The sequence below is a fragment of the Anabas testudineus genome, chromosome 24 (genome assembly GCF_900324465.2).
Source record: "Anabas testudineus chromosome 24, fAnaTes1.2, whole genome shotgun sequence".
In the NCBI taxonomy this organism is placed as follows: Eukaryota; Metazoa; Chordata; class Actinopteri; order Anabantiformes; family Anabantidae; genus Anabas; species Anabas testudineus.
Window position 1 is genome coordinate 10,643,489 of NC_046632.1, and position 244,876 is coordinate 10,888,364.

Genomic DNA, 244,876 nt, shown 5'->3' on the forward strand with positions numbered 1-244,876 from the left:
CACAAACATCTGTTTTAATTTCCCTGCCAAAGATTCTCAAAAAGATGTTACATGAGCTAACACTGCCCTCGCTTGTCTTAGCAAGCCACTTTATTCACTGTGTCATCGACTCCCCCAAATGACTGGTTTGTGTCTTTTTAAATGAACAAACTAATCATCAGAGCTCCTTCTTGTGCATCCATTTATTTAATTTAATAAGGATTTTGCTTTGTGGTGGCTTCACCGAGCATCCTGACAAAACTTCATCTGAAAAAATGCAGGGCAATGATAAAGCTGCCTTCCTTCTGCTGTTTAGAATTAATGACACACTTCTGTTATTTGGATGGGAGCTCATAAATAGCTTCCTACTGCCCCCTTTGGAATAAAAAACAACACACCCTCACCCTCTCCGCTGAAGAGCATAGCACTTTTATTACAGTAGTTCTTCCTGATGATCATGTTGTACGACATTAATAAATTCATCAGTCAATTAAGGCTTTTCTCTCAAACATTGCCCATCTCCCTGCATAATTTAGTTAGTTATCGCTACAGTATATTTATTAAATTGTTAGATGTTGGATTTTTATTGTATAATAATAAAGAACTGGCAAGGCGGCGAATCAATTAAATGTACATTATACAAGGCAATAATGTGGCACTTAAACAATAAAAAAGTCTACATTAAGTCTGGGAACTGGGGAGAAAGAAGAGATTTTAATGCATTTCACAATCTCTACTGCCACCAAGTGGTTCGTCAGGGACTCTTGGGACCATATGGATTGGATTAGAACTTACTGGCCTGAAGTGATGTAGGTCAGACAGTATTGTAATTGGTAATGGCCCTGGTAATGGAAGCAGTGAGAGAACGAGGAAGGAATGCATTCCCATTAAAGCCTGTCGAGTGTCCATTTCTCTAGAAACTATTATATAAAGCGAGGTGTGATACGGTTGAAACGTCAGGTTCTGTGCGGTTTTTCTGTTCACGTCAGTGCGTGGTGTGTTTGGTGTGTGTGACTTGCATGTGAGCGTTTACTGTTTGTGTCTTTAAAAATGTGCGGAGCAGCTGGGAATGTCAGACAGAAGAGAGACTTCAGGAACAGGCTCTCTGTTGTGGTTTTTCAGATTGAACACAGTTGATTTTTTTTTTTTTATCTCTGTAGATGGCATTGCACATTGGAATGATTTGCCAGGATCTGGCCAAAATCAGCTGCCACGTGGAACGCATTTATGCGAGTCTGACCTCTTTTTTCTCCTCTGCTTCTCCTCTCCTCTCCCAAAATATAATGCAGACCACAGAGGTCATCTAAACTTGATCCACCGACTCCTTCTCGTTAAGTGGACCGCAGCTGTCAATGCAAAGGTTAACCAGAGGCCACGGGGAGGTTAACTCACCAAATTGATTGGAATACCATTTGCACTTCTTGGAAATGTGCTGCTGTGTGACACTGAGGACGAGAAATGCTGATCATATTAGCAGGAACACCTTCGCCATGATATTGCTCAAAGTGTTTTATCAAAAGCGTTTTTGTTAAGATCGCTTTTCAAGTTTTAGAACTTCTAGATAAAGTGCAGGTTAGTTGCAGATGCAAAACTATCGCTAAGTGAATTTGTCTGCTGCGTGTTTGCTGTGTTGCAGCTGATACAGTGTTCACAACACAGCCTGCAGACCTACATTCAACTGGACTGCAGTAGGTTAGTCTGACTAAAACCCTGAGTTTTCAAGATGCACAACACGCTGAGACCTGGAAAAACATATCGATGCCTCAATCGGTGGGAAGAGGCCAGTTGTGACAGGAGCTGTAGGTCAGCCTGTGTTTGCTTTCTCATGGACCAAAATTAACACACCCACACACACACAGAGGGCTCAGTCTGATAAAAAAATAAAAAAATAAAAAAAACACACTTTTTTTGTTTACTGATAGAAATAATTCACATCACAACAAGGACAGGGATGTTTTCTTTTCTTTAATGGCCAACATGATGAAACTCCAACGGTGGTGACCCGTGCCAACAGCATGCACTAGATTTAACAAACAACATTTTACAGTTTATTGCCTTGGACGATGGCATCTCTTTGTGACAATAATCAATCTCCCTTTCTGTCGTAATCCATCACCTTTCTTGTGAAATTGAGCCTTGAGCATGTTAAATGCTATGCGAGGCCGGTAGAGACCGATGATCCTCTCTGTTGTGTTTGTTTATCATAATCAAAGCACAGACTCGTCAATAACGTGTGAATTATTTGTTGATGTTTGAATGATGGTGTTGCGAGGCAGACCCGCTGTTAGTTACGTGGTTACATCCTGTTTGGAAGCTGTCACTGTCAGACTACATGGGTTTACCATTTCAATTACACCTGTCCCATCTGATTATTTCCCATGTGAGGAAGTGGAGCAGATGGTGAGACAGTGCGATGGCTAAACAAACACTACAACGACTGTAGTAGTAGTCCGGTTGAATCCAGCAAAGGCAAGGTGCAGTAAGTAACTACAGCCACATATATATATATATATATATATATATATATACTGCGCATATCAATCATTAATCAAAGGTTTTAATAGCAAGACGGACACAGAGTGGTGGTCTCTGTCTGTGCATCAGGAACCGTCCTTCTGGAAAGCCCAGAATTAACTTTGTAGTAGTGAAGACAGTGGTCCTGGTAACTGGGTTTTTAGCTCATTGCATGTGCACTACTAGATAATTCATTAGTCAGATACAACGTTCACACTCGTTCCGGCAATTTAGAGTCATCATTTAACCTCTAACTGCATTTCTTTGGGCTGTGGGGCGAAGCCGGAGTACATGGAGAACAGCTCCTCATACTTTTTCTACTCTTAGTCACACTGAGGCTGATTTCTTCAGGACACTGATAAGTCTGATAACTGCACTTCTAAACATTCTGGACACAGTCGTTGCTGTAACTGATATCTCTTTTTTTTTTTCTAAAGCACATGATAAACAGTAAAAGTAGTATTTATAGCACGAGAGAAGATGCCACATTAGGTTTTAGGCAAATTCAAAGGCATCTCTGACTGGTTGAAACTTACAAACCAAATGAGGAGAAAATTACTTAACCAAGAAAATAAACTATTGATAAGGTCGCATCTTTGTATATTAACGGATAAGTCAGAAAAGTCCTTTTTACAGAAACAGTTTAGAGGACTGGAGTGAGGATGTTGCAGGTTTAGGAGCTATGATGATAATGAATTCAGCAGCTTATTATTACTGCCCTAAAGTAGTAAATCACATTAGCTGTTAGTAGGGGTAACTTATCACCTCAGCGGAAATATGGCTCCACAATGTCATTACTGTATGTTACACTGGAGATGTGATGTCACAGTAGTCTGTTTACAAAAGAATAAACACTGATAAAGTCTTTCATACATCACTAAATGAGTCTGTGTACAGACTGTTAGGTTAAGTTACATGTCAGTGGTTTATGCATCAATAGGCTGTGCCTATCCAAGAAGAATCAATCAGGTACATTCAAACGTGATCTATACAAACTTTCACTCAAACAAAACACTTCCCACGATTGCTTCATGTGGATGTGATGCAATCAAGAGCTCATTTATGGAGAGCAGAGGGGTCAAGTTACAGTCAGAGAGCATCTGGGTCACATCAAGTCTACCTTGATCAAAGAGGTTTCAGCGCAATCGCGAGAAAGAATAGAAGGACTCAGTCTACAGCAGCAAATCTCCATTAGAACTGGGTTTTTTTCCCCGGTTGAGTGTGAAGTGGACCCGTTGCGCGCACCGCCCCTTCAGTTTATGGTGCTCACGGCGCCAGCAGCACGGAGACGCACCGGGAGCCTCGACGCACGAACGCACCGTCACAAAATGACCGTAGAGAGAGTATTCGACGAGCTCGGTCATTTCAAAAGGTATCGACAGCATGTGTACTAATCTGCAGACTCACTTTACCACACGTTGTTACGGTTATTTGAGCTCTTCTGTCAACCGCCTTCATGCGTAATCATCAGCCAGTTGGGTAACTTTGGAAAAAAAAAAAAAAAAAATCTTCTCAACTTCTAAAGTTATTTTTATACCGTGTTGCAAATAAGATTTCAGCAACAAACACAAATAAACACCAGGATGTCTCAGCCTGTCGGGGCTACGTTTAATAAGCAGTTAAGAATAACTGTGTGTACTTACAAAAGTGTTTTTCTCTTTTCTATCGCAATGTCAATTATTCACTGAGCAGTGAGTTTTCATTCAGGATCGTTTGTGTCCTCTGTGTAATTTTACAATGTTTTTCCACATTTTAAGAATGTTGAAAAGTAAAAAATGGCAAAATTGAATTATTGTGTGCTTGTCCACCATCACCTTTTAATTTCCCCTTAAAAGCAAAAACAAAATAAAATAAAAACAAAATTCAATTGAACCCTCCACTTCTCATAGTGACTTATAAAACCACCAAATAAATATGTTTTATGTGCAGTTTGTCCTACAAAGTGGAATCTGTTTCTTTTCTGTACAATCTGCAGATTTTAGATAAAAATATATTTCTGGTGTTTTCCTTTCCTCCAGGTTTCAGGCTTGTCTGTACTTTGCAGCAGTCTTTCAGGCTGTAGCCTGTGGGATCCACTACCTAGCCTCTGTATTCCTGGTGGATACACCACACTTTGTGTGCAGTGTGCCCGGGAACATCACAGATGTTCTGTACTATAACCTGACAGCACACAGTCTGGAGGACATCCTGCCAGTCTTCAAATCAGGGACTGGGCCCCTGGTGGTGAAGACAGCTGAAGGCGAACAGTGGGAGCTCAGTCGGTGCCGCTGTGCCCTGCGCATCAATCCGAAAGGCTTCTCATATGAGTTTGACGGCAACAAAACAGTGAAAACGTGCGATGGGAACTTTGTGTATGACCACACAGAAGTTTACCAAAGCATAGTGACAGACTGGGACTTGGTGTGTGAAAAAGAGTGGCTGGCCAAGCTGTGTCAGCCCACCTTCATGCTGGGGGTGCTGGTCGGCGCGCTGGTGTTTGGGGACACTGCCGACAGGTAAGCAGGGGCTGCAGGGTGTTGGTAGGGGGTCAACCTGCTGTCACGCAGATTTGTCCCCAACGTTGGTCCTCAAGGCCCACTGTCCTGTTTGTTTTCCGACTGACCCTGTCCCATTCATTGCTGATTACCTGGATCAGGGGTTTTCAGCCAGTCAGAAGCTGACAGCAGCTGTCTCCAGTCAGCTTCTGATTGGCTGAAGACACATTACCCACGTAATCAGCAGCGCGTGGGAGCAGGACAGTGGGCCTTGAGGACCAGGGTTGGGGACCACGTAATTTCATCATATACATTATGGAAGCTGTTTTCACATGTGCATGGTAAAAAGGGCACAACCATGTCTTTATTAAATTATGTCCACTTTATTCACCATGCCTTTCTCATTATGCACATTAATCATTAGTCATCACCGCACCTCAGTATATCAGATCATGTGTTCTGGTCTTATGGCCGCTGGCTCTTATGGGGTGGGTGTTGACAAAGCTGTGGTCTCCATGAAGTTTTGGACACACGGCCAAATGCATAAAATCTGAACTAAAAAAAGTTAACTTACAACACTGGCCTCTATCAGTCAGGGATTTAAACCACACTCCACAGTATTTAAAATACTCCTTGCATCCTTTTGAAATCCCCTATCAGTACTCTGACACTGGATGAATGTATCCTCGTTCCACCACTGTCTCTGTCTCTCCACCTGTTCTTCCTCTCTACCTGTATGCGTGCGTCTCTTTCAGAATCGGCCGCGTCAAGATCCTGATGTTCACCAGCTTCTGTCAGTTCGGGCTCGGCGTGGCTGTGGCATTCTCTGGAAACTACTATGTCTTTGTGGTGCTCCGTTTCCTCCTTGCCATGGTGAGTTCTGTATACAGGACAAATGTGTGTGCACTTCCTACTTTCTGCACGCATTGTTCTTGCCTTTAAGGGAATCATAAGTTAGGGACCTTAAGTTAAGGTCAGCGAGGGACGAGTTATGTGTAGTGCACTTTCAGAGATTTTGTGTTTAAGCACATTTTAAAGAATTTTCAAGCCACTAATGTCTCTGTCATTAACTCATGCATTCTGGATGTTTGCAAGTGGCCAAAATGGGACAAGGGAAGTGTCTTGTTTTTCACTCACTACTTGAAAACAGGCTTCTTCAATTTTGCCATGTGCTTAATTTCTCCTTCAGCCAATGATTAATGTTCTCTATGAAAATATTCTGAGCCACCTCTTTTCAGTCAAATTGCAGTCAAGCCAACATGAAGACCAAATCAAGATGCTTGTTCCAGCTGTGTACAATTAAAGAAATGAAACCAAGAATGTAAAAAACTATAATTGCTTCACTTACTTTAACTGTGAATACAGCACTTTAAATTCTTATACTGTATTAGAACCATTTGTTTCAGCACATATACTTAAAATATCAACCAAGATATAATGCAAATAATGCAGCAACAGCACTCAAAGGCTGGACATTTTATTTATTAAAGATACTATGAGCTTATGAAGAGGTACTATGAGCAACATCTACTTTTTCTGCAGCTCCAGTGACTTCAGTCTGTGCTGTAACTGAGTCTATCCCTGTTACCATCATTACAATAACTGTGATATTTACATGCATGTCTAATTTGAGTTAATGTTCCTGCCAAGCCACTAGATAAATATAGAAACATTTTACCTCATAGAAATCAAATGAGATCCTATGTCCTGTTAAAGGTCTGTTTGTGCAACAGTGGAAGTAAAAGCAAGCACTAATCAAAAGAAATATGAGTACACAGCAGTGGAGCAAACACACAGAGACAAAGAAGTGTCTTTAGTAGCTCTTAAAAAGGCCACGTTGTACATGTGTGCATGAAATAACACATTACAAGGGAATTGTATCCTTAGGGTTAGAAGCTACCATAGCAGTGAAGTTGTGCTGAAAGTGCCTCAAGTCTGTACAGTCTTCTCTCTGTCTACTACCATCCCCCCCGACCCCCAGTCCTCCTGAGCTACAGCTGTTGTTTTTCGCATAGAATCAGATAGTGTAGGCTCATACTGCATGGCCACGCCAAACACTGCTGAGCTCAGGGCTGTTGACATCGTGAAAGCAAGAGTCGTGTCCAGATTTGATTGATATGTAGCCTGTTCAGAAATGAAAAAATTCTAGTACTAAAATAGAAGTTCTACAGAATTACCATTTTCTTTCTTTTTAAGATATATTTTTAATCATATGATTATAAATGGACCTTGATTTGCAATAAGAAAATCAATGATGGTACAGATGGAGCAAATTTTAACCGCTCTCTTCCATTCCTCTCCTCTTCTCCTTTCCATCTTTTCTCCTGGCAGGCGTCCAGTGGCTACCTTGTGGTGGTGTTTGTCTATGTCACAGAGTTCACGGGCAACAAAGTACGCACATGGACCTCAATGCATGTGCATGCAGCCTTTGCAGTGGGCATAATGGTAGTGGCTCTGACTGGTTACCTGGTGCGAGTCTGGTGGATCTACCAGATCATCCTTTCTATATGCACCTCACCCTTCTTGCTCTTTTGCTGGAAGTTCCCCGAGACGCCCTTTTTCTTGATGGCCAAGCGCCGTTACAAGGACACTCAGACCCTGCTGGAATCAATAGCTCACTTCAATGGCCTTGAATGCAGGCTGAAGGCAGAGGAGCTCCTGGAGCCAGAGGAGAGGGAGAACGGCAGAGTGCTGCTGGAGCAGGAGTCGGAGGAGCTGCCATCACAGTCTGAAAAGAAACTGTCCATCTTGGATCTGTTCTGCAGCGTGAGGATGGCGGGCCGAACGTGCACAGTGTGGGCCATCTGGTTCATCGGCAGCTTAGGCTACTACGTCTTCTCTTTGGGAGCAGTCAACCTAGGAGGAAACCAGTATTTTAACCTCTTCATTGCTGGTCAGTTATTAGCTGACGTTTCATGTACATGTCCATGAAAAAGAAGACAGATACATGCTTAGATCACCCAAATGTAGATATATTAGTATGTAAGAATTCAGTAGACAACCAAAAACTGCTGTGCCACTTCCTCAGGTAGCTGGTTTTAATAAAGCCGATCTGCCTTTTCCCATATAAACATTTAGCCCTGAGCTTAGTCCAAAATACCAGTTAACGATGTCTTGAGGATCTTATCAATTGGTAAGGGGAACATTATGTCATTGCAAATTAAATGAGACTATTTCTTCTGGCCTTAGGTTTAGTTTGGTGCTCAGTTTCTACTAACATACGGGATGAACTTATGCTCTAATCAAAAACAGAAAGTGCAGCCTCTCCATCTGCCTACTAAAAAGTTTCACTGTTGCACTTGATCTAATAAAGAAAATAAGATTTGTACAGTAATAAACATTTTTGTACTTTTGCACAGCATGGGATTTTCCCAGGCATATTTCCGTATTCATATTTTTATTATTCTATTATGTCTTACTATTGTACACATTGAAGTTTAGGATGGTCTAAAGTTCTTACTTACATCCTTTGTGGTCATCTTTGTGAAGCTGAGGTTCACCAACATATCAGACAATGGTTATTAGGTCATCTAGATAGAATATCACAGTGTCACAGTGTCGGTGCCACAATAACCTCTAACCAAAACCGGTTTGTTGTTTTCAGGTGCGGTGGAGCTCCCCTCTTATCTGATTGGTTGTCTTGCAATGGACCGGATCGGAAGGAAGAAGACGTGCGCCCCAGCTCTGCTCCTGGCCGGAGTCGCGTGTATGCTCATCATTGTGGTGCCTGCTGTACGTACAAAGAATGTGTGTATAGTGTGTGCATGTGAGAGAGAGAGAGAAAAATATATTTGGATTCAGGAGATTAAGACATGTTAATCTTAAATACTAAAGTGTATTTTAGCAATTATTCTGTCACCATCTTCTTACTTGATGCCTCTTTTAAAGGAAATGTTCAGTTGTGTTGAGTTAAGGCAAATTTTCTGTCAAGGAAGACTTGTTTCAGCTTGAAATTTACATTTTTGACAAATCCTGATTGTGTGAGGTGTGACAAAGAAACAAAAAATAGACTTCCTGTTATATGGGGATACTTTGAAAGTGTTTTTGCATTGGTAGGATCTGTCTGGACTGCTGTCCTGACGTTGACCCTGACACACACTGTTGAACTCTGATATACGACACATGCAGTGCGTGTATTTGTGTGTGTGTGTGTGTGTGTGTGTGTGTTCTGAGCTGTGGCCAAAATTACTGCTGCTTCTGGCTGGAGTGGCAAACAGCTACTACTTAATGTCCAAGTAAATCTGAAAGCCAACAGAGCAGCCAGACGAGGTGAGAGGTGAAGTGGGCTTAATAGTACGAACAGATCTGTCGATTTGTAATTCGCTTTTCTCTATTTTATATTCTCACTGTAGTGTTTTCTGTTCTCAGCAGGAAGACACAACTTAATAAACACATCTACTACACATACTGTACCAGACTGTATGTAGCCACCTTTGGTAAACTACCTGCGTTTTATGGTGGTACAAAGGATGATACATCCATCAGATGAGTGATCTAGCTGTTCACACATTATTTCTTGCCACTGTACTGTGTATAACTTAGCTTATTAAAAAAAAATGTAGTGCTCGCCAACCTCTTAGATAAACTAAGCTACCATAACCAGCTTCATATTTACTGGTGTCATGGTGCCACTATTTGCATCCGACCCTCTGCAAGTAACCAAATAAGCACATTTCCAAAATGTTTTCTCTGATTTTCACATGTAACAGATTTTCAATAATCTAATTCTTAGCTCCATCATATATTAAAGTGGCTACATGTTCTTAATATTGTACAAATACTTCATAGCAATGACTTCTTAAAATAGAAGTAGCCTAAAAATAGCCTGTATGGATGGGATTACTGTGCCCAGTCTTCTTCATTCCATCCCATCTGGAAAGCAGTTCTCATCCCAGTAAAAGAAACACATAAGGGAGTAATAATCACTTAAGATCATAAAACTTCCTGTCTCTCTCTCTGGCCAACATACTGTTTTCCCCCACATCTCCCCTCTTTTCCACAGGATATTGAGGTACTGGCTATTGCTCTCAGTATGACGGGGAAGTTTGCCATCGCCATAGCCTTTGGTCTCATCTACCTGTACACCTGTGAGCTGTACCCGACCATCATCAGGTGAGTGCAACAAAAACACCTACAGATCCTGCAAACACAATCCACAACTTAAAAACACTTACTCAGAGCCCTCACACATCATCAACGTCTAGTTTGGATGCACGAGTATCACATGACAGGAGGCCGTAGGTCATCATTTTGGGTCACTTTTTAATGGCTCTGCATCTCTGTGACCCGAAGAGGCATGACCATGAAAAAGTATTAATAATCTTGCTAAGTTTAGCAATTCATTCTTGGTTTAAAGTTAGAATAGAGTTATTTATTTTGGTTATATCAGTGGTGTCAGAGGCCTCATGTCTATGCTTTCGCTGCAGGACTCTGGCTGTAGGCAGTGGCAGTATGATGTGCCGTGTTGGCAGTGTGGTGGCTCCCTTCTGTGTGTACCTGGCTGATGTCTGGGTCTACCTACCTCAGGTATTTAGAGCTTCTGTACAACAGAGATCATTTAATATTTTATTGCCTGTACTTTAACAAATTACTTCTTTACTTTATTCATTGCGATCAATCACAGCTGATTGTGGGAATCCTGGCTTTCATTATTGGCGTGCTGGCATTACTGTTGCCTGAGACCCTGGGGAGACCTCTAACAACCACCTTAGAAGAGGCTGAAGCTCTGGGACACGAACCCAGCAAGAAGAAGGATGGGCTGGAGATGAAGCAACATGAAGTTAAAGCCTGAGCTGTACGCTGCTGGAAAACTAGAGAGGCAGAAAACGTGGAGAAAGGTTTTGGAAAAAACAGAATGTAAAGAAGACAGAGGAGAGGAGAGGAGAGGAGAGGATGGTCACAAACACTGAAACAGTAACATGGTTAATTTATCTGGTTTTAGCTATCTCAGTCGATCACAGACACGGTCCGCAGATGGAGTCAGTGATCAAGAAAATCATGTGGTGTTTGCGTGATGTGTGTGTGTGTGTGTGTGTGTGTGTGTGTGTGTGTGTGTGTGTGTGTGTGTGTGTGTGTGTGTGTGTGTGCAAAATTTGTGTGTCCACACCCGAGGACACATGAAGTATATTAAAAGAATATTTCAGTTCATGACAACTTTTATTATTCAGTTCATTCTTGTAGTTTGATTCAGGGCTTAATATTAACTCTCGCTAACCCACCAAATATGGGCGGATTCAGCCACTTCGGCATGTTGAAATTTACAGATATATTTTAAATTGTAGCCTTCTCCAAAAACATCTGAAATAATAAACTAACCGGGATTACATTGCGAATGGGTGCACACAGACTCACAAAGCAAAATGTCTATTGGCAGAGCAGACAGGGGCAATCATTACACAGTGCAACAGTGCTGGTGGTTAGACAAATAGTTAAGACGTGGTTTACTGTGTGGCCGCCTGCAGCTCACACATTAATCTGTATATGCTGATGTGTGGGTGCATAATGCACTCAGAGCTGATAAGCACACTCAACACCAAGTGAGTTAAGGGAAAGCTAGATGTGTCCAATAGATAGAAAACGCCACATAGTTAATTACCAATGAATGTTCTACATCTCCGCACCTTTTTTATTGTATAAAATGAGAATCAACTCTGTTTATTCCTTTGTCTTAATAGACCACAGCTTTTTATTGGAAAAGGAGCACACAACCTTTTCAGAGCTATTTGAGAACTGGAGTGTCACAGATTGTACATTGTCCTGATTTGGTTGTGCTAATTGATATTGTTGCCACTTGGAGCTATATCGAAAATTTAAAAGTCAATTCTCATCATATAGAGTAAAATTGTGGCCAGTGAAAAAGCTGTGTGGCCAGTAACTTTTGGAAATCACTAGCCACAGTGGCTAGGGAGCAAATAAGTGAATGTCAAGGCCTCTGTACCCTCCAAAGACATTGCAGACTTTACTACAACAGCAGGCAGACCAACAAACCATTTAGCAAGATCCTCTAAATGACTTTATTTGGAAAAACGTCATCCAGAATAGCAATTGTGGTAGGTCAAAGTTAAAAGAGGAAATTATTTCAATTTAGCAGACTGGAGGGACTGTTTAAAGCCTGTCTGATCATCTGATTACATGCAAATAACTTGGGGCAGTGGTAATATTACTGATAGAAATCATGAACCACAGTACAAAAATACCACTTCCTGTAAAACACACGTTTTCATGACTGAGCAAGCTGTTGCAAAATGTTGTAGTAGTACATCTTATTTTCTCCATACAAACAACTGCATTATTTTTTCCAGCATTTTCTGTTTATCTCAGGGCATCCACTTTTGGATATCACTGTGAAACTAGAGTTAAAAGTATTTAAAATGTTTACTAGTGTGAAGTGCATTTCTCTGTGTGTGTGTGTGTGTGTGTGTGTGTGTGTGTGTGTGTGTGTTGGGGAGTTATGGCAAAGTAAGTTGGTATCCTGGATTTCTACATGCTCGTATTGTGTGTTTGCAATCTTGCTATTTGACACACAGAAAGAAACGTCTGTAAAGTGATACAGCACTACTGTAAGTCGAAGAGTGATGATGTGATCTCTAAATGTGTGGACCAAAGACAGGAACGAACCACAGTTGTGTGGAGCCGTACTCCCTTACTTTACATTATTGAATGACACTAACTGCATGTTTTGTGTCATATCACACCATCATGCGCTTTAATCTGAAGGAGCACAAACATTAATGACATCATAATGATCATCGAGTTTCCAAGTACTGACAAAACTTGACCACCAGGTGATGACGGTACTCAGGTTCAGCATTCAGGTCTGAACTTTTTTCTGTTACAACTGTGTGATTTATTGTATACATTAAATACATAGTCTCTTTATTAGTAATCTTTTTATTTTGTCATGGAAGAAATGACTGGTGCTGACGTTAGCCACCTCATTACTACAGTACACATCTGTCCTGCTGTAACAGATATCTTCTAATAAAGCTTATTTGATAAATGAGCACCTTTTCTTTTTTTTTTATTTCCCCTCTGTCACTTTCTGTCAAAATAGGAAATCAGAGCGTTGTCAGTACTGAAAAGGCAGAGGAGGAGTGGGGGGGGGGGGGGGGGGGCTATTTCTGGGACTACATGGTGCAGGCCTAGGAGCAACACACCAACAGTAACAGCTTTCTATTTGCCAGAGGAGAGGAGCTCCCTCTGCGCTACTCAGCACATGAACAAACTCTCTGTGTTCAACTTCGGACTAGAAAAACTCTGTAGATGCATAATCAGTGTGTGTGTGTGTGTGTGTTTTGTGTGTGAGCACTCGTGGATGGAATTGCTTAAGCAGTGCACTTCACTTGAACCTTCACAGGCTGCTAATGTGAACTTCCAGTTCTGCCAAGATACTGATGCCACAAATAGTGTGGATAGTAGCGGACGCTGCCCGGGTTAGAGTCTCCTTCTGTGTCTGTGTTGTAGTTCTATCTTTGCGAGGACCAAATAGGCCATTAAACCATGAGGGAGGGCGCATTTTTTGAAGTTTTGGCTAATTGATACTAGGGTTAAGGGCAAGGGGGATCATTTGTAAATTGTAGTGCTACTTAATAAAAAAGCCTTGTGTCATTATGAAATACTAATTTGAAAACATTGAGTTAAATAGTATAGTGTGTTTTTCCATCCAGCAGAAATAAGTGTGTAAACATTTCAAGTGCAAGCAGAGAATGAAGACAGGTGAGATTGCAACATGGTATGTTTCTGGAAAATAATAGTTGTTTCTTCCTTGCAGAGGAGAAGGAGAGTTTACTGCAGCGAGAAGGTAATTTCACAACTGGGAGCCTAGAAGAAAAGATGGGGGCTGCTGTCAGTGCAGCTAGTAGCTGCTTCTCAATCTGTATGCATGGGAGATTTTTTAAATGGCATTGCACATGTTATTCAGAAACATCTTCAAGTAAAGCAGAAGATTTAGCTGCAATTTTCAGATGACATTTATTTTTGTGGACTATAAAATAATAGACTGCATTAGTTGTTTTTAGCTGTTGATATAAACCAATCTTAGACACATACTGCATCTCTGAAGAACAGTTTCATAGCCACCAGAAAACAAAGTTACAAATGATCAAGTTACTCATTCGTTTTCTCTTCCTTCCTGAGAATCTAATCTGGAATGCAAATGAATACAAAATAATAAATTAATCTGGCAAAACGAAAAAATTAAAATAAGAAAGCACTCACGCACACAAAAACACAAACCAGGGCAATGAACTGGTACAGGCTATTGAGATTAGGATGGTATACTGTAATACTGTAAGTGAGTGACAGTCACATATTAGCTTATGGTTACTGTTCTCTGGACGATTTCTTACACGAGTGATGCAAAACACACACTTTGAATAGCTGCTAGAGAATTGGCTGGGGTTGGTAACACTTCAGCCTCTTTCATGCTAATATTCTACGAACAAAAACAAACCAAAATGAACCTTAAAAGACAAAATGATTTGAAATTAGTATCCAGTTTTGTGAACAAACCCCTCATTCTCGAGGAAGTCACTTCAGAAAAAGTGCAGTACACGCATACAGTTTTTTAACGCACCAGTAGAAACACTGGTATTTGGCAAGCTCACTCTTAAACTTTGGATTAAACACATTCCCCTATGCACTTTTTAGTGTTTGACTCTCATCCCAGTCTACAGTATATTCGAAATGACTGACCCAAGTAATAAATCTATAGCCTTCAAATACTCTGGTTACTGGTTTGGGTCAGACTCAGTCATTCATGCACACATATTTGGAATTCTCTGAATTCATAATTGAGTGCTTAATGTTTAACCATCACTTACACCTAATAATATTTTACAAAATGAAAAACAAAATGTTATAAACCAATGTTACAACATGACTTGACTATGTCACACCACTCATCCAGAGGTTCTTGTCACACAGTTACTTGTTAGCAAAGTTTGGCACTTAGAACAGTCGAGGGCGACTAATACACTTACAACACTTATGGCACTTATGCATTTCATAGATAAAATTCCATTTCAGCTTTTAGGACAGTGGCCCTATCATAAAGTATGCTCCCTTCTCTTGGGCAATGTCTTTGAAGTCCTTTCCTACAGTAATCAGTGTCCAACATTTGGAATATTTCATTAACTGTCCACATATTGTGTTAATCTCTCCTGGAGATTTCAGAAATTATAGGTTTTATAAAATAAACAAACCCAAAAACAAGCTCAAATTACAACAAAACGTGAGTCAAACACTTGAGCTTTCCCCTTTTTCGGGTTAATTTCTCAATAGAGCATTTGTTCTTCCAATTACTCAAACCTAAATTCCACATTGCTGAGCCTGTTGTGATAGGAGTCTGTTGCAGACAGCTAACAGAGCTCATGCAAACACGAGCGTCCGGATCCACATCCCCATGAAATACATCTCGTGGGAAACACTTCCTTTTGCCCTCAGGCGGCTTCCAGCTATCTCCAGCCAATTAGAGCAAATCAGCTTTTCTGGCTCCATCCAATGTTCATCAAACAGGCCTTAGGGATGGATCAGCCAGCTGTTGGCATCATCCAGGTCTGTGTCCAGCTCCTCGTCTTCATCCAGAGGCTCTGGGGTTCGGAGGGCCAGCTCTCGTAGGAAAGCAGGCGAATAGGCGGGTGTTTGGGAAACAGACTTGAGGCCAATTTTTTTCTTCATGAGGTGGAACTGGTCACGGACAAAGTTGTAGAAGTCGTACTCGTAGCGCATGCGGTGGTACAGCACCTGCAGGGCTTCCAGAGTGGGTGTGTGTTTACGCACTGTGCCTGTCATGTTGCCCATTTTCCTGTAGTCTGCAAAGAGGAAAATCAACAAGAAGGAGTGAAAAAATTAAAAATCTGCTACAGCAGACTGAGTAAAAATCCATGGGAACAGCAGCTACAAATGTGACACTTAAACATGGTTGTACCAGGGCTCTTGTAGATGTTGAGCACTCCAGTGAAGTAATGAGGTAAGAGCCTCTCCAACAGGAGCAGAACATCCTCCAGCTCCTCCAGGACACCCACAAGGAGGTAGTTCTCCAGCACATTTTGTTTGGCCCTCTCCAGAGCCCACACTCCTGGCTCTCTGGTGGTGAGGGGAGAAGAGTGAGAGACAGAAAACTAACAGATAAACAGATAAAAACATAAACGCCTTACAAAAAAAAGATGTGACAAACCCACTAAGTTATGCTGGTGTCTCAAAGAGCGTGTCAAGTGTTTGTACGTACCTGCACTGAGGATGCTGTCCACAGAAATAGGGAATGATGTAGAAAACTTTAGGGTTGGAGCACTCAGGGTAATTCTCTAAAATGCACACATTGATGTCCTAAAAGCAGACGCAAAAAAAAAAACATAATATATAAAGTACATCTTTGTTTACAGTTTTCTAATAATAAGCATGTTATCAGAAAGAGAACTGTAATGAGTTGATTGTGCCACTAGAGAGAGCACTTCACCAGGAGTCTGTGGATTCTGATTCCTTCATAGATAACATCTGAAAAGCCAAAAGTGCTTTGCCTAACAACATCCTGTGCACAAAGATAAGCTTTATGCTATTGCCTCAGCTGCTCTCAGAGGCTGAAATACAGTGGTGGAATGACTCATATTCAAATGGAAAAAAAAAAAAAGCACTTTAGGATTTCCTGATAAAGATATCTAAACTTACGTGGCTCGATCAGACGTGCCAACTCTCAAACTCCCTTCGGCTGAATGTGGTATACGTTGAATAATGACAAGGAGGACATTAGAGGAAGCTTAAAAAGACATATGAAGGAGTGAAGTTGGCCAGAGACTGAGTGCTGTGGAACCAGGATTCAAATCTATGTCAGGTGACGTAAGCCTCATGGATGGAAACAAATCCAGAGCAACAACTCCACGAAGCATGACTCACACACACAGGCGCATGGAGATATGACACATGCTTGTGGTTATATACACACATGTACAGTAGCACCAGGCTACATAACGCAAAACTGGGGAAGGAAACGCCTGTGCAATCAGAATAGTATCTAAAAGAGGAAGGCAAATGATTTTAGATGTATTCGCTGACAAGGCGGTAATGACTCATTAATAAAGAGCAATTAATCAAAGCCAACACTCAGGCCAACACGGTCCGTCGCGGACATTAAGTGGAGTCAGACGGGACCACGGACCCAGTTCTTCCCAGAGGATGCAGGCTGCTGCTGAGAAGAGACGTCACTCTGTCAGTTACACAGGTAAAGGTTGCCATTAGCCTTTGAGGCTACATAGGTGCTGTAAACTGGGATGGGAATGCACAAATTCTGCACTCAGTTATTTTTTCAATGCAGCTGAACACAGTTACGTCTCTGATTCCACAAGCAGCTGCAGGGTTTGCTAGAACTTCGTGACTGTCTGCTCTGCACTACGCACTGGGAACAGGACTTATTGGTAATCAGTGAAGCAAATCCTTGGAAAGCACTTCAAAGAAACCATAACGAAATCCCAAAGGAACCTTCAAAAACAGTTCAGCATTGTGCTTTTGTTGGTTTGTGCCCTGACTTTCTTTGATTCTTAATTGTAAGAGCACTTTGTTGTAGTTCTTGAATAATAGTGAATTATTTAATTACTAAGAGAAATATTATCAGTCTGTAGCTGTCAGCTTCTTATCTGGGATGAGTGGTACATTTTGACAATGGCCACAATAAAGAAGATGTCGGCAGCGTAGTCAATGTGAAAAACAAAGGAAACTCACATTATAGTTGATTCTTGAACTAACTTTACAGTTACAGTATATTTCACACACATCCTGGAAATACTAGGAATGACCAGAAAATAAAAACTTAACAAACAAACAAACCAAAAATATATAAGAGAAAGGTAGACAGTGACACGAGGCCTCTCCTCTGACACCGTCATGCCTCAGCGTTTAGAGGACTTCTGGGAAAATAGCCACGCTCTCGCTTATATACAACTATGCATTATCAAGTACAAATAGCAGACACAACATGCACTCAAAAAGCCCGGTAGTATTTCAAAGAAAGCTCCTGTGTGCACACATTGTTTCTTTTCTCACTGTGGATTAGACCAACTGAGCAGTCACAGGTTGTAGCAAAAGAGGCTCTAATCTCTGTTTTTCTGAAAGCATGAATTAAATCAGGGTAACTGATGATGTAAACCTTTCCAACTCAAGCCTGTGTGGGTTTTCCTTGAATGCACATACAGTACAGTATGGCCTCTCAGTTGCCCAGTGTATGCCTTTGTAAAGTGTAGTGTATGTGTGTGTAAAAAGGGTTGTGAGGACTGACGGAAACTCCTAACCAACCACAGGAATGTCTGAGTAACACATGCATCAGGTTCCTTCAGCCCCGGCTAGAAAACTGACAGTGTTCTTTCATTGACACCTGTCATATACACGCAGCGCAGGGCAGGCAGAGCTAATGCACACCAGGCAACGGAAAAATGATATCCAGAACTAAAACAGATATCCAGAACTAGTTTGAAATCGGAGTACTGACTTGAGCAGGGCACTCATGGCGATAAATGTGTTGTAAATGCCGTATTTGTTAGGACATCCAATCTCTCTGGAGCTAAAACATCAAGCCTTAAAGCTATATTAAGCCTTATTTTTGGATTAAACCCTCCAATGACGAATGACTTCCTACAACAAGGAACTGGACATGTGAATCACTACTGCAGTCGCATTGCATATGCAGCTAGTGTGTAGCAGCGAGGGACAGCACATGCTCGCAGTCACAGTTTATAGATATGATCTATCACATATCTGCAAGCTGTCTTTATTAATTAAGGAAGCTAGGTTGTTGTTGTTATTGCAAGCATGCACAGGCTGTATAAGCACAGACATAAGACCAACAACTGCAACATAGAGTGGTAAGAAAAGAAAGAAACGCAGAGTAAAACAAGGAAAAGTGTAATCTGAGAAACCATATAAACACAGTCATATGAAAACATATGGGCACACAGGTAAGCCAGTCTACAGCAACACAGTCACCCCATCCCCTTTAACTGTAACAAGGGGCCCCCGTAGTCTGCATACTTTAATAACTCACATGGTCCAGAACACCAGGAAAAACAGCCCAATACTTAATTACACTCAGTCAGACTCAAGCCAGAATGACATTCACTCCTTCTGTTGGCCTCTAAGAGCGGCTGCAGATCCTGCGCAGCATGCTGAGCTCTTGGGGTCTCTCACAGTATCAGAGACTGCAGGAGAAAGTGTCTCCTGTCTGTTTCTGCACTGCACCCTTTTTTGCCTTTGGCAAGACCGTTGAATCATAATCAGATTTAAATATTGAGTCAGCATCAGGGTCTTACAATCTCCCTTTCTCCTTCCAGCAACACCATGTGTAGAACATCTTCAAAGAGAGCAAAATGTGGCTTTAATGCATTTCTGCTCACATTTATGTGTATGTTTGTCAGCACATAACAAAAAACAGATACAGAGAGCGCAAAGACAAAAAAATACATGTCATCTGGCTGACAGAGGATATGTGTTTTATCAGGTATTTAATGAATGAATGCAGAAATCACTGCATTAAAAATGTGAAAATCTGTTTCTTGTTATAATGTTTTGTAGATTTATATGATACACTCAGTGGAAAATTAATACAAGCACTGTTCATGTGCATAATTATAGTTTACATCAAGGTCATAGCAGAATAAGAAATGAGCATACAACATTTCAATTCACGTCTCAACTAAGTTCCTGAGTCTCTGAAAGCACCTGGCCTGAAACCAAAACAGATATGGATTCAAAGCATTGTTATTGGCAAGCCAGTGTCTCAGTCATAAAATAACTGTGCAGCTCTGTTCTATACTGCAAGTGCATTAGTATTTCAAACCATAAACATCTGTGGCACTGATTTAGCTAATGTCCGATGGAGAGAAAAAGGGGCCTTTTGGGTACAGGGCCTGAGATGTAATGCAGCTAGAAGGACAAAGGGGAAAAGATTCAGTTTTGACCTGGCTCAGTTTTCACTCAACCCCGATTCTTTGGGGAACATTACTGAAAGTGGTTCCTTCTCAAAAGCCAGAATTGTCAGCTGTGGTTTAACGACATGTGCCGCATGTATTTGCCTATTGATACTGCCTCACTATTGCAGTGTTTTTGTTTAAACTTCAATCCTCAACATGTATCAGTAGTAATTGGTTGAAGTCTGTTAAAATTAATATGTTCCTGTAAAAAGTTTTGCACATCACAATGTGGCAGGAACTTGTCACTTTTCTTTATTTCAGATCTTAGACAATTTTATGGAAGGGTGCACAGCTATAAATGGAAAAACAAAGGGGAATTTGAGTGGCTGTGATTGATGCTAGCCCAAACCACTCCTGATGATGAATTACTCCTAGTCCAACTTTCCAAACTCCAAGGCAGGTGCAAAAGTTTTGGCCACAAAACTACAGCTAATGAATCAGCAGACTCCACAGCAGGTGACTATAGTTTGTGTGAGTCTCTGGCAAAGAGGCAAAGAAGTAGTTGCTATTGCGAGTCTCACCAGGTATCGCTCATCATCTTTCATCCCCGGAGTACGAATAAGGTGGTTCTGTTCCCCCCTCCAGTCACCAAATCGCCGGAAGAAGTAGTTGGAGAGGAACCGATTGATGGGGTCCCGGATTATGTTAATGTAAACAGGCTGTTCTATCCTGAACCTAACAAAGACAGATAAACATGTAAGTTAGTCGTACAGAACTGCCTCCTTAAACTCATACGGACTGAAACAAATACCAAGAGCTAATGTATTTACCTGGTAAAGTTGAGGAAGTGAACATGGCGTGTATAGAGGAATGGTTGAGGGATATTACTGATGTTCTTCATGAGATCCACCTGAAAACACACACACACACACACAAACTTGACTTGACCTCTCTCACAGAATGACTGTAAAATGCAGTTATGGTCTGATACAGCCAATGAACAGCGTATTGGTAGAAATCAGGCAAAACATTGATTGGAGATAATCATGAGTACATGTTGGATGTACCTCACACTGACTGGGGATTTTTGATAGAGAAAATGTAATAACAAAAAAAGGCAATCAATCCAAATCACCTTTAGGAATTGTCGAATAAAACAATGAATTTCAATCAAGGCTGAGTGTTTCAACTGAGTCCATAATCATGGATAAAAAGCACTTTGACTGTGTATTTATCCAGCTGTAGGTCCACCTTGATTCCAGTTGCAGAACCTCCCTGAAGACTAACCTTGCCACATAAGTCTTCCTTGACTGCATGTTGTTTTGATTGCCTGACAATATTAATCAGCAAAGTTTATGCTCGGCCCTGTCATGTAGAGGATATCCAACATTTTTATAGTGATTTTTCTTCTTGTGCTTCAGAAGAGACACTTTCCAGTAGCTTTCCAAATCTGCATGGATAACAGTAGCTAAAAAACACAAGATATCACAGTTTGCTATGTACTGACTCCCATGACTTAAAGCTAATTGTGATAAATAGCTCCATTTTGCACTGATTCTGCATGTGACATCCAGTCAACCCACATGTAAGAACTTAATGACCATGCAAAGTATGACTCCCACATAAACTGAGAAATGTATCCCAAGCTGTGGGCGCTGAAGAGGACACCACCTCGGCACTATTCCCACAGAGTGAAACCGCAGCAGACGAACTTATATAAAAATTGTGCATCGCAGGAGACATCCTGGCTTCCTGGTGAGATTCAGCTGGATTCACCGATGAGCCAAGACACTGTCAAAAAGCATTCCTTGGATAAAGAATCCACAAGCACCGAGAGAAAACAAGTCTAGTTATTTCAGATAAGACGTGCAGCAGCAAGTTGGATGTGAAGAACTGATGGAACTAATGTGTCCAAGTTTGGAAAAGTATTGAACTGACAGACATGAAATGCATTTGATCAATTAGAGATACTGTTTCTTTCTTCTTTTCAGCGTACATGATATCAAGAATAAACCATCACTTAAACATCAATACTGAAAGTTTGGTTTAGTGTTAAATCATCAAGACAGCAGCTTTCAAATACCAATGTAAGCTAAGTGCCATAAACAGTTTCTAATTGCTGTCAGTCTTTCTGTAAATGTTCTGTTATGGTTGTTTCCAGTCAGGAGTCAGGCTTTATGTAGATGGTGTTGACTGACCAGCTCTAGAATAGTTTGAAGGTCCTGCTTTTATGAAATATGCATATGCACTTGTTTACTGCCAGACTACTTAAATAGCAACAGTAATATGTAAATGTCAGATTTGGGTTTCTTGCCGCTCCTCTCCTCCAGAAACTCAGTACATTTCCATTCACTCTCTTTCCACTTTCTGTAGATGTTTCCCGCTATGAAGTACATGTATACTTTCACTGGAGCTGTAGGATTTATTTCACCATTCTGAGGCCTTTTTCAACTCAAACATATTTTATTTAAATTCTTCATTTAAACAAGTGTATTTTGAGCTCACCATGAGTTAAAAGCAATTAGCCCAGACCTAACCCCAAATGTCCCCTCCCCCACACCCGGGTTGCAGGTCCTGAACACATTTGGTACATTTGGTAGGTGTGTGTGTGTGTGTGTGTGTGTGTGTGTGTGTGTGTGTGTGTGTGTTTTCTGACCCACCCTTCTGGTCTGTCTGGCCAGACCTCCCTCTCATTTACCAGGGAGGGCTGAAGGGAGACAGAGGGAAAGTGGAGGACAGTCTGAGATTCCAGGCATACCTGCAACCCCCTGCCACCCCCACACCACCCCAACCTCCCTCCTTCCTGAGCCCCCATGGCGTCCTCATAGGGCTCATCAAGGGAAATGAAGGGAGAGCCAAAACCGCCTAAAGCTACAACTGCTGCCGTGGATTCAACTCAATTCATTTGTTTGTAGGTCTCACGGTCAAAAAAATAAATTACTGTGAGCCTATGTAATCAACACCTGTAGAATAACTGGGCAAATATAGAGTTCTGGCATTATGCAAATGATCACCAAAATCGTATACAGGATGTGAGAGATTTCCACGAGAACCTCAATCTTGCAAAAAAGTGACCAAAGTGTTCCTTTGTAGGTTGAATGTAGCTGTTGATAGGCTACTAGGGAATAACTGTTTACAGTCTTTGCTTGTACTGGGGTCAGACACTTCTTGGTGTTTGCGTATCTGTGGCTAAGTGATGCAGATACACAAGATTTATGATTGTAGAGCATCTGTCTGCTGGTTAAGATTTTGGTAAGAGGGAGGAAACAGTATCCCACATTAACCCAGACTCACTCACACACACACACACACACACACACACAATAAAAGAAGCTGTCTTTCTGTTTCTGGAGGTTGTTTTTAAAGTCTTCTTTCATTCTTTCTCCAAGAAATGTCTTAAACATCTGTCCTTCACTGAGCCTGTTCCCCCAGTATTGAAAGGGACAGGTTTGTCACTCTACTGTTTTCCTCAAATCTGCTTTATGTCTGCAAAGTTCCAGATGAATAAGACAAGTGCTCCACATAGCGCCAATGGACATCCTTTCTGTCTGTGACCATCTAACTGTACAACTCCTGCCCCCTTTGTAAGGAGGTGGGGAATCATTATTTATGTCATATATCTGTTGTCATTCCACCCTGGACTATTATTACTGACCTATTTTCATCCATCTTAGATATTCTTTATATATACTGAGTTTTCTGTATTGATGTTATTTTGTATTTATGTTGGTGTGGATCTTTTCTGGTTGAGGTTCATTTTCTTTCTGTCCGAGTTGAGAGCAACTGTCACAAGGCAAAAAAAAAAAAACCCTCTGGAATTAATAAAGTTTTTAAAATCTTGAATCAATTGAATTAAAAGTCAAATAAGGCACCAACAGTGGTGCCACGGTTTATCAGTGTGCTACAATGAGCGCCAGCAAGAAAATTACAAACATGAGCCAGAATCACAACTGATGATACCAGCATCTCTGAACTTGTAGGCCATGCATGTCTGTATCTGTATATCAACACACACAGAAGTAAAGAAATAAAACAAATACAAACAGACCCCCCCTTGCAAAGACACTAGAGTACTAATATTCTTCCCAAGGAGTGCTACTCAAGATGATTCACAGAGCTATTTTATGACCAGAGGTAAAGAGTGTAATGGTGTTCTACCACTGTGTGTGCAGCCAGCATTTCATGGTTTGATGAATGGGTAAACAAGTAGCTGTTTCAATATTGGCTTAACATTTGCATCAAATTGGTCAGTAATGGTCATACATATTTAGCATCGGCTGACCATTCACAACTGCTTAGCACCAGCTCATTCCTACAGGATGCTGTCAATAATCGTCGTGTGAGGATGTGTGTCATCAAGCGCTGAGACAACGCATTAATCGATTGCATTGACTACTTAAACTCGCTGAATTGCAAGGAATGCATCATAATGTTTACATTTATCCCAATTTATGGCAGCAACACCATATTATGTAATAAATAATATCATAAAGTGAAAGTTAAAACCATCTGGTTGAAGTTATAGTTCTCTGTAAGCTTTCTCGCCAAAGTGGGGCTTGTTTTGGAACTACAATTTGGGGTCATATTTGCCTCAAAACACACAGAGGCCTGTCAGCTTGATCCTAAAGTAGTTGGAAAATCTTTTATTAACAATATTAATTTGTTTTAGAAAATAAAATATATCTGTGGTTAGTGGAGAAAGTCTCAGTAAAAACCAGTGCTGTTTAGATATGCTTTATGCGCATTAGCATTTGAGTTGGCATTCCCACTGGCACAAGCCTGCACTCCTTAGTGTCTCAAGAGGCTGTGGTTTTTTAAATGCAAGCAGTTCTTCCTCTGTAAAGCCAACACTCATGTCCTCGAGATATTCCAGGAAATAATAAAAGGAGATTCCCTGTCCTTCAGCGTTGTTCTCACACTGAATGAAAGACAAACACTGAATGAATTCCTGCTGCTGTTGTGTTCACTGTGACCACATACAGTCCTTAAGTGTACAATACAAGCCACTCCTCTTTATTTTCCATATGCAGTAAGTGTTACCTTCAGTGGAGACACTTTTTTTCCTCTAATTTGACCGTAGCCAGCTGCTTTGAATCTGTCTATTTAAATGAAAGTCAAGTGATTTAGCTTAACTTTATTATATTTATAAACAGATGATGGACACATAAGGGAGCTTAGAAGTGGGATCCGAAGACCACATTTCCCCACAAGGGACATAGCAATAAAAAATATGTTTGCTTTTAGTATTGTTTCATTTCCTAGGGGTTAGCAGTACAATGAAAATGATCCAGTACAGGACAATAGTAATGTAAACATATAAAAATGAAAATTTGAACCTTTTGTATGACTTGATCTCATGATCTGATGATCAAAGTGTTAAATTATTCTGAAACTTGAAGAGGCAACTGTGGGCAATTAACAACAAAATGTATACGACCGGCCGTCCTCGCACCTTTAAATTCAACCACTGCCCCGCGATCCCATTTTTCTTACCTGTTCATGTTTAGTGAGACGTGTTTTATTGTGGATGTCAGAAGAGACCAGACTGAACTGATGTTTCTCAGCCAGTAACCTCAGTAGGATCACCACCGTCCGGCTGCCGCACTTGCCAACACGGTTATAAACCACCTGGCTGGGAAATGGGAGCACCTGCATCAAACAGACACAGAGAGACATAAAGACAAAAAAAAAAAGATAAAGCACTGAACATTTAAAACTGTGCTCTCACTGTATTTCACAGTTTTTATCGTCTCTGTTCGTAACCTTTAATTCTCCAGAAGAGATTTTATTGCTGTCTCAGTAAAACGATTAGTCAACTTTTTTTAAATTCACAAGCTGTGGCACATACGTATCTCATGACTCACCAATTACAAAACGACCAGCTCAGCAGCCCAGTCGTGTTTCACATACTGAAATAAAGGGAATGAGTCTGTAAAACCTAGTTTCACTTTGAGTAACAGACTAGTTACTGTAAATCTCTGCTTGTGGTTAGGAAGAGGTTCAATGAGTATTGAACATGAGGCTTTATTTTTAGGCCTTAGGTCAGCATGAGTGGACTAATTTGGCAATTATTCCTCAGGACCCAAGAGCTTCACACAAGTAGTCCCTGAGGCCAGAGAGAACAAGATAAACAGAAAAAACAGGTCAAACTAAAGGAATAAAGGGAATAATGGGAGGGAAAAAAGAAGACAAGCCATTAAAAGGGCATCTGGGAGATTTCTCTAAAAAGTGAGATACCATAAAAACAAAGACAGGAGGATTATTTATGGGGTGGCTAGTTAATAAATTATTTTGCTACTTTTATAGATATTAGGCCTGCTGGTTTATCTCTCTCCTGTGACATGAAGATATTACTTAGGTTTAGTATCGCTTGGATAATTTCAGTGCTGTTCAGCTCTATGGATGCAGGAGTTTCAATATGACAAAACTGGCCACACACACACACACATTCTTAGTTTTTCCCATGTCTTCCAAAAGCAGCAGTCCCACACAAGCATGGGCTCAGTTTGCCAGAGCTCAGAGGAAAGACGGATAAAAGTAACAAATGGACGAAGAGTGCAAAAGGAAGCAAAAGGGATGAAGTGGAGGAACTACTTGGAAGAAAAGCTGCAGGAAACAAATCAACCTAAAGACGGCTCATCACTAAATTGATCGCACTTTCTGATTGTCTTCCCCAGAGCAGGAGCATTTTACTGGACATCAATAGAGAGTTTGACACAATGTGAAAACAAGATGCATGGATGCATTTGCCACAGGATGAGGAGGGAGTATCCTGGCATGGCCAGACTTTCATCATCGCCAAACAATACACCTAAAACACTGTTTCAAAACACCTAAATATATTTGTATTTTTACAGTTTAATATCATTAGAAATCAAACAATTTGCTAAATAAATATACTGAATAGAAATCAAGGGTATCATAAAACTAATTGTTATTATAGAAATGTCACTCGGTTTTGGGAAAATACTTCCAGCAGATAGGAGATGGTTCTCTTGGACAGCACTCCAGCATTCTTTCGTGTTTACTAAGTAACTACAGGCTCAGCTTATCACAATAATGAGATGGGTGAAATACATGCAATTTCTTCCAGGACACCATTTCCTGCTGATATGATGACAAATGAATGTTTCAGACCTCAAACAGCCTGGTGCTGTAATACGCAAGAATAACAAACAGACAAAAGTCCAAATCACCCAGCAGGACTGACAGCAGTGAAAGGGCAACCTTTAAGTTTGTGCTATTGTCACTGTCCCACTCTGATGCACGCTGTGAGACATGTTTGCAGTGTCTGCAAGTAAGGGATTCTGTCAATAGTCAATCACTGGTGTAAGGAAGTGTTATGCAACAGGGCAGCTCCCCATTGTGTCTGATCAGGACACTCCTACTCCCAAGAGTACTTCTGCTTTTAAATTTACAGATACTGGTGAGCCAATATCAAACAGACGGTAAGGAGATGAGTAATCCTGAACCTCTCACACTCTCAGAAAAAAAAAAAAAAAAAACTACAAGTAGAGGCTATGACAGTGGACTTTCCATACTAGTGTGTTCATGTGAATTAAGATGAATGGATTTTTAATAGCTGAGAGGAAATGACAAATACTTTCCTCACTACATCAGCACATATGCAACTGCCTGACCACATAGAAACATAACATGTATGGAGATTTGGAGATTTCGATGATTGCATAATCGATGTCATGCTTTTATGCTAGTTTGTGGATTGAAGCAATGATAGGTTCATTAAATAATAAATTATATTATACTATTTGAGTATTATATACCTTTCCAGAAATATTTCAGCTTCACTACTTAATTCCACCCCCATTTTACTTACTTTACAATAATGCATCCGATTGGTCTTTTTTTAATATATACACTTTTTGAAGTTCTGCAAAAGATTTAGTGGAAGAACAACCCCTACAGAGATTAACCAAGAGTGGCTATAGACGGTGGAGAATTTAGGAAAACCGTGTTGGGCTCTAAAAAGTGATATTTAGAAACACATTGTACACAAGTAAAAAAGTCCATATTCTTGTCATGCTTACAGAAAGACTCATAACTCTATTCTGAGAGCTGTGTGGCTTTTCCATGCGCTTTCATTTACGTCGAGCTTTCGAGTCGATTTCGAACCTTTCCCTCCATTTGCCATAACCTCAGCCTTCTGTGCACATGTTGTAATGCGACCGGCCGCTGCTGAAACTGCGGATCAATCTCATTGCAGTGGAATGTCAACACAAAGATAATGAGAAATGTGGTTGACGTAGCACTTGCCACTGACATGCCATTAGCATCGTCTGTCTGGGAGAAGAGATGGGGAAAGTTATGGAATCAATCAAAGTTCGCAGCCAATGTATAATCACTGTCAGCCTGGTCTGTGCAAATGGAGGCTGTGTGGCTGGGTGCAGTTAGTAAAGACCGTAAAGCGACTACTGTAGATGTAAATATCAGTCGTAGTAAAATTTCAAATCACAAGTTGATTGGGCTTCAGAAATGTTTTTTACATATTTAAGCAAAATCAATATTGAAAACAGTGTAGGCTTGGTTTCCTAGGTGGGGATAAGGTCCAATAAAAAGGCTGGAATTGTTTGTATATTGCTTAATTATTTATAGACTATGCAGTCTTAAAATCACACTTCGTATCAGTGGTTGATAAGACTGTGTCCTTGAAATGTGCTCTCCTTAATTAATGTTCTAAAATCTTTTTAGGAGAGCATTCGCTCTAATTAATGATGCAGTATATGACCATTACCCTGAAAATGACTTATGTTAGTGAAGCCAGCACTTATGTAATCTAAAAGACAAAACCTAGGGCAAAGAAATCCACAAAAGTCTTGCTGCTGCTCGTTGTGAGGCCGCGCAACAATGTTCAAGGAGAATCCAGTGAATCCATCTCTGACACTTGCCTCTGCTTTCATCTCCTTTTTTCCTGCAATAAAACCACACTTTCGTGTCATTGGGAATTCCAGAGCTTCTGCGTTTGTACAGTAATGTAAATATTCAGAATCAGTGGACACAGTCAAGCTGTTACACTCTCGATGGAAAAGAGAGAAGCTATTTTCGCTTTATTAGACTTGATTCTGTCATATACAGTATTTCTGGAAGAATTTCAATACTATAAGCTCGGCCACTTTAGGTAGTGATTTCCTTAAAGGTTTTTCAAAGTAAAATCCACATATGAGGTAACGTAATTCAAACAGTTGTTCACATGGGCCACAAACTAACCTGTAACCAAATGCATACGTCTCACATTAGCTACATGCTCCATGCAAAAACCAAAACTGACGGCGATAATGAATAAGCAGACAGAGGAAGAAAGCAGTTGGCAGAGAGGGAAAGAAGGAGCACAGAGAAGAGATGTTCGTACAGACATGCAGCTGGATGAATACAAGGCCCCTGTGTCAGCACTGTGTGTGTGCGTGTGTGTGTGAGAGAGAGAGAGTGTGTGTGTGTGTGTGTGTGTGTTCAGAGCATTACTGTAGCACTGAAACCGGGTCTTGTTGGTATTTCGAGTGAGTTTGCACGCAGCTTCTTCACAAAGACCTAACCCTTATCCTGAATAGGCAGGCATGCAGTAGTTCAGAGACCCGAGAAATTAGAAAAACAATTAAATGACAAATAGGAAGAATGGGATAAAAAACAAGAAAGGGGTGAAATAGGAAGTAACCTTAACACTTAAAAAGACTTACTCTTGGAGCAGGGGGTCCGTGGTCATCAAGATACGTGGATTCACCTGCCAAGACAAGAGAGAACATAGGTTAGTAATCTGACATTGAGAGGACCATGACTGGACAGCAGAAGACTCAAATGTAATAACTAAACACAAAGAATGGGAGCTGAAAACAAATATGTTGCATCACCATTATGAAGCCGGGCTGTCAGCAGCGTGTTGTGAATGGTGTCTTAAGAGTATTATGTAACATGTAATAACATTCTCTTATTTCCTAAAGTCATTCTTAGAAGCATTAAAATGACTTGAATTGACAAATCCCTTGTCACTAAGGTTAAAAGAGGTCTGCTTTTCTTGGCTCATGTTTTGGAGACAGTTGGTTTTCGCAGTCTGGTAACGAAGCATTCGATCACTTTCACATTTGGAAACAAGAATGTCAATAAACCCTATCCAATCCATTTCATTATATCATCAATACTGGGCAAACACACACACTAAGCCATCTTTTATTGAATGTAATACAGAAAATATATGATTTTTATTGAAAAATAGAAATAACACTTTCTCGAAATCTGTCCACATGGGTTGAGCCTCTTTCCCCTGCGAGAAAACAGCCCCAGCTTCTTCTCTGTTAAGTGAGAGTATGTTGTGAAGAGAATTGTAGCCTATTTATACAGTATATCGAACACTGTGAAGCTCTTTCATGTGGCAACAATGGAGCTCATTCAAGATTGACCCATACGGAAGGTTGGCGCCCGCCTTGCAGCTCACTCTCCAAATCCAGGCCCGGGCTCGTTCATTACGTCAAGTCCACAGGTCCACAGCGGCCTTTTCTTTGGCCCCTCTGTCCACATATACAGAGACACATCGCTTTTCCCATCACGTTAACAACAATCAGGTTGTGTTGTAGGTCAACGATTAACGGAGTCAGACCAATCGGAGAGTGTGTGGAGAAACAAATAAAGCTATAAAGAGAGGAAATATTAGCTATGAGAACAATCGTTCATTGTGTCTCTGAAACAAGATCCAGAACACAAATATGAATAGCGGCATGGACACATACGTCGGTCAAACTTTCCCACTTGGCGTGCAGATGTTATTGGACGCTTGTTCTGGAAGTCTACTGTAGGTCTTTGTAAGCACTGTATATACTTTAGATAGTGATGTATATGCATTAAGTAAGGATTAAAATAATCTGCTTATCTTTGTGTGTGTGTGTGTGTGTGTGTGTGTGTGTGTTGTGGCTCATCAATGGTGACCAGGCTGCATTACGCTCATGCTCAGGTGTTTTTAGACTCAATATGCGTTTGTGTCTCTCTTTCACGACTTTACACAGGTTTCTGGACGAATGCTGAGCAGGGCACATGTTTGCAGCTTCTTTCTAAGGCATCTGAGGTCATAGCAGGGCGAGGATGCAGACAGGCAGACATCTCAGTTCGTTATCCATCACGGACACCCCCCACCCTCCACCCCTCAACAGACCTCCAAATCCTCCCCACCTCCCGTGCATGCTTCTCATTAGCGTCTTGGATAGAGGATTGGAACTAATTTTTTCCAGGGCACGAAGCTCGTAAAAAGCTGACAGCTGCCCTCCGCCCCCACCACCCACAGAGAGAGAAAAATGAACTTAAAGAGCCACTGTACAGTGCACCGTACTCATCGACCCCATTGTACTGGGGTGTGGACTTTCATGCGACTCTGGCACAAAGAAGCCCTTCAAAATGGAGAGATGTGTTGCCACTTTACACTGTTTCTTCTAATCAAAGGAATGGTTGCTAAATGGTAATGCTTAATGTTGGTTTATGTTGAGGGGGGGATTGGGTGGACACGACTATCTGCAGGAGAGACTGACTGGGGTACGGGTATGCATTGGATTGTAGCTAAATGGTTAATTGGATTACAGTGTCACAAGATCCATGATCTTGCCTCTGTCTAACTGCCGCTAAATAACCACGTACAAAATAAAGAAATAAAATAAAAGAAGAAAAACTGCAGCAAATAAAATCACATCTAAGGTCTCAACAAATCAAAACACATTTTATTGTCCTCTGAACAACACATGCCACCAGCTAAAGGCTTACAGTGTAGAATATCTTCAAACCGAGGTATTTATTGAGCACTGGGATTGATTTTGCAGTATAAAACATTTAAGTGTATGAAGTTGATTATTGCCATAGATGTTTTATTCAGCAAGATGAAGAATTAATTATTGGGAAGTTGGAAAGGGAACGGATTTCTGAAACTCATATTGCTAAACTCTACTCACCAAACTACTGTATAACATCTATATTCTTTATGTCCGGACACAAACTACTGTATAAACCCTTTGTATACATTAGTGGGAGCCTTCATTTCAACTTTAGAACCCAACACAAAAACAAGGCCAGATGCTGTCCATGTTCAGGAACTTGTTAAAGCAAATTACCACCTACACCAATTAGTCACCTCATTAGCTGTGCTGCTTTTTTTTTTTTTTTTCCCTCCAGTGCAAAAATGAGTCATTGTTATTGTCGTTAAATCAGAACAGCTTCTTACATCTAGTTAGTCAGTTTCATTCACACTTGCCTTTCTCCTGTCTTTTTGGTTTGTAGCTACATTTCTGGCTGTAGCACAAGGTGATAATGTCACTGTTAATCCTGCCTACAAAGCACTTGTTAGCCTTATTGCTTTTCCAACTTGAGAAACAGGGATCACTAAGCACAGCAATAGACTTTTATGAAATCTTCATAAAAACAACTTCAATGTAAAAGGGTTTAATGTTTTTTGGTAGAATACTGTAAATATACTGCATGTTTAAATATATAAAAAAGAGAATATCTCTTGGCAAATGCAGGGATTTTCATGTATGGCTTTGACCAAATCAGCCCAGAATAATTCCTCTTTCTGGAACTTTCCCTTTATTGCTGGCCCGCTTCAGGAATGCTACTGTAAGTTTGGAAAATTCATAAACATGTATTTAGAGCATAGACCATTTCATTTGTGCTGTGAAACTGGGAACTTATCTAAGTAGCGCTTATGGAAGAACACATCCCAGAATAGACCGAGGTGGGACCGGAAAACCACACAGGAATGGCCTTTAAGAGAGGGGCCAAAAGGATAGAAAGAGGAGTTGAAGTTAAGGAGCCTTTATTTTGCTCTGGGATGCGACTTAAAGCAAAAAAAGGATGGTTGCAGAGCTGCTGCTCTGGAATGTTCAACAAGTATGCAAAACTAGATTACAGGTTTCTCAGTGTGTGAAGACTAAACTTTCTCATCCTTAACCACATTCTGCTGTAGTTTCCGTATGTAACGAAAATTAAAGCATGAAAGGTGTAACACTAATATTCTTATACACCAACAGAGAGAAGAAAAACTGTGTGAGAAGTTTTTTTGGCTCGGCTGACAGATACACATCTCCCATGACAATCTGCACTGCAGTCGAAAATTACATAACTTAACTCCAGTCTGGCCCAGCTGTGTAAAACACACCCAGTTAAACTTAGACACACATCTATGGTTATAGTCCTAAACATTTGTGCCATAATAGAGAGCATATGCAAACAAAGTCAGTGTGCACGGGCTATATACATGCTTTTCCGTGTGTCTGCCTGTAAAAAGTGTGTGTGTGTGTGTGTATGTGTGTGTGTGTGTGTGTGTGTGTGTGTGTGTGGTCACCCAACCCTTTGATTTGGAGTGTGGGAGTGGTCCTCCATTAAACTTGAAGCGCGACCCATCTACCTAATTACAGATGGGAGTTAAACTAGGGGTCAGGGTCTCCACCCACTGCACCCTGCTCCACATCACCCCTCAGTCACTCAAGAATCAACAATGGTCAGACAGCTTAGTGATATAAATAAAAAAGCTGTGCCTCTGCTATGTTATTGCAGGTGTCCAAAGACCAGGATCTGGTAGGGAGACTAATTTGTGGACTAAATGCTCCCCTCAAATTTTGGTTACTAAGATGTAGCAGTACTGCAAGAACATATACACATGCATACAGATGTACAGAGGTTGGGAGACTTCAGAATGATTGTCAGCATGTTATTTGTGGACACCAGTGGTTGCCACTGCCATACTGTACAACAGGGATGTACCACGAAAGTGATGACACAGCAAAGCAGAGCTGAGTCTGGTGGCTGTGCAGCAAGAGGCAAAAAAGTCCAAATTAAAAGACACACTATGCGGGAACATAAAATCTTGATCATCTCCTAAGCTTCAGTGAAGAACAGAGAAAATATGAGTGAGTCATAACATATATGATTTTTAAACTTGAGCTATAGTTGAAGAAGATGACAAACAACCCGTAGGAAATCAAACACTTTAAAGTTAGGAGCACATTTGGATTAAATCAAGAATGTTTCCGTATATAAAGGTTGATTAGTTATGTATTTATCCACCAGTGCATTTCAAAATTGATGTTGAGTATAACAAACTCTCAGCAATCATTCTCAAACCACCATCAGCAGATTTCACACTTGACAGAGAAATAACACACACAGAGTTATTTGATGTCTCCAAAACTGGAAAAGGGAAGGATGCAGTTGAAGCAGCGAGACTGATTCATCGGTTAGTCAGAAAGTGACGTGATGAATGATGTTGTACATTTAATATCATATCCTATGAGTGATTTCAATATTGCCACAGCAGTTAGAAGGAATCACATATCAGATTCAGTAAATATCGTTAATCGCCGGGATGTGATGTTGTCAGAATCATCTAGAAAACTGCGTGCTCTGTCAGCTAATTCTGGACATGTCACTTCCTTTTTTGTTAAACGGCACCAGAGTGCAGTGTGTATGTACCTCATGCGGATGTGTTGACATGCTGATAACAGTTTTCTTGCCTGATCTTATGATCTCAGGCAGCCTCCTCAAAGTGTTAATGGTTTGGGGTTCCGTGTCTTGTCCAGGGACACTTGGTTAAATCACAGTGGCCCCTAAAGCTGTGGTTGCCCCTGTTTAGGAATATTTCAAAATAAAAATAATGGTGAACAGTGTACAACAACAACAGCAGTTAAACGTCAGTGGTCAACCCATTAAAAACCAACCACGAATGGGAAACTACTCAGCCACTGTTGCTTTAAAGCAGCTCAGAAAACAAACACCAGATGTGGAAATGCATCATGCATAAATGGCTCGGCCCGACAGATACACACACACACCACTGGTGACATCTCTGTCATACATAACTGAAAACTGAAGAATAAGACAAGTGTCTAATTGTGAGATGTTGCACAACCAGCACCAAAAGGATGTTCTCTCTCCTTAAATTTCTTTCATATACACTGATCTGTGTGCCCAGTGTTGGTTAACTGGAAACTTTGTCAGTGAGTGCGCTATGTTAAGTGTTTGGCAGCATCAGTTACACTATTAATAAATAAATAACTGAAACACATAACATGTTGCCAGAAAGGTTACGTAGAAATATAGTCAGCAACAGGGCGATAGGTGTCACCAAGGACAGAACACCAATAACTAACTTCATCATGTACTGGCTTGTTGCATCACCTGTTTTCCATTTAAAGGTTTAAATGTCAGCCTCACTCAGAAAGACATGTTTACTTCAAACACATACAGTACATAAAGTTAATCCTTCATAAAAACATCATATCAAAACAGTTAGTACAAACATGTATTTGACAATGGCTACAGGTAACTTTACATTATTCCTGTTTTTTCATGCAAAGTATAACTTTTTATAATCCATCCAATGTCTGTGGTTAGTACACATAAACTAACTCGGTCACCAACTTTCACATCCTTTTCAGAAAAAGGATAGAGGCCAGTCCTTAATTATACTGTCCCAGGTTATCGAAGCTGTCATTGGCAGAGCGGTTTGCACACACAAAATAAGTATTTGTCCAAGCAACTTTTCCATGTCTGTCACTTTATCCCAGCAAACTACACACTGTCACCTTCAAACACACTGCATCAGCATGGTATATGAATCCTGTGTAAATCATAACAAACTAAGGTCTTAGCATATGAATTAAAGAAAAAACACATCCACCAGTAAAGAACAAAGTGCACTTGTTTGTCATACTACTAAATGTTCACAACAACTCGTCTGGAAGCCTTTACTGTAATATGCTCTATCAGCACATTGGCTCAGATGTTGTGGTGACAGAAGGCTCTGTCTGAGGGAAGAAGCTAGAAAAACACCCTGCTTTAATAGTTTGTTTACAATACAACTGAATTGGCCCAGAACCTCTGCCAAGCTTAATCAGTTTTTGAGAGAATCCATCTTTTTTTGCCACAGATGCTTGTTTAGTTGTCTGCCCATCCTGCCCATGTGTTTGTTTGTTTTTTCCTACTTTATCTCCCTGTCTGATATTCGTTATCCTCTCTACCCGATGTTGATCATCAAGTGGTTTTATTGTGAAATGTCACGAATATCTGATGTGACCATTTCCACCCACAGCAGGAGCAGAAACGCTTGTAGCACGTGATGCAATCTAGCTGATCTAACTAACCATGAGCAGGAAAAAGTTACAATGACAAAGAAGGGATTACAATGAGGTATTACTACTCCTTTCATTATAACAATGTCAGACAACAGTCGGTTGTGGAAGCTATAAACATCCAACACCCTTGTTTTAGGATTCTGTGGTGCTGAGTCACAAATGAGGCATGCTATAGATAAATCTTGCAGAACACAAAGACTGGGTGCGTACTGTGCACAATCACCACTAAGCCAGATATTGTTAGACTGTTGGTGAACCAAATCTTTACATCTATTTTGAATTTCTGCACGCCTGTCACGATGATGGCCGTGCAGGATTCTTTTTGTCGTCCTCCACTATAAACACGCTAAAAAAGCTGTGTTTATGAACATCAGAGGTGACAAACCCCTTGCTGTTGCGTGGCAAGAAACTTTGCTTTATATGTTTATCTGTGCCACATGAAAGCAAAAAAGTGTCCGCGGCTCTTAAAACTGTAGGATCTCTCCCACTGTGTGCGATTTCACACTGAGCGTCAGCTCTCTGCTTGCTTTAGGTTTCATGCTTGGGTGTGCATGTAGCCACTGAGATCGGCTGCTCTCTGCTCTATCGCTGCTGCTCAGAGCCGCCGGTCCACATAGCTGGGGACACATATGATGCACCAAGTAAAAAGAAAAATCACTGAATGTGTCTGAATGAGCTATTACAGACTAGTGAATAAGAACTTTAGTCTGTGCACTAAAGTGCAGTAAACTAACAGTAGGCAGTTTCTTATTTTATTGCATATAGACTGGCAACTGGGGGAAACAGCAAGCCTGGCTCTGTCCGGGCAGTTTACATGCATTTCCAAAAATGCCCAACCCTGTGTTATCTCCTTTGTTGTCCCTTGTTTGTTTTACTCTAACTTACAACAAAAACAATGCTTATAGAGAAACAAATGCTGTGTCCACATCATGAAATCTGTGCAAGCTATGGAAAATACCCACTGATATGCACCCTGTGAGAGCCTGTCGGGGTGTAGATAAAGTTCTGGGAAAGAGGAAAGAGGCGAAATGGGGGCCGATGGAAGGCAAAAAGTAGTATATGAAGCAGGGATCAAAAAGACCTGAAGAACAGTTACTGAGAAGAATTCCTCTGGGTTCGTCATGTGACATAAGAGCCAGATTTAGGAAAAGCAGCTGCTGCATTCTACACCACAGTGAGGAAATGAAGAGAAATAAACTCATGGGGGAGAGACAGAGAAGGGAAGAGTGAGAGACAGAAAGGGAAACAGGAACAAATTGTTATCAAATCAGTTTGTGAGCCCTCTGCGGAGGTCAGCAAAAGAAGATGAATTGCACTATCTGGCAGGGAGAGCTTCCCCGACGGCCTGAAATCCCTTCAACAGACAAAAACATAATGATTCCACCAGGAAGCCCAATTTCATGCACTCACAGACACAGAGATAGTACTTTATACAGAATATATACAGACATACTGTATATGATAGCCCTAATACAAATACCAAATAGGGTTTTTCTCTACACGGCGATATCTAATGTGCTTATGAGTGCAATGTAATGAAAAGCAGAAACTCAGGAAATGAAACGATGATTGGCAGCTGAAGTGATAAGTTCACTGGCTATGGAGTGTGGGTTGTTGGCTCAGGAATCATCCAGCTTCCAGAAAAACTCTTCTGGTTGATGTCAGGACATACATGCATTCCTTTGTATATTATTATAGGCTATGACAGAATCTTTATGGTAACAAAATGTGTGTCTCTGTGTGCATATGTCAACCATATGTGTGCTATTGATTATTATATCAAACGTATCAAATCCGACACCTAATTTATGTCGGTCTCTGCAGCAGCAGCAGCCGCCACCCTCATCAGCTCGCCAGAATGCACGGCAGCGATGCTGCTGCAGCTTGGCCCTGCAAAATAAACAGACTGCATAAAAGGAGACTGTGTGGTGCTAAGTCTCACACTAGAGTGAGGCACATACGATAGAAGGAAGCGAAAGAAACGCTGAGGGAGAAAGATTTAAAAAAAAAAAAAGAGAGAGAGATGGTAAGAGTCAATAGACAGAAAGAAAAAAATAATGTTTGAGGAACTCTGATGATAAAGCAAAGATGATAAATGCAATGAGTTATAGAACAGGTGTGACTATGGTCCAGTAAAGCATGGTACTGTAGTTTTTCCATGGGCCGCAACCATAATAATAAAACTGTTACACTGTTCTGACAGAATCAGATGAAATCCTGAAATGAAACCAGGAGTAAAGCCACAAATGCTGAATAGCTGATTTATTGTAATGAGGTAACTACTTGCTATGCAATGCGCTCAATACATCATCGTTATTATCATATTTGGGTATTATTTTGTTTCCTAATTACCACTTTGGAAGAATTAAACTCTTCCAAACCATGACTCTTCCTCTCCACCTTCAGCTGTTTTCCGTAGAGAGCAGTGCAACTGTAGTTGCCAGTGTGCTCATGCTTGTATAGTGCAGCATGTGTGTTTCTGAAACATTTCAAAATGCAATTTTGTCCAATTAGAGAAGCATCGAAATTGTCTTTATGTGCATGCACATGCTGCTTCTACTTTGCATGTACGCCAGGACTGTTTTTGAGCATGTGTGTGTTTTCACATGTATAACCAGACTCCGCAAAACCCCAAAACTGCTCACTAATTACACAGTGGATGGTGGCAGAGCTCTGACCTCCTTGCCTGCATCATCTGTTACATAAATACTCATCTGACGGAAACTGCTGTCAGGCTCCATCTCGGTCTACAGCGCTGGTCAGTGCCAGGTTAAACCACTGCTGGACCCGGGATGCTGCCACTCCCTTGTTTAATGCTCAGTTCTTTCAGGATATGTGTCCATGTATGTGCATATCTGACATGTGGAAGGCGTGTATTTAGGGAGGTATGTGCACATTTAATTGCATGTAGTGCATCTGTGAGGGAGGGAAAAAATATCGAAGAAAAGAAGAAATAGCTTTGAATATATGTTTTTCAGAGATATGTGTGTGTGTGTGTGTGTGTGTGTGAGGGCATTTTACAGTGCCTGGTACCAGAAGCCACAGGATGTGTGTCAGCAGCAGACCACCTTGTACTGCATGACATCGACATAATGCCTTCCGAAACTCATCCATGCACACACACGAGCGCGCTCACACACACACACAGACAGACATCCCTCCACATGTTGTTCCCTTCCCTCACCAGGTGCCAAATAAAGTGCACTCACCATGTGTGGAGCACATGCTGGTGACGGTGATCTCAGGGAAAAAAGAGAACTTCGTGTTAACCACTTGATGGATCACATATCATGCCAGCATAATCGAAAACTGTCACTGTCTGCACTACAAAACATTCCTCTATTTTAACATGGATATAAAAATGCTCCATTTAACCAAAGTGAACCATGTAAATTGAGTGACAAATGTTTGAACAGTTTGGTGATAATGCAGTGACAGGCATTTGGCGCTCGAGTGGACCACAGTAGCCAAAAAGAGAGCAAAGAGCAACAACATTGCAATAACAACAGATGGCAGCTCCCATTTCCAACAACAGCAAAGAACGTATTTATAGATGAATCATCTGAACTTACTGCAGCAGCCAGGGCATTGTCGAATTCAATCCAACCTCATCATGAATCATCACAATCTGAATTTGAACTATATATTTTGGTGCTGTTGGTCAGAACCAACAATAACAATAATATGTGGAGAGCATAACCCTGGATACAAACCAAAAGCAGATGCCTGCTGGGTCACGTTATGTAGGTGTTGGACACAGGGAAACAGGCTAGTGTTGAAAATAAAAGCAGAAACATCATATTGGGCTTCACACATGAAGTCAACTGATTCATGCAATCTACCGGTACATTATAGACATTTGGTCTGTTTAATCAAAAATAGTTGCCAATTCATTTTCTACTGATAAACAAATTGATTTATGAACTAATTGTTGCCAGCTCTATGTGTGCAAGTCATTAGTAGGTAGATATGTCTGTGACTAAAACTTCAAGTAACTGGAAAAAGCATTTGGCCTGCACTTGCCACCGCACTGTAAATAAATAATATTCTGTCAAAAAAAGCATTTTCTTTTCAATGATGGTTATAAAAGGAAGAGAGAGCGTCCAGCATTCTTGAACCCTTTGACCTCTGTGGCTTCTCCACACAAATACGCTTTTTTTAACATCCTGTTGTCTCTTTTAATATCCACTCTAGAAGTAGAACACAAAGATGAATATCATTGCTGATTTAACGACAGGCTCCTAAGCCGCCCAAACATACAAAAATCGGTTATGATAAATAAACTAGTCGTTAATTCTTTTATGTTGACATGTTTGTTTTTACGTGACAAATGCACAGTGTGCTTCTGAGCAGGACTACATTTCTCATTGCTCCCACTCTTGTGCTTTTTTTCTCGTTGAGCGCTCCCCTGGCAACAAAACCCAAACCACAAGCTCTAAAGGAGAAGCAAGCAAGAAATATACACCTATTATTTGTCATTAGGAGCCTAATTTTCTTCATAAAGTGTTTCCGTGCAGAACCTGTGAAGTGCCAAGTGTTGTGGTTCTCTGTTTCTGTCATCAGGGGCAAAGGGAAGACATTGGGGAGGGTTAATCAGTTTCTCTTGCTGTGTCAGGACAGGGTTACACACTTTATCACATCTTAGTTAGAGACACCCCGCTGAACCCAACATACACACTTTCCCTCTCACACTTACACACACGTAGAGACTGAGCACATGTCTGCAAAACATGGGAAAAACAAACACTGCATATGCCCGCTGATACTGCTGACTCATGCTAATCCACACTGGAAAAGCTCTGGGGTGTTAATGTAACCCAGGTTATTTCTGAAGCTCTGAATTACAGGGTGTCCCTGAACGCTTTATTCATTTCAAGAATATCTGATGGTCAGCTATGATGACTACTCCAGTGAACGCAATCTGGCTTTGAGCGGTGAGCATGACTCACTGACTCAATATTAATCTAGGTTTTGCAGCTTTTCTTTTTTTAAATAAAGTGTGCAAAACTCTTGAGAACCTCAAAATATGAGTGACATAGTGACAGAAACGTCAGCATCACACAACTGCAGAGCACGTTAAGTTATCCAACTGTCTTGGTGTTCACTCCAGGTTACTTCTACCCATATGCTACTGGTCCCAGTTCACTGACTCAAACAGTCAGGCCTGGTCGCTAATCAGTGTGTCCTGTTTTGTGTGGGCAATTGCTTTTAATTCTGCCTATAAATTTAGAAGCAGAGCCGAGTCGACCCTACTTGTTAAGAGTCTAGTCTGGCAGATGACATGGGAGAGAGATTAAAGAGGAGAAAAGCAACAAAGCTAAAGACAGGAGGTGAAGATAGAGGGAGCGGAAAACATAAAGGACATCTCCACTTCCATCTGTTTCTCTGAAAAGCATTAAATATTCCAAAAGAATAGACGTCAACCTGGACACATGAACTGCACGACAGCCCAGTTCAAGTGGTGCTCATAGTGGTGGCAACTCTGTGAAGCAACGCAGCCGGGAAAGCAGAAAAAACCACCCCCCAGTTTGTGCTGGTCCTTGAACCCTTTATTTAGATCAACCCACAGGGATCCTTTACTCTTATAAATATACAGGCAACAACTCGTACACCACATCTTAACATATGCTACTGACACATGTGACTGAGCAACTGTGTCTCTGTGCTGATTCTCAAGGATACTGCCGCTTGGAACAGGCTGGAAGTTCACCACAGCTGAGGTGGAAATCCTTTCTGTATAATTCTGGGGATATTTACAGCTTTTACATTTGAACTATGATCAAATGTTACAGACATTGTATGAGCAAATTATCTAAATTATATTTACACCAATGGGTAAATGGGGAAAGTTAATGTCTTTGAAATACAAATTTTAATGTAAGGATTCAAATTCTCATTTATCCACATATTGCTACTGAACTGTGGTAATTCTACTTCAATGACATGATATCAGCTGCACAGGAAACACTAGGTATATCAACATGGTGTATCAGAGCACCAGAAATAAACAAAATATACTTGATCCAGATTTTTTTGTGTGTGTGTTTTGTATTTCTACTACTCACCAAAGTGCACTGGGGTGCTGTCTACAAGTGCGGGCTCCAGATAAGCGTGGCCTTGAAGACTGTGACTCCCTTTAATTTGGCAATGTGGGCCATTCTACACTAGCTAGTATTCAGCGGTTCACTTCGGCAGTTCAGAAACACCTCATTAGAACAGAAGGGATAATTATAGACAACACTGAGCTACATGCTAGAGAGACAACACAAAACAACTTGTTGGAAAACATACGAGAAGGAGAGAAAAGTTCCTCAAATTGGTGTCGGCTCTATGGACAAGACATGGATGGTGATGGTTTCAGATTCTGTAGCCAGTCTCTTGATACTGCCTTCATCTGTGTATAATAACTTTCTATGTAGATTATATTTAATGTTACATGTTCCATAAAGTTAATTTCATGAACACACATAAAGAAAAGCTTCGTTTTTATCCGTCAGACATGGCAACACAGTTCATACATGCATAAACTGTAGCACATGCACATGAATAGGTATGCAAATGAGTTTAAGAAGACACAGGAGAACTCAGAGAGACAGCGGTCTTTAAATAATGCGGTAGGGTATGTAATGGAACTGCATGTAGTGATTAGAGACACAAACGGCAGTGCCAAAAAGCCATCGCACCGAAAAAAGGCGCCTCTGCATGTGCGAGCGTGTGCCATGCACGGCCACCACAGCGCGGATGACAACACAGAGGTTGCATCTGTTCCCCCGGAGTTTGCTGTCCAGGAAAGAATTTATGGGAGAAAGTTTTTTTTTTTTTTTGCACAGACTTTCAGGAGAGGAAACAGGCGGAGGAGAGTTAAAGAACACAGAGAATGAGGGGAGGTACATGGCAGGAAAACACAGGGAGAAAAAGTGGCAAAGGAACAACAGAGAAAAGAAAAACAGGAGTCAGGAGACAGAGGAAGCAGAGGGGAAATAGATAAAGAGTGGAGATTCTCAGGGCGAAGGGGTGAAAGGTAAAGAACTCGCCTTTCACCTTTTGGCAGAGGGATGGATGGATTTACAGGACAACTGGTTCAAACTCGGTCCAGTCCTATCCAGACTGGTGCAGCAGAAAAGGTTGTTTTGGACCAGGCCAGTGGAAACACTACACAAGCAGGACCTGGGCCAGTGAAGCAGGCCAGACAACGGATGGCTTTTCAAAGGATGTAACAACACTGTGTGTGTTTAAGAAATAGCACTAAGCCATGGCTTTACACAAACCTCTAACATGACCATTGACCTTGTGTTGAATGAACTACTAGACTACTATTAGTATCGTAGGTAACGTTCCTAAACCTTTTGGGTTGGTTGCAAAGTAAATGAAGTGAAACTCTCTATTTCAAACATGCACACATTAATCTAATGCAAACCCAGCACCTTCCACCAGCACTAACACGACTCTGCAGAGAAACGGGAGCCAACCTCTGTCTTGACTGGACAGAAAAAAAAAGACTAAAAACTTCTTGGGAGCTGGGCACTTGTGTGTCTTATTTATGTGTCTGGATAAAGACTTTGTTAACTTTGGACTCTGTTCCTTTCACTCAAGATGTCTCTTCAAAACATCTGGAAAATGTGGTTTCTCCAGCAGACCAGAACATTTGTACAGGGTTACACTCGCAGCTTAGCACTACAGTTCATCGCAGCTGTGGCTTTAGCAGCTGAAGGATCTGTTGTTTGGAGGGTAAACACGACGACAATTCAATTTAGATATCGAGGAGTTTATAAGTGTGACAGGTGATGGCGGGATGTGAATTCTAGCATTGCAGCTCCCTTTCTGATGCAATGTCAGTCACATTTTGCACTCACACATTTTTGAGTCAAGTGTTAAAAGAGGCGCGTAAGAGAAGAGGGAGGCTACGAGGAAGTTTACAAAGGTGGGTTTCAGAGGAGCACATTTTGAGACAGAGGCGTGAGATTTGGCTGATGGGAGGTTTGCTTTCCGCAGGACACAACCACATTCCTTCTGAACATTTCAAAAATGCTTTTCAGGCCATCTTCAGAGCGTACACCCGCTCCTTTTGCCATAACCGTACATTAATCTGCCTCAGCCCAAGAACCTCTAGTGTAATGAAATGTAGTTATTCTTTAAGGACAGTTACTATTGAATTCTACCTGCTGCCAGTAGCACAGAAAGAGGAACTGCTGAAACTGGTATGAAGATATGGAAGTTTTCTCTCTTTGCCCAAAATAGATCATAATCACTTTAAATTGGCTGTATCCCCCCTAAAGAGTTTCAAACCTTTGATGATCACTTTTAGGTATACCTGTCAACCTCAGGGTGCTGTGTGTGTTACAGAGTTATGACTTCCTGAGTGACGAATCCCTGTAACACAGAACTTTGATTGGATGTGGGGCGAAAGGGGGCTACTAGACATCGTCCTGGTTGTCCTCTTTATTTAGCTTGGCCTTCAGATATGTGGAGCGGTGCTGTAAAAAAGCTCTAAACAAAAACAAATTCTTCTCATTCTTTCTAGCTTGTGTGAAGATTTTGTATTTCCTGTAAAATATCTAAAGTTGGACTGTGAACAGAGAACGGCTATGACCCAACAGAGGAGAGAAAATTTCAGTGAAATGAACTGAAATGGACTGTAAAGTGTCATTTCTTCATTAGTGACAAATAGATCCTTTATAACAGTAAACAGCAGCTTAAACAGATAGAAGACCTGCATAGTGATGAAGGTCGAGGTTATAGGGAAAAAAATGAGGCATTGTGTTTTGGTATCATATAACCAAAAAGTGACATCTGACAGCTTTGAAAAAGACACACCTGGCACTGCCCTCAGGCATCAGTCATGGTATCTAAAAAAAGAAAACCCCCAACACCTGCTGGGACTATCTGTGCAATCTGTTCAAGTGATTCCTGCAACTAAAGCATCGAGAAGTGTTTTTGTGATTTAACGTTTTGTCACTGGAACATTTTTAAAGTCATCTATTAGCAATAGAGCTTTGATAAACTGTTAAAAATTACATTCGCTAATGCCCTCTCATTCTAGAAAACAGCAGAAAACTGGATTTCTCATTCAACTCAACTGAACCTAAAAAGAGCATAGGCTATATAAAGCTGCAAGGCAATGCATTTCCCCAAACTAGCACATAGTGGTTTTAACAACATGGGCAGGGCTTTGCTGCTCTATCTGCCCTGCCGTATATTTAAGGCTGCTATTTTCAACCAATATATTTTTTCATTGCCAAGAAAGGAGGCTAGCAGACCGAGGTGTGGTAGACTCACTCGGAGTAAAGATAGGCAGAGTTCCTTGAACAAGGTATGTCGCCGGCCACCAGGCAACATGTTTCTTCTTGACAAGTCCCATAACAACCAATTACCCGGCTTCAGGCTGCGTTGGCTCTGGTCTCAGAGGGAACAGTTTCAATCTAGATTTTAAATCAAATTGGAAAATAATCGCTTGACTTCAGTGGCCACACCAACCTGGTAATTGATGACGAGTGTACAAGTGGCCGGTCGAACAGGAACAAGCACCCAACATGTTGAGTGATCTGTTGCAATACACAGAGGAATTCGGAGTTCACAAATTGCCAAAGTTAACAAAGAAACTTCAAAAAGAGGCTAACACCAGGGCACTGAGATATTATGAGGGCAAAGCATAAGAAAAAAAATCATCACTCAAATAGCAGAATGCAATTATTGTGTTTCTATTTCTGTCACTAAAGGAAATGAAAGATTAGAGGTGATTAAAGTAGAGAAGTTTACATGATGTAAACAAACACCTAATTTTGTCACCGGGTCTCTATTTATCCTGGCTCTGATCTTTTTAAATTATGGGATAGGCATATTTGCCTTCATACAACCATCAGCCAGGGTACAACCCAGTGGCTGTGGTGCCCCGAGCCACCCACCCGTTCGTGCACTATCACAGGCGAACACATAAAAGTCATCACAACCGGCACCATCATCAGTGTCTTGGCAACAGCACTGCACACAGTTCCTAAAAACAAGCCCACTCTGAGCCGATATAATGTATTCTTGGCTACATGCAAAACAAAAGGCTGGAATAAATAGACTCAAGTGCAGGGCTGTGTGGAACATACCACACATTTACATCATAAAGTGGGACTGAGGAAATCTTGTGTCGTTTTTGGGATGTACACTGAAACGGTTCCAAAAAGTTCTGGCTTTGCTTTTAATTTTGTCTTAATTTGATCAGTCATTTGTCAAAAGCAGTGTGTACATACAGTAGCAAAGCACCAAGCCGTGTAACAAACCATTGGCCGCAAATGTATCTGGGATTTCTCTTAGTTTATAACCATCATTGCTCAGAAAGCCTCGAGCAGCAGTTGCAGTCTAGCGGCGCTGGCACGTCGTTAATTTTTTTTTTTTCCATCGAGCGCCTCTCGTTTTGTGTGGTGAAAATAAATGCGCTAATAGAGGATAATTGTCCTGTGTTGTTTTAGTATTGGCCTGTCTCTCTGGAGAGGGCAATAGCAGCCTCTCAGGCATGATAATGCTAATTGCTTCTATTATGTAATCACAGGGTCAACATGAAGCTATTTTTCAAATACTTTCATATTGGAATAAAGCAGAAAATAATGCACGCAGAAGACCACTATTCACCACAACTAATCACAGGATAAATATCCTAATCAATTTACAGTACGCGTTCATTAAACACTAAATTGTTTGAATCCAAGAATCAAGTTTCAAAGAACTTTATTAATCCATGCTCAACATGATTTTGCCTTACTGTTCCCTGCAACATCCCCCAACATGAACAGCAAACAAAAAGCTACAGATGACTCAAATGAGGTGTACAATAACAGTGGTGGTCTGCAGTGCAGCTGCAGTATGACGCTGAGCAAAAGTAAAAGCTACTATCCTTTTATTGACCCCTAAACCCAATTAACAGGCTGGCGTGCACAGTAGAAAGCAGGTAAATAAACGGAGCGTGCTACATAGCAGGGAGGGCTGCTTGCTTTAGCTACCCAGAGGGAATTACAAGCCGTTTGATTGTTTTGGCATTTAGGCTGGATGTGACACCAGTTGGGAGGCGTTTTGGGGTGTGTCAGAAGTAATGCTTAGCTTTCTTCAACACTTCCATAAGAACATACAGTAGACGGAGGGAATATGGAGGAAGTAGGCCTTCACCTCTTAATGAGTCTTGTCAGTTGGAGGTGTTGGATGGATTGAAAATATTATTCCATCTGCACCATCCAAATAAGAGATTATAGTGAGGCAGCAGCCTCTGGTATTAAATGCAAATGTGTGTTTGTGCTTTGGTTTGCCGCCTCTGCTCAAACACAAGTAAATAGCACAAATAGTGAATAGTAATGGAATAAATGTGCAGTTTGTTTTTCCACATCACCAACTTCATCCAAGAGTCGGACTGGCATATACCTGACAACCCAGCCGTCCATTTTTAAAATGCTGAGTGACAGCCTGACCGTCAGCGTCCTGATTTCCATTTTATTTGGCACTCTGATAAACTGCCATGAAGGACTCTGCCTTTACGATCAGGTCTCAGTGCCTCTAAATATGTCATGACTGGATGAAATGAAGAACTTGTTTTTAATGTTCTTTAACAGGAAGTACTGAGGAGAGTATGCTCCAAAAATCACACTTGTGCATCTGGCTCATGCAACAAAGCTCTTTTGCATATGTCTGTCAGTATCCTCACTAGTGCAGGCAGGTCCATGTGTGGACATGTTTAAAAAGATGTATGCAATAAGATACTGTAAGGGTAACAGGTCAGACTAGGTTGGTGGAACAGTCGGGAAGCAGTGTTGATGAGTCACATATCTCAAGTGATTCAGCATGTGTGAGCATTGAAGGTAGCACTCACTGCGGCTTGTCATGTACAGCACGAGTGAGGCATGGTGTGTTTGATTGGCCACCGCTGAGCTAGAGAGCTGAATGTCCTGGACCTGGACAACTCATAGCAGGTAATCTTCTTCCCCTTTTTCATTTCACTTCTGCTCTCAGTCTCAACTCTCGTCCTTCTTATGTGCATGTCCAATTTATTGGTAGCCCTACTCACGGCAGCCAAACTAAACTTCATGTGAATTCGCTAAAACATTTGCTTTCGCCCACTTCCTGACCAGCATTGCTGCAAATAAGACAGAAACTGGAAGGAGGAGAGAAATCCTGAACCTTCTTCTGTGTCCACGCATACCTGTCTAATCCCTAACACCGCCCTGTCGTCTACAAGTCATGCACTTCGCCCGGCCAGTCTCTGGCAAGTTAGATTTGTGTGTTTTGAGAGTTTTTACAGTTACAGAGTTCTTTTGAGAAGCAAAGCACTATTTAGTGAGAGACTGACAGTTGTACCGAGTTCATTCAGTATTTATGATGGGGAGATAGGGAACTGTAATAAGACACACACAGCTACACACAGAGTCCTGTGCACTTCAGTGTCTTTAAAAGTCTATTGCAGCAATGCACATGTGTGAGATATTAGGATACTACATATCCTGAGAGATTCATCTCAATAAGTTGAAGATGTGAGAGAACAGGGGAAAAGTCTACATCCTCCTCCTCCTCCTCCTCCTCTGTTTTGCTGTCTCGGCTCCAAAGAGCTGCAGGAGGATGGAGTGCAATATCAAGGAGCCGCCAAAGCCATTTTCTCGTTAGTGCATTCAAACTCCCTGAGATCACGACAAACCTTAGAGTCAGCTAGCATTTGAAATGTCACTGCAGTGATAAATAGCGTGTGGCGCATGTGAATAGAGAGAGTAAGAGCCAAACACAGGGATTCATGGCTGGCAAAGTCCAGCGTTCGCTAAACCCTTTCATATTTTCTGTCCCTCCGTTACACGTTGTGTTCTAATCAGGTGATGGTTGTAGCTGTGCCTAAAAGAAAGAGAAAGAAAGACTCCCGATGGGCTGTTAATCCCAGGGAATTTCTGTCAGCTAGCTCTCTGATCTGTGAACAGTCAGGGTGGGCTACAGGGCGAACCGAGCTGTCCACCTTTCTAAAACAAAACGAATTTAATCACATTTCAGACAGACACATTGCTCAGCCAAGTCAAACGTCTGGGGGAATCACTTCTACAGAATCACACGTGCATTCATGCAGTGGAACACGCACACACACACACACACACACACACACACCTCTGCTACACAGACACATCACTCATATGGAGCTATTTTGGCAAAGCGGCTGCGTTGGGTGGTGGAATATGAGTATGTTTGAGTCTAAGAGGGAAAGAGATCCTAAAAAAAGTGTGAGAGAGAGAGAGAGAGAGAGAGAGAGTGAGTGACGTAGGACGCGCGGTGGCAAGCAGGCTGTAAATTCAGGCCTAAAGGTCTGCACACCGTTTTAGTTACCGCTGCTATACGTTGAGTGACGTGCTCAAACACCGAGCTCTCTGCTGGCCCAAACAAAACGGGGTCTGTTCAGTCTATGGTGTGTGTGAGTGAGAGACACACACATTCACTTACCCACGCAGTAATCATCACCTTCATCTTGGCACAGTGGAGCCAAAAGTAACACAAAACAGTTTAAGGTAAAAATAAAAAAATCACAGGTTGCTCATTAGATGCTGCTGGCCTGCCCATCATGCACACACACAAACAAACACACACACACACACACACTAGAATGATTATCTGTGCTGAATTTCCTCTTTATTTTGTCATTTATTCCTGCTGGTGTGTTAAGCAGATGCCTTTTAGAGTTTGCATCCAGTTCCTGACTCAGCCAGAAAGTTGTTCTGCTGATCGACAGAATCAGATTCAGAGTGAAGAGTCTGAGAAAGACAGAGGAGGAGACAGTGACAGAGAACTTTAATTGACAGGGGTGAAGGTGACAAAAGAGAGAAACCGAGTAAAGTAACTTTTTCCTTATTCAAACTTTCTATGAAAGGACCTGTGCAGGGCCGCTAAATGAGAAGACGACTGCACAGCAAGCTCTTCACCTCCTCTCCTTTTCTCCCGTCTCCTTCTACAATTACTCTGGACCACAGGTTTACGCGGAATGAGGACAATAAGCAGACCACATCTGAAGCCCATTCTACTTTTTATCGTCTCCTTCCCTTCTCCCCAGCCAACATCCAACCTTTTCAGAATTCACCACAAAGCCAGATTGGATGAATAGGGTATTCATCCAAACTGAAAGGACGTTGCCAGAAATGTATCAAAGTCCTGCGACTTCACTAGAGCTGAGGAATCAGAAAACTGTCCAAAATATTTTAAATATGACTTAAATCTACCACTTTTTACAACATCTTTACCCTCCCTTAGAAACAAAAGTTTGCTTTTCTTGCCTCAGCATCATAATGATAATGGAGATCATTACTCATTCAGATCCCTGTGCACGTGCTACAATGCAGTTGTGTCACACACCCCCCTCCTGAAGTTGATACAGAGTTAGAGATTTAGTGTTGGAGCAAACAGCTGCAGTGAAGATCACGTCGCACAGGTGCATCCAGACGTTCATTCATCGTCCACACACGCTTGACTTCTGGTGCAAGTGATATATTTGTCTGAGCCTGTGGTTTTAAACTGTGGGTATGTTTGCTGGTGTGTTTGTCAAGCATACTGTGTGTGTGTGTGTGTGTGTGTGTGTGTGTGTGTGTTTGAGGTATTGGGCATTTCTCAGACGTAGACTGAGAAAGTAAGATACATTACAGTTTGTGAATTGAATCCTGCAAATTTCTAAATCACATTATGCTGCAACCTTTCAGAGTGAAAGTGTGAATGTGTGCAGTCTGCCCAGGCAATCATGCCTGCAACAAATCAGATTAAACTGATTTCTTGACAATATAGTGCAGAGTGTATTGTAGGTGTGTGTGTGTGTGTGTGTGTGTGTGTGTGTGTGCATGCGTGTGTTTAGGTGTGTCTGTCGGAAACCGATTTGACCCCTGGGATTAGTGGCTGACTTGCTGACTGACTCCCATTCTGTTTAAGATGTTTATCAAGCCATAAAGGAATCAAGCCCTGTGAGAAATAGGTGGGAACACAGCCTCGTTTCAACACATCGACTCTCACTTTTCTAGCGGTTAATTTGAAGCAGAACTAGCCTTGCTGATGGCACCCTGCATCTGAGGACACCATCACTCCATGTTCCACTGGTGCCCGCTGCGCGTAATGCGCGCTGTGTGGCTGAAGGCGCACCAGCTGGCTGTAGACGACGAGCTGTCAGTCACCGTGCGCGTACTGTATCAGCATCAACAGTTGCCAAGGTCTTGTTACCATAATAAATCTCAATCGTGCTCCGACACGTCGCAACCGATATATTCAAAGGAGGGCGCATTCCTCTGGTTTGGCTCTGAAAACGTACATTTTAACATCGAGGGGGGAACTTTCTGACATCAGGGTAATAGAGTTAATGAAATGAGCCAGTTGGGCACATGCACATGCCACTAACAACCCATAGTAGTATGTAACATCAGTCTGCAGCAACTTCACATAGAGCAGATTATAGTGCAGAGATCAACGAACATGAGGCATCGATTAGACTCATCTGGGGTGAATGGGTCCTAGCACTGAATAAGAGCCGCTACTCTTACCCCCCCTCTCCTGTTTTCAATAAACATTTCTTCACGGTACATGCCCCCATCAAAGTGATCAAGTGCGTCCAGACCTGCAGTGAAACCTCAAACCTAAAAGAATCTGACGCGCTTCAGCCAGAGGAGGAAAATCCAAAGTCCTTACCGAGATACTGCCGGATGTCCAACAGGATTTTAGGGGGTCCTCCGTTCAGCTGGTAAAACAGGGAGCCGAAGCAGAAGAGGAACAGCGCGGCCATGCAGAAACCATAACCTCGCAGAGAGAATCGCCACGGTAAAGTCAGGAGCAAGCTGTACTTCTTGTTGTTGCGCTCTCTGCCACTCTGATTGGGGATCTGGTTGTTGTGAAGGGGACTGCTGCTAAAATTCTTCATCATCTCCTCCTCACAAAGCGCCGTGGAAAGTCACCCATCCGCCCGTGGGAAGTGAAAGTTCAGGCTTTTGAGATCATTTGAGGCGGACGGTACCTTTGGGGACGCGCAGGCACTCGGCTCTCCTCCGCTGCGGGTTAGTTGTGTGTTTTTTCTTTTTTGCGCACAGCGTTTCACTTCAGCTCGATCCCGCACGCTTGCACTCGTTGGATGACTGTTCCTTCCTTCCGTCCTTCCAGTTAAGGGTCCATCCTTCTTCTCACTCTTTTTTTTTTGGGTGTCAGATTACTGAACGTGGAAAGAGGAAAAACTTCCACCTCTGACAGTTGCTGCTCGTAAAACAGCGCCACCCAGCGGTGAAGAAGAGAGTAGCGCCTATTGAACCACTATAATATGGCTTTATTATAGTGTATTAATAATTAGATGGCATTAAAACACATAAAAACTTAATAGAAACACTTGTTACGTGTTCTTGCTTTAAGACACACAGTTTAGGGAGTGTGGATGTCAGGTGTTGACAAAGTGCAGGTGGGATGAGTTGATTCACTTGTGTGTGTGTGTGTGTTTTTAACTTTCTCTTACCCCTCAGGCGAGCTTTAAGGACCTTGCACCTAGCCATATATCTTTCCACAGCAAGGCCAGAACCCAGCCATTACACTATACCTGCACTTAAGTGGCAACAACAGTCATTCAACACAGAAACTACCTCGCAAAGACGCTGATGTACTTTCACTGGCGACAGCTATGGCAGTCTAGGGAGTGAGAAAAAACTATTTGGCTTCGAAGACCAACGGTAGTAAAGAGGATCAATGGTTCTGTTGAGGGCCCATCGACTTGTCTTTTTCACAGGTAAATTGATTGTAAATAGCACAGTGCTGCATTTTGCAAGCTAAGCACAAAAAACGGTGGATGTATTATAGGTTTATGGCCCTTCCAGCCCAGTCCTCCATACAGAAATCTAGCTTCAGTTTAAACCAAATCGTTTCTGATGCCTTTTTAACGATAACAGATTCAACAAAGTCCCACATATTCGTGCCACCTGAAAGAAACAAACTCCGCACATACAGAAAAACTGAGCCAGCACTTAAAATGTAATAGATTTAGAAGTGTGGATGCAGGTTTAATGGTTAAATCAGTGATTCAGTGCCTCAGGATATGTCTGTGTACTAGTTAGTAATCTGAGGCAGTTTACCAGTTTCCACAGAGTCAGAAAACATTGTGTCCACCCAGATGTGGGAAGTGTTAGACATTACTAGAAGAGCAGTAGGAGACTGAGAGACTCATTATGACCAAACTATTGCACATTAGAACAAGGCCCATTGGGTCCGTATTAAAGGTCATCCACTTAAGATTAAGAGGACCTTTAAATGAGTTTACCCTAACAAAATAAGAATCAATAGTGAGTGCAGTGGAATTATTCCCGGGAGGTAGCCTACAAATTCACACATTTGGATTTGCCTTTCAATACTAAAGTAAACTTTAGGAGTCAGACCTGAGTTGCACCATAAACTTTTAAAGGTTCTACTTAAGTGGCTTCCCACCTCCATAAAGGGGACAGGAGAAAACTGAATTTCTCTATAAGAATCAATAAAACCATTAAAGTCTATATACTTAAAATGCTCTGTGTAATGTTTCCCTTATCTATTATTATTATTACTGTGTAAACAATGCCTGCCCGTCCAAAAAAAAGTCTCATATTTTGTTGGACTGCCTTTAGCTTTAATTACTGCACACATTCACTGTGGCGTCGTTTCAATACGTTTCTGCAATGTCACAAACTTCAGTCCCACCCAGAGTTGCATTTATTTTTTGCCAAGATCTTGTGTTGATGCTGGGAGAGTCGGACCGCTGCGCAAAGTCTTCTTCAATCAAAAAAAAAAAACATTTGGCAGATGCTTTTATCCAAAGCTACATACAAGTGAGACACAAGGTAAAAGTGTAAGGAGGTCATGCTTAACCTATCCAGACACACATTAGGGGTTAAGGTCTGGACTCTGTGGTTGCCAATCCACGTGTGAAAATGATGTATCGTGCACCTTGAACCACTCTTTTACCTGATACGCCATCACACTGGAACAGGGTAAATCTTGACTCATCAAACCACATGACCTTCTTCCATTGGGCAGTTTTAGTAGCTTCATCAATCTCCTCAGATGTTTTCTTTACTTGATGTCAATAATTTGACCCTGACCCTGAAAGAGAATAATATCTTTTCTCCTACCACAGGATGTGTCTTCAGACATGGTTGTTTAAGAAATGAGAAGCTACTCACTACAGTTAGGGTCAAATAACTTGTTGCCAACTGAAACATAATCATCCATGCAGTAATTATCCAGGGCGAGTGTCTTATCTATTATTATCTAGCCATTTGTATAAACAACTCAAAATTTAAATATCCTCCTAAATCGTCTTTTTAGCTCTTCATGCTTTAAATCAAACAGCTTTGTATCTCACCAAAACTCCTGAGGAGCATAATTTCAGGTCATCATATGTAGTAATGTGCTGCAAAAGCATAAATGTAACTGTGTTGAAAGAACTATAAAGCTTATCTACATTATTTTCTAATGTGACTATACATACGTACATATGTCTCTGTTTGACATGACAAAGTTAGAAAAGCGCTGCATGCTTTCATTGATGACAACCAGAGCCCGACAGCTAGTCGAACTTAATGTCTGGGTCCACAGCACATTACACTTTGTATACTGTAGTTTTCTAAAGGAGGTAATAGGAGCCAGACAGATTTTTCAGCTCCTTGGTTTCAGAGTTCTAAACCAACAGAACTTTTGACAGAAAGCACAGGAGCTGTTAGTTACAGATGCTGCACTCTATTGTACACTTTTCAAAAAGGTCAGAGAGTTTCTATCCTGTTGTTCTATCCTATCACCCTGTTGACCAAACCACCGAATATTAGCTTCTGTCCATATCCTACATCTAAGAATAAACTAATTACATGTTTGAAAGGCAGATTTTAATCAAATGAAGTCCAGTGTTATTATTCCCTCTGAGTGTATATATGCTTTTTTTCATTTTTAATTCTAAAATATAATTAACATACCAATGGGCAATGTCAGTAAACCACAATAACCCAGGACGCCACGCCACAATTTGTCATTATTTTCTGTGTGTGTGCGCGCGCGTATGAGTGACAATCCGAAAGTTCATGTATGGCAAGAAACAGTTTTTATTATATTTCAGAATGACAAATAGTTATGGACATTACTTTTGCTGTTCAATACACAAGCAAATATGTATGGACAATCATTAGGTAGATGAAAACCAAATAAAATAATTTGTACACATATCTTACAATACATACTGTAGTTCCTCACTGGCTAAAGCAATATGCATTATGCAGGAAGGTATTGCTATTCATATAGTACAGCTAATTACAGTTGATATGAAAAAAAAAAGCAAAAATAAGTTATTTAAATATTAATTACATATACAGAATGTGCAACTTCTGCCAAGCATTTCATATATGTAATTAAGAATTATTTTTTTTAAGACTGCACAAAAAAAAAAAAAAAGAAAATTAAATTGTGTAACTGGAAGAGGTTAACTCATGAATGGTTATTAAAGTTGGCCTTGGGAACTCAATACTAAATGAAAATACCAGCATAACCCACTGAAAGCCTTTACAATACCTGACAACAAATGTCCATTTATGGACCTGTGAACAAAATGTAGTCAATTTTGCCTATAAAAGAGCTAAATTTACCCTTTAAAGTGCATTTACAGTGTCAGCGTTTTCATTCTTTACAAAACACACCTTGGGCCTTTTCCTTTTTTTTTTTTTTTTAACAATGACCCCTACACTCACTTTCCCAGAGCACCACTTTGATTGGAGAGACAAAAAGGCATCAAACTTCTATCAAGTGCCCACTGCATTTGACTATGGTCAAATTTGAAACATGAAATCAATGGAATGAGTTCACTTTTGCCTTATTGTTAGAAAACCAGGAGAAAAAACACAAACAAGAACGTTTCTGGTTGTTTTCAGCTCAGTTTTGGCTGAAGGATTTTTTAAAAGGTGAATCCATCTCTGTGTTCCCCCGATTTCCAAGACTATTTAGTGTTTGAATCTATTGCTGACCTTAAAGGTCACTTTTCACCTGATATCTCCCTTCTCACCTTCCACCTTTAATAAATTTGGCAGAAGTCGGATGAAGAATTTAAGACCTGCACCATCAATGGATAATCCAAACAGCTTATTATTCATCTATTCAATACTCAGTGCTGTAACTAAAACATAGAGAGGAGAGTCCAATAAATTCCACGTGACAGCCCAGATGTCTGCTGCGTCTTTGGAACAGTTTATTATTCCCCTCCCTCCCTGTCCACAGCTCTCAGCAGGGAACATGTACAGTGAAGGAGTTGAAAAGGGTGAAGGAGTGTTCAGCATGGTTTTATAGGTTTATCACCTGGGCTTCCTCAAGAAACCATACAAACCATAATCCTTTCGGAAGCATGTCCAGTGGTCCACATTCATGTGAATGGTGATGTACATATGTTGATAAAACTCTGTCAATTACCTCTTATAAATGAACACTTTTAGAACTAAAGGCTTGTAACTTCAGAAGAGTTCGGTCTCAGTCATCGTAAAGTCAAAACCATGTGTCCTATTTCCTTGAATTAATAATCATAAGGCAACTTAAAATGTCCTTGGATACACGGGGAATGTATTGTTGCTATGAAAGCTGATTGAGATAAAGGTGCAGTAAAACAGAGCTTTCCCAAAGACTCGAGTTCATGTTGGAGCAGGGTGTGCATCCAAGTTACGCAGTGTCATAGGACAGACAGTATAATATGAAATATAAAAGGTGTAATGTCAACTGATTGAGCGTAGAAATGACCGAGCGCCGGATCCAAGATAAGGCTGCAAAATTCATAATGCAAACACAGATTTCAACAGAGATCTTTTACAAATTAAGATATGCATTATGCTATAATACAGAAACATAATACAAAAACGAGCTCTCTCTCAAAACCACCAGCTATTGACCGTTCGCTGGTTGTTTTTAGCTGATTAACAGTCCAGACACTGCGAGAAGTCTGCCATCATCATTATGAACCTGTTAGTGGGAGTGAAATGCTGAATGTGAAGGAAATCGCTTTGGCCAATCTTCTTCTTTACGTGGCCCTCGGATAATGTTGCCTTGCCGCAAGAGATGAAGATGAAACGCGTATGAAATATGCAGGAAATAAACCTCTTTCTGTATTAAAAAACATTCATCCTAAAAAAGACTGTGCTATCTTCCTTATAGGCAGATCCAGGTCATTATTTTAAGACTTTGTGGGTGCCTTCAGAACGGAAGCATCCCACCGAGTGAGTCTACAGTATTTTTATTTTTTTAAAAGGCATCTGATATCTTGTCTTGGCTGTTAGGAGAAACTCCTCAATGTCGTAAACATTTGAGAAAAAGACAGAATGATAACGATCCAAAATCCGAGAGCAGGGTGGCTTGTTTTAAGTCTTGACCTGCGCGAGACAGGAAGTACTGTAGTGCTGTGGTCACCTGCGTAGTTGTTCAGTCCTGTGGCCAATTTGTCTTCGGCCACCTAATGACCGTGTTTAAATGAGACAGTGCTGACCAGTACGCTGATACCTGTTATCCAACCCGACTCCGCCAACGCGATTAGGACTGCACCTCCCTGTGTGCGCCGAGCAGTCGCGCCTCACTGACCAGCCGGCGGGCATGTCTTTCATCCCGCACCCCGGCTTCCCAAACACTGCTCTCTGTCAAGAAGGCCACGCGGCTCAGCGTGTCGATTCCAGCCGCTGCCAGGGATGTGGCGTACATGGGCAGGCCAATGGAGGTGAGCCAATCAGAGACTGTGCTGATGTGACCTGAGGGCAGAGGCTTCCGGCACATCTCTGTCAAACCTCCAGAGGGGATCTGGGTGACACAATTGGATAATAAAGAATGAATTACACATGCCTACACATGTCTAAGACTCTAAAATACTCTCCATTCATACAAAGCACTTGGGAAAATCTGTGTTATTGCCTTACAGCCATGCGGTGTTGTTTACGGAGCTCTTTGACTCGGAGCTGGTCCATAGTCGTGGCCACATCCTTCACAGGCTGCTCCAAGTCCTCAGAGTAGCGCTGCACCAGTGGCTGGGGGATCCCACACCGGCCATGCTGGGGAAGGAAAAAAGTAGAAAGAGGCATTTGAGGATAGTGATACTGAAAGAGGGAAACAGTTGATCACATGTTTTAAAGAAGAGATTTCAATGCACCAGCGAGAGACTTAAGAGCAGCATGAAGTGGTGTGTGATAAAGGAGCATTTTGACTTTGTACTTGCTCATTGTGCTTGTTACAGTAATTATGGAGTCTGAGATCAGGTCGTTCCTTAATTGCTAAAACAGACTAATGGTGTCAAATTACACACTAAAGTAGAGAACGTGTTCAGGCGTGTTCTATGATTTGTTCTGCCTCTTATACTGAAAACACATACACACACTCTAATTATTATTGTACTATCACTGTTAGTACACTATATGTTATGCAATTCTGCTACTAACACCTCTTTAATCTTGTTTTTCATGAACAGGAGTAAGAAATTATTAAGATTAGAAAGGGAGGAAAAAAGAGTAATGTAAAAAATGAAGCGGGGTAGAAGAACTATGCTGAACTTTTGCTCGTTCTCAAAGTCTTTGTCGACACAGAGTGATGGCAGGTTTCCAGCAAGGTCTGGTTTTGGTTGGCCAAAACTCGACCGGAGATCTTTCGAGAATGAAAGGGTGAGTGGATGGAGAACTGATCCCTCCAGTGAGGGGAGAGTTTCACAATAATATGATCAAAGTTTTTCTTAAAGTCTTAGTCTTTCCTCTTATTCCTAAACCTGGATATTGAAATTTCATAATACCCATCCATCGCGAATGATACAGATATTTGGTACCTTTATCACAATAATACTGTTTTAATGATACTGTTTCAACTAGACCTTTCTGCAAATATGTTAAGAAGTTCAAACCAGCCATTCAATGCCAATCTTCTGTACTTGACGTAAATTAAACTATTTTTAAATTTTCATTAATTCCATGGTTTTAACCTCTTTCTTGCTCGTGGAGTTTCTCACCCTACTTGTTGCTACTACTGCAGCTGTGTGCCTCTCATGTCTCTGCCAATGCACTTCTGACTAATAGCAATCCAGCAGAGCTGTGCTGTGGTCTAATGCACTATTTCTCACCTCATCTCCTTATGTCTATGTGTGTGTTGTTTTTCTGCCAATGCCAGGGGCTCCTCCGTGTTAAAGGGGCCCCAGCCTGGGGTCTGGCGAGTGGCAGAGAGTTTTATAACCCAGTCTGCCTTCAGTACAATTCAGCTCATAAACTTAACAGTCTCAACCGCATCATAGTGAGACTCAACCCACAGTCTTTCCCCCTCAGTTCAAGGCAGTGTATTTATTATTGTGGATACACACATGCACACACACCCTCCCTTACAAATAAATGCTGCTGCACACAAAAAGGCATCTGACGCACACAGAAACTTTAGACTGTATTAGTGTCTATTTTTAAACTGAATACGTTCTGAAGCCATCCACTCATGTCTTTGGACTGAACACAGAGCATTTTGGATCCAAACTGCAGTCGAATTATGACTGAGTTAAGTTAGGCATGTTACAGTGCTAAACCAAAAGAGTCTGACGCCAGACAAGTATAGCCCAGAGGTGTCTCCATTTTCACATTGGACATGGAAAATACTTGGAAATGTTTTTTATGCAAGCTAAGATATCTTTTTTTCAAAAGAGTTTCTCACCTCATCTCTACACCTTGGGGTGTATATTCAGTGTATGTATTCAAATGAAATCAAATTGCTTCAAGTTTTAGATGAATGTTTTAGTCTAACCTTGTCTGAATAGGGTTCCTCTGTTAGATCAATTCTCTCAGCCTCCAGTCGTTGTTCCAGCAAAGTGAGCAGGTCGGAACTCATCTTGGATTGCGAAGCTTTTCTCGTAACAGCCACCTTGCCCCCCAGATCTGAAAGCCACGGAGGCTGCACTGCTGGTGGAGTGCCAGACTCCTCGCCCATCGATGAGGCTGATGAGGTGGCACAAGGGCTGGTGTGGGTGTTTGGACTCTTGGCAGGCAGGGCAGGGGCACCGGGGCTGCTGCTGCTGTTGCTTCGGATTATGGGGCTACTGGGGTGAGAACGGGTAAGGGAGTGGGTAGGGGAGGGAGTGGGAGATGGAGAGGAGGGCAAGGAGAGAGGAGGGTGGCGTAGGCCATTCGCCAGTCTTTCCCTAGACTTTTTAGCAGGAACAGGTGGAGGGACTGGAGGCTTTTTGGGGTGAGTCCGGATTACCCTCTCCCCACTAGATTCAGGGGGGCTTGGACTAGGACTTGAGAGGAGCTCTGGATAATTGGGGGACTGGTGTGTGTGACTATGGGGTCCGAGAGGCAGCTGTGAGGGTATGGGCGGTCTCTCACCTCTTCCTTTAGGACTGACGGGTTGAGTCCCATTTTGGCATGGGGAACCCGCATCTCTATAGACCTTGGTGGGGCTACTGTTGCCTGATTTGGGTCCTTCCTTGGTGGGTTTAAGCTCAACACCCATATCTTTTTTCTGCTCATATGTCTGGTCCAAGTGCAGATCTCCCAGAGAGTGGGAACGTTTCCAGGGTCCAGCAGGTTGTGGGGGTCCGTCCAGGTCCTCACAGCTGCGGCTGGCAGGAATGGGAGACTGTCTTTGGGCTTTGCGCAGCCCCAACAGGTTAAATCCCTTCAGGGAGGGTTTGATGAAGAAGCTTCTTGGGAACTTTGTGCGCTGGTTCTTGCTGTTCTGTTGCAGAGCCTCTGTTGAAAGAGTCATCGGCAGGGTGGGGTAGTCTGGAGACTGAAGGCCTGCTGAAGAACGGCTGGAACGGGAAGCTTTCTTGCTCTTACCTGCAAAATAAAAACAAATCCTTACACAGTGTATCCACATTTCCGGAAAACAGACTCTTCCCTCTTCAGCTTGCTAAAGCAATGCATCTGTTTCATATTAATCGGGTGCATAGGAGTATGATACAGTACTTTACTGGCTTGGCTGCCTTTTATCACCATACTTTGTTTCTTGTATTGGTTGCAGTTCTTGCCAAAAGCAGAGAAATCTTATGCTGTGAATGATGGAAAATTATACCTATTACACAATACTCTGCATCATTAAAAAACACGTCCACAGCAAGTACTTTTAATAACTCTGCCAAAGCCAAGCCAACATTCCTCATGCAAGTATCACATCCTGTGTACAGTATAAAGCTTATCTGTAAAATAGAGATAAAAGCAGGGAACTAGTTAAGAAGAGGTGAACTGGCACTGGGATTAGATAAGCTTTTTAACTAATGACCAAACTGTCTGATTTGTTGTCGTTAAAAGAAGATATTAGGATGGAATACATCAGAAACACACTGGAACAAAAGCAACTTACCATCTATCCCTTGGCTTATAGGACACAATGGATGGATGAAATGGATGGGTGCCACATAATGTGATTTGTCAAAGAGTTAAAACGGTGGAAAGACAGAAAGAAGTTCAATAGATGGAATGTCGTGAAATGTATCCCAACGGTTCCCAGAAATGTTTAAAAAAAGTTAGAGACATTGGTGTTGACCATTTTGAGAAATTATGATAAGTTTACGACTTTGACAGTTGCAAGAGATACTATATTTACTTTAATTACAACGTCCATTTTCAGACATGAAATCAGAGAACACTGAGGTCTGCTGACTATCCAATGAAACACCCTTTAAAATTAAAAATGCAAGACGGGCTGAGATTGTGTGCCTATTTATTAGCAAAAGTGACCTCTGCCAATATGTTAGTGGCCAAATGTTATTGTTCTACTGAAACATCAGCCATATCAAGTTATACTTTAGAATCTGTCTGCCAGATATACAGTATTTCTAAAATCAATACAATTTGGAACTGAGCACTACAGAACTACAGTTAAGACAAAACAGAGCTACATGACAGCATACGCTCAATTTTATTTTTTATTTACTTTATAATTAGTATTATATAGTAGTCCTACACACCTTCCACAGTGCTGGAAGAAGTACTCAGATCTTTAAGTAAAATAATAAAATGCATTAGAAGTTTTCATTGGCACTTATTTGATTTTAGGTAATTTTCTTTTTAGTTTCCTTTGGTGGTGTAGCTAAATTGCTGATGTAGTTTTAACTAATTTCAAACAAAAAAAGGCTCATACATGTTTAAACTGTTTATATTTTTGATATCAGAATGATTTAAGATGTGTGATATCCATCTTATGGGTTTTTCATATAAATAAATCATGCCATTAAACCTAAAGCCTTTTGTTGCTGATTGTTTCTGGCATCATCCCAGAAATTCTGAACATCATCATTGCCCACATTTAATTTAACTGACCTGTAAAAAAAAAAAAAAAAAAAAAAAAAAAAATATATATATATATATATATATATATATATAAATAAATAAAACACAAAATAAAAACAACAAATATAAGTACATTACAGGAATGTGATATCACTACATCTAGTCAGAGAAAAAATGATCAGATACAGATATTGATGAAAGATTGTTGATTAAAAGAGCATACAGTGCATTCAGGGCTCTACGGTGCCTTTTTGTTTTCCAATGAATAATGTTTTCAAGACTGATGGTTTAAAGATTTGCATAATTACTGTGTATGATTTCTGTTCTAACAGAACGTTCCCCTTTGGGTAGTTTATACTAATGAATTAATGAGTTTAAGTATTAATAAGCACCACGGAACCCTGATCAGCAAGAAGAAATGTAGAGAACTACATGTTATGCAGCTAGTTATTGAGCAGTGTTTAGTGGCGTGGAAGAAAAAACAGACAGAAAAAAAAGGCAAAACATAAAAATCACGCAAGCAGCACCAGAGTCCTTTTTTTTTTATGTAGTGGTTTTTATTCCACAGCTTTAATCTCCACTGTGGCAGATTGCACACTTTACTGTTGAACTTGAACGTCACATACAAACATAAAGGGGAAATCCAGTAGTTACACTGGAACCCAAAAGATAAAGAAGGAAGACAAGTTTTGACAAAGCAGTGATTTAAGGGTTATGGCGCTCTTAAAAAAAGAACGTTTTGCTTTGGAAGAAGAAAGCATACAGTCTTTAGCAGAGAGAGAAACAAAACAAAACAAAAAAGATCTCACAAGCAGAACTTTCAAAAACCTTTGTAATCAGATCTCTTACAATCTTTGCACTATATTTAAAAAAACTAGATTTGCATCCACAGCTTATTTTAGGCACATTCTGTATGATTGTTTGTGCAATATAGTCACTTTAAACACAAGGAAAGTGACATTTTGATGTATGAAAACAAAATATTCTAATGGCAGCTGTGATTATAATACCCGACTTGTACATTTTTTAAAAAACCTCAGCAGGCCATAAGATCACCTCTGCAAATAAACAAGCATTGTTGACATGCTACTCTGCGAGCTCTTTGCCTGTATTAAAACACTTAACAGAAATACTCTACGAGCCCATAATCATCTTCATGGTGTTCCTCTATTGGCCTTGAGCCCACAGGTGGGAGAGCTGGAAACCTGAGTCCATGACTGGGCAGCGAATTAGTTCTCATCAGAGCAGTTCTGTGCACTGGAAAGAGTCTATCCCTCTGTGTTCCCAGCAATGTGGGGTGGACTAGGCTTAGTGGTCTGGGGGCTGGTTCCCTTTCAGTTACATTTGGACTTTGGCACTGGTGACACTGAATGCCTATAGGATGGAAATAGTGGTGAAGAAAAGTGGAGCGAAAGCTTAAGAAAAGATAATAGCATCTAAGACGATAAGGGGATCTTTCTCTAAAGCACCCAAACCAGGGTGACAACGGTGGGTTCAGGTCAGGTTTTGGTTTTGGTGTAGAAAAGGCAGCAAGGCAGGAGCTGTGTCATTGGCAGATGACTGGGATGAGCAGGGTGTTAAAATGCAGAAGCATCTAAAGAGATGGAGCGGAGATGGAAGCCCAGAAAGGAAAAAGACAAAGGAATGACTGTGGCACTAGGACTATGCTGGACCCAGGCTGGGCCCTAGCTAGGTCAGTTCTCAGCGGGGGCTTGGGTAATGGTGTACTAGACTAAGCAAAGCTATCATTACCATTCTCCAGGTTCTCATTGCTCTCGTAGCACCCGGAGTCCCGTGGGGAGTCTCCGACCAAGCCCCGGCCCTCAGACAGCAGCTTCTCCTGGGAGCCCGACAGGCGTTCTGGATCACTGCTGCCTGAAAGTAAAGAAGACAGAAAATAGCATTGGTATAATGCAACCTAAGGGATGAACTGTTTCAGTGGTAGTATCTAACGTCTTCATGAAAAAATACTATGGTTTAAGCAGCCAGCGAGCTCGAGAGACATCACAGGTATCTATCAAAGGCGTGAATGTGCCCACTTACTATCGTACTCTTGCAGCAGCTCTACAGCTGTGAGCAGTACAGCTCTGTGCTGAGGATCTCTGATGTTCAGCTCGTCCAAGTCTTCTTCTTCCAGCAACTTGAAGGTGTCCAGATCCTCGTAGCCATTAAACAGGAAAGTGGGCATGTGCTCCTGGATGACAGAAAGGACAAGTCTGAGTGTGAGGTTTCTTTTTAGATTGAAGGTGTGCTGTGCGAATACAGCACATTAAGTGGAAGCATAGCGGTATGCTCACAACTTCCTTTTCACATTGAGACCGCTGCTGGGCCAAATCTAAACCGTGATTCAGATTTTCAGATGGCATGTAATCATGGTAAGGTAATTCAGGTACAACTTTCTGCACAATTGAATATGGCACAAACTTTGTGTTGCTGAAACAAATATAAAAGGGATCTTTAGCAACATTATGCCGTTACATGCTACCAATCATATGGCAGCGTGGAGCGTGTGGCCACAATCACAGCTTTTCTAATTTGACCAAAAATGGGAAACAGGACGTGAAAGGGAAACCAGCCAAACATAGTGTGGGAACACCAGGAACCGAAGGTGGAGGCAATTACATCGAAGCACTCTTCAGCCATTTAGGAGATTTACACAGAACAAACACAGACACAGCCATTTACTCACCCCACTGTCCTAACATAACATAGCACAAAGAGTTAAAATAATAATAATTATAATACATTTAGATAACACTCTGCGTGAGTCAGATGACACTATCATCCAGAGCACTCGTAACAGCTTCCACATTGAACATTACTGGGCTCTGTGTTTGTGTGACCCACACATTCTTTTGGATGAATACATAGACTGCGTGTCATCGTCAAGACCATCAATTATAGCGGTGTCCACAGCGGAAAACTGCACGTCTCTCTTCCATTTACCGCTGGATGATGCTGGACTAAACAGAGGACCACCAACTAACACAAACACAAGCAGCTGGGTCCTCTCAATCGAAGTATCCTCTGTCTTTTCGAGACGTCCAAAAATAAAACGGCTTCAAAATCCAAAGATTATTTGGCAGAGAAATCAGAGAACCGGGGAAATCTGGCAGCCAAAGGTGTTGAGATTTACACGTTATGGTTACAGACGGGAACCACGGTTGTGTGTCTCTAGCATGAGAACTGAAATCAATCCATATTCAAGTTTAAATTCAAATTAAATGTAATTTGCAATTTAAATTATCTGGTCAGAGAATGCAGCGTGGCTGCAAACTGAAAACTCTACATGTGTTTAGTCTAACTCACCCACTCCAGGCTTCTGGTGGTGACTAAACTGGATGTGGCTGCTCTAATGCACTTGTAACACAGAGACTCAGAGCTTTGGAAGCCTGTGCTGTAACATTAATTGCTCTAGATCTATAAACTGGCCAGAATTACAGCGGACAACCCACAAGGCCTCTTCCTCTACATGGGGGAGCGAGACCTTCTGGCTGCCTGAGTAGGAGGAGGGCATGTGGTCACAGCTCTGTTGGGCGTGGCTGTGAGAGTGCAGGCGTTATTATTTATGCATCAGATAAAGCATCCTCGGTTGCGTAACCTTTTATTAACCATACTACATTTATCTCTGCCGACAAATTTGTTATCACAATCGTTGGCTGAAATATTTTTTTCATCCCATCATTAGAAGTAACAGTATTGTACCTTAAGGTTGATGCGCTCCAACAGCTCCTCCACGGAGGTGGGTTTGGGTGGTCGGCCCTTCCTCCTCCTCCGTACTGGCCTTTTTGGTTTCTCCTCTTCTTCATTCAGCACGTCCACATAGATAAACTTGAAGGTGCCCACTTTGTTGTTCAGCAGGCCCATCCATGTTCCCATGGGTGGCTTACTGATGATGTCAATCACATCACCGCGCTAGATGTGAATTAGAAAGAGTTTAAAGGATTTTACATTTCAACCCTGGTTGTTAAAAAGAAACAGCAGAAGAAGGTTTTAATTGTGCTGAAGTGTGCTTTACCTTCAGTTTGAGGGAGTCGGTGTCGTAGGGGCTCGGGGTGAAGTCGGTGTGAACTCGCGCACGTCCACAGAATGGTCCTCTGTAAGGTGGCTCCTCGTCATCACCGTCCTCTGACTTCACACTTTCTCTGTTACTGGCTGATGAGTCTGTGGTGCTCACTGTCTGACCACCTGCAGACAAAAAAAAAACACACGTGTTAACATTAATGCAAGCCAGGGGCAAGGGAAAAGTGAGAAGCACCAGATATCAGAAGGTATCCCCTTTGAAACATGGTTTCATCACCTCATGTTGGCTTCAGTCTTTGTCAGCCTTTTCTATTTTTTCCTGTTATTTGTGTCTACAGGCAACATGGTCATTGTGCATTTGCTAAATTTTACTGTGTATGTCTAAGGGAAGGCTGTTGAAGTCATGCTGACATGTGGGACTTGGAGAGGCGAGACTTCCCATCTAATCACTGCCGTATGTTAGTCTGTTGGCTTAAATGTTTGTGTGCATGTTCTGTTGCTCTGAAGCACTGCAGATCAGCCAAGTTAATTCACCTTGAACTTGGAACAACAGAGGGTATTTTAACCACAAACGCGTGATGGAAACACCGTACTGAAGCAATCAGAAGATGTGATTAGATGAGTTGGGACATTAAAACATACTCTAAAACCCTGTGACCACAACACACAGGGCAGGCTGGTGGGACTGGGTGTGAACTGTAGTGTGAATTGCTCTTCATGACCGTCACTCCACAAGAATCATAATTGGTATCGATGCAGTGCCAGAAGCAGCATGAAGGTTAAGTCTTCTTAAATGAGCCAGTAGCAACTGTTATGAGCACCATCTAGTGTTTAAGTATTTAGACCGTCTTTGCTTGCTGACCAAAGAACAACAATTTTACTTGGTTTATGTAGTTTGAATTAAAGAAGTGAACAATGTTTTGTGGATGTAAAAAATATATATACATATATATACATTTTTCTCATATTCATAATGTTAAAAAATATAAAAAGGCATCATTTACTACATAAATGCTACATGAAAATGTACCCGTCCGGATATCAGTTTCTAAAATAATGGTACTTGTCTTACTCATTGAACTCTGTCCGCTGAGTGAACTACGCAGGCTTTCCACTGAGCCTCCAGCTTTAAGCTTTGGCTTCTCCAGAGAGTCTGTGTCAGGCTGAGGGGACTGAGGCGAACCAGGGGCTCCATCCGGGCTCGACTGAAAGAGACACACATAAGGCGAGATGCAGATGGTCAATGAAAGGACATCGTAGGAAGAAAACACAAAGGAAATGTTGTGCAGTTAAGGGTTGAAAAGACACGAGGGAAGACAAAGTGTGGTTAAGAGGTTGATATATGAGGAGAAACAAACAAACAAAAAAAAAACAAGGAAGAAAATTATTGGTGGAGAATATGAAAAAACAAAGGGGGACAGGAGTTGAGGCATGACAGGGGTTTCATAGTTTTGATGTTCAAAACAGGTGGACATGTGAGTTTATGGCACAAATGTGAATTAATTATTAATAAAAAGTTTTCAAATGGTGGAAAGTCTACTGAGATTCCTACTGAAGTGAAAGTTTTTATTCAAAATACCACATAAAATGGGACTTTTTAATGTTGTCCAGGTCTCTAATAGGCATGTTTTATTTCATTAATCCACTAGGTGGCAATGTGGTCTATAAAATGGACATTGAGACATCGTTAGATTGGCAATTAATTTTTCTTTGCTCTGTCCCAACCAATGGCTTCGTGACTCATGTCTGTATATGTGTGTCACCGTGTTCATGCCACCGTGCCGAAGTTGACGTTAAACCCCGACACATCCTGCAGGGAGACTTCAAACTGGACAGGCCACTGTCAGAGCCACCGGGTGCTCATAAAAATTAGGCCAGAGCAGAAGACGGCTATTACACACTCTCACACATTCAGTCCCCCCCCCCATTTCCTAAGAGCAAGCCTGGGGGAGACTTGCATCACTGCATGAGCTCAGCATGAAGCACACACTCCACCCTACTCACTGGGCCCAGTAAGAGCCCAATCCAAATGTGTTGCAGCGCTTTGTGTTTATTCTGTAACTAACACAAATACTCCCACCCACTCACAGCCTGTGGACAGAAAATGTGGTTTACACTGCAGACCTCCATCTAAATGTTTGCAGAACATGTGGAGCTTTTATTTCTTTACAGCTGTGTTAAGGATTAAACACATTATGCGTGGCTTTTTTGAGGAGAACGTTTACGTGTTAACTAATGCGTTTGGATGAAAGTTATGTTTTGACTATGTTCGTGCAGACCTCATTGTCCCCAAGACAAGGGACACCTACAAAATGTTATGTTAACTTTTTACAAATAGGGCAGCATTCAAACATCACATTTATGCGTGCGTGTGTTTGTGTGTGTGTCTAACCTGCTCAGACAAGGAGCTGCTGTACTTCTTCGACATGCGTTTCCTCATCGTTTCCTTGACCGACTTGACCTTTTTGCCCAGTGAGATTCGTGACGTCGTGGGCGATTTGACCACTTCTCTGTACATAGACTCCTGTTCTTTATTCTGGGATTTAAAGAAAGAAGGAAGAGTAAGATAAATGGATTTACACAGAGGAAGAAGTTGCCAGGGAGAATGGAAACACAGACACGACGGACGAATCAGAGCGAATTAGATGACAGAGGACGGAGTGCAGAGAGATCACGAAAACAAGAGAAAACAAAGGAAAAGCGGTGATTTAGTGTGACAGCAGAGTTCAACGCAGGCTCCTCACAGCCTCTTCTAATTTTACAAACTGCCAGCACTTACATTGGCCTCGGAGCCTGTGTTGACCACATGCAGCGAACGGTTGGACAGGTCAAAGCCTCCGAAGCTGCACGTTCTCTACAGGGGGGGGGGAGCCAAAACACAATCAAATGAGTCACACTCACAAGGTCACGTTACAGAAACTCCCCCATCCACACCCTTCGGGGGTCAACTCACAATGATTCATGCTTGGCACAACACAGGCAGTGGTCTGATTAATGTACATGGGTATATGGTTTGCATATAAGTGGGGGTATGATGTCATGTGGGACTGTGGACAGCCAATAGACATGATGTAACACTAAGTGCTGCAAGAGCTCCTCTTTAAAATTGCAAGTTGCCTCATGGTTCTAGGCAAATGAACTAGTAAATTGGCTGTGGAGCGCATACAGTCAGGTCCAACAAGTTGCTCATGTGCTTTAAAACTTTCTTGAAGTGGTCAGTCTAAAACAAATAATGCATTTTTACATTGCATTTCAACCTAATGCGATTTATCTAATGATCAGTTATGAGAATTGTAAAACTAGGGTTAATACTGTATGCAAACATGTACAACATATATGCTGGTTACTTAGAGCCAACAAGTGACGTTATCCTTATCAACAGCAAGATAAGGGGCAGACACAAGAGGGAATTATGAGAGCAATAAGAGGATCCAGGATATTATCACTAAACTGGATTTGCCTTTTTGAATCCTCCACAGACTCTGCACTTGGTCAAACAAACATGTAGAGGCAAGAAAAAAACAAAAACAACTCAACTTCAAGTTGAGGCACTTGATGGTATTTCTGCTCTGCTACACTACTATACTAAACTCCCACAAACCGTAGATGAAGAAAATCCAATAATAGTTTTTATATTAGATGTCCTGTGGTTCCATTTCCACAAACGCGTTTTGCAGAACAAACATGTTTGAAGAGACGTCCAAAAAGGAATGTGATGGCAATGTTCGATGAAATGGACATGCACCCAGGGAAAAAAAAAATTAAAAAGTCCCTTGAAGATAATTATAAAGAAAGAAAAACAACAAAAAAAACATCACATCTGCAACTATAGAGGCACAGGCCAAAAAAGGAGACAAAAAGCAACAACAGAAAAAAGTGGATTCAGAGAGTTTTTGGATGAGAACGACCTCCGGTGATTTCACTAGAACACGATAGGATTCAAGTACCCTCAAAGCTGCAGGATAGCTTCTCTATATCAACACCCAGGCTATTTGTCACTACGTTTGTCATGTGTGGAGAACAAGTAAGGTATCTGCAGTGCAACCAGACCCTTTACACGCTGATTAACATTTCAAAGATGGCCATTAACGCGTCTTCTATGCTCACACAAAATCAATCTGAAAGGGGGTTAATGTAAAGGAACTTCAGCCGCTGAAGTCGACTTAATCAGGACGTCCACTGAGTAAGTCTCTGAGGCTAAGTGCTGTGTAATTCTAAGGATGAGCAGCCCCGAGCTTGTTCAACATTTCCTCTGTCCACAGGGATCTGTGTGACCGTGCAAGTGTTCTTCAGAGACATGACATTTAGTAAAGGCACTTACAAAACCACTGCAGTAAGTTAACCTCTAAGTGGGGCACGACACATTCCATAATCATTTTATATTCAGCTGCAAGGAAAGGCTCGAAGTCAAAGGCGTTCACTTAAAGGTCAAAGAAGATGATGTTCTTCTAAGGGCATTTGGCTCTGTGATCGATATGTCTTCAATACATGAACACTTTGGATTTTCTTTCTTTATGTATTTAATAAATGAGTTGAAGACATTTGACCTGTTATGTCTCATTTGTGTGTGAGTGTGTGTGTGTGTTTTCTGCACCTTTCACTAAAACCTCTCTGCTATTCTGCAACTTTGAAGTACAATGACTCCCTCCCACACGAGGCGGTCGATTTAAACCTCACGGTCCAAAACTCACAGACTTCTGCTGGATGCGCAAGAGCACACGCTTGGTGCAGCGGTCCACACTGGCCGCCCACTTCCTGTCTGCCTCGCGGTCCTCCTCCAATAGACAGCGGCGCTCAGCGCGGCTGAGGGTAACTGGGCGGACCAGCTGGGCCCAGTTGAGGTGACCGTACAGGCTCCGTTCCACCACATAGGTGATGTTGAGCTCACTGACTGCTGTTCGACCACGCAGCCTGCGAGAGGGGAACACCCAGCCACCTCCCCCGCTTCCAAAACCCTTTGATTTGGCTACATCACAGCGTGCAGGGGAGGAGGGGGTGACAGACAGAGGGGAGACAGGGGACTTGGCATTGCGTGCACGTTGGTACAGCAGGTGCTTAGTGGAGTAAGCGTAGTTGGGGTCAGGTTTCCGGTGCGTCCAGCTGCCCAGGTGTCGCTGGGCAGGTTGGTGTATGGGGCTGCCCTCTTTACTGTCATCCAGGGAGATGAGGAGGCGAGACTGGGCTTGGGGTTTAGGACGAGGTTTGGTGAGGCCATAGAAGGCATAGAGAGCCTCGTTGTTACTTACCCCATGGGAGATGGAGCTCAGGGCCTTCCGCATCTCGCCGTCGGTTGTGGAGCGTGACAGTTTCCCCTCGTCATCCAATCCACAGCCATCCAACTCTGAGAATGAAGAACCGCTGCCTCCAACGGCGGAGATGGAGCCTCCCAGGCCCCCAGAGCCAACTGGCGTTCTCTTGGGCGGTCGGATGAGGCCGTGGGTGCTGGAAGACTTGCTAAAAGTTTTGACCAGCTTGTGCCCAGACCAGGTGTCCAGGCTGCTGGAGGAGGGTGATGTGGTCAGACTGTCTGTGTCTCCATCCAGCGAGAGTTGATCTTGGGTGAGCGAAGGCAGAGAGGTCTCCTGGGGTAAAGGAGGCTTCTTCAGGACCCCCGTATACAGAGCTGTGTTGTCCTCACAGGTGGGAGCGGCTTCCAGAGTCAGAAAATCTGAGGAAGTCAGCAGCATCAGTTAGTTTGCTACTCAGAAAAACTTAGACATCAGATTCTGTGCAGTCTCATGACCCATTTGTGGTTTTCTAGACCACAGCTAGCCAGCAAACATTTCAAAACACATTCTTAAAGTCTGAGTGTCAGGCAAAACCCATGACAGATGAGAATGTAATATGCTGGCAAAAAATCCTCCCTTCTAACACAAGTTCCTAATTTCCAATAACCCATAGATGGGAATACAACCTTTAGTGTGATTCAACTCATTTTACTTCAGTAAGAACCAGTGGCTCAAATTTGGATAGAACAGATTTTCAACATAAAATACATACAAGTAACACAGTTGTATTCAGTGTATGTGTGGTGTTTATATAAAGTATAAAAACAATGGAACAGCCAAAACGTTAACTGACTGATACAAACAAACGCTGACATGTAGGATAAATAGAAAAGAAATCAAAGTAATTCATCACTGAGTAGTTGCAAACCTTCAGAGCCATGTTTCTTTCCCTCTTCCACCTTGATGAGTTTCTTCCTGACCCGGCGTGTTGAATTAACCAGTTTGTGAAGCCGTTTGAACTTCACAGAGTCCTCTGATTGCTCATCGTCTGACTGTTCACGGGACTGGGGGGGAGAGAGAGAGAAAGAGGGAGGGATGATATAATAAAAGGAACAGACAGTCAAACGTCCTCTAACACACACACACACACACACACACACACACACACACACACACACACACACACACACACACACACACACACACACACACACACACACACACAAAAAGATGCTGCTGAAAGCAAAAAACAGAAAATATTTGATAAGACAAGCTGTAACACAAGTGTGGTTTTGTTTTGAACAGATTAAATATGAAAAAATAATGAGAATAAAACATCTTTAGAAATAGATTTATAGATTTAATACCGATATTTTGTGGATGCAACAAATGTGAGCATTGTTTAGGATGGACTCATAGTTAGTGAGGTGAGAAATGGAGCACTGGAGAGACACTGGCAAATTGCATTGTGTGAAATTCATATTTATAGTAAACACAGAAGAAATGCACTGAAATAATGGACCAGATGACACGGTACTTCAAACAAATGGGCACAACTGAGTGATGCAATGAATCAGTATTACTGATTGACTCTATCTGGTGTTTTTCTGTTGCCTCCAGAGGAAATGGAAGGACGCTGGTTGTGTATTATGGGTGTCAGCATCCTTGTGTTTCTGCTGCATTTAAACTCTGCAGTGGTAGTGGAGTGGAAAAAAAAAGACAGAATGGCAAAGTCACAAACAGCTTCATTACTCTCACACACATACACACTGAGCTGTGCACTACCCAATGAGCATCCACAGACGTACAGTACACACACACACACACACACACACGGGAAACTCCCCGTGCTGTATGTGTGTATGCACATTCTTGCTGAGGCCTCAACGTAATGATGGTGATGAGCTGAGTACTTGGGTAAAGATTGTCTGGCAGAAACCACCCCTATTATCACTGAGCTCCAACAACTTCATTTGTTTCTGTTTGCCACTGGTTTCCACAGCAACATAACCTCTCTGGTCACACGCTGCCAGATCCACCGTCGAGGATCACTGCATCGCTTGCATAGGCACACACACAGGCATGCATGACATATGCAACACTAGACAAAACCAAGTGGGCATAGCTCAGTCTCATTAATGCAGTCTTCCCTTGCAGCTCTAAAGCGAGCAAGCAGGAAACGGCTTTCTCGCCGTTGCTAGGTTTAGACCACAGGCCTGGCTCCGAGGATGCTGAAATACAGTAGGGATGATGTTAACAACTGTGGCTTGGTTGAAGCAAACCGATCTGACACCGTCCACAAATCCTTAATGGAATCACACCACTAAAACAACATCATGACCATTTGATTCTGGCAGAAATGCGAGAGGCACGAACGCTACGAATAACTGCCTATATGGAAAAACGAAACAACACATCAATCAGTGTGGCACCGGGCTAGTTCAATCTACCAAACGTGCCTCACTTTACCATCACCTCACCGCTTTAGGAGGTACATGATCACATTTTAGGTCATGTGTCATGACAGTCCAGCAGACCAGAACTGGGGTATAGTCATTCATTTGGCCTCTGACAAACCACAGAAACAGGCTCCAAAACCCCATAACTTTACTGTCGCTCAGTCCAAATCTCTTTGACAATCCCTCAATGGAACCACACAATTCTGGCTGCCGTGGTGCTTCCTTCAACTTTCCATTTTCTCTGGACGATGCTTGAGAGTATCAGCTTCAGACAATATAGCGCAACAACAAGTCAGTGTCCAAAAGAATTCATAAATGGGACGGAAGAGAGACACGGTGAGATGAGTGAGCGCACCACGAGATGGGACCGGAGTGTACTCCCAGATCCTTTTTCCACTAAATAACTATGATGAAGTGTAAAGAAATTGTGGGGATAGCTTACTGGGGTACAACCGCCTTAGTGATTTTGTAGTTAACCCACATGATTTATTCTTTTCTGTTTGTCACAGAAGGAGAACAGGAGATGGTAAAACCATGACAATGATATATAAGTCCTTCTCTAGCCCGGAGGTATGCTATCCATGCAAATGACTAGATAAACAGGGAAAGAAAGACACATACAGAAAAAAGGCAAAACATACGAGGCCATGAATCAAGCAGGGATGAAAGGCCGCCATCGAAAACAAGGTCAAAGCAATAATTCCACCACCATAGCTGCAATTTCGCTTCACAAACTTCTTTGAGAATACTTCCCACAACTTGGAAGATATACTTAAGACTTAGAAAACAAGAAACCAACATCTTTGGGGTGAACACCAAAAGCTTTCCTTTCCCATTACCACAAAAGGCCGAACAAGACGATCTAAAAACAAACTCTGTTAAGTGCGTGGATGTGCCTTAAGACTTACCACCTCATTAATAAAAAAGCAAAAAAACATGGAAAAAAAGAAGGGTGCCCCTTCCTGTGTTTCCGTTAAAAAGGGTTAGCAAGAGCGCATCCAGTAAATCCAAAGCACACTGACCACATACTCACGCATGCATGATCCAAAATAATATCTCTGCCCCTGTGCACATGCTGGCAGATAGAGACGCAGCCTGTTAGTGAATTCCGCTTGGAGGAATGAGGGACTGTTTGGAACTGCCGTGCCGCGTAGCTAGCAGAGAAAAGGCGTGTTGTGCATGGAGAACAATCCCAGCATTTGAGCCCCTTCTGACCCTGCCTTGGCCCCCACAACACTAATGGCCAATCCTGGAATGTGCGCTCCAGTCGCCGGGTGAAGACAGACCGGAGAAAGTCTTCATCAGAGAAAGGCACAGTGTAGCTACAGAGTTCTAACTGGACTGCATACTGTATGTGAACATGTCTGAATAAGACATACAGGCACACAAAAACAAACACACCCAAACCGTTGGATTTGGGATTGACCTAATTCCCTTTGAGGGATGAGGGGCAGTACATGACACCAAAGGAGGCCCTAGCAGAGTAGAAATATTTCCTGAAGTGGCCAATTTTGGAAGTCGGGGCATGGGGAGATACTGAACTCCCCCGCTTTTCTGGCCCTCGGGCTGAGAGCAAAGTCTTTATCTTCACTCTCCCTCTCCCTTGCTTCTTCTCTGCCTCCAGCACTTGCATTTGTTCACGGTCTCCAGAGACAGACTGGGTGTTCCTCTACACAATACTTCTTCAGTAACTTTGCATCCTCTCCCTTGTCTGTACCCCCTTCCCCTCTATCCCCCCCTCCCACTATAATTTATCAATCTTCTTCCCGCAGGAAGTGAGCAGCTGGCAGCCAAGGGGGCAATGCAAGTGTTAACAGACTGATAAGATGATTAGCAAACTCATGCACAATTCACACACCCACATCAAAGAGCCAGACAGGAGACCGAGCTTGAGCTGAGGCTATGTGTGGCATAATTAACCTATTTTTCATATGGAAGGAAATCATCAATCATTACCAAGAGGAAGAATTTAATAGAGACCCTTGATGATGTGAGAAAACTATTTTGCATAAGATTTTATTCATGAATCAACCGATTCACTTTAAGTAAAAAACAGGAACGTGAATAAGATGCCTTGTGTTCATGAATGCAAACTCTAAACGACTTCCATACACTGAAGAGTCATGGGGGGGAGCTAGTGAAAAAGTCAAGCATTTCTGTCATGAAAGCATATTCATCCACTTAAAAGAAATTTGATTTTGGAAAAACAGCCCTAGCCAAGATCTAAGCACATCTGTCTGAAAGCTGTAGGCTCAACTTGTCATACATTTAGTTGCTGTCTTGTGCTAGAAAATAAGAACAGAGATGACATAAGAGACTGTTTTGGAAATTGTGGGTCAGTATGCCGGACTGCCTGGCCACATGCTGTCAACATATAGTCCCATGAAGTAACTAATAATGAAAAAACCCAGTGACCACTTTAAATCAGCATCAGAGCTAGTCTACTATTACTTTAAAAAAAAAAGAAGAAAAACACAAGTATAAACAAACACACAAGTGAAAGCAAACTAGATCCAACAGGATATGATTGTCTGAGCTGCAGATACGTGAAGTATCCTCAAAGGCCTCGACTCACTGACGAGGTGACGGGCAGGTTTAGGGACGTTCTCTCCAAGGATAACAGCTGACAAATCCTCCACTTGGGTTTTTGCAATTTACATTTGCAACTGACTGACAGAAATAGATCTGACCTAAATTTCCATAAGACAATTTCCTTGCTATGGCAGCTAATTATGACTTTGTTGGGCAAATTTCAAATGAGATTCGTGGCACAATTAACCCGAGGACCTGCTACATATCGCATACACACTGTACCATCATAGATTCATGACCACAACCCCATACTTCACTCATAAAGAACATATCTATAGTATTAGGTTATACGTGACATGGTGGAGAGAATGTATGTGTAAAGGCAAATATACTGTAGTTTGGCCAAGGAATGAAGAGCAGAGAGAAGGGGAGACAAATGGAAGAATGAAAGGGAGGAAGGCAGGATACAAGTTGAGTTAAAGGTGGTTTATGTTGTGGCACTTCTGACACAAATATATTAAAAAGGGGAGTTCTTTGAATCTCGAATGAAGGTTGGAAAACGAATGGAGCAGACATTATTTACATCTGGATGAACACACACAACCATAAAAACAAAAATCACTGTTCTCCATCACAGCATCTTCGGCTGAATCAAACTGTAAAGGTGAGAGCAGGTACAACAAGACGCAGGTTTCGGGATGCTGAGGTTACGGGGTTGGGGGTGTACTTACGTTGCAGTTTGAGGACTGGTTAAGAGTGGGTGCAGATCCTTCAGTCCACTCTGCAGTGTCAGTACTGCTGGACTGTCTGCTGCGCTCATACTCCTTCAGCTACGTGGAGAAGAAGAGTTTAGAGAGAGACAGAGGAAAAAGGGTGGGGACACTCACTCTCACCCTGCATGCTTAATAGCTCCACTGACAGAGACCACTGATGGATATTAACAGTGTGCATGTGTACAGAAAGACAAGCACACACACAGACAGGAGGACTCAACCAGTGATGTAGTGGTAAATACTGTAATGAAGGTGTACAATGTGGCCTGTAGTTGGTGATAATCAGGCAAGCAACCACAAAGGTAAAGGTTATTATTAATTAAGTAAAGCATTACATTTATATTATATTACTATAAATAATATAAATTTATGTCGTCATGAAATATGTATGTTTGCCATACTGAGCAGACATAAATCTTTCTAATTATAAAGTTAAAATAAAAAGTCAGATTGTATTTTACTGGATTTATATGCCACTACATCCCTGGACACATATTACACACAGCTGTAACTGACAAATAAACCAATAAGATGATGTTGAACAGTGATACAAAGAACACATACAGTACATGACTACACACGACAAGTCAACAAATCTATCCAACAGGGTGACTGATTGGTTTGACTGCGTGTCAGTCACTACAGAGAGAAGCTGAGATCAAGTTACTGGCTGACAGAAAATCAAAGTTCTGACAATTAACATCTGCCTTGTGGAGAAAAATCCAGCGCTCGGATGCTGGTGGGCAGTCATGCTACCCACATTATAAAAGGTGACAGGCATAAAGAAAGGAGGCAAAATGGAGAAAGAAGTAGGTAAATAATACAGAGATGTATTGAAAGTCTGATCAAAAAGAAAAGGAAAGCCAAAGAATCATCCACCATGTCCACCTAGAGAGAAAAACCACAGTGCACCAGAGCACCCCCACAACAGATGGGGCCATTGAGTTACTACAACCGCAACCCGGCAATTATGAACTGAGCAGCACACCCACACACACCAGAAGAGTTCACACCCTAAAGTACCCAGACTCCTGAACCTCTGGTCTGGAGTCTTGTGTGTGTGTGTGTGTGTGTGTGTGTGTGTGTGTGTGTGTGTGTGTGTGTGTGTGTGTGTGTGTGTGTGTGTGTGTGTGTGTGTGTGAGAGAGAGTGTTGTGTGTATGTAAGTAAAGAGGGCAACACAGGGTTAAAATGTGGGGTTTTGTAGAGGTTAGTATGAGTAAGTCGTTTTAGTAAGCCAGCGCTATGTGGTGGGAAGGCTGGAAACTACACCAGGAGGAGGTAAGGGGATCTGAGAGATGAATTGGTAGTCCTGAGGGGAGGTGTCGGGTGGGGACTGAGAGGCAAGACACAACAGATGAGGCAGGAAGTTGGTGGAGCTTCCTACCCGAGCCAGAGCTTCCTCCACGGTGATCATCTTCTCTTTCACCATCATCATCAGCTGAATTCGCTCTTCATCGCTCATGGTAATCTCGCTGGCCACGTAGCCAATGTCCTCTCCTAATGTAGTGAAAAACCAAAAAGCGGACAGTCATTCATAAAGTGATATCTTTGTTTTTAGTAAAGCTGATAAACTGCAACGCACACAAACCTTTGGAAGTCTGTCGCATGACGGGTTTGTGCTGAGACTTGCGGAAGTTCTGCCAAAAAGATTTGTTCTTCTTCTTATTGTCCCATTTGCCTAATAAGGAAGGATCGGTCACATTAGGGAGAAGCACACAGATTTCTACACACTGTAGCTGGAGCCTTTTTGCATTGAGAAACAAGGACACACTGATAAGCCAGCGTAAGATTCGGTTAGTGTGTTACATATTGGTACATGTGTAAACCATTCTCTGTATGACCTCTATGCAAACGTGTCTGTCTAACTATTGTCATCATTTAATCTCAACCTAGGGACTAGAAATTGTTAAACCTAATCTTATAGGACACATTTAGACCTTGGAAGACACACATGAAATTGCATTTCACTTTACCTCCAGATCCGTCTTCAGAGCTGGACTTGTGCAGAGGCATTCTAAGAAGGAAAGATAATTAAAGAATGAACAGTCAACATGAGAGAAAATCTGATTCACACATTATCATAAGGTCTCTGTTCTCTGTTGACCACAGCCTTTCAAAGCACATTAACTGGGTTTTAGCACAACTGCAGTTTTTGGCAGTGGAGCTGTAGTTTTGTTCATCCGCCACTTGGGGCCAGTGGTGACACTTAAGTGATGGCAAAACAGGCTCCTGAGGCTAAAGAGGCAGAAGGTGGAGGGAAGGTGGTGCAGAGGAGAGGGTGTAGACAATGAAAATGGTGGTAATACAATGAGCTTAGGTAGCAGTAAAGAAAGGAGCACGGCCAACATGGTGAAGAAAAAGAGTGGAGAACCACCTTGAAGTGAGTAGAGCAGAACGGAGAAGGAAAGTGTGGAACTAGGGAAGACAACAGATAGAGCTGGAGATGGAAGGAGGAGAAACCACAGGGCAGAGTCTGTTTGTGTTTCCACTTCCCTCCACAGGACAGACAGACAGTCACGAGGAAGACAGAGGCATGAGCAAGAGAAGAGAGAGAGAGCGCGAAAGGGAGAGAGACAGGGAGAGAGGGGTGGGGGGGGGGGGGGGGGGGGGGGCATAAGAGAGCAAGAGATGGAAAATAACTGAGTAAAAACAAAACCTTTAGATGTCTCTAACAATTTGAAGGCTTGTTGAGACACTTGAACCGGACTCAGCTTCCAATCGAGAGGCCTCACCCCATTTTTGCCCCACTAACTTCTTTCCACTGTAGTCTAGCTGCATGTTAGACATGCCCCTCCCTTCACATCTCCAGAACATCCCTTGTTCTGGAGAATATGACAAACCACATCAATGGCAATCTATTTCTGTCCACTTTTTTTTTTTTTTTTTTTTTTAATGGAGGAGGAGGAGGGGGTTGAGCCTCAGCGGTTTGTGTTCAAAGTAGCTGTTGAAAACTTCACAGAAAGAGAGAGACTTTGTTTTAAGATTGGCCTGGATGGTTTGAATAAAGGGATATAGACATATATATATATATATAGATATAACGTCACAGAACGGATTATAAATGCTGCCCTACAGGTGTATTTGCCTGCGTGTGTGTGAGAGGAGAGAGAGTGACAGTAAGAGGCTTCATAAAGCAACGTTCTGGATGTTTTAAGAGGACTAACCTGACAAATAAGTCCAGCTCGGGCACTTAAAGAACCATCAAGTAGATCTTAAGCCAACTGCACATGGGCGCGCAGCTGTTGAGCCATGCACAGAGGCAGGTGGCTGCAAGTGAAGCAGCGCGAGCGTGTGTTTGTGACAGGATCCAAACAAGACAAACGGGTCACTTCGCTCTCCAGTGACTGCATGTGCATACATACGTGTGCGTATAGTCACATGTTCATGCAGACATGGCATTCCTCTCTAGGTGCAATGGGAAATCTTCACACAGCTTAAAGCTTGGCTACCATGGCAACTTAATGAGATGCTAATTGAATGGAGGCCTCTATGGTTTGCCATTCTGCTCATCCCCCTCTCAGATAGGCTAGGGCCAATGCTAGTGCTAATAGAACTCACTCAATAGAAGCTTTTCAGCGGCAGCGCTGCTCCCCTCCCGCCTCCATGCTCTATAAATTAACCTCCTATGCGCCACACACATGTATGCACTGACACACATTCATGCACTCCCATAGTTTAGAAGAACTTGAATGTTTTTCAAAGAGCGTGTCAGTCCAGGCATTGTGCAGCTTCACAACTTAATTGGTTTAACCTTAAATCTCTGGCATGGCTTTCTATTTCAATTTTGCTCTTTGCTCTGAATCGAGTGAGGGACGTTTAAAAGCTTTTTATCTCATTAGTATAAGAAGAACTTTCTTCTTAAGACGTAAAATAAAATACAGTATCTTAGTAACCTTGGCTGAACCTGTGCAGCATAGGTGAAAGTTGCTTTCCATGATACGTCTGCATTGTGCAGTGGTAAAATACAAATGAAGCTATGCTATGAGTAAAATCACAAAGAAGATGAAATGCACTAATGAACATCAGGGAAAAAGTGACTAAGCAATGAGTGCATAGGGAGCTATCGTATGAATCACAGGTCTTGCACAGCTCCTCTCCTGTGTGACAATGCTGCTGTCCAGGAAAGATGACAAAACCTGCACGTAGTAAAATGTGGACGCACAGCTGTGCGTCTCCCGTTTGCTTCTTACTGGCAGTTTTTACAGCACCCAGCATAAATCACCACAGCACGTTCATGTATGTGCGCATAATGACTCTTTCCTCGTGATTACAAGGCCGTCCACCTGGAGCGAGGTCATCTCCTGTGTTGTAGTGGGGGACAATAAAAGGCAGTGACCCTGGGTGACAGTGGCAGTGGCCACAGGAAGAGCAGAGGGATGACCGCTTTAGAGGGGCATGAAGGAAGTCAGAGGTCACACAGAAGGGGAAGACAGAATATCATATAGCAGGAAAATAGAAAACCATACCACATCCAGTTGAAAAAACTGTACTTCTATTTGAGTGCATCCCTAGTGGATGTGCCATGTGTACTACTAAATGTGTTTTTCACAAACCCAGTGAGAGCTAATAATGAACAATTTGTCTGTTCTACACATAAGCTTTCATTAAGATCCATTTACTTGTGGTGTTAACCTTATCTGATAATCCGGTTCCCTGTTCAACAACAGCCACCAATCAATCACCTTCCAAAACAGGAAGTCCCCAGTTTGAGCCCTCCAGCTTTTTGCGAGTGCTCTGTCATCACCACATGCATACCAGGCATTGTGGGAGCTGTGCCCACCTCCCGCCAACAAAGAGACATACAGACAGAGGGGTGGCACAGCTCTGAGATGAAGTCTGGGTAATCTCCTTTGGGTGCTATTGTCCCACAGAAAAGTGATGATGGGGGTATCCGTGTCTGTGCGTGTGAATGCGTGTCCATGCCTCTAGTAAGGCTGTGAGTAAGAGGACTGGAGGAGGCTTGTCAGTCGGCCTACACATGATAAATCACTCTACCTGACACACATTTACCAGACTGCAAAGTGGACAATAGGCTATGTAATAGAGAACTGAGCTGAGGGGAATGATAGGAAAGGGTGATGGTAGTGAATAATGGATTAGAAAAAGAAGGTTTCTGAGGGGTTTGATGAGAGAGACGTAATCCTTCAGAATAAGACGTACATCTTTCAAACCAGACATGCAGACAGGGAATTTATGAGAAGGGAAACATAAAGACAAAGAAGTGAAGAGAAGGGTGAACATGGAGATATTGCACAAGGTGAAGACTTAACAGAGACAAGTCCGAATGTTTATGCAAAACGGGGAAAACCATGTGAGGCATGGAAGACAGAAAAAAAACCCAGTGATGGGAGGGGGAGAGAGGGAACAGTGCGCTTATATGCTCTTTCTGGGCCTCTTTCGAACAGCAGAGAGACGTCATGCGAACTTTGGCATCTGGTTCCCATCAGCCCCAGTATTTGTCTGTGCAACATATACAGACATCGGAGAAGAGATCATGTCTGTGGTATGCGCTTCCTCTGCTGCACGTGGATATCATGTGAACATAACAATTCCACTGGGGGTCACACAGAGGTGATACGCAGAAATACATACAAAGACTCAGATCAAAATGAGATTTTGAGTCACTAAGATTAAGTCAATAAGGTTTATTTAGCCTTTGGTCCTGGCAAACGTGGTGTTGTGGGTGGTGAGAGAGGTTAGCGATTCCTGCACTAATCTGTTCATTCAGCTTTCTGCACTAAAGCTCTTTACATTTACACTTACTCATTTGGCGCTTTTATCCAAAGCCACCTTATTATCTTTGGCCGACAGCATGGCATGTAGAGAGCTGTTTTGCTGACCAACACAGATTACTTTAAGAGTGTATAGCAGTTGATAACAGTGATCTCATGGCAGCCCATGGTAGAGACATTTCATGCATATGTAATCCACTGGTGTGCAAAAATGAATGTGTGCACGCACACGGACTTTGTGTTACAGGAACCAGTGAATAGGAACCGCACCCATGCCCGGTTCCATCCTGCTCTTTCGTTCATGCTCCTTTGCGGTAATCATTTGTTGACCCCTGCTGGACACAAAGGCAGGAAGGAAACGGGGACGGCTAGAGAACAGAGAATGGTTGCTGGACTGAGCAGGAGTAGGAAGCAGTCAGTGGTTTTCTTCTAACCACAGCGGGGATATGAGTGAGTGAGTTTAGGGGACCAACTGTGGGTCATACAATATCTGTGGTGTCTATGAATATTGAGAATTAGTTTGTTTTGGACTCATCTGTTGCAGCTTTTATTAAAAGCTGTCTTCTCTTCTGGGAAGATCAAACTTTTTTTTTTTTCTTCTATCACATAAGAGATACATCAATCTGATGAGCTGCACCTAAAGAGGTGTGTGTTTGTATGTGTGAGTTTGACACAATCCAAAAGAAGGCTACATTGCACATTGTTTTGACATGCAAAAAAAGGCATTTCAATAAAAGCACACTTGATGGTTCCATGTTGGCTGTGGTCACGTTACAGTGAGGAAGAAAAAATACGTACTTTCTGTCGGTTTCTGGAGTCGACACCTCACTGCTGAAGCCTAGAGATTCCTGAGGACACAGAGAAGAACACAGATGTCAGCCTGACTTCTTAACCAAAATGTGTGCACATACTCGCACTTTAAAGCCACAGGTGTTACTCTGCGTGCTTTGTTAACATATTATCTACCTGGATTTCATTACGGAGCTGCAGAGAGGTGCTGCTTGGGTCCTGTTTTTCCTGAAAAGACGACAAGAGAGACAAAGAAAGGAAGGCGGTTAGGTATCAGCAACATAGGAAAATACTGTGAGCACAAAGAAAAACTAGAAAGTTAAGTTTAGGTCTGAATATGGAGTTGACTACTGTACGTAAACACCAAATGGTATGTTCAACAGTGCACTCAAGCAGACATATCAGTGAAAAAAAAAAACACAAGCACGTGTCCGTCCGCTCATGGATAGCTCAACAAATCAAGACATGCCTCAGGTATACTAACCTGCAATACTTGTTCTAATTACACTGGAAAACCTGGGCGGTGGCACAAATAAGTGAACTCTTAGGTTTCCGGACAGTACACAATATGACAAAAGCACCTATGTAACTTGCCCCATGAATTCCAGTGTGATTAGTGACATTTTGCATGCACCTCCCTCACGTTTTCATAACATATTTGACCACATGAAATAACAGCAGGAGACAACTAGGTAAAGCTGCGTCCATGAAATGATGGAAAACCGCTCAAATGACTGTCTTTAAAGAAAAAAAATAATAAACAGTGGAAACAGCTGAATTTTCAACCTCTCTTATATAAAGATGTTGCTGGGCTCCTATCCGTGTCAGGACTGTTTTCACACTGACTTTTGCACAGACAGTGCTTCAGCGCTTGAATATGTCAAAAGCAGATGTCTTCTACATGCTTTTTTCCAGATACAGATGTGCCTCAAACCAAATGCTTCAACAGACAGACAGACACAACCTGTCTACAACTCATCCAGTGCTGCTACAGTTATGTGCAGTGGATTCTTAAGCACCACAGAAACAAATGAGGTCAGCGCTGTGCTCAAGGGTATTGACCAGATTTCCAAGGCGTGGACCAGGGACTGCGTCTCTAACCCTAGAGGTTACCATTATGTCAAAATTGTTCATTTCTAGTGGTCATCTTTCTGCTCACTGCACACTGAGAAATATGTGGCTTCACTCTCCACGTGCCTTTAATCTTTCTGACATGGGCTAGAGGGTAACCAATGATAACCAAGCCCCTATTATCTGCTTCAGTTAAGCTACTGTATGGAGTCAAAATAAAAACAACTAAACTGTCACTTTGCGAAAACAGTGATGTACACATGTGACAGGCTTGAGAATAATATGTGTCTACAGACTATACAGGCCATGGAAATTGCTTACAGAAGAAGTTAGTCACCAAGAGACAAAAGTCAAAACTATATTGAGGGTAGCTCTTTTTGATGACCTCTTTGGTTCCATATATTTTGGGACATTTTAAAGGAAGTGGCAACATAATGGTTTTGTTGAAAGTCATCAGGTCCCTATGAGAAGAGAAAACAAAAAAAACAAGACTTCCCATTTCTGCTTTCTGTTTGACCTTTTTTTTACCAGATTTAGAAGTATTACTGGAAACATCTTATGATGCAGATGCTGATATGACTATTTTGATTTTGATGAATCTGGCGGATCTACCTATTAAACTACAACGGAGCAAAAAGTCTTTATGTAAATAAAATATTAATAAAACTCATTCTCTGTGCTTTAGTGGAGTTGTTGCTGAACTTGAAGATTAAGCTTTCCCTTGAATGACTGACTGTTGATAACTTTTATATGACAAAATAATAAATTAATAAAAAGCTTGTATTGGTGAAGGAAACCAGGTTGCTAAGTGACTGCCTTCCTAAAACCATTAAATAGAACCTGGTGCTGCCACGAAGAATAGGACTATTAGAATCTGGAGATTCCTAAACAGAGAGCAGGAATCGGAAAAGGGGGTTATTTTTGATAAATGTGCATCATCTTATCTCCACACCCAGATATTAGACTGTCGGATACTCGTCAGAGGAAGCTGACTAAAGAATGCCTTAGTAGCTTGGTCTATCACACTTCCTTATCAGAGTGACCTTTAATTTAACCTTTTTTCCTTTTTTTGACAGAGCTTTAGAAATGGGAGTGCAATCTGTCCACACCCTCACTCACCATGAATCAGTAGCACTTTAAAGACTTAGTCAGAAGTGACATAACCTCCTCTAAGAGCTCATAAAGAGCCTGTAGTCTACAGGTCACACAAGCAGCAGACCTAAAGTGCTGAGATGGCTAAAAGCCTCAAAATTAACCTCAACCTTGCACTTATCACAACAGTAATTAACTCAAGGCAGACTTTAAAGATTTCAGTGAGACAGTCCGGCTAGTTTAGTCTTTAATGTTAACTTTAGCACAACATGCACTCCTACCTCATTTGTCTACTCATGCATTTGTCTGTTACAGTGATCGAACGGGCAGAGGGATGGGTCTGGAATTTTCTTTAGGAAGTAAATCAAATTATTTTGCAAGAGCTCCAAAGCAAATTGTCCATCCCAAAGCATGTGGTGATTCCCGTAAGTCAGAGAGCAGGTAACCGCCATAAAAACTTCACTTACCGGACGAACAGAGGTACAGGATTGACTCATTACTTTGCAAGGCTGAACAAGAAAGAAAAAGCTGGGCTTGGACTGTATGTCTTTCTTTTAGAGGCAGTGCTTATGGCATACAAAGAAACAACACATCTATCCCTTAAACAAGCACAGCTCTGGCAGTGAGGTCTGTTTAAATGACTGCATTGTGCAGAATAATGTAGTGTACTGAGAAGATCCCACAATTAAAAAGGTGAGGCACCATGAACAAAGTGTGTGCCCACTTCCACCTGCACAGTCACGAATACTTTCACAAAGGTAGTGGCGGACTGTTTTTGTTATCAGATCCTCTTTGAAGCCTTTGCCGGACTGCAGTGAGTAGAGACAGTCTTGCCGCTGGATAACTACAGGTACCATACCCATAGTTATGCTTAGTAATGCTTGCAGTGACTGATGGGCATCATGCCTACCAGTCGTAATAATTATTTTAAAATACACTGTCAGCTCTTTTCTTGGTAAATAGACAGGGGCCAGACAGAAAAAAATACACATACTCTCGACAAGACCACATATGGGCCAGCACAGACTTAAACACAGAGAGATACCCAAACCAAGGACACCTACACACTCAACTCGCCTCCACCAGCACATATAAAGCCCACAAAGCAGCTCTCTGTTCCTGCTGCTCCTCCTCTAGCTTCTCCTTACACCCTGTCTGTGCTTGCCATCTCTGACTTGGAAGGAGGGGGTGAGAGAGCAAAAAGACGAGGAGAAGATCAGTGAAAAACAAACAAACCAACATCCCGTTTGCCCTTCACTGCAGATATGTGGGACGACTGTGTCACAGCACAGGAAGTTAAGAAAAAAAAAAGCATGTAGAAGCTTCCCAAGGTAAACTCTCCATGTTGTGCATTGCTAATGGCAAAGCAAACGTGAAAGAGGAAAGTTAAATCAATGTGTCTGTGTGTATGCGTGCACGTACCTTACAACTGACAGCACACTCCCAGAGGGGAGCTGCTATCCTCTACATGAACTCACTCGCATCAGCTTGAGATACTGCCCTACTTACCCCAAATTGGCACGTATGCATGGGAATGTGCATGTGTTTTCCTTCAAAATGTCCACAGGGTCGATAAAAATTCAATCTGTGCATATGCAGGCTAGGGCGATTTGAATTCAAGACTCTTGATGGCTTAAGTGTGATTTAGCAGTAATGGGGCATGTGAAAGAGCGCTCTGGCTAATGAGGATCATGGTGTGTGCAAAAAGAGGGGAATAAATAGCATCTAAAATGATTAAATCATTTCACACACGTCTGCGTGTACAGCTGTATCAAAACCTCCTGCAAACTACCGCATTGCTTTCCATCATTCGTCTAAAAATGACTGCTGAATACCGCTTTGCTGTTACAGGATCAGACTGTGTTATTGAGAGGGAAAGGGCAGAAGACAGATGAGTGTTAAATAAGAGTGACTGCAAAGCCCACCAACATCCGAGTTCCCACAGCGGAGTTACTGCCCACCGCAGAGGCAGAAATACTGCAAAACTAGAGACACCAGGTGGCTTGATGGAGGTAAGCCAACTGGCATGGTTGAGAAAATCTGGGTGGGCAAGAATGAGATGGCTAGGTAGCACTGTGAATGTGGAGGGACAGGCACCAACTGGAAAGCCTGATGCAAGCCCAAAAACACGTTAGCTGAGGGACCAGTATGGCATGGTGCTAACCTGCAGAACCGGCTCGTTTGGAAGATCTCATATGTCGGTCTACGCACATGCGCGTACGTCGCTTTTAAAATCTCACAAAAGGGATGAATGCGTATCTGTATCGTGTCATCTCGGAGCCACGGCATGCTTAAACTCACTTACGAGAAACAACAACAACAACAACAACAAAAAAACCCACCAGCACTCACAGTAACACAGCTATACGTGAACTTTCCAGAGAGAGTCTATTTGCCTACGTGCATTTTTGCAGGACACAGGGACGCTTGCGGTTACAGTGTGTGGCATTCCTGAGCCCCGTGGATCCTTGTTGTTTGGTATTTCAAGACAAATACCGCAGTTGTTGCAAATTCCAAAGAGTTGCAGTGGTGTCATTCAATGCAGCTACAGATGTTTCACTTGTTTTCCACAATGGTTATAAAATAGAGCGATATCAACATTCATTAAAAGTATTTTTGTTTTATTCATATTTCACCATTCAAGCGTTTGCAGGTAAAACCTCTAGACAGAACTAATAAGCAGTAGAAGTAATAACAGAGCTGATCTTTCTCCTAGACAGTTTATTTTAACCCTAGTAAACTGATTGACTTTATGCTTTTAGCATATAAACAACACTGGTGTCCACCCCATGGCAAAACAAGTCTGTTTTTGAGCCTTGATCCCAAACATCAAGCGCTGTCCATTTAGAAAACCATTACAGAGCATTCCTGAGGCTAACAGAAGTCAGCAGTGACACAAACAACAGAGATTCTGGTCAAAGCATCAAAGCATTTAATCTTTAGATTTTCTCTATTTACCCACAACTTCAAAATGACGTAACCGTGGACGCTGTTGCAATATCTCATTATGGTCCAACTATTTTGTTGCAGCATGTAGAAATGTGATAAAATATCTGCCTTTCAACCACAAATTCCAAAAATAATCCATCGTGATTTATATTTGATGTACTTCATCGCTTCCATCAGTGTGGTTTCAGAGATAGGATAATAAATAGTTTTTCTCCTTTGGCTGTACACCAATTATCCGGGCCACCAACCAATCTCTGAATGTCTCTGGAATCCCTCCTGTAGTTCTATGTCTAGGCTCTGGCATGTTTTCAGTAAGACAACCATAACCCAACTGTGGCCGTTTACAGGCTAAGATAAAAGACCTGGTGCAATTCTAATGTTGTTAAGGAGCAGACAGCAACACAACAAAAGAGGCAGTAAGTAAATGCAGATCTGAAAGGACTGTACAAGTTAACATGATGATGAAAAAGACAACATAAGGAAGTTCCACCATGTTATATTGAGTGTGTTGAGTCCTTACTGAAAGGAACTCTTTAACCTTTTTGCCTGAGTTGTTGCTCTGAACAGCACATTTTGTTGCTGAAGTAGTTGATCACTTTCAATACATCCTGTCATTTCAGCAATGATCCTTATGCTACCGAGAACTATCCAAACACTTGTTGTCTATAGGGGCGCAGGGAAGCTGTGCATAGTGGTGCTAATCCAGGGGTTCTATTCCCAACAGGGGATGTTTATTTAACCCCCTGCCTTCTGTCCTTGCAACAGAACAAACCAGCGGATCCGAGGCAGGAAGTGCATGTAGTGATAATGTCTAAAGAGCCTCTATCATCAGCTCCTGCTATGGAGAGGTCCGCATTTAACCACAACAGAGACGGCCATCACTTTGTTACTCTAAGAGGCCACTCGAGAGCTGGCGGACATGTTGTGCAAGTGAAGACAAACACAAATGTTAAGTTCCGCACTTACAGTTATAGACATTAGTGTTGCAAGAGCATTTCTCAACAACAACAACTAAAAAAGAGACAAAAACCTAAACAGAAACCAAAAGTTTACCATACAAAAGATTTGGACACTTCAGAATGTTTTGGAGAACAGAAACTTAGATAAAGGGGCTTCTTCTTAGTCGCCATGCTGACCACAGCTTAACTACACACAATGGGGCTTTTCTGTGGGAATTTTCTAAAAGCAACTGCAAAGTTTTGATATTAGACAAAGATATTGTAGGAAAACGTCTTGTAGGGCACATCGCTTTGACAAAATGCCCTTATCTTGGCCAGTGTCTCCTTCTGCGGCGTGGGTGAGAAGACCCAGACAGGTCATACTTAAGATGACCTTTAATCTTGAAGGTAACAGGGCATCTTACTTGGGGAAAAGGACTTTCTTCTGCTCAACAACACACAACTGCCCAGACTTTATTCTCCAGACAGGGTGAAACCACCCCACCTCTCACCCTGCTGCCTCTTCAGGTGGCTGAAATGAGGGGCAACACAGACCCCCCACATTGGTATGGTACCTTTTCTACAGCACTGTATTTACACAGTAAACCCACATTAAAAGGCGCTTAAGCCTCTTGAGCTACGCTTGCCTCTCTCTTCTCCTCTTGCGTCTTGTTTTCACTATGTATACAGTCTTCTTTGCTCTTGCTTTCTCTTCTCCTTCTTCTTTTTCCTTTTTGATATTGTGTCACAGCCTTTCAGATTCTAAATGTGACCGATGCAGTGGCAAAAGGAAGGTGAAAAGAAAGCTGGCCATCAATATCACCTAGAAGGGGGAATTCTGTTCTTGGAAGCTTTGCAGAGACAAAAGCCGCTCTAGACTTGAATATTCCCCAAACCTAATTTTAGAAAAGGACTGTACCAAAATTCAAGGCAAAGTTCAATCCATACAGCGTGGGTTGTTAGTGTGCTTTTGAGACCTCTCAATAAGGTGTTGTCTGACCCATACTCCTTTCTTCATGTTTTTTTTTTTCTTCACTTCTCCTATATATTGCTGCCAAACTTTGCCGAGTGGTGGGACAGCTGCAGGCTCTCACATTCCCCACTCCCCCGCTTCATTCCCCTCATCCTCCTCCCTTCGTCTTCCCCTGTTCACATCCTTATCCTCCTCCTGCGCTGATTTTCAGGCTCGGAGCCCAGTCAGCGCTTTTCCTCTGTACTTCTACACAGACTTTAAAATCTGCTCTGATTGCTTCCACTTCCCCTGTTTTATCTCCTCAGAGTGAGACCTTCCCAAACAATCACATTTGTTATTACTGTAAAAATCACATGATGGGATAAGGTAGGTCAAAGCCCATTGATACACATAGGGAGAACAATTAACCTATGATCAGATTCGAAAAGTACCTACAGTATGTATGACTCTCATCTATCCACCTCATGAAAGCTGTATCAACACGATCTTCATTAAAAGAAAGAACACATTAAATCAGGTATCCATCTAAGGCACCTGTATCAACTCAAGCAAAACCACACTGCTGCCCTCAAAAGCAGAGACCATTTTGAGAACCTGGAATTTATTTGTCAGAGGATAGGCTTATACTGTATTTATTTAGAGAAATTAAAGTTTTACTTTCAAGGTGATTGGCTAAAATGGTTATTTTTGTACTTATTTGGTGGTCATATAGATGTTATGAAGTATAACACTTCTCTTGTATGTGTGCAGACCCACTGGGTAGTGTGTTGTGAGAGCCTGGACCTCTAGATCAGCACCAGCAACATTCCTTTATAAATGTGCTTGCAGCTTGGCAACCAAAGGGGTGCCCCACTACCCTACATCCTTGTGAACGGGGCACCCCAAAGTCCCCCTCGGATCACCAGAACACCACTGCATTCACATGCAGCAAAGACGGACTGCCTTTTGGAAAAGTCTTAAAACCTAGCACTCATTCATATTCCCTCTGTCACTGTTTTCCTTGCCAGGTTGTTGGCTAAGATCGCGGAAATTAGACTGTAAAGCTATGAGGCCGTTTTAAAAGGGGGATTTTTAGGGTCATTAGTACTGGATTTGCAAAAGAAACATATCAATTGCCCAAAGCAATGTGAAGGCATGCAGGCCGAATAGAGAGCGAGAAACAACTTCCAGCTGTTTTGGTGAAATTGTTGCTGTGCATTTATGTGTGGTGGCATTTACCATGTCAACCTCTTGGGACACTCGTCTTTTGCGTAGCTCCTCCATGCGGTCACTGACGTCACTGAAGCAGGTGTTGTAGTACTCAGAGTACTCCTGGGCAAGGTCATCTATGTTTCCCAGAGAACCATCCTGCAGACAGGAAAGAAAGTGAATGGTTTAGCCAGTGGAATACTGCATCCTGAGCAATAAATGCTGATAATCTAAATCTACAGGAAAACAATGCTGTCGCTGCACGGTTATACTAACCCTGAATAACGTCACACAAAACAAAATCTACATTTAAATTTTCACGAAACATTTGTCACTAGTGCTTCAGGGAAGGACAAAGCCCGAACAAGTATATCAAATATATTTAGTGACAAGCACATTAATGTCCATCTGCTCCATTTGCCCAGAAATCAGCTGTATAGATCCCCTGTCACAGCCAGCTTCCAACAAGTGAAAACTGTAAAATCACAAATAAACAAAGGCATGTGTGGTTCACATTCACTAATCTGCTCACTTACTTTATCCAACATAAACCTAAAAATACTCCTCCATAAATGTCATGTGTATTTTGGACTTCTATTGATTCCTATCAAGTCTTATTTGGTGAGTGTCTTTGTCGAACCAGGGTTTGTTCCTGCATCGTTTTATCTTTGTTGAAGCTCATATCAAGAATGCCCTTTACCTCCTCAGACATTTACTAAAACCTAAACCAAACACACAGTAGCTGTAGTTTAGAGCAGCACAGTTCCTGTCATTGTCTGGTAAATGTGTTTAGGACTAAGGGAGGAAGTTGTGCATCAGTGAACTTTTCAGGTCTGGAACACGGACTGCCATTAGAAAATATGATCTAGATTTTAGTCAATATTGTTATCCAGCCCACTTATTAACCTTTCTCCCTAAGACCAAAGACATTTCTCAAAAACTCAGTGATGCCTTAAGCGCTTTAGACTTTTATGAACGATGTAGTGTACAATGTGGCAGAGAAGACTGGCTTCCATCTCTAGCCATGTTTATAAGGTAGGCCATTCTGGTAATGATGGCAAACTACTGAATATTCAACAGTGTTGATCTAATCTGTGCCAGGCAGACAGCTAGCATTGAGTCACTGTGCAGGGTTCGAACAGTCTCTCTCAGTCTCTCTCTTTCTTAACCGGGTTCCCTATCTGAATGCCAGGCCACAAATGAATGGATCACTGTGAGTGTGAGTGTTATACACATACAAATACACACAAACGGGCATAGGGCCTTCTTCAGAGATGAGTGTCTGGTCAGAGAGAAAACACATTAGCATGCACACACACACACACACACACACACACACACACACGCAGCGTGCACAGGAGGTCTCGATAACATCTGACCAAAACAAATAGAGGCAAGCCAGTCATACACAACCCTGCTCAGTGAGAGAGTTATGAAACAACAACAGAACTGAGAACCGAACACCAAATCATCACTAACAAACACAAGTTCTGCCTCAAAAGTCACAGTTTGGCCGGCTGTTATCTATCCTCCCACTCTCATTACTTGATGAAATCCTGTTCTGGCCAGACATATGGTTCGAGATGACTGAGATTCCCTATGGAAACACTCTGTGAGCAGACACATGCTTTTCCCCTTCATTCCTCGCACTGGCTGAAAGCACGCTCTGATTTCTGAACTCTCAAGATGTTCTAATCACTGTGTACATGCCACAGTTGTGCTTATGTAACTGCCACATCCACAAGATAAGAGCAAACTGTGTCCTGAGATTTCACCATTCTTGACATACGGAGGGCTCCCCCAGTTCATGTTAACAGTGATTGATTAGTTGGACCATTGCAGCAGAAATTACTTCAACAAGTTTGCTCATTTTCCTGCCTCAAATTTCAACAGGAACCTTTAATGCAATGCTCAGCTATTGACAGGTAAAGGTGTATGCGTTCCCATAGATGTGTATGTGACTCCACACAGCAACGTGTGTGCAAACATTTATGTGCACAGACAACAGATTCCTCCAATTCTCCAGTCTCTGGTTGACATTTTAAAGACAACTGGTCAATGTGGGAGTAGAGGTGGAAGAGCATAAAGGGATCTGATGGCGAGTCCACAAATTTAGTTCAGAAATGTGGGTTGGGGGGTGGGGTGGAGGCTGGGCAGGGTAGGGTGATTTGTGGGCTACTGCCTAGAGCAGCTGTGGGGTAAGAGAAGGATAAAACATCTGGAGTCTGAGAAGAGAAACCCTTCATCCTTATCCACAGATTAGATGACCTAAAAACCACTGGTCTATGTATGATACCATATCAAGCTACAATAATTCCTAAAAGTCACTCATTTTATCATATCCCTTTATAAGCATTTCATAAAATAAATTAACCAAAGCTACAACCGCGTCTTACATTTCATGGTTTGCAATAAGAACTAATCCTGATTCAGCTGATGTAATAGTTACTCCACCCTCGGGGTGAAGGAGGTCCACTCCCCATTCTGACTTGAACAATAGCAACAATAGTCACACAGAAAACAAACATTAAAACAAGAAAGATGTGATATTTGTGCGTATTCACAGTAAAAGATGCTTCAAGCTGGTTTCTTACGATGTGCAACTTGAATTTGTCGGACGTAACTAAATTTGCATTACATGTCACTTCACTGGAGCTGGCTTGTGCAACTCAGAACACAGAAATGTCCAGAGAAAATGTAATAGCATCGTAACTACTGTAGAAATCCCTTAGAGAAGTGATTATCTGTGTAAAAGGCATCACTGTGAGTTAGTGGCTGCCACGTTGTTCCACCATCAAAACACAAATTACTGGTATTGCACCACAGTGGATGAATATTTCAGTAATGTGTGATATGATTGCTACTGAGGCATTACCAAGTGATTTACACAATATTCCCTGGAGATTGCTTGCGAGGAGAATCCATGCCAGATTTTCAACATACTGTATAAGCCTCTGCTCACATAACCAATTAAGCTTTGGCATTTCTGGCACTCAGGGGTTTGTCTCTCCAGACATTCAGTTAGTCAATATGAGTTAACATTAGTTGATGATGCACACACACTTCAGTCCACGGTGCATTCAAGCGTCTTACTGAGAGCATCACTGGGGTTCCAATGGAGGAACGGTGACAGAACAATTATGAAATATCTCATACACAAATATTATGTGAGCAGAATTGAAGACATGATCAGATCATTAAAAGGTAACTGTGTTTTAACTTATAGTGAAGTGGTGTCATTGTCTTTTTTCTTGTGTTTTTACTCTAATGTGAAAGTAGTGGAGTTAAACTCTGTGCCAATATATTTTCATTTTTTTCCTTTTCTTTCTGGAGTTAATCTAGTGAGATGTTTTCCTGAGAACTGCAATTTAACATTTATACTGAAAGGATTTGCAGTGTTCACTTTTCCATTTTGTTAAATACAGTATACTGAATCTGTTGATCAGCTCTTCTGTCATTTTAAAACCTCAGATTACTATGACTGTGCAGCGAGCATTGTCTTAAAAAGAGAAGTGAAAAATGAATTTAAAATCCCACAGACAGCATGCAAGGCACTGATAACTAGTCTCCTTAAATGCTTAGAAATCACTGCCAAGGTGTACGGCTAATCTCTCAATCAATTACACATATTTCACATTATTTTAGATGTTGCAACATGTGTCAAAGAAAAAGGAATTTGAATCTGGGATCTATCACAACCACTGGTCCTCTTGGAGGAGAAAATCTCAAACAATGTTCTTGTTCATTTTAACTGTAGATAAAGACATTCCACTATCCATTGGGCCCAACATGTTTGTTCTGGTCTGTCCTTCAGGCTTAGATTCCTCCCAGGGCTGTCCATCGCACTGGGGCTCTTACAAACTGGCTGAATGGCAGCATATGGCATTAAATGATTCTCTTAGGTTAGGAAACAATGACAACATCTTACAATAGAGTTCTGCATCTGATGCAACCACAAAATAAATTGTCATGATTCACGAGGAGTCACAAATACAGATTAAAACCAACTTACAAGAGACCTCCTGTCCAACAATGCCCACACAACTCATCATGAAAGTATTGACAAGTGACTAATGCTTTTCTCCACCCAGTTCCTCCAGCTTGCCTAGCACTAAGTGTCTGACCATTTCCATCTTTTTCCTGGATGAACCCACTAGTACCACCGAACTGCCAACCGATGACTGAAACCAGACCAGATAGAGAAAGAAAAAAATTGAAGACAGATGGATGAAAGAGCTGTTACCGTGCCATGTTACATCTACCAACTATGGTATACCTTAAAGTCAATAAAACCCAGCCAGTAGCCTGACTAGACGTAGCGGTTGGTCATGAGCACCATGACGATGTGGGGAGACTGTCGAGGAAGGTGAGGGCAGGGGGCACAGCCCACCTCTTTTAGAAGGCTTCCTGAGGATATCCGTGGCTTGAGCAGAACAGTGTTCTGCCGTCCCAGCAGAGGAAGCCTGCCAGATCTCTGTGTGACCTCAATAATGAAACCAGTGAGGGAGGGAGGGAGAGCAAAGGAGTGCGCTGTATTGGACTGGGCAACAATACACAAATTAGGCTATGATAGACTGTGTTAGAACATTATTGGCAAAGACACTAAGTAGTCTAGATAACCATGGTTTGGCTGAAAAAGACTGGAGTGTGCAGTGGAAAGAAAAAGTATGTGAACCTTTTGGAATTTCATGGTTTTTCAAATACTTTTTCTTGTGACTGCATGCTGCAACTTCAGTGGCCCCTCAGGAAGCCATGGTCACCTCATCTAACCATGAATGTATGTTTTCTAGACTCAACTTATAATCATGAGATCAATATTCAATCCTTAGGTATAGAGATGGAACACCATTTACTACATAATCATATTATAACTTAAATGAACTGAGTGAAACGTCACAAATTTCTTCGAACTGAGAGGGATTTCCCACAGGGAAGGAAAATATTTGCCCAAGACCTTGGCTCAAGATGCCCCTTCAAATAAAAAACAAGTTTGAGTTTTTCTTGTTTGTTTGTTTTTAAACAGGAGACTGAGGAGGGATTTACAAATTACAAATTAATTCAGGTTTGTGATCAGATTATGACCCCTCAGAGAAGACATGTTTGACATTGTACATACAATCCAAAAAATAAGAACTCCATACACTGTACGACAAATATCTGCAAAAGGAAGTGCAATGGAGAACTGGAACAGATTGCAACAGAGATCTGAAAGTCTGTACAGATGCATATCTTAAAAAAATGAAATAAAAAAAGCCTCGACACTTGTCTGTCTCGATCATGCAGTTTTACTGTGGTTCATGGAACATTCACTAAAGAAAGATCTGATCTAAGGAAAAATTCCATGTCTACAGTAGCGGGGTGGGACTAGAAGCATATTCCCTTTACAGAGATCTGTTAATCCAACCACTTTAACTCCTGCGCCACACCGTCCTAAACTGCCTTATTCTTGACTCATAACCAGCTGAGGAGCTATTTATTCCCCTTCAAACTACTACTACTCCCCTACTTAATGACTGGCTTATTTAGGTGATCTAATTAAACACATTCCACAACAGGCTACTGGGTATGGTTAACCCTCAAAGACAGGAATGTCTCGGAAAAATACTGCGGACCGAAGTGCTCTTTGATTTACAATCAAAACAGGATTAAAATGTAACTTGAAAGTAAATCAACTGTAAATCACGTGACTGTTGTGAGCTAACGCATTGACTAGATTTCTATCAGGAGGGATGTGCAAGTACGTAAGCCTGTTTTCTAGCGTGCACAGCCAAAACTAAACATACTTGCAACAGTGAGTTATGTAAGGTCAACAGGCTGAAATTTAAAGGGCATTCCCATATACAGTGGGCTCCCAAGTAACAATAAAAGCCATTGAAAGTCATAGAGATTTAGTTATATATAGCAAATCTATTTGGTTCAAAGGAGACACGTTGCTGATTGTGCTCAGAATAGTCTCACAGAGTGCTTAACAATAGGAGTGTGAGGGCACTGTTCAGTTAAAGTTCACCATAAAGGGCAATTTGAGTACAACACAACACTAGACTCTTACTGATACTTAATCAAAAGCAAAGATGTGTCACAAAGGTGTGTGACATGTTGTCAGAAACCATCACATTTACGTATATGATGTCTGCATCCATTTGGATTTAGAGGAAAGCAACCAGTGGGAAACCACGTCTTACATCTCACATGGGTCCAGGTAGTTCTAGTACGACAAAATGACTTGTTGAACCTTTAAACGTCGCTGGTTATCAGCAACCAAGTACACAAGTCAAATCGTATACTTTAACACCTCTAATATTTTGTACATTGTTTTGTAGGAAAACTGGATGGTCGTAGCTTTTAAAGCCTGCGCAAGACTGAAGACATAAATTCAGATTAGAGACAGTACACAGAACAAGATCCCATCAAAAGCTGAGGTCAGTGATTATGAAATAATACAAGAATCTGCTGGCAGTTAGGGTAATGGTGTTGAAATGACTTTAAAGAGAACGTCAGGGTGTTTATTAGCAGGATGGTTAGTTACTGACAATGCATGTAATAGTGAGTCAACAAACTCAAAACTTATCATTATTACTTTGGCATCCTGGTGGATCATGTGAGGATAAAAAAAAAAAAAAAACAGCAAAGATAAGTGTGTAAGCCAGATATTTGTGAAACCAAACTACTCAAAAAGTGTGTTGCTGTTCGTGTGTGTGTGTGTGTGTGTGTGTGTTTCAGCTCAAGGGGAAAAAAGTCAGAGACGAGCACAGCATTGCAGACATTTGACTCCAGGGCAATAAATCTCGATAAATTGCCTGGCTAGGAGCCAGGTCTCCCACCTGGTGTCAGAGGGAAGGACAGCCACCCCATACTATGTGAGCACACACACACACACACACACAAACACCCTCGCATTTCCACACCATTCACATCTTCAGTGCCAGACCAAACCAAATTAACATCTCTGTCTTAACAGACTGGAAGTGGCTGCAACACATTCGGTCAGCAGATCAATCAGTTCCCGCAGCCAGTCACATCAAGACGGCTTTGACTGCCAAAGAAAGACGAAAGATATGTTTTTTTACAACATACGGCAAAGTCTCAAGAATTTTAAAAAAGAAAAACAACACGTAAAAGCAGAATCTGACACTTCTCAAATGAAATAACAGCAGTTTGGGAAAGCAGCTCCAACACTAAGAGAAATTAAACTACGCAAATAAACTAAATGTTACTCATTTCCCCTAAAAACCACAGCATCTGCTTTGCTCTAGTGACCTCAGATACCTTCATGTGACCTTTAGGAAGTCCAAAGCACCCAAAAATCAGCATTTCTCTAGTTGTGTTTGGTGCCTCATGGGCCCTTGCACACACAAACACACACACACATCTGTATCTCAGTCTCAGCAACAAACTGTGTGCAACTCTGAGCATTTGGCCTAGCAGTAGAGCTTAGCTGAGCTCCTCCAATGGAAACAATGCAGTATGGATGTGCACCAAAAGCTCAGCTACAACTCAAACAGCACACCACCGCGCCAAACGCGCACAAAGTAGAAATGGTTCCTTTTGGAGTGCGTTACATACCATGTTGTCATTCGACTCCTTTTTGCATTCACTTCCAGCTGCCTCAGCAGCATGAACTCGTCACATGCAGCCTCAAACCAAAATCACCTCAATCCCAGACTACACACACACACACACATCGAGCACTGGCGGATTTTGAAACGTTCGCCTCTAGCGACGCGCTCCAAAGTGTTTTGATGGGTGATTTGCATGTGGCGACTAGTTGGCCACACAGTCACTCATTCGCCAAGTGAGTGTTAACGTTCAGGATGAGGAGTCTCGGTTTAGCTGGGAGCCACTTTGTGGTCGTGTCACCCCTCCCCCCAAAACTTACCAGCATCCCCATGACGTCCGTCCACAGTTGGGAAAAACTGTCGGACGCAGCAGCGCTGTTTGCCTTGAGCTCATCGGAAGGCGTCCCCGTTCCCTTATCACCTTCCATAATGCAAGTATAGTTTGTTTTCAGTCCGAGCAATCTGGTGCCAAGCTTTAATCCAAGCCTTCGGGAAAGGGCCTGATCACAGCAGCAAACGAGATGTTGGTGCCAAGGCTGCTCCTACAGAAAGTTGCCCTTGACGCACCGGTGAAAGTCTCCAACACTGCTTGACACGATCCAAGGTTTCGTGCGTAAATTGCGTTCTGACATGTTTGCCCAAACCCCGGCGACAACGCGTGAGGTGAATTCAAATAACAAAAAAGCCCCCTCCAACAGACTCTGAGCTGACGGGACCCACAGCAGCAGCAGGTCTTTCTGCTGAAAAGCGTCCTAGCGGCGTGATCCCTGCTCCGCGCTCCGCACTGCACCGAGTCGTACCCGTGCATAAACCAGAGTCCACACCGGGGGGAGTCGTCGGAGTGGGCCAAAAAAAAGTTTCAGTAACGTTATGAGTTGTTCGATTATTGACTGAAAGTCAGCAGAGCGACAACAAATGAGCTTATTTCCATTAAAACAAACCGTGAGACGGAGAAAGAGAACGCCCGGAGCACTGAGAAACCCTCCAAACACTGCGCCTCCCCCTCTCTTCGCCCGCTGTCTCTCTCCCTCTCCCACACACACACACACACACACACTCCTCCCAACAAAACATTAGAGCACAAAAAAAAAAAAACACTTGTGTGTCAGAAACACAATGGCCAGGAATGAAGTCACAGCACAGACAGGGATCATTAATATTCCAATAAAAACTCAGATTTAAGTTGTCCCACATAAGTTGACACTTTTTGTGCCAAACTTAACGCTCAACTTGATTCTTATGGGAACTGTAGGTGTGTTGCACTTATTGTCAACGATGCAGGGGCCAAATCCAGTGACTTTCTTATTCTTATTGCCCTTCTTATGCTCTAATTGTCTTGTTTGAATGAGAGTTTTTCAATTTTAGATACTTTAAAAGTCATTACCGGACTACAGTTTATTTGAGGTATGTGTGTAATGGCTCATAAAACTTATCTCACACTGACATCGTCTTCCACCAATACTCTCCTCATCCAGCGTTGAATAAGGACTGTGAACAAAGCACATTCTCCACACAATTGAAAAACAAACAAAAAAGAAAAAGAGCGCATGGGAAAAGTGTTTTCAAGGGAGTGACGCATGTTGCGCCCTATGCATTTCATAAACTGATGAAGCTTTGGAAAATAACATAAAGATTTGACTAGATGTAAGTTTGTGTGCCACACACACACACACACACACAACACAAACAGCAGTTGTTGTACAATGCAACCGCATTTGAATACGATTAGAGTGAAGTGGAATATGTTATTCACAAGCATGAAATTGCACAGCTATCCCGTCTGATCACTCATTTGTTCTGGTCCGCCAGCAGGCTACTCTATTGTAATGTAGAGGGTTAAGAGACTTGTCTCCGTTTTCTGTACTTGAAAACAGAAACACATTTTCTCAGAGCAGCGACAGCTGCGGCGTCTTGTGATAGATGCAAGAAGCAACCAGAGATAAACAGGAGGAAGAGCGGGAACGCCGCTCCTTTCCTCTTGGTTTTATGGAAACATGCTGCTTCACCTGCAGCTGTGTTGCAGCTCAGTCAACGACGCCATGTGCATTTAAATTCGACACAACGGAAGGCAGAAAAACAGACACCACAACAAGGTTAAAACCACTTTTTCTTTCTATAACCATGCAAACGCTGATCAGTTACACGATAATCCCTGAGGATACAGTTTCAACTGCAGTAAGGAGATATGTGATAGCAGGCCTATTGTGGATTATGGAGGGTGCGAAAGGCTCCCACACATTTCACTGACACATTTGCTTTTTTTTTGCAGATGAGGTTTCAGTTTTTTTTTTATCATGGTTCAGATAAAAATTCAAGTGAACAGGGTTTTTTTTTTACCTTGTTATGTGTTGCAGTCCATATAATACTAGTTAAGATAATTCAATAAAAACACAAATTTCAGCCTAGGGATCACCACAGTTATTAGGATTGATCATTTGCAGCCCATGGATGTCAATACCACATGAAAGAGTTGAACAACTGAAAACTAGGTTGATATTTGTTTGGTACAAACCACCGATCCAAACTTTTATGGTTACTCCTGTGCGTTGGCACCAATCGTTTTCTTACACAGTAAAGTGTTTTATAGGCTGTTGATGAGTGGCAGCTGCTCCACAACATCCTGCTTACAGTCTAAACACACGGAACACATGCTCACACAGGAGCACCAGCCGCCGGCTGTCCAGTCCATAAACGGGGGTGGAGGTGGTCTGTATTGGTGACCTGTAACTTCAGACTAACAACAGCAGCAAGTGGTAGGACTGCAAGTGTATGTGTGTGTGTGTAGGCTGGCCTTTCATCATTACATCACTGCCGTCCATCAGTCTTTCAGTTTCTCCAGAACAGTGACCATGTTTATTTAGTCACCACCCTTGATCCTCCCCCTAATACCAGCTAAGAAGAGGTGGCGAAAGTCACCCCCTTTTACACACACCGTTCTCCCGCTACTCTATATGCACAAATCCTCCTTCCTGTCAAAACCCCCCCTTATGCAAATACAAGACGGTGTGACCCCACCTGGAGGCGCCTCAAACAGAAGGGTCAAACTGTTAATAAGGAGAGGAGGAGGCCTGTTGACTCACTGCGCACTCATCAAACACTGCTGATGTGCGTGTTTGTGTGGATGCCAGCTTTCCCCCCATCTCTCACTCTCACACCAACCACTAATCAAGGTGTCACGGTGCCAGACAAGAGGAAACAAAAAAAAAGTCGCTTGCTGGTTAATTCACCAGATGCTAATTGCTAAATTAATACATGTTAGAAGCTTGTCTTCTTTGATCAGCATTTTAGAAGAAAAAAAAAAATTGGGTCCGAAATGAGGACAAGGTATGAAGCCTTAAGGAGTAAAAGGGCTGGAATTAGAGTGAGAAAATACCTAAATTAACTGAAGCAGGTAAGAATAATTACAGGGGAAGAAAAGGCCAGGATAAGATGAAGTGTCACCTTTTAGTTCCTCCTGCAGACTGAGGAGCAGGAGGGAAGAGCACAGTGTGTCTCGCAGGCAACTAAACAGGCATTATGGCATCGCACACACCTTCCATCCACAAGGAATCGACTAAACTCCTGCCCAGGTCTTTTAATTAACCACTCACACACTCCCTCATGCTAAACAATGGTAAAGACTCTGATAAACTTCCATCAAGGCAGTTGTTTCTTTTTCCGTAAAGAAAAAGCTCACTGCTCTGAATTACAGTGTGTCACAGTGTGTAATTTTCTACAGTCAGTGACTCAGGCAGATTACTACAAAACAGGGCAGCGTGTCTAAACACACTCACAGAGGACGTGACGCAAGGTGAGAGCAGAGAAAAGAGAGAGGAGAAAGGCAGGAAAGTCTGGAAAGAGAAAGAGTATCTGCAATTCAGTGGAGTCTTTTCTTAGAGTAATATATGGAAATACAGATTACGTATCTCACTGTCAAATTGATGGGTGTTATTTTCATACATGGGGCTACGCAGGTGAGGAAATTAATGTGTATAAAAATTTATCTTTGGAGCTTCTTGTCCTCAAAACAATTAACCCACTGGAGGTCAAAGTCCACCAACCTTTCAGCCCTCTAACCATGGGTGGTTAGGATTAAAAGTGAAGCTGAGAAGATGCATGAGGTGAAAAAAGACAAGGCATGGCGGAGAGGCGCCCCAAGACTGAGGAGAAAATGGCGTCGAGATAGAAAAAGAATGCAGCTGGTGTTAAAGCGGAGCTCTGGACCTCTACCGATAGCGAGAGTGACCCTTGCTGGAGGTCAGTGACCTCAGGCTTTAAAAATAACCCCCGAGGGAGCCATGAACCATGGTAGGGGTGATTAACAACCTGGTGCACAGACATCAAGGGCACCACCAATGCACCTAAGGAATGCTAGATGTGACCACACAAGACTAAAGACTGACAGACACCCAGTAGACTTACAGCAGTGGTACAAATGGGTTGATTTGAGTTTTTTCATCCCAAAACTGACATTTTGGAGCATTTTATAAGGTCATTAATAGTGGATTTAGTAAATTAGTACAATTTATTCATTTTCTAATGTACTCAATGATAAAATGTAAATATATGTAAATTAAAAACTTTACATTGAAACCAAAAGCATTGTTTGCTCTGATTACTATATCTTCTGCTATCAGCATACATACATACAAATCTTAATTGTATCTAATGTTCTGAATCCTTACATCTTCTCAGTGTCCTCTCTCAGTGAATAATTGGGATAAAGATTTTCAAACAATTAATTCTTCTTAGTTAAAAGGTCAAAGGCCTGACAGCCCCTAGTCTTTTTTTTTTTTTCTGAACCAATCTGGATGTGAGTGTTGCTGGATGTATTTATCACTCTGTGCATATACAGTAATTGTGTTTATTTGTATGCCGGAGCACAAGAAAATGTCTACGTGCATGGTGAGTGGGCGGTCGGGCCGGCCCCAGCTTGTGTGGGAGTCATCGCGTGAGCCCAATTAGCATGACAACTAATTAGTGTTTCCTAGCTCCCCTCCTCTAGCTAAGCAAATCATTAAATTAAATCAACACGTCGGCCGTTCCACTGAAAACAACGAGTTCAGGGAGTAACAATGAACGCCTGGTACTTGTTGTTTATGTGCTCTTGGTATTACTTTTCATAGGGTGGTCAACCATAACACTGGAATCTTTTGAACGCTGGGCAAGTTAACTTCAAATATCAACAGAGGAATTACCTCAGGGCTAGAGGGGAGAGAGAGGAAGGGAGTGACAGAGCAAGACAACGGAGAGAGTGTGAGGTGAACACAAAAAGTGATGTGCATGGGCAACAGGGAGAACACTGAGAAGACAGAAACGGAGACGAAGATTTGCCTGAGGTAAGATGTGTACGTGACAGCCAGCTGCCTGCAGCATAATACACACTGTCAAGTGTGTTGTGCACAGTGTGTCAGCAAATAAAGTAGCTAGATATGTGGGCAGTGTCGAGAAAAGCATGGCAACTGTGTAGATGTACGGTTACAGAATTCAACACGGTATCCTGTGAGTATAGATCTGATGTTGGATTTCAGGGCCAAGAAGAAGATAACAATCATTTTCGAGGCGCAGCGAGGATAAACGATGACGCCCGGGATGTACTGTGACAGGATGCATTGTTTATATGTGTATACTGTAAATTATATCATGTCTCCCATAGACACAAACATTCCCTAGGAGGATGCTTTCATTAACGTGCTTGAAATTGGGCCCCTTTCATGTGCTTAGTGTAGAAAGGCGGTGATATACAAGCAAAGCATATTTCTGCTAAGCCCTGGATTCTCAGATTCTGCGTGCAGTGTACGCCTCTGTGGCCATGTGCTAGGCGATTATGTTACACTATTGTATGTGTGTGAGAGAGAGAGGGAATGTGCAAACTGAGAATCCAGGGTGTTTTAATCAGGGGTGATCGTGAGGACAGATGTTTTGGATGTAAGCAAGCTTTCAAAGGTATGAGAAGCACTGTGTGAAAGGGCCAGAGGCCTTTAACAGAGTAGACCGTGGTGTGTTTAAGCTTGGTTCGTATTTACAGGGAGATGATGTGCATGTGAAAAAGAAATGGCAATTAAAAAGGATAAAATGCTGTGCTTGAATTCCCTCTGTGTTTGAACTCTTTTGCTCTGCCTTGAACATTAGAGAAACAGGGCATGAAGAGTATGCTTGTTTGGCTGTGTGACTGAGTCCACAGGTGCACACAGTGGAGATGTGTTGGTTCCACTGTGCCTGGAGGTCACGAGACAGCGGCTGGCAGCCGAGTTGGAGTCAGGGTGGCAGTGCCAGGCCGACAGCAAATGTCAAGTGTGTCATACATTCAACTGCTCATCCTACTGTGTCTACTGGAGCCCTGCAGCAGGTGTATTGTGGTGGATCAGGTCTACGTTATGGAAAGACCATAAGAAAGGTCAATGCTGGACATGCTTTTGTAGAAGTCACAACATTTAAGCGTACATAAGTTGATTATCAAGTGTTAAAATAAATAATACTTTAGTAAAAGAAAATCTAACAGATTGAAATGATGACAGATAGCTATAGTTGTAGAGGTTATACTTTTCTTAATCACTACAATTGGCCACTCATTATTCTTGTCCGGTAAGTATGGAAGCCATTGTTTTTTGAATATAAAAGCTGCTAAATGGAACCTTTTTATTATATCACATGGTTTTAAGGAGGCAACATTTCATTCTATATTATTAAAGTTTATTTTAGAAATTAAGGAACTGTGGAATTTACCTAAAACCTGAATCAAAACCCCAACATATTGTATCCTACATACTTTAGTTTGATAGTCAAGCTGTTATAGATATAGACAAAATCACTCTGTCACTGGTCTATTGCTTATTGGTAGCTTTCTCCTCAGAGTTTTCCATCTTTTGGGACACTGAAATGGGACATAGTGGCGACCCCTGCTGTTGTCAAACATACTTACTTAAGCCAGTGGAAAGTCTAATAAATCCTGGTGTAAATCCTGACATATTCATCTCTGCCAGCTCGGTCAAAGCCTCTGGGTTAGATACAGTAAAAAAAAGCTCAGTTTTAAAGCGCTTGCTGGTTCATAGGCCACAAATACACACACAGGAACACAGCACAGCATGCACACTGGCTGCTACACACACACATACACAGATAGAGCAACTTTGCATTTAATGTACAGTTTTGGTGCTAACAGGACAGTAGCCAGCAGGATTGCTCAAAACGGACAAGACCTTTAGGTCTGCATCCGTTTTCTCCCGCCTGTTGTTTCAGCTAATGCCAAATTATGGTGTGAAACAATGCAAATTTAGTCCAACACATAAGTATTTATCCTACATATGGAGATTTGAAGTTACCGTCTGTTGTGTACAAGTTGGTTCTTGGAAAATTTAAATGTTTATCTGTTCAGCAGTTCTTTGCAAACTTCAAATCAAGTCTAAAAATACTATATTTATTATACTTTAAGAAATACTGAACCACATATCATGAGCTTGTAGAGGTTCCCTTTCCCCCGTAGATTTAAATCATGCTGTTAGCAGTGCAGGCTGCAGACACGGCTGACATTTGGTTATGTATTAGATGTTATAATAACTTGTTTCTCGGCCAGCCCCGGGCCGCTCTGTGGTACGGCCTACTGTAATTACTGTCAGTATTCACACAGCCGTCATATATCTCACACACAACCCGGGACACATGATCCATCACATGTACTTGGCCATTTACACATTACAAGCAAATAAAGGGCCATGTTAAAATACATGCTGACACAGAGGGATTTCAACAACATATCACTCGACTGAATCCCAGTGCTCTATGCTGTTAATAGCTGCACTAGTGTGTTGCTAGATGTACTGCTGAGTTGAATAGTTTTGCCATACTATTCAATTTCAAGAGCTAAAAAAGGGAAATTTCTGTTTCATCAACCTGTCACTGGTAACCTGAGTTGAAATAGTTCTTATTGTGCAAATTAAGTTAAGTCAAACTGAATTATTTAGGTATAGAAAATCTCTCTTTTGAACATTGCTGGTTGCAGGTAATTCAGTTAATAGGAGCAGATGCTTACAAGCAAGGAACTGCATTTTAAAATGGGGGGGTAAATGTGTCTTTGTACTTTACACACCACAGAATAACTTGTTGACTTGCTCAGTACAACTGGTTCCACACTCCGGATTTCACTGTGGTCTAACAGTGTGTACTGTACAGCATGTGGCTTTGGCAGAGCACATTATATAAGTCCAGCCTACTGACATCATTAGCCAGTTTGGGCCAAAGTTTGACCGTGACCACAGCCCATTCAGCTCCTTTCACATTTCCTTCCTGATAATATATCACTTCTACATATGTTTCCTCTCTCCCCTACCCCTTTGTAACACAGTGAGGCAGTACGTTACAACTTCCACATTTTAATCAATGAATGTGAACGTGTGAAAGTGAAAACTGATTTTTAATTTCAGATAGATTTTTGCATATAAATTATATGTTGACTGCAAAAATGATCCATAATACATTTATTTAAGGTAACACACAGCACAATTAATGAACGTGCACATAACTTTGTCAGTATCTCTTTCCTCCAAGTGAACTCTCTGGTTGCTATGTGTCTGTCTGTATGCGTTTGTGCACGTAGCCCAGCCTCAATCTGTCTCTGTCTGTCTGTCTACACAAAACTCAACCACACAACACGCAAACATAGTGCAAGCTCAGCTCGACCGCTTTAGCCACTTTCACAGGAATTTTCCCCCATTTTAGCCCAGAGGATCCTGCTTACTCTGGCAAAATATGAACCCAGTGACAGTGTCAAGCCACAAAAATACAAAACAAAACAGAAATCTATATATTTTCCTAATTACTTAAACATGTTCGCATGGCAACGCACAAGCCACTGGTCAAACTTGTGATATGTGTTCTCAAGCAAATAAAACTGATGCCCAAGAGAAAGGAAAGGAGATATTCCTGACAGTAGAATTTGACTTGCATACAGCCATATCATAAACAAATGATCATTAATTAATACTTTCGCTTTCAAAACAGTTTATCATTTAATTAGAACTTCAGATTTGCTGAATGATGTCAACAAGGTCCACAAGTGCCCTGGTTATAATCCTAACCTGACACAGCGGTCACCTTTGCTACCTAACACACAAGCTACAACAGGGATGATTCTCATTCTGTTCTGTGCTGTAACTGACTTAATAAGACTTGTAGAGGTTGCCATGGCAACGCCCTGATGCTTGGCATAAGCTGAATGGGTGCTCCAGCCTGACGAGACCTCATTATGGGCTGGCAGGGTGTCCTGTCTGGTCCAGACGGTCATTTTGAACCAATTAACACACCTTTCTGATTCCCTCTCTTTTTGACTCAGTTCCCCTGTCGCTCTCTGTTACAGACCCAGATCTTATCAGTGTGTAATCTGTGCCAACATGCGGACATACAACGCTCCAACAACCAATCTCACATCCAGGGTGATAGATGAAACAAATAAAAACAGTTGGCGACCATTAGCTCCGTGTGTTTAATGATTGTCCTTCCAGCCCGGTTTAGAGGTCCAGCCACTGCACCGGTAATGAGCCTGCTCCACTGCCCACTTGCCTTTCTGGAAGAGTGGAGCTTCTCTGGAGCCAGGACGACCCAGCGGGACCAAAAGCAGCATAAGGGTTAATGGGCCCACTGAGATTAAGTGCAGATTGAGTAAAAGTGAGCTTATGACACAGAGGGCTCGGCCTGAGGTAAAGACACAATCTTAAATAACATCTCTTGTCTTAAATACATTATAACATAACAGGTATCAAGAAAGAAGGTGCTGAAATAGGTCTGCTTTTATTTTTATCATCTATTCGTATGTTAATTAAACAATATTTCAGTCTATACAATATCAGGAATCTTCACATGTTAAAATTGTTTATTTTCTCTGTCCTACAGCTTCAAATCCAACGATTTACAATGATATTAACATAGAGAAAGGTATAAACTTGTATGTTTCATGACTGCTTATTTCTGAGAACAACTAGCGGCAGTGTTGAATAAACCTGACAGGCTAAAAATTATGGAGGAATACACAGAGAGAAAATGATTAGGCATGGCAGTGATGGTCGGAGGGATGAAGCTAGGGGTCCTTGGGGGACTTACAAACACACACTCACAGGAGGCCTGTGTTGGTACAGGAGTTGGTATGAGTTTTTCTGCAGGGCTTGGTCCTGAGCCCATGCAAAAAAAAAATCTATATCCTGTGGTGCAGACATGGCACATCGCCCAGAACCAATAAAGTATTTATCTTCTGATTATTGTTGTTTTCCTGGTGCTATGTCCGTCTACAACATGTAGAGTATGAATGCATGTATGAGTCCACTGGATCTATCATTCCGTTGCATCACAGGCCAGAAACATTCATAATGCATAAAAAATACAGTATCTACCTCCAAGCTGAACTACGCTAGAAATCAAACCAGTGATGTTGCAGTTGCATGGTGATTGCCTTAGATCACCACATATATTCCCCAGTTTCAATTACTTTCTCTTTTTTTCTTTATCTATACACTGATTCCAAAGTCTGTCAAAGTCTGGAATATATTGAGGGACAGCTGCAAGCTGCATGATCCTAAGATGATGATCTCACAGCAAAGGAAATATGAGCACGTATGGTTTGTAAAGCACAGACCTGAGATTTGAGTGCAGCTATTTAAAGCTTTCTGTATCATATCTGCAAATGAAATCTGTGGAGCTTAACAAATGTAGGATAAAGAATAGTTTAACTCTAACAGCTGAAACGGAAATGTCTCACATACAGGCCAATTCAATACATTTCAGTCAATATAATCCACGTATATGTAGAGTAGGCAGTGGCATTGTTTTAAGTGATTCTCTGTCAAATATATAAGGAAAAGCAATCACTCAAGCCACGTGTTTGGGTAAAAAAACAAATCTACAGCATATAAATGAACACAGGGTTATAAAAATGTATACGGACTACTATGAAATCTTATTTAAGCATCCAGATCTAACCAGTCTTTTCTCTGATGATCAGACAAGCGCCCTGCAGGTACAGACATACACACTTGTAATATGTTTCTACTTTGACACCTGACATGAATATCAATGCTGGGTGAAATGGGAACCAGGAAAAGGCTTTACTCACCGCACACTGCAAGCTCAACAACATCTACGGGGATAATGCCGGGGAGAACTGTAGCTAGAATAAAGTCAGCCCGACTCAGACACTGTGCAGTTCCAGAGCTGAGCTCAGTCATAACCTCAACCACACTTCTGATTCAGTCTGTTTGTGTGCACAAATGATTGGCATCAGAAAGGAGGACATGTGGTGGAAACATGTTTACAGCTGTGGCCTGGGCTTTTGGTATGATGTCATGGCAAAATGAAAGGTGGGTGCATTAAACTCGCTGTCAGTGAATCACAAATAGGGAAAAAATTACGTTTGGCAATTAATTTTTTTCTGAACTAAAATACAATACAGAAATAGGAAACAGAATGCTGATTGAGAAATGGGTAGAAGACAGAGGTGGGTTACAAGAGGATGTTTCATGTGTCCAGGGGGCATTGCAGGACAGGGCCGTCCACAGCTGGAGCAATAGCTCCCTCTGGGGTGAAGCAACGATAGCACATTAGATGTCACTGGATCTGACTGCATCAATTAGGTACAAAGGAAAACATTTTTATCTCAGAGTGAAGTTTTTAAATGCAGGGTGACTCAAGAGAAAAGAAAAAAATCACACAGTGATGCATCACTGGCTCTTGATCCCTTAACACCTGATCAGAATCTATAATTTATTTCTCCAAGAAACAGGTTCATAGACACAAGAGCACACGTGCCTGCACACGCACACGTGCACTGGCCTTGGATGAACACAGTACACGCATTCCTGATCTCTATCCATGGATGTGGTTGGTGCCCCCCATAATTATTTTTCCATCCATGGCTGGTAGCACAGCTGTCCTAGGAAGAGGCAACCATTCATTTATGGATTGACTGTTGCCTCAGGCAGGGACAAGGACTGGACAGCAGTCCGCCAACCTGGACAGAGGCCACCTTTCTGGGGGGGAAGGATGAGGTGTGCTCTCATGCCAAATAATGACACCAGCACTACTTTGTCAAAAAGAACGATCTAATGGATTTAAATCGAGGATCTAAGTGGATACCAGCAACAGACGATAATGCGAACATAGCTGCCTGTGTTGCCCACTGAGAAGCCACAGGACACAAGTGCCAGAAGCCAAAAGCCTCAAACCAAGGTTGATGCGCATAACACTGGCCTTACGTACAGGAAATACTATGACTACACCCCATGTAAATTACAGCATAGCCAAAGGTTACTATTTGAAGCTGGTTCATAACAGAAGTGCAGGACTTAAACACGCACTGTAAACACTGTCACTGAAATGCATAAGGTGCATTATGAAGAAATAAATACATTCGAAAAGCTAAAATAGTGTGTGTGTTGTTGTGTGCCTTGCTTATAGCAGCTGGCTCTTGTCTTCTTCCACTCTTAGAAACCAACGAGCATCACGCATCTGTTGTCAGCCCTTTCTTTTAATATACTTGGTCCTTATATACACCCTATATGTCCAGACTAAATTAGTCCTGGTAGCTTATGGAGAGAGTTTAGCTGCTTACATGAATCTTAGCTATTGAGTGGAGTATTTATTTTAAGATATAGCTTGACTATCAAAGCTAGATTTGATTTAAACTCTACTCTATGACTCTATTCTAATCAATATCTCCCTACACTTGACCATTACCATCTCTGTGGTCTATCTTGTGTGTTGTAGCACATGTTATCTAGAGATCAAATACTCCACAGTGGGCTTTAAATTAAATGTAAAATTATCCTTTAAACATTACTTCTTCCCTCATGCTTTCAGACAGTGTGATATGTGGGACTGGGCATGTGTGAATGTCAAAGGTCATTGTCATACTGCATGCAAGTGATTTGTGATTGCTGTGTTAGGGCAGCTTCAGTTGTTAGTACAGATCCTGAGTGTGAGAAAGTCCAGCCAGCGGGATCGGGCTGCAGCTGATACGAGTCCTCTGGGACCTTCCCCCCCAACTGAGGTCATCCCCACGAACTACAACACTCGTACATCACTGCTGACATCACCACTGAACCTTGCCAAGCTGGTGCGCATGCAGGGTGTTAACAAAGATCAACCTTAATTGGTGTATGGTCGAGTAAAGTGCTGCACGCCATCATTACATCAGCCGTAAACACGTCTACTGTACAATATTTTAAAATGAGTTCTTTACTACCAAGTCCTGTGTATTGAATACAAATCTTGAAAGAAGCAGAAAAAAGCAAAGAAAAAAAAAATAGAAGTGTGGGCTCATAGTAAAACACAAGAAACTACAAAGTGCTAATCACTGTTTGATGTGAGCCTGCATGTTGGTACCTAAGTGTCTGTATGCCTACAGCATTTCCTGTCCCCCTGCTGTGCCAGTCAGTGCTTAGTATCCTGGGAAGTGAGGCGGGAGTGCCAGCAGTAATCAGAGCTCTTTGTATCCATACACACAGTTGAGCTATAATCAGGGAATGTTCTCTTTCTCACCAACAATAGCTGTAATGCTCTCATCTCAATATGATGTGTAACCTGCGACAAGTTAAAAACTCATACTTTGCTGGAGATTTCTACCTGGCCTCTGAAATTTAAGGAGCTTTTAAGACTAGGTATTAAAGTAACAGCAGAATCACTGAGGATTATTCTATAGTCAGAGCTAGTTAGAAAAGAGTAGTATAGGCACACAGACGTGTAACAACTGCTGTACATGTTTTCTGAATCCTGTATATGGTAAGTATTCTTAGGAACATCTTCTGACTGCTCTAATATATGAGCTTAGTTCATTTTATATATTTAATTGACAAATAAAGTGATTATTATTGCATGCTGGACAGTCACAGATTAACAGATTACTTCAGCATTGCCTCCAACCCACATTGAAATATATAGAGTTTGTGTGTGTCTACGGTGACATGACAAGTAAAGTTACAGTTATATTAAAACAAAAGAACATAAAGGTGCTGTTATCCGTCTTGCAGCGTAAGCTGACTTTGACAGATCTCTGATTCGAGGTAAAGGAGGCGTGCACGTGAGGCAGCGTGCATGTGTGCTGAGATAAGAGCGTAGACATCAAGTGCTGGGCAGGACATAAACACTAGACACAGGTAAGCCTGATGTGCAGCTCTGTGGACTCAACCAACCTAAAATAAAAGAGGCTGGATGAGAGAGAGAATGAGAAGTGAAGGAGGACCAGAAAAATCCGCATGGAGCTCAGGCATATTTATTCAATCCAACTCACAAAGACACACAAAGAACCCGTAAAATAAATACACCAGATGGATTAAATTTAGCATATAGTGACACATCTTAAAGGATGAATGTCAGTAAAATCCAATGATAAAAATCGCTTCTGGTTACCGTCTAAACATCTAAAAGGCCTCTAGGACTGTGCACAGTGGTTTGTTTTCTCCTCCACATTTATTTTTACTCATTTATACGTCCATTTTGTTCCATTGTGGTCATCAGTTGTGGTCTTGTTCTGTCTTTGGCCAGATTTTCTTCTTTTAATTGTTGGACACAGCGTAGTGACATCAACAAACAAACAAACAAACAGACAGAGCTTTGTAACCCAGTATGAACACATTTCCCTCTTCTCTACTATGATTTGTTTGCTAACACACAAACAGTACAGTGCTTCTCGTGCCGGATGACACCACCTCATACCATCGGCTGACAAGTTATTTTTTTAACACTGATGCAGAGTCACAAAACGACGTTGTTCAGATTGTAAACTGTTTCTTCAGCGACCTCGCAGCCCCTCTCTCGCCACCTGCATCGTAACATCATCGCCGCTCACCCACAAATGACACGCACAGATCTAGGCTTTGCTTGTAACAGCCAGAAATAAACTGAAAAGTAACAGAGTAGACGCAGAGCAGCTGCACTGACAGAGGGAGGTAGCTGAATTACACAAGTACATATGGCAGAAACTGCACAGTCAAGCAGATCCTGGGAAGCTGTGGAGGAAATGAAAGCTGGTGTTTTATCACTGTCCCAATAACTGTCACCCCCGAACCCCACAGACCAACACGCTACACAAAACCCCCAGAAGCAGATGCTAGGGCGACTTTTGCCCCTTTAAGTAAGTGCATTCATGCTTCGTCTATTGCTTAATGATGCCAACACACACCTGTTGCCATGGCACTTGGCTCTAACCTAGTATGGATAAACAGGCAGCCAGTGGCCGCTCAGCTCTGGCAGAGCTTTGCAACAGCAGCTGGAGCATATGGGTTTTACTGGTGCAGAAAACTGAAACGCATAGGAAAGTAAATCCAAGTGATTCCCTCTAAAGTGGGTTGCTTGTCATTATGGTTTCAACTTGAGGCAACCTGAACAGGCAACAGCTCTCCAAAGAAGCACAAGCACTCTTATCTGAGGTAGATTCGCAGCTCAGTGGGCTGTCACTGGTGTGCGGATGTGTGTGTTTTTAAGAGTAGAACTGCAGAAACATGAATACAGGTATGTTTATGTGTTCATTCGTGTATGTGCTTAAATGAAGCCCATGTGCAGCTGAATGTGTGTGTGTGTGTCTGCTTCCTCTCTGTGTGAGCTGAACTTGTGCTTCCTCTCATACAATGACATTGTGAGGTACATTCATCCTGCACTGGGGGGGGGGGGGGGGGTATACCAGGGGAACTCTGGCCTGAGTAAACTCCCATTCCTCCCATTTCTAGCCTTCTCTTTCTTCTCCCCATCCCTTCCTCCCTCCATCCGCTCCCTTGTTCCTTGTCAGCTGGTGGAGAGATCCAGATGTGCAGGGGGACTTGGACAGGAAAAGGAGAGGGAGCGAGCGATGGGGAGAGATAGAAATCCACATCCCTCCCCGTGACAGAGTTCATTGTCTAAGACCTTTTCGACAAGCCTTTAGACACATACACTCAAACAATTATGCACAACAAACAATGGAGTCCCTCTAGTCGACAAGGCCCAACTGTGTATGTGCCTCAGTCTGTGTGTGTGTTTCTGTGTGTGAGTGTGTGTGAGTGTGTGCATCTGGCAACAAAGCAAAGCAAAGAACAACATCTTGCTAGAGATTTGGTGTTGATATTTAGTTGGCTTATTTACTAGGGGTCTTGGCCAGGCGTGAGGCTATTGTTCTCATTCAGAGAGCGGAGAGAGGGAAATCAATAAGGACCTGAGAGCGATGACAAATGGTGAGGCAGCAGTATGCCAGCATCCCCCTCTCTCTCTCTCTCTCTCTCTCTCTCTCTCGTTGTTTGTCTCTCCCTCCGTCTCAGTTAAATCCCCATATTTACCACCATGTGGAATACAGAAGCAGACAATTAAAAATTTGACTGACAGACAAGCACACTAAGATGAAGAGGACTGACGATGGCCCAGAATCACCCTACATGTCGTGCGCAATGGCAAACACATGTACTCCACACACAGCGTGTAGCCATGTGTATTAAGTTAATAGAGTGAGTCAGCAAAAAGGAAACCAGGCAGCCAGAAACACGAGAACAGCTAGAAAGGCTCTTACTCCTGGAGCAGCTTTCTCACACACAACTTTCCAACTTCACTCCCTTGTTTCCAAAATCCGCAACTGCACATATCTCTCTCCGAAACAGTTACAGCGCTCACACACACACACACACGCACATTAGGCAAAATCTCTGACAGGGCAAACAAATGAATGGGATAATTCTTCACTCCTGAGAAAAAGAGAACGTCGGTACTCACCGAGAGGAGGCCAAAGTCTCTTTCCCAGCCAGCCTTTCTGCCGAGCTAACACAGGATACGGCTTTGAGAATGGGAGCAACAAGTCATGTACAGTGGAGAACAATGCATGTCTGCCGAGGAGCAGAAAAGCGTAAGCAGAGCGGAGACACAGAAAGGTCCAGTCATGAGGCTGCTGCTCACATGGGACGGGGAGAGGAGGGGAATGGAGGGTTGGCTATAAGATACAGCAAACTCCGATTTGGCAGAGGGAGGGATCTCATCCTTCGCTCCACATGTCTTGCGATTGAAACTGTTTCACAATCAAGTTGGTCTGGCCTTCCTCTCTCGGACCACTCCCCTTTCCTTTGGTATCTTATATCTTTTTTTTCTTATGGTCTTTCCCACCCTCTCACACACACACACACACACACACACACACAGCGCCTGTTTGTCGCCACCGTTATCCAGTTTTGAATAGGCTGGCGTACTCTTTCTTTTTTTTTTTTTAAGGTGTCTTCCTGTAAAAGTCAAGAATGTTGAGCTCCACCTAGACACATCTAGATCATGCAGACATGCTAAAATAAGGCACACACACACACACACACACACACACACACACACACACACACACACACACACACACACACACACACAGGGTGCAAAAGAGAGGACGATCTTTTGTTGCCTCATTTGTCTTCGTTGACGTTCTATCATAGAAACAGGACAGAAAATTGCAGGGCTACTCAAGTTTTAGATCCCTGTCTTCTCTCCCTCTCTGATGTCACTCGTTTTTTTTTTCTGCCTTTTCACTCAAAGGCCCTAATTCACAAGTGGCCCAGATACCACAGTGTACTGGGGGAAAGCAAGAAAGCAAAAAATAGAGTCAGAGAAAAGAGTAACCCGATACAGCTAAAAGCAACAATTATTTGAATGAGTCACTCAGCAGTGAGGTTTAGGGTTTTTTCTATGTTAATTTGGGAAATGAAGAGCGCGACCAGAGAATAAGAAGGGGGGAAAAATCATCCCATTTTGGAACGCTGCACCTCCTGAGGACTCCCTGAGGTCGTGGGAGAGGAGGAAGGAGGAACGGGGGAAGAAAAAGGAACGAACACGAGAGAGGGGAATAGAGGGGAACTGACATGGGCTTGGACAGGCACCAGAACAACTTCTCCTCTTCACACAAAATCCATCCTTCAGGTCATGGCTGACCGAATCAGTGTTGCTGGCAGGACCAAATGACATAGAGTACACAGCTCTTCCAGACACGGGGGTGATGGTGAGCAGACGCTGACACTGTGCCAGATAGGAAATAGGATCGCAGACATGCAGGCACACAACCCGAAGCAGTGGGGAAAATAAAAATACTGTGGAGCTACAACCGTGAGCTGACATGCATGTTCTAAAAAAAATGAAATTACACGTCAGGACTGCAGAGATGCCATGGAGAGACTGGAGGAGCTACAGCTGGTCAGCTTTTGTCTTGGTGTGTTGGTGGAGACTGTTAGTAACCAGCTCTGAACAGGCAGTATCACCGACACTTTTTAAAATCCTGTCAGAGCAAGTTGTTTAATCAGCGTACCTCCAATATAACATGTCAGCCCTCATATCGGACAAACATTGTCCAAACAGGATTGGTATTAGTCCAGCGACACTCCGGTCAACCTGTATATCTCCAGTATAAACTAATACTACAGCTGACCTGCATCCTGTTTAAACCTGCCGTCACAACATTTAGAAAAGGAAGCATGGACCAAAGGTTCATGTAAACACGCAGCGAATGAGACGCAAAACGCTGCGGAGAAAGACTCCTCAGGACGTGCGGTGCGCCCAAAATATATAAACAGCCGGTATACAGGCGTGTATACACACACACACAGATGAGGGAACACTGGGAGAGCGCGGTTGAAATTCTTTCTTCAAGTGGTTGGACAGCACATTTCCTGTGTATGAAGTCAACTATTTTTTTGTCTGAGGTAACAAATAAAGCCGTTTTGGATGCCTCCCATTTGGTCATCTGGCGAGATCATTCAGTTGTAATGTCAGCATCAATGCGACTGACTGACTACAGTCTATGCTACAGCTAATTAAGCCCTCCAGCATTTCTATGCATGTGTATAAACAAAAGGCAATGGATTTTTTTTTTTGTAAGGCTGTAAAGAGTACAAGGATGCTAATTAACAGACGATATGAAAGAGGGCTATAATGTGCACATGCAGTAGTTTATTACAGCCTGTAAGGATGTTCCTTGAAGAAACATCAAAGAGCCAATGTGTTCCTCAGTTGTCTGAATGAATATGCAGGTCACCCCTAGCAAAAAACTGATACTGCAAGCTTGTGTGCCACCGTATGAGTTTATTTTCTGATTTGGAATAAAAAAAAAAAAAACATGGCTTTTCTGCAAAGGTTTGTGATTTTCCTGCAACGGCTTCTTTAAAATGCTCTGCTAACAAATCTATATACTTGAAAAGATTTGGGAAACTGTATTATGGTGGTATTACATTTTGTTTGAGGCAGTATAAACTGTAATGCTTATAAATGTTTTATTTGATGCTCTGCGTCTGGCTCTAAACACACGGACACACACACACACACACACACACACACACACACACACACACACACACACACACACAGACACAGACACAAAGAAAAAAAACATCAAACCCCCAGAATCAATTAGCAGAATGTAAATAGGCTATTCAATTACTTTTAGCACCAAGCACCATCTTTGTTCCTCCTGAGGCAAACAATCAACCAGCAGACACAAATTATACAGAACAAGAGTACTCATCTGAAGTCTGATTGCCCACTAGCATTGGCAACACAGGTGTGTGTGTGTGTGTCTGTCCAAAAGAGTCTGTGATTTGTATAAAAATCATATTAATGTTACTGAAAAAAGCTGAAAATAAGTTGAATGTGCTACAAAACAGTTAAACACTAAAAGGAAAAAGGTATTAAATTGCATTATACTATTTGTATTTCTATAGAATTACCCAGTTTGAAAGATCCATTTATATTCCTGCTATAACAGTGCAGGGCTGACCCTAATGAGCCTATTGGCCACAGACTGTTTCAGAATACTGATCACTGTGACTGCATATGCCTACATACTCTCAGACAGAGCACGAGAAATCCAAATCAAAAAGACTGAGAATAATAGACTGAAGACGCTTTAGAGCTTTTCAGACACATGATGGGAGAGAAATTCTCGAACCGTCAGTCTAAATGTCTGCGCATCTTACAAGATTTTGAACGGCATCAAAGGAGAATTTACCAGTGCATCAAAAGCATTCAGGAAGAGGAGAATTAGCACTTGCTCACTGACTTAAATGATCTGCTACACTAATATAGACTCAACTCCATGAGACACCAAGCTCCACAAACCTACTGTATATTCATGACACTGATTGTCATGGATTATTTTTTTTTTTTTTTTATGCTTGATCTCCTTGACCCTACTGAAATATATTCTGCCACTAGATGGCAGTAAAGATCTGGTCTTCTCCACACACACACACACACACACACACACACACACACACACACACACACACACACACACACACACAAATAGTACACTGTTAGGCATGCCAGGACGGGGAGTGAACGTGATGAAAGACCGCAGCAGAACGCAGACAACCAGACTAAAGCACAGAGCACGTAGGGCTGAGGGTTAGAGACAAACTGTCCAAGACTTTTCTCTCACACAGTATCACTGCACACCAAGTTCACTGCACCAGGCAGAGTCAAAATGAATGTAGCCATAAAAGCAAAGGTTATTTTTTTGCCTATTAAGGCCTGAAGATCAGATTGTTGGCCGTGGGGGAAGTGCCCTGCAGCACATTTGGCTGTAAAAAGAAATGAACAACCATTCTGTATTCTATATTAGTATCAGTGCTACTGGCTGGGAGGGGACTGTATCCCAATGAAGACAGACAGGTAAGCTGGAGGAGGCAGAAGTCCATTAGATTTAGCTTGAAGGGTCAAGAAGCCATGTTGCCTGGACTCGCAACATCGAGCTGCACAGAACTTTTTTGTGGAGGCTGTCTGTATCCCCAATCTAACAAAGGTATAGCCGCCAGTAGATCATCAATCTTAAACGAAGTTCAGTCTCAACGTTTCTAATATATTCTTGAAATTATACCAGTCATCATCAGATTGTGAGCTTGTTTCATTGTCATTGAAGCCTTAGCTCCACAGAAACTGGGCATTGCTGTGCTTGACAGTCCCATACGGCCATTATGTTTCTCACCCTTTGTTGGTCAACTGATAGTTAGAAAACAACACTTTCAAATTTCTCCAAGAACTAATCATCTATTTACTTGTGAACACTAAAACCAGGACTTTATAACAAAAAGAAATCAAAGGTTAGTCTGAAAGTGCTGTACTGCCTGGTTACCCCTTCTAGTTGTCACCCTGCAAAATAAGGGGGACTGTGGGGTATTCTCACCTACAGTAAATCACTACAATCTTTTATTTCTGTGTACTCTGTTATAAATCTTCATTGTCGTTCTCACCCTCCCCCATTTTCTTTTGTCTCACTCCACCTCAGAGCTCAAATCACAGGTTTGGGGCCAAAGCAGTCCAGTCCAGAGCAGGAGAACTCCACTGAGAGAGCTGATGATTGCCTGTGATTACACTCTGTATCCTCCTCTCCCACAGACCATCTCCTTTAGGCTCATCTGGTCAAGGCTGGCTGAGGTAACGCTCTCCACACTCAAACCATTAACTGGAGAGAACCGGAGCGAGGAAAATCTCACCGGGGAGGCACTGACACGTTTTCTTCACCTTGACATTGCCTGGAGGTTACACCGTTCATTTTGTAGTAAAGAATGGTTCTGGAGGTGAGAGTTATGCGAATCAATGGTTTGAGATACATTAAAGGTCTCTCTGTGTCTAACTCCCTCGGGTGAAGGTGTTTAATGTGCGTCAATGGGAAAAAGGTGTGCAGTAGCTGTGTCTGTTGGAGATGGAGAGGGATTGTTAATGTCTGAGTTCGTTGATATGAGCACATGAAGCAGTGTGGTCAGTCTACAGTCTGCTCTTAATCCCATGTCCTGAAACAGCTGATTCCTGCTTGTCTGATGGGTCAGTAATAGTATAGCTGTGCGCCACCTCCTACTTCTCACATTACCTGATGCTATTGACCTTCTGTCTGTCTGCTGGAGACATCTGGATGTACTGTACGTTATTAACCGTGCTTGCAATCATGTGTGATGTAATGTTATATTGGATATAGTCTGTCTTGACAGTTGTTTCCACATGTCAATCAAAATACGGAGGTATGATCGACAGCTGCTTGTGGCTCTGGTAAATGTGTGTCTTTTGAATTAACCCTCAGACGTGCCTGCGATCCTCCCTCTCTCCCTCCGGGGTGTTTAGATAGGGTAATACTGATCTGCCAGCAAAGTGGTGGCTGGTCCTGACGTGTTCTTTACCACAGATCTCTGGGGATTGGAGCCCAGCCAGCTGTGTGTAATTAAAAGCCCATAAAGATAGATCACGCTCTCTGCCGCTCTTTCTACTCAAGATTGCCTGAAGGCTGAATGCACCCTATGTCCTGCTCCGTCAAGCTCTGGGGGAACTCCTTTATTAAAATGTTCGATATCTTTCTGCTTGATTTTGATGAGAATGATGATGAGGAAAATCATCTACAGGATTCAAATGATGAGAAATTTGTTTTAGAGGTTGATATATGACATAAACTAGGTTAAAATAGATCCAAGCCACTGATTTAACCTTAATACCTTAACCCTAACAGAAAGATTCATTTAGTTCAATTCAAGCCTGTTCTTGATCTTAACCTCTTAATGAATATAATCAACTGAAAAAAACACAAGGATCGTCCATGGTAAAAAAGTTATTGGCATATAAACAAATTGTCTCATGAATCTACTTGCGTGGTTATCAAGGAAACAGATCACTAGTACCTCTAATGGTGTACATGTGCACCATGACTCATGCCAAGTAGCACATTATGGAGTCTGTGGTTGTTTTTTTTTTTTTCTATCTCCATGAGGACTTGTCATATAGCAGCACACTTCACAAACACACTTATTTTGTTTTGTTTGGGTGTGGATAATGAGTAAACTGCAGACAGAATAGGTTGTCATGTCCACACACGCACATTTTCATTAAATCACTTTTGCAATTATTACCACAAATAACTTATGTGGTCTGCTGCTGTTACTTCATCGGTCTCGTTAATCTCAAAATAAATCAAGAGATGCCAAAGGTCCCAAGTTTGACATGTGTTAGTCTGTTGTTTAGAGCAGTTCACACTGTATATTTGCAGTATTTACTGTTACTTTTACATGTTTGTGTGTGACCTCATAGATGATGCCACAATCTGCATTTCAGTGTATTTGCTTGTTGGTCACAAGCTCAGAGATACAAGGTTATAAATAGACCTTGGACAAACCATATCCACCTTCATAGACTCATTCCATCATCCTAATTAGTTATGGTTTAAACACATTATCAAAATAAATAACTTAATTATAAATTCCTTTTGCTGTTAACTTCTGGTAAAACAAATGGAAACATGAAAATAATATTCAGTACTACATTCTGATAGACTGTAGTATTACCATCAGGTAAGGTTCTGCTACAAAACCTTAATCTATCAGAAAAACAAACCAAACTTAGTGTTAAATTTATCTATTTTACCTTGCAGATATGATATTTCTGAGCACAATAATCAATTGACAGTTTAATCATCCTTCACCCTTTTGCGACAAAGACACCTTAAAAGCAGTTTTTTCCTGGTGCAGCCTTTTATGTTAAAAAAGAAAGTGGAAATCTATGGCCCTGCCACAAGTGCAATGAGCAGTAGTAGGTAAGTAAGTGAGTGAGTGCCATCAATAGTATTTTTTTTCACTGCTTTTCATCGTTTTGAACTATTGTGTCTGTGTAGGCTGCACAAAATCCAGTCTGTCAGGACATTGAGTCCACACATCACTCAATTTCTCACCTCCTCCTGCGATTTTTCCTCACCTTTGCCTCTTTCCAGTCTCGTGGACAAGCGAGGTGTATCAGTTTTGAGAACAAAGGCCTTATGATTCGTCTTAATAACTGCTGTATTTGACATTGTGTCAATTGCATTTTCCCAATTTGAGGTGGACGTGTACAACTGCTTGCAAGTGAGGTGCAATATCATGATAGTAATATATATATATATATATTATATATATATATATATATATATATATATATATATATATATATATATATTACTGAAATTACAGCAACATCTCAGTCTTTGTTTATGAAGTAATTTGCAAATGATCCAAAAACTTTGAGCAGTAGTGTATATACATATACTGTACATACAGTATATACAGTTGTACATTATATATGTATATATCCTCCTTTCCAGCTAAAGCCTACCACATGGATTACCCCTGTTCTCCTCTGCCACTAATCACCTGACCTGTTTCACCTGGTCTCCCCTGCTCCTTTTTCAGCTCCCCTTAGGCCTCACTGCCTTAGCAGATTGTCAGTTTCTATACTATTTTCACTCTGCTTTCCAGCCACGACCTTGCCTTGTGTTTCCTGCCCCTGTCTTCTCCTTGCCTTTGCCTCGCCCTTGCCTGGAGTTTGCCCGCCTCATGTTTCGAACCTTTTGCTCACTACTGGATAGCGCCTTGGATCACGTACATTGTGCCTTCGCTTTTTGCTTGCAGTGACTTTCTGATGTGACTTTTCTAGGTTTACTCTGCACCCTTTGTTCTTGCTCCTCACTTTCTGGTTTTGGTTACTTTGTGCCTCGCTGTGTTTTCCGGATGTGTTTTTGGTGGTGCTTTTGAAATTGGCAGCATTTCTTGAAGATTATGCACTCGTGTTGTCAAAACTGATGAAGGTATTTTCTTAATTTGCTTGTGTTTTATCTATTTGCATATTTTGAGCTCTCGTACCGTTCTTATGAACGGAAACATGCTTTCATTTTGCATACAGTTTGAGCACAAATCTGACAAAGATGCGATGCATGCGTCTTGGCACATGGCACACAACCAGTAAATGAACCTCTTTTAATCTTTTCTTGCCTCTGTTTCAAATGAGTAATTCCATCTCTCTTCATGTGTGGAGACATGCCGTTTTATCTGCTGTAGAGTATTCACGTCAGGCAAATACAACGAGAGTTCAAAAATTCAATTCTCACCTGCTTCGACTACTGATTTCTTGTCACAAATCTGATTATTTATCCCCACGCTGAACAAGGCTCCCTAACGTCAAAGTGATCAACACTTCTAGGCAGTTGCCGGGGGAAATAAGGGAGAAGCAGAAACCCAAACTGCTGAGGAGTGAATTCATAGAAGAAAGAGGTAAGAGGTAAAATGCAGTTCATCACAGATTTGAGCACTGACATGGTTGTAAAATTCTTCTGCAATGTTGGCAGTGGCATACATGAACTATCTACACCCTTAAGGCTTTCCCAGTGAGGGGAGTTCACAGGCTGAGGGAAAAATTGCGTATTAAATAGCCAGGGGTAAACCACAGTTAATGATGTGTTGTATAATTTGCAGACACTGCGAATGTGCCCTGGTAAAGTATTGGGTCTGGAATGTATGGTGGTTTAGGCTGCAGTGGAACATGAAGATGATGGTACTTGAGGTCTATTATGGGGTGACTGAAATTTTGTTTTATGTCAATGGACTGTAAAACAACTGATGGATAAAACTACCAAGAAATGATTACAAGATCCTGGAAAAGTAAAGTAAACCCTCCATGTTTTATGTTTTGGGGGCTTATATAATACATATTTACAATAAATGCAGTAATTTGCATGAATGTGGATGAAAGGCTTTATTTATCCTCACATTAAGTCATTCAGTTGGGATAAGTATTGAAACAGCTTTGCCCCAAAGGAGCCTTGAGCATGTAATGATTTTGCATTCTTCAAAACCAAATCGAAGAAAAAAAAAAAAAAAAAAAAAATCAAACCAAGGATGTGTAATCAATGTATATTTATGAGTCTAATGTGATAGCCATTTAAAATAATCAATATTTACCGCCTTACTGATACGGCAGCTTGTTTATAACAGCTAAGTCATGCCCACGAGGCCCAATTGCATGGTTTTGTCCTCATACATCACTGCACGTACACAAACACACACACACAGAGCGATAGGCCGACCAGGTCAGAGAGCCCATTACTGTGACAGGTTCCAATCTTGTCAAATTCTAACCAGTGTGAGCCCACAGACAAAGCCCTGGTATGAGGTTACATTCACAAAACCCTGGCATTAAAATGTCAGGACTTCCCAGGAAAGATGGGGGAGCAAAAAACCAAAAGGGAAGAGATTCGAGATTTATGAACGTGAACAAGGTGTGTTTGCACACCGCAATATTACAGTCATGGTGTGTGCTTGCGGGATGGAATTATTGAGTATCATCTTTATTTACGCGCTCCTACACACACACACACACACACACACACAGGAAGACCGAGCTGCAGGTTCCTGTACTCGTTCACTTGTGACAAAATGAGACAAAACCAGAAAAAAAAAAAAAAGACAGCATTCGTTGTTTCTTCAGGCAAGCCAGCGCTATGCTTCCACACCAGTCCCAAGGTATTCAGTAGCTTAGAGTGGAGGAAGATTTAGGGAGGATTTCTGAGTTTTTGCCATCAAGTATGAGGACTCAAAACAGCACTGTAATAGTGTAATTACACATCCCCCTGTGGCCATGAAAAGGCTTCGATCTCCACTGTCAGCTGCCCTCTCTGTGGAATATGGACACCTATGCTGAGCTCTTCTCCTGTCCTGCTGCATCTCAGTTCCTCTTGGCTGACTTTAATTACAGATAGAAGGATAATAGAACAGTAGAGGGGCAACCTGCCAGGAAAGGGGAAATAAGAGCAACCAGTGGTGGTCACAGAGAGCAGAGTGCTGGGATTGGGCATCACCTTTTTTTCTGGTGAGGCAATATGGGCAGTGTGGGTTAAGCCCCCCCCCCACAAAAAAACCCCACAGACATTCGTCAAAAAATGATTGATTGCCACGTCCTTACACAAGATAGACCTAGACTGGGGGCTGTGCACATTGCCTGAGCTGGAAACGGCTTACTGACAGGGTGAACAATGGAATTCTGTCAAGGATAAGACCTTTGCTCGACATTATTCTAACAGAGGGAGACATAACAGGTGAGCGCTTGAAATAATTATTAGGCGGCGTAACCCCTCTGTTTGGGCTCTGCCTCATTCCATTGTGGTCTTTTCCTGTGGTTTCTCAAGGTTAATTGATGAGAAATAATGGATCACGGAGCTGACGGTTTGTGGTGGTTATTGGCGGGATGTTTCGTAACCAGCCCTGAAGCAACCCAGTGGCCCAGAAATTCCATTTAATAAAGATTAGCTCTCTTTCTTGCAGACCTCATTCTCCTTCTTAATTAAAAGATGAAGATAAAAACTGGTGGGCTGCAAGTATCAGAAAATATCCCCAGGACTTCTTACACAAAACACAGCTCAGCGCCCACATGAAAGGCTGGGACTAATGCATATTTAATGCCAATAGGAAACAGCTTAGATCAGTTCCTTTACTGAGAGCACTGGGGAAACTGAAAATACTCTTACTATAACCCTCTTCTCCTTGGGCTGTATGAATGTGTGCAGCACACAGTGTGTACGTAGGTATACACCATGCTAGATATGGACTTTTGTGTGTGTCTGCATGGGTCAGGTGGGCTTCACTAAGCATGACTGCACAGCAAGACTTAATATGTAAAAAAAAGAATAGCACAGCAAAAACACACACGTATCCACATATTACAATGACAATATAGAAGCATCTTCATGTAATAGATTTCTTTTATTTTGTCCAAGAGACAAACGCTGGTTTCTGAGTGTAGCCGTCTTTATGCGTCTCTGTAATTGAAACAATACACTCAGGTTAGTTAAACTACTTACTGAATGAAAAACCAGGGGGGATATTCCAATTTTCCTTTTGTTAAACTAAAGCAAAAATGAACATAAATGTTATTTTATTCACTTACTTCGCTCAATGGAATTGAATTAACAGCGTCTGCAAAAATGGACTCTCTCTAGTGGTCAGAGAAAGACACACACACTTTTCACTTAAGTGCCTAAAAGCACTTTGAATTTTCATGACATTCAATTAATCAAACCAGAGTTTGTAAGTATAAGCTGTATAAGATTTTTAGTGCACCCATATCTTGTTTAAAATACCATGTACAACTTGAATGACATTCCTACTGCACGTTAACGGCACTTTCTCTACAAACACTGCCGTAGCTGTCTGGCTGCAGAGAACCTTTATTTCCCAATCAGGCACAGATAGCTTAGCATTTTTTTTTTGGAAGCCAGTGCAGTCATATTTCCAATAGCAATATTTCACAGAAATATGTGTCAACCATACATTAATGTAGTTCCAGTTTGCCCTTTGCATTGTAGTGGCAGAATATTAAACCTACTTAAAGAGAAACATGCTCCGTTTCCTCCCTTTTTCTTTCCTTCCTCTGCTCTCGATCTTTCAACCAACGCTGCCATGTCTGGATTTTTATTCAATCTCTCCTCCGTCTCTTAAGCTCTTGGTCACACCAACTCCTTACTGATAGGTTGCTATGACGCCGGGGTGTGACAGGGTATGTTAAAGAGTAGGCTGACTCATACATAAATACTTAATGCGTCTCAATGTATTTGGAACCAAATTAATCAATTCAGAGGGTGACAGCCTATTGCTGTTGCACTGAATATGTTTCACTATCTCATGTCAGATAACATACTGTAGATCTCTTTGTCTTGATCCATCTTTTAATGGTCAGCGGGGGATCATCCTGTAATACACTGGACATCATGATAACACCACTATGTCATCACTTAAGAGTGATGAGCTATTTACTGAACTGGTCGGGCCCCTGCTGTGCTTATACCATAGGAACCAGGCTGACGGAGTGATTTTTGTTTTCTTAGGACCGGTGACCGGCACAATCCTTGTAGGTTAGACAAAGAAAGCTTTGTTTTCCGAGCTGGATACATATGTCAGAGGGCAGGATGAGGTAAATGAGAATGACCAAAGACTCTCCAGTCCACTTCACACACAGCAGGAAACCTTTATGAAAGTGATTCAGCCTTGTCCCAGTAAGCCCTTCAGTGGCAGCAATACTAAACACTGAGCCACAGTGCCACCTAGTACATGTAACGTAGGCTTAATGTAGCACATCAGGGTGGTGCGTACGGGAAGCAGATGGATGTTTGTATAGTTATTCAAGGTCACGGGGGCACCAACAGCAGAGCAGTGGAGCTCCTCCAGCAGGTGTCTCTCCTCTCTCCCGGGGCAGCTAGCTATAAAATGTGGAAGAACATCTGGTGTTTCAGTGTTGGTGTGCGTGTGAGGAAATGACACAAAACACAAAGATACACACAGCTGTATTTTCTGAATCCGATTTCCACTCTCCCAGAGTGACTGTCAAGCCCCTTCGAGCTCCCTGAGAGAGTCACTAACTTCATTTTAGATTCATCAAGTGCCATGTGGAGGGAATAAAGATGGAGAAACTATACAAAATGCTGCACAAACAAACTGCCCTTCATTTGATTAAGAGTGGAAAAAAAACCCACAAGCTCTGTGTCACTGTTTGGGGCAGTAGCCTTTGGCATGTTGAACTTTATGGTGAATGATAATCAGAGACTCTGAGCTGATTCCCAGAGCTGAAGAGCTGTTGAAAAAGCTCTGAAAAGGGCAGACTTATTTTTTTAGACGCTGTACACGCCTTTGTGTACTAGACTATACACACACATACAATAACTCCCACACATCAGTCGCAGTAATAAGAAGATGCCCAACTACCTAAAGCAGCTCTGTTTATCCCTTTTGTTCCATCTTCAGAAGAAGAATCAAACACCACACTAATCCATAAAACTAATCCCGAATATCAACCACTCTCACATACAACACATCTGCATTCACCAGAGGCGCAGTGCATTTAAATCCAGACCCAATTCCCTCCTCAAATTCCACCAACTCCATGTTAATTATTTAAAAATAGAAACTCGTTAACACAGTAAATATTATGACCTAATTTTGTTGAGATTGGGATTTGGAATGATCAGAAGTGTATGTGTGTGTGTGCACATGGGAAGCTGAAAGGCCTGACATGTTGAAAGGGAAAAAAAACAAAACCCATTTTAAAGAAGACTACTTTCATCTGTGTAGCTCTCTGCCACAGATCTAAAAAAAAAAAAAAAAAACCTCAATACTCTGCATTCATTTAAATGCTTTAAAACCATTTTCAAACCAAACCCATAACAATTCCAATGGGCAAAATCAGAACAAATGTGTGTGATGATGTGATGTGTGGGCAACACGGTCTGAAGACAAAGACTGACAGAGAAATGCAATGTAGACACAGGCTTGTCTGCAAGCGTGCAGGTCTGCAAGTGTGTGTGCGCGCATTGAGGAGAGTGTAGGCAGTAATGAGAGTCTGTGTGGAGCTGGTTCCACTGCAGGGCCATGCTGGGCACACCTTATTGATCTGCTTCACCACTGGGAGGACTGAAGCTGGATAATGATGACTATCTGTGATCTTTCATTCTTGTGCTCAGTGTCTCCATCTCTCTTTTCTCCCCTTCTACGTGTCTCTCTTTCAGTAAAAAAAAAAAAAAAAAAAAAAAAAAGCAACCAACCACATTTAATAGCAAAGTTACCACACTCGTCTCATTCAGTCCCACTGCACCATGTATGTGTTGGTCTACAGCGAAACCTGAAACACCGTTTGGGATGCATTGATTGGGAGACAATGAGGAATTAAAGGATTTGATAAATAGCTGTATCTCATTCCATTTTCTGCAAATATTATCTTGCACTTGCTCCAAAGCAGCGGTGCCCTCACAAACTGCTGATGCATACCGTCAGTTTTCAAAAGGCCCACGTCTTCAAAGAGCCAGACGTCTTTTATGTTAGCATTGGCCAGATGAGTGAAAGTCCTTTTTTATGTCCTGCAAGCAGCCAGCAATTTCTGAAACAGCACTTTCTTTTTTAAATGGTACCCTTTCCTCTCAGGCACATTCATGAACATGAAAGAATTACACTAATAAACACATTCAACTCAAACCGGGACCATCGGCAGAAAAGTCAGGAGAAAAGTATCATAAATATTAAAAATGAGATACTAATGTAGCGTCCAATGACAGAAAGGCCGAAAGAATTCCAGATAAAAACTAAAGACAAGCATCTACCAAAGAATCCCATATAGTTACTGACAATAAATAACTAGCTGCAAAGGAAATGTCCTCCTATCAACTCATAAATGTTTCTTTTAACAGGCTTATTGCCACAGCAGATGAGTTAATACTGAACTCTAGTGATTCACTACAAAGCTTCAAAGAAGGAAAGACACAAAATGCATGAGCACTGATGTATGGGCTCTGTGTACAAGGATGGAAGCATTCACAGCTCAAGACAGGTGAAGGCGACAAATTGATTAATGGATCGAATTGATTAACGGATGATCAATAAGCCAATTCAGTCTGAGTGAAAACTTCAGCAATACTGGATCCAGAGGTGCTCTAATCCATGAAAAAGCCCTCCAGTTCCGTATAAAAGGTCCCATTGCTCTTTTCTGAAATGACATTATACAATCAGACACGGCTCCATGAATAACACAGACATCCGCCTGATGAGAAACCAGCGTTGGTCATTTGTCATCCACATTTCAGGCCTGTTGACAACATGCTCAAACATCCTTCTCCTACTTTGCAACATCGCCACCCCCGACTGCTCTTCTAATGCCCCCATCACGGCCGCTTCATGGTCGGCTGGAGCCATCATTAATTGTCGGCCATGAGTGATGATTGGATGAATAATGTGAATAATTGTTTGATGGTAGCCAGTAATTGGGCGTTTCAAGTGTCAGTCAGGTCTATCGCAGCTGCAATAGTGAATGTGTGGCTGGTGGCGTGCTGATTGGGACGTTTTTGTTTCATGACTATTCCCTAAGCGTCCCTGTTTTTTTAATCACCGATGTTAAGTGGTGCCAACTACAACGCAATGAGAAAGAAAAGGAGAGGAGAAGGCTGCCAGCAAGAGGAAAAAACGAAATGATGATTGTGATTAATAACTAAAGAGGGGAGAAAGACAAATCCCAAAACCTGCTCCTTCCATCCTGAAATAACATCTCTTTCCTTCATTTCCTCTTGTATAGCTTTTTTTTCCACTGTTTCATTTCATAAACACATCATCTAAAGCACAGGCAGTGGTCAGAGCCTCAGTTAGTTATGTCAGACATTACCGTGTGGTAACGTAAAGAAAAACTCCCCCCATTTTTTTTTTTTTTTCCAAATACGCCCTCCGTTCAAAGAGTAGAAATAAGAGTAGGTAATGATGACCAAGCCAGATGTCCAATAGTAAGTCAGCACCACTAATCCCCAGTCCAAAACATACAACCACACTCCCGTGTGCTGCTCATATCCTATTCAAGACTTACATTCCCCCAACCTGCAGAAAATAAATATCTGGTGGGTCACTCAAATTTCAAGTTAGATCTTCCAGAGGCCTTCATGTGCATCTAACAGTAACTTCACATGGTTTTGTGGTAAATAGGTAGTCCAAAGAAATTATAGTAACACTTTGTTTACATTTATCTATTTATAATTTTGCACTCATTTATTAATGTTTTGAGATATATTACAACGGGAGGCAACGCAACTCTGTGACGTGCAGACATTAAATTATCCAGTAACCCTTCTGGTCTTTTATAAAATGTTATTTTAATGCTGGCAGCTCCACATTTCAAATTCACCCCTTCTGCATTGTGGCAGTGGCAGCAATCTCAGATCCACATTTACCATAGAGAAAAGCAGCTATAAAAACGATCTAGTTAGATAGTTTTATAGCTGCATAGTTAGATACCACACGACTTGAGCAATAAAAGTCACTGGCAAGTAAAAGTTTGGAAACACCTACTCTCTTCTGTATTCTTATTGTCTTCTGTGACTTTTATTTACTCAAACTGTTGTAAATGGATCATCAGACACAATGTTAATGTTGAACTATGCCTGTGCTTTGCCTCCAGTAACAGATTTCCAAATTTCTAGTCACACTATTCTAAACTTAAGGATTCTTGTGGAAAGCAATGTTGAAATGAAACCTACTCAGTTTACCTAGGGCCATTATTCTCATTACCATCACACAATTAAAAGCTTATTCCCAGACTTAACCATGCAGGGAGTATAGTATCAGAGAGCACTTGGGCAGAAAATGGCAAATTAAAAGTGAACATTCTTATGCTAATATATAAATAATCAGCGTGGACTTGTGTATATGGGAATGTGTGCAAACCCAAATTCAGGTACGCGTTAGACATGAAGTGTGTGCCTGAAGCAGAGTGTGTTGTGTCTGTAGTAGTATGTCCTTGGGGAGCAAAGCCGTGTTATTACAGGAGGTAATCTCATGAGGAAATGGAATATTCATGAGTGCTGTGTTGCCCTTAAAACAAAGCCGGATGCCTCTCAAAAAGTCTCAAATAGCTATCCATACTGATATGAAAGTAGACTGGCATTTAATAAAATGAAACAGTCCACATGCATAAACATTAAGTACTGTATGAATGTCACTGAAGAGTTCCATTTCAAAATGAAGCGTCTACAATTTGAAAATAAAAAAAAAAAAAAGCAAAGCAACTGCTGGCATGGAAAGTAACCCCCCCACCTCTCCCCCCCCTACTGAATCGTATTTGTTATTTATTGTCCTCAGTCAAATTAAATGCAAACCTAAAATAACTGTGTACATTTTTCAAATTAAACCACTCAGATAGATTTGTGCAAAATGTAAATGCAGCCATAACTAAATATAGAGCTATTATTGCAAGGAGCAGACAGGAAGTACATTTATATATTTCTTTTCTGTTAATACTAAAGGCAGCATTTCAAGGTTGGAGCCTCTTAGACGGCAGATAAACCAGGAATGAATGTGATGGCTTTTCTACAAAGATGAATGACAGATTCTCAAGACCATCCACTGTGGGGGTTTTTCTTTTTTTCCACATCCAATCTTCTCACTTTCTGCGTCTCCCACACACAAACACAAACCAAAGGACCTCAACAATTACCCCCGAAATAACCTCCTTGATTGATATCTCAATTACGCCATGCCATTCTTGTGTGTTATCTTGTCTCGCACACTCCTCCCGTTCCCATTCTCAAATGCTCAATGGACGCTCAGAGAAGGAATGAGGTGACCTTGTTTTTTTTTGTTCCCTCTTTTGTGGAGGTTCTTCCTGGCGGCCTTTGTCTATCCGATTACTTTATGTCTGTTTCATAGTTTATTGATTCTTCCTTACGACTTTATTTGTGTGCTGAATTAATTATTTGAAGTAGATAGCTAGTGGGGGAAAAAGAAGAAGTAATTTTGGAAACATCCTTGCTTTTCTTTCGCCAAGTTCCTACAGTTGGTGACGCAAAGTGCAAGTAAATTAGATTCACTGAATCGGGTTTGTTGCAATGCGGCAGAACCAGCAGACAATTATAAAATCACTTAGCACATGTAAGGTCGTAAAAGGAATAATGAAAACACTAACCGCAACCTTGCTCAAAAAGCTGTGACACATTTGTCTCAATGCCAGACAAAAACCAAAGAAGGACATTTTATGACAGGAATGATTTTAAAAATGTATTCTTACCTGAACATAATGAAGAAGAGTCATCCACAAGAGGATCCGCAGACAAAAACATGGAACAAACAGAAAGAAAACATTTTAGAACAAATGCACAAATTTACCATCTTCATCCAGTTGATTAACACCCTACTTTATAATTAAAACAATTAACCAATTGTTGCCAAAGCATTAACAATTAGCACTGTGTTTTAAATTAGCGACGGTGTCGGCTGCAAAGTATAAGCGGCTAATGATGCTTGAGATTGCTAATTGATTTAAGTGAAGTGCAGCAATTACTCTGCAGTCAGGTGTGTCAATAGTCCAGACCATGAACTGCAGCTAGAACAGGAGTTTAGCAGCAGTTCAATACGTAATAACTGTAACTATTTTCAAATACTACAGTATTATTGTATTGGTTGTGCTCCCATGTTTTATCACTGGTTGGAACAGATTTGGATAAAGAGTAAAAAGAGCCCAGATGTGATGCGAGGCTGTATCACATATTTAATGAGGTATCACTGTTTTACAGACGTGCAGATACTGGCAAACCCGCTCAGCCAAATGACACACTGCAAGATCCCTTAACCCAGGTGAATGAAAATAAATTACATTCTCATTCGCACACTGAAGGTAAATTGCTTGAGGTGTTTGCTCAGTTACATCAGGCAATTCCTTGCTGTCGGTGTGGGACGGCCCATAGTTAAAAAAAGAAAACAACTCCCATTTAATTGCACCACTCTTTATGGGAGCTGTCCTCAACCAGAGTGATCACCAAGAGAAATATGACACCTCCTGCTTTGAAAATTAAATTATTACTCCCTGTCCAAGTGTTCTCTATACTGAACTACAGCTGGATCTGGGTAGGCCTCTAGACATCATCTTTCAAAGGAAGTGGAGGTTCACAGCATTTTTTCCCCCCTCAAACAAAACAGATTTTTTGGCCAAGACTAATAACTGACACACTATTAGAGTCTTAATCTCAGAAGATGTTTCCATTCCAACACCAAGGAAACCTGTGCTGATTACAACAAAAATTAACTTGGGAACTTTAAATCAGTCATTGCTATGAAATCAACTGCAGCTGACACTTATGTTACTAAACTGAAAACATGATGTAAGATTTTGCATCCTGGACACAAATTTTCTGTACGCTTTAGTAAATGAATGATGAGTTTCTCCCTCACATCGAGAGAGTTGGACACATCCACGGCTCTCTAGTTAACACATGATATAATTGACTGGCAGCACTTACACAGCCCACACTCGCTGCTCCCTTTTGTTTCATCCGACACACCCACACCACACTTCCCACACAGATTTCTCCGGAAACCCTCTTCAACCCTTGTGTAGTGTTCATATTTTTGTTGTTTAGCCAGTGTTAATTCAACACAATCAAACATTTTATGGTAAAAAACTCAAAAGATGGTTACTTCGTATTGATTACAAGCACTATAAACCAATGTGGTGAAAATGTTCCCTTTGCCTTTTCTGTTTGGGATTAAAGTAAGATCAGATAAACATTGGTTATCACAAGACAGAAGGTAAAACGTGTGGGAATGTGGGAGCAGAAAGGTGTTGGTGCTTGAATCGAATTGAACAATGTTGCTTCTCTGAACATGTGTGCTGATATATGTTCTTCTCAGAATATGAGCCAAGGCCAATGAGTCTGAGTTTGAAAAAATAATGAATTGCATCATTTTTCTTTTTATAAAATAAGACAACGGGTCCCACAGCACCGAAAACCATATGAGAGTTAATAGACAGCCTGTTCTGCTCAGTCACTGCTGTTTTTTTTTTTTTTTTTTCTTGACAGGAACAGAATAAAGAAGCACAAATACATCAGCACTCTCAACCTGTCATCCTACTTACACCATTTAGACAAACATTTCTATCAGTACTGGTGCCCAAACTGGCATATAATAAATTCTATGGCATTAACATAAAGGTCAAACCATGAGGTCAACTGTTCAGGCTTGTATCCCCGCCAGGACTCTCAAACCTGTCAGACTGTAGCCATACTTTACAACCCCAAGCCCCTCCCCTCTCAAAGCCAGTGTGACACACTCAGACATACACACACACACACATAGATTTGATGTGATGCCCTGTCATTATAATAATATTCCTATTTAAATGCATGGGGTGCTATTTTGCTAAAGGCCCTTGTGTAAAGTGGGGCTTCGATGTGGACAGATGTGTAGATATATTTTTTTCTCCATAAATTCCTCATAGTTCACAGTGGTGACAGTTTAGGAGGTTTTTCAGAGGTAATTCAACACATATTTAATGTATAAAGTCACTTTCTCTGTCACTATAGTAACAGCTGCCTAAGAAATTATAACAGCAAGAATTATGCTTCTTCTCAGGCAGTGCAATTTATAATTTTAAAACACATTTATGTACACATAGAAAAAGATCATAATTATTCAAATGCTGCAGCAGGCTGCCTCACGTAGGATTAAGGTCTTCTTTAAACACAACTCAGGCTCAGAATTATCTTTTTGCAGGAATGCTACAAAACAATAGCTATGAGAGAAGGAAAGCTCCTGGATTCTCTCCAATGCGAAAAATCTGCTTCAGGCTGCAACTGACCAAACATGTTTCAACTTCAAACCTTGTATCTAAGGAAGAAAAGTCACTACTTCTGTTTTCACAAGGAACATTTTAACAAGCTGCCGAATAAATGTAGTGACATACAGTATAATATAAAGGACAACAGGACATAAACTACAGAACAGTTACATTATATGGAATAACAAAGTCACTATTAGCCTAAAGAAGTGTCAGACTAAAGCCTCAGTCTCTGTACTGTGACATAGTGACTCAATGTGGCACTCTTGATACAAGCCAGGAGCTCAACAGGTTGTTAGAACAGGTAAAATATCTAGAGGGAAGCTGCACAGAGGTCAAAGATCATGGGCATCCACCATCAAGTGTATACAAGTGTGTACATCCTCCAATAAACTAGTGTTTGTGAGCGTTTGTTAGTGTTATGGGACAGTATTAAGACTCCCCCTTCTCCCCATGCTTCTCTCCACAGGTCACCACAGCACTGTTCTGTTTTCTCCTAAACACAGGAAGTAGGAAGTTGTAAGCACCAGGGACAGTTAATTCAACAGGAAACATTACCTTTACATCTGTGGCTACCAGCTGTCACTGCTAACTGTGTTTAAACACCAAATTCATGCGTAGGCATAGAGGAGGGAACACACAGGGCTTGAGTGAGTAACACATGCATTTGAAATAAGAAATAGCTGTTTTACATAGGCAAATAAGGCTTAAGGAGCATATTTGAAAAAGTCATGCTGTGAATCTGCATTTATTTAATAAAATGGCTTCACATCCTCAAATACATCTAACACCCCACTAGGAAATGTGTCATAGTGTGTGCGATGCTCTGATGGGGTGGAGCACTCTGCCAGGACGATACCGCTGGGCATCCCTCACCTTTGCCCTCTATGCATGACAGTGGATGGCAAAACATATGGCGGCGCGGGCCGAAGCGGTGTCTGTATTGGGTGGGAAAAGGTCAACGCCAAGCGGTGTGCCACCACAGCCACGCCTGGGGTCACGCTGGTTGTTGGCTGGCACCTGCAGGGCGATGCTGTGGGCTAAACTGGCAAAGGAAAGATACCGTAGCGGCACAGAAGGAGGGGCACGCTGTCGGTGTGACCTTCACACCTCAGCACCCTGAGACAACTGCTGCACCTCATGAGACAAATAGCACGTAAAAAACAAAACTAAACAAGAAGTGTGTCTGGGTTCACTTGAACGTACAGTAGATAGAAATTCTTTTATGAATCCAGACTAGATTAGATAAGACAGATGTATTTCACTGTACATAAAACAGTCCTCTCAGCAATCATACAGTATATAAACATATTACACAACTAACTTTTTCATGCTGACTCAACCGTAAGACTGAGATAATGCCTGAGGCGAAACCAGCAAACTCCCCACCAAAAACAGGATACATGTGAATACACACACAACTTCCCCCTTTTCTTTTTCTGCAGTGTGGAAACATCTTAGCCATCCATCATCGTCTCACGCTCACTCCGTATTGACAAGTGATGGATGTGTGTGGATCTTTACAGAGGCAACAAGGTGTGACAGCGAGTGTGTTGTGAATGCTTGTACCCGTGTTAGTGTGAATGTAAATGAAACGCTGGCGTGTGTGTTGCGCTTGTTTGCATGCGTCTATGAAAGAGGATGCTGGTTTATCCTGTTACAGCCTTAACACAGCTTTTTGTCCTTCAAGGTCGCAACTGTCTCCCGGTTTCGGGTTTTTTAAAACGCCAGGCACGTAAACAAACAATTATATTTATCCCAAGGTTACATCTCTACTGTCATAACAGCTACAGCAAACAGTCAAAAGCGCTGCAAAGACCTGCAAAAGAGTCTCATTTACTACTGCACGGGATCTGCATCCCGACAACAACAAAAACAACATCACAGACATACTGCTCCACCTCTTTGTTTCAACAACACTATGTGGATAATTAGTTGTTGTTGGTTTTTTTTTCCTTTTTCTCCAGTCATTCCCAGCATGAAGCTTTGTGATAAAGAACAGTGGTTCGAGATGAGTCGGAGGAAGACAAGGCCCATCATGTTCAGCTTCTAACAGTGACTCATCAAAGAAGAGGCGCTGGCCCAAAAAACTCAGACACTGTCAGACGCTATCGGCGCGGATCTGAGACCCCAGCCAGGCTGCGGCACTTTCAGCTGCTGCACATAAAAGGCTGCTGGTTTCAACACGCAAACATGCACACATTTTAATGGCCGCGTACACATCGGATGGGCTCAGCAATTGTCAACACATCACGAATATGTGAGTTTGCATGTGACCGTTTGTGGAAATGTCTGTAAAAATAGCTGCTGTTTCATTTTGGAATGAAAAGAGGGCATCATGCATCATAAAAGCTAAGAAGACAATAAAAATCAACCAAGAAGAATGTGTTGACAGAATGACAAGGCAAGGCAGCCTTGCAGAACCAAGCAAAGTGGGTATTTGTCTCCTTTCTTCACCGCACTGAAACGGCATCTTTGCTGTTACAGAAACACACATGCATGAAATAAAATGTGTGTTTTTTTATTTTTTTTTAATTCCAGTAACATCTGCCTACTGGTGAGAAAGAAGCAAAAAAAAAAAAAAAAAAAGCTAATAATACCATGTTTGACAAGTCAGGGACCAGCTGCCTGTCTATCACTTTTCTGTCGCCCAAGAATGTTGGACAAGTGACAGACAGGCTGGCAGCTCTGAGCGCCTGCAGCCTTTTTCCAAATCCCAACAGACTGGAATCAGTTCAGTCATGAAGTGAACAACTTGATCGATGATCTGTCTCGTGGGAATGCTTGTTACCCGTTGTGCTCGTGCAAGAAATAACTTTTGTTTCAATCACATGGCTTTATCAAAGCGGTGACTAGTCACATCAGATCACACCCTGGGGTGATACCATCATAAAACAAGAAGGTATGACAATAAAAATACAAACTCTAATTTAACGGTCCGACACCTTTGTCGATCCCCCACGAATTCCACGTACTGCCGTGGTCAAAGGGACGCAAGGTGGACAAAAGCAACACTCCTCTGGCCAAATGTACGTGTGTGTCCCACTAAGTTCAATACTCTTTTGTTGTAGACTGACATGGCTCTGAAGATTATAATTCAGACGCTCACAGAGGAAGGAGGTCATTAAAACTCTATTTACCTGAGTCTGAAACGAGCCGTCCACTTAGTTTCACAAGTCGATACAATCTCTTTCCATTAACAGGGCAATTACACACAGATGTTTGATTTATGTGACACAGCTAATTTTGTGTACAAGCACATCAGCTACATGTGGATGAACATAATGAAACTGTACTGAGGGGAAAAAAAAAAATCTATACTGTGAGTTCAGACAGACTCAGCTGACTGAAATATGCGAGGGCCTGCCTGTTTCAGTGTGTTTGTCATTAACGGTGGGCAGGAGCAGTGGCTGTGATTCACCTGACCGTGGGTGATCTACATGCCTATGTGTGCCTGTCAGGATGCACGTGAGGAGTCTGGGATAATAGGAGGTAAAACGTGTTTCACATTATGTTGGCAATCTGACCAGTGCGAGGATCAAGTGACCAGAATCCATTTAATATTAGATTTGGCCTAATGAGGTTATCTGGAAAATTTGGTCGATGTACAGAACAGGTGCTTTTGATGTGTCCTTTTGACCCTGCAGATGTCACTTTGTTTCGCTTACAATAGCGGAAGCATCATAAATGTGAAGCCGATAACAATTACGGCCAAGTTTCCACATCATTTATCTGAAAGATCACAGGAGGAGCTGTCGCATAAATAGAGTTTATACAACTGCTGCATCCATTGTTGGGGTTGTTAGTTCACAAGTTCTGTGTGCGTCTTGATTCTTGCTGAATGAGAGCTAGGTAGTTCTGGCTAACAATACATTAATAGAAAGCAAAAATAGAAATGTCTACTGGTAGAAATGTTCGTAGCTGCAGCCACTCTCAACTAGTTAGAAAAGGGTAAACCTGTGACCAAGGTGGTTGGGGTATGAGCTGTATGTTTGTGAGTTGCACATTTCTTGAATCAGCATATGTGTGTGGGTTTGAGAGAGAGAGAGAGAGAGAGAGAGAGAGAGAGAGAGAGAGAGAGAGAGAGAGAGAGAGAGAAATCGAGCAAACAGACATACCCATAAAGCATGGATATCATTAATACAGAGGACAACAACAGCCTAAAGACCTTTTATGAAAGGCTGCTGCTGGCATACTGTATAGTGCTGTGGTTATTAGACTGGCCTGCAATAAAAACTCTGCATGGAAGGAGCAGGAATGCATTCTGGGACTATATGAGCTAACTGAAGATGAAGGATGAAGAACTTAAAACTATACAGAACTCCGAAAGGTTATTTATATACTCTCCAAGTGTTTCAAATCTTCTGACACAGCAAAACTTTTGGACATAATTCTCAAACTTTCAATCTCAAGTCATTTCACTCCTGCTAAATTATTTCATTTCCATTCCTGTTAAAGAACTTTGTCCTCAGAGTTCAAACCTCTGATCTTTGGTGCAGATGTTGACGACTAAAGAGTTTCCTTCAAAGAGGAAAAGCTACATGTTAAGACACCAAAACACAGGCAAATAGGAATGTCTGATTACAAAGACTGACAAATTATAAAACATATAAATATTCTTAAGTCTTGTTGTATAAAATTGAAGAACCTCTGTGGGATCAGGGCAAGACATATTCTATTTATCCCGTTCTTTCCATCCATAGCCACAATTTGGAAAACAATACAATTACATGATTACTACCACTGTAGGAACTTATACAGATAATAAACCAATGAGCAAAAACATGATGATTTATGAGGAACAATAAGACATGTAGTATCACATCCATTATTAGATGATTAATTATATCAAAGGCAATATCGCTGCTGGGACAAGTACGCCGTGTTACTTTTTCTCACTCTCTTTGATCTGAAACTGGATCAAGACCAAGGAGGCGCATTCCAAAGGCATTTTAAGGATTAAATCATGCATTCCTCATCACATCCACTCCTCTACTCCCACGAGTGCCGCTCACTTCATTAAACTCCTGACAGAGTTTTCCATGGAAAATTATTTTGGCTAAGCTGTAATTACAATTATGCATAATAACCAAAGAGATACAAACTGTTTATTTAATGGTGAAATGATAGGTGACAGTAAAAATGGATTGCTAAACTATGCCATTATCTTAATACTGCCTCAAGATAATAAAAAACTATGAAGCTCAACAGACAAATAAGCTATGACTGTTTCTTGATCTTCAAATCCATTAAAGCACAAGTAACATCCAACATGCAACAACTCATCTAACCTCGATTTCAACTGATCCATGCACGGGGAACAGAAAGCCCGATCCGACACACCTCAGAGTGGTGTCTGGGAAAGACAAACACAACTCAAAACTCATTAGCTAAAATATCAAAGATACTATAACATACACCAAGCAGCGGTGTAGAACAGTAAATCTGGCTGCGGATAAAAGTGAGAAAATTATATCTTATAGCAGCCCAGTGAACTGACACACGCTCGAAACGAAACCATAATTTATAAAAGCAGCTTAGTGAACAGAGACGGCAGACTCTACAGCATGTTGATTGCACTTTGTGGGGTGGTAGCTGGTGGATGAGGAGGTGTCGTCTTTGCACCAGTGTGCTGCAGTCTGCTGGGAGGCCATGAGAAGCTTACAGTTGCAGCCGGAGAGCTGTCTTGACTGGGAGCCCCTGCTAACCCACAGTCCCACTGTGCTCCACAGGCCGACGGTGCTCAGCCATCCACGGCTAGCCGGAGAGATAATGGATGGCAATGGATGACAGCTCTCTAAGGAGCCTCCCTCTTTACTAGAGAGGACAATAAAGGAAGGCTGGAAGGAGGGCAGGATATATGATCTGCACTCTCTTTTGTTGGAATACTAAGCTTGGATGAGCGTGTGTCGATTTAATTACTTTAGCAGATTCAATATCTGTTAGATATTTACTTCAGTAAGGACATGCACTACTGCCACGGACAGCCAATCAACACCTTACGCTGAGTTTTGATTTGAGTAGTTAAAACAGAACTGTAGGGCAAAAATCAGAAATGATCTCTTCTGTTTGAGATGTTTGAGTATCCATACTGTATCAGTCACTTACAATTATGTCAGTATAGTTGCTGCAGAATAACTCTATACTTTTCTCCACAGGGCAAATTACATATAGAGCAAATTTTAGAGACAACAGTTTGAGCCTAACAGAGCAACCGAGCATACGTCTGAGGGAGAAGACCTATCATATTAAATTATTTAGAGAAGCTATTGCCCTATAATTTGTCACGTCCCCTCACCATTCCTCCCCACTGCCACTCTTTCTTGAATCCTAAATCAAGCTCAAACAAGTGTGCATAATAAGATGGTTAAGTTGTTTGCATGCTCTGACGTCTCTCTGTTGATGTCTGGGCACATTTTCAGGTCGCGAGAGGATGATGTTTTGCCAGCGATGGAGTTGTAGCCTACTGTACCACTGTGTAATTTCTTGCACAGTTGCGGTCTCGCTGGTTTATGCGTGCACCACATTTTCCAAAAAAAGAGACCTTGGGGTTTGATGGTTACACCCGAGAAAGAAATGGAAAAGATAAGCACTTGCGAATGTTCTGCGGTTAAATGAGCGTGGAATTAGTGAACTACAGGTCTGGAAGTTTCCATTCTGTGGACAAGTCAGTGTGCAACTAGCATCTCTATGTGGGCATTATCCCGTGGTGATAAGATTAAAGTGATTTCTAAGTATCAGTATTTCTACACAACAGACACCTTTGATCAACAGCTCTGCTAGATTTGGCTGAGTAATCTCCTTAGCAACTCGACCGAACACATTGGAGCAGCTTTAGCCACTTTCACTCACAGTTCCAATACATAACACATAATACAGATCCCAAACTTGTTTAGTGAGATAAACCCAGCGCAGGTGGCCATCTATCATCACACATGCACTCCAGGTGACACTACCATCTGCTGCTGCTTCCTCCTCGCCAGAGCTTTCCTTACATATGTAGATGAAGTGGATTGGACAGTTGACAAAGGAAAGATATGAGAACAGCTACAACTTATTTATCCTTTACTGCACCTTGTGTGATGCTTTCTCATTTGCTTTACACTGTGCTTCTCTCTATGCTAAATTCAAACACAACATGCATCATTCTCTTCACGTGGCAAACTATCGCTCTAATAATAACAACATAACACTGTCATTTCCTTAAATGTTGTTCTTCTTTTAAGATGTATTGTATCGAACAGGTCAGACATGAACCAGCTTCCACTCTGCAGAATTCAGTCAAGCATCCTCGCTCACAAATCTCTGTCCACTCCCTGGGGCCAGTGCTCATGTCCCACTCTCAGACGACACGGCAGTGACAGAGAAAATAAATAAACAAGCAAATAAATAAATAACTCTTTCCATTTTGTGATGCTCTCTCAGTTTGCCCTCCAGCCATTACTACAGACATCTGTGCTCCTGTAACAATGCGCTGGTGGCGGTTAAGTAGCTGAGATACAAGGACAAGGTCAGCCTGGGTGAAAGGTGCTTTGTCAAGGCTGGGGGAGAGTAAAGTGATATCTAAAAGAGGCAGGTTTAATGGTCGCTTGGTACAGATCCAAGTTAAATCCAGACTGTCTCAGTCAGAGGCACAAAAAGCTTTTAATTAAACAATTAAAAGACTAAAAGGTTCAGTTTTGCATATGCACATAATGTGGGTTTGAATTCATCGTTTCATACAGTTGGTGATAGTGGTATGAAATTTGTGCAGTAACAAAGCATGATCTCAATTACCAAGAACTCATGAATAATAAGCAGGTTCAAACCAGAGACTTTGTATATGCCACGGATGACTGCTAAACTCATTAAAATCATAATGCATGCATTCATATTATCAGGGGACCTACTCTTCAATACTGAAAAACGAAGTCTGGTTGTAACGTCTGAAGGAGTTCTGGTGGAGGGCAGATTCATGTATTCTCCCCAAAATTTCAACCAACTAAGTTCAATAAGCACATTTCTTCATTAGCTTAAACATGTTACAAATTGCCATTTAAAACAATTCAGGATGTTTTTCACATAAAGTTTAGGCCTTAGCCATACCCATCTTGGCATTAGGGCTTCTCAAACTGGTTCTTCCACAAGATTTAACGATCAACCAGATCTATGCATATTTGAAAATACAGGACAGACAGAGAACAGGGCAAAAAAAATAAGGCCCAGAACTGGGAGGGTGATGTCAGTGCCCTGATTTTACTGGTGCCCACTGTTGTGCACACAGATGCAGCGTCATGCAGAGTGGCAGTAACTGCGGCTCAAAGAAGCCATGTGAGGCCAATAAAAAAGGTTTTCAAGTACATGTGTGTCTATGTACATCTGTCTGAAGAATTACTCTTCCAAGGTAAACCCTGGGAGACTGTCTTATGACCCACTGTTAAAGCTCAAACATACAAAGAATCACAGGCTACGATCACAGTGACTAAAGCCATTTCTCAAAGCAAAATTCTTATGCTACGTTTATTTTTTCATGTTATATTTAGAGACCGTTCGTAAATTCCTGTTGGTGCATAGGGATGTAGTAGTAAACCCATTTGACTACCTTCTCTCATTACGGGTCTGCACATAAATGCACAGAGGATAAAACTACACAAACCTCAATCCCTAATTAATTCCCTCCTCAAATAAACAGCCAGGGAAATATGAGCAATTGCCTTTCCACAGACAAACCCTGACATTGATTTCTAAGACAATGTTATATTTCAGTTAGCACCACAACAATCAATTGGTGCTGTCTAACCTCTGTGACTAATAATTGAGCTGAGGGGTTAAAATTACCACGCGGGAAAGCGGGGTTCATACGGGAAAGATGCCGTGCGACTTATTGACCAGTTCATCCATTTTCAAGTGCTGCCATTTTAGATTTCAGTGTAATTACAGCCTCGCTGGGCAATCTGTGCCATCGACCACCTCCTTCAAACAAACAACTCCCTCAAGGCTGTGATTGTTGGCATTGGCTGCTGAGGAGGACGGCGGGGGCATGAAACAGGTTCAGACTGTGAAAGGTTGTAGACGAAGATGCCTGTATTTGCAGAAACAGATGCATGTGAGCACCTCCACCCCGAGCAAGAGGGGGAATACATTCAAGCCAGGCGTATATTGAGGTCTGATTGCAGATTTGCTGCATGTGAGAATTTAATTAGTGGGAGTGTTAATGGTTCAGACGTTCTGTTCACTTTGTTTACAGAACATCACTTCATACGCTGTGGTACACCTTTAATCAGCTGTTTGGGTAGAAGGTATTCTTAGCCCTCAATTTTACAAGCAAACAGTATTCCCCACCCTGGCAGACTAAGTTCTGCTGCATGACTGGAACAGAAAATACCAGTTCTCAAGCTTTTTGAGTTATATAGCTTAGTATGTATAATATAATGATTACAAATGTTTATTTGTTTACTAATATAAATGTGTATTAATAATAATATAATATGTACTATTTGAACACCTATACCCATGACATGTAGCACATTATGTCTGGCAACGGGTGTCCAAACATGGGGATAACTCAGTGCTTCTGCACTAATGCATCACAAATTCAACACAACACATCCAAGACACTTTCACTCCACCACAGTAATGACACATCAGGGAGAGTAGATCGCCCCCCTCTGTCATAGATATCACACCTTTTCCCATTACAGAATATTCTCATTAGGAGTCAGCTGGTGGGAAAAAGACCCACCAATTCAATGTGAGGGCCACTAATGGTACCAACTGAGGATTGGGACACAGTCTGTGTAAATGGTTTAGGGAGCTTATCTGCGTTGCTGTATTTGACTGTGAATATAATTATACATCCGAATGGCCTTCATGTTTAAAGTTCAATAATCTATTGAAACACAAACAAATCATTTCATATCACCCCCTTACTGTGGCCTCAACTAACCTTTAGTTCAATTTATCAATCAGTCAATATATTGTTTGGGGCTTTGCAATGCATATCGGAGCAGAATACATCTACATGTAAAATGCAGAAAAAAGTCAGCTTACAACTTTGTGCTCCAAAGGCTCCTGTTTGATTTGGTTTGGTCTGTTTGTTCCTGCTGGTCATTGATTCGTGCTGTGTATTATTATACAGTACATTAGTGAGTAAGCAGGTGTGGTGCAGATCATTATTTTTGGTGTTTAACTTTGAGGAAGTAGATATATAAATGCTGAAAATAGAAGTGATTGATTACACTCCCTTATAGTTTACAGATCAAAGGTCAACATCAGTTGTAGAGCAGCAGCTCAAGCATGAATTCTCTAAATGTGCCTCCCATGTGAATAACGATACCATGGATCACACCTCCCCAAAAGTGATTTCTGTTTTAAGTACAAATATATATTTTTTATAGCAGATATTTCTCTGCTCTAACTCTGAAAGTCGCATTCGCAGATAAAAATACTACCTTCAAACTTTTGTGCTGCCTCTTCCCTTCTCACAGGAGATGAACACCTTACCTTGGCAGTGAGTCTGACAAGGCTCAACACAGAGCAGCTCTAATGAAAAAGCTCAAGGGCTGTTTGGTTTCTCTCTCTGTCAGAGATGTACAGTGGAAGAGAATATACACCACAGCGTTAAGACAAACTCCAAATGTTGAAGACAACCATTACATTCAACTTATAGCATATGGCCTTATATAAGTTTGAACTATAAGGTCCAATAATCCAAATGTGTTTCTTTATGATGCTGAAACTTCATCAGGCTGGAGGTGGTCCCAATGACAGAACATACTGGTAAATAAATGTCTGCAGCACTGACTTGTCAAATAATTATAATATAAAGTGCAGACATAACCTTGACTGTCATTTACTACATTTTTGTAAAAATCAAAGAAACAATAAATTTTATAAATGAACCAAGGAGTGAAAAATCCCAATGTGTCTTCTCTATTATACCCTATTGTTGTAAAATAAATGGATTTGACAAGACTTCCCCCAAAAGCCTTTCATTGTGCTCACCAGTGGAAACGCTCACATTATTGGGAGCTGTGATAACTGCTTCTGTCAGCACATTGTGGCAGAGGGAGGAATGGAGTTTTCCAGAAAAAAAAGGAGAAGAAGGAAAACGTCTTTCTGAGAAAACCGAAGACAGAGGTTTCAGGAAAACAAAAAACAAAAAAAAAAAAACACAGCCTTGGTTTGCTTTGTTGCATTTCTCTATGTCAAATGATCACTATCTGTATGCTGGGTTAGAAAAGTTGGATTTCTACACCTCGGGTAAATTGAATCTCGCTCCTGTTATAAATGGTTTTCAGAGAGACAGAGAAGTCCTGCAGAGAACCACATAATAATATGGTGGCCTGCTTGTCGGAGGGATGCCCATGTCTGTCTGGACCACGACGATGATGTCATTAGTGAAACCTTCCCAGAAGCCCTATGCTGTACATCTGGGACATGTTACTGTGGTGAAAATGCAGCATCTTAGGACTTCATAAGTTATCACTGAGCCTCATCTTTCCCCTCAGTCCTTTCAGTAATAGTGTACACCATCTAAACATTGATACATCAATGACTTTTACTTCTTTTTTTATATTTCTTCTGTAGAGCAACATCAATGCACATGTCCCAATGCTGTAACAACAATAATACAAGCATCGATAAATTCTAATTGATTAGTGAACCTGTAAAATTGCCATCTCCTTATACTCAACCACAATTTCTTGCAAACAGGGTTGCTGTTTTATGACAGCCATTAACCAGGCGAGGCAGCTTGGGACAGAGGCGTTTGTGTGACAGCGGGGATCTGAGACATGTGGATCTCAGGCTGGGAGAGACATGACTTCAAAGCAGTCAGGATCAATGATGCTGCTTTCCTATTGATCCCCTCTACCTCTCGTGAGAGAACGATCCATCAATAGGGCTCAGCTATGGGCTGGAGAGGGATTAGGCATTCAGCTTTAATCTAAGTCCTTTACTAAATTTGAGCTAAATCTCCTTTGTAATGAGATGTAAAGTAATCATTTAGATGTCAGAATAAATTCCTGCATTGACTCCATGAGGAATATAGAGTTGTTTTTCCAAAGAGGAAATAAAACAAAGGATTACAGTAGACTACTTCATCAAATTAAATCTGTGCACTTCGGTTAGCAAATCTAAAGCATAATCAAAAGTTGAATCTACATTCTCACGATGTACAGTTTCAACCTTGACTATAAAGAACCTGAAACAAGGCGAAAGAAGATAGATTCCTGGGGATGGACAACAGTGCCACAAAGTGTCCTTATTATCCACCCTTCAGGGTTCAGGACAAGACAACAGCCCAACAAAGCCTAAAGTTGCCATATTAAAAAATCAAGCCAAGATTGATAAAGATAGGGTTAGGGAGGCTAAATATATCTAGTAAGAACAAACAAACAATAAAACCTCTGACTACATATGATAATAAAATCATCCACTGCCCCTTCTCTCACTTTTGTGTTGCTTTAATTCTATTTCTAATGTGTACAGAAAGGCCACGACATCTTGTCGCAATGGGTTGGACACATTAAAAGGTTACATACACACATTTGAGGAAACCCAGCATTGTGTTCTATTCTTTTCCCCAAGCATAAAAATAAAAAACACTCTCCACTGTTCTATGACTGCACTTGAGGTATAGAAACAGATAATAGCTAATTGCTGCCCCTTTTTTCCATAGATATATTTTACAGCATTCTAGCTGACCCATACATGCATTATGTCGTGGAGGTTATAGAAAAAGCTACTTTTTCTCTATACTAAGACTCTATACTTTTTTTTTCGTCACTATGAATCACTTCCAGTTGGCGCTCCATCTGTTTGCCAGTGGGTTTCAGTAAGCAAAGCTTCCTTTGGAAACGACTGAACGATACAGGCCTCAGAGATGGGGCATATGCTACAGATTACAGATGGAAATGGCAGTTGCTGCTATGTTGTGGCTGCATTTTGGATGTTTTGCTGCTAATCTGCGAATTCCACGAGCAGCCAAGAAACATATAAGAAATTATAAAAACTTTTTTGAACTCTAAAGATTGCTCACAAACATGAATCTAAACCTTGAACCTCTTTTAAATTATAAATTTAAGGCTCATAATAAAGGCTCTATTAGCCATTTGTCATTAATGTATGAAAGGAATCAGCACTAATCTGTCGTTCGATCTAAATAACAGCAACAACTAAAGTGGGCTTTATGGCAGGAATGTCTGTTTTGATCAGACTTTAGATCTTCTGATTGCAAAATACATTTATGAGCAGCTAGCTAAACTATTATTTGCAGGCAAACTACAAAGATTCAGTGCAACAAAGCTCACTTGCTCTCACACAAAGGAGAACAAACAGGTATTAACATACAAACAAATGCACATTCATAAGCAGACTCAAGTGAGAATGTGCAATGGTTTGTCAAGTCACTGCGGTGGAGTCCAACCAGCTCAAAAAGACTTTGTGTGTCACTACTGTGCAAAGGTAATAGTTAATGCATTTAGCAAACACAGATAATTAAGCAAACAGCAGTGGAGTGACACAGCACTTACTTAGATTTGACAAATGAATACACACACTGATAAACCCACAAAATCCCCCTGGAGATTTGCCAGTTGATACTCAAAGAGAAGAGGCACTAAATATAGCAGAATCTCATTATTTTAGTCTTAGTCTTTTAATATAAAACATTATATGCAGCATTAAAACCAAAGAAATGCAGGATCAAGCCAAAAATAATAGTCAAAAACTGATGATCCCACTCTGAATGAGGTACTAATAATGATTCCCATTTCTCCTCAGGAAATTTAGTGGTGCTCTTGAGGCCATTTTGCAGACAACCACATGTCTCTCTTCTTTCACTCCGCTTGGCAAAATGAGTCCCACATAAAATCTGTTTCAGGGCCCAGTGCCTCTTGTAGGATTCCATTTCTTTATTGGTTTTCCAGCTGCCAGCCACTGATAACAAAAGCCATTGGCTCCTGAAGAGCACTCTTCACTGCCACAGCCAATGGCTGTCATCCACCGCGTCATCTAATTACCATAACAAAGGATGTTTATCTGAAAGATTTTCATCACGGGACAAATACCTCTTTCTCTGTCATCCTCTTCGTCTTTTGAAGGCCCTGGGGTCCTCCTTAATTTAATATTTACATTCCAACACCACTGTACCTCATTTGATCTTGACAATTTTGTCAGTCTTGACAGGTGTAAGATATGCAAATGCTAATGTTGCCGTTATGGTGGCTTCACTTAAGTCACATCAAATGTATTTCTTCTTCCTGTGTTCCTCCGCTGGAGGATGATCTCAAGTTATTTTTAGTGCTGCATGAGAAAGAAAAGAAAACATATTATGTGGCTGCTTGTGCATGAATGGTGGCCTCAGTCTGTGTAACAACCATAAAGAGTATAAGGGACTGTGGGGCAAAGAGTTTATCAGTTACATTGGATAAGCTAGAGTGCCTGCGTTTAACACAGTAAGGCTAAATAAATTTAAAAAACGCAGATCAGTGTGGGATATGGCAATGCCAACTATGCCTCAACACTGCTGCAATGATTTGATAAAGACGCCAAACCATGAAAAACGGAATGATTATCCAATCAACAGCAACTGTGGTTTTCTGCTGGTTTTGGTCTCTGAGTGAGATTTAACTGCATTCCCCACTTTAGGCAAAGCTGCAGAGAGAGAGAGAGAGAGAGAGAGAGAGAGAGTGAGTGCCTATGTGCCAGGACAAATCCAAACCATCTGTGACTAAAGTGGATGGTTTTGGTCTTGACATGGGCCAATGAATGTGGGCTTATGCATCACATGCAGGTAGATGCACGCAGGCACACCTGTGCATTGAAATGAGATTGATGTGAAATATATAGAGACTAAACTGGACATCTTGAATTAGGAGGCTGAAACATTGGCCCGTTGCTGTAGCTCGACATACTGCATGTGTTATGTCCCATCCATGTTTGTTTTTACGAGCTTCCTGCTTCTTCTTTTATCACCTGTCTTTCAATAGATATCAAGGTATGCTTAAGTCTCTTGCACACAGGTAAAGCCTTATATTTCCTTTTCTTGAGCTAGTATGGAACCAACCACATGTGGAAAATGATTGAACCCAAAGGAAGAAGAACAGATTGAAGAGTCATTGAGGGTCATTGTGGTATTATCATCATGTCATCATCATCATGTTTTCAAACACCAGTCAGAAAGGCAACTGTAATGGAGCTTACTGTAAAATACTCCATAAAACTAGCATGCAATGGGATGATTGGATTGGATTTATTACTGGAGAATCTAGTGACCAGACTCTGGGTTGTGGAGCAGTGCAGCTTCCTGTATTGTTGACAATGTCAATACAATACATTGGTGATGGAGGATTGGCTTAAGAGGATCAGTCAACAGTCATGTCAGCTATAGGTCATCTGATCATGATACACACACACACACAGTCTGGCACACATTCCTCATCGGCACGCTTTGAGATTCCAGGGATTTATTGTCAAACACAGGGCTTTGTCTCCGCTTTGAATTCTGATTAGGTGTTCTATCACAACCCCTGTCGCACACTACACACTACACTCGTTCATTCTGCATTGTTCAGAGAGAAATAAGCCATTACAGCCGATCATGTAAAGATCAACCTAGTTGATGTTTTTAATGACAGATCAATCTGCAAAATAGTCTCTAATAAGGTTAAAATAAGTGCTGCAAAGACATTTCATACATTACAAACATGCTCACAAAGGAGAGTGTTTTCACTTGAAATGTCAGTCTGCAAGCATCTAATTTGCGACACATGGTCTCTCAGGAGTGTGTTTGTGTTTTGCACACTGAACTAACCAAGTCCCAATCCACCCACCATGTACATATCATGTGTGAAAGTATGTGTTTACACCAAACAAGATTACTGCGAGGGGATCGCTGACAAGTGATTAAAAGTCTGGATTGGCTGGGAGCAAATGTTGCGAGAGGGAAACACTGAGACACTGTTGTGTGGATATTTCTGGCTGAGGCTTTTTGCAGAGCATAAACTGATTACCGACTGTCTGCTTTTAACTCTGGCTGATCTGTGCCACTTCTCTGGAATACATTTCCACATCAAGTCTTTGGGAAGTTTGATAAGATAAGTTTTGTTTTGATTAATTTATGAGACATTTTGACAGGAAAAAGCAGTTGAATAAAATACTGAGATATTCTTACTAGAAAAACAAATAAACAAACTAATGAAACTTTTATTTGTGGTTTAATAAGAAATTAAAATGAGCTCAGGAAAAAAAAAAAATCACTGTGCATTTTCAGCTAATGGTTAATGAGATTGAGATTGAATGGTAATTGATAAAGCAGATTAAAATGTGCAAGTCATTTTGCATGAAGGTTAATTGTTTCTCTGAACATCTTGATATTTAACACACCTGTTCGGCTTGGAGGAAAAAAAATCAATTGCAAAAGGTCAATCACTAAAATGAGACGAAACTCCATGTGTGCTCAAACTGAGATACTAATGTTGCACTACTGAATTAGCCACATACTCAATTTGGAAAACCATGTCTGTAATTCTGATATTTCTCAGTGAACATTTGACACTGCATGCTGAAGATCAGTAGATGAAAACAACATGAAGGGGGTTGCTTTGTTTTTTCCACAAGACATAAAAACCTATTGGATAATTGATGACTGCTGTTTCCAATATTCTGAATGTTGTGGTGACAATTCACAAAAAACAACATGTCGCATTAAATTCTTAATCAGGAGGTAGTCTGAGATTGTAACAGGCTTTACAATCCCTCTGGTCTGGCCTTTAACCTCTTTGCATGCATGTATCTTGATTGAACACTGGGAATCAATGGTTGCACACGGAATAACACTTATCCCCTGCTGAACAAACATCTTACAAGTGTATTGAACTAAATAAAAAGGCTCACACGAAGTCCCTGAAACGCTTCTTAGCGTCATGCAACACACAATCAATTCTAGAGCTCTCCAGTCCCCTGCTATCTGTGATCAAATATGTAATGAACAGTTCAAACGTTTAGGTTCACTGTTTTTGTCTTCGTGCACGCTGTGTGGTGGACAGCTGGTGAGGAGGTAAGCTGAGGCTAACAGATGCAGGGCCACATACATGTGGAGGTGTGTCCACAGTGTGACCTTTTCAAATCTGCAGGAGATGTGCGTTTTTCAGGGTGGGTCACCTCTGGCTTCAGAGGTGTAACATCCCAGGAATCGAGTGACAGCTTGTTTGGCTTTAATGCTGCGTTTCCTCTTAGGCCTTTGTGACTGATTTTTCCATTTGCAAAAACATTAATCAAATAAAATCTGCTCAGTCTTGGCTCAGTTGGTTACTGATATATTATAAACGTATCATTTGCACTGAACTGTAATTTCCTCATTATTACACGATCACTGATCCACAATAAAGCCCCACAGTGGTAACAAGCCAATGGGGCCCACACGGCTAATAAGCAGCCTCTACTTTCACAATAGTGCAGAGCCTGTGCCCGGGTTACAAAGTCTATATTAAGACATGCATGCATGTGAAAAGGTGTGCTGTTGAGACAAACAAACAAAAATAAGAACGCTACCTTATCAGGCACGTGGGCCGTTGCTGAATTATCAAATCCAGCCGTCTTTGGCCAGTCACTGAGACTGATCTAATGAATCCCCACAATACACTATGAAGTGGATGGAGAGGAACTGATTTGCATAATCAAAGGGAAGATGTCTTATTTTGGCCAACTCCTGGCTTTGTCTTGCTTGTCAGGTTGTCTGTTAAACAATTATTTCACTTTCACTTTGTGGTATGCTTTCTCTCTCCGTGTCACTCACAGAACGAGCAGCGCTGGCTGCACATTCATTAGCTTTGTTCAGCTTCCTGGTTTGAGGCTTTAATAGTGTTTTTTTTTTTTTTTTTTTTTTTTAGTGGACAGAGGTTAATCCCAGGAGAGGAAGCATTAGAGCAAGAAAAGCAGTAATTGCTGTCTTTTAAGTATTGTGAACGGCTACAGCAAAGCCACTTTATTGAATATAAATGTCAATTTTTAATGCGTGTAAGTCATGTTATTGTAAGTCATATTATTGTTCTATAAAGAAGATGCTTCCTAACCCAAGGGGAGTCTTTAAAATGGTGCAGGTGCTTGACTATAAACTGACAAAGACATCAGTATTGCCTTCCTTCAGTGCAGTGCTCATGCTTTGGTAAATCATTTAAAACAAGATGCTTAAAACCCACAGTAAATGTCCCTTAATTAATTGTACATATGTCATCTTCCCACCTAAATATTATCCATTTGTTTTCATGGTGCAAAAAGGGAGTGGAGTTATCCTCTGAAAAACAAACACTCCATGTTGTGTTGGAAAGCAGCAGTCCATTCAGCATGTCTGGGTTTAAAGAGGAGTGGGACTGTGTCCTGTGCTGTGAAAAATGACTCGGTGTTCAAAATGATTCTGCACTTACCACCCCACAGCCCCCGGACCCCTCGCGGCAAAACACATCCACTTACCTGCAGGAGAGGAGAGACAAGAAAATCAATGACTGCACACTCAATTATATCCCAACTTACCAAGCAAGTGCTCCTTTTGTTTCCTCTGGAGGAGATGGAACACCGCTTTATCGCCACAATGTATGTAAAAGCTTACTGAGATTTCCAATCCGAAGCCTCATAAGCTACTTGTTTACCAAAATAATCTTTAGAATAGAAGTCGGCATATTGAGGCTCGAGAGTGAATCTCATCTTTATCCACCAGACCTGCAGTACGTGCATTTATCAAGCCCAAACAAAAGGGCACTGCCATTGTTATATTATAAAGGGCAAGCATCAGCTGAAAGGCTCCTTCAATCAAGATGCCATAAAACCAGGTATGAATGACTATTTATCAAATGTAGAATGATGACAATCTAGTATATACGCAGCGAACATGAGGCAGGGAACAAAGCCTGAGTAAATGAGTTTAAATGACGCAGCATCTTTCTACCTGTCTGACCCACTAAAATGGCCGTGAGACCCTGACCAGGTCACAGCATTAGCACCTGCTGTATATGCAGGCATCCACACACAAGTTCACAGAGACATGTCCACAGCAATGTGGAAACATTACATGACAACAACACCGAGTTTTTATTGTAAAGCAAAAGTCTTATGCGTTCAGCTTTGTGTTCCACCACTTAACATTTGCATGTAAAATGCATTGACCCATGGGAAACTGCCCTCAAGATATAGAACATGATAGATCCACCTGTTCCCAAAGTCATTGACTCTGGTTTTGTTCCCTCACAATTCTAGGATGTAGGGAATCCCACTGATCGTTCATTAAACACGAGCAAAGGGCTGAACCCAAGTCACAGGAAAACAGTCCCTATTGTCTGCTGATATATGGTGAATGGGCACAAAAGGTGAGATGTAAAAAAAAAAAAAAAGAAAAAAAGAAATGAGAAATTTCCTTTTCCCTTGTGTTGCATTTTCCCCATTTCAATTTTCCAACCATTGGCTGTGAAGCAGTGTCAGCAAATAACAAACTAGCTATTTTTTTTATTATTATTATTAAGGCCAGCATCATTCCATTATAGCACTTCGAACACAGTTTTGACATCAGCAGCGATTAGTGTGCTAATAAACCACATGGTCTCTAGAGTTTAGCATTTCATTAAACTAAACAGTAGTGAGTGATTCTCAGTGAGCATGTTAAACATATATTAACACTGGGACTAACACATACTGATGTGAGAGCAAACAATGATTAACAGCTTTTTCTGTTTCTGTTTGTGTGTTGTGTGTGTGTGTGTGTGTGTGTGTGTGTGTGTGTGTGTGTGTGTGTGTGTGTGTGTGTGTGTCAGTGCCCAGCAGGCAGAGTGTTGAGCCTCGGGGCCCAGCATGAGGCCTTTGGTGAGAGACTTATCTCTGTATAACTGATCAATAATTAACCATGGTACATGCTCTAATGAGGACAATAATGCGCCGTTAGTAAGATAACACCTCAGTGAGAGGTACTGGACCACTTCTGCTCATTTAGATCCACTCATCACCCTATTAGTATTTGTCACTTGCTAGATTAACATACTTATGTGCCTTGCTGAATTTAGCCAACTGTTGTTCTTTCGCCTCCATAATTATTTTACCTTTCGTTCCCCCTGTTTTGTCTTTGACATGCTGCCTTCTTCTTATCCCTACTTCCTCTTCTCTCACTTCTTGATGCAACCTGCTGTAACACTGCTGGCAACCTTCCCCTGCAGCGCATCAATACATCTCCAGATGCTGTATGACACATGCGGTAAAGAGCATTTCTGAGACCATCCATCAGAGGGAGGACAAGCCCTCGCCCATCCCCGCTACTTGTCTCCTCCACCTCCTCCCACCATCCACGTCCAGCAGACGGGGTTTAATAGGGCCCATTACTCAGTGGGCTCATCTAGAAAAGGCCAGACACTAATTCAGCAAGGAGAGGTCTGTCCTTAAGGACGTCTACATCTTTGGCAATAATAAAGTACTCCATCAGCATAGCACGCATGAATCAGCACATTTCAACACAATCAGCTCAGTACATGAGCTCAGGACATCCTAACACACAGGACAATAAAGTTTAATTTAAGAAAATGAATTACTTTTGTGCCTCAATGGAGGTGATAAATGACTGGTTGTGGTGATAGCAATGATCGCCAGCAGAAGGGAGGTACTGATAACTGCCTGAGACTGATTTGTCTGCCTGTGTCTTCTCCTGTATGTCAATAGCGGCTCTCTAAGGGCCCATTAGAAGAATGTAAAAAAAAAAGACTATATACAAACATAGGATGTTTTTGTTGCAGATGCAAGAAGGCATCACATGCACTCAACCAGACAGAGCTAACAGAAACACAAACACACACACACCAGAGTTCATCTTGAGTAAAAATAATCTTTCTCCAACTTGCAACGAAGCCAGGACCTCTGTTTTCTGAAGATACCTCAGGCTTTTCCAGTGCCATCTGCTACACCAATACCTTCTCACAATGGAGCTGACTGAGGGCCAGTTGGCAACGAATCTGAGTACACCAAGACTCGAGAGATGACTGGCAAGAGAAAGGCGCTGAAACTCAAGTCAGCCAAGTTTCAGCTAACAAAAAAATATGTTCCCTTGAAAGAAAGACTTTCTCTTTAAGGTAAATCTAGCTTAGACATTCTTTATCCATGCAGGTGCACCAGTTCATTTCTATTTTCAGTTTTACAGTAACATTTACCAATTGCCTTAAAGACACTCCCTTCCAAGCCTAAAGCAGGACACACAAAGGTACTGATGGTAGATTAGCTGATTTTGCTATATTATATATTACTAAGAATCTCTTTGTCACATAAAATACATAATTAAATGATCCCAGCAGTGATCCAGGAAGAAATGAGCAATGCATTTAGAGACCATCACTTTCAAATATTACTGGTGGTGTGTCACGGACCACTCCACATGCGCTAACAACAATAGAATACATCTGTCAAGCAGTTTAGTCCCCAGAGGAGATGCTTATAAAGACCGTTGGTTAGGTCATCAATAATTAAAACAGATGTAATTCCCATTAGCCATAGGAGTAGGCTCATAAATAGTTAATGTGCTCCTTGTGTCCCTCACCCCTCTCCTCACATCTCCTCTCATTCCCTCTCTCGCCCTCTCGTCTTTCATCAGGCATCTTCTCTGCCTCTTCTGCTCCTCAAGGTTTCTCCTCTTTGAGCACCCCCACCCCCACTTCACTGTAGAGTGTGCATGCAGGGCTCCGACATATACTTATTATAATGGTCTCGCTGGGGAGGTTGGATGGGATCACGAAGGAGAGCGAGGGCAATGAGAGGGACCCCGGAGGGAATGGAGGCCACAATTTATGACCTTGCGTCACAGGACTGGTTAGCTGGAGCAGGAGACACCTCAGTCTGACAACAATGAAAAACGAGTAGCTCTTATGTTTAAAACTTAATAGAAATAACCAAAAAATCCAACTAGTTCTACATATAAAAGGTCGTTTAAAATCTGACTTCAGCTCAGGAGGTCAACAGGCCACACAGGGAAAAAAGACTCATCCTTTTGTTACTGAGAAGAAACAAGAGAAGTGGTTAGTGAGGAGCAAAAGAGTTTTTGTACTTCTGCCTGATGAATAACATAGACAGGATGTAGAGTGGGAGGCTGAAATTGAAACAGCCATCTACTGATGTCGCCCCATCAGTCACCAGACGCCCCTCATTAATCCAGACTCTCCCCCTCCATCCAACCCCTCTATCCATCCTCCCTGCTGCTGGCGTGTCTCCCCTGTTGAAAGAGCCGCCTGTTAAACTGCAGCGCTTTCGGAGATCCAACTGAACAGCCACTGTCTATCCATCTTCACGGGGACATTGGGCCTAATGCGCTGGTTTGACACCAGCCACACAGATAGGCCTCAGGCTACAACCATTTAAAAGGAAGCCAAAGATGTTCGCGGAGAACACAACAAACTCTCAGAGAGACAGAAAATGAGAATCTTGCCACTGGCAACACGCACAAATTGCTCTGACAGTTATTACGAATCTCATCAAAGGCATTTTATCTTCAGCACATCAGAATTGACTTACTGTAATAGCCAGACTGACAGTAGTTAGTACTAAAATTCCTCATATGCTCTGTATGACACATCCACATAATAACGTTGTTTCAAAACTTCTTCACTTGCACTTTGCTGCTGACGTGCTACACGCTGTTAAAGCAATGTACACGCACAACTATGTTTAAGTGGAAAAACTGGAGATTTAATTTGTCTGGCCTACATAGACAGCAGCAGGAGTATGCCAACCCATGCCATTAATCAACACAGCGTCACGGGGTTCCACAGCATCTGTCTGAGACGAGGTCCCAGGAATTATAATCTCCTCTTCAGTTGCTTTTATGTGATGTTTGCATATTTAAAGTGCAGCACGGATAATCAAAAACCACCCACTGAGTTTAGGTCCAGGGTTATCAAAACGTAGCGGGAGAGGGTGAAGAAATAAATGTTTAGTTATGCAGGAAGCCAATGTGAATGCTGCAGGGTTGTATCAGTGATGGTGTTAAGTTTGACCACTGAAAAACCGAGACAAGGCATGCTGTCACCTCTGTGCTGAGCATTACATGAAAGGAGCAGTCAAGTAATGGAGTTCAGCTACTATTAGTTAAGCTTAAGAGAGCTTTAAGATGATAATGGTAAAACACATGGTTATAAAGTCTTTTATTTAAAGGAAACAACAAAGAAAACATCTGTTTGCCACCCATAGAGAAAAGAGCACGCATAGCTTCAGGCTCTGTGATTGCAGACAGCTTTCACATATGCATGCTGAACTCCTCTCAGTCTGTACGTCAGCGTGTCTATCATCAAACCCTTATGAGCAAGAGAAAACACTCCCTCGAGTATCCAGAGGCAGCACTGGAGCCAGCGAGTATCACTTGCAATAAACCTTTTCTGAATCATAACACGCAAGACAAGGACAAGTTTTCATTCCACGCATTAAATTCTACGAGAGGATTTCGTGTTGAGGGTTTCACAACCTCATCGTGCTCTAAGTGCGACCTGAACCCTATCCAAAGCCAACTTGTTCAGTACCGCCACTCTTCCTTTTAGCCACCAGAAGTCGTATTCCACTCTCAGAGGCCAAAATCTCTTCCGTTGGAGGGGAGCTGGCAACTTTCTAAACAACAGAGAAAGTCATTCATCATCTCTCAAAGGAATGAGCACTACATCAATCTGTCTGTCAGCAGCCCTCCAGACCAATATGCTTCTGCCTACCTCTGTACTATGCATGCCAGATCTCAGCACTCCACAGATTCAACTCTCAGAATAAGCCTACACTAACATGAGAGCACTGAAATGTAAGCATTGCAATAACTAGCATTCCCTCAGTTCTAATAAGCAGTAAAAAAAAAAAAAAAAAGAGCACAGGTTGGCTACGAAGCTAGACACTAGTTGGTCTCTTGAGAGAGTTCTAGTATTAAACTTCGGAGCTTGTGATCATGAATCTCTTAATTTGAAAAGTGCATCATTAAAGTTACAGTGTGCAATTTTTTATTCAGTTAAATGTCATCAGGGAAGAGGTTTAATTTTACAATACTCCGATGTTCTATTTAGATTGAATGAGAAATTACAGTTACAGATAGACAGCAAAAATGTTTCAAGGCAAACTGCAACAACATATACACTATGGTAAAATTGCTGATCAATAGTTTTTCCATTATTTTGTTCCATGTAAGACAGTTAGTATAGAGGCTACAGATTATAAGTTCAGTGAACCGGTGGAACCACTGGTGAGCCTGGAACTCCCACAGATATAGGGTCTGTGTCAGAGAGACAGGAGAATTCACCAGAATATAAACTGCACCTTTTATTATTGCTTATCAACAATTTGCTAAGTCAGCATTCTCCAAATTAGACATCTAATGGGGTCTGTATCTCGTCTCTCGCATCCCCGCATACCTCACAGTCTCGTGTGAGGAGTCACAGGAGGGTGGTTACGAGGGAAAGGGGAGCAGTAGACACACAGCGGCGGAAAAGCTTGAAGCTCAACGATGCTTCAAGATGCTGACAGTGAATGATAGCTAGGCGTTCTTTATGTTATGTCTGTAAAATATAGAAAGCACATTGTGATAGAAGGTCCACATCAGAAAAGCTGCATCCTCCTGGCCAGTATTACTCAATAACATAGATTTAAACAGCCCTGATTTTTTTATGTGCTTTATATTGTGGGTTAGTGTCAGTGTGATAGAGAAGGCAAATAGAGACAGGTTTCAAGCATATAAGCATTTGAGCCACTACACAGCCATTAAAACAATGCACAGCAGCACGGTACACATCAGTAACTAAGTCAGCTAAGTACTGTATGTGCGGCGGCTAAGTGTGTCGCCCTGCCGCCTCGCAGCCACAATAACTCCTGTGTTCTATTCACAACTCCTCGTCAAGCTGAGAAGGCAGTGAATCTCACTTTGGTGCTGTGGCTGCACATCGGCAATCAGATCAATGACAGCTTTGCATTCAAATGGCAGAATTAAGAAACGGGCAGCCGCAGACCTCCACTCGCCTCGCCATATTTCACTTTCTCATTCCCTCACTTCAGCTGTCTGACAGAGTGCCACTGACAGCCGCACCCCTCTAGCGACAAATGATTTGTGCAAAGACTTGATTCAGGCCCCTGCTCCCTTCAGTTGGTTTTTTTAAAAGCCCTTGTCAGAGTGATGAGAGCTTTGTTTTCGAGGTGGTGATAAGTCACGGGTTCATCACATCAGGGCGGAGAGGAGGCACGAACATGACTTTTATAGGCATTAACGGTAATGACTCCCTGACCCATACAATAATTAACACAACTGTGGCATTTGCATAAATGCAGATGGACATGTAGTCAGTGCAGTGTAGAGCACATGCAAAACAGCGAGTCTATTCTTGATGCTCAATCCCACACACACCACTTGTGTCGTTACTCAGCACCCTCCTGCTACCGCACATTCCAGTTAAAACTGTTCCGTTAGTTTTCCATGATTAGCCAAGTTAATAAGCCATTAAAATGCTGCACCATCAAAGTGAGAGTTTTAGCTCCTGCCTAGTCTAGCCTTTCATTCTCTAGGAAAAGAATGTAGCAGGGAGGATATAACAGGGGGCTAATCCAATGGGATCCTCCCAACAATAAAAAATACCTTGCTGGCACTGCCTGGTGGAATGACCCATTTTAATTGTGCGTACACTAATCTATCCCACTGCAAAAACTGCTGTGGTTAGATCCAGCTCTCTTCCTCTGTGGGCTCAGTGGTGCATTGTGTGGGTGTGTGAGGTCTAGAGAATCAGCAATATTGTTTTTTTGTGGGACTCAGAAGAGCTTACAAAGATGTTTACACCCTTAGGGGCTGCACTAAATTTAGTCTTGTATGTGGAACTTTGCAATGGGTGACCATGGGTAGATTTGATCATTTAGATCTGGGATCATTATATTAGACTTTGAGATACTTGGATTTGCAAAAAAAACACAAAAGCATTCTTGGCTGCACATTTTCTCTGTGAAGGCCTGTGATTCAGAAAGTCAGCTCCCATGATGGAGCCCTCAGTTAATACAGCACAGGTACAGCAATAGACTATGGAGCAAAAGACAGTAAAGTAAGTGCACTTCTATACAGTAAACATAATAACAAGTGGCTAATTTCTACATTTATATTGGAAGACATCTCTACAACACAGGGTCTCACACCGCGACAACAGACATTTGGCATCTCCCATTTATCTTGCAAAAGGTCATGCATTTTTAGCAGGTTCTGTAATGAATCATGTAAAGAATATATCAAGGTTCAGACCAACACCAGAAAGGTCATCTGACAGGGCATGTTAGCCCACAGGCTATCTGTTGCCAATCACTCATCCCTATAGCAGGCTCAGAATTACTGTGGCGGAATTACAGAGGTGTGTTGGCCCAACTGAGTGGTGACTACAAGTGAATGTCCAACTGCAATCAACTTCTGTTGTCTCCATTCCACAGAAATGATCACTAAGCTATCAATAAGGATAATGCAACAGATACAGATAACAATATTGGATGTGTTCTGACATGCTTAAGGTGGGAGAAGCCAAGATGGTGTTCAAACATGTACCTGAGTTCAGTGAGACATGCGTAAGATCTCCTCTCTTGCCCCTGGCAATCTGACTCAAATTGAAGCTGAGGTTACCTCGGGGTGATAGGGCCATCCTGCAAAGCCGTGGCAACCAGAGGTGGCCGAACTACCCAAACTCAAATCACAAGCAGAGTGTTTACATAGAGCATAGAAAAGTATTCCCCATACAAGATACTCTGAGCACATTTGAGATCATATGTGTGTTGTTTAAATCACTTCTTGGATTTAGCTGCTGGATATGTCATCGGCCAGCTGAGCATGTGTGCGAGACCGGCACTCTCTGCCACCTGGAGGAAAGTAAACCTCCACAGTGTTTTGGGCACAAATATCGCGAACACCTGTGCAATTCAATACGGTCCAACTACCCTGCAGCAAAAAAATTTAAACCGCTTATATTATTAGATTTTTGTCATGAATGTGTCAGACAGGTATTTTGTAGTAGCAGATAAGATATTGTAAGCAGAGCAGCGTATTTTGGAATTTGTACATGGACAATAAAGTGACATAATTTCGAAACGTGAAAGATTTAGAATATTAAGAATCATCTTTCATACGCACCTCTGTTTACACACTCGACAAAAATCTCCCTTTAAAAAACAAAAGGCGCACACCAACATTATCGAGTGCAACACAGTTAATCTCCTTCCACTGTAAGTGAGGTAACAAGCAGTTCTCCTGATATACTGCTTAGCCACTGTCCGGCCAGTATTTGTGTTGCTCTACATGCTGCGTTACAGATAAGAGATAAAGAGCAGTCCAGGCGGTGCAACCGGAACAGGCTGATAAGCACTGCTGCTGGCCCCGCTGTTCTGCTGGCAGATCACTGTCCACACCAGACTTTTAGAACAGATAAAACCTCACATCCTTTCAAGACCTTTGTGTGAAACAGACAAGGCTAATGATAAAACAGACAAAAAGTGGAGTAAAAAGGAAAATCGCTGGCTGAGATTATATTATCTTGATAAATCACAGGCTGGATTCTTGTTCCTGTCTTGGTTTCAAAAAAAGGCAGCTGACTCATCTACCCACTATGTTCTTGACATCTGCTGAGCTCAGGGTCATTGCAAAACTGTTTTGTTTTTTACGAAACACAGAGCAGTGACTGAAGTAAAAGCGACAACAAGGTTGCATGAGCTACATCTGCAGGAGAGTGCTCTGTACTGTAACCTCATCTCTGCTGAATGGATGTCACACAGTCGTGTGCAGCAAGTTGCAACAGTTTTGGTGCTGATACCTGGGCTATGTATATTTATAGTGAGGCCTTCAGGTAGCTGCTTCCTGAAACTTCCTGAGTTTCACTTATAGCAGTCAAACATCTGAAAAAAACCTCTGACACCAAAGTCAAATACTGTTTGTGAACCTGTGAGCGAACATATCTTCAAACACTACATGACTACAGATACAGGCAAAAAACACACCTTTAGTGGGGAAAATTCTTAGATTTCAGTATTTCTGACTCTTTCATTTGAGGTAAACAGTGAGCTACATGTCTGCATTCATCATACAGCTTATTTAGGTTTTTTTTTTTTTCTATGAAACATGATCAGGTCTTTAGCAAAGCACTATTTATTTCTCAGCACTAGCAGCTGTCCAGTGGTAAACCAATACGCAGAGCAATTATTGGGTAAATCTCACTGGTAGAGGAAAATTGGCTCATTGAGATTTATCAGGAGGATGCGAGCTGAGGTGTGCTACCACATGCTCGGTGGTTAGACTTTTTATACACGCCTTGCTTCCTAGTGACTCATATACCGATTAAACCCATTGTGTATTTTACTGAGGTTGCATAAATACGAATATCTTTTCTCTGCCTTCTGATAATAGATTAGAGACACCACTAAAAAAAAGCAAAAGGAGGCAACTGAAACCACAGTGGTTAACTGACTGGTGGTGACTCTCCCAACAACAACCTGGCAGGATGTTTCAGTTCCCACCACCATCGCCTTTCTCCCTCTGTGCTTCTGCATCTGTTTCAGTCTCGGAGGCAGATGTTCCTATGAGGAGAGGCAGCAGGCAGATAGACACCCCCCCACACCCCTATCCATCCTCCATCCCCCGTCTGATTACCTCTCTATCTGAATGCAATAAAACCCCACACCCCATCTCACCAACTCAGCTCCGTGTAACAGACCTTTGTATGAGCTTCACTGACCCTCATCTCTAGACAATTAGGACAGATAAGAGAGGTTGGGGGGGTCCACTGCTTGCTTGTAGAACTCACTGATGGTCAATACATAAAGGCCACATTTACAGAATATGCTCCTCAAAGGCAGCATTCATATAAATATATGTAATGGAGGTCAGCTGCTTACATTTGTAACAATACCATTTATAATATAGAATATTTACAATCAATTCATACCAAAGGCCGAAGAAGCTCTAAATTGATATGGGATTCTTGCCAGAATGCTGCTAAGAAGTGAGACTCACACTGGATTTTGGTCACACAGCTCTGGCCCTAGGCCATATCTGACTGCTGTTGAGGAGAATAATGATGAATATCTGTCGTGCCATTAATCTTGATCAGGTATATGTGAGGCAGACTGTGTGTGTCCTCTTTCATGCCACATTCCCCCTGAAGCCAGGTGGTAACCAGACAGCACAAGGTCACAAGGGAAGGTTAAAGAGCATCACGGGCTCCTCTCATCAGTGACAACAGAAAGCACGTTGACAAAAAAACAATTAGCGGTTTCATTTTAAAATAAAATGCATCACCAGTTCAGCATTTAGTCATCACTGCCCTCACTATGAATATTGAAGATAAATATAAAATAAAGCAACAATTCAAACTGCAAAGACATCAGCAATAACAGAGTCAAAAAAAATAACCAATGGTTGTTAATGGTTGTAGCGAATTGAATAGCATACACTGACAGTTACTGGCATAGCTTTTTGTGCTCACACACACAGTGAGAGGGCATGAACAGCCTGCAGTGCTGATAATTGAGATCCTGGCTTTGGCTGCACTTGACTAGTGCTGGCAGGAAAAAAAAAAAAAAGCAACAAACAAAAAAAAAAACAAACAAGCAAAAAATGAAAAACCTGACAACATAACTTGGACACGGTTTGTCGTTTAGTATTGATCACAGCGAAGGGGGACTGAGGTGAGGAAAAAAAACTTTGAATATGTGCTACTGTATTGATGCTGAATTCACAGTTGGGTGCGACACGTATCGGGTGTCACTGTGAAAAGCTTTCGTTTCTCCTTCTGTCTGCTGCAAACCTGCAGGCTTATGTCAGAATGCACGCCCACACCAGCCAATGCACACAAATACAAATATTCACACGAATACACACACACTTCAGTGCTTGAGAATATACTCACTGTCAACAGCAACAGCTTTGGTTCTGGTTTTGGTTTTGGGGTTGATGATTTGCAGTGTAATTTGGTTTTACATTTCCTCGCTTGCGACTGTCGGGATTTTCAAAAGGTTCATAATTCTCTCCGTTAACACCCGACTCCTGCCACAGGCCCGGCAGCTTAGATGTAATCCTGAAATGAACTCTACATCACCTCCAACTCAGCCAAAAGGGAACAAAGTGACGCTGGAGGGAAGGCGAGGAAAGTATGCCAACTGCCCACTCAGCCAATCACGCGGAGAATTTCTATAGTGAACGACATCTTGTGGGATTGAAGGAAGAGCACATGGGGGACTGATAACCTCGTTCGAGATGCGCTGTTGGCTGTTCAGATGCCAACAATATGTGCTGGAGCATTGATAATGCATTAGATGCTGTGACAGAAGATTACTGTTGGAGATGGATGAAAGTTATGTCCAAAAATACACTTCTCAGTTTTTTTTAACTGTGAAGTGAGAAAATGTAATTACATGACTTTTATTTTTGTCAATGTCAATCCCACAAAGAACGGCATGAAGCTTACAGCTACAATAAAGCAAGTCTTGTAGGTTTACTAAAGGTTTTTATATGACAGTAACGTTGCTATAAACTGTAGTGAATAGTATTAATCTTAAAGGAAGCAAAGGATCATGTGGTGGAGGTGCAGACTGTGTTACTCCTGATAGAATTCAAGGTAGCCTCAGCTCCAATTTGATCCAAAAAGGAAAAACAGGAAAGAGCACATGCAACTGGAACGAAATTAAATGGCAAAAAGAGGAAATGTGTTTCAACTTAAAAACAACCATTTCTGTTCGAGACACTTGCTGTTTTTTGGCTCTTTATTTAAACCTGACTCCCAGTGAGAGGAATTACAGCTCTGTGCACCAGAACTACCTGGTTCAATGTGCTCGGCATGTTAACTAACCAGATACACAGCCAGAATACACAATCTATGCAAACAGCAGTACCAAGGACACTGGTTATCCCCAAAGCATAGGAGAGCATGGGGGAGAAAGGACAAATCAAACAGGGATGGAGACATGAGGACTGTGCTGATTCATTCATTTGAAATTTAACTGCAACTTGGTCCCACTTCAGTCTTTTCTCTACCACACTCCAAGTCCTCTAGCTCGCCTTCTTGTCCATGTGGCGGCATAAAATCTGGCCACAGCCTTTCCTGTGGAATGAGCTTCATTAACCAGCTGCTCCAGTAACTTCCTCATAGACCTTCAGAACATCCCCTTGATTGTAAACAAAGCTAGAGTAGCTTAGTTAACCACTCCACTTCCACCATATGGAAGGAGGCTTTGTCTCTAAAATAGACTTCTGCGAGCTTCACTGTTCTGTAACAACAACAAGTTGAGGAAGGATTAAACTTAATCACATATTATAAAGTCCTACCATTTATTATAAATGGTGCGAAAGAGAAGCAGCACATTGTGTTGTTGGTCTAATTTCACTGAGGTATTTCTAACTACAGCCTGTAGCTATATGTGATCCAAATACACTCAATTAGACATAAATATACTGCTATCAAGAAAAATCTGAGACGAAGGTGTGATTTAGAGGGAGGCATGGTAGCGTACCAGTATTTTCCTTTATTTTTAGGATTCTTTTTTGGGGCGTTTCAGCCTGTATTTGGCGGTTTGACAGTAGAGAGGCAGACAGAAAACATGGGGGTGGGGGAGAGGCTAAATTGGACTTGAACTGAGGACGTTGCAGTTACACGGCACAAACCATTAGGCTCCAGGTACTGTTATTTTCCTTATGTTGATGCTATTGCCTCAATGAAGTCACACTCAGATCCTAACACCCTGGCATGTGATATTTAGATATACATAAACCTTATGCTTAATTTTTTTTTTTTTTACGGCCGCCTTGGTAGCAGCTGTTCTTTCACTGCTCCAATCAAACCTACATCTGGAGAAAGCAGGGACATGCAAATTGGGCTGTTATACCATTTTCCTCTCCAGAATATTTGTTCAATATAACTGTAAAATTTCTGCCTACTGTTGAATGGTTCATTGATTTGTGAAGGGGCGTTTCAGTTATTACCGAAATATATATATATATATATAATATATTTGAGGTATCTTGTATGTGCTAACAGGTTCTAGTCTAGCACCAGACGCATTTTGTGAATCACAAAGACAACGAGCACTTTATGTGAGAGCAAATTCCCCTCCTAATAATACTCCTGATCAAACGATATGACTGTTTTCGAAAGGGTTTTGTTTTGAGGTCATTGTTCCACTGATGTATGTCTTTCGAGAGCCGGTATTACAACATGTGTGTCTGGGAATAGGGTTGGGTGAGTAAGGTAGTACACTAAATGAGGCGACAGGCCATTAACATAGTTTGTCAGGAGGTGTGAGGTTGAACTGATGGATGTAAAGAAATGTGTCTCACAGTAAAAGAAAGAGCAGCAAAAAGAAAGTAACCGACACAATAAAAGAAATGAGAAAAAGGGAAAAGTAATAACCCCTTCATTTTTGCCCACTTTATTTTGAAAAAAAATAATTTTAAATGGATTAAACTGTCATTTTTGCTGAGAATTTACAGTCAATAACCCATTCTGACAAAGTGAAAAGGTTTTTTTTTTTTAAATCCGCCTTTTTATTTCATTCAGTACTTTGACAGCAATTACAGCCTTGAGTCACTGAATATTTTCATGTGTCTCACACGTGTAGCCACAGTTACTGTGTATTCGGCTCAGAAAGTGTGCTTTGAAAATAAAGATGATCGACACAGTACTGTGCCTGAACATGGATGTGGAAACAGATGGAAGCTGCTACTCTGCTCACGTACTTCTATGAAGACTCAGTGTTGAGTCTCTACGAGCTTTGCCGACAGGTTTTCTTGGAGAACGTCTCTGTTTTTGGCTGCGTCCATTATGACCAGTCTCCCAGGCCCTGCTGCTGAGAAGCACGCCACCATGATTCACTCTAGGAATAGGTATAGCTGGCAGTGCCTGGTGTTTGTTGGACATGGGACATAGAGTTCTGGCCAAAGAATTTTTTGTCTAATGAGACCAAACTACTCTAGAGAGAATCTTGGTAGTTCCAGACTTCTACAGCTTTACTTTTAATGGTCAACTGGGAACAGCCAAAATCTTAGTTTTATACCTTTCCCCTGACCTATTTCATGCCACAATTAAATTACAGGGGTCTACAGAGGGTTTCAACAACACAATAAATTGTGTTAAAGCAAAATAAGAAGAGCGCTGAATGCTTTTTGTAGCCACTGTATCATACAGTACATATCCATCTTTCAGAGGAATTTAAAGAACAAGACAGGAAATAAAGGTTCATATAGTATAGCCTGTGTGCACAGCCAGTGGAGGTGGGTTCAAAGGCAAGAATTAAGTGACTCATATGTCAAGTCTAGCTTCTGGTGGTGCAATATATGCATGATTTATGTGAAGCTATTCCAGCCAACCGTATTAATTTCCAAAAACATATACCAACATCAATATCATTACTTCAACAGACGCAGCCCTTTAATTAAATGGAAGCAAAAAATCAAATTAAAGCTGTAACATTTCAGCCCACGCTACACGGCAGGCACGCGTGCAGCTCGGTCTACACCGGGCCCCTTATAGTGCAGAAAGACCTGATCGATTGGGATCACCGTGTTAGCATTGCAGATGGCCTGTATGTGAAAGGTATCATATGGGAATCAATCAAGGCAGCAGCATTTGAGCTCCAGAGATTCCACAGGGATAAGACCGCTCAAATCTGACAGGCTGGGATTTGGCACTCAAGAGCTTTGCTTGTCACAATATTGATTTAGAAATAATTACCCAGACTGCTTAGTGATTCCTTGCATGCTCATCCGTCTCCCGCTTCTACCTCCTTCCTGGATTCCGCGGCGGTGAAACCAGCCCTTATTTTGCCTCTGATTAGATGTACCAAACATAATCTGTGAGAGAGCTGTCTGTTTTGAAATACAGCTGGAGCAGTTAGACGCTCCCGCAGTGAAGGCTAACAAAGATGCAAGTAAGTAATTATCAGCAGAACTGGTAGGTTAGCATACAAAGTATGACTGACAGCTATAAGCCTCCTAACTGCTGATTGAATCTGCAGAGATATGAATTACTGGAAAACACTGTGAAGCCAACTGATAAGTGATTGCCTGTCACATGCTTTCCTATCTCCACAGTCACCTGAAATGAATTTCAGTGGGGAGTCAGGACTTCAGCGTTCGGACCAACACAATCCCCTGTTGCCAGGATCAAACCCGGGAACTTCCAACGCATCTCTGAAATTGTAACCTGCGGCGACTTCACCACGCGCTACACAGAGACGAAGAGGCCCGCGCTCTAAATAACCTCTGAATTTACTGTGCTGTACCTCGCCATAGCATAACAGTTTTATGACACTAAGTGAGGACGCTTCAGAGGCAGCACCATCTGTAAGCGCTGCTCTATGTCATTAAAGCCAGAACAGCAGCATAAATATCTATTTCATGACTGGAAAATGAAACATGTGCAGCACGACAAGAAAAATATGGACAATGTATTCCTGCCACTATGGTTTGTGTGGGTTTTGGCACATCTGCTCTGCTGAGAGAGTTTGATAAAAGAGTCCGTGCAGCCGATCCAGCATAACTGCTCAGCAGGGCCAAATGATTGGGAGACATGCTGACTTTAAGTGCTCTAATAGCACTAGATCATATAACCCCTCGCTACTGCCCTGCTGTAATAGACTAATTATGGCTGCAACCGAGCACATTCTCTGTGTTGCAGCCTCCCAATCCATTTCTCACGCTTTCTGCTGTGTTAGTGCCTAAACTAGAGATGGAACAGACTGTAATCCCCTTCAAACATCTCATAAACTGCATATGAGGACAGGGAAGGATGAATTTCAGATTTGTGTCTGGCTGCCTAGAAAGTTCCTCCTGGTCTAAACAGAATAATGTTTCGCATTTAGTCAGCAGGCAAGAAAATCAGGAGACATTACTAGGTTAATGGGCAGCTTTTTTAAATAAATCATTAATCTGATGTTTTAAATGTAATGCTACATCAAATACTGCATAAAATTTTCCAGTATATTACACTAGTGATGACGCAATCAATTCAGAGATGTTTAAAATGACTGAAGCAATCATCTTGCCTATGGAAACACCAGTTTCTGTAGGAAATATGATCCAACACATCCAAACCATGTAAATGTAAATTGAGATACTGAAAGAACTGAAGGAATCTAACATAGCATATACTCTTACAGGCATTTTGGGGCCTACACACAGAATAAAAATCAACTGCTCCACCAGATGCTCTGCATGGTGGATTTACCACAGGCTATGCTAGTAATAAGTGTGGCAGAGTCAATCAATGTTTCTAGACAAGCAGAAATGTTCCTGATCAGCAAGACATTCTTCTCTTGTCCTCAATAAAAGAAAGCAGCGATTGAAATTACATAAGTCCAGTCAAAAAGTTCCACATGAGATTTACAAGTATCTTTGAAGTCAATACCACAACCCAACATTAAACACTGACTCACAACTCAATAAGTACAGGGAGAATCAGCTTCATGAGTTGTGCAAATTCTGATGGCGCATTTAGAGTATTAGGTCACAAAATATTCCCATACTTGAGTTATAGTTCTTCTGTAAATTTTATTTTGTCAGATTATTAAATAAGCATATATGCAAAGCTAAAACAGTGGGTCTTTTTATTGTTCCTAATCAGTGAAGGATTTTAAGTTCCAGTTCTCCTCACAAGACCTTTCATCTGCTCTGAAATTCCCTTGATCCATAATTACCCCATATTTATCATACTTATTTTATTAAAACCTCTGTGTGACTCATGTCATGTTTGGTGAGCACGAATGTTGCGGTTTTCCAACCTCTGCCAACTCGCCTGGCAGTTCTGTGCAAACATCAGCTGAATCCTTCTCAGCAGTCCAGAATAACTGAATCACCATGTTTTCTGGAATCAGCCTCATATTGTTCACAGTGAAAAGCCATTTTCTCTATCTGACTAACAAGCCTCACAATGGAGCAGCCCCTGCGTCTCAACCCTGCCAAGTTAATGACCACATCTGTGCAAACACACAGTAACTAAATGACCAACCCCCAGAAAGCTACTGGGCTAATTTGCTTGACTGGGCTCATCGCTATTAACCACACTTTCTTTCTCCTCTGTGGTAATAAGACATGGCGAATCTGGCAGATGGTTACTTAACCTATGATGATCTGGAGCATTCAGAAAATCCCAGCGTTCTACTGCTCAGTGAGTTAATCACACAGATCTTAAAAGAAAAGACTTTATGGGTCCAACCAGGTGGGACTCCCATCCATTACTAAGGCAGGACATTATTGCTGGTGCTGCTTGGGACTTCATCTATAAAAAGTCCTTGTCTGTCCTTGAGCTAATTGATCACAGTCAATTCCCGGTTATTGGCTATGCAAAACTATTTTAAGATGACACGACTTTCGTGTAATCCACAGGGGGAATATATTGACATTTATGTCTCGATATGTTGTTAAACAGAGAGTGTTACAGATACATCAAAGCTATACGGAAATTTTTACCACTAACCTAGTAACCAGTTGAACTTAATGTATTGAGGGGAAACGACACCAACTCTTACATCGGTGTCATGAAGCTTGAGAACAAAAGTGAAAGTGATTTTGTCTTTTAAGTTTTCTGAAAGATGCACCTGTAGTCACACATTATCCCTTTAAGACATGGACATGGAATGTAGAGGCCTCTAGCACAAGGAATTGGAAGTTTGATCATTGAAGGCCTTGAAGCAATAGAAAGCTCTCAAAAGAGGACTGGGGAAAGATAAATTCACAACCCACCAAATAAAGCGGCAGCTTCTGTTAATCTACAGTTCGTACAGTATCGTTTTTACAATGGCCTCTAATCACAGAGCATAATGAACTCTGAGCATGTGAAGCTGCTCAGCGTCTGAAAAAGTGTTATCCAACTTAGGTAACTGCTGTGGTTGGTGTCCGCATGTGATGCTATCAAAGAGGCGGCATTAGCGGCTTTTCACAGAGGGGACGGAGGCTAATGAAGAGTTCTGAGACTAATGTCTGCCTATTCATACAAGAGAATGATAATAGCATTCTAGCGCAGTGGATATCATTAGCTCTAAATGGGTGCTGCATCAGTGTCATGATCTTGATAATAAATAAATAAATAAATACATGAATGGCCATGATCTGTGCCTTCCACTAACAATTTTACAATAATCACATCCCTGCTTAAGCTTGTTGCTGAGACATTAAGGTTTCAACAAAACATTATTATTTTTTTACTTTCATAAAGATAAAATGAGAATGAAAATTGTACGTTTTCCAAGACGCCTCAGTGTGCATTATCTGTGAATACTATCCAACCTAACACTAATCACCCAAGCATTTAACTGAATGCAAATAAAATGCAACATGGTCCTTGCTGTCATTTGACTTGAGGATTGGGAATGTCTGGTGGTGAAAAGCGAAGCACAGAGGTGAAATACTACAAGGCACTGGGAGAGCTCTGTTGTCAGATTGTGATTTATTTACTCTCAGCGGGGTGTTCAATTAACAATGATTAAAACCCCCTTTGGTATTTCTTTTAAGACAGGCAGAAACAGCCCTAATAATGAAAAGGAACTCCAACAGCATATCTGATGCTAATGACCCTCGTGAAGCTGATAGAGTACTGCAGTGCTGATACTGTTAGAATCCAAAACCATGTAACAAATGTAAGTCTATGTCTTTACATTTGCTTGATATTCAGCAGAGCTGGAATCAGTCCTAACCTGGTTTGTTCAAGCGTTCAAATGTTGTGGAAGTCACAAATGTTCTTATCCTGACTCCGTGCATTGTTCAAGTGAAGAATTATTTTGACTTTATTATTGAAAGCCCATTACTGGGGCATTCAAGCACAATATGAGACCCTGGTTTAGTGCTGCCCTCAGCAACCGTGACGACAGCTGTACATGAAACTGTTTATTCTCTATTTGTTTATTTCTACTCTATTTGAAATATTTCCATTCTGGAGTGAACGTATACAAAGACTGGGGAAAATTAACAAGGACTCCAAATGTTTATATGTTTAAATTAATAAAAACATTTAATAGATTAATTCAGAAAATTACATAAAAATATGAGTAATGGAATTTTGTACACTTTTCTGCAACCCAGCAATGTTGGAGCAGAGTTCGCCCGATCATTTCCATCCAGTGCCTATTCTATTCTATTACACTTTTTGTTACCTTCACTCCCTGTCAAAATAGGTCACACTGAGGGCAACTCTCTACTGCATGTGTGTGAGAGACACACTGACAAGTCAGATTCACTCAGACCTATCTTGATCTCTCTGAACCTGTGTTGTCACCACCTCCTGCATGGGCACTATGTACAGTTGCTCCATGCATCTAAATGCAACCGAGGCGGGCTATAGTAAATCAATACTGATACAAGAATTGTCGCTGTATTTCCACTACTGACATTGCACCATGCTGTTTTGTAAGCAGGGACTGTTACCTCCACATGCACTAATACCATTTGCAATTCATCCGGGTGTATGCAAACACAATTACACCCAACACCAGAGAATTTTAATGTGACTGTTGTGAAATAAAGAATATTTGTCACAGTGTGATGGGGACAAGCTATGTGGTGGTGTGGAGCTTTACAGTGACCTGCAGCTGTGAGGGAGACTCCTTCAAGTCCAAACAGATGTCATTACGTATACGACAGTGGGAAAGCCGCCGGGAGAAAGCGCTGAACTTCAGCAACAACATAAACTGCAGTTAGAAATAAAGCTTTTATCATAACACTATATTGCATTTCTGCAAACAGAACATATGTGATCTTGCTTCTGCTCTCACGCTTTTGTGCTCTGTCCAATTTGTGGTGCCTCCCGACCATGAGAAAACCTCTTGATCGAGCTTTATTTGCTCTGACAAAGGTGCAGACAGTGTTTGCCTGTCAAGAATCTAGCCTGGTCCCACTTATGCATTATGGAGGAAACACAAAATAAAGGCCCAATCAACACAACATGCAGTCTAGACAATTAAAGGACAACACTGAAGGCCAATATTTGGCAACACACAAAGAATTTCGATAACGTGTGATATGAAAGACACATCTGCAACCTCTTCAGTTACAATTGTTGCCATGGTAAAGCTGAGGTGCTCGAGCTGTGGATTTCAGTTTCTCCTTTAGCTCCTGATGGGATACTGTAAAACCTGAAGTTCATTACATTTGCCCACTCTGGAAACCACTGACTTCCTGATATTGGTTTGTTTTATTCACTTGACAATTTAGGGAAGAGTCTAAATAAGGTAGATTGTTTCTAGTACATTAACGACCGGAAGACAAAGCAAATAAAAAAAAAATGCAGACACAGAAATTGCCAATGAACAGTATTAGTATAATCCAGTCTGTTCAGTTCTTCTTCACATTTTTATCCTTTATTTAAGGAAGATTACACAAACTTCTGTTATCAGTCCCAGCAGTCTGACGAACCCAGCACAAACTGAACATTCAGAGAGGAAAATGTGCTTCTGTCAGCCAAAACCCTTTAAAACAAACATCACACCAGAGTGAAACTGTGTAACTGAGCTACTTCGGGTCAGCTGAAAAATGGACACTTCACAAGGAGATCTGCCCATTACACTACAGGGCTACAGACCCCCCAATAGCACAAGCACATGAAAAGCACTTGTTTAGCAAACAGTGCCAGGAAAGTGAATGGGTTCACGATTGAGGTCAGAAGTGGATTCAAGCAGCACTATGTAAATGACCTTTCCTATAGGATTTCAATGAGCACTAATGTGCCTGTATGACCTAGCGTCAGCCCAAACCCCCCCAGAACAAAAAGCCTCCGTCAGCTGTTTTTCCTCTGCTGAGAGAAAAAGGGGCGAGAGACAGAGCAGACTGCACACACACACACACACACACACACACATCTAATACATAATAGCAGCTTCTATAATAGATAGAGGCTGCTTTCCCAGGAAATGTAGTTAAATAAATAAGCCTAGTTCTCTCTGGTACTTCTTAGCTTTACTGAATGTATAATGAATAGGCACTTCTTCCAAAGTAAATAAACTGATGAATTAAATACAAAAACAAAAAGCACAACCTTCTATTATTGATGGAGATGATGCCTAAACTGCAAAGTAACATTTCTGGAAAGTGGACTACACAAAATGGCATTCACACAGCCATCAAGGGTGTTATATATACTGCTATCTGCTTAACTGGGTTTCAAACTGATATTACATTAAACACATTAGTGTGTGTGGTGTTTGGTTTCTCTGATTGTGAACAACACTGCACTTGGCAACTTAAGCCAATTGGATGTTTGAACACAGTTTAACAACAATTTACAGTCATTTCTTACCTTTATGTTTAGATATCATTCCCATCATTGTGTGCACCGAAAAGAAGAAGAAAAGAACAAGGTTAGTAAAGTCTATTGGGGCATAAAATATAAACACATGACGCAAAAAGACATTACAAATGATAAAGCATGGACATTCAATGCTTATGTTGACTACAAGTGTCACATTTAGTCTTGTACTTCTGCTAATTTACAGTCCTATAATGTAAAAAATGCTTTTGTGTGTGTGTGTGTGTGTGCAGTGAGTTTTGAGCTTCTGCGAGTACCTATCTCTAAAATCTATACAAATAATGATTTACACCTTCACAGGGATGCCCCAGCTTCCCTCAACAGAACATGCAACACTCTGATAAACAGTCCCTCTTCGTTCTCGCTCATTCCCCTCTCTCTCCGGATGAGCCGTTATGCATTAACGATAACTTCCTGCATGTGTGGAAAAGGGGCTCGGCATGCTTCTAGCCCCAAGCGGCTCTCGTCGCCCAGCACAAGCCACGCTTCCCCTTTTGACGCGGCCTTTTCTGCCTCTGTGGACACCAGATGAATGATTCCACTCAACCTCTGACCTTCAGCATGGGGGATACGTGACACACATTTAGGAGCACATTAGCAGCTGAGAGCCTGCGGGCACGCTAGAGTTGGCTGAGTCAGGATATTCCTACAGGACATGCCTAAGTCCTACCCATCAGGATTGAATGACTGAGGGTCTTCATCTATAGTAATGCATTCCTCTCAGGGCTTGGTATTTAACAGAAAGGAATTCAAGGGTATAAGCTTTTAGAACATGGTACTACCACTATGCTTCTACGTAGTCAATCATTTGCTCTTCCAATACATAGTGACCTACTTCTTTAGCTGTGGCTCGCATCCTAGCTTTCCTGTCCCGAGGTGTGACATGTGAAATCAAACGGAGAGCTGAGGGAATTACAGCTCTGGGCGTAAGTCAACTAGTGCTTGTCAATAAATGACACCCAGAAAGTCCTAACCAAGCAACAGGACCTGATCTCTGTCACTAGGATTCCTGCAGCAGGCATGCCAGCGATGCCTCACCCTGTCACTTGGCTTATTGTCCACATGATCACACGAGAGCTCAACACCGAAAAACCTTCAATGGTGTGCCTACATGTTGCCTTGAGAACCTATTACAGTAAAAAAAAACAAACACACATTTTCATGGCTTGGAAAAGAGGAAGGATGCCAGACTTGACATCCCATAATGAGCTCGCTGTGAATGGAGTTCAGTGGGAGGCTTCACTCAGGGGCTGCGGGCACTGTCAGGATAAATACGCAAGCTTCCCGCTCTCTTTCATGGAGGACAGAATACCCAATAGATGTCACAGTGGCCAAATGTGAAAGAGGCTTTATTATCATCAAAATATTGCACTCGTTTACTGTCTGGGTTAAGTGTAGGTGCAGCGCTTAATGTGGTAATGTAGAAGACATGCGGTGCAGAAAGAAGCCCTCACACTGCACACACACACATGCACACACACACACACACACAGTCTCAGCAGTGGATCTGAATAAAAAGCTTTGTCACCCTTCTGCTGGTGTTTTACATCCCAAGGTGGTTTCCATATCCTGGGGGTCAGATTGTTGACTCTACAGGGAGCATCCTTGGCAGGAGCCCACATGGCTTTTAATCAGCCACCGGTCTACACGGGCAAGGAAAGGTTGAGATATTGAGCATGAGCAGTTTTTTTACAATGAAGGATGGGCAGAAAAATAGACTGGGCACAATGCGGACAAGAAAATTATTAAATATGCTACATTTTGACCTATTTTCACCAAATCTCTTTGTCATCAGTTGAAAAGATGCCAGCTTACCACTTAAGGGACTGGCAGACAGAAGGAAATGAGACAATCACTGCACTTTCTATTCATCTCCCAGCTCAGTGTGCCATACACCAGCAAACACCTGGAGTGAAAATGCACATCATACCACACTCATCTCATCAGACGCTTGCTGACAAACCCTGAGCCTTGTAGATATTGAGCAGATTATGTAAGATGAATTCAGAGACTTCTGTGGCCTAGTGGGATGCTAACTGGCACCGAGATGCTTGTCTGTTTTCTCACGCAGCAGTCGCAGTGATGTGCATCCAGTGTTAAGGCCTGTTTCACAGCAGGCATGACACAGAAGCGATGAGACAGGCATTATAACCCGACAACACAAGCAACAAAGTATTTATGAGGTAAGAAGGCCACGTACAGTCCTAAAAGTTTTGATAAAAAGCAAGTGTAACTGACATAACCATTTATTTTAAAAACCTTTTTAAAATATCTAATCTGAACACAGAACTCAGTCAGAAGTGTAAAACTATATGGTCACATAAAAATGTGTTTATTTTATAGCTCAATGGTTCACTGTAAACTACCTGAGAAGTTTCTTTAGGTTCATTTTCGATCACTGGTTCATGCTCTGTGCCATCTCACTGCTTCGTGCAGCCTGTTTTCTGACCAGTTTGTCTACCTGAAATGTGCTGTCGCCGTGCCATTTCCTCTCCCTTTTACGTTTTTATAACCATATAGACTGGATGAACGTGCATATTTCTGTAGCACCACAGCTCCTGCACCAAGGGAAACAATATTATTACGGAGCCTAATGCATCGTGTTATGTTTGATAGGGTTTTTGAAAATGTTCTGCTGAGCATCTGACTGTAAAAACAAGTTATTTGTCGTCTGTAACTGTGTGCAACTGTGTGTCTTGACTGGACTTGATGTCATATAGCTGTCTGGCAGCACACATTGCTCAGCTTACATATTAACATACTCTATGTATTTTACTAGGAACTGTTTTTTTCTATTCTTCTTTTATTACTCCTGTAGCTTCCCCTACATTCTTCCTGTTGCCACAACTGACAGTAGTTAATATTAGCAGCAGTAGCTACTGTACCAAGGCTTAACACAAAAGACAAACCAAAAAAAAACCCTCCTGTTGGAATTCTAATTGAGTTTAAGCAGTGAGGCACAAATCTTGCAAGCTACATCTAAAAACAACTACAGCCCCCACTACAGAAAGAAGGGCAGTATGAGAAATGTTGTATTTGTATGAATACCATCTCTTAACCTCTGAGGACATAATGCCATTTCATAACAAAAGCCCCCTCAGCCTCTTTCCAAGTGAAGAGGGTTCATCATAAATATCCTGATTAGGATTACAGGAGAAGCCTTGTGCTAATCAAGAATAAGAACACTTGAGCTTTGTGCGCTCTGTTTTGATTTTGCAGGGTGATGATGACGGAAACTACGAGAGGCTTTGATTTCTAGACAAACATATTTGAGAAGTAAGATGTCCTGCATTTATCAGTTGGAAAGGGAGGAGGACAAGGCTCCTTTGTTTTAGAATAATACACACTTGGTGTCGGAAAAGGAGAGGAAGTGACAGCTTGTGTATACGGTATGCACAAGAGCAAAACATATTAACATACATGCTCCTCTCCTCTTCTCTATATCATTTCCAGACAGAGGACAATGCTCCATTCCAAGCAGGTTGTACAATATGAATGACCACTTTACATAACAATCAATATAAGGCTGGCTGCAGGATTCCTGCATGACAATGAAGGCTGTCTTCACACATAATCGCTACCCTCTACTTCCACTGCTGCATTGTGGCCTACTTCCCAAAAAAGCCCAAGTACAGCTGCCAATAGAGCCAGAAAAGACCTTTTGTCGTCTTCAGGGAAGTATTAGCAAAGTAATCTAGTGTTCTGATTAAGCTACACTTGTTCTACTTGAGGATTGCGAGGGAGAAAGTCACCAGCTGGTTTATATGTCAAGGCATCTAATGCAGTTTGGAGAATTTGCCCTCGACCTACGCTCTGGGCGAAAGGGTGGGGTGTAGCTGAGGAGGGGTACTCCTCAGTACTCCATCGTTCCGTAAATGAAGTGGACAGAGATGAGAGCTGCAGGGGCTGCTGGGAGAAGAAGCCCGGTTCTACAGCCCATTGTTCTGGACTGACAGTGTATTCTTATCTTTTCTATGCCATGGACAAGGCTAAGTGACCATGACAAAGACTAATATCACAATACAGGAGGGACTGAGAGGAATTGAGTGCAAAGCATTCCCATGCTGCTGTCCACAGCAAACATTGGTGGTCACAATCATGTCACTATCATATGGAGATTTAAAAATAGTTGAACCATGTGATGCATTTTTAAAAGCATTACGTTTTTATGCTGTAGTTTACTCTCTCCATAGACAAAAACTTCACTCGGTCTAACCTCAGCGATCACCCCTTGACTCTGACTCTTGATCTAATGGTTTCATTGTTAATTATTCAGCTTTTAAATGCGTTGGAGAATAAGTAATGAGTGCAATTGCCTGCAAACATTTTACATGCAGATGAAAACAGGTTTTTATAAATATGTAATGGGTATTTGTGTGCGATAGGAGAGGCAAGTCTCAAATGAGAAAATATGAATCCTCTGTCTGTCGATCCAGCTCTGCCTCCACTGACCTGGTTTTTTTTCCTCTTTCTGTATCTTCCAGTTTATTCTTGCTGTCTAAAACTGCCTGTTTGTCTGCCTGTCTGACCAGCCATCTGTCTTTATCTCTTTCCTTCTGATGGCTTGACAGATCTGCCAGTCTGTCTATTTGTATTTCAGCCTGTCTCCCCTGTCTGTAAGTGAGTGAGAATGAGGTGGATGTTTGGTGGAGCAGAGAAAATTCCTGATGCATGACCCCGCCACTCAGGGGTGGATGGTGAGCTGTCAGTCGGCCAGTTCATTGTTTGACTTCTGTGTGCGACGTCAGCTCTGTACTGCATGGATTCATAGTGAAGAGGTGATTTACAGGATTACCGATACTTCCCCTGCCACCAAAGGCAGCAGCAGATTATCAGTGTGCTGTTACTATGGAGGAGACTGTGGCCTGAGAGTCAGCATAAAATATTCAAAGGGACAAGGTGAGCCACAGGATGTTGAACTGTTCCTGCTTTTCTTTTTGTTAGTCCACAACATAAACTAGAATATTCAAAATACCCACTTGTTAAAATAAATATGGAGTTAGACTAATCCTCTTTAACCAAAGCTTATAATTAGAAATCCATCCATTGACGAGTTACATAAACTAGTGCGTTCCAGTAAAAGTCACTCGAAGGTAATGCCATTAAAGACAAACATACACATCACAGTTTACAAGTAAAGCCATATTTAATTAAGACAAGCATTCTGATGACTTTGTTCACACATTCAGCTCAAGCCAAGACTTGAGTTGACTGTGTAACATTAACCATAAGACTAAACTGAGGTTGGAATGATCTAACTTCCTTGGACAATGGCGCCAGGCCCCAATGGCCAACCAAAAATAATAATGGGGCACCAGAGGAGACACTGTGCGTATCCATATTTGTCTGTGAGACCTTCCTTTAAAAGAATTCTTGAGGGTTATTAAAGTAAACAGAGGTTGGTTTGGCACAGCTCACGTTGAAAGATCCATTGACATTAAAATCGCTGTTTTGCGGTACACAAACTAGTGTTCATTCAGTTGACTGTGCATAAACAGTAAACCATTTCATAGGAATTCTCGGTTTTTTACGAAATAAATCATTGACTCTCGCATTCACTCACTCTGCATTTTAAGTTAGAATTCAATAATGTGTTGAAGGGTAACCAAAACAAAAATAAACTTGACCAGACCTCTCTCTGCAGATACCACAGGACTCAAACCCCGCTGAAGGTTTTTAATGATGCAGAATTCAGATTCGAAGCCCAAAAATGGGTTTTCGAGAAAGTCTTAGCCATCACAGCGGAGTCCCTCTTCATCACTACGTGAAGCGGTGTGGCAGGCGATTCGGTTTTAATGAAGAGAACAATTAACTCTAACGTGTACAGAGGTCAAAAAGCAGCAATTAGAGTGATGAACTCTAGCCTTTCATACTGGACATGTCTAGAGTGATCCACTAATGACTAGTCTGACTAGCTGGCACTGGTCCATTTGGACAGAATTCCTCTCAGCTTAACCTTGTCTCAAAATCAGTGAAACCTAATGTAAATTATTCCTATGTTTTTACCCTTTATATAGTGAGATGTACAGTTTGCACATACAACACGAAGACACACACACACACATTATGCCCTCTGTATTTGTACTGTAAATAGCTGGAGTATGAAATGTGGCTAAACACACAAGACAACAGAATACCTACAAAATGCTGCCTGTGCTTTTATAAAAGAACACGCACAATACAAACTATGTGTCTGAGTGCGTTTGCGTGGGTGTGTTCGAGGAATGTAGTAACTGCCTGGTAATTAGTCTTCAGATTCAGGTATGTACAGCCACGGGGAGGCCAGAGAAAGAGAAAGACAGACGCACATACAGTGGGTTGAGCATGGCTTAATCTCCTGCCAGGCACAGCCACTACAAAAGCACTCAGGTAGGGACATATCGACATTGGTGTGGTGTCTCCATGATCAAAGCTTTCAGCACAGCCCTGCCCTCTTGCCTTGGAAATGGACCAATTAGGGATAAGGGGGGGTTGAGAGTTGGTTGTGCTGCGTTCCATACACCTAGCTGGCAGCAGCTGCAGACAAGGTAATTATACACACTCTCCTTGTCTGTCTCTCTCGAACGCTCATATTCACTGCTATCATGCCTCACTCATCTCTCTACACCCCTACATTATATCCCTTAAACACAGTCCAAAGTAATATGGGCTGACATGAGCCAAACTGTAGCTACATGCAGGACAATTAAGCTCTGTTGTAGGTAGTAGTGCTTTAACCCTTGCAAAATTTCCTGCCTAAAGAACTCCTTCACTGACTTGCAACCCAGCATATGTATCTGCGCCCATCGTTCTGGTTTATGGAGCTTGTATGACCACCTGTTTTAGAGTGAAAACGCTTGTTGTTCATTTTAACAGCATCTTCACATGAAGAAAGATTATTTCTTCCAGTTGGGAGCGAGAGTGAAAGCAGGGCCTGAGAAAAATGACTAGTCTGTGATTTGTTGTGTGCTTTTTAGAGAAGCACGGTTCAGTTTATTAAAAGGAGCATGCAATCATGTAGTTGCCCTTTAATATCTGCAATGCACAGATAGGATGGATAACTGATACTGAAATTATAAGTAGGTTATCCAATGAGCAATGCTACAGAAAATTAACGGCCAACAATTGAGAATCAATTAACAGATGAAGTTATTTATTATGCTAAAACCAAACAATGGGCGGTTTCAGTTCAACTGCCTTAAACATGAGGATTTGCTTTTGTTCCCAGTTTTAGACAATCATCAATTATAAAAATGATAATTCGTTAATGTACAATCACATTTAACCTTCATGATACTGCATATGGCTTAACCTTCATATATTATTCCAGCTTATTGCTGAGCTGACCCTTTCAGCACAATGAATCACACTGTAGTTTGCAGAAATATTACTGTTTGAGAGAGCAGCTTACCCAAATAGCTTGAGCAATATTTTAATCTATGGAGCACATATTGTTGATAGAATTGTAGCATTGTCCAGTAATCCCAGCCGTGCGTCTGCCACTTAAGCCAGCAAACATCGTCAGTGTGAAATTACACAAAAGAAAAAAAAAACAACAAACATATGGTTTGATTTTTAAATATCTTCCTGTTGTCTCCATGGCAACATCTAACAAAAGTCCCTTTAGTGTGTGACATCCCAGGTTGTGGGATGTGTGGGAGAGAAGTTAATTAGCTTTCTTGGACTGTAGGTCACACATGACCACCTTAGGCAATACAGCAAAACCAATCCCTGGGATGAGTGACAGATTGCATACAGCATATGCAAATAAACTATACTTTATTGCATACAGAATGTAACAATGTATGGTCATACGTTTCTCACAAATTGTATTTCTTTTTTTTTTTTTGCATAAACATTCAAAGATCCTCTCCAGAGTTCTCACTGTAAGTGTAGTAATGTGTATGTGCACATAAAGGGAAAACATGTGCCAATGTGCCCCTTTGCAAGTGTGTTTGCAATCTGTATCCTGTCGAGGACAGATGCTCAGGCCTGCTCTCTTGTCACTCTCCATCCTCTTTGGGCACTTGATATCTTCATTTTCCTCCATCTCCACTGTTCAAAGAGGACTGCAGGGTCATTATTGTGCATGTTCATTGCACCTGCAGCAAAGGGGCTGCTGTTAGCATGTCTAACAACACAGTTTTGGGATAAAAGCAAGCTGCTGTTATGCGTTTTCCATAAGCCAGTAAAGTCCGAGAAGTGGTGAACAAGTGTGTAAAAAGTAAACATGTTTACAGTAGCAACCGAGCATCTAGTTTCTGTGTTTGCTGATGACGTTATCTGCCCTCCGTGCATTTTAAAGCATTGACTTTAGAGTCTTGAATTCAAAACTGGCTTTTGATGCATGTCAAATGTAACAGGGATGAAAATAAAATCTACCTCTCTCATTCAACTCCAACAATCCTGACTGGTCAATTTTCTATTAGGCTAACTGCTGATGCCAATTCTTACAGCTGAAAACACAAACAGTTGTAAATAAAGTGGAGTGAAGATGATGATTTATATGGGAAACATCAAAAAGAGGCACATATACTGTTCTTCAGTATTGATAATGCAGCCTGCAGTCATTCCTGATGCAGATACTATTTGGTCATGTAGACAGGCTGTCTGGAGGCTGCTGAAACCTTGGACCAGAATAGCTCTGATAATGTATCTGTCATGAATGTGTCATCAGGACCTGTTCCCCAGCACACTGTGGAAAATGAAATGGCTCTGCTGACTCCTATGCCTGCTTTATTTAAAGCTGTTACCATGACTGCATAACTTTAAGTGATACACATACACTGTAACTCACATACAGTACGCTATTTAAATAAATACAATATATCTCAAAGGGCTGGAGAGAGTGACATTTATATTGCCACGAGTATAAATCCAATTGTTCAACATGAACTAAATGTCTAAATGTTGAGTTTATTGTGGCTTGACAAGTTCTGTTAACAAATGGAGGGAAAGCTCTGAAGTTTTGTTGAATGGTAAAATTTGAGCTCTGTGAAATGTCATCTTTCTAACCAAGCTCACATGTCCAGGGAATAACAGCAACTCATGTGAGAATCAGCACAGTAGGAGGCTCTCTCACTCCTTCCTGCTGAAATGAGAAGGCCAGCTGCAAATACAGCGCAAATGTTGCTTTCCCACATTTGCACATGCTCCCAGGAGACAAGTGGTCAAGTTCCTCTGACAGACAAAGAGAAACTCCCCGACTCACAGTACAAACGATCAAGTGAAAGGGCATCTTGTTGCAGTGATAACACTTAAGGAAATATGTGGAGTGACTCCTTATTGTTTTCAGACAGGAGCATAAATTGACCTTCAGATGGGAAAGGGATTACATGCACCTGAGACAGCAGGCTATGTAAAATGTAAGATAAATTGAACACTGGAAGTTCCAGCACCCATTAAGAACCGTAAGAGTGTGCATGAGGTTGTGCAGTCCGTTTTATTGTCCAGGGTCAGATCACCATAAAAGCTTTGCGTTTGGGATCAACAGGGTCAAAAGTCCCTCTGATAACATCATCGTCCCAGCTGCTCCAAAGGACTAAATACTGGTACTTGTAGTTTATGTCTAAACAAAGTCGGTTAAAAAAAGGCCCTAAACACAGTTTGCTTACAAAAAGAGCCAAGAGCCAACGTAAGTCACTTCTTCCATCTGATGGGAATGCGATCTATCCCGTTTTAGTGCTGCATACAGCCCTGCTTTTTTATAACATAAACAGCAACTCACTTTGCTAATTGACTTTCTCTGTGCTCTCAGGACAATGGAGCGGGTCCTTGACTTCTTTATGACTTCCCCTTTATGAGTCCTTGGTTGTTTAAGGAGCCCTTAATAAAGACTAAGCAAACATGGCTTTCAACAGAAGGCATGGAAAACTAAGGCTGTTGTGAAGGGCTTTCTCCTTCCTCATGGCAAAATGCCAGCCCTATAACATGGGGCAAAGATGGGACAAAGCTGATATTCACCAAAAACATAGGCTAAATGAAAAGCTCATGAAAAGCTTTCAGTGAAGTGTTCCACTGAGGCCATAAAAAAGCTCTTCGTTCAGTCATATAAGTAGAAATATAATAAGTTGAAATTCGGTGCACATATATCTCATTTTACAACAATATCCCCTAAATCACAACATGAAGTAGTGGAAAACTTAATGCAATAAATCCATAAAGCTGCAGCCACAAAATCTGTGTCACCATGCTGCTTTATCTAACTGAGGCAGTTGGCCTGTGAATGTATATATTGGCAATAAAGCAGTGACGACGTTTGATTCCAACACGCCATATTTTAGGGGTTCAGGAAAAACCTGCTGAAATTATTTTTCACACCAAGCACTGCCCCTCTGTCCGGCCAAGCTCGAGGGCCCTCAACAAACCACAGTAAGGCCAAAAGAGGGCCACATTAAACAAAAACCTAATTTCCTGCAGAGTGAGAGTGCTGGGATATTAATCAAGATAAGAGGAGCGAAAGAGGAAGCGTGGTGAGCGGACATGTAAGGTGGTGAACTGACTTTTTTTTATAGCTGCAAGGAGGTAATAACACAGTCAGAGACGCCTGCCCGCCCCCCCTACAGACACGACACCTCAACTGCATTTCTTACATTCTTATGGCCCGTTAAGTTGCAGACCTGTCATGATTCCCACCTTCCACATTTGATCAGCTGTTCTGTGGGGTCAGAAAAAGGACTTTCTTCCACCACCAGATAGTTTGAGCCTCACCCAATCTGCCAAAACAATGCGCCCAATCTATTTACCACCCTTTCTCCCTCTGTGTCACTGGATTACACCTAGGTTTTTATCACCGAGCCATCGGCACAATGCTGGACACTTGCCCCCACAGCCTGTTTCAATGGGCGGAAATTGGGAATGCAAAACAGACCAGCAGTGAAAGGACATGTGGCTCCATCAGCTTCCATATAAACAATGGAGAATCTCTCAGTGTTTAGTTTCTACTTCCTCTTGACATACAGCACTAACAATGAGGCGCTATTATGACTGGCTCTCTGCTGTTTCCAGAACCAGTCTCTGGATGAGAGAAGGATGAGTAGACATCCTCACATCATTTGGTCCTGAGCAGAATCAAAGAGTTATTTTAAGTTATTTTAAGAAATTAGAAATGTATCTGATAGCAATTATTGTACAGGTACAAAACCCTTTAGGTTCAACTGTGACTTTATTGTACCCAAGGGAAATTGTGTAGCATCTTGTCATCTGATAAAACAAAAAAACAAAGAAAAACATAATTAATTCTACAACTTCCAAGTATAACTGATAAACCATATAGACGAGATCAGTAATGCTAGCCCTTGTTATTAAAAACCTGACATGACAGAAAATCGTGTAACTCTTCTTATGGGTTTGCATCTTGTTTTGTGTAACCACAAATACTTAAAAAGAAAAAGCTGCTCGTCCGAGTTGATTTTCCCTGACAACATTTTCACATTAAATTATCTGAGGGTTGTGATCAAAAGAATGAAAATAACATTAACTCCACGACTGTTCTGGATTCAACAACGGGCAGACACGCAGCACCATCTTCCATACTTACTGTATAGCGTTCCCTGATGAGAGATCTAGAAATGTGCAATCCATAGCACATAAGTGTTTGTTTACATCGTAACAAACAATGCTCTCTTTCAGGCAGGGGGTCTCTGAGGTCTTGATAAGGAGTGCTGCTATTTATTATACCAAGCAGAGCCCTTTCGGCGAACTGTCTTACAATGGGCTGTGTCACGTGAAGACATTCAGCACACACTAGAGAGGATTTCTGAATCTTAGAGGTTTCGCTGGCTACGTTTCTGCCATATTAAACAAAGGGGACAAAGTCAGTGACTGAGAGACGAACAGAGAGCAGCCAGACCTTAGTCCATAAAAATCCTTGTGTACTGAGAGCACAAGGGACAGTTTAAATTTAAATGGAGATCTTGGTTATCCTCTACAAAGCACACCCCTCGAGACTGACATTGTGTGTCCCGTAATTGTCCTGAGTCTGCCTGGTCTCAGTCTCCACCGGCGGTGACATTTCGTCTCAAGGGCAGAGAGAGGGGAGATATCTACAAACCTATCACTACCCACTTAGTCAAACCTCCATCAGCTGTTCACAGCTCCATCTCTTACGCTCCTCTCACTCCTCGTGGAGAGGGAAGCACTGGGCTGGAGCCACTTCAAAACTACAAGGCTATATTCACACATATACAGCACACACACATAAATAGAAAGCATGAGCGTGCAGGACTCAGAAAAAGACGTTGACCTGCTCATTCCCCTCAAAAGCCTCAATGCCAAAGCTTTGGCTCTAAATAAATGTGCCCTTCAAAGGGAAAGATAGTTTAACCCTCTGGAACCAATACTTTGTTTGAGCCCTGGTTTGACAGATAATCCCTCACAAATCCTAAATCTCTGTGGGACTCAGTTAGCCAAAAAGGGAGAAGTATACATACAGCCAAAAAGAGCTTACAAGACATGCACAAAATTGGAATCAAAGCTGGTATCAGTTTTGAAAGCTAATAGTGTAAATACTAGCAAGGTCTGGGATAAACTGAATAAATAGAAATAGTGCATAAGGGTTCAGAAAGTGATCTTTTTCCATCGGTGCATGAATGCCGGTGGAGCAAAAAGCAACATTGAAGAAATATGCGAACTCAGACAATCCAGCTGGCACACGCAGAGTTGTAAGCTCAACTTTAGAAAAACAGGGGTCATTAGTTTGATCCCACGACACCTATTCAGGAAGAGTCCTTCGTCTCCATCAGATATTGAAATGGAGCCAATCAACAGGCTCTAGGTGAGTTGAATCAAGTGAGCAAGAACTACAGGAAACATTTCCTAAACATTTCTTGAGGACTAAAAGAGCTAGTTTCATGCCAGTATTTCTCTTGGATTTGCAGTAATATCAATGTCAAAGATAGGTGCAGCAGAATGAGGACAATAAAAGTTCAAATCCTCTAAACTACCTTCCAACAACATGCACAAGCTGCTATTAAAGATAACAACTGGTTTTGTCTGGTCTCATCACTACTCTACCTGAAAGGCAGGTTGTCTTGATGCTTATTATTAAAAGGTCTGCATGAAAAGTGGACTATTATTTTCCATTGTAAACATAAATGCGCGTCGCTGTGTGTCACCAGCAAAACATATAGCGGACGTGACCTCGGCCTCGTCAGTGGCCCGGTGGCCTGCAGACATGCCAATTCGAAACCTTCTTGCATGTAAATAGCAGTCATTCAGTGGAGCCCTCTCAGCTGGTAAGGCATATGATTCACACACTTCTAGAGAAAGGTCACTATCAGCCCTGTGAAAACAAGAGGCCCTCTCAGTCTCGCTGCTTACAGGACTGCAACAGCCTGCCCAGCTGGGTGCTCTTCATTTACCGGCCCTGCAATCGATAGCCCCGCTGCCCATTCATCACAGCAAAAGCTTATATGCTTGTGGACCTCGTCGGTCCACCCCCACTGAATACCGAGGCAGGTCACTGGACAGGTGAGGTCAGAGTCGATTAATAATCACAGAGTGTAAATATTTTTCCCTCTGCTGGAAATTAACCTCTCTGTTCTCTGCTTATTGATCTGCAGCAACTTCATTCCAATCACTCACCGTGACATCAAGCACTCACTCCTGCAAAGTGCAGCAGGGCTGAGAAATCTTTGGGCAACACACCGGCACAACAAGCAGAATATGCCCTTTAGACGAGTGGTGCCCTGACTGACAGCATGCTTTCAAACAAATGATGGATGATGCTGAGCAGCCGGCAGCCTTGTGACATAAAGACCTCTAAGTTGGAAAAACCAGCCTTTGCAAATCAGTCAGTCTGTCTGTCTCTGGTCTGGAAGCATACAGTCTATTCACCAGTGTGGAAGAAGTGTCTGAGCACAGTGCGCTTCCCTCCAGTCTTAGTCATCCAGTATAGGACTTGGCAGGTGATGTGACATGCAGTTTACCTGACATGACCCACATCTATCACATTTCCTCTTACCTTATTGGAGTAGGGCGGCTTGGCCAGGTTGATGCCATCTCTGATGAGTTTATCCCTGATCATGATCTTCAGCTTCAACTTGGGGTAAATCACCATCTCTCTCCTGTTGCCCAGGGTCAGGTTCCTCTGCGCGCCCATGTACCCACCGTTGCGTCCGAGCCGTTCGTTGTTGTGCTCGGTCCAGGACTTGGATCCGCGCAGTTTGGACTCATACTGATCCACCATGTGACTGGTATAAATCTCCGCTGCGGGTGGCATCGGCTCCAGAGTGAAGTACAGTCCGCTGGCTGTCTCTTTGGCTTCCTCTTTAAGCCTTCTCACGGCGTCGTGGATCCTCTGCCTGTGATGAGGGATGTAGACGCCGATGGCATCGAGGTCAGGGTCTCCGATTTGTTTGCAAACCTCCAGGTCGTCATATCCATTATCCACAAAAGCCTCGACATACTGGGCCAGCTGGAGGGTCTTCAGCCACTCGTAGACGATGACAGGTCCGTTGCTTGTCATTTTGGCTACAACTGGGAAGAAGAGGAGAAACTAAAATGATGGTTACTTTCCCATTGGGCGTTTTAAACGCATTATATGATGAATAACAATATTTCTTCTCCGAGTATTGGTAAAAGTATAAATGATCAGATTAAACCAGTTCTGGATGATCCATATCAACGATCTGGTTACCATTCCAGCCTTAGGAGTCCGCGATCTTAACAGAGCCCTGAGGGAATTAAAGGCTCAGTCCGACCCGGTCCGTATGACTGTAACACCTGTCAGTAGTGACAAATGAAAATCTGCGACAGCTTTCAAATCCCAGATGTCACTTGAACATCAAATATACCACGCGCAGCTCCAATAATGAGACTTCCTTCGATATGAACGCAACTGCTCCAAACTATGGCCATTCAAACAGCCGCTGGACCGGATCTCGTCGGTTGCGCACGGCAGCTGCTGCGTCTTTAAAACAGCGTCGCAGCTCGTGATCCTTCCCAAAACGGCAGCACACGTTGGAGAAACACATCGAAATGACGCCAGGCGAGCTCCAAAACTGACAGCGCAGGTTCCCCTCGCCGATGTTTGACGGCAACCGCAGGGTTCAAACGCGTCCAAACGCTCAGTCTACGCGTCGTCCGGTTCTTCCAGCCGGCACATCACTACACTGGAACTGCAGCCAAGAGCGAACACGCTCACTGGTGCTCCTCTGTCGTCCACGCCCCCCAAATCTCACAGTATCCATTTAAAAATAGTGATGCAAGTCCTTTTCCTCCCCCCCACCCTCCCCCCGCCACCTTCTCTCTCTCCCAACTTGTCACGCCGCCTCAAGCCATATAGTGTTTCACCAGGTTCCCACAGACTTGCACAAAGTTGTTTCCGAAACGGAAGTGGATGTTCAACCTGCCGCACAGTTCAAATGAATATTCCTGCTGCTGGCAAGTGTCACATTATTCCTCCCCTCCAATTTGATTCTGTCCACCGCACCTCTCTCTCTCTCTCTCTTTCTGTGTGTCTGGCTCTTACGCACAGTCTCACTCACTCATTCAGCATTTCCACGGTTTGGTTTCTCAGCGCGCATGAGCTCCCTCTATGTGAAAACTGAGGAACTGAACATTTTGCAGCTATTGAGATATGACAGGATATTGAAGTACTACTCATCCTTCAGTACCTATAAGCTATGACCAGGTTTTCTTCTTGACTTAACATATCAGAGCAAGTGAAGTCTGACTTTGTGTAACTGCAGCACTGGGTGCCATCTGCAACACTGGGTGCCATCTTGACAAGTATGAGACAAGTCAAACTGCCTGGGAAAACAGAGAGACTGATAACTAAAGGAATAACACCAAGACTCGTCCCCTCTGTCCAAAGCGGATGCCAGACTGCATGGCGATGATGCATGCTTTATCAAATTTGAGCCGACAGCTTGTTAGGGGTCAGTTTGACATAATCACTATCTCGACTCGGGGCTGGGAGTGATTTTGCCTGGGCCCATTACGACACGCGGCAGGACCAGAGAACAAACACACCAATCAGACAGGAGTGGGGAAGCATATCAAACAGCCTTTTCCTCCCCCCCCCCATCCTTCTGGAGGAGCAGAATCAGAAACACACCAGCAATGCGTGTCAAAGTGTCAGTGGGAAGAGGTGCGTGATCAGTGTGGGTGCAGATCGTCTATCAAGTTCGCAGAACAATCAGAGTTGAGTTAGCTGACGTTTCCTGTGATGTACCTGTCTGCTGCTGTCAGTGCAATTAATCAGATATGCTTCTTTTTAAAAACTGAGTTTGTTTAACTGAGTAATAGGGGTTGAACATGTACACAGTGTGATATGATTCACAGGAAAATATAGGAATAATAGGAATAACAGACAGAAATTAATAATGTGAAGGTGAGGGACAAGAACATTTACTCTGAACCCCACCAGATTACTTTTTCTTTGCATATACAAGATTAAAATTCATGCATGTCTGTTGTCCCCATTGTTCTGGACAAAGACATGTCATTAGATCAGTTACAGGATCAGGGTATTATGAGAGTAGAGTGACAGATGGAACATGGAGACCGGTGTGCTCTACGGTGGGTGGACTCAGAGTGTGTACTGGCACTGGCAGGATGGCTTTGTTTCCACTCTGATGCCCCAGTCGATGGTGAGCAACTAACCGGTGCCAAGAGCAGAAAGGGTGGCAACCTCACACGAGCGTCCTGCAAGCTGGATGGAAATATACAAGTTATTGGAGTCACGAATCAGGAGATGTTAATGCGATGTTAAATGATATATATATACATACATATACATATTTTGGGATTTTGGAGAATCAAACCAGAAATTATGCAGCATTTTGTGATATTTTGATGAATCATCTGTTTTATAGAAACAGATTTTTAGTAGAACAACCTAAGTGCTCCACCTCATGAGTACTGGTACTTATTACTTTGTAGTGACAGGCAGTCTATGGCCATTTCAAGCAGCGGACCCATTGCTCTTCCACTGAGTGCAGCAGAGTTGCCCTGGATCCACAGAACTGCTGCCACATCAATAACGCCTCAATAACCATCCCTTAATAAAAATCTGGAACAGGGAGCCCAGAGAATTGAAGCTGGTAAATATGTGGCAGTGAGACTGCACATTAGTATTGGTGCTGGCAAATATGTATAGGCTGCTTTGACTGTGTTGATTGAAAGAGTGTCGCTGGGGCAGGTTGAGGGAAAGAAAAGCTCCAGCAGACACAGCTGGGAAGTGAAGAGATAGACACAGCCAGACAGACAATAGCAGCTCTGCTGACAGCCAAGCTTTCTCTATGCTAATAGTCTACGCTGTGTGCTTCTGTTTCTCTCCGAAAGGGAAGATTTGAGTATTAGAGTGAGGGGAGGGGGGGGGGGGGGGGGATTTTTGTTGGGTGAAATTTTGCCTTCACACGTCTAGGTTGCACCTTTCAAGACCTCAATTTTAAAATGCTTTGAAGCAGAGAATGGCTTCTGTCCACCTAGATGCAGAGGTACCATGAAGGTCATGGATAGTGGTTTCTAGGGCGAGGCTTTCATGGGTGGCTATCTGTCAGCCCCTGATAGATATGTTGACTCTTCTGCCAGCATCACGGACATAAAACGCAAAATTTACAGGTCATTCTTTGAATTGAATGTGTTGCGGTAGATACGGTTACACACGTCAGCTATTTTCATCCACCATTCCTGCAGTCTATACTCTTTTCACTGTTATCAACGTGATATTTACTGTCCAATAATGATTAGCAATATTCATTACACATTCATGACTGAAAAATTACTTCTGTATATAAAAAAGTATTCTGTACTGTAACTATAAACTTGGTACAGCAACTTGTTTTAAATGAAAACAGGGCCGAGTTGCTAATGGGTTTGTCCTGTCAACAATTCTTCAGATCTTTTTCATTTCTGTTTCAGATTTGGAGGATATGGCTGGATATGATTCTGCAGGAACAGCCAAGACTAGAGGGAACAATCCTGGAGTGAGCTGATGATTGCCTGTGATTACTGCATATCACATTTGGCTTCATCAGGGGCAGTAAGGTGGAATTCCAGTGTTCCTGCACAAAACAAGTTCCTCATGATGGGAAAAATTTTACCCTGTAAAATTGATTCTCAGAATTGTAGATGGAAACACAAGAACAAATTGGAGAGCAAGAGAAAACATTTTTGAGGCAGTTACTATGATGATTAGTCCTTTAGTGAACTTGAAACTACATTGATGAGATTCAATGAAAGAAATGAACAATTTACGTGTATGCTTAAAAATGAAGAAGCTCTCACTAAAGGTCAGTGGTTCAGGCATCTAGTGGATTCGTTTCCAGCCTTCTGACATCTTCAATAGAGAGAAAGGGAAAGTGCTTGATCTGTCTTTATGCGCTTTTAATTACAACTGGCTGGCTGGGCTGCAGTCTCCGGAGACCACGGAGGTGAAGCAAGCACATCAGGACCAGCTGCCACTCGGATGGCAGCTCAATATCAAACTAAATATCCCCAAACCCACAGGGAGAGGGAGGGTGGCGGTTCAGGGTTAATGCGGGGGTTGCATGTATAGGCATGAGCCACAGACACCTGCCAGTCACCACACAGAATCCATCAGTAAAGGCAACAGGTCGGTCGTCTATGTTAGCATTTCCACAGGAGCGATAAAAGTAATGCCATCAATCAAACTGCAGTTGGAGCTAACTTCTCAACTCCTCCTGCGGTCACGTTCAATAAAAGCTGCAGGTGGTGATGGATGCATCTGCGATCAGACAGTAGTAGTGATTACCTTCTGTGGAGCACAGGCTGATGAGGTGCAGATGTTTTTTTTTTTTTGGTTTTTTGTTTTTACTCCTACAACTTGAACCACACTGATTTTCGGCCCCATAACAAGACTGGAAGGAGCCTTGTAGCAATGAATATTCGAAACAGAACAGCGATACGGATCTTTGTCTTTTCTTATTGACTCTGCACAGAACAGAAAGTCTTTGGCATCCTGTTTTATCCCCTCACAACCTGATTAGAAACTGGCAGTATACATTGATAGCTGCAAGGCTTTCCCAGGGAACAAAGCACACGGCACATAAAAGAAAAGTTTGTGCGCTGCTAGTGTAGGAACCCGGAACAATAAAGGCACAGCTAATTAAAATCACCCGTGGTACAAACCAGCAGTTACAATTAATTGTATTTATTGAGGGGAGAATTAAAAACTCACTAATGAGCCAAAAACATTTAGGCAAACACAGAGAGACACCACTTTTATGACAGGTAATAAATTCATTTCTTTCAAAATGGGGCAGGCTGTCTTCAGACTTCCATGTGTTAAAAACAGAAACTACAGCGAAACAGGAAAAATGACAAAATCCCACAATTCCCACCAAGCAAGTAACCTAAGAAACCAAGCTGCTGCTTTGTAGTATTAGGCTGTTATCATGGTAACCCAGGCTTTTACCAAAGAGAGAATTATCAGGCAATATGACTCCAGTTATTGCTTTGGCAGTACTTTAATAAGACCCAGCTAACCTGTGACCTTAGTTTGCAGCAGCTGAAGTAGTTGTAGGAAGGATTTGGTGGCTCAAAGGGCATTAACATGCCCACAGGAACTGCCACTTAATTCCCCGTCAACTCCACTGATTTAGCATCACGGTGAACCAGGGGCCGTGTAATTAGTATGGATGGCCATGCAGAAACCAAGCATAGAAGCGGATTATATACATATATATACTAATTTTCTGACACATTGCCACTGGCAGCAGAAATGTGCGCCGTATTTTTCTTTCACAGTCGGGGGTTATAATGAACTGTTGACAGGCGTCTGCACACGGCCAAACTTGATGGTCTCGGCTTGTTAAAAATCCCAAACCACAGGCACACACCACAGCACGCTCCCCTCCTCTTTTTCTCACGTGCATATACAAATACACAAACAAAACCGAGATCACGCCTGCATACTCATTGGTCTAAAGCTAGAAAAAAAGAAATGTCTGTCAGCCGGCTGATGAAATACTCTGCAAAAGGGCACTACCAGCATTTAACTAAGCAAATAGGTAAGAGCCTCCCATTGAATAATTACAGCATGATTGATTATGTTTCAGCTGCCAACAAGTTATTTAACGCTAACTGATGCAGTGAGTAGCTCCTGATTTCTTAAACAACCATGTCAGAAGACACATCCTGTGGTTGTGGAAAAGATGTTAATCTGTTTCAGAAGGGTCAAGTTATTGGCACGCATCATGCAAAGATAAACATCTAAAGAGATTGATGAAACTACTCAAACTGGGTTAGGAACTGTCCAACGCGTTATTAAAAACTGGAAGGAAAGTGGGGAAGAAATGTGGTCGGAAAAAAATCTTGAATGATCGTGATCGACAGTCACTTAAATATTTGGTGAAATCAAATCGTAGTGTATGAACGACTCCTCTCCTCCTCGGCTGCTTTTAATTACAGATATAAGGATAATCTAGAGGGGTCAGCGTCTGGCTAGAGACAGGCTTGAGGATCTCAGACAGCAGATATTGACTGAAGGCAATCCCAGTCAGCTGCATCACCTCGTGATCTATCACTAACCTCAGAGCATAATGGCACCCTGAGGTATAGGGTGTACCTGCAAAGTCAGGATGACCGACAAACGGATCATTCAGGATCTTACTTAAAGATAGTTTAGTTGGTGAGGATGGATGAACTGCCCCAGACCTGTAATCAAATCGTGCGAGACAATAAAAGACAAGGTGATAGAAAGAGATGGTACCCCAGCAAGAAAAAGACTTCATTTAAGCTCAACTGTGTGTGTGTGTGTGTGTGTGTGTGTGTGTGTCTGTGTGTGTGTGTGTAGGGGTGTCTTTGTGAGACTTTCCATGCACTAAAGGGAAGGTTTCCCGTTGATGATAAATGAAGCGTCTCGTGACTTCAGAGATGTTTTATAACAATCCCTCAGCAAAAGCAGCCGTGCAGTAAGCCCAATTAATAAAGATTAGCCCTTTTTTCCTGCAGACCCAATTTTCCTTCTTAATTAAAACATGGTGATTGATTTTTTTTTTTTCTAAAACCGAGAAATTCATGGAATAAGTGACGGAGAGTTTTTTAAATGATTGATGGCGCAAAATGCAAACAACTTATGTTTCTTTCTAAATGACTATGGGCAACTTCATTTCCTGGCTGACTGACTGCCAGCATAGTTTAGAGAAGACACCGAGCATAAAGTGAAGGATTTGTAACTAAGCTGGGTCCACGCTTTCCAAGTGTCGGTGCCTCAGGAGGACCGAAGACAAAAGAGCAATTAGACACAGTGGCCGCAGAGTCTCACTGCAATAAATCTAGTCTCAACTGGATGGGAAGATGATGGCTGCGAGCTCAGGTTTGTTAACATGTTATATTAATGAATAGTTCTCTGAGCATTTGACTGTACTCCTCGTCAGGATATATGTAATGCTCGCACACACACACACACACACACACACACACACACACACACACAACATAGTGGACAAAAGTGCTGATTGTGTACGAACTGAAAACAACTGCAAATGTGTATTATTAACATAATTACACGAAATCACAGCCAACGGGGAGCTTTTCCACTTTACTTCACCACACAGGTCCATGATAAACAATTCTAAGCAAAGTGAAAGATGATGTAATGTAAATGGGCTATCGAACACGAAGTCCAGCAGCAGTATTAATCTCTAGAGAGGGACAGAAAGGACAACTGATAAGAACAAAGGTCCATTTTTCAAAACAGGTCATTATAGTTGACAGTGATAGCTGCGGATCAGGATTCCATCATAACTCCATTTCCTCGCGAGGGAATGACAAATCAATCACATTCGCAGTGCACCAAGCTATTCCTTTTATTTTATCCTCTCTCCACTATCTGCAGGATATTTATCTCCCGCCTCATGCGATGGCCAACATTAGCAAATGACTTCTTCTGTGCAGATGGTTTGTTCCATTTTTAAAGCCCAAATGATCTCAACGTATAACTTCACTGCAGCTTTTATAAAAAATAAATAAATGAAAATAAAAGATTTCACTGACGAGACACAGCTCACTGTACGTTAGATGACCTGCAAAGTTTCTGCTCTTGAATAATTCTCTACTGATACTGGAGACAACGTCTGACATCTACAAAAACAACATCTACGAAAAAGATTTACGTTAAATATGTATAAAGCTAACAGTGTGGAGACTGGGGTAGATGTTAGGATCATGCTCCAGGGAGTTTGGTTAGACGCGGAGAAACTCTTACATGGTGAGTACAATTACTAGAGAGGCAGCAGGGGTAGAATGATTTCGCTAAAGCAAGAATAAAAGTGCTTTTGTCAGATGCCATAACAATATCCTTCAGAGTACCCTTTCTGTGATCGCTTTCTCATCTGCGCAGAAGCCACCCTGCACCCAAATGATAAAATATGAGTCTGTTGACTTAAATGTTTTATATTCAATTTTCTGCTCAAGTAAGCACATTCAAACATGCTAATTAAGCAAAGAAATGGCCCCTCTCCATTTGATGTGATGCACAGAACCTGGAAGTTTAAGGTCTCACCATAAACAATTCACGCACAACATCCTCCCCCCACACAAGTGCATCGGCGCGCGCACACACACACGAACTTCCAACTGCAGATTTTTTAATCTAGTCCACCGAGATCTGACTTTGGTGTGCAGTCTGACAGATGCTGTTTGATCTCAGTAAGAGAGTGTAAGATTTCAGAAGCCTGAGATCAGAAGCCACATACTTTTTTGAATTAATGGAACACACTTTGATGTTGTAGGGAAATGGTTTGTTGGTCACCTTATTTGTTAAATGATCACAATTTCCTTTTTAACCAAAAAGTAATTTACTCCAGAACATACCACACCACTGTATCAATGGCTTTACATTTGTCTTTTCCATAAAGCTTGTAATCCCCACATGATCCACCAGAAACATTCAGTGGAGATCTACATTAAACCTGCCTCGGGCATGAGTGGAGAACTAAACAGACACTGACAGATGACTGACATATCGTTTCACATCTGAGATATGAAAATGGTGAATTTTAAGAAACCATTCTGCAGAGAGATAACATAATCAGTGATTAGCAAACAAGCAGGCCCGAGGTGAAAATAAGGCAGCACAAACTGGCAACATCGGAACACGTCTGAGTGATGGATGAGAGTAAACGGGGCTTCATGTCTGAATGCAGTACGTGTGTGTCAGCTGACAATCAGATGTGGCGAGGTCTATTCCTTGTTTGTCCTGTTGATTTTACTTTATTGTTTGCTTGTGAGTTGCTACCCAGGTGAAATTCTAGATAGCACTATGTACAGCACTGCCAGCAATGATGATCTCAGCCAAGAACAAGGTCAAGTCGCATATTGTAGCTTTAGGCAGACTCAGAAGGCCTTCAATCAAAAGTTAGGCGCACTTTACAAAATGAAAACTCAAGGGTCCCAAAACCTTTAATCAAAAACCAATGAATGTCGTCCGCACCCTAAGAAAACGGCAGACTGATCATCCAACATCTTTTCTGAACAGAGCAGTCTAATTCAAAGGTCTCATTTAAATACTGGCGTTTGACGACAGTATAACGTGAAAAATCCTCATCCGAACAGCTATTCTGGTCTCTCTGTAGCGCTTGCGTGAATTGGAGATTGATCGAGGAATCATTCAGAACTGCAACAGTGAGCAGCGAAGGGTCAAACGTTTGAGCTCATTTTTGCAATGGAGCCCTCAACATGTTCAAACCAATTACAGTCTAAAGTTCAATGGCGTGTGGAAGAGTTACTGTACCAGACTGGCAGAATCTATAAGTAGAACATATTCATCATTATAATAATATTCCTATTTAAATGCATGAACAAATGCTTCGCTGCAGGGGTGTCCCATGCATTTATATAAGAGTCTGGAGATTGTGTTCTGATTGCTGTGCAGATATTCTTCATCGTTAGAGTCAAACACTAACTATTGTGTGTGCACGGATAAAGAGGCACGGCTGTTAATATTTCAAAAGAATCTCCCAGAGTCAAAATGGCTTCAACTAGAAGCATAATTCATCCTCTCGAAAAAGGAGAACACAGAGTTGGAAATCTCCAAATTCATTTGCTTCAAGTCCAGTACGCTGAACATCTTAAGCACAAACAAGGTCACTTGCCGTGGGCTACATTTTTTCCACATGCCAGATAAGAAAACTCATTTTTTGGAGTACTCGGAAATGTTTTCACACAAACAATTTCATACTCCTCTGCCTTTCCCTCCCTTTTTGCATGAAAAAGTCAGCACTGGTCCCATTCCAGATGCTGAAACATTACCTAGAGCCTGTTTCATGTCTAAGCCGTCTACCTGCTGGGATTGCTTCCACTGCTCCTGCAGCTGTGTTTATGTGAAACGGCTGGCTGCGTTTTGTAACTGGCTGTTTAAACTTCAGAGTTTGCGAGAGCAGCATTTCGAGTACGAGCGTTGGTGGCACTGATGTGAAGCTGTGATCTTTGGTACAATTATAGCTAAGTGCATGAAATATTTTCGCAGTAAATCCTGTGTGGATGTGGGCAGAGCAGAATAAGTGTTAGTCACGAACAGTCTGTACTTTCACGTACTTTAGAATAAAACAGGTGAGTCATTTGCTTGCCTCAGGATGGGGGGTTATGCGTGACCTCTGCTTTAGATAGATATTTTTTGTTAATGTATTTCATGTCCTGACTTTTTCGTGTTTTTTACTGGACTCAGTAAATGCATTGTTTTCCCTCTGGTAGCATTTAAGGACTTTTTAGCAACTTAAAATAGTTGCTATGTAAACCATAGCTTTGAAGTAAAGAAAAAAAATCTACTTTATATGGATTATTGGAAAATAATCACACATTACTTTATATTTGCATTATTTTTGCTTACACTCTGTAGCAGTTATTCATGCTTTACAAGAATAATTACCATATCCCCCAAACATTTCTACACAGTTTAAGTGATTAATAATAATTCATATTATTAATTTACCTCCTGAATATATTTAAATGTTTTAAAGCAGGTAAACATTTTTGTAAGACGAGATAGATTGAGACGAGTAGCAAACCGTACAGCAGTAATCCCTGTTGTCACATTCCCTAGGCAGGGTCAGCTGTTTACAGCAAATAACTGGCTTCATCAGGAGGTGGCTAAAATATGCAAAGTCACACAGGAGAAAATCCTCGTCTCTTGAGGGCAGGGTAAAAAAATGAAAACGAATGCATGCCACAGATTTAGAGGAATGTATTTAATACTGAGTGTACATATATTTGTATTGCAGGAATTTTAAAATTGTCCACGGCTAAGGAAAATCTGTTAACATTTAAGTTTTGTACTTTCCTGTATGTTAGGGGGTTTAGCCCATTTAGCCAATTCTCAGCTTAAAATAACAATAATTAAATACACACACCTCCACACACCCACCCAGACTATAATATCTTACTTCTTAATAACAGCATTCTGCTGAGTATGAAAGATTACAGGCCCGGTTTGAAGATTTGGTACCCTGGTTTCTTCAGCCAGAGAAAAACAGTATTTAATACAAAGAAACATCTTGACTTTTAAAACTTTTTAAACACACTCTCACACACTATTTTAATTTCTTATGAAATTAAAACTATCCAACAAAAACACGTTAGAATCATATGAGACTTGTTATTACTTTGGTTCGATTATTTTCTCTCTTTGGCTCTCTCCGTTTATTTCCTGCTGTATTCTTGGTCAATTACACGGTTTCTTCATGTACTAAATTGTATAGTTGTTCTTCTGGGGAGCAGTGTATGTTCAGTCTTGTTGAAGATAGCAATTTATCTAAACACACGTCCATAGGACTGCAAGCGTCAGCTAAGTCGAGGCTGCAGTACTATAATCTTGAGTCATGTACAGTCCAAAGTTTTTGCCTGGACTTGGCCCACTCAGCCTTAAATTAGAGCCTGTGCTATGATGTTATGCGTATGACATCAGCTGCACAGAAGATATGGCCTTCAAACCAATAATCCTAGTTATATGGTCCCAGCTCATAATATGTGATTGAAATACATACTTACTTTATTGCGACGTTAATCAGTGCCGTGTCAGTTGGTCCCTCAGTATCTCGAGCTGAATTTGTGTTTGGTTTGTTATAAGCAAAAGACCAAACACAAATTCAAGGTTAGAGTTAGGTTAAAAAATGTAAATAAAAAAGGCAATTTACATGCAAATGACACCACTTTCCATTTAGGCTGCTCATCTGAAATGATACAGTGGCAGCACCTTCAAACTGCGAAGATGAACAAGAAGGAAACAAACACTGACAAGGATTCAACACACACTGCATTGTCAAATTTTAGTTACTCAGCCTGACTGTTTAATACCTTCTAAATTACCACATTGTTATTTATCCTTCAGATCTATTGAAGAATCAGTCGGACACGTTGCATGAATGCTGGTCCATTATTTGAGCTATTTTGAGGGCACACTTCAAGTTGCAGCTGCACTGATTGAAAAGACCGCAAAGGACTTGTGTTAGCATAGCCCGGCTCATTTGAATCCAAATCATTCTGATCACAGGCCGGCCCGAAAACACCCTAAAAATAACATACTTATACTCGATGGGTGCATCATAATTTGAGGAAGATGAAAGGTTTTGATGAGGTTTTGGGAAGCAGCAAGATATTGTTGTCTTTCATCTTTGAAATGTAAAAGCAAGAGATACAATAAACACACTCACACGCACACACACACACAGAAATGCACAAACAAAAAGTCGTGGATTCACCCTCCCTCACTGCAAATAATTTATGAAAATAAATGTGGTCTGCAGCAATAATCAAACTTAATAAACAAGCTTTTAAAGTAAATAAGAAGATTTAGCATTGGGTTCGTAAGTATATAAAGAAAAGAAAGCTAGTTAAGAGTGTCTGTGGCGCATTGTGAAGTGTAATCATTTCACAAAAAGCATGCAAACAAAGCATTAATACAGGAAAAAGCAAATATGTGAGCACTCCATTTTGTCACATGCTCACCTGTGCTGCTGCAAAGGCCAATGAATAAAGCTCTTTGGTATCGATTCCACAATTGATCTCAGTGAAACATTGTTCAGCTTTCTCATTATTTTATGTGCCTGCTGGTTTTAGTGTGACTGGTAACTGCTGTGAGTGGTCCTCACTTCCTCTCTTCCCTGTCCCTGGTGGGATGCTTATCTGAGGGTAGCTCTGCTTGGAGAACACCGTCGCCGTGGGTTAGCGAGAATGTCAGAGCACCAGTGCGAAGAAAGGCCATTTATAATAGGCAGGTTTGGGATTATCTTTTGTGATTGATTTAAATTACAACAAAAGAAGAGGGACGTGTATACTCACAATAAAAGCAAAGATTGGACATGGACTCTTTGCTTGTTTTAGTCCAAATCCCTCTTACTTTTGCATGTAATATTTATGGTGCAACACATTTCATTTACAGGAAACATGCAACACTACACAAGGTGGGTAAACTAAAAGAAATCCTCTGCTGCGAAGGTGTGCAGAAACATATTTTTTCTCATATATTACCATAACAAAGTTTAGACTCCAAAGGGAAAGCAGAACAACTGACAGCTCAAAGGAGCTGCTCCGTGTTTCCTTAGATCTTTGTATTCCCACTCACATACCCCAGCAGCTTCTTCTGGGAAGGAGCAGTTTGGCAAAGGCAGAATGGCTTATGAGGTCCATGAATAATGCAGATGTTTAGACCACTTAGTTTGCTTAGTTTGGATTTGTGCACAGTTTGGACTAGTCAGTGACAAAGACAGTATTCCTTAACAGCATGGACAGACATGGAACGAGCGGCAACTCTGTTTAACATCAGTCTCCGAAGAGAAAACAAACCAGTTTGAACGAGCAAAGCAGGTATATTTGATTTGTATTTGTGTTGCTGTGGCAAAAGTTAATGTGCAGATATCATAACAACATTATAAAACACAGTAGAGAAAGTGGATGGAGAGAAATAATATACTTAGCACAATCTGAGGGAGCGATGTAACCTAGATTCATTTATGGATATCGAACCAGACAGGAGAGAGGAAAAATGTGACACAGAGAGAGGAAAAAAGGAAACTCCAGTGGGAAATACATGAGTTATTGAGAGAGAAGCTGATTTGTTTCATCAGCTGCTGTTCCACACCTTTCTGCACGCGCCAGTCTACCTCAGCAGCTTCAAAGAACGGCAGCTCAGAGACAACCACTTGTCACTGATAGATTTAGACAACTAGATACAATGCACCTGCTGTAGCTGTCCTCCGCTACAGCTCCAAGTGAAACATTCAAAAACATACAGTTTGATCAGAATGGGTCAAAGAAATGTAAATTTACACTGGAAGTAAAATTGTATTAATTATGAGGTATCTAGAAAAATAAAGAGAAAAGAAAAGCTAAAGTGAATTCTGTCTCAAGACAGATCCATAGTGGGAAATATTTTTAAATACACGCAGTAGATGCAATCACACGCTGTGTTGAGAGCAGTTACAGGCCTTCATCTCCCCACAGGCTGAGAGAATATCTCCAATACTTAAACATGAGAACAGTTTAAAAAGCCTCACTAAGATGAGATCAGCGGCACACAGAACCAAGCAGAAAACACTGTATATATCCTGAAAAGCGAACAAGAACATCTATCACAACCGACAATGATCAAGTAGGCTGAAAAAATAGATTATGAATGTTATATTTCCTTGGCAGCATGCAGCACACAGGTTCAGTTCTTTGTCATTCATCTGAATCCCTGCTTGTCACAGACTGGACTGGCTCCATGTCTGTTACCACTGCCTCTATCAGAATGTTCTGTGGTTCAGTTCATTAAGTTTGTTAATGGTACTGTTATGATAAATGCCAGAATCTCCTCTTGAGGCAGTGGAATACATTTGTCTTGCGTTTCCAACTTTTGTTGGTGCAGGTTTGACCTTCCACCATGTTTGTTGGATTGCGATGTGACAAATTCTGCAGTGGAATTATCATAAACAATACGACTAACTATGATATGACTCTGTTTGAGCAACATATCCTTTTTACACTACATGCTAACCTCCCATCATATGTGAATTGTCATGATTTGGCAAGCTTGAGGGAAGTGGTGAAACAGACACTGCACGAGACCGACTGGGACAAACTGCAGCAACACTTGCTCTGTAGATGAACTCATAGTTGCAAACACTGAACTGGCATGATTAGAGTTTCAATTTAAAAAACAACATCCTGCATTACATAACATTAAAAAAAAAAAAATCAAAGTAACTAAATAATAAAAGGGAACCTAATTCACATGCAATATTGTGCTGGTGTTCAGCACACCGAGCTGTATTTCAAACCACTGAAGCACAGTGAGCTTTCACTCGACAGACCTCCCACCGGGCAGACTGCTGCACAGTACATAGTTGTCTCAGCTGTTAACCTTCTTCCTCTCTCTCCCCTTCTTCTCCTCCTCTGACATGTTCCATTGTGTCTGGGCTGTCTGCTGCTTATACAGGACTCTGGGTGGGCAGTTCAACGGTAGAGTATCAGAGCGCACATCCCCTGACACTGAAATCAAATGCCTTGTTTTTGGAATCTGCTGCTAGCTCCCTGGAGAGCCAGACTACCTTCCCAACATCCCACATGAAGCCGACTGGACAAACACAGTCAAGCAGAAAGGGCAGGAATGAAAGAAGGAAAAGGGAAAGTCATACGAGAGAAATGGAGAGAGGGACTGAAGGCTTTTTAATTTATCAAAAACAAATCCTTTGTAGAGATGAACTGAGCTCACGGTGCTGTATTATGTCAACCTGGATCTCTCACTAATCGATACAACACAGAGATACAGGAAAAAAAAAAGATAGCGACATCAGAAACACCACACTGGGACTGCCTTGCAGGTTGAACAGCCATGAAACGCTGGCTGATAACCTCACACGAGATATAATCACTTATAAATGTCAGTCTTTTATTATTTGAGCCCAGAATAGGCTTTGTCTCTCAAGCCCTTGAAATCTCTGGATTACTCTATTCGTTCTAATTTAGACGTAGCCCCGAGCAGAGAACAGGCTAATTTCCGTGTGTGTCGAAATTAATGAAGAAGTTAATTTGCTACAATGGAAGAAAACACACACAAGCACCTACACACACACACACACACACACAAATTGCGCACACAGAAACACTCACTATCCTTTAAATGAACCCCAGATGGAGCCAGAAAGTGAAGAGCAGTTTCTGCAGTTGAGACCAAAACTAGGTTAGATACTGTTCATCAGTGAAACATGTCTTGTGTTAAAGGCTTTGGATTTCAGCTTGTATTGAAAAAAAAAAAAAGATGAATTCACAAGAATTGAAGCTTAGAATTTCATTTATCTGCTCCTTCTTTCTGATATTTGTGCCAAAATTCTCCTTTTTGATAAGATAAAACAGTTTTACAACATCACATAATGCCACTGAAGCCATCACACGCGGCAAAGGACATTTTTTAACACAACGAAACATGACTTCTCAGTGCAACAGAAGGGCTTAATGAAAATAAGGGCGTGCAAACGGACTGGTGTTGGAAGCTAAGTAGTTATTTCAAGCAGCCTAAAAGCTGAAAACAGACAGAACAAAAAAACGTAACATCTTTTGTGCGATCCTTTCCTGTATGGCTAAATGTTTATTGCATTAAGCTCTGATGCATTTTTTATTCCATTTAAAATAAAACACCCTATTTCATTTTAAAACAATATACATTACCAGTCTACACAACTTTTAAGAGTACTAATCAATACCACCACCCTCCACAGTTCCTCCATATCTACTATTTAATCAAAACAAATCAACAAGACAGACTCTTGCCAGCCAATTTCAGTCTATTATCCTCTGGAAGCCTTTGGGATGTAAACAAATATAAACACAAGAATCAAGAAAACAATCTATTGCAAGCACTTCCAGTTTGCACAGCACCAGTCGTGATTGCCAAAAATACCGATTGCTAAAATGTAATACAGAAACTGTCCATGACAGAAATGACAGCTGGTACGAAGGTGCTTAAATTGTGTTGATGAGAATATGGAACGTGTGCGAATAAGCACTCTGACGCTGCAATTTTCATAAGAGAAATTAAAGCTAAGTGACTCAGATATATACATTCAGCACAAAGACCAAGACGATTGTCAGACCACCTCGCCCCCCTCTGCATATCTACATGTGCTGCAGTCTGAGAGACAGCTGCTCCTATGGGGAGAGGCAGCAGGCAGATAGAGCCCCTGTGTTCTTCCTCCACGCCTCTCTTCACACTTTATTCATGTATCCATCAAACATCATATTCAGTCATATCCTGACTGTAAATTCACCCCTTTCCTCAGTACTGACAACAACCCTCTTGACACTGGGTTGACCCATTCACAGCCTTTGTTTCCCACCTCATTACTCCTCATTTACGATGTGAAAACATCCCAATAAGAACATCTTCTCTTTTGTTAGACAGATGTCATTGAGCACTGCATGCATCCCAGCTTTCTGTCAATGGGGACACGGAAACTGAGTAAGTGATAAAAAGGTTTTGGATGCATTACTCATAAGTAAATTGTAGCTGGAGTGATCAGAATATTAGTTTGCTTTGCATGTTTAAGGAATTGGACTGATCTGATAAACCCAAATTAAGCATCTGATTTCCCCTACAGGAACTACATGTGTTGATGAAGATGGAAAAGGCTGACTAAACCTTAGGACTGAGAAGCTTGTTCTGAGAAAATCCACTTTAGTATCATGCCAAGTGTTGGTCTTTTCTTTAAATAAAGAACATCACATTGCACATTAATATGTAAACTGTGACAAAGCACACACTGTTGCAAGGAAAAACCTTTGAATATGGGCAATGACACAAACTGGGCAGTGGGATGGCAAGGTCAGATGATCTCACTGGTGGTCAATGTGGCTTACATGCATCATTGAGCAAAGCTAAATCAAACTGTGCTTCGGAGTTCAGCCATCTGGAGATGACCATTAGCATATAGTGGCAGAGCTCTGCTGCATAAGATGAGAAGTTTCTTATCCTACAGCAATGCTGCTGGGCACTAAATCAAAAGGCAACATTTATACAGATTACATTTCTGTCATGCTGACAGCCTTATGATCCTTGTTAATGTTAACAAATGACTGTCACCCCCACCTCTCCCTTTTCCTTATCTCTGGCTTTTGCATTGTACCTAAGATAGTGACATGAGGTTAAACTGCTCATGGTGACATTCAGCCCCTTCCTTTACACACAAGGAAATCCTGTCCATAATTCTGTCTTTGTTAACGACCCAGGTCTTCCTGCAGTTCAACACTTATCCAAGGCAGAGATGTAATCCTAAAATGAACTAGAAGGAAGCAGGGCTGACTACACTACTCTGATATGCATACACATGCGTGTGTACCTATATTTTGGTTTTGAAACTAGAATACACACACAGTCACGATAGTCTCTCTGGGACAGATACAAGTTCAGAAAGAGAGAGAAAAAGGCACAGTAGATACAGGTAAGTCAAAATCTGAAAGAGATGCTGTAAAAATGCTGTGAAAGAAAAGCTTGGGTTTCACACAATGCAAACTGTGAGTAGAGCATTCAGCTCATGTTTGCTTTAGCTGAGACTGTGAAAGAGGCCGAGTTGAAAGCAGCATACTGGAGATAGAAGCAGCAGCTATGTACTGTGTACTCTCAAAGACAAACAGACAAGAGAGGATGACATCCAGAACAGGTGAACTGAAAATGGGATTACCATAATATTTGCTGTGGTGTTCCACTGAACGCCATACATCAATAAAAGCACATCATCCATATTTTTAGAGACAGCTAGTTAAGATAGATAGATAGATAGATAGATAGATAGATAGATAGATAAATAGATAGATAGATAGATAGATAGATAGATAGATAGATAGATAGATAGATAGATAGATAGATAGATAGATAGATAGATAGATAGATAGAGTTAGGTAATAAGCCATGTATTTATGAGGGGCAGTGGTGTCAGTGACATCTGCATAATCTCAGTTATCCTCCGCTCCAGAGAGGAGGTGACAAAACAGGTATGGTGACGTGAAGGTGGGGAATGATGATGAAGATGAAAGTAAAGAAAGGAAGCAAGAGAGGCAGGTAACGGGGACAGAGTGGATAAAGAAAGATTGAAAAGTAGCAGTTAAAAGAGTAAAAAAGGCGTGTGCAAAATAGCTGGAAACAGATGAGGAAAAGGACAAGGAGCAAGTAATAACATGAGAGGAAGTGAGAAACGTTCTGTCTGGAGTCAGGGAGAAAGAAGGCAGCAGAAGTGCGGCGCAAAGAGCGAGAGCAATTACTGGGAGAATGAAGGAGTGTATTTCAATAAACCTGTACATGTCGATTCCGCCGGCACATCCGCTACTTGTGCCCTGCGCTCTGAATACCAATGATTCAGGCGTACCGTAACTGGAATTCACAATCTATGTAAACAGCAAGGGCAATAGCATTAGGTATTCCTCCAGAGCTCGATGGTGGGGTGGGGGGGAGGGAGGAGGAAAGCAAAATGGAGCTCGGCTACACGTGGCCTTGTGTAGAATTGGAGTGTCTCCCTTATAATGAGATGTTCCTCAGGTTTTTTTCCCACCAGTTGATACAGAATATAAACTATAACTGGAGCAAAGACAAAATAAGATTAACAAGAATGACTGACAGTAAGACTTCTACACCATTTTCATGCCTGCTTATTTTTTTTTACTGCTCCTCGGATACCTTAAATGCTGCTATTGATCCTCCTTGATTGTCTTTTCAGCCACTGTCCACTACAAATGACCTGTTGATACATGTACCTGTTCACTGTTGCATTACCTGTGCTGCCTAAACATAAAGGCAAAGGAACATGTCCTAGCCCCAGGGGCTGTTCCTGTCCCCACAAAGATGACAGATGGTATTCTACTCTGCCTGGGCATGATGTCAGGAAGACACAAGGAAGAGCAGTGAAATGCCAAGAACACAGGGCCCTCCTATTCGAGGTTTACCAGAGAATGTGGCCAAAGATGAGGAATATCTTGGGCTTTATGTTCCTACCATGGTTTTCAAGGACACAGAATTGCAGTCCAGAGGCTCATCACATGATCACGACTGCCAAAGAAGTCCATATTTTAATGAAGGTGCCTCATAAGTAAATGATTATGTGGAAAGGTCTTTTGACTGACACTGTCTGAGTGATTAAAAGTCACACTGAAAGATGGTAGTTTGCTCTTTAATAAAAAAAAAAGAAAATAGAAATGGCTGTAACTGTCAAGACATTTCGAACAAACTTTTTAAACCACTCTCCACCCTTTAAATCTATAAATCATCATGGTCTAAACAATCCATTTCACCAAAAATGCTATCAACACATCTGACTTAAGGCTACATTATATATTAAATCTTTCACAACCTAACACCTTTCTCCCCTGCTCTTCTGTGACCTGGCCTTACCCTGAGGCCTACAATAAATACATTTACACTAATAATGGATTATTGATCACAGTGAATCCAACACCTTTACACCATCGTCAGCATATGTCCTGCTGAGCAAGAAGGTTGTGTGGAAAAAAAAGTCCCCATAATTCCTCAGAGCATTAGTTTATGTCTAAATGATGAATTGCTGTTAAAGACTGGGGACATCTCTGGTGAGGCTTAGAGCACTGAATACCAGAAAACGCCATCTACTCATTCATGACTTACTTGTGCACAAATTATATTTAATAATAATACATTTGCAGTAATTTCTAAAAAATTCTTCTCTTTTTGCCTCACTGTTTTTTTAAATTTTTTAATTAAAAGAATAAAAAAAACAGTGAGGCAAAAAGAGAAGGATGTGAAATACTTTAAGTAATAGAATTACCAGCTCACAAATAAGGTGATCATGTAAGGGGTTACGAGATTGTAATATTATTGGATGAGGAAACTGTGAATTCATGCCACAATGTGAACCTCTCCAAGGTTGTGAAGTCTCAATCCTCAAGACAAATTTGAAAGACAAGTGTCGGTCTGAGTGGAGAGGGAATGGTCACTCCTCTCTACAACTAGCATTGAGGTACAGTTGCAATACTCTTACAGTTTATACTCGGTTCAAACTGTTTTTACAAAAGGCACCTCAAAGTCAGTGTGTGCAGCAGAGCACAGCTCAAAGAATGGATGTGTGCCGAAAATACAGTAAGTGAAATACAAACATAAACGCCGCCTGTGGCCTGATGAGGACTAGAGCAGAGAAATTAAACTGTCTTGGCCTATTCTCACTCCAGTCCAACAACACAATGACACGGACAGGAAATTGACAAAGTAATAACATAGTTTGGGTCACATTTTTGGCAATTTATCATTTTCTGACAGTATGCTCTGTCCCTCTGAATTGCAATGCTCCAAATGAAAAGCATTGAAATGAATTCACAGGAATGTTTTTTTTTTTACTTGACCAAGGTGAAAATAAAAAGCAAAATGAAATGTTTTCATCTGGGAGCATAACACAGCTGAAACAAGTATTTCCCTTTTCATTTAGACAGGAAAACTTCCACCCATTTCCATGTGTGTTGTGTGGAAAGGTGTCACAGGGTTAACTATTGTGTGAGTAAAGGAGGAGCGAACAATGACATGTCATGAACACTCCCTACAGTAAATACAGAGTCCCATATATAATTATTTAGCAATTTAGTGTTATTGTTTTAATGAAGATACTTGACATTATATATTATAGCCGCATACTGTCCTGCTGGCTCTATTATTTGACATTAGTGCTGATATTGCAGAAGCATGGAGAGCATTTGATCTTTTCCCTGCTGTTTTCCACTTCTGTTAGAAAACAAGCAGTCATTTTGCATTGTGGTTTGGCCATTGACAGAATCCTGGCTGCAGCCGAGCTGAACCCTCACACCATGTCTGCTTTTGTCAGCATTGCCTCCAGAACACGTCTCCCAGTCACGCACCAACAACCCCCCGACTGAAATGACTGGTAAATAAATAGGCGCAGCTCATTGTCTCGTCTTCCCCTGCTAAACATTCAAATACACAAACCCCTGATTGCACAAGAGGGAGAAAATAGTAGGAGGGCAAATTAAAAGACTTCTGCCAAACCAGCGGTACATTGTTTTTGCTTGCCTGGACACATTCCTCAGACGTCCCACCCTATTATTATTAGAAGTGTATGTGCGTGTGTGTATGTGTGGTAGAAAGCATGCCGAGTATGTTAGTGTGCATGCACTGAGTATATACTGTATACCTCCCGGCCATGATAACCTACTGCAATTAAAGGCTGCCCTTCGGCTGTCATGGTTTGATTAGGTCTATTAGAAAATACATTATTAGACATGTGGGGCTGATTTTAAGAAGAGCATCGTTTATGCAAAGTTGTCAAATCATGAGAACTTTTACACTCTTGCCTTGGGTGATTTCCAGAGTTACAAAGATGAATTGCTGGCAGAACAAAACCTCTCAGATGACAGACGAATTATTACAGATTACTTGCAGCGTTGAAGTCTGAAGTGTTGATCGTGTACATAAATTCCATGTATACAGGGATTCGGGGAATCGAGTGAATCTGTGTTAAATGATTGACACACCAAAGACGTAGTGACTGGCTAATTTATAATTCAGTTTTTTACTATTTATTATAAAACACTGTATAAACATTGTATTCAAATAGTTAATTTCAGTAAATAGTTAGAGGAGAAAACATCTCAATCATGTGCAGTATTCATCTCCTCATCTAATCCTACAATACTGGAAGAAAAAAATGTTTGGGAAAAAAAGCAGATATAGTGGTTCCCAAATAGTTGAACCTGTGTATTGTTCCATTTATTAAGGACCGTAAAAAACTTGAACTGAAATAAGATTCAAACAGAGCGACATTGGAGGATTTAGTGCAACAGCAGAAATTCTTTTTCCTCTTGGAGATTACTATAGAGACCATGTGCTCTCTCGATGAGGTACGACTCGTGTTTACCTCAATAAACCATGTCTACGCAGGGGAGGCTACAGATAGAAATCAATTTCACCCTCCTGGAATCTGCATTCCTCTAATTCCAGCTAATATTTGCGGGGCTCCAGGTATTTGAATCCATTTTAATAAAAGCCATGTCACCTTGGATTCAAATGAGGCACAGTATTCTGTAGTGGAAAATTACAAAGCGAGAATGTTTGTGTAAGAGTGTGTGTGAACACACACACACACACACACACCTCCCACCCCATGTAAAAACACCTCCTGCACTGCAGAGACAGAGACCACACAGCTCGCTGTGCCATCACTCCGCTGCCTCCTCTGTGTATTTACCACTCAGAGACAAATGGCCTCCTGGCTGTGCGGCACTTTAATGAGCCCTAGGGGGTCTGCAGGAAGCGCATTTATCAGCACAGTTTTATTTCAATTCACCGCTACCTCCCGACGTACATGCATACACTTCCTAATGGAATATTCCATTATGAGGCAGGTTTTCAAGCAGTGTGGGGATACAGTCAATTTAGAACAGCAATGTGGAGAAATTATTAATAGCCGAGTTTAGCAAGTTTATGAAGACGGCAAGAAAATGAATGACGTGCCACTTTTACTGAATTGAGTAAGTTAACAGCAACAACAACAATCTGTATAGCCGTACCTCTTCAATGCTTGTTAGTTTTTCTGCATCCTGCAGAGAGGAGTTAAAGTCTCAACTCCTAAAACCACCTACAAAGCTCTGATTAGCTCGGCTGTGTTTCCAACTTGCAAAGCAGGTATCTGCCTCAACATGAAAAAGATTTAAGCAACTGAGAAAAAAAAAAAAAAAAAAAAAGACATGTGTACAACACAACAGTCCATTCAGACATCATATATACATTTAGGTCAATGGCTGATATCTAAATGAAAACACACAAAGTCACTGATCAGATCACTCATTGATCATTCATTCATCTTTTTCTTAATCAGCCGTGATTTCTTGCCTTATAGTATAAGTAAAGCAGTAATCCCTGCAACGTGTGATGTGTGTGTGATGTATGATGCAGCCATTTTATTAGCTGCATCAATTACCCTTAACATTTGTTGCAGTTTCCCACTCGGGGGGGAAATGCCTGACACAAATGGAGAGAAAAGAGGACCCAGGGTGACCGAAACCTCCTGCAGCCCCAACATGTGCCGTCTTGCTCTCCAAGCATAATGCTGTTAGTTTCAGCTGAAACACTGTCCGGCCATGCATGGCTCAACAATGAGATTACATATGAAGTAATTAAGATCCCTGAGGCACTGGTTTGCCTTCATTCAGATTACATGTCCTGTGTGATTTCCCTCACGGTGGGTGGTTTGGCTCAAAGATGGACACGACTTCATCTCCATTATTGAATCACGCTAATCAACCTAGCATCAGAGATCTGTGTGTCTATGTTTAAGCCAGTTTTGACTTTCATCTGTCAGTGCCACACACTATCTGAGCCCAATCAAAGTCTGGAGTGTGACAGGAGGGAATGGTGTTAGCCCTTTTATTTTGGTCATAATTATATCATCATTCAAAGTTTGTAACTGTAACTCAATCACTAAGTATTTCACGAGGATGCCTTAATAATAATTTTACCATATATAAACATTTTACAACATCTGGAAAGTTATTTTCAGATATTTTCAGAACATCCTAGTGCGAGTGTCGCTGAAAATCACAAAATCATTTATGCAGAATGTGATCTGACAGGAAAGGCTGTCAGGTTGTCAAACATTTGCCTGTTTTAAGGGGGTTGATGTGTTCATGTGCATATTGTAGACTACAAATTAATGCTCATTGCTTCTTGCTGGTTCAGTTAAGTCTGTAGAAAAACATGTTAAACCTCTTATATGTTATACATGCAGTTGCATTAAGTGATTAATTATTGGACACAGAATTTTTCCAGGTAATTGAAAGTAGACACAGTAGATATGGTTCTGAACAATGATCATAGGATTTGAATAATAGATGTGACTGATCTGAGAAACTGACGTGACTGCAAAACATCAAACAGTGCAACAGTATAAGTTTACTGTTTACAGTCCTCCCACACAATTGTCAGCAGAGTGTTTGTGTATTCACACCACTAATGAACTGCCACTCAGTTTGGCAACAGTTTCCTGGCGCAGCAGGTTGAGCTTCATCCAAGCTGCCTTTGGAGAGTGCTACTGCTGACCGCCAGCTGGATTAGAGGGTCAACCAATTAGCAGTAAGAGGACGGGTCAGAGTACAGTGTCAATCCCAATCTCTATCCGAGCCTGCTGAGAAGCTACTAATCCAGCTGAAAGTCAATCTCTAACACTGCAGGGGCAGCAGCGGTGGCAGAGAGAGAGAGGAAAGGCAGAAGGGTGAATCAAAAGCGTTGCAGGCATAGTTTTGGGTGTAAAATGACAACATAGAAATTTCAATATTACTATTTTCCAGATTGCAATCTATAAATAGCCAGCTGAAAAATGAGGATCAAAAAAATCTGGCCATATTTAATAGAGCAGAAGCTCCCTAAGGAAAGCGAAGAATAAATCAGGCCCATTAATTACATACATTACAAAGAACTAATTAGACAAGTGGATTTTTATTTTTCATTTCATAATTGTGGGTCTCTTTTTTGTGGCGGGGGAGATTATGAGCAGAACAAATGAAAGAGATCCGAGAAATATAACACAACAGATGATTTAACATAAAAAAACAGCAACATTTGTTTTCTTCTCCACATTCTCTGGCAACTGAGTCATTCTTACGTTTCCAAAAAAAGTATTAATGACCACAAGGTTGATGTACATGGCATCAAACACCATCCGCACATGGGTGGGGTGTTATTAATCACACCAGGATTTAAGGGAAGTCGTGTTGTTGACACAGTCACAGTTGCCTCACATCTTCTATTTCTAGCCAACACTGGTGCCCGCACAGTCACCAACAGTTTTTGTGAAACTGCAATATGCTGTAGCTCATAATGGTTTACTGCTACTGCCACAGTAGGGCTTTGATGAGGAAACACACAGCTTGTTTTCTTGTATTAGTAAAAGGGGCTGTAGTGTGTCAGCCTGCTCCAGGTTTAGTTTTGAGGAAATCTGACTATAGGATGCAAACTAATGTTCTAGCTACAATATAGAAGCTTCCTCTATCTACCTTAAGCTTTGCTTATCTGTAGATCAGATCATTTTGGTTATGCTTGTCTGCATGTGTGAACAGTTCTCATATTAGTTTTTCCTCATACTGGGAAAAGGCTACATCTCCATGGAAACCCTGTCAATGTCACCTCCGTGTTCAGAAAATCCATCTTTATCTGATCAGTTCACTTGTTGATTGGCTGTCGACTTCAGATCTAGATCAGCTGAACTGCAATATCTGAGAAATGCACAAACATTTAAACTTACTATTGATATATTTGTATACTGCAGATCAAACCGTGGCCATTTCACTTCAAATGTAAATACAACTAATACTTCCCATAATGTATTAATATGCTACACTTTCTCTCAGTCTGGTTTCCAGCAGTTCTTTTTTAGCTTTTTCAAGTGGGAAGTGTTGTTAGGAAACAGTGAAGATGACCATTTTTGGTTGTGAGGCTTTTAGTCTAACACAGGCAGCCATGTGGAAGGTGCAGAAACACTCGAACACCTCCTGCTAGCGATGGGCGCACACACACACAGACACACACACACACACACACACTTTGCCTTGCATGCATGTATGCACACACACTCAGGCTGGTCAGCCCTGCAGGACTAGCAGCTTGATGGCTAAAGGTGTTTACATGAGTTATGATGTGTGAATATTGCCTTTTTTAGAATTCTTATTGATTTTATACCAGGCGAGGCGGCCTCTCCATTAGTAAAAGCATCTTCTTCTAATTATAAAAGAAATGATCTTTGAATGTCTACACACTATGTATTTACGGACGAGACAGGGTCTCTTGTCATAGCCCGTAAAAATGTACTGAAAAAGAAAAAAAAAACACAGTTTGAAAAACTTTGTCTCTTATCTTTTAATTAATAATTTCCCTTCATCTTTAAAATAGCTGTTTTTCAATCCTGTCTCTTTGCCTGCAGACTGAGAAGGAACTTGCTTGTGCAGAGAAATAGAAATCCTTGGCTTATCAGTGAAATGTAAAGTAAGTCAGACAGGTTTCACCTCAGACAGTGCATACATAAAAGGCAGATAAGGCACAAACTTGGAATTGAAAATGTATTATTTGAATGAAAGAAAAAAAAATTCTCCAGTCATAGTGAAAGAGCCCAGCAAGCAATCTAGACTGTGACATATAATCAACACAAAATTAAACCTGCTTAAACAAGAATGATGAATATAAACCAGAATGAATTTGGCTTTTCAATTTGAGCAGCTCAATAATTGTGTGTATTTGAGAATTGAACTAAAATAATAATAAAAAAAACAATTCCAAAGCTTTAACCCACAAGCTTATTTAAAACAGATTTAGCATGAGCTAAAGACCAGTGAAGGGATATAGACAACTCAGATGTGTGGATGATCCTCTCCAACACGGCAGCAATGCTACTGACAGTTCTATAAATCCTGCTTCTATCTGCATCGCGCTAAATGTGCCATCCAAATGCCTAAGCCCCCCCCCCCAGTGCTAATGGTACGCACTGAGCTGTCAGATTAAGGCTCATTTACTCCCAGCAGGGTCTTCAATTACCAATGATTAAAACCTCTTTTGGTGTTCCGTATTAAGAGAAACGGGATCTGTCTAGATTAAGAAGAGCCCAGAGAAAGAGAGCAAGACGGCGAAGACCAAGGTGGAACGTTTTACTTTGCTTACATGGGTGTTGCATGGGGTCTGTGTACCTGTTAATCTCCAGAACATCACGTCCAGTAATTTTTTTATTTGTTCAACCAGCAGGGTATTGCTATCACTGCCAGTACTGTAATTACACTGTGCCTACTTTGCTATAACTCTCTTAAAAAAGCACTGGAATAAAACATGCACAGGCTAAAAAACAGTACAGTTGCAATAGAGTGCTATAGTTTTATTATGCTTTGGGCACTCTGACATCAGTCATCGGCATTGTTCCTTCATATGGGACGTTTAATCAAGCAGTACAATCTGTCCAAGCTAAGAACAGGGCTACTAAGTAACTCTAATCTCTGCAAACAGTCATCTAACGCTGATAGCACGGCAGTTTATAGATAAAACTGTACACAGCAACTATCAGAGCAGACACTGATCTGATTTAATTTGTCATCCAAAGAAAACACAGAGCCACCCATTATCCCCTGAGTCTGGTTCTGTTCCATCGTTTGTGTGTGTGTCTCTTGACTTAAAACACACACAGGTACACAACACATAATGCTACAGGGTCATCATCACATTATATTATACAGTAATGATGAATACAAAAACAGCATCAAACCATTAAAGTTCCTGCACAGCAATGCCTAAATTTCTTATTTTACGTTCCTGTACAGTACGTCTGACTTTAACATGATATACAACAATGTAGAAGGATAACTGTCGCAAAGAGAGCAGAGTTAACAGGGTTTGAAAGGACGGCGTCATTCCGGACTGGGAGGAAATGGAGAAGCAGCACTGCTGATAACCTGCAAGTCAGTCTGTGGATTTACACAGACTCAGATAACTCCTGTTTGTTTTCTTACTGACTGCCTGCTGTAAAAGCATGTACTGTATTACAAACAAAATTAACAACCACATGGGAACCAAGCTGTGATAGCGGATGTTCATCTTTCAATGCAAAATGGAATCGCGGCGTTTGAGAATGAAGCGCTCCCTTAGGGACACATGCATACAAGTGGATGCAGTTTGCTGGATGGGATGTGGTTGTCATGTTTCATTTTTCCTCCTCAGTTTCATCTTGGTCACACATGTGCACGCACACACATACACACACACACACACACACACACACACACACACACACACACACACACACACACACACACAAATACAAACACAGATGTGCCACCAGCTTGCTGTTTATCTGTGTGTGACTGTGTAAGGGAAGACTTAAGTGAGCACGACTGATCATGCTCACGGGAGCACTGGAGAGAAAAAACAGGGTGTGTGCACGACACACACATGCACTCTTAAAACTCGTGCCCACTCCCATCCTCTCTGAAATAGACCCACCAAGCTTGGCTGCCTGAGTTAAGCCCCTTTTTAGTCTGCAAGCAACCCCGTTGACCCAGAGTGCCTCCTGAAGACGTGATGTAAAACTTCCTCAAACTCGGCGAGCTGTGGTGATGTTCCTATCTCCAAATATTGCCAGGTGAATTATCTGTAATTTGACTTGTAAATAAGACGTCTATTTCTGTAAATGATGATAAATGATGTGAGCTATTAAGCCAAAATCAGGGCCATAAATCAACATTAAAGAGTGTTTGCCGTTAGTTGTCTCTCACCATCGTGGCATTTGTGTCTGTGTGTACAGTGGCACTATCACAGTGTGCCAGGGGTTACACAGTCACCCCCCAACACCCACCCCCCCCCCCGCCAGTCATGGCTTGTGATGTTTTTCTAATTACTCTGAAAAATGATAGCACGCGTCTCCATTCGAATGTGTCGCTGACTATGCCACAACGGGCTGCGGAGACATACATCACTCTAATTGGCTCAAATGGCTCTAATATATGCCACCATGTTGCCTTCATGGATCAGCAGTGTTGGCTTTTTGAAAAAGAAAAAGAAAAAAAAAAATCAATACAGGAACAGCCTGCTGGGACAGAGGAGTGTTGTGTTCAATAAGCAGCCCAGTCACTTTGGTATTTCAGCGTTATCTTTTTGCTACCAGTGGCGAGGGCGGTAATTGGTGGTAATTGAAGTAGCATTAAGGCCTGAGATAGAGACAGGAAGGAAATGACAGGAATTAACAAGTGTGTATGTGTTTGTGTGTGTGAAACAAACCAATGAACACTTCCGTGATGGTCAGCTCAACTCAACATAATGATTAAGACTTACCCTGAAAAGTATAATATACAACTAGATGTAGTAGCAGAGCTTACTGTAATGCATTTCCACTTGCAAGTGAATTATAGATATTATAAAAGAATTTGTAAAGTATCAGTATCTAGTATGAAAGTGCCGCAAATCACACTCATCACCGCATCACTACAAAAGGAATTCACTTACGTGTTTTTGAATAAACTGACACATTTGATCATCCCACGCACTTGCATGCGCATCAGCATGATCTCATCACCGTGACATCAAAGTCAATATAACAGATCGCAACGCTGCAGAAATAAACAAGAATCTCAGTGGTTTGTGAGGCAAATACACACTCCTGCTGACATCTCTACTCTGATAAAGCTAAACACAAACTGACTGTCTATGATGAAGCAGAACTGTGAGGTCTTATGTTGATTTCATCATCTATGGAATAGGAGATTAAAATAAGAAGGGAGAAAAACAAACTATATTGTGCAGTAGGAGACACAGGTCACTGTCACTACATTGGAAATGGAAGCTGGGATAGCATCAAATATTTTCTCTTCCTTTTTCTCCACTCCACCTTCCACTCACTCATCCAGATATCTTTTGATAAAGCAGATGTACAGCTCGTGTCACTGGTCTTTAACGGAGCACGTCATATAGTTTGAGAAATGATAAACATGGGTTCTTAAAAGACATGTACCATTACAGTGCGGAAGCCTCTGCCACACTGTTCTTCTGACTGAAATGAATAAAATAAGCCCCTGCTGTGGGTATTCGCTACCTTATCGCACCATTACAGCTGCTGGTGCTCAAAGAGGCTCCGCTACCTTCCACTATGTGCATGGAGGGGTAAAGCAATTCACTCAGCAAGACCGAGACAAAGACAATCAGGAAGTGAAGGGAGCAAACATAAAGACAAAGAATGATTCCAAAAGTAAGCTGCTACGGTGCTTTAACATTATTTCATACAAAGTGAATCATCCGGGTTTCTGCCACTTTTGCACATATGTTTATTTTGGAATTATTAACATTAGAAAAACTAATAAATATGCTCAATTGGTTGTGTGGTATCAGCAGTTTCTTGAAATTAGCTGTACAGAAGTCTCTAACAGGGTTGTGATCAGCCGTGACATTTGCCCTGTAGTTTTTCCTTGAGTTCTGAATCCAAGCACCTACATTTGTTACTATTAGTACTACTACTACTACTACTACTACTATCTCTATTCTTGGATCTAAGCATAAACACTGCTGTCTGTGGTGGCCACGGATTGTAAACAGTGGGGATAAGAGGGTGTTGAGTGACGCCACACACCTAAGTGATAAAACATTTGGACAATGCTCAAATGTAAACATTTGTGGTTGGAATCCATGATATTTTTGCCAACGTGGGATTTTCATGCATATCAGTTCCAGCACGCAGTATGTACTGTGTGCATACAAGCCAGTGTTTTCCAGTAGATTATTATGATTACATACAGTATACATGATACATGAGAGTACATATAATGAATATACACCTGTTCTTAAATATACAAAGACAAAAATAAGACAAAGACCACAGGTTATTTATGGGCTCTAGGTGGTCACAACCACCATAAATACAATATAACATTTGAAATCCGAGTGGCATGTGGGAGACAAGCACACTTTGTAGAATGCATGTTGTGGTAACCATGGTACATTGAGACCTTGGAGTAAATAAGCCAGGACTCATGGGAGGACAAATGGCTGGGACATGTAGATACGCACACACAAGGCCGGGAGAGATTTGGATTTGTTAAAGAAAGGCGCATTCCCATGTGCATGCATGCTTGTGCTTGCACTTGCACACCCAACCAGCCATTTTCAATCTGATATTTTCAGACCTTTAGCAGTGACCTCCATCCCAGTAGAAAAAGGAAATCACCCTGACAGCCAATGTCATCTCCCACAAAAGCATTCTATACACAGTGTATGTGACCTTATCTTTAGCCCCAGTCCCTGTCCTCTATTTAGTATTTCTGCAGCGTATTACAAGTCACATAGTTAGTGTATCTTCTTCTCATATTCTATAAATAGGATATCACTCTCTTGTGAGGTTATATTTATACAATTGAACCATTCTCCTTAGCAACCTAGACTTAGTTTGGCATTCAGGTTATTTTATAGCTTGAGAGTCTGTCTAGTTGATGCTAATTTAAGCTTTGTGTGAGTGTGATACTTATAATGTGATAATGACTTCGGAAAAATAATCATTTGAATGAATTCACATTAGGTATAAGACAGATATTGTAAAGTTTTTATTGACATTGTCAGAAGTTGTTCTATACAGTGTTACCAGTGGCGAAATAACACAAAAAAGTGTTTCTGTTCAATCTGCCCTCAACAATAAAAATTGAAATACTTAAAATAATAGAAAGTGACATACACACAGTAACATTGTAAGCAGCTATTCAAGGCTGTAAAACCTAATTGTAAATCTTTATCAAAGATTAATCACAGTTATGTTATTTTACACTACAAAACTGTAATTGTGTCTGACTCCTTTGAGACAACTGTGCAGTTCCCGCTTCAAACAGTGCAAACATGAACAATAATTTTCTAATTAAATACAGAAATTGAACAGATTATTTGACTTTGAATAAAAGGAGACAAAAAACAAAAATCACTAAAAAGTGAATTGATTCTTCACAATAGGAGGTTTTTAACTGAAACTTCAAAAATGCATCAAAAAACAAGCTTATTTCAGCATCAGCCAACAGAGGAAATTAAAGAAAGCCTAACTGATATTATAGAAATTAAACAATCACTGTTAGGAACCAAACGACCAATGGCCCAGAGTCTGACTGAAGCACAACTTTCAAACATGTTTTGGGATCTGCAGGATGTCCATTACAGCGTGTTGATCAAACATAATTACTGGGAATTTGGTTGCCAAAATGTGCTGTCCTGACCCTCATCTGGTGGTGACATATCAAACAATGAAACATGAACCAGAGCACAGAGCTTTGTGTCCATGTGCGGGAATGTCCCAAATACACAAATCAGTAAACAAACAGACCAACAGCACACACGTTGGGCAAAAAGAAGGAACAAACCCTGCAGGGAGCTCTACAGGCAGCGTAATGAGTTGGCAGACAACGCTAAAGCTTCTTCTGAAGGCCTGCAGAACTCCAACTATGCACCTACAAACAATATCCTGAACTACAGGCAGTGATAACAAGGTCACCCTGCCGCCACCCCCTACCACCCAAAAACTTTTTCAATCATCTTGCTGCGTTTACTTTGCTGCCAGACCCTGAAGAGAGCTCTTTTCAGGGCCACACACTGTTTTACTTCTAAACGGACAACTGAGCCATTCATGGTTTAAAAGCGCTGCAATCTGAAATATGAAACACAAACAAAACAACAGCTCAGTCACATAAACCGGGGGTTAATTGGGGGCAGAAACGTTCACTCACTCTTAAAATCTGTGCATGTTTGCAGACTGCACAAACACAGCATCTTGTGTTTATAATTTCTTGAATAAAGATGCAATGGCTGATTTAGTAAGGGAAAAAAAAGACACCAATTCACGATTATATATATATGTATATATGTATGTATATGTCAGCCGGTTCATTCAACAATCTGGGTGAAATGACTTTACAAATTCTGAAGTCCAGAAAGCAGATTTTGAACTAAACTGTCATCACACACCACAGCAAATCAAGGTGGAATGTAAATGGCTCTGGCTCGAAACACAGAATACGCAAGGAAACAATGAAACGCTTGCTGGCTTGTGGTTAACTCTTACACACAAGAACTTCATTGAGCACAGTGTTTTATAAATACAGGATCCATGTTGTATGGTGTGTTAGCCGTCAGTGTTAACAGATTGTCTTACTTTGAGTCAGTGCTCAAAGAAGCCTGTCAGCCTTATCGTTCTGCACACCGTCTACAAGAGATACTGTGGGGAAGCGACTCTAAAAGCTTTGGACAAATAGAGGTCAAGAAAAGGGGTCATCTGGGTAATGTTTTTAGGATGTGAGTGGAGGGGCAGGCCCACAGCCCTGACCCCAAATATCTCTGCCGCCGTGCAAAACCCACAAACAACGTCAAACACATGTTGCCTTGAGTCTCAGCAGAGTCACTTAGAGTTCAAAGTTCTGCAGCAATGTTCAGTCTCCAGTTTCTTTTATGTTTTTGAAGAGTTTTAAGTACAGATATATTTGTTTCTCTTGAAAAATGTACAGAAACTTGGCACGAAGTCAGAGAGGCCGCATGAAAGCTCTGATTCACAATCACTTGACGACAAATGGGCTTCAAGCAGAATGAAAAACAAAAAAAACAGGATAATGAAAATAAAACCCCAGAGACCAGTCCCCCAGGAAATGCAGACTCGAGCGTTAAAGTGACAGCAGACAGAAGGGTGGGGGACGGGGAAGAGGAGAAAAAGCATGGAAGTGATTTTTGTTTCAGTGGAAGTCGTTTCGATATTAAGAGACAAATTACTCTAAAGTACTTAGAGTAATTGACACAGAACATTTTTACTGATATCATAAATGTCATATGAAATAAATATGGATGCCGGTTGATCTGAGGATAAGCATTTAAAGAACCTGAGCTACGGTCAAACTGTCAGCAGATTTTCTATTAATCACCATCAGCTTGTCACAGTGACTCAAATACTGCCTGACTGAGCTTCTTTTGGCATACACTAGTAGAGTTTAGTTTCAGTAAATGTATTCAAAAAGCAAAAGTCATTTCAGTTGCAGCTGCTCTAGAAAACCCAGTAACCCACAAGATTTATCTTTATAAGTTTTTTTTTTTAAGTTATGGCCATATGAAAAGAGGATGAGGTCCATGAGCCTCATTCGATCAATTCAAGACATTAAAGTTAAAAAAATACATAGCTATAAATCCAAATTTAAACTTTCAGCCTTCAGTTTGTTAAATATCTCACCCAAGGAAAGCTGACATCACTAAAAGCAAGCACATGGTGATTAGATATTATCTGCTTAGCAAATGCCAGATCTCAGGAAGTATTAATATGGCAAATTACTCCTCTGTTCCAGATGATTCAGTTATACAAACTAGCAAGAAAAAAGGGGCCTGTGTGTCAGTGTCTGCGCTTCACAGTGGCTTTAGAGAGCAGGATCAGGAGAGGAGGAGACTACGTAATGGTGGCTGACCTAATCCAAGGTCTGTTCTATTCTAATTAAAACCCGCAATCCATTCATTTGTTCCCATAAGGACCCTACAGAAAGTATCAGACAGAGGCCTAATTCAAATGAATGGAGGAATTAAACACAGAAAAAAGGCCACAGCCGTAGATAATTGCAGAGGAAAAGGCAGCTCAATTAAAAGTGACATAAGCAACATGCAGTGTAGATGAAAGCACATCCTGAATTAGACATCCTGTATTCAAAACAAGGAAGTAGTGAAAGCCAGCGTGATTTACAGTATGCATGCCTTGTTAGTAATTGTTGCAGTGAATTGGAATGATAGAGGTAATTGTTGTTACTTGCTCGTGCTATTTTAACAGATGAGGGCGGTTGAAGGTTCTGCTTGTTTGACCTTAACAGTCACTGGCAACTGTAATGTCCTCAGGCTACAACGACTCTTGCTATTGCTGTCTGGGTGTGTGTGTGTGTAAAACCATATACAGTAGAACATCCAGACCATGTGTGTGTACTATAAATACACTGGCCTTGTTGGTGTGTGACTAATGTCACATTAGTGAATCATGCAGAAGCAACACTTGTAGCTTTTTGATGATGTGCTGTTTGTTTGGGCCCATTCTGCTGTAACTAGCATTATCCACTATTAATGTTCCCATTGATGTACACATTTATCACATTGTTAAAATTCACCTGGGAACGGGAGGAACTGAGCGGGTCACCACGCAAGCAAAATGAGACCTGGGAAGAGTGTGATCAAGAAGCAGTTAACAGAAAAACGACAGGACTCAGCACAGTTATCGCTTTACACAGCATTCAGCCTCTTTTATTGATTAGGTTTTTCACAAAAATGATATAGTAACTATGTGCATCACATGCAACAGTTTTACTAAAAGAAAGTAAGTTGTACCTAGATACAAATAAAAAAAATCATGCATTTTAGACTCACTTAGCTTTTTTTAAAATGAAGTGTTTCTTTTCTGATGGATGTCTAGCTGCTACACTGCAGCATAGAAGCAATGAGGCACAGGTGCTTTGAGCTTCTGAGACAGTGAACAGAATGAAGAAGAGATTGTGTTCTGGTGTCCGTCTCACTGGTCTCTGACTGGTGACCGCATGGATGGCTGAGCATTGTGGCTCAAGATCCTTTAAGTGCAAACTGATACTGTCCTACCTGTGCAGGGCTGCCTACGTATGCAAATGTACAATGAAAAAACGCAGAAGATACGTGGCTGGTTTTAGGTTTAGTGGACTGAAATGCAAATACAACAACAGCATGCTATTTTTTGGTAACATTTCTATAAAGGCTCAGTTCTTTGCTGAGGTGTGTGTGGGATGGAATTTAAACCCTGTTTTTGTCTACTGTACTGTAGCTGCCTGACAAGGAGAGATTATAGATACATATTTTAATCCCACTGTCCTATTTAAAAGCTCCACTGAAGTGGAGGGGTGATACTTAATCACCGTGATCTGTTTGATTACGTAAATCTACCCGACATCATATCATAGATCTGCTCTTTTTTAAACTCAGTTTACCTTCGTTACAGCTATTGTTCACTTTATACCACTTGAAGCCATTCCAGTGAGTGTTTTCGTTGAGTTGAAATTACACCAGTATTTTGCCAGTGTGGTCTTTTTGGGCCACTTAACAGGAGCATCAGCAAGGTGTCACTATTTTTTCCCTCCCTCGCACCTTCTGTCCTCTCAAGTTGACATTTCATATCACTGCTCATCTTGTCATCCTGACCCCTGAGAGCTTTCTGGAGCTCTTTAACCTGGACAGCACACAAGAAAAAAATGCTCACAGAAAGCTTTGTGCCCTCCAAGTCACCCACACAAACGGCAAGATATCTTTTCTGCTGCTATCCACCCCCACCACTCTTTTGTCTCCCAGTCCATGTTCTCTTCGGCTTTTTCCCTCTTTGCAACGCCCTCGAACATCTTCTCTCATTTTCTAACTTAAGCTCTTTATCCCTCACATACAAACAGTCATCTCCAAGTCGGGGAAATGTTCATCCTAAAAGCAAAAGTGCTGACAGGTTGGGATCTTGATGGGAACAGAACTGGTGCCAACTTTTGTAAGGTGCAGGATTAGGATGGTAGAAACATACTGTAGGTGTGTCTACGCTCAGCATATTAGGTTTGGACAAACAGCACATACTGTAGAACCAAGGTTATTTTTATATCAGCAGTTATTATATTTTATTGTGAGGATATGGTAAGTTTTTGTTTTTTGTTTAATAAAATAAATGCAAATCATTTCATTTTCTTTTCCTTTCGCTGAATCACATCCTGGCTGCAGCCACTGTGGAAAATAATTAACACCTGCAGTGGAAAAAAACAAGTGTGAAAAAACCTGCATTAACACTTGTTATGCAACTGTACAGAATGTGCTGTCACAGCTCTATTATAGCCACAAAAAAATAATCATTGCATTAGATAGTGGCCCTGTTCACACATCAGCTCTGATGTAACCAAAATCATGTGTAATGAGCGTCTGTGGATGCCCAGGTGTTGATGCTGCACATGGTCCAGTCACTAATCTCACTGTTCATCATTTAACAATGTAATTTTCAATTCTAATTTAGTTTTTCTTAAACCCCCTCTGATGCTGTTTAAAGCTTCCTCTATTATTTTTATTGTTGTTCTTGCAATTCAGTTCAACTTTCAATTAATAAATATTCCAGGATACACAAAATGTTCTATATAAATTTTTATATCACAACTTACACTTGAACCATCTTACACAGGGTGATGAAAACAGCAGGAAAAAAAAAATAGATGCTATAATCATATTAAGTTTTCTCACTGAATCAGCTCATATTGTCTATTGTAAATTAGGTTTGGGACATACACCAGCTCTTGGACAGAATTATTGTCAACATAAATTTACATATAAATGCATGCAGTTTGACTTAAAGCTTCATGCTTGGAGGAATGAGACATCTTTAACAATAGAACGCTTAGTTTGACCCATGAAATTTTTTGACCACCCATCCATGAAGCTTCATTATTTATTGTTTGCATCCTAAGCTGTAAACAAAGACTCAAATACATCAGAATACTGAAAAAGCAAATTGGAGGGATTAGACTATAGGGAAATCTTGCAAGATCTTTTCTAAATTGTTTAGGAAGGATTATCACAATATGTTACTCATGACAGTGTGGCAAGACAAAAGCAAACACACAACTTAATTAAGTCTTCGCTGTATTCAACCCCATTCAGTTCCAGCCTCGTTATAGTAGTGTGGTGGTGTTTTATTTCCACTCTATGCTTGACTATTAGGTTGTATAATAGTACAAGAATAAATCACAAATACATAAAATCAAATATGTGCAAACTAAATGTCACCAGCAAACCATCTAAACTAAACACAGCTTTGGTGCACATCTATCATAATTCACAAGCCCAGTAGCTCTGCCTGCAGCCAGAACTCAATCACAACCAGATGTCCACTAGACCTTCAGGCTGGGAGTTTATTTCAGGACAGTTCAATGTCATGTTTAACTTCCAGGTCTACACAGGGTCCTAAAAACTGAACTCGAGCAACATCAACATTCCTACCAAGCCTCATCCATATTTTAAGGGTTTGATTTTGGGATGCTGCTTACATATTCAATACAAGCTTGACAGCTTGGACAGCAAATTCTAATGAAAACAAACAGTGGGTTTGGCAAAATGGCACAACAAGATCTGCTGACTAGAGAAATGCGGATTTTGTGGCTCCATCATTGCCCATAAAGTTGAATGGAGTCAGAGTCTATATCTCAATTGTGGCTGTTAACATGAAAAAAAAAAAAAATAGCCAGAGGATGTGAGAATCATCAGTTCAACAATTACTGTACGAAACCGCAAAGAAGAAGAGCCTGACAACATAGTGGAAACAAGGATACAGAGTGTTTTAAAAGAGCAAATTAGATCAACTGAGTGGTTTTGGAAAAAGTGAAAGGCATAGATTTACAGAAAGCCAACAGGATTCTCAAAATCTTAGTTACGTCTCTAAGTAATTACAGCCTGTTCTTCCTTGCCCATGATATCAGCTTTAACCTCTAAAACAAGCTTCGAGGGAGACACTGCACTTCGCACAAGTTAGGGTACAACTTTATTCTAAGCAAAGCTGAGCATTGAAAATTTGAATGGAGAGGAGGAAACTATTGCCAACATGTGGCCTTCCTGAGTAATGAGAGAGTTGAATATTACTGCTGCCCTTCGGCTACCTGGCAGCGCTCGACATTAAAACAGGGCAGAGCAAAACCCTTAATCAAATCTTAAGCAAAGCAGGGCCTTTTGCTGGGTCACTTATCCAATGAAAGCGATTTATTTAGACTTATAGTTCATCAAAATGCATTTTAACAATTGCAAAGAGGAAAAAAAACCTTTTATCCACAATTACCATTGTGACTATCATCCACAATCTGTTATCGCCATCAGTTTAAATCAGTGCTGACAGTAGTTTCAACTGCCTGATCCTTTTGTTAATACTGTCATTTATGAACCAAACACTATAGATATACAGTACCTCATGCTAACCTCTGGATGATCTCACAGCAGCAGCTTTCAGACTGTTCTACTGTTCATGGTTTGGCAGAACCACATTAACTGAAAAAGGCAAATATACAATAACTAATTATGTGTATGACTTATAATTAACTGTTATGCTGAGGCAAAGCTGAGCATAAAACACTTCTGAAACCACACACACTGTTTGACAAACGGCGTGATCTTAATTGCATTTTCCCTTATTTCACTTAATTATTTAAATCCTCACTGTTCACACTGAGAATCCATCTGCACAAATTATAGCAGGTATAAACAAGCTGCTAAAAGGAAAATCCATCTCTAACTATCTTTCCCACTTGCCTCCTCATCACTGACTACTGCCATTTCCCATTCTCATAAATGTTTCCTAAATGGATCATGCAAATCAGGCTATGAATTAGCAGGAGGGATCATGATGATGTATTATCCAACTATGGCATCGCACGTCCCTGATATCAAGACTCTAATTGACGATCACTGTCATTGTACTGCATTTCAAAATGAGGTTCAGTGTTGGCCCCAGCTGCATAAATTAAGATGCGTGCTGTTACCTAATTGCTCTGATTAGCTGGAGCTCTGTGGCAAAGCATAGATGCTAATCAGAGGAGCAAATCTGTGCTGAATGGACTCACCCAGATGTGAGTCAATGGTTAAATACCACAGTGGGATTTTTATCAGAAATCTGTGTCTGTAAATGTAATCTAACACAATTCACATGCACAGGGGGCATGCTGTTGGCCTATGGTGCCTCAGGCCATCTGACCGGAGAAAACTAGCTGGACAGGCCAAGCAGCTGTCAGCATACTGATGATCCGAAGGTACTGTATGTGCACAGGCTTCAAATCATCACAGTCACTTATAAATCCATTGATAATACGGCCACACCCATCACCTTAAGAGACAACCATGATTAGCATTAAGCTTCACTGCTGAATAGTGGCTCTCCATAATCCCACACCGCAAAGCCGCTCATTCTCATGCCCATGAGAGATGTATAAAGGGATGAGTGATGTGTGGCATCAGTACAAGTGAAGGCAGACACAAAGGTGGCAATCATGGCTTATACAACTACGAGAGTTGCACTTTTACTGCTGAGCAATGCAGGACAACACATGGAGGAAAATGGTTTAGAAACACGAGAGCTGAGCAGCAGCCAGGAGAGCAAATGAACTACCAACATGGAAAATAAACACATGTTAGATTAATGCTACAGTATGTGTCAGCCAATGGTTAGCTAATGCTGTGATGAATAACTTGAAATAGGTCTTCAAGTGATCTATTAAATAAATAATTGTGTTAGTTCTAAAAGGAGTAATAGTCCTCCTTCATTTGTGATATACTTCCTTGAGCCCCGAATCACCAGAAGATCTGTGTAAAGCAGGTCAGCTCCAAATGGCAGCCAAAAACCTCTCTTTAATGAAGTTATTATAAGCAAATGTTTATTAATTAAATAAATAAATTACTTATAATAACTTAGATGTTGTAAATTGTCATTTTCATTTTTCTTCTGGCCATTGGCATAAGGTGTTGTAGTCGGTCCCCCGGACATTTTAGTGGCGCCGAATGTGGTCTCTTGGCAGGTGTAAAGTAAATTAAAACCAGGTGTTAGGGTCTACTGAAGGTTGGCACGTTCATAATCTAAGCCAAAGGATTTCATGAACAATATGCAACATTTAGGACAACATGCAGGACATCACGGGGACATCAGGATATCAAAAACAAACATTTTAATTGGCATACTGAGGAATATCACAAGCTCTAAACATACAAGTAATCACACAGACATGTAATACAAACGTGACTGAAACTCAAATGCCCTGCCGAATTAGTTTCCATGGTAACAAACCACTGCAGCGTATCAACAGTGTCACTGCCAGGACTGAATAAGGCTTTAGCCCGTCTTCTGAATAACAGCAAAACATACATCAAGGACAATCACAGTTTTGGATGAAATGCGTCTGATGTCCCCTCAGAAGGGGACTCATGGAGATACATTGCTATGTGACAATAACAGCTGGTAAAACATTTGTGCATCAAATCCACCAGTGAATGATTCCATTACACCGTACAGTGTTATCAATAAGCAACACGCTCCTGCTTCCTCTATCACAGCAAAACACAAAACTGGCTTTTGTGTTTCTCTGGAAGACAGGCACCGATCAACATCCTTAGCCATTGTGTGACACCAGCCCACCGATGCGTGTGTTCATGTGTGCGTGTGTACGTTATTCACTCCTAATTAAATTCGACCCGAGCCGTGACAGTACAGGCAGAATCCAACAGATGCAAACATCAGCAGCAGGGTCACACAGCAAATTCTGCTGACAGCAGGAAAGAAATGACAGAAGGCCACCACTCTGTTCATGCACACACCATCTACTGAGCACATAATTACATAATCAATCAATTTAGCAAAAAATGATTTGGCTAAACAGTTCCAATAGAATTGATCAACCCTTTAACCATATTTTACAGTTTCAATCAGGTGCCAGATGAATTTTGCAGGTAGTTCAAATATCCAAGTTCTTGTTTCTACATGAATGTTTTCTAAGTGAGAGTCATTTTCTTTTAAAAGGACTTTCTATAGCTGCCGGATCCGTTGCTGCTCTTTTCCTCAGAGAGAAACCTGACATGCTGGCTGTCAAACCTTCAATACACCAGCGACTAATGTGTGGGTATAAGTAAGTGAGCAATCATTTCTTTACATCATGATGTGTACTGCATAGACTACACTGAATACTTTTCTTTGACGTGCATTGTTGCAGTTCAGTTTTCTGGAATATTCATCACAAAAGTTAAGATTGACGCATGCTTGTATAAAGCTTGCACAGCGCCATTTTATTGGGTCTGTTTAAAGAATCACACACTTTTGACGACTGTGTTCTGGCTTTTTGGGATAAAGATACATTTTCAGCATGTCTGGGAGCGGGAGCTGCCAGAATTGGCATTTTTTATTTTTATGTGTTTATTTATTTATTTCAATTACGACGAAGCGCTGTTTCAACCTTACAGTCAGTAAATAAACTTACAGTAATAATATCTACACAGCTCTAATTACAAGTTCCCACAAGGTTTCCATTAAATATCAACATCAGTATGGACTCACTACTTTTAGGTTTTAGACTTTAGGACTATTTTACCTATTCACCTGGCTACATGTTGCCAGTTGCCTGAATTGTGGTTAGAAAGAGATCATAGTATATTCAGTACATTTCCAATGTTTTGGGATGCACCATGCATGAAAGATAAATTACTGTCTCTTAATTAATGTGAAAAAATAAGGAAAAAAGATAAAAAAAAAATAAAAAAATAAAAATCTAATTACCTGTCTCATTTGTTTACACTATATGTAATTTAGGTAATTTTCAATGTTTGCTCATCATTTTGTTTTATTGACATTTTAAAATATAACTTGGCCATCCAAATAGAAGTTTTCAGTCAGATCTGGGCCACTTCTGTATGTGGTCCTACATTTAATGCATATTCAGGCTTATCATTACTGTACACTAGATTGCATGTCACTTGCAAACATGAATGTCAACCATCGCCCTAAAAAAGACTGGACCTGAGCTTGCTGTAATGTGAATGTAGACAAAGAGGCCAGCTACATCCTAGTCAGGTCTTATCAATGCAGCACACTTTGACCTTTTCAGCCAGCACCTACTTCTAACCTGACATCATGAATGCTAAGTCCAAAACATACCACAGGTATTTATCAAGTGAATGGTTTTATGAGAGCATTGATGTAAATGGCCTTTTCATTGAAAATATGTTTAAAAAAAGAAATGATGGTAGTATCTTAAGCCCCCCACAGACCTCCAGAGTATAAGTGGGAATATTGATTAGATCGATTTAGGCAGGTAGAACATTCAGACAAGTGTGCACCTTTTGTCATTTTAAAATAAAACCTTATTTGACTTCATCAGGTCATGGCCCCTGAGACTGAGGGATTACAATTTTGAGGCATTAGCATGATCAATTTCTGTCAGCTTGAATTTGTGCAACCATTTCTCACAATTAAAAGACCAGATGAGAAGCTTTTAACAAATAATTGTTGCCACATCAACCAGCCCACTGGATTTCCTAAATCCCACAGTGCTTCTGTGTTCAAACAGATTAACAGCACATGGCTCACGTGCCAGAACACAAACCCATTTTGAACGACGTGCAAATCTTTTCATCCCAATCTCTAAAAAGGAATTTCAAGCAAAGCTGAATTCTTATTATTCCTCTATCTTTTAACGGACTGGTGCGGTGTTTGTCGCGATCTCTGAAATCGTTTAATTACACTGGTTTGGAAAAGGTGTGGAGTAAACAATATCTGAAGGCCTGTATTGAACACAGCTGCAATCACAGTCTCACTCCCTGCAGTTTGCACATTCACACACACACACACAGACACACACACACACACAGTGTATGAACAGCACAGTGCAGTACAGATGTATGCCAATACAAATGGTACACAGTGATGGTCGTATCATTGGCCACTTTGTGTGCACACACCCACACACATCTCAATGCATGGGTGCCAAATTTTGACTGGTGCCACTGTTTTTAAAGCCCTCGTGGCCAATTACACAGATGGAAACCTCCTCCACTTGTAACCATGGACTCACCGTTCCGCTTGTGAATCTTCTGGAGCATTTAGATATATATATATATATATATATTTAAGACATTTCACTTTCAGATTGTGTTATTTAAGTCTTAGTAAGTATGACACTTGAATACTTTGTTCATTATAGGGCTGCAAGCTACAGTTCGAGCATCTTTTCACATTTGCTTACTGAATCAACCTTTAAAAGCAATTGTGTTGGCATGATCACATATTTTCTAGCTGAACAAACACCTCTGATTTCTGTAGCTTTCAATCCAAGACAGATTTGTGTATTTTAGTCTAATTCATAGGCTCATGCTGGAGACAGGATGAAAAACTCTGCTGAAGAAATGACTAGAGAGGCTCAGTACTTGAAATCTGATCCTGCCCTTTCCATGAATAGCAGCAGTGGATCCATAGCTCAGTGTGGCTTGTCCCCGCTCTGTTTCTGTGTTAATGCTGAGGTAAGCAGACAAGCTCTTCAATGCTCCACTTCAACCGGGAAGGAAGTTTTACAGTGTGTGTAGAGCTCATGCTGAGACGCAAACATAGACACACAAACCCCTCATTCATAACAACCATTTCTCTGGAGATGCTGTTTAGAGTAACAGATAGCTATTCATTACCAAAAGTGTTGATGCTTTTGGGAATGGTTTGTGTGTATGCGTGTGTGTGTGTGTGTGTGTGTGTGTCTGTGTGTATGAGACCGTCTGCAGGCTGGTTGTGGATACGTCTACAGGCAAAGCTCCAACTGGTAGCACCATTATGTTCCCTGCAATCGCAGTCGCTCTTCCTCTGCAGAAGTGCTTTGTACTGTTCGGTGAGAAGGGGGGGAAAAACTTCCCCTGTGGCACTTGCCTGTGGTCAGCATCTCAGCAGATTGGCCAAAAATAGTATTTCAATGACAAGAGAAGAAAACTGCACCAGTATGACATCTAGCAGATTGCCTTGACAACCAGGACATATGAGTTTATATTATGTTCGGACTGGACATGAACAAGTACCATCTATACACTGATGCTTCTTCAGAGAGGCACTGAGTCACAGCAACAATGCTGCACGGTAACTACATACCCATTAAATCATTCAGTAAAAAAAAAAAAGAAAAAAAAATGCATTCTATCACATAGATGCTACAACAGCCTCTTGAGTTTGGATCTTTTTTTTTTTTTTTTTTTTTTTTTTTTTTTTTACATATTTGCAATTCCTGGTAGAATCAGATGCATAAAAAAAAAACAATCATATGTGAAAGGTTAATAGAACCATAGTATTCAAAAGACTGATTCTTTTCAATTGCACAATTTAAACAAAGTAAGCTACAGTTCCATATTTTTATAATGAAAACCATGTGAACTACAGTATTGTCATGTAGTAGATTATTAATGTGATTATTATTAAATATAAGATGTGAATTATTAATAGATTTTTGGACAACATAGGCATGTGGTAGAGGAGAATATATTAAGTCAGGTTGTGGATTCACAGATCTTAAGGTTAGAATAGTATAGTATAGTATATATAAGGGTGGTATACACAACCCATTGTTCGATTTAGGATTTGTTAACAATAACTAAACTAAAATCACCAGCCGTATAATAGCACAATATAAAACATCTGCTATCACATGATTTACAACCTGATAATGCATATGGTCCTCTCTGCCTGCTTGCAATGCATTTATGAGGTACTTGTTTAAAACATGCCATTAGATGTGGCACATAAAATATTCATCACATCGCAGGCACAGTATGAATGTGTCATTTTTCACAGATCGGTGTTGTTAAGACTGATGGAATCTATCTGTGTAGGTTTTAGTTTAAATTCGGTGAGATTTCATCCTAGTCAAAAATTTAATATCAGGTCTTTGCTGAATGTAAAAAGTAATCAGTAGCTCTGTTGACATAGTTTATAACTAAGTGTGTCATATCAAATAGAAAGCTATTGTCATGTAAAATAGCCCATTGCTAATGAAGCCGTATTGCAGTCTTAATCTTATTCCTGTGAAATATTACAGTTGACAGATCAAACCAAATGCTTCTGACCATACAAGCATCATAAAGACGACAGTTATGACGGTGTGAGATGAGCAGCATCAGACATGACTGTGATTGTTGAACACAGTGGAGCTACACTAATCAACAACTGGATTTAAATTATCATTTGTATGAGTAAAGTGCCAGTTAATGCAAAACACTCCCGTATGCCATTACTTACTGTATCGCTGTTCAATCCGTGAACACGTCATCAATTTGTTCCTTAAATGAGCTGCCTGATAAAAATAAAAACTCTCGTGGCGAACAGTGCAGGGGGGACAAGTGCACCATGCAGAGAACGGGCTACCACTCTTAATGGAATATAGACAAGTGGAGCAAAATGTAAATTAATATGCCTCACCAGGGTGAAAACTTAATAGGAGCTTATGATTAACCCACATTTAATGTAAACTATTGCCGGGTAAAATATATCCCGGTGGCAGCATTCAATTTTCCTTGCTGGCAGCCACCATTCAAATCCCCTTTCCCAGTCACACAGTTGCCTTGGAAACATGAGCAGCCGCCAAGGAGTCATTTAAAAATTTCGAAATGAAGCATCTGGATCTCTGCAAATTCCAGAGGGAGAATATCCTCTGCCAAAGACATGAGTCCAAAGTAGGAGGACAACACACACATCACCCAACATTGTTCAGTTGTTTTCTGTAGCACCTTGTTTTATGAAATGGCCCAAACAATTATGTTGTCTGATTCAAAATGACACAAAAGAAAACTGAATGAGGAAGTAAGGTTACGATGCGCATTCAGTGGTTTGTGTTTTATGGAGTGTTTTTACTCCAGACCATCTTCCCTGTTTGCACAGGCACTATGCTGAGCAGCTGGGTTTGTTCACTGTGGGTTTTTTTTTTTTTTTTTAATCACAGTGGCCAAACTGCTGTTACGGGAGAACAGGGCAATTTACTGGCCAGACACATTAATTAGACCCTGTGTGCTTTTCAAGCAGATAAGTCCCACTGTGTACAAACAGTTATAATTCAATATTACAGTCTGTCTACTAAAGAAGAAATTAATGCATCTTTGTAAAAACCAGCTTGACAGAAGCTGCTCTGAAGTGTTTGATACACTTCAATGACAACTGATTTAAAAGTATGTTTCAAAATGTGACACCTTCATCCTCTCCAAACCTACATTTCATTGTGCCAGGTCCATTATCAAGGTTTGTCATACCACTCATAATACTTCCTACATGTCCTGGTCAGAAAAGGGCTTCAGTTAACATGGTAGTAAAACAAGATCGCCAGTCTTAAATGAAAGCCTGTCTCTCAAATATTCCTCCTGGAGAGCCTAAAACCTATTTGAATTCTGTGGCCAGTATCTAAAAAAACAAAACCTCAAGGTTGAAGATAAAAAAAAAAAAAAAAAAAAAAAAAACAGCTAGAGAAAGCGAATGTTAAAATATTTTTAAATGATTGATGGAATATGTTGTGTGTCACCAACACACACTGAGGCAACAAGTCAAACTACACATGTTACTACAAGTACTTGGCTCATACCAGAATAAAAGAAAAGCAAAAGCTGCACTAATTGCAGCTCTTCCAGACCTCAAGACCACAGGTCGCTTAAACAGCAAGTTACCATCCACATTTGGAACAGCGTGTCCTTGGGCAGACAAATTAGGACAATGAATGGGTTTCCTCTTGGTTGCTGACTGGCTTTATGGCATTTTGATAATAGGGCACCTCAAACAGAACAGGTCAGTGTCTATTTTTAAAAATGTCTTATTTTGCCGTATTTATGCAAATCGTTTCTGTCACACCTGGTTTCCTAATGAGTTTGTTATTCATGCCTCTCAATTTACTGACATTAGTCACTTCTTCAGAAGTTCTGCAAGTGGCCCCAAGTCAATATAAGATAGAGGATAATGCTATGATAGTGTTATGTGAAGTGCTGTGGACATGTTCCAGGATTCAAACATCATTAATGGTCAATGCTGAAGCAGCTTACACAAGGCAAAGGCTTGAAGCCTCCATTGTTCTGTGTTGGAAAATTACAGGCATTTCCAGTGTGGACAAATGAGTGGTGTGTTTAAATCTAAGAGAAATGATAACCTCTCTCCTCCACATATGGAGGATCTGTGTGGCCTAGACAAGGATCATGGGTATTTATTAGTCCCAAAGGAGCGCTTGGACTTCACCTTAGGATTATGGGCCTCCTGGGAATATTGAACAAATATCTGAGAAGGAGTTTGGGTTTTACTCTGCACATAAGTAGATAAGACACAATTAATCATTCTTTATATAAAAAACAAAATGGTGCACGGCCCAGTAGGAGCAACAACAAATAACCTTCCACATGGTAACATAAGTAATACGGATGGTCTCTTGTGGCCACACAGGAAATATTAACAGCTATCTTGCTGAGATTGTTAATTATTCATGAAATGGAACTTTATAATATAGATCGACATTACGACAGAGTACATCTTTAATAGATTTATTAAGGTAACCAGGAAACATGAAAGTGGTTCCTAAGTGTACCAGTGAGGCTGTACTTGAATCTCTTGAATGAGTACCAATCAGTTATTAGAGAGAAGGGAACGTGTTGTGTCTTGTCTTATTAATCCAAATCAAATCATAACGCTTCATCAAAGCTTTAATTAAAAGGAAGCAGTAAAACTTAATTATACACAGTTAAAGTGAAACTTTGCAAACTCTCCTGAATGCAGCGAGGGGTTAATGACGGTACGAGTCAAATTATCTGCTGCAGCACTGGGCCTGTTTTTAAAACCACCCTTTAAAGTTTCAGTTCTTTTATGCTAAAACACAACAGGCCTTGCATATTAAAATAGTCCCTCTCCAGAAGCAGCCAAGCCACCCTTACAGTACCCTTACATATTTTGACATGTGAAATGTTCAAGGTTTTATAGACAACAAATCACAACCTTGCACAAACAGTCCTAAATGACGGGCATATTTTTTTGAGTGTCTTTTTTTTGGGGGGGCCCCACAGGACAGATGCATCAAGGCTACTCAGAATGATCAGGTTGTAATTTGAAAAAGAAAACAGAGCAAGATTGTGACAGTAACATTGAGAAAAAGAAAAGAAACCAGTTTTTCACCATCTCCGCTCTCCTGGAACAACTCTTTCCCTTAGTCACGGTTCAGAGAAACTGACTGATTAAACTCCACTTCAGTGCCTGTTGTAATTATACACACAAGACCTCAATTTGTGTTTATTAGTGCTGTGGTATTTCAAAACCACATATTACAGCAAATTGAAATTGGTCGCACAGGCTGAGGGTTTGGATGGCGGCCATTTTGTTTCGGCATGCACTCCATGACGTTGTGTTTTTGCACACATGCCCATTCGTTCACAGCAGAAAGTCTAACAGTGGGGACTTGTGTTGAACTTCAGTTTCTTAACTTTTTTGTACATTAAAATAGTCTTAGCACAAGGCAGGAAGGCAAAAACAAAAGCATGTAAGTAACCAAATAGAGGCTGGAAAGTTGCAGCTTGCAGCTCCATCAACGAGCCTGACTTTGTTCTTCACACCAATGAGAGAAGCAGTGAGTTGTCATTGTCATTTTAAAATGACAAGTTGAGCCTTTCTCTCCGTTTATGCACATAGACACATATAAAGAGAACGAAAAAGTGAAAGAAAAACCAGCACACATGATGATCTTTCGCTCATTTTCCAAACCGCAGATGTTTCTCAGCTTGACAGATTGAAGCAAATGATCCATTTAACACATTTTCCTGTTATGTGCGGGTTGGATGTTTAACGGGGAACAGTTAAACCAAATAGAAACATGTATTTAAATGAACCTTGTCTAAAGTTCTGTCTCTTTATTATGGGAGCGAGGAGGGGCTTTTTTTTTTTTTTACCAGTAACTGGATTCAGGTTTACAGTCTGACAGTCTTTCACTGGAAACATAAGGAGTCACTCTACAGTATAACAGTTTTAACCACAAATGATATATATTCCACTTTACTTCTCTTATCTGTACTAGTTTCATACAGTTAATATTCAAAGGTACGCTTAATTATTTAAAGATTTTTTCTCAAAATGTTGTAGTTCGTGAAAAAAAAAGGAGCAACTATCTTAATGAGCCCATTTTGCTTTCTGTAACTACAGCATGTGAAATGATATATCACACATAGTTGAGTTGACCGCATGTAATATGACAGTGAAACATCATAGTTATTGTACCCTGTTAACTAGTTTACTGCAGGTCTACATGTTAATACAAGCAGCTACTTAACATAAACTAATCTTACCTTGGTGTTGTGGAGACAGCTGGCATCTCAGCACATTTAACATGACGACAACAACAAACTGGCGACGTAGCAGACGTGTTTCACCGATTTGGCTCAAAAGGAAAAAACACAGGTGAAACTAATTTAGTTGAAACCGGCTACGTTCCAATAAGTGTCCAACACATAGTAGCTGAAACCATCTCACCATAATAGAATGCAGCCACCCACTAATTAACCTACTATTAATTGCACCTGTCTTGTGTGTGTGTCTGTGTGTTCTAACGGGCCAAAGTGTCTGCTATAAAAACAGTCTATCAAATCTTAAAGCCATCCTAAAGCAGTATGATGGGACTGTTGGCAGGTGAGCTGCATATAAACTGCTGTTTAGAAGTAGGACGAGCTGCAAGAATTCTAGTAGTTAGTAAAGGGAAACAGCAGGCAAAAGGGTGCGTTGGATTTATTGCGCAGCTTGTAGAGTGTGTGTAAATGTATCTGCCTTAATTGCCCCGACTGTTCTCCATTCATCAGACTTAAAACTGTTAAATGTGATGTGTGAATCGGACACTTTAAGGTGCTACTGAAAAGCTTATTTTATACCTAGATAGAACAATTGGGAGGATGGGCTAAGTTTAAAATTATAAAATAATAGTAATTCTATACTGACTGTTTATCTTGACTCAACATATCATTGGAAGTAGGCATAGAGTCCACAGGAAAAGTACCTAGACTCAAATAGTACTACATTTCAAACTTGAAGGCAAACATGTAAATATTAAAATAAAATATATTACCTGGAAAATGTTACTGTAAAAGTTAAAGACTTTCCTTAGCCAAATGACTAATGCCATAAAACTGGGTCACTGGATTGGTGTTTTGCCCAAGGAACTGTAGCATTTTAGAGAGTGCAATAAGCTGCTGTCCGTTAATATTTCTGTTTCATTTCATGTTTCATGTTCTGTTACTTTTTACTGTATGGCTTAGTTTCCTAAATACTTTTGGAAGGAGTAGAGAACAGTTTTTCACCATAGAACCTTCAAATGAAGCTAACACAGATACGGTCATCTTATCTCTCAACCGTCACATCGTTTGTCAGTGTCCAGACTTATGTTTCCAGTCACCACGGCAACAGTCACACTGACGTGTCATTAGCTGACCAACATATGACCAGCATCATGTCTGGGTTGCCAAACCGTATGTGTGTACTCGTGCATGTGCTAAAAAGGTCAGTAGTTCAAATGTAATCAACAAACATTCACTATAGGGGATGAAAGTGAACGGTGGGAGAGGCCAGTGAGTAGCATTTCCTGCATATAAGTAAAAGATATTGATAATTTGTTGGTATATATGATGTCTCCTTAACTTAGACTAGCACACAAGATGACAGTATTAAAGATGGTTAGAAAACAGGCACACCGCAGGAACAATCAGCTCACAGAACTATAGCATTTCTGCTTTTAGTCAGATTGACTACCACCACTGACTTTGTGCCCCCAATCAGCAGCCACTTTTATTTTATTTTGAGTTGTAAAATTGCTCTGTCTGGCTTCATGTTTAAGCTTAGCTCCATCAGGCATGAGTGACACAGGAGGTCAGGAAGCATTAAGTGACAATGTACAGTTACAGTGAGTAAATCTTTCTTCCTACAGGAAATCGTAAGCCAAGCAGGAAGCCCCTCTGGTCTCTGCAGCTATTGATCCACTTGATCCACACAACACAAGTTCCTGCAAATGCATTACGGATGAACTTACTGACCTCAATGCGCAGCCCGACTGAGATTAGGGCAATTAGGAATGATTCAAGGGTTCTGCACCTTGTAGGGCATCTGGCTGGAACATAGTTTCTAGTGACAACACATAAAACACTTACCAAATGTCACATAAAGATATTTTATCGTGTGTAATTCAAAGCCTGCAAAGATCAAAGACAGTGACCTTCACAAGCTTTAATGACTACCCGTGTTATAAATTGAAAGAAATTAAACCAATCGGAAGCCTCTTGCAAGGGTCAATTGAGCATTGTGTTGCTCTAAGATAAGGAGTAGTACATTATGAGCATAAACAACGTACCAACTAACAAAACAAGATCTTAAAGTGTTACTATGAGTTACGTGTATAATGCATTCTCTAATGCATTATACACGTAAGTCATAGGCTAAGAGGACAGCGTTGTGTTTTGATGGCCACCATACATCTTATGCCTGGTCACTCTTGTTGTCTGTAGTGGTAAATGTGCGTATCTGCTGCCATCTAGTGTACAAATGCAGTCTGTCAAATGCAAGTCTGTGTTGTTGTTGTGATCACTCCCAGTATTACAGTGCTTTTCACAATTCTTTGTGACATTCAAATCTTTATATATGAACTTGAAATGTACAATGATTCTTTAAGACAAAAATACATTTTATACTTTTATTTTCCATTGCACAGTAATTCTCTATCTACAGAATTTCTAAATTTTTGTGGCAGCAGATAGTCATAAACATCCATGTGAAAGTTGCATAAAACTGTACAAGAAAATCGGCTACAATGAGAAAAAAAAGAATACGGCAACCCACTGATAACTGTTGAATCCAGGACAGAAGATGGCATATGGCAGATTGACAGGATTCCCTCTTGTTGTTGTTTGAGTTTGTGGATTGGATCGGATAAGAATACTGCATACTGTAGAGTAAGGACAAGAAACGGATCACTCAAAAATGAAAAACAAAAACAAATCTAACATTGAAGAAAAAAACAGAAACACATAACAGTAAGTTTGGCATGTCAAGTATGACAGGTTTTCAGGGATGACCTCTAGATAAACCTAGGCATTTTTCCTGACAGCTGTTATTCGTCTTCTTTGCCATGGAGGAAAAGACAGACCACATTACGACACATAGACAATACACAAAGAAGGCCAGGTCTGCAGCTGTGGGACCGGTGGAGCCACCTCGAGAAAAATTCAGAGGACGAAGGCAGAGTTTGAAAAGTGAGGGAGAGTTGAAGCCATGTGCACAAAGACTGAACATGCGGCAGGTAAATTAATCCAGAATTCAGAGGTCATCCTCTAACAGTCATGTGACTGTTATTAATTTTAATTTTCTTTAATCATCTGTGGCTTTAGTTAGTGTAACAGAACTCGACACAGACTGCTGACTGGTGAGAGAGCGGGACATTATCACCAATTATAAAACAATGAAAGCATAATATCTGAAATCATATCACATAATTTACATGAACACACCCTAACACACACACACACAGACATCCACACAGGTGAACACAATAATTATTGTTTTGTCTGAGCTGTGGTGGAACGGTTCTGGTTTTGGATTTTAGGGAAACAACCTTATCAACCAACAGTTAGGCCACTTTAAACATTAAACATTTGTCCGAATGTTACATTTTATGATGTACTGCGTTATGATATTACTAAAAAATAAGTTCCCTTGCAACTTGCTCCATCTTATGAACCCTGAAAGGCGATGAAGATGATTATATTCCTCCATGGATTTGATAAATGAAGCCATGCAGAATAACATATCCAGTATTACCGTATACCGCCTGGTGTCAAAGCTCACGGGTCAACGAGCCGAATGGTAACACAATGGAAAAGCTAAAGTAATTCTTTGGCGTCAGAAAAAATATGGCCTCTCTCCTCTTATGTTGCTGGAGCAACCTTGACATTTACTTTCCAGTTGGACTTAGATTGTCAAACTATTTACTTATATACAAATAAAGGTTTAATATCCTGGTAGACAAAGATGCACCAGATTTGAGCTTGACTGAAAACACTGACGTAGAAACAGGACATGGATGATGGTGAACGTTTCTGACACCCAAAACACGCGCCGTCTTGCATTTCGGTAAATAAAAAAAACAAAAAACAACTGTCAACAAAAGACAACTGAAACACATTCAAAATGTATACCTTCACAGGATTACACATCTAGATTTCTATTCACCTGCATATATGAATACACATAAATAGGATTCCTATTCACGTGTAATCTCCATACCGATGTGTATTCCAGATTT

At 41.3% G+C, this 244,876-nt stretch overlaps 3 protein-coding genes across 8 annotated transcripts; 1 reads left to right on the forward strand and 2 right to left on the reverse strand.

The window, feature by feature from the left end:
* The first annotated feature begins 3,602 nt into the window (after nt 1-3,602).
* On the forward strand, nt 3,603-12,990 carry slc22a16 (solute carrier family 22 member 16). The gene is made up of 8 exons (XM_026340730.1): nt 3,603-3,865; nt 4,512-4,988; nt 5,723-5,840; nt 7,299-7,860; nt 8,572-8,699; nt 9,970-10,079; nt 10,394-10,493; nt 10,591-12,990. The coding sequence occupies exons 1-8, from the start codon at nt 3,753-3,755 to the stop codon at nt 10,756-10,758; spliced, it is 1,776 nt and encodes a 591-aa protein (XP_026196515.1). The 5' UTR covers nt 3,603-3,752; the 3' UTR covers nt 10,759-12,990.
* Nucleotides 12,991-13,918: 928 nt separating this feature from the next.
* Nucleotides 13,919-52,093, reverse strand: usta (uronyl 2-sulfotransferase a). Its single transcript, XM_026340591.1, has 8 exons — nt 51,628-52,093; nt 29,548-29,591; nt 25,352-25,507; nt 20,689-20,768; nt 20,440-20,593; nt 16,195-16,292; nt 15,895-16,052; nt 13,919-15,778 (listed from the first exon to the last, which is right to left on the reverse strand). Exons 1-8 carry the CDS (start codon nt 51,857-51,859, stop codon nt 15,486-15,488), a joined length of 1,215 nt encoding a protein of 404 aa, XP_026196376.1. The 5' UTR covers nt 51,860-52,093; the 3' UTR covers nt 13,919-15,485.
* Nucleotides 52,094-55,013: 2,920 nt separating this feature from the next.
* sash1a (SAM and SH3 domain containing 1a) lies at nt 55,014-191,723 on the reverse strand. 6 transcript variants are annotated; one of them, XM_026340899.1, is made up of 20 exons: nt 190,557-191,722; nt 91,984-92,112; nt 83,920-83,970; nt 83,752-83,801; nt 79,195-79,235; nt 78,810-78,899; nt 78,606-78,718; nt 77,178-77,276; nt 72,384-72,519; nt 71,474-71,895; nt 69,007-69,081; nt 68,620-68,763; nt 67,300-67,432; nt 66,223-66,392; nt 65,910-66,119; nt 64,248-64,398; nt 63,957-64,079; nt 59,716-60,752; nt 57,870-58,001; nt 55,014-57,753 (listed from the first exon to the last, which is right to left on the reverse strand). In XM_026340899.1, the coding sequence occupies exons 1-20, from the start codon at nt 191,058-191,060 to the stop codon at nt 57,493-57,495; spliced, it is 4,071 nt and encodes a 1,356-aa protein (XP_026196684.1). In that variant the 5' UTR covers nt 191,061-191,722; the 3' UTR covers nt 55,014-57,492. The 6 variants fall into 6 exon arrangements, with proteins under 6 accessions (XP_026196684.1, XP_026196689.1, XP_026196687.1 ...); XM_026340904.1 differs by lacking the exon at nt 190,557-191,722 and adding an exon at nt 116,202-116,368; XM_026340902.1 differs by lacking the exon at nt 190,557-191,722 and adding an exon at nt 99,830-100,521.
* Nucleotides 191,724-244,876: the final 53,153 nt, after the last annotated feature.

Excerpts from the sequence above, each read along its gene's own strand:
- slc22a16 (XM_026340730.1), top strand. The coding sequence starts at position 3,753 with ATGGTGCTCACGGCGCCAGCAGCACGGAGACGCACCGGGAGCCTCGAC. Across the intron at positions 4,989-5,722 it reads TTTGGGGACACTGCCGACAG|AATCGGCCGCGTCAAGATCC; the intron begins GTAAGCAGGGGC and ends CGTCTCTTTCAG. Across the intron at positions 10,494-10,590 it reads TCTGGGTCTACCTACCTCAG|CTGATTGTGGGAATCCTGGC; the intron begins GTATTTAGAGCT and ends GATCAATCACAG.
- usta (XM_026340591.1), bottom strand. The coding sequence starts at position 51,859 with ATGATGAAGAATTTTAGCAGCAGTCCCCTTCACAACAACCAGATCCCC. Across the intron at positions 16,293-20,439 it reads AAGATGATGAGCGATACCTG|GACATCAATGTGTGCATTTT; the intron begins GTGAGACTCGCA and ends GTCTGCTTTTAG. Across the intron at positions 15,779-15,894 it reads CAACATCTACAAGAGCCCTG|ACTACAGGAAAATGGGCAAC; the intron begins GTACAACCATGT and ends TCCTCTTTGCAG.
- sash1a (XM_026340899.1), bottom strand. The coding sequence starts at position 191,060 with ATGACAAGCAACGGACCTGTCATCGTCTACGAGTGGCTGAAGACCCTC. Across the intron at positions 92,113-190,556 it reads AGCCGCCCTACTCCAATAAG|GATGGTTCTCTGGGAAACAT; the intron begins GTAAGAGGAAAT and ends TCCTGTCTGCAG. Across the intron at positions 57,754-57,869 it reads GTAAACAACACCGCATGGCT|ATCCCCTCTGGAGGTTTGAC; the intron begins GTAAGGCAATAA and ends TGTGTCACCCAG.